Source organism: Mesoplodon bidens (assembly GCF_964165515.1).
Source record: "Mesoplodon bidens genome assembly, chromosome: 1".
In the NCBI taxonomy this organism is placed as follows: domain Eukaryota; kingdom Metazoa; phylum Chordata; class Mammalia; order Artiodactyla; family Ziphiidae; genus Mesoplodon; species Mesoplodon bidens.
The window spans coordinates 149,417,174-149,678,973 of record NC_138176.1 but is presented as its reverse complement, the minus strand read 5'-3'; the positions used below and the strand labels follow the sequence as shown (position 1 = coordinate 149,678,973).

The window sequence follows — 261,800 nt, the reverse complement described above, 5'->3', positions numbered from 1 at the left end:
TATGCTCAAGGCTGTAATTGTCCTAAGTGTAGGACTACAGACTTCTCTCCCAAGTTCCGACCCTATATTACCACCTGACTCCTTGGACTTTCCTACTCAGATGTCCTCAACTTGCGTTCAGTGTAACCCAGCCCCAAATCAGTTTTTTTATTCAGTTAGTTCCCCAGCTGCCCTTCCTCCAATTTATTCTACACCACCGCTTAAAAACATCTGCTCAGAACCTTCGGTGATTTCGATATTTGACTTGCACCTTTTCCTTTTTAAACGTATGGAAGATTTCAAACTTACACAAAGAATTGTACAATGGGCCTCAAAATACCCATCACCCAGCTATAGCAAATCCCCCATTCATGTCCAATCCTGTTATATCTACATCTTCCACAATCCCCATCCTTCTACAGGACAATTCTGAAGCAAATCCCAGACCTGTCATTGAATCTAAATATTTCAGTATGTATCTGTAAAAGATAAGGACATATTCTCTCTCTCTCTCTCTCTCTCTCTCTCTCTCTCTCACACACACACACACACACACAACCATACTACTATTGTCACACATTTTAAAATGTTTACAATTCCTTAACATCGTCAATTATCTAGTCAGTGTGCAAATCTCCCCATTTGTCTCATACATGTTGTTCACTCTTTGCTTGAATCAGGATTCAAATAGTATCCACTTACTGCATTTGGTTGATAGGTCTCTTAAAATCTCTTTTAATCTATAAAGTCTTCATCTCTTTTTTCTTTTCTTCTTCCTTTTTTAATTTATTCCAAACGACCAAATCATTTGCCCTGTAGGGTTTCCCACATTTTGAATCTTGCTGATTGCCTCCTCATGATGTGTTTAACATGTTTTTCTGTGCCTTACGTTTCCTGTAAAGTGACATGGAAGATGGAGAAGCATGATCTCATTCGGGTTTGATTTTTTGGCGATACTTGATAGGAGTGGGGGAGGGGTGGCACTCCCAGAGCGTCTAGTTGTTTTCCAAGTGCCATGTGCTGGTCATCACCAGTCAGTTTGCCCACTCCTGCTTTGCCCTGTACAATAAAAGGGGAATCAGGTAAAGGCAATGGGGTTCCATTAAAAAGAGACATGAATGGATGTATCCATTGTCGCGCAGGCCTCCCACAGAAGGGAGGCAAGAGGACCTGATGAGCTATTTCAGACAGAACGCATAGCTCAGGTGTCAACCTTGATGAGAGTGTACTTCTTGCTCTCAGAGAGCTCTCTTGGGCTCCAGTAGTTCAAAGAAAGGGATTTGTCACACCTTTAGATTCTCAGTGATTCCTTTTTTTTTTTATCATCTTTATTGGAGTATAATTGCTTTACAATGTTGTGTTAGTTTCTGCTGTATAACAGTGAATCAGCTATATGCATACGTATATCCCCATATCCCCTCCCTCTTGCATCTCCCTCCCACCCTCCTTATCCCACCCCTCTAGGTAGTCGCAAAGCACCTAGCTGATCTCCCTGTGCTATGCAGCTGCTTCCCACTAGCTAGCTATTTTACATTTGGTAGTGTATATATGTCGAAGGGACAAAGTCAGTGATTTCTTTTAATTATGTGCCTGTTCTGGAACAAAATTACATTTTTGTGTTGAGTTATGAAGACCAACAAACAAAGGGAGAAATATGAGCAAAGTACAAGAATCCACGGAGAGAGCTGTTGAAGGATTTGCTTGAGTGAACCAGCTGCATGGTGGGTGTAACCACAAGGCAGAGGAAGTAAGACCATCTTCCTTTAGAAGGCATGTGCTCTGGTGTGCAACCCCAGAATGGTAACCAAGATCTTTGTTCGTTTTGTGTTAAAGAATATAATTATTTTTTAATTTTTTTGGCCATGCCAAGTGACTTGTGAGATCTTAGTTCCCCGACCAGGGATCAAACCTGGGGCCTCGGCAGGAAAGTGCGGAGTCCTAACCTCTGGACCGCCAGGGAATTCCCCCACCAAGATCTTTGCTGATAAGATCTCAAGAGATTTAAATAAGGTTGAGTTTGTGCTGCTGCTTGAGAAACATGGGCTCATTTGAGATCTACATCCTCTGTTTGTTCAGAGAGTATACATTCGGCTGGACAAGAAACTGTTAAATTGTGTGATGCCATGACATTTGCCCTGGAGTATGCATTTCTGTGGCAAGGAACAAAAACTAATTTCACAAAGTGAGACAAAAAAAAAAGATTCTGAAAGAAGCCTGGGAAGTCACCCAGAGTTTAGTCAATGTTGTTCTCTGTCATTTATTCTCCATCATCAATATCATCTCGATCATCAATAACAAAAAGAAGATTTGAGGGTTCTGCTGCTTTGAGAATCACCGGTTAGCAGCACAAGCCAGAAGCTGGCTGATGAGTGGAAACCTAAACTAATAGAGAACATGTAGTCACAGTTGAATGGACTGACCTTGTGGATGAAACAGACCCCGAGTTTGTGGCCAAGGTATATGTTTTTTTTGTTTGTTTGTTTTTTGTTTTTCTGCGGTACGCGGGCCTCTCACTGCTGTGGCCTCTCCCTGCTGTGGCCTCTCCCGTTGTGGACGACGCGCAGGCTCAGCGTCCATGGCTCACGGGCCCAGCCACTCCGCTGCATGTGGGATCTTCCCGGACCGGGGCACGAACCCGCATCCCCTGCATCGGCAGGTGGACTCTCAACCACTGCGCCACCAGGGAAGCCCAAGGTCTTCGTTGCTGCAGGTGGGCTTTCTCTAGTTGAGGCAAGCGGGGGATACTCTTCGTTGCAGTGCGCGGGCTTCTCATTATTGCGGTGGCTTCTCTTGTTGTGGACCAGCTCTAGGTGCACGGGCTTCAGTAGTTGTGGCATGCAGCCTCAGTAGTTGTGGCACACGGGCTTAGTTCCTCTGCAGTATGTGGGATCTTCCCAAACCAGGGATCGAACCCATGTCTCCTGCATTGGCAGGTGGATTCTCAACCACTGCACCACCAGGGAAGTCCTGCATGTGTATTTTTTAATCAGGTCTAAAGTTAATATCTCTAGCCTCCACCCAAACAATACAGAAAATGTAATTTTTGCTTAGACAGTACATTCAAATGGTAGAAATTTCAAAATGTACCAAAGGTATATATAGAGTGAAATGTCTCTAGTCTACCACTATTCACTGCCACTCAGTTCGTATGCATCATCTTTGCCAATTTCAAGTGCCTTCTTCCAGAGAACTTGTATATAAAACAATTATGTAATGGATTCTTTTGTTTTGATTTATTTTATCCAAATGGTAGGACACTGCGCACACTGTTCCGCACTCTGCTTTTTTCACTCACCAATTGTGAAAGAGTGTTTTAATGTTTGCAATTATTCACTGTCTTCTTCTCCTTAGATGGAGCATATGAGAAATTCATGTTCATTGTTATAACCCACTGACGTGTTGTAGTTGTTAATGAAGAGAAATCTGACTCATATAGAAATACATTTACTCTATGTCACACTCAGAAATATAATTCAATGGCTGAATGTACAGTCCAATGTACAGATGTAATGCAATCTATTTAATTATTTCCCCTATTAATGGATATTGAGGTTGTTTCTAATTCTGTTTCAAACAATGCAGCAGTGAATAACCTTGTCACAGATCATTTCACATGAGCGTGTGTCTGCAAGATAATCCACCTAATTTTTAAAACCCTTCATTCCCTGGCAGTCCAGTGGTTAAGACTCTGCTCCACTGCAGGTAGCACGGGTTCAATCCCTGGTTGGGGAACTAAGATCCTGCATACCACACAGCACGGCCCAAAAATTAAAATAAAACCCTTAAGAATTATTTTAAATAATTTTTCCCATTTTATTGAAATATAATTGACATACAGTACTGTATAGGTTTAAGGTGTACAGCATGGTGGTTTGATTTACATACATCATGAAATGATTACCACAAGTTTAGTGAACATCCATCATCTCATCAAAATCATTATTTGTGAAAGTTAATGCTTATGTAGATTCACCCAGCGCTTTGCTATTTTGATTCAACCATCCTAACCCTTCTTGATGAAGTGCATATTTTAGAGGTTGTTTTAGTCTTGGCATGAAAATCTCATTAGTCACCCTCATTCATTGGTAATGGTTCTACCAGGTAAAGCGCTCTAATTTGATGTTTATTTCCCCTGGCACTTTGAAGTCACTGTTGAATTATATTCTAGTCTTTTTTGTTTCTGACCGAAAGTGTGCTATTACTCTAGCTGTCATCCCTTTGTAGATAGTTTTTTTTTCTTCTTCTTCTTTCTGATTGCTTTTTTAAGTCATGTTTCTATTAAGGTGTAAAGTACATACAATAAAGTGCACAAAATCTTAAATGTACAGCTCAGTGACTTTTTAGATTTTAAATATCCATGAAACCATGGATGTAAAGATATAAAACATGTCCGTTATCTCAAAGGGTATCAAAGGGTACCCTCATGCCCTTTTCAGTTGGAACCCTTCCCTCAACCCCCAGAGATGACCACTATTTAACAGCTAATACCATGGATTCATTTTTCCCATTCCTGAGCTTCATGTAAGTACAGTTGTATCTTTTGCTCAATACTTGAATGCTTTTAAGACATTTTTTTCTTGCTCTTTGATATTTTTCCATTTCATTATTATATTAGGTTACTATATTCATTGTTTTCTACTTCTTTATTTCTGCATTGCCTTCTCATCTGGAACTGCCTTCCAGTTCACTAATGTCTCATTAGCTTTTCCTAATCTGCTGTTCAGTTCTTCTTTGGAATTTCAAATTTCAATGTTGTTGCTTTTTTAAAAATTTCTAAAAGTTCTATTTGATCCTTTTTCAAATCTTCCTTCTCTTTATTATTAATGTCCCATTCCATCTTCTTGGTTCCCATTTTTGGTTTTTGTTTATGAATAATTTTTAATATGCTTGCTTTAGTCTCTCTTTCACCTTACTCTATAAAGTTCTTAAGATGCTCTTTCTTCAGTTTGTTGTATGTACTGACTGTCCCACACAATGGATTGTTTCCTAGTGTTCGTGAATTTGCTTGTTTTATTTTCATCAGAGGTTTTTTTTTTTTTTCCCCTCTCTTTTTGTTTCTTTTAATTTGGGAGAGTTCCTTGTGCCCTATGTTGTAAAAATGTTATTACAAGACAATTTTATATTTACTTCTGCAAGGTCCCAGGGGTTTCACTGTTCTGTTCCTGTCATTGGGTTTTTTAAACTATTTTTTTGTTTGTTCTGTGATCTTTCTTTAAACTGTTCATTGCTTTGCATGCCTATAATTACAGTTATTAATTATAATATACTATTTATACATGGTTGTAAAGAATGCATTTCAAAAAGATGTGTATAAATTTATATCTAGTAACATAGTGCTACCCAAAACAACTATACAAATTAATTTTAAAATTCATATGGAAGAGTAAAGGTATTACCGAGTACAAGCTGGTACTGCTCACCGCACAACAGGCAACAAGAGATGAGTTGTTGGGGCAAGGAATGGCTACTTTATTCGGAAAGACAGCAGACCAAGGAAATGGTGGACTAAGTGTCCCAAAGAACCATCTTACCGAAGTTAGAATTCAGGCTTCTTTTACTAAAAGGCTGTGGTTGGTTGTTGCACAGCTTTTCAGTGTTGGGATCCTTTGTTCTTACAGCTGTCCACATGGATAGGTCAGGTCAGGATGTTCCTGTAAACCTCCAACAAGACAAATGTTATTCTCTGTTCTGCAACTTGTTACCTATATATGAATGGAAAAGTGTTATACTTTTAAAGGTCAGAGCCTTGAGAATGGGCTATTCTGTATATTTCAGGCTATAGACAACATTCTTAACCTGTTGCAAAAGCAGTAGAGTACAAAGGTTAAAGTAAAAGAAACAGACCTTATATGAGGTCAGATTTTTTTCTTCCCTATTACAAAGAGCCACAGTAAACAAAATAATACCGAAGAAGTAATGTTGGGAGACAATGCTCTATTGGTCTCTTGGATTTCTGCACATCTCCTGAGCAGACACACTGACATTTTTTTCTGGACTATCTTTTCAAAGATGTTTATACAGCAAACAGCTTTGGAAGACAGAGATGGCGTCTCCCTCCAGGGCAGGGGGAAGATTTGTTTGATGTCCAGGATATTTAAGAAGTGTCTCCCTCTGGGGAAAAGGACAGGCAGGTTTGCTAGCATCCGTCTTTAAAGTTTGGGATTTCCTAAGCTCAGGTTCCTCATGGTGACATGTGCAGCATTCATCTCAGTTCTTCCATGTCACACGTGGAACTTGGCGACAAGGGCAACTGAGGTGAACGTAAAGCTTATGCTGCCAGCTGTGCTGTGAGCAATAAAGTCCTTTGCCTCTGACTCACCAGCCTCTCATGTCTTCTTGTATCCATGAATCAGTGACAGGCTAACTTCTTAGCTTGCAAATAGATAAATTCTCAGACTCTTCACAGTTTATAACAATAAGAAGAGGGAAATTATGCTCTCATTAGGATTTATTAGGATTCATTATAAAGATACAGTAAATAAATTTGGCAGAGAGATGAACAAATAAACCAGTGGAAGGCAATAACAAATAAGCAAATGTATATAGAAGAAATTGGTTGACATATGGCCAACATGGCATCATACGTCTGTAAGGAAAGAACTACTGAGTAAAAAATTCTGGAACATTTAGCTGTCTAGATGGAAAAACTAAAATTAGATCCCTACCTCAAACCATATCCAAAACCATATGGAAAAGTAAACTGCAGTTGGATTCAAGATCTAAATGTGAACAACACTTTGAAATTTTTAGAAGAAATTCACAGCATTGTAAATCAACTATACTTCAATTTAAAAAATACTGGGTTTCCCTGGTGGCACAAGTGGTTGAGAGTCCGCCTGCCGATGCAGGGGACACGGGTTCATGCCCTGGTCTGGGAAGATCCCACATGCCGCCGAACGGCTAGGCCCATGAGCCATGGCCGCTGAGCCTGTGCATCCGGAGCCTGTGCTCCGCAACGGGAGAGGCCACAACAGTGAGAGGCCTGCGTACCACAAAAAAAAAAAAAAAAAAAAAAAATACTTTTAAAACTTTCTGTTGCAGACTTAAAAAAGCATTTTAGAAGAAATTAATTGTAGGAGATTGTCTCTATGGTATCATGGTAGAGAAGGATTTCTTAAAAGAGACACCAAAAGCCCAAACCATAAAGCAAAAGAGTTGACCACATTTGTATAATAAAAGCCATTATAAATAGAATTAAAAGACCATCTACAATCTGGGAGAAGGTATTTGTAACTCTTCTAACAAAGTTGGTGATGAGTTTTTTTGTTTTGTTTTTTGTTTTTTGTTTTTTGTTTTGCCTGTGTCGGGTCTTAGTTGTGACATGCAGGCGGGATCTTCAATCTTCACTGCAGCATGTGGGATCTTTAGTTGCAGCATACGAATTCTTAGCTGCTGCATGTGAACTCTTAGTTGCAGCATGTGGGATCAAGCTCCCTGACCAGGGATCTAACCTGGGTCTCCTGCATTGGGAGTGTGGAGTCTTAGCCACTGGGCCACTAGGGAAGTTCTGGTGATGAATTTTTATGTTACTTTTATTAGCTTTGAATCCTACACCAACTTGTAAGCATAAATTCACACTTCATACACTCATGTGACACAGGTTTGGAGTTCTGATTTCTGATCACGAACTCACTCTGCCCACCTCTGACCCCCAGCCCACCCCCTATCCCCATCCATTGTCTCAAACAAACTACAAGCTTCCCAGATCCTGGACCAGCAAGTACATTTTTTTCTAGTTCCCTTCTCACAGAGGCACAGTCCTTTTCAGGTGTCTTGGACACTAAGGAATTAAGATAGGACACCATAAATAAGAACAAGAGACTTGAAAAAAGAATCCAATAGAAATTTTAGGAGAGAAAAAATAAAAAAACCAAGACAAGTGAGTCAGTTCCAACTCCCTGCCTCCTGTCAGCCTGGGGCCATATTTCCAGGTGCCCACGCATGGTGTGTGTGTGTGAGAGAGAGAGAGAGGGAGAGAGAGAGAAAGAGAGATAGAGAGAGATGTTAAACCCCAGTCCTTGAGACCCACACTTGGTCTCATACCTTCCTGAGGCCATGGGGGTTCCAGCAGCTGCTTTCTGTTCTTCTCAATTTACCGAGGAAAAAACTTTTAACACTTAGGAAATTTTCTTTTCTTTGGAGTTCAACTGTCAATTTAAAAACATTTTGTTCTGTTTTACCTAGCACTAATGTCCATGTGAATTGTAAGCCTTCTCCACACCTGCACAGTCTTCATGCTTCCAGAATTGGCCCAGTGCTGACTGCTTTCCTGCACACCCCCCTAGTTCCCAGAAAAATCTCATTTTGGAAGAACAGGGCTTGAAGGAATTTTGAAAGACTTCCAAGTTGTTAAATTTTAACTTGAAAAATGTTACTGGCTTTGAAGAAGCTTTCCTGTCCTTGCTGGAAAAACCTTGACCATTTAAAAGAGAAAAATGGGGCTTCCCTGGTGGTGCAGTGGTTGAGAGTCCACCTGCCGATTCAGGGGACACGGGTTCGTGCCCCAGTCCAGGAAGATCCCACATGCCACGGAGCGGCTGGGCCTGTGAGCCATGGCCGCTGAGCCTGTGCTCTGCAACGGGAGAGGCCAAAACAGTGAGAGGCCCGTGTACCACAGAAAAAAAAAAGAAAAATGTCTGACTTTTTCTTTACAGCAATCATTACACTGCTTCTGAAGCAGAATAAATGCAGAATTCCTGGAGTCTTAGTTTCCAAAAAGATTGGAGTTATTTGAAATAGCCTTTAGGTTAATATCCTGTTCTCCCTGCAAAGAGATGGAATAGGGGAGAAAGTTGTTAAGATCCAGAGAAGAAGGAAAAGGAGGCAAATTGCAACACTGAAATATAGCAATAATGACAGCTCTACTACATGCCAGATTTTAAGTATTTTACCTTTACTAACTCATTAATTCTACTGACAACATTGTAAGGTAATTACGGTTACTTTTATCCCCATCTCATGGTTGGAGACACTGAGAACCAACAGAAGTCAGGTAAGTAATTTGCCCAAGTTTACAAAGCCTAGGCGGTGATCCATGTCCGCCTGAGGCTGGTCAGTGTGACAGGAATGGGGTCTTTCTTCAAAAGAGTATTCAAACCTAAGGAGCTTCTGTGGTTATGGAACATCAAAGGGAAATTTTTAACACAGATTTGTGGAGTCTTGTCACTGGTTATAGGAAGAAATGACTTGTGATAATTGGTAGGTGATGTTGATATCCAAGTGTGGTCTTGTAGCATGCCACATGTAACTGGATTATTGAAGCCCAGGATGGGTAACCTGACACTTAGAAAATACAACTCGAAAGAATCTCTCTGGGTACTAAGAATAGTTGTAGATGTTACCCTGACACACAGTGTGTTAATCTTGAAGAACTCATGGAATATGGGAAAATTGCCAGGAAACACAGATTTGGAAAATACATTACCCACGTGTATTAGTTAGCTTTTGCTGCATAAGATAACACCCCAAAAATGAGTGACTTAAGGCAACAGCCATTTAACTAGCCCATCCTGCCTCTTTCTTCAGTCTCTTCTTGCCCTTGCGTTTGGGAGCCATTTTGCAAACCAGCATTGCCGAATCAATGCCCTTCAATTCTGCTGTCTTCCCAGCTCTATTAAAATTGTTGCTCTCAAAGACAAGGACCTTCTAACTGCCCAATTTCCCCACATTCTCCTTGACTTCCCGGGAGCTCCTAACCTGAGATCAAAGTTTCTCCAACGATTCTGTGCATAGAATGCAAAGAGTCAGTGAACTTGGATGGAAAATAAAAACACTTTTTAAGTTACTTCTAGCAGTTCTAACCAAAATTTAGAAATTCCTTCAATTATGAATGCAGGCAACAAACCACAGAAGTATCATTAGGCCCTGCAACTTTGTCAACAATAGAAATCACCTATGTTCATGTCACATTTCAGCTGCCACAGGTATCTCAGACTACCATATATCCTCATCACCACAAAATCATGGTACTTATTAGACCCTATTAGACCCGTGGGCAGATTTTGTTATTTAATATGTTGATAATGAAGCACATATTGACCCCTTATCTGATATGTGGTTTGCAAATATTTTCCCCATTCCATAGGTTGCCTTTTCGATTTGTTGATGGTTTCTTTTGTTGTGCAGGAAATTTTTAGTTTAATGTAGTAATTCTTACATTTTTAAATGATTGAAAAACACTTTTTTAAGAATAATAGTTCCTGATATGCAAAAATTCATGAAATGTCAACGGCAGTATCCATATTCACTAGGACAAAACAATATTCATTTGCTTACTTGTTATGGCTACTTTTGCTCTATAATGACAAAGCTGAAAGTTGGAACAGAGACGGAATGGCCTGCAAAGGCTAAAAGCCTTACTAAATAGGCTTATTTATTTATTTATTTATTTATTTATTTTGCGGTACACGGGCCTCTCACTGTTGTGGCCTCTCCCGTTGCGGAGCACAGGCTCCGGACGCGCAGGCTCAGTGGCCATGGCTCACGGGCCCAGCCGCTCCGCGGCATGTGGGATCCTCCCGGACCGGGGCACAAACCCGTGTCCCCTGCATTGGCAGGTGGACTCTCAACCACTGCGCCACCAGGGAATCCCGTAAATAGGCCTTTAAGAAAAGTTTGTTGACCCTGAGTTAGAAAAGCTTAAAGTCCTGATGACAGGGACGATGTCTCACATTCCTTTACATCACTTCAGTGTCTCGTCCAAGTCCATACAAAGAATCACTAATCAACAAATCTCTCTGCTGGTTGACTCTTCTAAGCCTTTTGTGGTACATACCTGCCAATCTGGGAATCTTGGTAAATTCTAACTCCATCTTAATTTTTTCTCTAAGCTTCAAATTTAAGGACTCAAGTTCCTTTCCTTTGTATAATAGGAGAACTTCATCTTACATTTTATATTTAGCAACAGGAAAATGAGAAGAGGGCCGAATGTCTCTAGCTCGGCTTTACTACTAAAGGAAATTACTAAGTAGTGAAGCAAGCTCCCACTATAATGCTGTTGCACAACAGGAAGTACTAGGCAATAGAAAAAGTGATCAAAAGGAGACTACCCTGCAGCGCATTTCTTCAGTATGCACTGATAAGGGGAACTTGGATTCAGTTCAATGGACATTCCCCCAAGCTAAAGGGGGGGGAGGTCAGAGGAGCCCAGCAGAAGCACCGCCCTCCCATAGAACACCTTGCAACAAGGAAGGTTATTCTGCAAGCCAGGGAAATAACCAGATTCTCTTTATGTCTTCTTAAAACAACAACAACTCTGTACACTACCACCCTCAAAAACAGTCATTTTAAAAGCCAGTAATATGTTATAGAGGAAAAGAATTAGGCTTGGAGGCAGAACATCTAGGTTAAAATTCCAATTTCTCCCCCACAAGTTTTCTACCTTAGGAGAATTCAAATGCTCTAAGCCTAAATCTCTTCATGTATGTAATGAGGGAAAGGGGGAAAATAACACTTACCTTTGAGGGCCTCCAAGAAGGTTAAGTAACGTGAGATGTCAATTACATAGCACTACACACTGCACACTTGCAGATACCATGCCAGGGGATGATGAACGAGAGCATCTGGTACAGTGTGGAGCTGGAGGCTGTACCAAGCAAGCTGATATGTCCTTTGCCTGGCCTTTCATTCATTTGTTCACTCATACATTCATTCATGTCTCCTAGATCCCAGAAATGATTGAAGGGGGCTTAAATGCGTGCAAGGCAACAAAAAATTTAACAATAAAAAAATAAGGGCTTCCCTGGTGGCGCAGTGGTTAAGAATCTGCCTGCCAATGCAGGGGACACGGGTTCGAGCCCTGGTCTGGGAGGATCCCACATGCCGCGGAGCAACTAAGCCCGTGAGCCACAACTACTGAGCCTGCGCGTCTGGAGCCTGTGCTCCACAACGGGAGAGGCCATGACAGTGAGAGGCCCGCGCACCGCGATGAAGAGTGGCCTCCGCTTGCCACAACTAGAGAAAGCCCTCGCACAGAAACAAAGACCCAACACAGCCAAAAATAAATACATAAATTAAAAAAAAAATAATAATAAGAAAATAGGACTAAAGGAAGAGAATGTAGGTGAAGTTGAATGAAGCTAGGAGTAAGGTAGAAAACCAGTGCTCCCAAGACTTTGGATTTTACAAACCAGCAAAACTTCCCCCCAAACTGGGAACTGACAAAACATGCTATCATGTTCTTTTGCCAGGTAAAGACACTAAAAAACAAAACTAAAACAAGCGAACAGAAGCTTCTACCATTGACACTCACCATCATTTCATAAAAGAAAGACTTGCTTTTGTTAATAGCTACAAAGCAGGAAGAATGTGATCTCAGAATACAGGATAGCCCAGTTTAGTCTTATGAAATTATACATTGTTATTCATATTTTGTCTCGGATGCATGAAAATTGGCACAAGCTGGCAAGGGCTTAGAACGAGTACTTGTGACTTTATACAAAATGGCCTGGATACTTGCCAAGCAATGAACCCCTTGAGCCCATTAGTCAGTCCAGGGATGGAAATACAACTAGTTGCTCAAGGGAAGAACAGTTATTCCTGGTGGAGCACCGTGAGTAACTACTTCCTGGATTCTCCTTGAAAGGACATTGTGTAAGGTATTAAACAATAACTCAGACTGAAAAGAGCCTTTTTATAAAATGTATCCCCCCAATATTGGCAAATGGGATCATGTCAAAGTACAATTCGATAAAAGAAATTTTTCTGGATACAGTCTAGGCAAACTGCTCTTCATTTGGGTTGATCTGATACAGGAAATGATTTTAGAGGATACAGATGCTAGAGGGCCAGTTGGACTGTATAGCTTTCAGGAAGTTTTCCAAAATGATCTTCTCCTTAACGAAATTTTTGACAAACATTGAGCGGGGATGAGTTCTCAGTTGTTCCAAGATTTTGCAATCCTTGTACAGTATATTGGAAAATCTGATCCTCTGTTGATGGATAAACAAGGAGTCACATGCTTTAACAATAGCTCACTTTGGGGGAAGGACTGACATACCTCCTAGGACAGTTGAGAAACTTGATGAGGGTGCAAGGGGTAAACAGAGGGAAACCTAAAATGTTTCTAACCTAAGGGAAGTATTACATAGACATTCAGTGAATTCACAAATGTCATGTGTTACAAGTTATTTTCATTCGTTCTGCACATATTTATTCAATGCCCACTACATGCTGGGCTCTATGCACTGGAGATACAGCTGTGAATAAAACAGGAAAAACCTTCTGCCCTCATAGAGCGGGAGCAGGGTGGAAACAGATGACAAATAAGAAATGCAAGTGACTAATACAGTATCTTAGAGGATGATAAATGTTCTGGAGCAATGTAAAACTGGAAAGGGGGATGAGAAGTCTAAGTGTGTGTGTTTGTGTGTGTGTGTTTCCATTTTCAAAGGTTGGTCAGAGAAGGCCTCAGAGAGAAGGTAGTATTTAAACAAAGACAAAGACTAAAGAAGGTGCAGTAAGTAGGGGTGGGGTGGGGGTGGGACAATGTGAATATCTAAGGGAAGAGCATGACCAGCAGAGGGAATAGTGAGTGTGGCAGGAGTGTCCCTGACAGGTTTGAGTAGCAGCAAGGCCAATATGGCTACAGCAGAGTGAGCCAAGACTGGTAGCAGACCATAAAGTCAGAGGAAGTGGTGTGGGGATGGGGAAAGGGGAAGGTCCCATAAACTCCATAAACCATTATAAGGACTTCGGTTTTTACTCTGGGGAATCTGGGAAACCATGGGAGGATTCTAAGCAGAGCAGTGACATGGCCCAACTAATATTTTCACAGATTCACTTGGCTGCTGTATTGAGAATAGACTGTAGGGTGGCAAGGGCAGCAGCAGGGAGACCAGTTAGCCGTCTACTGCATTTTCTAAATGAGATTACACATTAAGTACCAGCAAGGTCATAATGGCATTTGGCATCAAATAAAGTGGGGGTCTTGCAGTGTTGGAAGTTTAGTCATCTTACCAGTCTGGGTAAAATCCCTGAGATCCGTCACTCTGACAACTTACAAAGAGATCCTCAGAGACTTTAGACAAATGTAGATATAACAAAAGGTGACATGCTATCTAACAATTGCTCAGCTTTGTGTTTGATGCTCCAGCCCACCAACCCAGCTCAGGTGGGAAGGGGGAAGCCCATGGAAAGGCTGGATAATGTCAGAGAGCTGTGTGGGACGGCTGCTTGTGACGAGCAATGATTTAACAAGGAGGAGACGGAGCTGAAAAGGGAAGTGGAACCAGTGCCCAGAGATCTATCTGCTTTGTCTATAAAAGGAGAGGAGGCTCTCACAGCAGCCACGCTGGGGCTTGAGGACGTAGCTCACTCGTTCTCACACCGCATGGATTTATGCAGTCTCATCCATTGCAAGCACAAGTGCAAGTTCTCCCGGGCAGTAACATTTTTGTTTATTTTAATAGGTGAAATTTCAAAATCTACATCGGTTATCTGTTTGTTTTATTTACTCCACTATATTTTATCATTCTCAAGCCTTTCGGAAAGCAATTTCAAGGCCCCTGTATTGTAGGCAAGTCAATGTAATGTACTCTTCGCTCTTGACTTCGTTGTCTTGTTGTGAAGAATGTTTCTTACAGCTCATAAAGATACTTGGGCATGATTTATGTACTCTTTAGATGCTAATAGTCATGCCTTGGGTTGGCAGGATTGGCAAGTTACCCAGCATTGGTGCTGCAATGATGCCTCTTCCTAGCCCCAGGCAGGCATGCTGCTTCTCCATCTCGCAGCCTTTCCCACTGAGCTCAGAGTTGCCTTAGAAACCTTCTCCACCGAGGGCTCCAGGAAGCCACCAATGAACAACCAGTGAACAACCTTACCCTCTTAGGGTTCTATCCAATACAATCTTAATTTCTTGCCTCTACGCCAATTTTGGAAATAGACCCACTAGTTTACCTTATTTTGTATATTTGGAAGTTAGGTGAAAACATATCATAGCAATAATCAGACTTTGGATTTCCAACTAATATGAACATTTAAATAAGTAACTGATAGATGTAATAATAATGAGTAATTTTATTAAAGGTCTCTTTTCTACATTAACCAAAGACTTTTCATTCTATATTTATATATGGTCCCCTTATCTTTTTAAAAGTAAAGTGGCCTCTGTTTTCTTTCAGCCTCTGGGCCTCCCAACTTGATTTAATGGTGCCAGTGGTTCACAATTTTTTAGAGCTCCACAGCCATCTTAAAGCTGATATCAGTGCTCCTGGTTTTGGGGAATGAACAGCTAATTACAGGGCAAATAGCTAAATTAAGATAGAATCTATAGGGGAAGCCCCTCCAAAATGATCCATGGCAGGATTTCATGAGAATCGGGGGCTGGAAGCAGAGTCACAAGAGTGTCTGGCCCCTTTCCCTACCTGGTTTTGTTAATGGTGACAAAGAACTCCATCTCGGGCCCCAGAGAGCTCTCTGTTGCCATCACCATGGCTCTGCTGCCCCAGCCTCTGCCTTGGCAGTGTACCAGCCCTGCTGGGAGTCACACATCTGTGTGACAAGGGAAAGGAGCCACTTCCCTCCTAGGGCAATGGCGCTTGCAGGTTAGGAGCTGGGTTGTCACTCTTACCTTTCTGCTCTGCACATGGATGTCCCCTTCCTGTTCAACAGTCTTTATCCTGCCATCCCAGGAACACCATTAGTCCCAAAGTCCCCTTTGTCATTCCTTCCAGACCTGCTAGAAATGAGTGCCAATGAGGTTGAGGGCAGGCTCTCTTCTACTCTCTGAGACAATGCTTTGCAGCAAAAAAGTTTGAAAATCTTTATCACATATTATAAAGGGAGTTCTGTTTCCAGGAAGCTAAAAGTATTATAAAATCCCTTGTTATTATCCCTAGGGCACTAACTGACACTGGGAACTGGAAAAGTGATGCAGAAATCACTGCTTCTCACAAGGTCATGATGCTTCCCTAACTCAGGTTACGGGGTCAGGGAAATGGTCATTTGCCACTAAGTTGTAAACCTCTGAGCCACAACTTGCTAGATTACAGCAGTGGAGTGGAGGGAAGGAATATTATGAGAGACATGGGGCCCAGGCCTGCCTCTGTACCCCACCCCTTCCACTTCCTACCTTTGTGACCTGATTAGCACGCCATCTGGCTGCCTACCTCTACCTAAGCTTTCCTGCACTCTGGGACTGGGGGTATGGATGGAGTGGGTGTGAAGGGGATTAATGAGGAAACGCAAAGGGAGTAAAAGGCAGGATGGAAGGGAGTTCTGGCCAAGATGTTCTGTGCGCAGCGTCCAGCCTTGACCTGACCAGTGTTGTTAGGTAATAGTTTCAACTATCATCTGGCCAGTCGTGTATGAAAGGCAGTTTGGGGATGTCAACAAAATGGATGAGTGTGCCTGTCTTGACATCTAGCACTCTGGAGGTGAGTGTGCTCAGCAGGCTGCTGCAGAGAGGGGATGAGAACTGTACGAGTGAGTTGGAGACAAAAATGGGAAATGATTATGGTGTGATCCAAGAGGTAACAATACGGTTTAACTGGTTTACCTGGTCTGATAACCTAATGAAGAACAATTTCCATAACCCAATAAACATTCTAATCGTTAGAGTATTTATGTCTGCATATATTCCTTACCTCTTTTTTTAAAAATGAGGTTTTATTCACAATAAGTGATTAACCAAATTACATGCTTAGTTTTATTTTATTTATTTATTTATTTATTTATTTTTGGCTGTGTTGGGTCTTTGTTGCTGCACATAGGCTTTTTCTAGGTTTGGCAAGCGGGGGCTACTCTTCATTGTGGCGAGTGCGGGCTGCTCTTCATTGCAGTGCTCAGGCTTCTCATTGTGGTAGCTTCTCTTGTTGCAGAGCACGGGCTCTAGGCGCGTGGGCTTCAGTAATTGTGGCACACAGGCTTCAGTAGTTGTGGCGCACAGGCTTAGTTGCTCCGCGGCATGTGGGATCTTGCTGGACCAGGTTTCGAACCGTGTCCCCTGCATTAGCAGGCAGATTCTTAACCACTGCGCCACCAGGGAAGTCCTCTTACCTCTTTTTTTAAAAAGATTTGAGGCTAAGTACACAAACAACTGTGCTATAACAAAGAATGAATTGAGTGCTACAAGAGAGCTACACAGTGACCAGAGAGGAAGTGTGTTATAACAGTCTTTGCATCTAGATCCCAGAACCTACTAGTTCTGTGGTCAAAAGAGGCATTTACCTCTTAGTTTCCTCATTAGTCAAGTGGATTTAATCATCTCTGCCCTAAAGAATTTTTGTGAGGATTAGAGACAATATATATATAAAGTGGTTTCCACAATGCCCCAAATAGACTAGCCTCTCAATGAATAATAGCCACCAGTATTATAAGTTTTAAATAAAGCTGTGGATAAAACTTTTGTATCCCACTTAAGTATAACTCCCTGGAATGTGAGCATCCAGGGGAATGGAATCAGGGACCACAAGGTAGTCCTAATCAAAAAGGCTCCAATTGCCTGGGACTTCCTGCTGGTCCAGTGGTTGAGACTTCCCCTGCCAGGCGTGTGGGTTCAATCCCTGGTCAGGGAGCTGGGATCCCACGTGCCTCCTGGCCAAGAAACAATATTGTAACAAATTCAATAGAGACTTTGAGATTGGCCTGCATTTAAAAAAAAAAAATCTTGAAAAAGAAAAGGCTCCAAGAGCCTCCTCAGCTTCTAGCAACTCTGTTCCTGGAGGGAGAAGGGAGGAAGGAGGGAGGGGAGAACCTTGGACCTGTATTTGCATCCTGAGCCATGGTAACAATAGCTGCTGCCATTAGTTGAGGTCCATATATGTGCCACTGTGCTAAGCACTTTACTTACACTTTGCCATTGTATTCTCACAATGGTCTCATAAAGTGTGTATTGGTCCCATTTTACAGGTAAAAGAATGGAGACCAGAGGTCCAGCAGCTTGTCTAAGCCCACCCAGTGGTAGAGTTGGGACTTGGGTTCACGTCCAACCCTGCAGCTCAAATTCAGCTACTTCCCTAAAGTTAGCCTGCAGCTAACACTAAGCAGAAAATCCTGAGAGATGCAGTCCCCTTCTGCCGCTGCCTAGCCCCCTCCCCACCTACCCCACGTCCATCTCCCTCTTCTTCCTGCTTTCCCCTCTCTGCTAAGTCCCCCACTTTCCTCAGATCCCTCTACCTACCCCCCGGAGTGAAAGTGCCCCCTTTTACCTGGTGGGACAGGGATTTGGGAGGTTTGCCTGTTTCCTGCACACTGCCATCTAATCCTAGGAGCCCGCTTTCTCAGACGTCTTACATCTCCCTGGTGTCTCTCCTAGGCCGCTGGGAATTTCTCCAAACCTGACTCGAGGGTTGGGAACACCGAGGGGTGTGTGTGTGTGTGTGTGTGTGTGTGTGTGAGAGAGAGAGAGAGAGAGAGAGAAACGTGCGTGCGCTAGACCAGGAGGAAGGGGAAAAGCGCCCAGTCTAGCCTCTGCGTCACCCCGCAGTTAGGGAATGGGTTTACTGGTGTTTAATAGGGGAGGGCACTTCAGCCTCCGGTTATTCCCCGAGTCCCCGATTTTCGACCCTTGCCTGCAAGCGCCGCATAGGATGCCAGGGCCGAATTCACTCCCTGCCTAGGACGGGAAGAAGGGGTGATGCGGGGGACAGTCAGGTGGCTTGATCGCTTTGCTGTGTTCTGTGCAATTTTCACCCGGTCCATTTCTGAGAGAGAAGGCGAGAGTGCTGATGAGGCGAGGCTACTGAAGGGGAGCGGAGAGCGGGCTGGCAGTGCCACCTGCTGAGAGCCCCGCAGGCGGAGAGCGCGGCGGGCAGTGCCACCTGCTATAAATAGGCCGCCGAAGACAGGGTGTGCAACCGTACATCCCTCCTCGAGGGCCTTAATCACGCGCGGGGCTCCGCGTTTCCGGAGCCGTAGGCATTCGGCGGCCAAGATCCTGCTCTGGTGCTGGGTGGGGGCGGCGCCCGGCACACCCTCTCCCGGGACGGGGCTGGAGGCCGGGGGGGCGGGTTGAGGATGGACCGCTGGGGAGGGGAGAGATAGCGAAGGGAGGGAGGCCGCGACGGACCCACACTGCAGCAGCTGTTGTCCGTGTGTGACTCGCCCGTCCCGGCCATGCCGCTCGCGAGTCAAACGGCGCAGTGGAGAGGGAGGAAGCATCGCTTCTCCCTCTCAGGTCCCTGGGGACCGAGTTGGGAGATCCTGGGTTCTGCCCTCCCCTCGCCTCCCCTGCGCTCGCCCTGCCGCGGAGGAGGAAACGCGAGCCGCGCGCAGACACCACCTCCTCCTCCGCCTCCGCCTCCGCCTCCGCCGCCGCCGCCGCCGCCGCCGTACCCGCGCCTCGGTGCCTGTTGCTACAGCCGCCGCGGGACCCACCGTGTCCTCAGCCGGCAGGAGAAGAGGCGGGAGTCTTCCCGGCGCCCCGCGGCGGGAAGAGAGCAGCCCGCCGGGCGCGATGCGCGCCCCGCCCGCCCAGGCCGTCCCCGGGCTGCCCCCAGCACCTGCGCGCCGCGGCCGGGCCGCGGGCTCTGAGCGCGCCGCAGCACAGGTAGGCGCTTCCTGGGTCCTCACCCACGCCAGCCCGCCACCTCCTCGCGGGGCATCCCGGCCGACCCCAACCCCAGCAGGCCCCTGCGCGCCCGGGCCCGCGGAAAAGCTGGAATCCAGCGCTCCAGGGACGTTCCTGCTGTCCTTGCCGCGCGGGGGTCTCTCGGTGGGGAGGAAGTTCACTGCCACCTCGTTGTCCCCTACTTGGAAGAAAGCGAAACTCGTTTTTCGAGTAAGACCCTGGAGCTCCTGCAGGCACCCTCCCTCTGCCCCGCCCTTCACTCCCGCTCGCAGTTCTCGCATCTCCCTCCTCCCCGCTCCCGCTAGATACCTCTAGGGCTAGTTTGTAAGGCGACCAGACGGAGGAAGGGCGGTCAGAGTGACCCCAGGCCACCCTGTAAAAGTTCAGGGTATTTTGCAGTAGCAACTTTGGCAGCTCCACCAGTGCGCTCAACTTTACTTTCTATGGGCACATCCTGTACCAGTCATTTTGAAATCCTGCTTAATTGTTTCTAGCAGCTTCCTGATCGGTCTGTGATTAAACTTCAAACTTCGCCACACGTTGTTGTTGTTGTTGTTGTTGTTGTTGTTGTGTGTGTGTGTTTAAAAGAGATGTCATTAACTTTGAAATCCACCTAGAGGCGGCTTTACGTGTGGCGATTTCATTTAAATAGATTGTTCTCTGGAAGTTATTTAAAAAGGAAAAAAAAAAAACCGAAACCGATGTGATTGTTCCTCCCACCAAACAGTTTAGTTTTCAGAGTGCCCTACATTAATTCATGGGTATTCACTTCATAGATCGCTCGTTCTTCCTTTTAGATAATTGGGTGATTTCATTTATTAATATAATCAGACTTTGAAAGAGCATTTTAAAATGACCTGGTTTAAATGGGTCACATCCACGAAACTCAGCTATCTCTACAAGTCCAAACTTCTAAACTTTTTGCTCTGCCCTTAAACGGAACTGCAGAGACCTTGATAAAAACCCCTTTTTGGGGCTTCCCTGGTGGCGCAGTGGTTGAGAGTCCGCCTGCCGATGCAGGGGACACGGGTTCGTGCCCCGGTCCGGGAAGATCCCACATGCCGCGGAGCGGCTGGGCCGCTGAGCCTGCGCGTCCGGAGCCTGTGCTCCGCAACGCGAGAGGCCACAACAACGAGAGGCCCACGTACCGCAAAAAAAAAAAAAAAAAAAAAAAAACCCAAAAAACCCCTTCTTTGGGAAAGCAGAAATTCATTCTCTTCCCCAGACTTGAGATGAGATTGGTGGGAGCTGAAGCACGGCCACCTCCGGGTTTTGTTGTGTTTTGGGAGCCTGCTGTGGGTGGGAGGGGTCGGGATGAGGAATGAACGGAGAGCTGTTCCAAGAGGCTGCGAATCCACCTTGCAGAACGACTCTTCATGTTTCTGAACACTTGATGTTCTGTCACTATCTTGGTCAGGGATCCCTGAAACACCTGGGTTCCGCACCGTTTCCTAGAGTTGAGATGGCTTCTCTTGCTTGGGGAGGAGGTTGCCTCCTGCTCCTCTCCTTCCTGGGAACCTTGAAGACTGTCTTAAGGAATAAGGACATTGCATGAAAAACTTTGCATAAAATAGGATTAACTGGGAATTCTCCGGGTCCAGTGGTTAGGTCTCTGCCCTTGCACTGCAGGGGGCCTGGGTTTGACCCCTGGTGGGGGAACTAAGATCCTGCAAGCCGTCTGGTGTGGCCAACAAATAAACAAAAATAGAATAATTAGTAAAAATTAAAATAAAATAAAATAAAATAGGACTGACTGCTTTTGTAAACAGGTGTTTTACAGCTCTTTGAAGTGGAAAGCTATGGCAGTCTTGAATCTGCCAGTTTCTTTTTTTTCCTACCAAGGTATAGGGAAATAAGGCTATAAAAAGTGCTTGCTCTCCAGAATTCTCTATTAAGTACCCATTGACAAAACATGAGCTACTGGATAGTGAGCACAGCTGTGAATTAAAGGGAGCTGTGGAAATGTTTAGAGGAAATTTTCTGAAGTGAACACAATGGAATATCCTGAGATTATCAGCTGAGTGCAAGGAGATATAAAAGGACTAAGTGTGGCTCAAAGTAGTAAATGAAATAATCAAGCGATATTTAAGGTAAATGCCTTTGTGTGGATTTGTCCAGCCACTGGCAAACCAGCAAAATGGGGGAAATGTTCATTGGTGTATGTATAAATTATTAGCATCAAAGTAAAGTTTTGTAAATGGAACTCTCCACTTAGTCTATCTTTATCTTTCCCACTGAGAGCTCTGGAGATTTCTCCTTTCGCTATGGTAACATTTCTGGTTGGGTGCAGCCATGTCAGTGTTAGCCTTTTATCCCATGTGACATTGCTTGTCATAGTACGAGGCAGTTTGAGGAAGAAAAGGGTAACTCTGAAGAAATAGTTCAGTTTACCCCTCTTCCCTTATTACCAGCTGTTGACGGTCTCTGTGTCCCACTTCCCTAGGAGGCCACCTTCACCTGGGTGAAGTGGAGGGACCTGTGTTCGAATCCTGGTTCTGCCACTTGCTGCCAGTATGACCTTGGGCAAGTGACCTCATTTTTCTGTGCCAGCAACTTCCTTCTGGTTTCTCATCTTTAAATTGGAGCTGATAATGATCATTATAGTCCATAATAGTCCTTATTTGGATATGATCAATAATGGTCCTTATTGGCCAGGGTTGTTGTGAGAGCTAAACCTGTTAACAGACTCACAGTTAGTGGTATTATGTGTTAACAATTAATATTATTACTTTTAGGAGAATAACTTAAAGCAGCCATGCAGCAGGGAGGGTTAGACATAACCCCTAGAGGCCAACTGGGACCCCCCCCAACCCCTTTATCCTGTGTAATACAGTAGAAGAGAATACAAGAAGTGACAGTCACATTCTAAAGGACTAGGCTTGAATTAGCTCTGATTTATATGGGAAGGGAATCATTCAAAACAGCATTACTTTATGTGTCAAATTAGAGAGGCAAAGCCTGGTACTGGAGCGTCCTTGATGATGTGAATGTTAGAAGCACTGACTCCAGGAGCTCTGCATGATAGTGAAATAGCCGACGGCTCCAAAGATCTTTAGGACTTGTGGGCGATTCCTGGGTGAGCAGCACACTGCTGTGATTGGGTGAGATTCTGTGCAGGAAATGGACAAAGAGCTGAACCAAGCCAGTGATCCCACGGCATGAGATTATTCAGGTGGCAGAATAATCCTGTTCAGCCTCATGCCTACTCTATCTAGGGTAAAGAACAGAAAAATTAAGTCATTGATTCTCAAGGGGAAATGAGTGGCCACTCGGGGTTCCCTGTCTATCCTGCAGGTCCCTGACAGCTAAACAGTACTGACTGGCTCCTAACCTGGCCTGGAGCTAGAAGCTTCCAGCAGCCCACCTTCATCCATTTATCTCGCCCTCCTGCCCTCCCACCAACCCTCTGAGGAGGTGAGAGGGGAGGCTGGGGCAGGGGCTGTGGTATGGTTAGCTACTGGGAAGTCCCCGTCCTACTCCCTGTGGCTTGCTGGGAGGGAGGGGAGGGGGGCCTGGGAAGAGAGGGGGTTCCCAATGGCGGCCAGCTAACTCCCACCATCACCTCTCTCGCTTCCTGATTAGTAAACCCCACCCTTTCTTCACGTACCTCTCCCACGTTTATATTCTTGAAGGGAAGGTGAAAGCAGCTTTCTATCCCCACACAATGCTGGGGACATTTGGTATTATACATTATGAAAATGAGATTCACCAGATTTTAGAGACAAAAGAAAACATGAGGATGCTCTTGTGCCATTCTTTTATAAGAATAAACTTGAGATTTGGAGAAGTAACTTGTTTCCTCAACTTCACACTTGAAAGTGTTTTCGTGAGAAAACAGGTTCTTTGCAGCACGTGGATGGTAGTCAGGGGCTTGGATTGTCCTAACTCTGTCACCAAACTTGGACAAGCCATTTGGCTTCTCCAGTTTCCTCGTTTCCCTCACATATGAGGGAAATTTCTGAGTGGCTTGAAAGGACCTTTCTAGCTTTAAAATTTTGTGATTCTAGGTGCGTGCTTCCAGGGATACTTAGCATAGCAGGACTCACTAACAAGGTTATTGGAACTGTTCTAATAAAAGAGTATCTTTGTGTTTTGAGTTCTACCATGTTTATGGGCTGTGGTGGGTAGGAGTTGTGTAGAACACAGATGGTCTCTGTAAGGGATAGGGTTTGTCCACAGATGACTCTACTATTGAAAACATGACTAGATGCTCACCGGAATAACAGATCAGAGTATTTCTTTTTTTTTTTTTTTTCTGCGGTACGCCGGCCTCTCACTGTTGTGGCCTCTCCCGTTGTGGAGCACAGGCTCCGGACGCTCGGGCTCAGCGGCCATGGCTCATGGGCCCAGCCGCTCCACGGCATGTGGGATCTTCCCTGACTGGGGCACGAACCCGTGTCCCCTGCATCAGCAGGCGGACTCTCAACCACTGCGCCACCAGGGAAGCCCCAGAGTATTTCTTTTTTCTTTTTCTTGAGGACATTACTTTTTAATGCACAGAATAATAATGGGTGGATCATGATGATTTCATAATGATAATTTTGAATTAAGAAAAGGACAATTTATTTTATTTCTTCTGTGTAAAACATGTTACTTATGTTTATCAGGTTCTACTTAAGAATTTAAACAATGAAATGTATATATATGTCATTTATTTTTTAAATTCTGTTAAAATATAGTTAAAAAATCACACACAGAGCTTCCCTGGTGGTGCAGTGGTTGAGAGTCCGCCTGCCGATGCAGGGGACACAGGTTCGTGCCCCGGTCTGGGAAAATCCCACATGCCGCGGAGCGGCTGGGCCCGTGAGCCATGGCCGCTGAGCCTGCGCATCCGGAGCCTGTGCTCCGCAACGGGAGAGGCCACAACAGTGAGAGGGCCGCGTACCGCAAAAAAAAAAAAAAAAAAAAAAAAAAATCACACACAGATAAATCTTATTTATTTGAAAACATTTTCTTATATGAATTATTTACCCATTTGTGCTGGGTACCTAAGTTTTCTACCCCCAAAATTACAGAGAATTAGCGAAGAAGTAATTTTTTAAGAAGTGTGGCACTATCAGCTCTTCCTTCCCCTGAAGTCCCTAAATAATAAAAGTTACCATATTTTATAAGATTTCAGGTTTATTTTATTCAAGACCCCTATGGTAGTGTTTGGGAAATAATCGTTTGGGTGAAATAGGGCAAGCACTTAGATTCTGTTCCTCTTCTTACGTTTTCCTTGTAGTCCCTCTTACCTGTCCATGGCACTGCCCTAGCCACGCAAATCTAGTAGAAATCAGTGAAGACTGTCTCAGATCAGAGTATTTCTTACTGAGGTCTGAGACACAAGAGGCTTCCTGGAATAAGTGGTTCTACATGGGGACTAAAGGATGGGTCACAGATTGCATGCACATGATGTGGATTGAGATGGCTTAAAAAATAATCTGATGGTTTATTAGGATTATTCAAATGGTTCTTCTGTTTCATGGAACTTTTTTTTTCTTTTTTAAAATTTATTTATTTTCTTTAAAAAAATTTTTTGTTATTATTTTTTAATTTTTGGCTGCATTAGGTCTTCATTGCTTTGTGTGGGCTTTCTCTAACTGCTGTGAGCAACTACTCTTGGTTGCAGTGCGCGGGGTTCTCACTGTGGTGGCTCCTCCTGTTGCAGAGCACGGGCTCTAGGTGCACGGGCTTCAGTAGTTGTGGCACGCAGGCTCAGGAGTTGTGGCTCGCGGGTTCTAGAGTGCAGGCTCAGTAGTTGTGGTGCACGGGCTTAGTTGCTCGGCGGCATGTGGGATCTTCCCAGACCAGGGCTCGAACCCATGTCCCCTGCATTGGCAGGCAGACTCTCAACCACTGCGCCACCAGGGAAGCCCTACTTATTTTCTTATACAGCAGGTTCTTATTAGTCATCCATTTTATACACATCAGTGTATACATGTCAATCCCAATCTCCCAATTCATCACACCACCCCAACCCCAACCCCTCGCCACCTTCCCCCCCGCCTTGGTGTCCATATGTTTGTTCTTTACATCTGTGTCTCAATTTCTGCCCTGCAAACTGGTTCATCTGTACTATTTTTCTAGGTTCCACATATATGCGTTAATATACGATATTTATTTTTCTCTTTCTCACTTACTTCACTCTGTATGACAGTCTCTAGATCCATACACATCTCTACAAATGACCCAATTTCATTCCTTTTTAGGGCTAAGTAATATTCCATTGTATATATGTACCACTTCTTCTTTATCCATTCGTCTGTTGATGGGCATTTAGGTTGCTTCCATGACCTGCCTATTGTAAATAGTGCTGCAGTGAACATTGTGGTGCCTGTGCGTTTTTGAATTATGGTTTTCTCTGGATATATGCCCAGTAGTGGGATTGCTGGGTCATATGGTAATTCTATTTTTAGTTTTTTAAGGAACCTCCATACTGTCCTCCATAGTGGCTCTATGAATTTACATTCCCACCAACAGTGCAAGAGGGTTCCCTTTTCTCCACACCCTCTCCAGCATTTATTGTTTCTAGCTTTTCTGATGATGCCCGTTCTAACATGTGTGAGGTGATACCTCATTGTAGTTTTTTTTTTTTTTTTCGGTACATGGGCCTCTCACTGTTGTGGCCTCTCCCGTTGTGGAGCACAGGCTCCGGACGCGCAGGCTCAGCGGCCATGGCTCACGGGCCTAGCCACTCCACAGCACGTGGGATCCTCCCGGCCCAGGGCACAAACCCGCGTCCCGTGCATCGGCAGGCGGACTCTCAACCACTGCGCCACCAGGGAAGCCCCCCTCATTGTAGTTTTGATTTGCATTTCTCTAATAATTACTGATATTGAGCTGCTTTTCTTGTGCTTCTTGGACATCTGTATGTCTTCTTTGGAGAATTGTCTGTTTAGGTCCTCTGCCCATTTTTTGGATTGCGTTGTTTGTTTTTTTAATATTGAGCTGCATGAGCTGTTTATATATTTTGGAAGTTAATCCTTTGTCCGTTGATTCATTTGCAAATACTTTCTCCCATTCTGAGGGCTGTCTTTTTCTCTTGTTTGTAGTTTCCTTTGCTTTGCAAAAGCTTTTAAGTTTCATTATGTTCCATTTGTTGACTTTTGTTTTCATTTCCATTACTCTAGGAGGTGGATCAAAGAAGATCTTGCTGTGATTTATGTCAAAGAGTGTTCTTCCTATGTTTTCCTTTAAGAGTTTTACAGTGTCCAGTCTTACATTTAGGTCTCTAATCCATTTTGAGTTTATTTTTGTGTATGGTGTTAGGGAGTGTTCTAATTTCATTCTTTTACATGTAACTGTCCAGTTTTCCCAACACCACTTATTGAAGAGACTGTCTTTTCTCTATTGTATATCCTTGCCTCCTTTGTCATAGATTAGTTGACCATAGGTGTGTGGGTTTATCTCTGGGCTTTATATCCTGTTCCACTGATCTATATTTCTGTTTCTGTGCCAGTACCATACTGTCTTGATTACTGTAGCTTTGTAGTATAGCCTGAAGTCAGGAGGTATGATTCCTCCAGCTCCATTTTTTTCCCACAAGACTGCTTTGGCTATTCAGGGTCTTTTGTTTCTCCATACAAATTTTAAGATTTTTTGTTCTAGTTCTGTAAAAAATGCCATTGCTAACTTGACGGGGATTGCACTGAATCTTTTGATTGCTTTGGGTAGTATAGTCATTTTCAGAATATTGATTCTTCCAATCCATGAACATGGTATATCTCTACATCTGTTTGTATCAGCTTTAATTTCTTTCATCAGTGTCTTATCGTTTTCTGCATACAGGTCTTTTGTCTCCCTAGGTAGGTTTATTCCTAGGTATTTTATTCTTTTTGTTGCAATGGTAAATGAGAGTGTTTCCTTAATTTCTCTTCCAGATTTTTCATCATTAGTGTATAGGAATGCAAGAGATTTCTATGCATTAATTTTTTATCCTTCAACTTTACCAAATTCATTGATTAGCTCTTATAGTTTTCTGGTGGCATCTATAGGACTCTCTATGTATGGTATCACATCATCTGCAAACAGTGAAAGTTTTACTTCTTCTTTTCCAGTTTGTATTCCTTTTACTTCTTTGTCTTCTCTGATTGCCATGGCTAGGACTTCCAAAACTATGTTGAATAATAGTGGCGAGAGTGGACGGCCTTGTCTTGTTCCTGGTCTTAGTGGAAATGCTTTCAGTTTTTCACCATTGAGAATGATGTTTGCTGTGGGTTGTTTGTATATGGCCTTTATTATGTTGAGGTCGGTTCCCTCTATGCCCACTTTCTGGAGAGTTTTTATCATAAATGGGTGTTGAATTTTGTCAAAAGCTTTTTCTGCATCTATTGAGATGATCATATTGTTTTCATTCTTCAATTTGTTAATACAGTGTATCACATTGATTGATTTGCATATATTGAAGAATCCTTGAATCCCTGGGATAAATCCCACTTGATCATGGTGTATGATCCTTTTAATGTGTTGTTGGATTCTGTTTGCTAGTATTTTGTTGAGGATTTTTGCATGTATATTCATCAGTGATATTGGTGTGTAATTTTCTTTATTTATGATATCTTTTTCTGGTTTTGGTATCAGGGTGATGGTGGCCTCATAGAATGAGTTTGGGAGTGTTCCTTCCTCTGCAATTTTTTGAAAGAGTTTGAGAAGGATGGGTGTTAGCTCTTCTCTAAATGTTTGATAGAATTCACCTGTGAAGCCATCGGGTCCTAGATTTTTGTTTGTTGGAAGATTTTTAATCACAGTTTCAATTTCATTACTTGTGATTGGTCTGTTCATATTTTCTGTTTCTTCCTGGTTCAGTCTTGGAAGTTTATACCTTTCTAAGAATTTGTCCATTTCTTCCAGGTTGTCCATTTTATTGGCATAGAGCTGCTTGTAGTAGTCTCTTAGGATGCTTTGTATTTCTGCAGTGTCTGTTGTAATTTCTCCTTTTTCATTTCTAATTTTATTGATAAATAAAATTAATTTAAAATTTTATTAAAAATAATATTTTAATTAATAAAATTTTATTAAAATTTTAATTAATAAAATTTATTTATTAATAAAATAAAATTTTATTGGTCAATAAATTAATCTTATTGATTTGAATAAATCCTTCTTTTTCTTGATGAGTCTGGCTAATGGTTTATCAATTTTTTCTTCTCAAAGAACTAGCTTTTAGTTTTATTGATATTTGCTCTTGTTTTCTTTGTTTCTGTTTCATTTATTTCTGGTCTGATCTTTATGATTTCTTTCCTTCTGCAAACTTTGGGTTTTGTTTGTTCTTCTTTCTCTAGTTCCTTTAGGTGTAAGGTTAGATTGTTTATTTGAGATTTTTCTTGTTTCTTGAGGTTGACTTGTATTGCTATAAACTTCCCTCTTAGAACTGCTTTTGCTGCATCCCATAGGTTTTGGATCGTCGTGTTTGCATTATCATTCGTCTCTATGTATTTTTTTATTTCCTCTTTGATTTCTTCAGTGATCTGTTGGTTATTAAGTAACGTATTGTTTAGCCTCCATATGTTTGTGTTTTTTACATTTTTTCCCTGTAATTGATTTCTAATCTCATAGCATTGTGGTCAGAAAAGATGCTTGATATGATTTCAATTTTCTTAAATTTACTGAGGCTTGATTTGTGACCCAAGATGTGATCTATCCTAGAGAATATTCCATGCGCACTTGAGAAGAAAGTGTAATCTGCTGTTTTTGGATGGAATGTCCTCTAAATATCAATTAAATCTATCTGGTGTATTGTGTCATTTAAAGCTTGTGTTTCCTTATTAACTTTCTGTCTGAATGATCTGTCCATTGGTGTACGTGAGGTGTTAAAGTCCCCCACTATTATTGTGTTACTGTTGATTTCCTCTTTTATAGATGTTAGCAGTTGCCTTATGTATTGAGGTGCTCCTATGTTGGGTGCATATATATTTATAATTGTTATATCTTCTTGGATTGATCCCTTCATCATTATGTAGTGTCCTTCTTTGTCTCTTGTAACAGTCTTTATTTTAATGTCTATTTTATCTGACATGAGTATTGCTATTCCAGCTTTCTTTTGATTTCCATTTGCATGGAATATCTTTTTCCATCCCCTCACTTTCAGTCTGTATGTGTCCCTAGGTCTGAAGTGGGTCTCTTGTAGACAGCATATATATGGGTCTTGTTTTTGTATTCATTTAGTGAGCCTGTATCTTCTGGTTGGAGCATTTAATCCATTCATGTTTAAGGTAATTATCGATATGTATGTTCCTATTACCATTTTCTTAATTGTTTTGGGTTTATTTTTGTAGGTCCTTTCCTTCTCTTGTGTTTCCCACTTAGAGAAGTTCCTTTAGCATTTGTTGTAGAGTTGGTTTGGTGGTGCTGAATTCTCATAGCTTTTGCTTGTCTGTAAAGCTGTTAATTTCTCCATAGAATCTGAATGAGATCCTTGCCAGGTTGAGTAATCTTGGTTGTAGATATTTCCCTTTCATCACTTTAAATATGTCATGCCACTCTCTTCTGGCTTATAGAGTTTGTGCTGAGAAATCAGCTGTTAACCTTATGGCAGTTCCCTTGTATGTTATGTGTCATTTTTCCCTTGTTGCTTTCAATAATTTTTCTTTGTCTTTAATTTTTGCCAATTTGATTGCTGTTTGTCTCAGTGTGTTTCTCCTTGGGTTTCTCCTGATTTGGAGTCTCTGTGCTTCCTGGACTTGGGTGGCTATTTCCTGTCCCATGTTATGGAAGTTTTCGACTATAATCTCTTCAAATATTTTCTCTGGTCCTTTCTCTCTCTCTTCTCCTTCTGGGATCCCTATAATGCGAATGTTGTTGCGTTTAATGTTGTCCCAGAGGTCTCTTAGTCTGTCTTCGTTTCTTTTCATTCTTTTTTCTTTATTCTGTTCCACGGCAGTGAATTCCACCAATCTGTCTTTCGGGTCACTTATCTGTTCTTCTGCCTCAGTTATTCTGCTATGGGTTCCTTCTGGTGTATTTTTCATTTCAGTTTGTTTGTTTGTTCCTTAATTCTTGTAGCTGTTCGTTCTTTAATTCTTCTAGGTCTTTGTTAAACATCTCTTTCATCTTGTCACTCTTTGCCTCCATTCTTTTTCCGAGGTCCTGGGTCATCTTCACTATCATTATTCTGAATTCTTTTTGTGGAAGGTTGCCTATCTCCACTTCATTTAGTTGTTTTTCGGGGGTTTTATCTTGTTCCTTCATCTGGTACATAGACCTCTGCCTTTTATCTTGTCTATCTTTCTGTGAATGTGGTTTTTGTTCCACAGGCTGCAGGATTGTAGTTCTTCTTGCTTCTGCTGTCTGCCCTCTGGTGGATGAGGCTATCTAAGAGGCTTGTGAAAGTTTCCTGATGGGAGGGACTGGTGGTGGGTAGAGCTGGCTGTTGCTCTGGTGGGCAGAGCTCAGTAAAACTTTAATCCACTTGTCTGCTGATGGGTGGGGCTGAGTTCCCTCCCTGTTGGTTGTTTGGCCTGAGGCGACCCAACACTGGAGCCTACCCGACTCTTTAGTGAGGCTAGTGGCAGGCTCTGGTAAGGCTCACGCCAAGGAGTACTTCCCAGAACTTCTGCTGCCAGTGTCCTTGTCCTCACGGTGAGACAGAGCCACCCCCCACCTCTGCAGGAGACCCTCCAATACCAGCAGGTAGGTCTGGTTCAGTCTCCTATGGGCTCACCACTCCTTCCCCTTTGTCCCAATGCGCACACTACTTTGTGTGTGCCCTCCGTTTCCCCCAGTCCTGTCGAAGTCCTGCAATCTAATCCCGGTAGCCTTTAAGTCTGATTCTCTAGGAATTCCTCCTCCCACTGCCAGATCCTCAGATTGGGAAGCCTGACATGGGGCTCAGAGCCTTCACTCCAGTGGGTGGACTTCTGTGGTATAAGTGTTCTCCAGTTTCTGAGTCACCCACCCAGTAGTTATGGGATTTGATTTTATTGTTGTGGCACCCCTCCTACCATCTCATTGTGGCTTCTCCTTTGTCTTTGGATGTGGGGTGTCTTTTTTGGTGAGTTCCAGTGTCTTCCTGTTGATGATTGTTCAGCAGTTAGTTGTGATTCCGGTGCTCTCACAAGAGAGAGTGAAAGCACATCCTTCTACTCTGCCGTCTTGCTATCTAATCCTCATGGAACTTTTTACTGAACAGTAAATAATTACCTAGTCTAAGTTACCATGAATCTTATGTCAGCAGAATCTGAATTGTTTATAAATAATTATGACTATGTCTGAAGTACAACTTACTATTTGATAGTTTATTAACAGTGTTAAGGTCTGATCTACTTTTTACAAAGAAACTAAGATGTGCTCCAGCTGGTTGAAAAGTGAAAACTCAAGGCATCCAAATAGTTTTGTCAGTGAAATGGCAGAACTAATTTGATCACTGATTATTTACCAAATGATTCAAACGATTAAATTGTGTAATTTTTTTTTGCACTATGAATATATTCCCTTACAAGGAAACAAAGTAATTCTGCTACCTTTGTCGCCACCATATTAAGAACTGCCTCATCTACACTAATTGATAGATCTTGGGTCTATCCTTTGTAATAATTCTAGTACTGCTTTAAACATGTCTTGGGATTACCAGCTGTCAACAGTTAGAACTTCAAACAGATTCAGTTATATGAGTGGAAGCTGAGCCAGACATTTAATGCCACTTTCACCTGTAGGTGAGAGAAAAAAAAGGAGAGAGAGAGAGACCATTATTTATGGGGTTATATGAACTTCAAGTCTGTTTTCGTCATCAAGAGAAGCTGTACTTTAAAGGAAAAGAGACAGGGAATACACTTTCATGAAATACTTTAGCACTCTAAATAAAATATGGGTTTATTTCTGAACTTTTGAACATTTAAAGTTAAAAAATTAGCCCTTAACTCTGTTCAAATTATATTATAAAAATTAATTCTTAGGATATATGCATATATATCACAGACAAAAACATAGAGGAGGGCTTCCCTGGTGGCGCAGTGGTTGAGAGTCCGCCTGCTGATGCAGGGGACACGGGTTCGTGCCCCGGTCTGGGAAGGTCCCACATGCCACGGAGCGGCTGGGCCCCTAAGCCGTGGCCGCTGAGCCTGCGCGTCCGGAGCCTGTGCTCCGCAATGGGAGAGGCCACAACAGTGAGAAGCCCGCGTACCATAAAAAAAAAAAAAAAACAAAACATAGAGGAAAAAGAATAGACTTCAGTTCTAGTTCAGAAAAGGTTTAGAATTTGAATACTGGTTTTAGAGACCCCAAACCTTATGAGTTTAAGAAGCTTACAGACTTGTTGAGGGAAACCTATTCAAACTTTTAAAAGTAAATATGATGATAGGTACAAAGTGCAGCAGGACATGGTGATGGATGCCCTAAATCACCTTGGAAGGAAGACGTGATAGTTACTTGAACTAGGAGTTGTATATGAGTTGGGATTAGGTTAGAGGACAAGAGTGGGAGTCATTGGGAGAGTCTTCTTGGGTCTATCATGATTCTATTTTGTGAGCAGAGACACTGACTGCTTTGTTCTGGACTACCTTTACAATTTTTTTTTTTTTAATAGCAGCAGCCATGGAAGATAGAAATAGTCTCTCTCTCTGGAGGACACTCCAGAATTGAAGGACAGACATGCTTACTCCCCATTATAAAATATTCAGTCCCCCGAAACTCAGGTGCCTTTCCTGTAACCCACTGTGGATACAGATGTCACCTGGCCTGTGGGGATTGAGGGTCAGGGAACCAGCACAAATGCTGCCTCTGTGGCTACTGCTATTGCTCTGAGTAATAAATTGTCCCTTGTCTCTGACCTGGAAGTCTCATGTCCTCTACCAGGAGGCTAACTTGTGGCAGCCTAACTTGTGGCAGCCTGACTTGTTAGCTTGCAAGTAGGGTAAATTCTCAGGCCCTCTACAGTTGGTGACAGGCATTGTGTTCCTGGGAGAGGGAACAGTATGCACTGTGGCACAGAGTTGTGAGAAATCACATTTCACATGGGGAACTGTGCCTAGTTACCTATCTTCAGAGCCAAAAAGTGCATGAAGGAGGGCATTTTAGGGGAGAATATGCAGTTGTAGATATAGACAGGACCAGGTTCTGAAGAGATCCTAAATGCCTTGTAGAGGAGTTTGCATTTTATGGGGGCTGTGATTAAGGAATTTTAGCAGAGGAGTGACGTGATCCATTTTATGGGTTAGTTGAGTTACTCTAGGAAATATGTGAAGGCTGGATTGAAGATGGGGGCACCTTTTCTCCAGCTGAGAAAAGATAAGATATATTTAGATGTGAAGTCGGTTTAGAAGTAGTGATAGGGTGAAGAAGGGCTCTGAATGACTATCTTAGTCCGTTCAGGCTGCTGTCACAGAACATCACAGACTGGGTAGTTTCCAACAACAGAAACTTATTTCTCACTGTTCTGGAGGATGGGAAGGTCAAGGTCAAGGTGCTGGTGGATTCAGTATCTGGTGATGGCTGGCTTCCTGGTTCATGGACTGCTGTCTTTTCCCTGTGTCCTCACATGGTAGAGGGGAAAGAGAGCTCTCTGGGTCTCTTATAAGGGCACTAATCCTATTCATATGGGTTCACCTCCCAAAGGCTCCACCTCCAGACACTCTCACAATGGGGATTAGGATTTCAACATATGAATGGAGGGAGGATGGACACAAATGTTCAGTGTACAGCTATGACTCCTTGGCTTTTGACTGGGCCAATAAAATAAATAGTGATGCTGTTGCAGAGATGTAGCTTATGGGAAGGAAGAGAAGTTCTGGAAAGGAGGGAGGTGAGACTGAATTAGTTTTAAAACAGCTAAATTGAGGCTGAGGTGCTATCTGCGTAGGATATCCAGATAGAAATACTTAATAGACTATCCTGATCTGGAACTCAGGAAGGAGACAAACATATGGGAATCATCAGGGTTTATGTGGTAGATGCATTCTTGTGCAGCATTCAGGAGGACAGGTTGAGAATCAGGTGCAAAGTCAAAGCACCTGTGATAAGCGAATCACGCTCTCTGGACCTCAGTTTCCTAGGTCGTAAAAATGGCAGTATAATAGTAGTCTCTAACTGAGACGAAGGTGAGAGATGAAGGTTGTTATGAAAATGAAATGAGAACACTTGCTAAGTGCCTCGTACCTCATGAAAGTAAGCTGTTAGCAGTGGCAGCAGGAGTATTAGAATGTGGTCACTGACATCAAGAGATTAGGTGAAATTGTCCAAAGGATGCAGGTGGAATGAAGGGAGAGAATGGAGTCAAGCAGGGGCGAAAAGCCATTAAGGAACTGAAAAGAAGCAACCAGAGAGGTAAGAGGAGAACCAGGAGAGTTTCAAGCAGGATGGAGTGGTCAACATTGAGAAATTCGTCAGAAGGGACAAGGCAGCTAAGGACTAAAAGTCCCCCTTTGAAGTTCACAACCAGAGGATGTGGGTGACCCTAATGGGAGCAATTGTGGGGGCTCTTCATTACTTCTGGCTGCAGTCTAGATTGTGGATGGGCAGGAGGGAGTGGAGACAGCAAGTGTAGACTTTACCTTGAAGACAGTTGTGTAGGGAAAGAAGAGTTGAGGCCGGGGGAGGTTTGAGGTCAAGGGAAAATATCTTTTTTTTTGGATGGGAGAGACTTCATTCACTCTCTTAAAATATCTATTGAGCCTATTCTGAGTCAGGCTCTGTGGGTGAATAAGATGCAGTCTCCGTCTTCATAGAATTTCTTCTTAGCGTGTGTATATATGATCAGGGAATACATGAGAGAATGAAGGTCCAGGGAGCAAATGAGTAAAGAATAGGGCTTGAGATCCTGTAGACAACTCAGCTTTGGACAGAAGGGTTTTGTCATCCAGTGGAGCAGGAGGGTGTTAAGATACGTCAAATGTGGTTTTTGAAAATCACCCATAGAGAAGGAAAAATTACCCACTGAGTGAGTTTGGGTCCTAGTACAGGAAACACCCTCTATTGATGAGGAGATGCAAGATGCAAGGAGATGCAAGGAGATGCAAGGTATTTTGTTTCGTTCATGTACTATAAGTACATGAACGAAACAAAATATTTATGATGAGGGCTTCCCTGGTGGTGCAGTGGTTGAGAGTCCGCCTGCCGATGCAGGGGACACGGGTTCGTGCCCCGGTCCGGGAGGATCCCACATGCCGCGGAGCAGCTAGGCCCGTGAGCCATGGCCGCTGAGCCTGCGCATCCAGAACCTGTGCTCAGCAGCGGGAGAGGCCACAACAGTGAGAGGCCCACGCGTACTGCAAAAAAAAAAAAAAAAAAAAATTTATGATGGTGTTCAGAACATAATAGTTGCCAAGTACATGTTAATGGAATTTGAATTGGTGATTCGGAACCTCTAGGCTACATCAGGGAGAGCCTTTTTTTCTTTTGGCCGTGGCCGTGTGTCATGTGGGATCTTAGATCCCTGACCAGGGGTGGAACCCATGCCCTCTGCGTTGGGAGTTCAGAGTCTTAACCACTGGACCGCCAGGGAAGTCAGGAAGAGCGTTTTAAAGCTTCAGTGGTATCATAAGTGATAAGGTCAGTTGTTGAAAACTGGACTGGTTCAATAGACTGTGATGATAGAGAGCTGATATTTTTTTCTTGCAAGATTACTTTCTTGGGGGAAGCCACCAGTACTGAATTTGATCATCTTAAAAAATTCCTTGAAAGTATGTTAAATAATGCATCAGGGTTTAAAGCCGTCCAAGCAGCACTATATTGTTTTCTATGGTGCTGGCCTTTGTTGGCTCTATGAGGCTTATGTTTAACCTGAGTCCCCCGGTGGGATCTTTGTAACCCGTAGTGAGTGTGACAGTTATGACATTTTCAGATTTTATATGTAATACGATTTCAAGAAAGCTCTTTCTAGACAGAGCAGTGTATGTGAACTAATATCTATTTCTTCCTCTATTTGGGTTTCAGCCTCTTAAGCTCTGAAATGCTGTGACTTCATTAAATTCTAATGCCTCTGTTTTTCTCCTGCAGGATTCTGCATCAGAAGCATGTAAAATAGATTGCTTGGTCTAAAACAGAAAACAGTGGCAATGTTTTGCTGAGTTTCCAGACCTTTCCCAACATGGAACCAATAACCTTCACAGCAAGGAAACATCTGTTTCCTAGCGAGGTCTCGGTGGAATTTAGCCTCCAGCTGGTGGGCTTCTTACCCGTGCATTCTCTGACCACCATGCCCATGCTGCCTTGGGTCGTGGCAGAGGTGCGAAGGCTCAGCGGGCAGTCCTCCAAAAAGGAGTCTGGTACCAAGCAAGTCCACCTTTGTGTTTCACCCTCCGGACTGAGATGTGAGCCTGAGCCAGGAAAAAGTCAACAATGGGATCCACTGATCTGTTCCAGCATCTTCGAGTGTAAGCCTCAGCGAGTTCACAAACTGATTCATAACAGTCAAGACCCAAGTTATTTTGCTTGTCTGATTGAAGACGATGCAGCCAATCAGCAGAGTATCTGCTATGTGTTCAAAGCCGATGGTCAAACAAAAGTAAGTGGAGGTGGGGATCAAAAAAGATGAAGATGTGGCTGGATAGTTTTTGTTGTACAGGATCAGAACATTTATTTTAAGATACTGGAATTAATAAGGAGTTAATGCTGTAGTTATACATAGATTATTTCACTGGATTTTCAGTTCATGGGGATAAGTTCTTTATAGTCTTGAAGAACATTTGATAATAGATATTAAAATGAGAAGCTTCTGAGTTCAAAAATTCAACAGAGAAATCTTTCTAAGCGTGTACATAAGAGCTGAACTATCAGGATTCAGATCATTTAAGATGTGTGTTCTAAAGCAGTGCTTCTCAAACAGAAATGTGCCTATGAAGGACCTGGGGATCTTGTTAAAATGCAAAATCTGATCCAGTAGGTCTGGGATGGACCTTGAGAGTCTGCATTTCTAACAAGCCTCCAGGTGACGCGGGCGCTGCTCCTTTGAAGACTGCATTTTGAGTAGCAAAGTTCTAGATCAGCGAGCTCCACATTTTTTATCTTGTTAACAAAAACATATTTATTTATAAGCTGTATAAGAGTATTATTAGGCAGTTTCCCAAGGTATTATATTCACTTAGGCAGAGACCATTGGTAAAAAATAGTGGATATGAATCTAAGTTTTGATACTTTCAGGTTTTTTTTTTGGCTAACTTCATGTCTGATCTGACCACCTTGTTGTTATATCTTATGATACGGGTGAGAAAGATATTATATGAGAAATGGTAAAAAACAATATCACCAGCTCTACTATTTTCCCATTTATTTGTGCTTGTAGTGTTGCTAGCATATTTTTGCAGTTCTGTGCAGGACTCATTCAAAGCCACCTGGCCGTTTTGTGAGGGTTACTTTAGATACAATTGAAAATATAACCCTGACAGTCACTTTCTCAGTTCGGCCCATGTAAACTGGCTACAGAAAGCAAGCAAGCAGGTGAGGGCCTTGCTGCTAACCCCACAAGCTGAGGAATGCCCATGCTAGGCCTTGAGTGCCTCGCCGGCCTGTGTGGCTGTCTGCCCCACACACTGGAGCAGACTCTGAGGATGCTAATGCCAATTCTTGTGGTAAATGTCAGTGAATAGAAAGAGAAATGCTAGTGTTTTCTCCCTGCACCCCACTGGGGTTTTTTTTTTTTTGCATACCCTCCATGTTGCACGAACCTCATTTGGAAATTAACATTCTTGGTGACTAAGTGGATTTGTGGAGACTCACTTTTGTTTGTTCTTTCCTTGGTTCTCTCACTCGTTCAGATTGTTGCTCCAGGTACTGGGTGGGAGGATGTAGTACAGGTTAGAAGGGAGACAGAAGTGGCAGCAGGTAAATACCACATGGTCTGTGGACAGGGCGTGATGGGAAGACAGAGAATGGGACTTAACACACTGGAGTATAAGGAAGGCTTTTTGAAATAATGGCTCATCTGGAGCTAAAAACCACTATTTTATGCACAAAATAGGATATCTTCTTAATAAAAAGCATTCGATGTTATTGTTCATGCATCTCAGGTGGGACAGCGTCCCAGTTCAGAGGGACTAACTTCCGGGATTCTAGTCCTATCTGCCACCTGTAAACTAGGTGGCCTCAGGCAACGCTGAGCCTGTTTCCTTATCTGTAAAATGGGGATAATTACAGTCTCTATATCGTAGAGTTGCTGGGAGGACTAAATGAACTAGAATGGAACCTAAAACTAGTACGCATTTATGGCTATAAAAATTTTCACTAAAGAAAGTTTTACCAGAAGCAGATTACATGCTAATTTCACTTCTAGTCTTAAGTAAAAAGAAAAAGAGACCAAGATGAGTGTCTTCAGCTCTCAGGATGAGATCCTGGTCATCCTTGAGCAACATTTTTATAAACTAGACACTTAAAAAACTGCATAAGTAAATTTAATGGTTGCTTTTATTTGGGCAGATTCCAGAATGAAAATTAGAGGACTGAACAGCCTGTACTCCGTGCCAGGTCTATATAAGGACTGAGTTTCCTTGGGGGGAGTTTTTGCATGGAATAGTTGTTCAACACTTTACACTTTTGACTTTTTCCCAAAACCTTTTATAGCCATCTGAGACCAGGCTTCTAGCCAGTTATTCAGCTACCTGACAGGAGGAGAGATTTATAACTAAATTCTGGAACTGGGGCTTTGAGTTGTGCTGAAAGTAAAGAATTGGCCTTACTCTGTGTTCTAAAAAGCCATGGTAGAAATATGAATCTGTTCTTAAGTTATTTTTGGCTTGCTTACAGTTTTTACAAACAAATTGCCAGTACTCAGAGTAATAAATTACTGTCATCCTGCTGGTTTTATAAAAGAGTAATTTGTAACATAAGCATCTCAGTCAGTGATTCTCCTGTTGTCGGAAACTGAATGGTAAACCAAATTGGCCCTGATTCTAGCTGACATGATATCCTTTATGTTCTTGGGACATCCTGGCACGGTATCTCATAACAGAAGATTATCTGCTATAGGAGCATGTTAACCTATGTCATCATTTCTCCTATTTGTAGCATTTGCTCAGTGAAATAATTCTGTAGATTATGGCCTTTTCTAAATAAATGAGGTCAGTATCCACCTGTATTTGCCAGAAAAGATATATGCATTTACTGCCAGGGTCATAAGCACAGAACTACTGTGTGAGAGGAAACACTTTGAGCAGCATATAAATTAACTTATTGAAGGTCTAGGGAGAAGAGACACGAAAAGGAATAGTTTTATAAGCACAACATGAGATTCTGTTTCCCATTGTATGTTCCATAGAATATGCTCAAGGTGTTCCACACAGAAAAGCTTCCATGATCAAAATATATTAGGGCAGCATCTCAAACTTTTTGATCTGAAGACCCTTTTCACTCTAAAAAATTATTGAGTATCCCAAAGAGTTTAATGTGGGTTATATCTATTAATACTTTTATATTAGAAATTAAAACTGAAAAATTATGAAGGTTTAATTTATTGAAAAACAAAATAAGCCCCATATATGTAAGCCTAAACAATATTTTTTTGTGAAAAATAATTGTATTTTCCCAAAAATTTAGTGATAAGAGTGGCATATGGACCTCCCTGGTGGTGCAGTGGTAGAGAGTCCGCCTGCCGATTCAGGGGACACAGGTTTGTGCCCCAGTCCGGGAGGATGCCACATGCCGCGGAGCGGCTGGGCCCGTGAGCCATGGCCGCTGAGGCTGCGCGTCCGGAGCCTGTGCTCCGCAGCGGGAGAGGCCACAGCAGTGAGAGGCCCGCGTACCGCAAAAAAAAAAAAAAAAAAAAAAGAGTGGCATAGTTTTACTTTTTGTTTGTTTGGTTTTTTGCAAATCTCTTTCATGTCTGGATCAATAGTCAACTATTAATTCTCAGCTGCTTCTCCAGTCATTCTTTTGTGATATGTTGTTTTGGTTGAGCATATGAAGAAAATTTGGCCTCACACAGATTTGTAGTAGGAAAAAGGAGAAATATTTTATAACCCTTTTAGAAAATTGTGGATATTTTTCTTTAATACTATACCAAAACTCGACAAATGGTAGTTTCTTAAAGGTTTGTTGCAATATGAAATCTGAAACCGTATCAAAGCACTTTTTGCACTTTGTTATATTAAAATCCATTAGTCTATCTTGTGCTTTAATGAATCTTTTAAGCCTGAATGATTCTGTAACATCATGCATTGATTATTTGGAAAATATTGGTTCACTGAGTTGTATAGACCACACTCTGAGAACTGCTGTATTAGGGAAACACTGTACTTTCTATTGCACTCTTCAATTGTACATTAGTTCATTAAATCCCCAAGTTTATTGGACCATAGATTACATTTTCTCATAACTTCCAAGAACATCCCTCAGCACGCATGTGAACACAGTGGCATAAGGTTGTGGGTTGAAGTTTAGTTTTGAGTTAGGGTCTGTGGCAGGAAATGAAAACATCCACTCTGGGAAACATATGGATGCATGGGTGACCCTGACTAGGTCTTTACCCCATCACATGGCAAAGAAATCAAGAGTTCCTCCTGGACTCAGCCCTAGAAAAAGTGTAAAGTCTTAGAAAATTATCTCAAGATTCTTTCCTTCTGCAGTTCTTCAGCTTTGTCTCTTCTAAGAAGAACATCAGATTTGCCACTCCCTTGAGTATTACTGTAGATCACTCAGAAGAGTATTTACATTTTAGTGCTTTTTTTAATCTACAAAGTAAAAAGCTCTGCTTCCTTTAAGAGACTTTCCAGCAATGAGTTGCAGGCAGCAGAAGTGTTGGGCTGAGGCTTCTGACATTGTATGTTGCTGTCTTATGCCAATAAAAGGAAAGAATGGATTCTGAATGGAGAATAGCAAGGATTATTGAGCTGGTAATAAGTGGAGGAGAAGTGTAGGCTGGTGTTCAGTGGGCAGTACGTGGGACCCGGGGTAAGGCAGAAATTGGGTGTGTGGAACTAGTTTTGCTATAAGTGCCCATTCTTCTTCATCTGACTTATACCTATAACCTGTCCTGGCTTTTCAAACACTGTTCCTGACTTTAGTCAGATCTGATCTTCTGGATCTGGTGTCCAGTCTGGGCACAGTGTAGGGGTTTCATAGCTGTGATGGGATTGGTGTCATTAATGCAACAGTGCTCACGGGCTTCCCCTTCTGCACCCTCCCTAAGAGCATCTTGGATTTGTTAGAATCTTTTTTTTTTTTTTTTTTTTGCGGTACGCGGGCCTCTGACTGCCGTGGCCTCTCCCATTGCAAAGCGCAGGCTCCAGACGCGCAGGCTCAGTGGCCATGGCTCACGGGCCCAGCCGCTCCGCGGCATGTGGGATCTTCCCGGACCGGGGCACGAACCCGCGTCCCCTGCATCGGCAGGCGGACTCTCAACCACTGCGCCACCAGGGAAGCCCTAGAATCTTGCTAGCTTCTTTCCTCCTTCTCCCAAGGAGGAAGTGTTATCTCTTGCTGGGACATAATAAAGTACTAAATCCTTAGGAATTAGGAGGAAGGAAAAGTGTGGCCAAGGAGCTTGGGTTGCGGGTTGGAGGAGCTGGAGTAACTGCATGGGAGGTAGACTTCTAGAAAGAAGTCTTCTTCTAGAAGAGGACTTTACTAAATGTTACTGAGGAAGATGTGTTTGAGAGAATGTCAATGTCCTTTGAAAGAATGGGTTTCCTTTTCCATGAGTTTTGACAACGAAACTTCATTTCTTGAGGAGGATCTATATCTGAGACTGAACCCTGTGGGCTCCCATACTGCTAATTTTAAGAGTACTTAACTATTTATAGGTTTAATTTAAGATCAATAAAGGTTTCCTTTTGAAAATTTCAGTAAAGAACCAGTGTATTCTCTCATGAGGCCCTGTAAGCACACTGTCTTTCTCAGTAACTTACGGACAGTGACCTCACCTAGACACTCTGGATTCGTTGTGTTGCATATCAGTCGAAAAGGTGGTCTGAAGTTGTTTTCCTTTGATTAGCAGGATTAATACGTGAGTCCCCTATATTAAAAGCCCAAGTTGCTTTGGCTGAGTTTTATGATTTAATTAACAATTTTAAAAAATTTTGTTTTTGATCGTAGCTTTGTTTCAGTTGCATTTTACCCATTACTCATTGGTCTTAATAATTCCCCATCTGCATGGAATTTTAAGTTAATGACTTAAAATATGCACCACTTATTTAAGGATTTTCAGTAGAGGCTGGCTTCGGTGGCATCTCTTGCTTGGCTGTTATATTTGCTGGCTCGTTACTTTCTTTCTTTGCTGGAGCGAAGATTGAAATTACAACATTGAGCTGGAGCGTTTTGTTCCTGAGGGTGATTATCCTGAAGCTCATAGTATTATTTTGCAGCTCTTCTTATCTAGCGCCCTTTCTGTATTGGGTCTTCATTTCTAAATATCAGACAATAGTCTTTCTTTGCTACTCAGGGAATGGTTCTGAGAAGGCTTTGTGGCGTATGTTTTGGAGGATTTTTTAATGGATGTTAAAATTGCCAATGGGCATCTTTAACCCATTCTGGTTATTATGTAAGGTTTCATTTGGGGGCCCACTCGGCGGCTATGACTCAGTGCATGGTTGCACAGAGCAGTGTATCCATATCAGTCCATCAGCACTTGACCGTCTGTCACATAGACAGAAGTCAGTTGCTGGGTGCAGAGATTGTCAGGGATTCTTTTTCATCTATAAAAAGAATGTCCCGAACTGCATGAACTCCGAAGTATTTGTTGGAAGGTTTGGGTCCATGACACAGGACTGATTATGTAATTTATTTTTGACTTTGAAAAAGGAGTCTGAGGGTTTCAGAAGCATCCACCTTGTGATAAGTGCTTAGATAATTTCTTAGAAGTCTTTATTTTCAATGCATATCACTTTCTATAGCTTTGCGTTTTTCACCAAATGCTTTGTGTTTGATAATTATTTTTATAATATAAATCTGTTCCTAAGAATAGACTTTACGAGTATCTTGAACCTAAAGTTGACTTGTATCTTAAAAGGATTTATTTATAGCCTAGACCTCCACTGTCCAGTACAATAATCAGTAGTCATCTATGGCTATTGAGTCATCTATGGCTATGGCTGGTCTGAATTGAGATGTACTGTGTCAAAACAGTGGATTTTGGGCTTCCCTGGTGGCGCAGTGGTTGAGAGTCCGCCTGCCAATGCAGGCGACACGGGTTTGTGCCCCGGTCTGGGAAGATCCCACGTGCCGCGGAGCGGCTAGGCCCGTGAGCCATGGCTGCTGAGCCTATGCATCCGGAGCCTGTGCTCCACAACGGGAGAGGCCACAACAGTGGGAGGCCCACGTACTGCAAAACAAACAAACAAACAAACAAGCAAAAACCCAGTGGATTTCAAAGACTTGGTTTGAAAAAAGGAATGTAAAAATGTCTTAATAATTTTCTATATTGGTTACATGTTGAAATTATAATATTTTATATATATTGGGTTAAATCAAATATAATACTGAAATTAATTTCACCTTTCTGAATGTGCCTACAAGAAAATTTAAAATTACATATGTAGCTTGCATCCTCCTTTTACTAGTCAGGTCTGGACTAGTTACCTAGCAAGGATTTCTGGAAATAATTTGAACATTTATCACAGAGTGACGTCAAGTTTCCCCCTTTTCTTTGCTGCCTTCTGTTTGTTAATGATAGAATTTTGCTCAAAGTTACTCTGAAAGAACCACATTAAAAACTGGGACCTGGGGACTTCCTTGGTGGTCCAGTGGTTAAGACTCCGCACTACCACGTCAGCGGGCGCGGATTCGATAGGACCTGTTTTATTCTTTTTTTTTTTTTGGCCACGCCATGTGGCTTGCGGGATCTTCGCTCCCCGACCAGGGCTCGAACCTGCGGCCTCGGCAGTGAAAGCATGGAGTCCTAACCACTGGATCGCCAGGGAATTCAAGAACCTATTTTTAATTCTAGATGCATATTGCAGTGGATGAGAGCTCTGTGGGCCACTAATTTGGGATATGGTTAAAGAGATAAATCTCTTGTTTCCGCTTTTTCTCTTGTTTGAATATTTTTCTTTCTTCTGGATGCTTAGGGGTCCACCCCCACTTAACTGCTGCCTGTGATCCTGAACCAACAACCAAAGCCAGCAACTGGAGAGCTGGCCTGGCTCAGAGAAAGCCTCAGAAGAGGCTGGATTGGGGGTGGGGCTCAGGGGAGGAGCCTGATGCAGGACATACCAGAAAACTTACATGTGACTTCAGGGCAGCCCGTCCTGCAGGAGCCCTTTCCTGGCTGCTTCAGTTCCAGCAGGACATCAGAAGTCTTCCTTTCCTGTGGTCAAGTGATGTAGGTATTTGAAATGTTGCAGATTTTTTTTTAACATCTTTATTGGAGTATGATTGCTTTACAATGGTGTGTTTCTGCTTTATAACAAAGTGAATCAGCCATACATATACATATATCCCCATATCTCTTCCTGCTTGCATCTCCCTCCCACCCCTATCCCACCCCTCTAGGTGGACACAAAGCACTGAGCTGATCTCCCTGTGCCATGCGGCTGCTTCCCACTAGCTATCTATTTTACATTTGGTAGCGTATATATGTCCATGCCACTCTCTCACTTCGTCCCAGCTTACCCTTCCCCCTCCCTGTGTCCTCAAGTCCATTCTCTACGTCTGCGTCTTTATTCCTGTCCTGCCCCTAGGTTCTTCAGTACCATTTTTTTTTTTTAGATTCCATATATATGTGTTAGCATACGGTATTTGTTTTTCTCTTTCTGACTTCCTTCACTCTGTATGACAGACTCTAGGTCCATCCATCTCACTACAAATAACTCAGTTTTGTTCCTTTTTATAGCTGAGTAATATTCCATTGTATATATGTGCCACAACTTCTTTATCCATTCATCTGTCGATGGACACTTAGGTTGCTTCCATGTCCTGGCTATTGTAAACAGAGTTACAATGAACATGAAATGTTGCAGATTTTACATTAATTCTTTCTTTGGAATGCGACCAGTGTACCATGTACTTGGTTGGGGGCTAGGGTACAAAATCAAGCTGCAATTGCCCCCTTAAGAAGTAGCATGATGCTTTAGGTGCTTTATATGCCAAATAGAGATTCTGAATGCGGCACTGCCAGGAGTCAGCAAACATCTGTAAGTTATGAAAGAGCAAATTTGAGTGACTTGGGAGGAGGCCTAGTGTAATAAGTGTCTGCAGTTGTGAAAAGCTGCTGTGTATAAAAAGACATAGACAAATTCTGAATTGCTCCAGAGGGTAGAACCAGGAACAAGAGAAGTTTCTAGAGACAGATTTTTGGCTCCTCCTCACAATGATAGCCATCAAATAATTAAATGGGTTCTATTGAACAGTAGACGTGGATGGAGGTTTCACCTGGCAAGACATCATCTTCCTGTGTCCACATGCCCCACTGTGAGGAAGGTACTCCTGACAACGTTCCCTTTCATTTCAGACAACTGAGTTGTTCCTAAACCTCTTATGCTGAGATGAAGTTGTTTCCTGTAATGTCTAGTTGTTTGTCATTGATCTGTCTTCTGGAAGGACCCTCCGGAATGTAATGCATTTTCCATGAGACATTTGAGTGGGTTTTAAAGACCCCCTGGGAATTTCCCAGGGTGATGAGTTGGGTGCAGATTTTTTTTTAACTTTTTATTTTGTATTGGAATATAGCCGGTTAACAATGTTGTGATAGTTTCAGGTACACTGCAGAGGGACTCAGCCATACATACACATGTATCCATTTTCCCCCAGACTCTGTTGGGTGCAGACTGAATGGATGTCCTAAGTAGAGGATATAGCATGCGCCAAGCCAGAGCGGGACAAGTGCAGAGATGTCCACTGTAGCTGGAGCTGCTGCGATTAATGTTTTGCAAATTGCATGGTCAGAGATGAGGCGGGAAGGAAAGACTGGGGTCAGATTTTACAGGGCTTGGTCTGCCTTGCTAAGGGTGTTGGGTGTTCTTCTTAAGAAGGTTGTTCTGTAAGTGTCAGTCATGAGAGGCATTAATCAGGGAAGTGAAATAATTGGATTTGTTTTTAGATTTTGCAGTGTAGGATGGAGTAGAGGGATGAGAGACAGAGGAGAGAAGCCAGTTAGGAGGCTATCGCAGTAGTCTTGTGAAAAATCAGTGTCTTTTTATTTATTTATTTATTTATTTATTTGGCTGCACTGGTTCTTAGTTGCAGCATGTAGGCTCTTAGTTGAGGCATGCGGGATCCAGTTCCCTGACCAGGGATCGAACCCGGGTCTCCTGCATTGGGAGTGTGGAGTCTCATCCACTGCACCACCAGGGAAGTCCCCAAGCAGTGTCTTGATCCATAATTATAATATGAAGTAGCTTGTTCCTGATGAACCCATGTTGATGTCTTCTGATCACTTTCCCCTCTGCTCCCAGAAAGGTTTTAATAGTTTGTTTATTGGCCTCTAATGGAAGAAAAAGTCAGTCAGGTTCTGATTTCCTGTCCTACTGATGCTGACCTGCTTGGTTCCTAAGGAATGATATAAAAAATAACATAGGGCTTCCCTGGTGGCACAGTGGTTGAGAGTCCGCCTGCCGATGCACGGGACGCGGGTTTGTGCCCTGGGCCGGGAAGATCCCACATGCCGCGGAGCGGCTGGGCCCGTGAGCCATGGCCGCTGAACCTGCACATCCAGAGCCTGTGCTCTGCAACGGGAGAGGCCACAACAGTGAGAGGCCCACGTACCGCAAAAACAAAACAAAACAAAACAAAACATAGAAGTGAAATTCCTGATCTGCTTCTGCTTGGTCTTCTAAAATGTATATCCTGGTACCTCTCATCTTACAAACAAACCCTCCCCTAACCTCATTTCCCATTCCAGCTTCCTCCAGTTACTGGCCCAACTTTCTGCTCCATTCTTCAAGAGTTGCCATGGTGGCTACCTTTGCTTCCACTCACCCATTTTCTCCTTAGGTTTACCAATTGAACTTCTGTCCTGATCATAGTCCACTGATGGCTCTTATCATGTCATCTGCCACCTCCAGCTTGTGAAATCTGGTGATCCGTTCTCTGCATTTCTCTTATCCAGTTTCTCAGTAGCTTTTGGCATAGTTGACAGGGGAGTGTTTCTTCTGTTTTAAAACACTCTCCTCTCTTGGCTTTTGGAAAACCACACCCTCCTGTTTTCCCTTTGACTACAATAGTGGTTTCTACCCAGTCTCCTTTGTTTGTTCTTCTTCTTCTTAATTCTGAGTTTTATGTCCCTTGAGACTCAGCCTTCTATATTTCTCTTCTAGACACTCTTTCCAGATGAACTCGTCATAGCATTAAATACCACCTATTTGATGTTGACTCCCAAAGTTAATTTATGGCTTAGACTCACCAATGAGTTCCAGACTTGTCTACCCAGTTCCGAACTTGACATTTCTACTTAGCTGTTAATTAGACATCTGAAACTCAACATGGTTAAAATAGAACCCTTGAATTTACTCCCCACCAACCCATGGTTTTCCCAGTCTTCTACAGCTCTTATGTGACAATGACAGTTGCTACAGCCAAAATCTAGGAGTCATCTTTCTCCTAGATTTTCTCCTGGATTTCTCTCTTTCCTTCACACTCTTATCCAAATTATTCAAGACCCATTCCAAATGTGTCACTTCTCTGATTCCATGGCTAATCCCGAGCCCACAGCTCCATCATCTGTCATCTGGAATGCTGCAGTACTTCCTAACTTTTCTCCCTGTTTCCTTTCTTGCTTCTTCTTTCCACCAAGCAAGCATCCAGGGCATCTCTAGAAAACCTATCAATTCATGCCACTCCCCTGCTCAAAACCTCTCTAGGGACTTCCCCATGTATTTAGACTAAAATCCTGGATCTTTGCTGGGGTTTCCACGTGGATCTCATTTTTCACACTCTTTCCAGTGCTCTCTGGACCCCAGCCACCCTGATGTTCACTTTACTAAAACATGACGACCTCCTTTGTTACATGGGGTCTTGTGTTTGTTGTTGCCTCTGCCTGGAAGGCTCTGCTCCCAGCTCTTCATGCGGTTGGTTCCTTAGATCATTATGAACTCAGTTTAACCTCATCCTCTGGCATCCCAGTGGAAAGTACCCCCGCACCAGTCACTGACACTCCATCCAGTTTTAATGTCTTTGTAGCACTTACCACTATCTGGAAGTATCTTGTTGGTTCATATGCTTCCTTGTTTACCATCTCCCTGCTTGCCTGAGAAACAAGAGAGCAGGGCCCTTGCCTGTCTTGTTCCTGGCCAGTCCCTGACGCCCAGAACAGAGTGGGTGCTTCATGAATGAATGAGTGGATGTTACCTTTTTGTATTCATTCTTGGAGATGTGCCCCGCTTTTTTTTTTTGCAGTACGCGGGCCTCTCACTGTTGTGGCCTCTCCCGTTGCGGAGCACAGGCTCCGGAAACGCAGGCTCAGCGGCCATGGCTCACGGGCCCAGCCGCTCCGCGGCATGTGGGATCTTCCCGGACCGGGGCACGAACCCGTGTCCCCTGCATCGGCAGGCGGACTCTCAACCACTGCGCCACCAGGGAAGCCCCCGCTTGCTTTTTTTTTTTTTTTTGCGTTACGCGGGCCTCTCACTGCTGTGGCCTCTCCCGTTGCGGAGCACAGGCTCCGGACGCGCAGGCTCAGCGGCCATGGCTCACGGGCCCAGCCGCTCCGCGGCATGTGGGATCTTCCCGGACCGGGGCACAAACCCGTGTCCCCTGCATCGGCAGGCGGACTCTCAACCACTGCGCCACCAGGGAAGCCCCCCCCCCCCCGCTTTTTTATTTTTAGTTTTTTAGTCAAATCTCATCTGGAAACCCTCTATGCAGTCATATTAGTTTATTTCTTTGTTCTTCTTCTCCTTCCTCATCAGGAAAGATTTCTCTTGTTCAGTCAGGATTTCAGTCTTAGATACCATCCCTCTCTTCCCATCCCGCCTGAACCTCTTTCCCCTCAGAGTCTTTGTTCATAAGATAATATTCATTGGCTCTCAGCTCACAGTTCTCTTCTTCGGTTTTTTTTTTTTTTTTTTTTTTTTTTGCGGTACGCGGGCCTCTCACTGTTGTGGCCTCTCCCGTTGTGGAGCACAGGCTCCGGACGCGCAGGCTCAGTGGCCATGGCTCACGGGCCCAGCCGCTCCGCGGCATGTGGGATCTTCCCGGACTGGGGCATGAACCTGCATCCCCTGCATCGGCAGGCGGACTCTCAACCACTGCGCCACCAGGGAAGCCCTCTTCTTCGGTTTTTATGAACACAAATTTTGGGGACATTTATTGGTGATAGTTTTTTTTTTTTTTTAGAATGTCTTAAATTTTATTTATCAGTTCTGAAGGAAAATGTCAAAACTGTTTCAGCAGCCTTGATTCTTTTTAAGCCAAATCTTATGTCCCTACTGCCCCCACCTAATGAAATTAACTCAAGAACAGCCTCTATTGGATGCTGTCTTTGAATATTAATGCCCCAGTAGTAGAGAATCTATTTTTCAGCTGGAATAGTTGTCACTATTAACATTTACTTGGTAGCAAGTCAGAAAACTGAATTGTCCTTTAATTGGACATGCATTTGTTGACAGGATAATGCATTCGCTGGCCGTCTGCAGTGGACAGCTGGTGCTTTCCTCCGCTCCTATCCCTCCCGGTCTTTTGCTGGAAAGAGGACCTCCTTCCTTTGGGGAGTGTAGCCCCTCCTCTCCATGGGAGTCCAGGATGGGTCACTCCTTACTCTCTGTTGTGTCCCAAGTAGTCAACAAAGTGGTGACATAGGTCCCAGGGAGACAATCCTGTGAATTTCCTATGTGGACTCCAGGAGGAAGATTCTGTCCCTGTTCTAGATGCCTGAGGCTGAGATATTGGATATCTGAATCTTTCTGGTGTCATACCTCACTGTCCCCTGCCACAGGGAGACAGAGGATGACAATGTCCATTACCAGGGAATTATTATTGGTGATAGTTTGGGGAAATATTTCATGATTGCTGAATAGTCTTTACTACTGGTTAACTTTGTGGTGTGTAAGTTAAGTCCTTTTAGCTGTGATTTGAGCCCATATTTTTTGGCATCAACTTTGTTTTCCCCCCAAATAAATACATTTTCTGATTATAGAGGCATTTATGCTGAATATAAAAAAAATAGTACAGAGTTAAAATTAAAAGTTCCCGTTTAATCCCACCTCCTAGAGAGAAACTAACACTAATAGATCGGTATATATCCTTATAGATTTTATTCTTTTATTATACAAACAAATGTTTCTATATGTAATCAATTTATATATTCATTTCTACGCATATCTTTTTTTTTTTTTTTTTTTTTTTTTTTTTTTTTTTTGCGGTATGCGGGCCTCTCACTGTCGTGGCCTCTCCCGCCGCGGAGCACAGGCTCCGGACACGCAGGCCCAGCGGCCATGGCTCACGGGCCCAGCCGCTTCGCGGCATATGGGATCCTCCCAGACCGGGGCACGAACCCGCATCCCCTGCATCGGCAGGCGGACTCTCAACCTCTGCGCCACCAGGGAAGCCCTCTACGCATATCTTTTTAAACTCAGCCTCCCTTTCTATCTCTATCTATCTATGTATATAATAGAACATATATACACACATGTAGGTATAGATATAGATATATTTTAGACCTTTTTTATTGTAGTAGAGATGCATCCTTTTGAGTGACTGCACAGTTCTGTGCAGCAGGATGAAGGGAAAGGCTAGTTTCATGACTGGCAGAAGTGCTGTCAGGTGACAGCGTCATCTTTGTTAAGCTTTGATGAGCCACTTTGGTAATGAACAGAGAGCATGGCCAGGATGGGCTGGAAGTGACCAGAGATGTGTGATCTGCCTACCATAAGAAAGAAACAAGATATGAAGCAAAAAAAAGCAAAAATAAGCAAGTGTAACTACATCAAACTGAAAGGCTTCCGCACAGCAAGGGAAACCATTAGCAAAATGAAAAGACAACCTGTGGAATGGGAGAAAATATTTGCAAGGTATATATCTGATAAGGGATTAATATCTAAAGCAGCGATCCCCAACCTTTTCGGCACCAGGGACCGGTTTTGTGGAAGACAATTTTTCCACACACCGGGGGGTGTGGGGGTGTGGTGGGGGATGGTTCAGGTGGTAATGCGAGGGATGGGGAGCAGTGGGGAGCGATGGGGAGTGGTGGGGAGTGGTGGGGAGCAGTGGGGAGCGGTGGGGTGTGGTGGGGTGCGGTGGAGTGCGTTGGGGAGCGGTGGGGAGCAATGGGGAGTGGTGGGGAGCAGTGGGGAGCAGTGGGGTGCGGTGGAGAGCGGTGGGGAGCGGTGGGGAGCGATGGGGAGTGGCAGATGAAGCTTCGATCGCTCGCCTGCCGCTCACCTCCTGCTGTGCGGCTGGGTTCCTAACAGGTGGCAGACCAGTGCACAGCCTGGAGGTTGGGGACCCCTGATCCGAAGTATATAAAGAACTTATACAACTCAATTTTTAAAAAAGCAATTTGCTTAAAAAATGGGCAGAGAAACTGAATAGATATTTTTCCAAAGAAGACATACAGATGGTCAACAGGTACTTGAAAAGGTGCTCAGTATCACTAATCGTCAGGGAAATGCAAATCAAAACCACAATGAGGTATCAACTCACACCTGTTAGTATGGCTGTCGTCAAAAAGACAAAAGATAAGTGTTGGCTTGGATATGGAGAAAAGGAAACTCTTGTGCACTGTTGGTGGAAGGTAAATTGGTGCAGCCACTGTGGAAAACAGTATGGAGGTTCCTGAAAAAATTTAAAACAGTACTACTGTGTAATCCCGCAATCCCACATCTGGGTATATATACAAAAGAAATGAAAACAGGATCTCAGTGTATCTGTGCTTCCATGTTCATTGCAGCAGTATTCACAATAGCTAAGATATGGAAACAACCTATGTGTCCATTAGCAGATGAATGGGTAAAGAAGATGTGATACACACACACACACACACACACACACACACACACACACACACTGGAATATTATTCAGTCATGAGAAAGAAAAATTCTGTAATTTGTGACAACATGGATGGACATTGAGGGCATGATGCTAAGTGAAACAAGTTAGACAGAGAAAGACAAATACTGTGATATTACTTATATATGGAATCTAAAAAAACTGAAGTCATTGAAAGAGAGGGTACAATGGTGGTTATCAGGGGCTGAGGGTGGGGGAAATGGAGAGATGGTGGTCAAAGAGTATAAACTTCCAGTTAAAAGATGAATAAATTCTGGGGATCTAATGTACAGCATGGTAATTATAGTTACCGATACTGTATTATATACCTGAAAGTTGCTAAGAGAATAGATCTTAAATGTTCTCACCACAAAAAAGAAATGGTAATTATCTAATGAGATGGAGGTGTTAACTAGCCTTATGGTGGTAATCATTTTGCAACATATGTGTATCAAATCAACAGGATATACTTAAACTTACACAGTGTTATATGTCAATTATACTTCAATAAAGCAGGAAAAAAAGATACAAGAAGAACAATACTAAAATAAAATCCCCAAATAAAAATAATAACAATAACAAAAAAAGATTTTGGAGAAAACCAAGCCTCAACAGGATGGGATGGTGAAGCCGAAGGGAAATTTCTGTTTTTGATGGTAGAGTTGGGGGAATGATGAAGGTCTTCTAAGGACCGGAAGCTTAGTATTAGTTGTTGGTTAGTTGCTATGTTGATTATGTTGCAGTAATCTCTTTCTCTGTCTTTCTCCCACCATGGCCTTCTCTTTCTGTTATCCCCAAATAGCTATTACAGTCTACGACACATAAGAGCATAAGAGATCATGTGAGCATTGTTTGCATACATCAAAGAAAAAGGGCTGTGTGGTATGCGGCACACAGTGAACAGAGAAGGGACGAGTTATAAGAGTGATAAAATGGAAGACAGGGAAGAGAACCAGTGTTCCCTGGGGGCTGGAATCTGGATTCAGAGGGAACAGGAGGGGCCATGGACTCCCAGGAACCCTTGGAGAATTTGGGGTGGATGCTGGACTTCTCTTTCCCCAGGGGAAGAGATTTTGATCCAATTTTTTAATCTCCTAAATGGCAGAATGACCCCTGCTGCCATCTGGCCTATATATGGATGTACCATAATTTAGCCAAACCCCTATTAATGGTCATTTAGATTTTCCCCATTTTCCTGTCTTTGTTATAGTTTTCTCTGCCACCAAAATCTTTCAGAGCTTTGTATCTGCTTCTAAGCAGTTATAGTTATTTAATATAGATTAATAGAAACAATGCTGCCTTCCTCGAAAAACAGACTAAGAATATTTTGAATATGATCCCCTTAGCAGCAGGCATGGCTTGGAGCCCATAGTTGCCCTGTGTTAGTTCCCTGATGTTAAATTTTAAACCAGATCACATTTTAATTATGATGGCACGCTTTAATGGGGTTCACAGCTTAAAAAAAAACAACTGGAGATAATTTGCACACGCATGTGCATAAATGTCACAGCCTTGTGATTTCCATTCTCAAAGCTTCATTTGTAACACTTGGATTTCTGAAATCTGTTCTTGCCTTTCTCCTTGCATGATATTCTGGGTTTTCTCAGGACTGCTCATAGTAAATGAGGTGGCTACCACTGACTTTTACAATGCAGAAGAAGAAAAGAAAAATCGTTTTATATTAGAAAGTTGTATTTGGCGTTTGTGTTTTAAGAAGAAAATTAAATTACACTAAAGATTTGAGGTTTTTCTTTTTTGGCTTTTATGCTTTAAATAGTGAACAAACCAATGCCCTCATGGAGTGTTTCTGACATTTTCTGTGTAAAGCTAGACTTACAATTTTTTTTTCTTTTTTTTTTTTTTTTTTTGCGGTACGTGGGTCTCTCACTGTTGTGGCCTCTCCCGTTGCAGAGCACAGGCTCTGGACGCGCAGGCTCAGTGGCCATGGCTCACGGGCCCAGCCGCTCCGCGGCATGTGGGATCTTCCCGGACCGGGGCACGAACCCATGTCCCCTGCATCGACAGGCAGACTCTCAACCACTGCGCCACCAGGGAAGCCCCTAGACTTACAATTTTTGATCAGTATCCAAAACCACATGTACCAATGTATACTTCATCTATCAACTAACTTTATATGATACTATTTTTAAAAATAGATATACAAATATACTATTTTAAACTTCTTATTACATTTCTGGTATATATAATACTTTAAAACGTTAATTAGCATAATTCAACATAATTGTTCAATAACTTTTCCTTTAAGGTTTTAGATGATATTTTACTTCTTATTGCAAATGTCAACAACAGGGTGAAAGATGTGAAAGAAGATGATTCCTATATAGAGGCTTGAAGACTTACTCTCACTTTCTTTTTTAAAACTGGAAATGTGCATCTTGGAAATGAAAGTTTCAAAAGAAGCAATAACCCAAATAATTTTAAGATTATAGATTTTAATTTGTCAGACAGTTTCTATGCAGTTAACTACTAGGAAAAGAACAACTGCTTCTATTTAAGTCTCATAGTGTGACCACTGGTTAAAAAATGCATGTGCATATTTCTCAGAATAAACAACCTAGTGTAAATTTAGAGTATGCCGAATCCTCTGTTTCATAGTTTAGATGTATGAGCCTCCCATTCTTCGGCTCTATCAGTGCTGAGTGGTTACATTAAATTATACTGACACTTGAAAGTTAACAAATTCTTTTTTTTTCTTTTTGGCCACACTGCGCAGCTCGTGGGACCTTACTTCCCCAACCAGGGATCAAACAGGGGCCACGGCAGTGAGTCCTAACCACTGGACCACCAGGGAATTCCCCAACAAATTCTTTTCAATACAAGAAGAATGTTCTTATTTAGCTTCACTACAACTGGTGAGGATTGGTTTAGTTCAGTCAGTATGAACCGAATACTGTACCAGGCATAAGGGATACAAAACCGTCAAATAGCTCATGCCTTTGAAGAACTTAGGGGTACGTGAGGATGGGCGGGAGTTTGGAGGACAGTCCCAAACAGATGCATCAATATTATCTGGTAAGATATAAAGAGATACAGTTATGCCCAGGGCACTAGGTGGACTCTCCTCCACCTGGGGTTCTGGGAAAGCCATCTTGGAGAAGACGAGGTGTGAGCTGAATCTTTGAGGAGGAATGAGAACCAAGAGACAAGGCACAGAGCCATGAAGAGGGTGAGGTGGGGCGTGGCCAAAAAATGAGGGAGAACGAGTGAGTTGGCTTCTGATCTTAGTGTCTCCCTGAGACGGGGAATAGGATGAGTAGGGAAAAGATTTGAGGGAGAGGAGCGGATGACTTCCATTTGGGGCTTGTGGGATGTTGGAGTGGCTGAGTGACGTCCCGTGGGCTGAAGCTCAGAGGAGTGGTCAGGGCTGGAGATACATAGATGGGGCGTGTACATAGCAGTCAGAACTATGAGAGTGGTTGACGACATCCAAGGAGAAAGAAGCACCTGGGGACATGATTGTTTTAGGGGGTGGGTAGGGAAAGGGGAGTCCAAAAAGGACTTCCCACTAGCTATCTCTTTTACGTTTGGTAGTGTATATATGTATATGTCCATGTGGCACATATATACAATGGAATATTACTCAGCCATAAAAAGAAACGAAATTGAGCTATTTGTAATGAGGTGGATGGACCTAGAGTCTGTCATACAGAGTGAAGTAAGTCAGAAAGAGAAAGACAAATACCGTATGCTAACACATATATATGGAATTTAAGAAAAAAAAATGTCATGAAGAACCTAGGGGTAAAACAGGAATAAAGACACAGACCTGGCCCGTCTCACAGCATCTTATCTTCTCCATTTACACCACTGGGCTTTATTCTCGCCCAGCATTCTGTCAGACTCTTTCAGAGCTGCTTTCTTGCAAGAATCCAGTCCTGTCTGGACATGGAGGGAACAAGGAAACAAGATAAGAAAAAAAAAATTATATATTTTTTCTGATTATAAAAACGACAAATAACCATTACAGACAACTTGGAAAAATGATAGAAACACAGAGCAAAGAAAACAGAAATCGCCCTATAATCAAGCTATTCAGAGATAATTGTTTTTAATGAAAGTTTAAAATAAATTAATAAAATGCTATATTATCCTCTGTTAGAAAAGATCAAAGTAGTTTGGTATCAATTTACTCTGTAAAACAAAGGGGAGAAATCGGCCCCTGAAAGTCCCCCCAGCTACCTCTAATATGTTTAAATTACTCAATTCTGTTACTGCAGATTTATGCCTTCCTAGCTGAAGGGCATTCATCCTGCAGAATTTGCCAGATGGTGCCCTGCAAACTCTATAATTATCCATCATCATTAGAAGGAAATGCTCCATAATCTGTCAGCATTAACTTTAACTATTTGGAAGGAATGTGTGTGCTTTGGAAGAAAGGTCCCATGTGAGGAAAACATAGAAGGAGGCTTCCCTAGAGAAGATGGTGGATTCTAGCAGTATCAGGACACAGATTCCCTCCCTTTGTGCCTCCGTAGCGTCCTCTCGGCCTCCTATCCCTGTAGGTCAGGTTGCAGTGACTTCTTCTTACTTCAGTGCTCTCCAGAGCTGCTAAGGCCATATGGCACCTTTGTCCAAATTAGAAAAAGGCACCCCTTCCTTCCTGTGGCAGGAGGTGGCCGTGCTCTACGGTGTGGCCAGTGGGACGGTGCTGAGTTCACTTTCCACCTGCTTCCTTGGCGGGGCACCCTTGTTCAGTGAACAGCACCAAAAACTCTGTTTAATGGTCCTGGTTCTGCCCTTTTGAGTTTCATCCCTCTCTGGGGATGTGGAAGCTGTAGATATTCTAGGTCTAGGTGATGTAGCACCCACTGTAGATGAGCCCTGGTTACGTGGTCCTCAACTTGACAGGTATTTTTTGAGCTCTTACTATCCAAACCTAGTCCCCATGGAAAGCTACCTGCTTCTCACCTTCTCTTTGGCCACTGCCACCAACTCTGTCTTTTAGAGACTAGAACTTTCAACAGAGTCCTCTGAGTCTCAGTTGAATTTATTGGAAGTTATTTTGTCTACAGGTGCTTGAAATATCACTGTGTAATTACTGAATTCGCCACTATTCAAAATGAACAGACTCCTAATGTAGTCACAGACACATCAGCTAGATCTTCCAAAACCATGGCCCCGTCTAAAACTTTCCTCATTTCTAATTTTTTTTCACTTGAAGCTAAAGTCCACTCTCCTTCTGCTAAAACAAATTCTATTTCTTTGGATTTTGGTTCTTAAACTTGCCAAGGCTGCTTGGTGTCAAACCTCTCCCTCTTTTCAGCTACACCTGAAGTGTCTCTCTCTTATAACTAGTGCTGTTTAACTCATATTTTCTTTGGTCTGGGGAGCCCAGATCCATGGCTCCAGCTGTACTAAGCACCCTTAGTTTTTGCTTTACCACAGTGATGTTTGTTATTATGTCTTAGGCGTGAATGAATTTTTCATGTTAGAAACGATCTGTGTGCCATTATGCCGATGAGATGTAATTCTGTGGAGCATCTCAAATTTTGTGATACAGCGTCAAGCTGAGCTGCTTAAATACAAATCCTTGTGTTTTGTCCAGTTAATGCACCCTCAAAAATATGGATAGGGTGAAATTCAGGTTATTATTTCCCCCTTCACAAAAATGATAGTGATTGCTGTATGTATGGCAAATGTGATAAAAACTGCACTCTAGAGCTGAAGGATCTTGGGAAACCGTGCCTCAGTTTCCTAATCTGCAAAATGGGAATAATAACAATACCACTATCTTGAATTGTTGCAAGGATGAAATGAGTTAAATGTGAAGTGCTTAGAATAGGGCCTGGCACATAGTAAGAGCTACTAACATATAAATGTTAACTATGACACAAAAACTACTGTATGATTATCTTTTGGAAGCCAGACAAAATTTAGGTATGCATTTTTATAGTGTAGTATTCCCTTTTTAATGCTTTGGCCGAGCTAATTTTGATTAAATCCAATAGTGACAAATACCAAGTGTTTAAATGTTTTCAAACAGAGTGGTCGTTCGTTTTGTTTTGTTCTGCAAACGTTTGATAATTGAATTACCCTAGGAATTTTCCTTTTCAGGTGGGATGTATTTGTCAGAGCCAACGTAAGCATAATACGTAGAACCTTAATATTTCTTCCTTTTGCATCTGACTGTTGAGTCTCTGTTTCTGTTACTCTTCCTTAATCCCTGTGGCAAGATCCTCTGCTCTGTTTTGCTTCTTGCACAGTTTGTTTGGATTCTGCTCTCTCTCTTCCTCACTGCATAAGGCAGCCAGCTCTTGCAGTCGGTAAACTTTAGAAAATTTAGATCTTGATATTAAAGCTTGTCTGTGCACAATAAACAGCCAACCTGTGCCAATTTTCTTCCAGGCTCTTTTTGGCCCAGGAGTGACAACTGGCCTCTCTGGTCAGGAATGCTGTATGCTCCTTGGTGGGTGGCCAGAATCTGAGCTGAAATAGAAGAAATTCAACTTTCCACTATTCCGGTCATTTCTATTGCAGAAAATAATATCATTATAACTTTGAGAAATTGATAAGGGCAGTTAATTTCCTATTTCACACTACAGTAGTTATTTTTAACAAGTAAGTTCTTGAAATTCAAGGTCATACAAACCCTAGGCAGGATTACCTGAAGTGCTGTGAGCTCTTCCTGAGCAGTCTCTAGGCTTGGTTTAGGAACTGTGGGCAGGAAACAAAGAATTTATTTCTGGACTGCTAGTCGAAACCCATCATCACCTCCCTTTATCTACTGGTGCTTTAAATTTGTCATGATGAAACTATAAGTTGGCTTAATGTGAAATGTAAAACCGTACCCAGTAATTTGTATCTTTCTAATCTTTTTTTGATAATTTCATAAGTGACTAGTGGTATCTGTAGTTAAGCGATACCAGAGAAACTTTTTCTTTCTGTATATATAGTCTAGCATTTATCTATTTATCTACCAATCCAGCTCTTGAACCAGAAATGATCATGGGTGATTTATACGTACACATAAAATACAACACTATTCCATGATTAAAAGTTGGGTGACAGAGGAAAGAAACACAATGATAAGGACGCAATATTGAGTCAGACAAGAAAGCTAAAATGCAATATCAGGACTTCCCTGGTGGCTCAGTGGTTAAGAATCCGCCTGCCAACGCGGGGGACACGCGTTCAAGCCCTGGTCCAAGAAGATCCCACATGCTGTGGAGCAACTAAGCCTGTGCGCCACGGCTGCTGAGCCTGCGCTCTAGAGCTTGTGAGCCACAACTACTGAAGCCTGCATGCCACAACTACTGAATCCCGTGCACCTAGAGCCCGTGCTCCACACCAAGAGAGGCCACCGCAATGAGAAGCCCGCACACCGCAGGGAAGAGTGGACCCCACTCGCCGCAACTGGAGAGGCCCGTGCGCAGCAACGAAGACCCAAGGCAGCCAAAAAATACTAATAAATTTTTTAAAATGCTATATCATGTAGCATTACACCAGCGGTTTCAGACTTTAGAGGGCATTGGCCTCGCGTTGGGAGTATTTGTTTAAAATGCAGGTTCCTTGGCCTCACCGCAGGAACTCTGACACCCACGTTGTTAACACATGCCCCCAGGGGATTCTGCTGCAGTGGTGTAGCAATACTCTAGAAGCACTGACCTATTTACTTACTGCCAATGGGTAAATTGGGCTCCCACCTTTCTGACAGTCAATATGAAAAGGGAAGTCTGTCTTTTCATAGTGTGCAGAAGATAACATCTTTGGCATAAGGTATAAAGGAAGGTTTAACTATGCTTACATCAACTTTAATACCTGAATAGGACCTTGACTTGAATTGGAATTCAGGAAGGAAATGTCTTCTCTAGTCCTCCCTCACATGAAATAAGTCAACGAGTCTATTGTATTCAATTAAATGGTATTAACTGACCTTTTGGCAATGTGTACAAAAATCTCTTAGGGAGAAAGGAATAGAAGGGGAAAAAAAGTGGGGCTGTGGGAGGGGGAACTGGGAAAATAGTTTGGTATTATCTACCAAAAAAGCAAATATGTTGTATACTCTATAAGCCAGCGGTTCCATTCCTAAGAATATACCCTATGAATCTGTGAACACTAATGCCAGGAAACAGGAACAGAAAGTTTATAGCAGCATAGTTTATAATAACCAAAAATTGGAAACAACTCAAATGCCCAACTCTCCTGCTTCAGCAGTAGAAGGGAACAGTTGTGGACGATGGAGTACTAAACAGCAACAAAAATGAATCAACTCCAGTTATGTACAGAAACATGAATGGATTTTAAAAACATATTGCTGATCAAAGGAAACCAGATAGAAGAAAATTCCATATAAATTTCAAAGTGGGTGAAAAAAGAGAACTGATACATTATTTACGGTTGCATACTTAGAATTGGGAATCATTACCATTCCAGGGGAAAAAGGAATTGGGATCATGAAGGGACACACGGAGGCCTCGGGGCAGATGACAGTCATTTATTTCTTGTGATTTCTCCAGTTGAGCTATAACTGACATACATTACTGTATAAATTTAAGGCGTACAGCTTAATGAATTGACTTTCATACGTCACGAAATGACAACCACAGTAAGTTTAGTGAACATCCATCATCTCATACAGACACAAACAAAAGAGAAAGAGAAAACATTTTTCCCCTTGTGATGAGAACCCTTAGGACTTACTCCCTTAACTTTCCTGTGTATCATATGGCAGCGTTAGCTACAATCATCATGTTGTACACTACATCCTTAGTATTTATCTTATATCTGGAAGTTTGTATCTTTTGATCACCTTCTCCAATTTCCCCCTCCTGTCTCTACCTACCACCTTTGGTAACTACAATGGTACCTACCAATCTGATCCTTTTTCTGTAAGGTTTTTTTTTGTTTTTCTTTTAAGATTCCACATATAAGTAAGATCATACAGTATTTGTCTTACTCTGTGTAGCTAATTTCACTTAGCATAATGCCCTCAAGTTCCATTCATGTTGCAAATGACAGGATTTCTTTGTCTTTTTTTTTTTTTTTTTGTGGTACGTGGGCCTTTCACTGCTGTGGCCTCTCCCGTTGCAGAGCACAGGCTCCGGACTCTCAGGCTCAGTGGCCATGGCTCACGGGCCCAGCCGCTCCGCGGCATGTGGGATCTTCCCGGATCAGGGCACGAACCCGTGTCCCCTGCATCGGCAGGCGGACTCTGAACCACTGCGCCACCAGGGAAGCCCTGTCTTTTTAATAGCTGAATAATATTCCATTGTGTATATATAGATATACCATAGCTTCTTTATCCATTCATCCATCAATGGACCCATAGGTTGTTTCCATGTCTTGGCTATTGTAAATAATGCTTCTATGAATATGGGGGTGCAGATCTCTCTTTGACATAGTGGTTTGGGGGTTTTTTTTGTATGTATTTCCAGAAGTGGAATTGCTGGATCATATGGCAGTTCTCATTCATTTCTTTACTTGGGTAGTAATTATATATGTGCCTGTTTTAATATATTTTGATAAGTGGTTTTGTGTACTTTTCTGTATGTGTGTTATTTTTCACAATAAAAAAGTTTTTTAAATGTTGAGAGAATGTCATTAACAAGTTCATGGATAAACAAATGGTGGTATATCCATTCAATGGGATATGACTTTGCAATAAAAAGGAATAAAGTATTAATACATGCAACAAATGTATGATCTCAAAATCACTATGCTGAGTACACCACGCAAACGAGGTTATATTGTATGATTCCATTTATATAAAATTCTAGACAATGGAAACTATTCTATAGTGACAGAAAGTAGCTCAGCTCAGTGATGACCTGGGAACTGGGTGGGGTAGGAATGGGAGGAAGAATTTACAAAGGCCGTGATGAAACTTTTGGGGGTGATGAAGATCTTTATTATCTTAATCATGGTGATGATTTTGCAGGTATATACAAATGTCAAATTTTATCAAATTATGCTCTTTAAATATATGCAGATTATTGTAGGTCAATTATACCTCAATAAGGCTGTTAAAAAAATGTTGAGATGAGGAAAATAAGGTGTTAGAAATACCAGAGAAATGGAACTAACCATTAGGACCAAAGAATTGGTCCTAACCAAGCCTTCTCACAGTTAAGGGTGGGAACCCTTCATGCCAAGCGTGAGTGAGAAGCACCGTGGCCTTGGATGCGGCCAGTCACCAGGACCTGGTTACTGGATGGGGATAACCATCCATTGACTCACTGTACCTTCATTGCTTCATTTGTAAGTTGGACATAAATACCTTTCTTCTCATAATCTTTTATAGAGTAAGGAGAAAAGAGAAGAAATCTCACACTGGCGAATTTAGTTGCTCACAGGCAGTTTGTTCAGAGTTCAGACAAGGCTTTGAAGGAGAATTGAGCAAAGTCTCTGGATCCACCTGTCTTCCACGTTTTTCTTCCATTAATGTAAATCATTCGGAGATGGCTAACAGTGTTTGGTTGTAATCGCTGATCCACTGAGCTGTTAAACAAAAGACTGTTGTTCTCATAACACAGAGGGCTCTCCCTGTCTGCAGATTCCACATCCGCGGGTTCCAGATCTGTGGATTCAACCATGAATCTAAAAATATTCAGGAAAAAAATTCCAGAAACTTCCAAGAAGCAAAACTTGAATTTGCCATGCAGCAAACTATTTTTGAATTTGCACTGGCAACTATTTACATAGCATTTACATTGTATTAGTTATTATAAGTAATCTAGATATGATTTAAAGTATAAGGGAGGATGTGTGTAGGTTATATGGAAATACTACACCATTTTATACAAGGGATTTGAGCATCTGTGGATTTTGGTACCCAGGGAGGGCCCTGGAACCTATTGCCCACAGATACTGAGGGACGACTATATGAACACTTTTTAAAATACAAAATTTTCAAGAAAGTGTATTGTATTTCTGTGTTAAATCTTTGGAAACTCACTAACATAATCTATTTGGAAGGCAGATCTATATGTTGATAGAGCATGAATATTTGTATCCACAAAGAGCACAGATATTCATGAGCTCAATAAATTCAACTGCATTGTGTATTATTCCCTTTTTATACTTTAGTTTTAATTGTTTCTCAGATAAATTTTTTTTTTTTTTTTTTTTTTTTTTTGCAGTACCCGGGCCTCTCACTGCCGTGGCCTCTCCCGCCGCGGAGCACAGGCTCCGGACGCGCAGGCCCAGCGGCCATGGCTCACGGGCCCAGCCGCTCCGCGGCATGCGGGATCCTCCTGGACCGGGGCACGAACCCATGTCCCCTGCACCGGCAGGCAGACTCTCAACCACTGCGCCACCAGGGAAGCCCTCTCAGATAAATTTAAATAAAATCATTTCTTGGAATCATACCTAAGTCAAAATAAAATACTAAATGCCAAGTATTTTTTTTTTAGACTATCTTTTTTGGGGGTGCAGTTTATTTATTTATTTATTGGCCACGCCGAGGGGCCTGTGGGATCCTCGTTCCCCGATCAGGGATTGAACTTGTGCCCTCAGCAGTGAAAGCATGGGGTGTTAACTACTGGACTGCCAGGGAATTCCCAATGCCAAGTATTTAAACTGACTAGATAAAAAATTTGGAATAAACTTTTTAAAGGTAGGATAAACTAAGTTATTAAACCTTTCCTTAAAATTCTAAGCTCTGTGGTTACAGGTTTCTAGAAGGATCGGTAACACTTTTAAGCAAATCTGCTTTAATCATCTAAAGATTAGATATTGAATGAAATAAATACAAAACATTTACTTGTTTTTCTAAAGGAATATGTGCCAGATATTAAAATAGATAAATAATAATAAATTATTAAACTATAGGCATACCTCATTTTATTGCACTTCACTGTACTGCACTTTGCAGATATTGCATTTTTTACAAATTGAAGGATTGTGGCAACCCCCTGTCGAACAAGTCTGTTGGTGCCTTTTTTCCAACAGCATTTGCTCATTTCATGTCTCTGTGTAATATTTTGGTAATTCTCACGATATTTCAAACTTTTTCATTATTATTGTATTTGTTATGGTGATCTATGGTCAACGATCCTTGATTTTACTGCTGTGATTTGCTGAAGGCTCAGGTGATGGTAAGCCATTTTTAGCAATAGAGTGTTTTTAAATTAAGGTATGTACATTTTTTAGACATAATGCTATTGCACACTTAATAGACTATCAGTGTAGTGTAAGCATAACTTTTTTTTCTTTCTTTTTTTTTTTGGTACGTGGGCCTCTCACTGCCGTGGCCTCTCCCGTTGCGGAGCACAGGCTCCGTACACGCAGGCCCAGCGGCCATGACTCACGGGCCCAGCCGCTCCGCGGCATGTGGGATCCTCCCAGACCAGGGCACAAACCCGCGTCCCCTGCATCGGCAGGCGGACCCAACCACTGCGCCACCACGGAAGCCCTAAGCATAACTTTTATATGCACTGGGAGATCAAAAAATTCGTGTGACTTGCCTTATTGTGATACTTGCTTTATTGCAGTTCAATTGGAGACCATTCAGTTTATTCAATTAGAGACCATCTATTTTTTTTTTTAAGATTTAATTTTATTTATTTTGGCTGCGTTGGGTCTTCATTGCTGCGTGCGGGCTTTCTCTATTTGTGGCGAGTGGGGGCTACTCTTCCTTGTGGTGCTCAGGCTTCTCCTTGCGGTGGCTTCTCTTGTTACAGAGCACCGGCTCTAGGTGTGCACGGGCTTCAGTAGTTGTGGTGCGCGGGCTTAGCTGTTCCACGGCATGTGGGATCTTCCCATACCAGGGATTGAACCAGTGTCCCCTGCATTAGCAGGTGGATTCTTGTCCCCTGTGCCACCAGAGAAGTCCCGAGACCATCTAATTGAACCTGCAGTATCTCCGAAGTATGCCTGTATTTGTGATGAAAAGGTGAGAAATTAGGCACATTCACAAGATAAAAACTCCCTCTAACAAAGGTAAAGAAAACCATACTGAGTTACACTTTGAGTGCTCTTCCTTTCCTACGGAGAAAGAATGTATTAGGAGACTTTGTGATACTGGGTTTATATAAGGATAATGATGGCCGTTACCATTACTTCCATGCCTACTTTATGCCATTCTCCACCACAGGTATGTAGGTATTTTATTTCCAATTATGACACAAATTCCCGAGAATGAAGTACTGTTGTCCCCACTCATGCCAGATATTTTACAAACTTATCCTTTTATTTATTTATTTATTTAGCCGCACCACCCGGCATATGGGATCTTAGTTCCCCAACCAGGGATTGAACTCATGCCCCCTGCAGTGGAAGCGTGGAGTCTTAACCACTGGACCGCCAGGGAAGTCCCTACAAACTTATCCTTTAATGTAAAATAACTTTTACTCTTTCCCATGCCTCAAATCTAATTTACTTTGCCCTGATGACAGTAACTAACCAGGATAGAGAAACAAATTTTGAAATAATGAATTAGATCTAAAAGTTCTGTATCTGTTCCATTTTTTCCCCCATCAGATTCAGTCGGTAGGATTTTGACTAACAAATTTGGAATCATCTGAGAAAGTCTTAAACTCATTTGTCATTGTTTTTTCCCCAGTGGCAACTAAAGATTGCATTCATGGGCTTTTGCCAGAATAAACAGTCTGAATCTTCAGTGAGGTCTCTGGAACCTAACTCCCAGTCATGTCTAAAGGATGTGTCAAGACTGGGCGTCTTTAGTTTGCCCTTTACAGAAATAGCTCCTGGTAGGTCTCTATAACTGATTCCTTTCATGGTGCATTGTGTAGCCCACTAAACGTAGAGAGAATATAAAATCATTTTCATTTCTGAGCTTTTTTTAAAAATTAAATTAAATTAATTTTTTTATACAGCAGGTTCTTATTAGTCCTCCATTTTATACACATCAGTGTATACATGTCAATCCCAATCTCCCAATTCATCACACCCCCAACCCCCACCCACCACTGCTTTCCCCCACTTGGTGTTCATACATTTGTTCTCTACATCTGTGTCTCAATTTCTGCCCTGCAAACCTGTTCACCTGTACCATTTTTCTAGGTTCCACATATATGCATTAATATGCGATATGTGTTTTTCTCTTTCTGACTTACTTCACTCTGTATGACAGTCCTAGATCCATACACATCTCTACAAATGACCCAATTTCATTCCTTTTTATGGCTAAGTAATATTCCATTGTATATATGTACCACTTCTTCTTTATCCATTCATCTGTCGATGGGCATTTAGGTTGCTTCCATGACCTGCCTATTGTAAATAGTGCTGCAGTGAACACTGGGGTGCATGTGCCTTTTTGAATTACAGTTTTCTCTGGGTATATGCCCAGTAGTGGGATTGCTGGGTCATATGGTAAATCTACTTTTAGTTTTTTAAGGAACCTCCATACTGTCCTCCATAGTGGCTGTATGAATTTACATTCCCACCAACAGTGCAAGAGGGTTCCCTTTTCTCCACACCCTTTCCAGCATTTGTTGTTTGTAGATTTTCTGATGATGCCCATTCTAACAGGTGTGAGGTGATACCTCATTGTAGTTTTGATTTGCATTTCTCTAATAATTACTCATGTTGAGCTGCTTTTCTTGTGCTTCTTGGCCATCTGTATGTCTTCTTTGGAGAAATGTCTGTTTAGGTCTTCTGCCCATTTTTTGGATTGGGTTGTTTGTTTTTATAATATTGAGCTGCATGAGCTGTTTATATATTTTGGAAATTAATCCTTTGTTGATTCATTTGCAAATACTTTCTCCCATTCTGAGGGCTGTCTTTTTCTCTTGTTTGTAGTTTCCTTTGCTTTGCAAAAGCTTTCAACTTTCATTAGGTTCCATTTGTTGATTTTTGTTTTCATTTCCATTACTCTAGGAGGTGGATCAAAGAAGATCTTGCTGTGATTTATGTCAAAGAGTGTTCTTCCTATGTTTTCCTCTAAGAGTTTTACAGTGTCCAGTCTTACATTTAGGTCACTAATCCATTTTGAGCTTATTTTTGTGTATGGTGTTAGGGAGTGTTCTAATTTCATTCTTTTACATGTAACTGTCCAGTTTTCCCAGCACCACTTATTTAAGAGACTGTCTTTTTTCAATTGTATATCCTTGCCTCCTTTGTCATAGATTAGTTGACCATAAGTGTGTGGGTTTAGCTCTGGGCTTTATATCCTGTTCCACTGATCTATATTTCTGTTTCTGTGCCAGTACCATACTGTCTTGATTACTGTAGCTTTGTAGTATAGCCTGAAGTCAGGGAGTCTGATTCCTCCAGCTCCATTTTTTTCCCACAAGACTGCTTTGGCTATTCGGGGTCTTTTGTTTCTCCATACAAATTTTAAGATTTTTTGTTCTAGTTCTGTAAAAAATGCCATTGGTAACTTGATGGGGATTGCATTGAATCTTTCGATTGCTTTGGGTAGTATAGTCATTTTCAGAATATTGATTCTTCCAATCCATGAACATGGTATATCTCTACATCTGTTTGTATCAGCTTTAATTTCTTTCATCAGTGTCTTATAGTTTTCTGCATACAGGTCTTTTGTCTCCCTAGGTAGGTTTATTCCTAGGTATTTTATTCTTTTTGTTGTGATGGTAAATGGGAGTGTTTCCTTAATTACTCTTTCAGATTTTTCATCATTAGTGTATAGGAATGCAAGAGATTTCTGTGCATTAATTTTGTATCCTGCAACTTTACCAAATTCATTGATTAGCTCTTGTAGTTTTCTGGTGGCATCTTTAGGATTCTCTAGGTATAGTATCACATCATCTGCAAACAGTGACAGTTTTACTTCTTCTTTTCCAGTTTGTATTCCTTTTATTTCTTTGTCTTCTCTGATTGCCGTGGCTAGAACTTCCAAAACTATGTTGAATAATAGTGGCGAGAGTGGACAGCCTTGTCTTGTTCCTGATCTTAGAGGAAATGCTTTCAGTTTTTCACCATTGAGAATGATGTTTGCTGTGGGTTTGTCATATATGGTCTTTATTATGTTGAGGTAGGTTCCCTCTCTATGCCCACTTTCTGGAGAGTTTTTATCATAAATGGGTGTTGAATTTTGTCAAAAGCTTTTTCTACATCTACTGAGATGATCATATGGTTTTTCTTCTTCAATTTGTTAATACAGTGTATCACATTGATTGATTTGCATATATTGAAGAATCCTTGAATCCCTGGGATAAATCCCACTTGATCATGGTGTATGATCCTTTTAATGTGTTGTTGGATTCTGTTTGCTAGTATTCTGTTGAGGATCTTTGCATGTATATTCATCAGTGATATTGGTGTGTAATTTTCTTTATTTGTGATATCTTTTTCCGATTTTGGTATCAGGGTGATGGTGGCCTCATAGAATGAGTTTGGGAGTGTTCCTTCCTCTGCAATTTTTTGAAAGAGTTAGAGAAGGATGGGTGTTACCTCTTCTCTAAATGTTTGATAGAATTCACCTGTGAAGCCATCGGGTCCTGGATTTTTGTTTGTTGGAAGATTTTTAATCACAGTTTCAATTTCATTACTTGTTATTAGTCTGTTCATATATTCTGTTTCTTCCTGGTTCAGTCTTGGAAGTTTATACCTTTCTAAGAATTTGTCCATTTCCTCCCGGTTGTCCATTTTATTGGCATAGAGTTGCTTGTAGTAGTCTCTTAGGATGCTTTGCATTTCTGCAGTGTCTTTTGTAACTTCTCCTTTTTTATTTCTAATTTTACTGATTTGAGTCCTCTCCCTCTTTTTCTTGATGAGTCTGGCTAATGGTTTATCAATTTTGTTTATCTTCTCAAAGAACCAGCTTTTAGTTTTATTGATCTTTGCTATTGTTTTCTTTTTTTCTGTTTCATTTATTTCTGCTCTGATCTTTATGATTTCTTTCCTTCTGCAAACTTTGGGTTTTGTTTGTTATTCTTTCTCTAGTTCCTTGAGGTGTAAGGTTAGGCTGTTTATTTGAGATTTTTCTTGTTTCCTGAGGTAGGCTTGTATTGCTCTAAACTTCCCTCTTAGAACTGCTTTTCATGTATCCCATAGATTTTGGATTGTCGTGTTTTCATTGTCGTTTGTCTCTACGTATTTTTTGATTTCCTCTTTGATTTCTTCAGTGATCTCTTGGTTATTTAGTAAAGTATTGTTTAGCCTCCATATGTTTGTGTTTTTTACTTTTTTTCCCTGTAATTGATTTCTAATCTCATAGCATTGTGGTCAGAAAAGACGCTTGATATGATTTCAATTTTCTTAAATTTACTGAGGCTTGATAAGTAACCCAAGATGTGATCTATCTTAGAGAATGTTCTGTGCGCACTTAAGAAGAAAGTGTAATCTGCTGGTTTTGGATGGAATGTCCTATACATACCAATTAAATATATCTGGTCTATTGTGTCATTTAAAGCTTGTGTTTCCTTATTAACTTTCTGTCTGAATGATCTGTCCATTGGTGTACGTGAGGTGTTAAAGTCCCCCACTATTATTGTGTTACTGTCGATTTCCTCTTTTATAGATGTTAGCAGTTGCCTTATGTATTGAGGTGCTCCTATGTTGGGTGCATAGATATTTATAATTGTTATATCTTCTTCTTGGATTGATCCCTTGATCATTATGTAGTGTCCTTCTTTGTCTCTTGTAATATTCTTTATTTTAATGTCTATTTTATCTGCTATGAGTATTGCTACTACAGCTTTCTTTTGATTTCCATTTGCATGGAATATCTTTTTTCATCCCATCACTTTCAATCTGTATGTGTCCCCAGGTCTGAAGTGGGTCTCTTGTAGACAGCATATATATGGGTCTTGTTTTTGTATCCATTCAACAAGCCTGTGTCTTTTGGTTGCAGCATTTAATCCATTCATGTTTAAGGTAATTGTTGATATGTACATTCCTATGACCATTTTCTTAATTGTTTTGGGTTTATTTTTGTAGGTCCTTTTCTTCTCTTGTGTTTCCCACTTAGAGAAGTTCCTTTAGCATTTGTTGTAAAGCCAGTTTGGTGGTGCTGAATTCTCATAGCTTTTGCTTGTCTGTAAAGCTTTTGATTTCTCCATAGAATCTGAATGAGATCCTTGCCGGGTTGAGTAATCTTGGTTGTAGGTTCTTCCCTTTCATCACTTTAAGTATATCATGCCACTCCCTTCTTACTTGTAGAGTTTGTGCTGAGAAATCAGCTGTTAACCTTATGGGAGTTCCCTTGTATGTTATTTGTCGTTTTTCCCTTGTTGCTTTCAATAATTTTTATTTGTCTTCAATTTTTGCCCATTTTATTACTATGTGTTTCTGCGTGTTTCTCCATGGGTTTATCCTATATGGGACTCTCTGCACTTCCTGGACTTAGATGGCTATTTACTTTCCCATGTTAGGGAAGTTTTTGACTATAATATCTTCAAATATTTTCTCCGGTCCTTTCTCTCCCTCTTCTCCTTCTGGGACCCCTATAATGTGAATGTTGTTGCGTTTAATGTTGTCCTAGAGGTCTCTTATGCTGTCTTCATTTCTTTTCATTCTTTTTTCTTTATTCTCTTTCACAGCAGTGTATTCCACCATTCTGTCTTCCAGGTCACTTATCCGTTCGCCTGCCTCAGTCATTCTGCTATGGATGCCTTCTAGTGTATTTGTCATTTCAGTTATTGTATTGTTCATCTCTGTTTGTTTGTTCTTTAATTCTTCTAGGTATTTGTTAAACATTTCTTGCGTCTTCTCAGTGTTTGCCTCCATTCTTTTTCCGAGGTCCTGGATCATCTTCACTCTCATTATTCTGAATTTTTTTTCTGGAAGGTTTCCTATCTCCACTTCATTTAATTGTTTTTCTGGGGTTTTATCTTGTTCCTTCATCTGGTACATAGACCTCTGCCTTTTCATCTTGTCTATCTTTCTGTGAATGTGGTTTTTGTTCCACAGGCTGCAGGATTGTAGTTCTTCTTGCTTCTGCTGTCTGCCCTCTGTTGGATGAGGCTATCTAAGAGGCTTGTGCAAGTTTCCTGATGGGAGGGACTGGTGGTGGGTAGAGCTGGCTGTTGCTCTGGTGGGCAGAGCTCAGTAAAACTTTAATCCACTTGTCTTCTGATGGGTGGGGCTGAGTTTCCTCCCTGTTGGTTGTTTGGCCTGAGGCGACCCAACACTTGAGCCTACCCGGGCTCTTTGGTGGGCCCAATGGCGGACTCTGGGAGGGCTCACGCCAAGGAGTACTTCCCAGAACTTCTGCTGCCAGTGTCCATGTCCTCACAGTAAGAAACAGCCAGCCGCCTCTGCAAGAGACCCTTCAACAGTAGCAGGTAGGTCTGGTTCAGTCTCCTATGGGGTCACCACTCCTTCCCCTGGGTCCTGATGTGCACACTACTTTGTGTGTGCCCTCCAAGAATGGAGTCTCTGTTTCCCCTAGTCCTGTCAAAGTCCTTCAGTCAAATCCCACTAGCCTTCAAAGTCTGATTCTCTAGGAATTCCTCCTTCCATTGCCGGACCCCAGGGTCAGAAGCCTGATGTGGGGCTCAGAACCTCCCTCCAGTGAGTGGACTTCTGTGGTATAAGTGTTTTCCAGTTTGTGAGTCACCCACCCAGCAGTTAATGGGATTTGATTGTACTGCGATTGCGCCCTTCCTACCATCTCATAGTGGCTTCTCCTTTGTCTTTGGATGTGGGGTATCGTTTTTGGTGAGTTCCAGTGTCTTCCTGTCGATGATTGTTCAGCAGCTAGTTGTGATTCTGGTGCTCTCGCAAGAGGGAGTGAGAGCACGTCCTTCTCCTCTGCCATCTTGAACCAATCTCTGTGAGCTCTTAATTGATGTGGAACATTAAGAATTATCAGTGATGTTTCACAATTATACTGCTTTAGTGCATTCATCAGGCTGGAGGTCATATGAAATCAACTTTTATTGTTCTCATTGATACTTGGGAAAAATAATTTTACAAGGTTTTCAGGATGGAAAAAGGCACTAGAAAATGAAAAGTGGAAATCTACTTTAAATATAAAGCTATTCTTTTAAGAGTGATTTGATTTGACATTTTAAGTTCTTCTGAGCAGGAATGGCCCTGATAAGGTTTCAATTCAAACGTCTTTATTTTATAGATAAGGAAACTTTGACTCAAAGAAGCTATGTGCTGCCAGGCAGTGGTAGAGCTGGGACTGGAACCCAGGACTCCAGGCTTCCAGCCTTCACAAAGCAATTTCTAAATGACTTTCACATAAAATATAATTTTAAAAGAGTTTATTTAATAACCTTAAAACTTAATAAATTTAAATAAGTTGTAAAACTTCTGTTGGACTACTGTATTGTACTACATGTGATACCAGGTGGTTAAAACACAATATATTACCTACTTTCTAACCTGAGCTTGGAAAATTTTTATACCTACAGCTATACACACACACAGACACACACACACACACATATATACTCACAAACACACACAAACATATACACACACCTACATATATATACATCTGCACACATATTTACCTATATGTATACACCATACATAACACATATATGCCAATGCACTCACATACGTATATGTGTGTATATATACATAGACATAGACACATGTTTGTGTGTGTGTATATATACACACTCCTATATGTATACACACAAACATATATGTATCTATACACACACACACATATATATAGCAGAATAGTAGAAAATAAGAGCTCTGGAATCAGGCAGACTTACAACTCTACTCATATTGGCTGTGTTTCCTCAGACAAATATGTGAACTTTTAAAATCTAAGTTTTACTATTTGTAAAATAGGGAAAATAATACTATTCTTAGACAGACTGTGAGAAACAATATAAATAATACATTAAGTATTTAGCACATTATCTGCCATATAATAAACTTTCAATAAATATTAATGGCTAATGTTGTGAACAAAATGTCCAAAACGTTGCACAATGAGTAAACTTAAGAAAAGATAGGTATGTTTCACTATCTTGACCTCCAAGTTGATCATAATCATCATGAAAGGCTGGGTACCTCTGGTTTGGGGACTGGGCCTAAACCAAGAGAAGTGGCATAGTTTTATTCATTTGGAAAAAAAAAGGGCCTTTAAATAGAGGGTGGCATTCTCAGTCCTGATCTATGGTGAATGGAGAAAAACATCTCAGGAGCCTAGGAGGTGGGAGAGCAAGATGGGCTGTTGAATAGCCCTGTCCCAGGTCAAAGGTGAGCAGAAGCCACCTGTGTTGCATGTGTTCAGTATAAATGAAGACACTACACATGTCAATTTGTACTGGGTGAACAGTGACCCTCTGGATCCACTGGAGAAAGCTGGTGCATGAGAAGCTTTGGCAAGAGGCCTCCAGTGTGTTATGGTCTGAATTCTGAGGCTGCAGGGCTGTGAGTGTGAAAGCAAGAGGAACCAGACTGATTGGAACCTGGAAAGGTCCACTGGCAGGACAGCTGTTGGTTTGGAAACATGTCCAGGAGCCAAGACCAGAAACTCAGAATGAGTCAGAAAAGACATGGACACCACAGTTCAAGGTGTCCCCGGGCCTGTGCCAGGGGCAAATGTACATCAGGCTGCCCAGACAACCCCCAGGCTGAGGGTGGGTCCAAGACCAAGAACAAGGTTAGCCAGGAGTGAATCCAAGAATTTGGTCACAAGCCAGAGGGAATGAAGAGAGTAAGTAAGTCACAGGCCTGACCAGGGCAAGGACAGATTTGGAGGGAGGAGATGAAGGTGTGTTGCTTCTACTGTCATCTGTTCCCAGATATCCCCTGTGCAGAGTTTGTGCCCACAGACCTGAAAGTTGATGCAAATGACTTCTGACAAAAGGAAGGCAGCAGAGTGAGCAGAAGGAAAAAAGGGTTTGTTTTTCTTAGGATGGAAACCTGAGTTAGCCAGTAGAGAGGAGTCGGACAAAGGCTAATTTGCAGAGGTTTCTTTGAGTCAGAGGCTAGGGCAGGAGTGGGCTTTCTCTGTAGGCTTCACTTTATCTACTGATAAATGTTGCTCTTCTGCAGGTTTCTGTCATAGACTTGCTTCTCTTCCCACCTATATGGGTCAGAGTAGGCTTGGTTTTGCTGCAGTAACAGATGATCCCCAAATCTCAGTGACTTGCAACAACACGCATTTATCTCTTGCTCTAGCTACATGTTCATCGTGAGCTGGCTATCACTTGGTTACTCGTAATCTTTATCCTGAGGTCCAGGCTGACTGTGCAGCCTCTTTCTGGAATGTTGCTGCTCATCATAGCAAATGGAAAAGAGACCAGAGAGCACCCTGACCTGACCTTAAAGCCTCTGCACAGAAGGGAGGTGACACATATCATTTTCATTCATTGATCAAAGCAAGTCATGTAAGCAAGCCCAACATCAAGGTGGCAAAATTGAATCCTTCCCTAGGAAGGGGCAATGAATCTTTATAAGAATAACACAGTCCACCCCATGATTATATTGACCCCAGGGGCATCTCAATGCTCCCAGACCTCAGTCACTGCTCACATGATCCTAGCTCCGGTCCTCTAGCTCAGATCACTGTGCTGAAATCCAGGCCCACATCTGCAGCTGCCAATCAGGCAGTTCTCCTTGGTCACTTTAAACTGAACACGACCAAACTAAAGTCATTTCCTCTTCAGCATTTCGTTTGATTAAAGGCCTACCGTCCACCTGGTTATCCAAATCAGACCCTTGGGGGTCATCTGTGACTTCTCTCTCTCCTTATTCACCTCATATCCACCCATCACTCAGAAAGTCCCTTTGATTGTACCCAGTACATGTCCCTTGAATATTTCTGCTTCTTTTCATCTCTCCTACCCCAACTAGTTCAGGATGTAGTTTTTTTATTCTGGACTACTTTGGTGAGCTCTGAAATAATCCCGATGCCTCTGTATTTCTCCTCCCCAGTTCATTCCTCCTGGCATCTGGTGATCTTTCTAATATGCAGAACCAACAATATACCCTTCTATTGCCACCTGTGCTTGAGCTCTTAAGCAGGTGGCTTCTGACTTTTCTGAGAATAAAGCTGTGAAGCGCTAATAAGGTTCTTCATCTGCCTCTCTAATCGCACCTTAACCACTATCCACCCCTCACAACTGCTTATGTTTCTTGCCTCCACCGTACTGAACCCCTTCCATTAGCTCTAACGTGCCATGCCCTCTCTCACTTCTAGAATATTGTGTGTGTTGTTCCTTCTGACTTATGCTCTATATCCTCTTCAGTTGGCTAACCTTAACTCACCCCTCAGATCTCAGCTTAAACATCATTTCCCCCAGGAAGCCTTCTCTGGCCCCTTCCTAAACCAGGTATGGTGTTCCTGTTATGTATTACTATGGCACCGTACTTCCTTTTCTCTGGCACAGATCACCCTTTAGAGCTTACTTAAATGTCTGTTGTCTGTCTTTGCTGCCTCACTGTAATCTCTGAGGGCAGTGACTGCTTCAACATTATGTCTCCAACTCCTGGCAGAGTGTCTCCAATAGTCTAGGAGCTGGCAAGTGATTATGGAATGACCATGAATGACTGTTTATGGGGTCAAACAGTAGGTCTGGCCTGAACTCAAGAGCAAGGCCAGGAAGACATGAAAATGTCCTTACTTCCTTAATGTCAAGGGAAACTGAGAAAGGCCAGCTTGGCTTAGGGCTAGAGGGATAGTATCAAAGTAAAACAGACTTCCAGAGAAGGGCAAAGGAGGGACAGGGCTGGGAAGAAGTGAGGTCCACTAGGCCACAACGTCCTCGAGGGGGTGCATTTTTGTTTTGTTCATGGCAGAATCCCTGGGCCTAGAACAGTGTTGGACACATATTAGGCAGTTAATAAATACTTTATTGGATGAATGAATGAACAAATTCTGGGTCAGAATTCTTGGCTTCAGGAACCAACCCTTGCTGACCTAAGCAGAAAAATAATTTATTGGAAGGATATAGGGTAGTTCTCGGAATCAACGTAAAGACCAGAGAATCAAGCCTCGCAAACGAACAGCAACCGAGGGGAGCCTGCCAGGTGGAACCACGGCCAAGGTTGCAGCACAGGAATACCTGCTAAGGACACTACCTCTGGCACCCCTGCTACCAGACGCCACCATCTTCGGCAGTACCACCACTGGCCACTAGCTGTGGCACTGCTGGACTCCAATGACACTGCCCTCCTTGTGAGTCAGATCTCACTGACCCTGTGACTTGACTTTACACCTTCAAGATTCACATCTTGGACAGGAATAAATACGTGATTGGCTGGCAGAACCAACGTTGACTGCCTGTGCATTCATTGCCAGAAAATGAGAGAGAGTGAATATTTGTCCCCTGTCAGCAGAGGGGGCCATGCTGCCACCTGTTTTAGAATTTCTCCCTAAATAAGACAGTCATTCAATGCTGGTCAGCCTAAAAAGCTTTAAGTGTCCACTGTGGGAGGACTGGACAGAAAAATTCAGAACCAACAAAAGTATTTTTCCATGTAAAACATTTTACCATAAATGCTCACTGTAAAAACCTCAATCAATTCAGAAATGTGTAAAGTATAAAGTATAAGTCCCTCTCTACTTCCCAATCCTTATTCCACCCAAGACATAACCACACTTATCAGTTGGGAATAGGTTCTCATTTCTTCAAGAGACTTCTTGGATAAGAATTGTTTCTTAAACTGTACAGGACTGGACTTCAGAGTTATTACCGGGTGCTTAGAGTTTATATGTAAGGCTTGTAGTCTGATATTTTTTACTTGCAAATAAAGTGGCTGCTTGGAGTCTCTGGGCCTGGCCACATCTGGTGTTCCTGGGGGTTCATATTCCTGGAGGGAGGCTACCTGTCCTATGGAGGGTAAGCCATCTGCTTTGCACTTGCAGTGTTAAATATTGCTAGGTATTTCTTGCTTGGGAGAGATCAGGGATGTGACGGCATCTGTCATTTTGATAGGTAAGCAAAATTTGAAGGGAGGGTGTTCCCTCTGCCTTTGCCCAAGTTGATTTGAAGGGCCAAAGGGATAACCTCCTATTCGGATGTCACATGTAGAGAGTTGCGTTCTTAAAAAAAAAAAAAATTATCTGAAATAATATTTTGCTGAGATTAAAAAAATATATAGGGCCTCCCTGGTGGCGCAGTGGTTGAGAGTCCGCCTGCCGATGCAGGGGATACGGGTTCGTGTCCCAGTCCGGGAGGATCCCATATGCCACGGAGCGGCTGGGCCCGTGAGCCATGGCCGCTGAGCCTGCGCATCCGGAGCCTGTGCTCCGCAACGGGAGAGGCCACAACAGTGAGAGGCCCGCATACCGCAAAAAAAAAAAAAAAAATATATATATATATATATATATATATATATAAAGTTCTGGAACCAACCCATTTTCAACTCACCTCCAGGGCAATTACTCTGGGCGTGTAGCTGTTAATTATCCCTGTTGTGTTGGTGGTTGGCTGGTCTACAGCACCCAAGAAGCAGTGCTCAGGTGCCCTGCAGAGGTTGGCGGTGCAAACCTAAGACTCTTTTATATCAGAAAACTACACACAAAGACAGAGAACTGGGGCTCAAATAAACAATCTGAATTTTAACAAAGTAAGGCTGGTTGTTACAAATCTTATTTGTAAGAAATATATGAAAAAGTACATTAAAGTTGTAAACAGAATGAAATCCTTAAGTGCATCTTAATAAATACGTCTCAGGTTGTTGCATGGCTGACCCAAATCGGTCATCGAGTTTGGCCCCAAAATAAAACCTTGGACTGGTATTCAGAGACCTCTCTCTGAAGAACCTAGGAGCAAAAGCTAGCCCCCTGGTCCAGCCTACTTTGCTCTGCGTTATCACATACATCTATGAAAGGTGTTAAATATGTAATTTTAGAAGTACCATGCCATGTACTTCTTCTTTACCAAACAAACAGTCCACAGTATTTCTACACAGAAGGGAGCAGATACCATAAGATTATGATGTGACATCCAGGATTCCCATATAAAGCCTTTATGTCTGAAATCAATGCCATATTAGTACCTAAACTTAGCAGTTCTGTTTTACACTTGTGAAATGAAATACACTTTAGGTCTTTTCCATAGAATCTAGTGAACGGATATGGGTTGAAATTTTTAAATGTGGATTCAGTGAGACAATTTCAGGTTGGAATCACAGCCAAAATGAAAGTCAGCTGTGATTCATTTGGAAACATGGATATTTTGAGTGTTGACAGCAGAGACGGGCCTTCATTAAAAATATTATTTTACCACACGTTTATAGCAAAGCTGGAACGAATACGACAGAAAGCCATATTATTTTGTTTCTGCAAAGAAACATTGGCTCTTTAAAAGAAGGTGCCAGGTAAAGTGGTAACATTTAAAAAATAGGTGAAAGCAATACACTTTGATATCTTAATTTGAATTTAATTTGTTCTTGCTTTGGTGCCTTGACTGTTATACAGACAATCTGAATTGACTAGAAGTGTTGGAAAAGCCCATATCATATGAATCTGTTAAAATAATACCCTCATTTTTTCTGAGCAGGAAGTGAACAATTCTGTCGTATCAGCAAGGAGAGGCTAGACCGTGACTGGGGCATTGAAGGGTCAGCAGTGGCCCCAGGAAAATAATTAGAGGCATCAGCTATGGAAGAAGGAAGCTGAGTTGTGGTGGCTGCAGTGGGAGCTCTAGAGGGAACAGCAGGGGACCAGTGGTGTCTGGAGAGGGTGTGTGGGAGTGGAAGTCGTGGTGGTGCCAAAGCTATCTGTCTTTTCAGCCCGGGGAATACAAGCCAGGTGTTCTACTAGGCTTTATAAAATTTTTGTACAGCCACAGGTATCTAAGTGGAAACAAAAATACATGTCCCCACAAGGTCTTATGTACCAATGCTCCTAGCAGCTTTATATGTAATAGCCCAAAATGGAAAATAGCCTTGAAACTGAAAACCATCCAGATGTCCATCAACAGGTGGCAAGTAAAATGCTACTTACCAATAAAAAGGATGCACATAGCAATGTGGAAAATCTCAAAATCATTTGCTGAGTGAGACAAGCTCTCCCCTCACCAATACAAAGAGTACACACTATATCATTCCATTTATATTCAATATAAAGCTCTAGAAAATGGGATGCGGCAAAGGGAGGGATGGATTGCAATGGGGCACAAGAATTTTGGGGGGTGATGGAAATATTTGGTAAATTGCATTGGTTTCACAGAGATGTTCATATGTCCAAACATATCAAATTATGTGTCAGCGGTGGGGGGAAGGGGCCTCATGACCCTCAGCTAGAGAAGACGAGACATGATGACACTTAGCGAGATGGGAAAGTGCACCTATGGTTATAAATTAACAAACTTCAGAAGGGGTATTTGAAAGGGATGTTCAAAACAAATATTTGAAAGAGATCAGGGTATCTGCTCAGTAAAGCACTTAGGATCTGTAAAGTGATTATAGTATTTGTCCAAGGGGATTAAGTACTGAAGATCTAGAAAGAGGTCACAGTCTTTGCCTGGACGGGTAAGGCAGTAAGTTACAAGTTTTAGCTTTCAGAATATTACCATGAAGTTCAGGCTCAGATGATAATGGACATGTACTTTACCATGCCACCCCACTCTGCCAGTGTACAAATCTATACATTGGTACCTAAGAGTCCTCAGACTATGCATAAGCCTTTCCCTGGATTCTAATTGCTCACCATTACTGTGGTGAGATTTGAAGGAGATGGAGGAGGAGGGGGAAGATCTACCTGGAAAGCAAAAGTGAGCTACCAGTGTTGGCAAGGCTGACACTGTCACAGAGCCTGTGGTCACTCATAGCCCGGAGGCTTCCAGTTCATACCAGTGGCCCTGAGGTTATTTATTTATTCATACTGGTATCCTCACACTGTTCTTTGAGATTTTTGTTTCGGTCTTTACTGAAGCAGTTGTGGATGTCATAGGGTGGTTTTAGATCTTCACTTTTACAGTGTGTGACTTCAAGTTCTGCTGATTTGGCGGGAATGGGGTGTGGGTCGGGGTGGCGAGGGGAGGCTGATATTCTTGTGCAAAGTCGTTGGTAGAATTTGAATGGAAACCTCCATCTCTGAAGTCCTGGTTTTTCAGTTTTCCCTTATAGCCTTGTTGTTTGCACAGATTTTGCGATGGTGTTGGGTTGATTGGGGCCACAGCTAAATTGTGCTCATTTACAGTGGCAATCAAAGCAGTCAACGCATTTGATGGATGATGTGCTGATTGACGTGCAGTCTGTGACAGCTGCAGGTACTTAGCGCCCACACTCATCTCCTCCATCCCCCTCCCACCCTGGCACTCGGCATATCTTGCATTCAAATCCCATAATTGAGTGCCTTTTCTGGCAAGTTTGGGCTGAAAAGTATGAATGCTAAATTTCAGAGTAATATTTTAAAAAATACATGGAAATACAATGTGATATGAAAAGCACATTGTTAATTGATGAAATAGAATCAGGTAGGAATTTCTTGAAGAGATAAGAGAGGGTTGGTATAATCTTATAACCTGAGAGTGAGCATGAATAATTCTTATGAGCTCAGTTTTAAGCTGATACATGTTAATATCAAGCTTTCTGAAAAATGTGTCAAAGTGCCATGTGCAATTAAGGCTTAATCAAGGAGAGGCACATGCATGTCATTACTGGCAAAGAACACTGTTTATGTAGTTTTTAATTTCACGTTACTGAAATGGAACACAACTATAGTATAATATATAAGATGTACTAGGGAATTCAATAATTTTGCAATTAAATTTCAAGTCTTTCAAAATCATTTTGGCTGTTAAACATGTCGCTGTAATTGTTTAAGAATGACTTGAAATATCAAAAAAACAAACAACCCAATCCAAAAATGGGCAGAAGACCTAAATAGACATTTCTCCAAAGAAGATATACAGATTGCCAACAAACGCATGAAAGAATGCTCAACATCATTAATCATTAGAGAAATGCAAATCAAAACTATGATGAGATATCATCTCACACTGGTCAGAATGGCCATCATCAAAAAATCTAGAAACATAAATGCTGGAGAGTGTGTGGAGTAACGGGAACACTCTTGCACTGTTGGTGGGAATGTAAATTGATACAGCCACTATGCAGAACAGTATGGAGGTTCCTTAAAAAACTAAAAATAGAACTACCATATGACCCAGCAATCCCACTACTGGGCATATACCCTGAGAATACCATAGTTCAAAAAGAGTCATGTACCACAATGTTCATTGCAGCTCTATTTACAATAGCCAGGACATGGAAGCAACCTAAGTGTCCATCAACAGATGAATGGATAAAGAAGATGTGGCACATATATACAATGGAATATTACTCAGTCATAAAAAGAAACGAAATTGAGTTATTTGTAGTGAGGTGGATGGACCTAGAGTCTGTCAGACAGAGTGAACTAACTCAGAAATAGAAAAACAAATACCATATGCTAACACACATATATGGAATCTAAGAAGAAAAAAAAAGGTCATGAAGAACCTAGGGGCAAGACGGGAATAAAGACACAGACTTACTAGAGAATGGACTTGAGGATATGGGGAGGAGGGAGGGTAAGCTGTGACAAAGTGAGAGAGTGGCATGGACATATATACACTACCAAACATAAAACAGATAGCTGGTGGGAAGCAGCCGCATGGCACAGGGAGATCAGCTTGGTGCTTTGTGACCACCTAGAGGGGTAGGATAGGGAGGGTGGGAGGGAGGGAGATGCAAGAGGGAAGAGATATGGGAACATGTGTGTATGTATAACTGATTCACTTTGTTATAAGGCAGAAACTAATGCACCATTGTAAGGCAATTTTACTCCAATAAAGATGTTAAAAAAAAAAAGAACGACTTGAATAAATGATCCTAGAAAACATATATGGGAGTAAGTGCAAATAAGTTAATGAGTGAAAAAAGTGACCCAGGTTGATGTGTGGAATAGTGGTAAAATCTACAGAAGCTCCTTCAAGGAAAGGTTGAGGGACTTCCCTGGTGATCCAGCGGTTAAGACTCTATGCTTCCACTGCAGGGGGCATGGGTTCGATCCCTGGTCGGGGAACTGAGATCCCACATGCCATGCAGCGCAGCCAAATAAATAAATAAAAACCACTTAAAAAAAAAAAAAAAAAAAAGGTTGAGCATGAGGCAAGCCCAAGAGGTTGGTCATATGTATTGAGAAGTTTGGATGGTTAGTGTGTTTAGCCTGGTATGTGGGGAGGGACAGTAGGCAGTAAGGATGAGTTCAGCTGAAAGTAATGGAATGTCCAGTTCGTAGTGGTTTACATCCTAATTTCTCTAAATGTGGTCCTTGGACAGCAGCATCACCTGGGAGTCTGTTGGGGTTTTTTTAATATATAAATTTATTTATTTATTTTTGGCTGCGTTGGGTCTTCCTTGCTGCGCACGGGATTTCTCTAGTTGTGGTAAGCAGGGGCTACTCTTCGTTGTGGTGCGCAGGCTTCTCACTGCGGTGGCTTTTCTTGTTGCGGAGCACAGGCTCTAGGCGTGCTGGCTTCAGTAGTTGTGGCTAGCAGGCTCTCGAGCGCAAGCTCAGTAGTTGTGGTGCACGGGCTTAGTTGCTCCGTGGCACGTGGGATCTTCCTGGACCAGGGCTTGAACCGTGTCCTCTTCATTGGCAGGCAGATTCTTAACCACTGAGCCACCAGGGAAGTCCCTTTAACTCTGTTTTAATTTTTATTTATTTGAAAAATACTGTAAAGCACAAGCAAGTTAAGAGCCATATGTAATCTGATAAGTTTAAGAAATTGTAAAAAGTAAAATAGGAAAAAAGTAAATAGGCATTTATTGTTTTGTTCATTGTTTCTTTCTTCACTAGGATGTAAGTTTTGTTGAGGGCAGGAACTTTTTTGTTTGTTAACAGATATATCCTCATAGCCTACACAGTATCTGGCCCAAATAGGTGCTCAATAAATATTTGCGATAAATGAATGAGTTTCCAGCAGATTATCCTCGTTGTGCTTTACTTTAACACATTTGAAATCTCCAAATGTTTTTTCCCTGTACCTCCCTTCTGTGCCTTTCCCCCTTGGCCTCATACAGTGTGCTCAAGGGGGTCAACTAGTTTTAATATTAATCTAGAGAAAAGGGAAGTACAGTAATGAATTCCCCCAGAGAGGTCACTTGATACCTGTAACAGTGAAACATAAAGGATATTGTTACCTGGTCCTTGGGGTTAGCTGCATCGCTCCCTCCCTCCCCTTGCAAGCAGGCCCAAGCTGACCAAACGGACGTTTAGACTCCCTTTGTAGGTTGGGAGAACTTAGCTGTTGAGTTTGTGTAATATCACAGCAGCAGCACAATATGGCAGGCATATCCCTTCCTTTCCAAAGGAAGGAAAGAGATGAATACATATGATCCATGATATTGTGTGACACTTTTATCCCTCACAACCAGTGAGGGATAAAGTAATAAATAAAATCATCATTTTAGAAAGGAGGAAATTTATCTCACCACAAGAATGTAATAAAAAAGGGAAACAGTTGAGATTCCAACACAGCTTTTCTGACTCCAAACTCCATTTTTTTTAATCCTACCCCACTTTTTCGTAAAAGTTCAGAACAGATTGTTTGATGTTTCTTTTTCTTCCTCATTACTTTGAAAAGGTCAATTCTGACATTTGATTTACATTTCCCAACAAGCCACGCACGTATCATTTTCCTCCTCCCTCCCTTCCTCTTTTCCTGCCGTTTTCATTTCTTGCATTTATAAGGCAATAGATGATAGTTTTTCATGATGTGCTGAAGATGGTATATTGTATTGAAAATGCCATACAAATAAAATTATAAGTAGTCACCGGTGGAAACCTACACTGGAAAATATGATTTCAGCTATAGTTCTATGTTTTTTAAAATGCTATTTTTGCTGATCTCTACTTAGAGCCACAGAAACAGATGGCCATATTTGCTGGATTTGTTGCTAGTTTTTATGCTTCCTTTTCTCATATACATTTATGGTGACCAAGTTTACTTTTAAAAACATATGCTAAGAAGAATGACATATTTTTCAGATTGAAGTTGTCTAGGAAAAAAGTATGCTTAAGAAACAGTCTGTAAAATCAAAAGAGGCAGATTTATCTCCTAGAAAACCCATTCTCTGATCAGGCTATTTTATCTCCAAAGCCTTCTGGCCTGTCTACCTCCCATTCCCAGCCAATAAATGCCAAACTCCTTAGCTTGGTGGTCAAGGGCCTTGCCCATCTGGTCTCAGATGATTTTTCAGACTTTTCCCTCTAATTCCAAGGTTTTGTGTTCTCTTCTCCAACAAAATAGGACTGTTTATTTTTTTTATGACATAGTCAAGCTTTCCTCTTTTTGCTCACCTCTGTTTCTTTTACCCGAAGAGTTTTTTTCTTTCTTTACTTAAGTAAAGCATTTATTCCATCTCTCCTAGCTCAAATACCACCTCTTCCAGAAAGCTTTCCTGGATTGGATTTGCTCTCACACCTCTAGACCTCACCAGTTTATCCCTTCTTTAGGACACTTATACTACATCTTTTACTTTATTCTGGCCAAATTCAGAGAATCATTTTAAGGCTATTTATTTTTTTAAAATGAATGTGTCAAAACACTTTGAATGAAAGCAGTAGCAATAGTTTCTGCTAAGGGTATAATGGTAAAAGGTTGCAGACAGGTGGGCTGCAGACTTTTTAAATTTGTCAACCATAGTGTTTGAAGCAAAGCAATTCCAGCTGAATGCCTGCAGCTTGGCATGTACACTGTGTTCCCTAGCGTCCCCACTCCCTGTTGCCTTCCACCTGGCACTTCACATATATATATATGTTCACTGCCTGACCTCAAGTTCAACGCTGCATATGGCTGTTAATTACTCGATACATACCAGGTCCAAGTCATGGCTCTGTCATTTCCTAGCTAGTTGTCTCGGGTTAGAAGTAAGAGTTCTGTTAATATCTTTGAATGGCCTTTGTATTTGAGATGGGCCTTATGCAAAGAAACAGGTATGTTTTTGCACATGGACATGGGTCAGAGATTCCTGGAATGTACTGGAAAATAAGCATATTTATTATTGAACTGAAAGAACTCCCTGCAAAACTGCCTTCAACTTATCTCTAGGACTTAGTAACAGAAGTGACCCTTTGCTGCTGTGAATCAAGAGGCTGGACTGGGTTGGAGGGGGGTTGGCAAATGGATGCAGTCAATACCACCCTCCTGTGTCCTGTGCCCATGCCAGACCTCATTACCTATGACATCACCACTGAGCCCAGACAGGGCCTTGTGACTCTATCACCACTAAGTGCTAGATTTCTGCTCCCAATAGATCAGAGTTGGCAAAAGAGAGAAGTCAGGGTGAAAAATAATTTGGCACCTCACAGAAGAACGTTGGGGTGCTGCTTTAGTCAAAAATGGAAGACTTGAAAAAAAAAAAAAGGAAGACTTGGATTTACTCAAGGTTAGTAAGAAGTGAAACCGTGTATCCAAAAGTACATTATAGGGCTTCCCTGTTGGCGCGGTGGTTGAGAGTCCGCCTTCCGATGCAGGGGACGCGCGTTTGTGCCCCGGTCTGGGAGGATCCCACGTGCCGCGGAGCGGCTGGGCCCGTGGGCCATGGCCGCTGAGCCTGAGAGTCCGGAGCCTGTGCTCCGCAGCGGGAGAGGCCACAACAGTGAGAGGCCCGCGTACCGCAAAAAAAAAAAAAAAAAAAAAAAAGTACATTATAAATTAGGAAATGCTATAAATGTTGCTGTTTGTTTATTGGTTGCCCTCCGCTTTACCTAAGTGCTTTTGATCATTTCAAATGCCTGAACATGGGCATTAGCTCCATTTTATGGTTGTGGAAATAGGGCTTGTTTGTTAAGTAAACTGGCCCAAGTCTCCAGGCTCACAGTATGCTGTGTGCTGAGACCCCGCCCAGCTCTATCTGACTTGGGGCTTCCCTCTTTGCACGAGGTCACATGGCTCCCAGATCATGCTCTAGGCATGTAAGTTAGTTATTACGACAACAATTTCTGCTATAATTAACATTCTACTTAAATATAAAGTGGGTCATCATGTTCCTTCTTATTCTCCGGAACTGTCGCCTGGTTCTACCCTCCTTCCGTACTGAGGCTCCTACTCCGGGGGATGTGTGAACAAGATTTGCTCCCGCAGAGAAATCAGCAGGAAGGAAGTAGCAAAGGATAAAGGAGAAAAGGCCAGGGTCAGGTCAAGAGCTTCCCACATTGTCTCTTTCCAGTCGTACAGGAACAAGGTAGAAGCCTTAAGGAGGTCCTAGAAGCCAAAGGAGATAATCAAGAGAAGACTGAGAGTGAAGTGGAATGCTGAAAAAATAGGAAACACATTTGCAGGTTGGACTAACATTGATTATCTTAAAATGTCCACATGGTTAAATAATATTCATGAACTCTCATCTTGCTTCTAACGTCTTATAACTTAAAGCAGTTTTATGCCCATGTCCTGGATTCTGTACAAACTTTTGGTAGATGTCTGATGTCAATCTAGATCACCTGCGAGGCTTGAGGAGTTGCTCTGTGATTGCTGAATTCCAGGATTTAGTGAGCTTTCTAAATCAGGAATTGGTATTTATTTTATGTGTTAGTAGTTTTGCCGCTGCTATTGAAAGTGGGTGATAGTTATGTCTGAGCATCTTATTTCACAAAAAGCCAGCTAGATATGGCTGCTTAAGAACCATATGAGGGGGCTTCCCTGGTGGCGCAGTGGTTGAGCGTCCGCCTGCCAATGCCGGACACACGAGTTCGAGCCCTCGTCTGGGAAGATCCCACATGCCACGGAGCAGCTGGCCCCGTGAGCCACAATTACTGAGCCTGCGCGTCTGGAGCCTGTGCTCCGCAACAAGAGAGGCCGCGATAGTGAGAGGCCCGCGCACCGCGATGAGGAGTGGCCCCCACTTGCCACAACTAGAGAAAGCCCTCGCACAGAAACGAAGACCCAACACAGCCATAAATAAAAAAATAAAATAAAAAAAAAGAGCTGGTGACACGTACGTGCGCCGAGACAGCGCGAATTGGAGAAAAAAAAAAAAAAAGAACCATATGAGGCAGCCAGAGGCCAAGGGTCCAGATTCCTTCCCAAGCAAAGGATGCTCAAGAGTTGACCTCCAAAGTCTCAGTCCTAGACTGCCACACTGTTCCTTTTAGAAGAGTCATAATTTTGTGACCTTCTCTCTCCCTCACATTTCTCCCTGGAGGTTTGTTAAGTTTAAAAATTCGAGGGCTTCCCTGGTGGCGCAGTGGTTGAGAGTGCGCCTGCCGATGCAGGGGACACGGGTTCATGCCCCGGTCCGGGAAGATCCCACATGCCACAGACTGGCTAGACCCGTGAGCCATGGCCGCTGAGCCTGCGTGTCGGGAGCTTGTGCTCCGCAATGGGAGAGGCCACAACAGTGAGAGGCCCGCGTACCGCAAAAAAAATAAAATAAAATAAAAATTCGAGACAGATCATAAAATGTTTGAAAAATAATTTCAAGTGGTTCTTTATTCACATTTTTTTGAATCTAAAGGTCATCCTTGATCATTCTCTCTCACTCATACTCTACCTTCCATTTGTGAGTCCTGTTGGTTCTGTTTCCAAAATATGTCTTGAGTCCATCTGCTTCTACCTAATTTTCACTGTCACTATCCTGATCCAAGCCACCATCACAATGGCCTCCTAACTGGAGAACTGGGCTATTGTTCCCACCTCTGACTCCAGTATTCCTTTCTCTATTTAATGGTCAGAGTGACTGAGTAAAGAATTCAATCATGTAACTCCACTACCTAACCCACCAATGGTTCCCCATGACATTTAGAAAAAAGTACAGCATCTTACCATAGCCTTCAAGGCCTTGAGAAATCTGTCCCTTGCCTTTATCTTGAGCCATTTTCTACCTGACTCTCTCTGCTCTACCCACAGAGATACTTTTTTCCTTCCATTTGCAGAGCCTTTGCACAAGGTTTTCTCCTAACTTGTGCCATGGCTGACTCATTTGGGTCTCAGTTTTAGTGTTAATAGAGGCCTATTGACTACACATTCTAAAGTAAGTCCCTTGCCCATGAGCCTTTCTCTCCCACATTACCTTGTTCCCTTCCTTCATGGCACTTAGGCATACTGTGTAATTACACATTTAGCTGGTTTCCTTATTTGCTTATTGCCTGTCTTCTCTACTAGATTGTGAACCCTATGAGGGCAGAGACCGTGTCTGGTTGGTTCACCATGAAGACTAAGTACTTACTCTTTCCCAGGAGCTGACCCTCTGGTGGGTTCTCTATGTAAGTAATCTTTGTCTTGGGTCAGTGTGCCAGGCAAAGATGAGTTTCTATTAGGTGTGGGCATAAGCTCCTGCCTATCCATTGCTGCCTTCACCAGAACTGGGTTTCATCTATGAAAGAGGACATGATATTGTGTGAATGCCAGGGCCCTGTTCTCCTGCAGCTTTCATATCTCTGTGTTTCAAACTCAGGCCAAGCACCCCAGGCATATCCTATGACAAGACTGGAAGTATTGCTGGCATCAGAATCCCTGGGTCTTAACCCCACCTCCTCCACTGATGGGCCATGGACTTTGTGCAAGCTATGTAACTTCCAAAATTTTACCTCTAAAACTGTCATTAGAGACACTAAATGTGTCTAAATTCTGTTAAATGTTTAGATGTTTAATGTTTAAATGTTAAATATCTAAATTCAAATGAAATTCTTAGCTTAATACACAGTAAGCACCTAAATGATATTTGTTACAGTAGAAGCTGAATAAATATTTGTTCAATGAATGAATGAATAAATTTCTTAGCCTCTCAGACTTCACCTGTAAATAAAGAGGTTTAACAGGATGATAACTTTCCAGTCTGTGGATTTAGTTATGAGGATGTTAATAGTTGTGATAATTTTGGGTTATTATTTTGGTTTTTTTTCAGGATTATAATGAAGAATGATAAAAAGTCAAATTCTAAACTGAAATAAAGCAAGTTGAACAAAAAACTGAATAGAAATGAAAATGTTTTAAAAATCACCCTAGGGCTTCCCTGGTGGCGCAGTGGTTGAGAGCCCACCTGCCGATGCAGGGGACATGGGTTCGTGCCCCGGCCCAGGAAGATCCCACATGCCGCGGAGCGGCTGGGCCCGTGAGCCATGGCTGCTGAGCCTGCGCGTCCAGACCCTGTGCTCCGCAACAGGAGAGGCCACAACAGTGAGAGGCCCGCATACCGCAAAAAAAAAAAAAAAAAATCACCCTAAATCCAATGATAACCTGGTCTTTGATTTAAAGTATGTCTGTCATCAGCACAGGGCTTGCAGCTTCTCTGAGGGTCTTTAACATCTCCAGGACAGTAAATAATCATTTAGTGTAGGTATCTCTTCGGCAATGAACATGAACTCTTCTTTTCAGACATCTGTTTGCATATGCTGCCCTTGGCCTTGGAATACGAAACCATTAAGAAAATACAAGCCAGGTCCTCTGCTAAAGTCAATAAAAAAGCATTTGGTTGAAGGTGTGCATATTTAAGAGACTACACTCATCTTTTAACTGATTGTCTTAATAGTATTGCTTCTAAATAATTGTTAAGTCAAAGAACAATTGGTAAGAATTAATATCCAGATATGTAGTGGATTTCTACAAATCAATTTTTTTAAAAAAGACAACCCAGTAGAAAAATGGCCTGACAATGTGAATAGGCAATTTACAGAGGAGGAAACTTGAATAGCCATTTGACATATGAAAAGATGGGCAACTCACTAGCAACCAGGGAATGGCAGACTTATTTATTTATTTATTTATTTATTTATTTATTTTATTTTTATTTTTGGGTGCATTGGGTCTTCATTGCTGCACACGGGCTTTCTCTAGTTGCGGTGAACGGGAGCTACTCTTCGTTGCGGTGTGCGTGCTTCTCGTTGTGGTGTGCGTGCTTCTCATTGCGTTGGCTTCTCTTTTTGAGGAGCACAGGCTCTAGGCACGGGGGCTCAGTAGTTGTGGTGCTTAGTTGCTCCACGGCCTGTGGGATCTTCCTGGACCAGGGATCAAACCCATGTCCCCTGCATTGGCAGGCGGATTCTTAACCACTGTGCCACCAGGGAAGTCCCAGGAAAGGCAGATTAAAGTGAGAAAAATAACATATCACACTGTAGATTAGCGAGATTTAAGAGCTTGGTAACATCAGGATTGGCGAGGATGTGAGGAAACAGGTGCATAAGCATGCAGGTGGGAGTATAAACTGGCCCAGTGGCAGCAGAATGTGGCCATAAGCCTACAGCTGGAGATGTGAATACCCTTAACCCAGCAATTCCGTTTCTAGGGATACATCATGGACACGTGCATGAAGAGACAAGTATAAGGGTGTTGCTGCTATGGCAAAAAAAAAAAAGGGAGGGTGTCTAAATTTCCATCAAAAAGGGAAGAGATCATTAAATTGTGCAATAATCATGCAACTTAATACAATTGAATACCATTCAGCAGTTAAAATAACACAGTGCTGAATATAAAAAAGCAATTTCTAAAAGAATATATACACTATGACACCATGTAGGGAAAAATGTAAAAGTACAAAATGCTACTTTATATTGTTTGTGGATTGATACCTATGTGGTTAATATATAAAAACAGAGGCGGGGGAAGATACACCCACTGCAGGATGGTGGTTACCTCTGGGGATGGAGGGGAAGAGCTCTATAAGTAACACTTTACTTCTTTTAAAAAAATGTACATATGTGCAAAATATTTAAAACTGTTAAAACTGGGTGGTAACTACCTGCGTATCTGTCATATTATTCTATTTAAGTTTTTTGAAATATTTTATAATTAAGGAGAAAACCTTAGAAAACAAGAATGCCATACGTAATAAAAAGTCCAGTATCATTGTAGATTAGTGATCATCTTTTACCCTGCAGTGGGTAGTTTCTACTTGGCCTTTGGGTGTGTCCTTAAGCCCTTCAGCTTCATATGCTGCTTGCAAGTCTTAGACCACTCCCCACCTCCACACACCCCCCCCCTCCGCCACCCACCCCAAATGCCTTCTCTGCATGCTTTCTTAGCAACTTCTCTTTTCCTTCTAGCAGCACTTCTCACTTGGTCATGCAGTTTCCTGTTTGCTTGCTGTATGGGCCCACTGGATCCTATGATGTTCCTCTGGGGGGGCGGCTTGTTTACTGTAGCATCCCTAGGGATGGGTGTGTGAATGTGCGCCATAGATATTCATCAAGTGACTTCGTGAATTAATGGAGATACTTAAGTGGCTTAAGTTCCATTGCTGTGCACATGGTGGGCCAGGGTTGGATACCTGAAATCACTGCTGGTTGGATTAAAACTATAAAGCAGCATTTGTTGGCCCAGAGGAGCTCTGTGCCTCTTTCTTGGATTTGGCCAGCTGTGGACCCTTGGAGAGAAAGGGCACGGTGATGTTTTTCACATAAGGAAACCTTGTCCTGGATCCACTGATATATCCAATCCAAGAATCAGATTCTCATTAAGCTGTGCAGGGGCCATACCCCATCCAGCTGAATTTCCTGGGCACTGGGAGGTCAGGGTCCCCAGCTCATCCGCCAGGCCAACTTTTCACAGGGAGGACCACTGCTCCCACCTCCCCAACACCCAACAGCCCAGTCCATGCTTTGTTCTGGCTTCAGGTCAGGTCTGTCTTGCCAGCCCCCAGCGTGGCCTCATTGGGGAGCCTGCTGCAGCCTCACTTCTTTCTTACTAGCCCCTGGCCCAGCTGGACCCTTGGGAAGGGCCCTGCTGCCTTAGACTCAAAGAGAACTAGCTTTTCTTCCTTCCCTTTCTCTCTTATTCATTTGTTTTTTGTTTGTTTGTTTGTTTTTTTATTTATTTTATTTTTAGCTGCATTGGGTCTTTGTTGCGGTGCGTGGGCTTCTCATTGCAGTGGCTCCTCTTGTTGCGGAGCACGGGCTCTAGGTGCGCAGGCTTCAGTAGTTGTGGCACGCGGGCTCAGTAGTTGTGGCACATGGGCTTAGTTGCTCTGCGGCATGTGGGATCTTCCCGGACCAGGGCTCGAACCCATGTCCCCTGCATTGGCAGGCGGATTCTTAACCACTGTGCCACCAAGGAAGTCCTCTTATTCATTTGTTGATTCATTAAAATTTGCTGCCATTTCAAGCTCACATCCATCTAGTCTAGCTGGCATTGGCTCAGCCCCTGGCTCTAAGAGAGAGGCAGAACTTCTGCCCTGACAGAGCCCGCTGTTGGCTGCAAGCTGGTGGCTGTCTCGAGAACCTCTCTTGGCCAGACTAGATACCTGAAATCTTAGAGCACAAAGCTCTCTGTTTATAGCGCTTAGGGCCATTTGCTTTCCTGACATTGCAGAGAGAGCCTCAGCTCTACCCAAGTAAGACCTTGGGTGAATGATTGATTTTACATTGCTCAACCTCTGCTTCCTTGCTTGCAAAATAATAAATAACAGCTTGCAGCAGAGTTTTGAGATATTTAGGGTAGTGAAGTGGTTAAGTTGACATAGTGCTTGAGCCCGAATCTTGGTTCTGCCCCTTCAGTTTCCCCATCCTAAACAGGGTAATCCGGGTCACAGCCTCATGCACTGTAAATGCTTAGAGCAAATGCCTGATCCCTAAAGAGTGCAATTCAAAGTTTTGCTGGTGTTAGCAGTGTCAGTTAGACAGTAAGCACTCAATACACATCATGTTCTATTACTATTATTAGTACTTGTCTTAGTCTGTTTGAGATGCTATAACAAACATGCACACAAAAAATATGTATATATATATATATACACACAGAGAGACTGGGCTGCTTATAAAGAGCAGAAATTTATTTCTCACAGTTCTGGAGGCTGGGAAGTCCTAGATCAAGGTGCTGGCAGATTTGGCTTCCTAGTTCATAGACGGCTGTCTTTTTGCTGTATCCTCACATGGTGGAAGGGAAGAAAGATCTCTCTGGAGTCTCTTTTATAAGGGCATTAATCCCATTCATGAGGGCTTCACCTTCATGACCTAATCATCCCCAAAGGCCCTGGGGGATTGTTTTTTGTTTTTTTAAAATAAATTTATTTATTTATTTAATTTGGCTGCGTTGGGTCTTCGTTGCTGCGCGCGGGCTTTCTCTAGTTGCGGTGAGCGGAGGCTACTCTTTGTTGTGGTGCGCGGGCTTCTCATTGCGGTGGCTTCTCTTGTTGCGGAGCACGGGCTCTAGGTATGCGGGCTTCAGTAGTTGTGGCGCGAGGGTTCATTAGTTGTGGCTCGCAGGCTCTAGAGTGCAGGCTCAGTAGTTGTGGCGCACGGGCTTACTTGCTCCACGGCATATGTGGGCTTCCCAGACCAGGGCTGGAAGCCATGCCCCCTGCATTGGCCGGCGGATTCTTAACCACTGTGCCACCAGGGAAGTCCGGGATTGGGTTTTAACATAGGAATTTTGGGAGGATGCAAACATTCATTCTATAGCATTCTGTCTCTGATCCCCCCAAATTCATGTCTTTCTTATATGCAAAATACATTCATTACATCCCACCATCAACTCAAAAGTCTAAAGTCCAAAGCCTCATCTAAATATCATCTAAATCATGTATGGGTGAGAGTCGAGATATGATTCAGCCTGAGGCAAATTCTCTCTAGCTGTGAACCTGTGAAATCAAACAATTTACGTATTTCTGGGGTACAATGCTGGGCCAGGCGTGGGATAGACAATCCTATTCCAAAAGAGAGAAATCAAGAGAGAAGAAGGTGATAGGGCCCAAGTAAGTTGAAACTACAAGGCAAACTCCATGAGATCTTAAGGCTTTAGCATAATCCTCTTTGGCTTGATTCTCTGCCCGTCAGCCCCACTGGGGCACAGGTCCCACCTTCTGGACACAGTGGGGCAGAAGTTTGCCCCTACAGCTTTTCAGGGAGGGGTCTGACCCCCAGGGCTCTGGGAGGTCCAGCCCCCATGGCTTTGGAGTTGTGAGCATTAATGAGAATATATGAAAGCACTTGGCGTGTAACACGTGTTCAGTGGATGTTGTTCCTTCCTGACCCTCGATCTTGGAGAAGGAGTACCTCAAACAGGAGGCAGGTGACCCCTGCACCGTACTGTAGGCATTTGTTCTTGTCGTCTTTTCCCCTGAGGCAAGAAACCAACTGTAGGTTGGAAAAGTTCCAAGTTGGCACCCTTGAGACCTTGAGACTGGGGAGCTGGTATGTTTTATTTGTACCTTGACCCTGAGCTAAGGTTGCCAGGAACAAACTCATCATGGGCATTTAATTTAGTACATATTCCATAGCGTTCCTGAGGGAAGGTTGGAAGGGACCTTGGAGATCATGAGTCTAACCTCCAAAATTTACAAGGTGAAAACAGGTCCAGAGATGCAACATGAGCTGCCTGAGGTCACACAGCCAGTCATGGGCAAGTAGAAGCTAGCTGTGCCCACCTGGATGCCCAGCCCCCTGTTCCTGCTGGGCTGTCTCTGAAGCCACGCTGCCTCCGCAGAGAGAAAGGCTCCAAAGGGCTGGGTGCAAATCAATCTGATCACTTTAGATAAATCCTGACCATCACCTGAAGGTTGAATTTATCTTAGCCTCACTCAGCATAACCTCTACCATGTTTGAAAAACTCCAGGTGAGGAGAGCCGTGTTCAGGCTTCTCCACTTACAAGCAAGAAACGGAAGGTGATTCCAACACAAATGGAAAAGAGAAGCCATTTCCTCCTTCTTGTATCTTCTCAGCCTTTGCATTTCCTGTCAAAGCCAACATAAGTTATATACCTTCCCCAGCTGTGAATAGAGACCAGGAAGCAGGTGCTGGTTTATTTTATAACCTATGCATTCCTTTGCTAAGGAGTGAGCCCAGAGAGACTGTTTAATCTTAAAGTTTTTAGAGGGGCATGGACCTAAGAACATAGCACGTGGATCTTAGCTTCTGGAAAGTATACTCGTTCGGTGCACCTGAGCATTGCACCGAGCAGAGTCAGGCATACGCCTCTTGGGGAAGTGTGAGTGTACATGGCTCGGTGGACTTTTTATCGGACTCTCAAGCTCTGGTGAGGAAACAGACACGAACTGTTTTGCATGACTGCGCAGAGTGCGTGGCTCTGTACCAGGAACAGGTATCCGACATGGAAGAGTCACTCTGCCCCTTTCTGGGTGCTTGCTGTGCAGTTCTGATCCAAAATACAGAAGCACACACACAAAATACTGAGAGCATTGACAGGGAGTTTCACTGATGTTTAAAACTTGGTTTTTTTCAGGGGGTTTTAAAGAACAGTTTTAGGTTCACAGCAAAATTGAGCAGAAGGTATTTCCCATATAACCCCCACCCCCACCACCACCAAATGCATAGCCTGCCGCGTTATCAACATCCCTATCCCTCACCAGAATGGTACATTTGTAACAGTTGGCAAACCTTCACTGACACATCATTATCACCCAAAGTCCATAGCTTACATTAGGATTCACTCTTGGTGTCGTACATTGTATGGGTTTGGACAAATGTATGTATAGCCATACATCCATCCATAATGATGGATATGTATCCATCATTATAATACCATAAAAAGTACTGTCACTGCCCTAAAAGTCCTCTGTGCTCTGCCTACTCATCCCTTCTCTCCCACCCCCAACCACAGGCAACCACTGATCTTTTTACTGTCTCCATAGTTTTGCCTTTTCCAGAATGCCGTATATAGTTGGAATCATGCTGTATGTATGTAGTGTTTTCAGATTGACTTCTTTCACTTAGTAATGTACATTTAAGGTTCCTCCATGTCTTTTCATGGCTTGATCACTCATTTCTTTTTAGCACTGAATCATATTCCATTGTCTCTATGTACCACAGTTTATTTATCCATTCACCTCCTAAAGGACATCTTGGTTTATTCCAAGTTTTGCTAATCATGAATGAAGATGCTATAAACAGCGGTGTGCAGGTTTTTGTGTGGACATAAATTTTCAGCTCAGCTGGGTAAATAACAAGGAGTGCGATTGCTGGATTGAAACATAACACATTTAAAGAACTGGATGAAATTGAACAAATAAATTGTTTTAGAAGTGAGAAATCACTCTAATCAAGGGTAAACTAAACCACCTTTATTGGGGGAGAAAAGGAAATTATGATTTACTATGAAAGAAGGGGAAAAGGAAGCTTTGGTCTGATTTTTATTCACTAATAGATTTGACCAGGAAACAGGAATTGACATTTTTCAGTCTAATTTTTTAAGGAAAAACATAACTTTCAGTGTAGGAAAAAAAAGTTATTTTCTGGTGAAATTAGTGCTATGCTAAGTGGTGTTTTTCATGTTCCTATTATAAATTATAATTAAAATATCTGAGTTGAAAGCTAAGCATCTCTGTTTAGTTTTAACACAGGGTGAGGATATCAAAAATCTTTTGACTCCAAATTTTCACTGTGTTTTCTTTTATGAGCTCATTGCCACTGGGTTTTTCCATGAATTTGAAACATGTGTGTGCAATACTTTGGAAAGATTATTTGCTTAAACTTTATAGACTGAGCTAAAAATAGAAAAACACTGTTTCTATTTTTGGAATGTCTTACCAGCTGAAAAGTGAACACAGTTACTGTATATATTAAGCAAAATATTGAGACGAGAACAGATATTTCAATAGCAAAATATATTAATTTAGCTGCTTTTGAAATGTCACAGTGAAACGAATTGATTGTTATTTCTACTGAAGAGAGAAGTTTGCATCATAAAGTAAATTTCTATTCTAATAAGACTGCTGAGTGCAGAGAGAAAAAATGGCAACCCCAAAATGTTCACTGGTGTGAACTTTATTTTGGGGGGGATTTGTTACTCTCTCATTCCCTCTAGAGCTCTAGAGTTACAAGTCCAATGGCTCCCTTTTTACACTGCAGAGACTTCTCAGGATTTCTAGCTGGGCTTCATCCAGTTTTTATTTTTTATTTTTTTCTGGCTGTGCCTCACCGCTTGCGGGACCTTAGTTCCCTGACCAGGGAATTGAACCAGGGCCCCTGGAAGTGAAAGCGCCGAGTCCTAACCACTGGACCGCCAGGGAATTCCCAGCCAGCTTTTAATTTTGCAATGTAGTGAAGGTGGCTGGAGCTTGAGAACACTAAAAATGTTCTTGTTAAATTTGTTTACTGTTACTCTGGCTAACAAACTACAACTTGATGCACAAAATCAAAACATGACATCAGAGACCTTAATTTAAACGTTGACACAGCTCTGTCAAAGTAGAGTGTTCTTCAGCTAATTCCCTGAATGTATTGTCTACTTCCAAATAAATCTTCACAAAATTTTTTTGTCTCTGTTTTTTCTTTTTTCTTTTGCCCTACCCAGGTACTTGGAGAGTTTCTTGCCTTTTGGGATGTCTGAGGTCTTCTGCCAGCGTTCAGTAGGTGTTCTATAGGAGCAGTTCCACGTGTAGATGTATTTCTGATGTATATGTGGGGAGGAAGGTGATCTCCACGTTTTACTCTTCCGCCATCTTCCTCAACTCTCCAGTCTTCACAAAATTGATCTTTCCACTCTGTACTTTCACTTATTCACCAATTTATTGAGCATCCTTTGCTCTCAGGTTGGTCTTCAAATAGTCTTGCCACCCAAAGACTCCATTTTGAATCTGGCATCATTTAAAATGTGAGTACAAGTGCGTGCCTGAGAGAAAGCAAGAGATGTAGACAGGTAATGAGACACAGTATGTGTGGGGAAGAGAAAAGCGAGATTAGCAGTGTGAGTGAGCAGGATCCATTTCTTAGTGAGGAATATCTGAACTCTCTGAAAGTGTGACAGGCCAGTAATGCTTGTGCACACCAAGTCTCTGACCGGAATGACAGGAATTTACCAGCGAAACTTGGATGATTCTCGGCATGGCTTATAGAGTGAAAGTAACAAATGGAGCACAGTCATACCGCTAGACATAGCAACCCATAAAAAGGGAGAGGAAAATATTGAGATATGTCGGGGGACCCACCCGTGCCAGAATTAGTTTTGGCTAACACACAATCTCTTCTTTGCTCTCAACTGTTTGTCTATAAACCCAGCCACGAACTTGAGATCTCCAGCCCATCACTTCTGTTCTGTTTCTGTATTTACAACAGTCATACTGTATTAGGGGTCTCCAGAAAACCAGAACCAATAGGGTATATTAGAGAGAGGTATGTAAGAGGAGATTTATTACAGTAATTGGCTCATGTGGTTATGGAGACCAAGAAGTCCCATGATCTGCCATCTGTAAGCTGGAGAACCAGGAAATCCAGTGGTGTATTTCAGTATAAGTCTGAAGGCTTGAGAATCGGGAGGGCTGATGATTTAAGTCCTGGTCTGAGTCTAAAGGCCTGAGAACCAGGAGCACTGATGTCTGATGGCAGGAGAAGATGGCGGTCTCAGCTCACGCAGAAAGAGAGAGAGAGAGAGTGTTCTCTCTTCCTCCACCTTTTTGTTCTATTCAGAACCTCAATGGATGGGATTATGTCCACCACACATTCATGAGGGCGATCTTCTTTACTCAGTTGACCAGTTCAAATGCTAATCTCTTCCAGAGACGCCCTCACAGACACACCAGAAATAATGTTGACCAGCTATCTGGGCAGCCCTTAGTGACACATGAAGATTAACCATCACACATACCCATCATTAACCTACAACAATCACCGCTACTGCTGCTACTGAAGTTTCTTCTTCTTCTTCTCCTCCTCCTTCTCCTTCTCTTTCTCCTTCTTCTTCTTCTCCTTGTCCTCCTCCTCCTCCCCTCCCCCTCCTCCTCCCCTCCCCCTCCGCCTCCTCCCCTCCCCCTCTGCCTCCTCCCCTCCCTCTCCCCCTCCCCCTCCCTCTCCCCCATCTCCCCTCCCCTCCCTCCCCTCTCCCCTCCCCTCCCCCTCCCCCCTCCTTCCCTCCCTCTCCTCCCTCCCTCCTCCTCCTTCTTCTTCTCCTCCTCCCCTCCCCTCCCTCCCCCTCCTCCTCCCCTTCCCTCCCTCTCCTCCTCCCCTTCCCTCCTCCTCCTCCTCCTTCTTCTTCTCCTCCTTCTCCTCCTCCTCCTCCTCCTTCTTCTTCTTCCCCTTCCCCTCCTCCCCCTCCTTGTCCTCCTCCTTATCCTATAGCTAACATCCGCTAACATTTTCTAAGCACCTACTGTGTGCAAGGATTCAGTCTGAGTGCTTTATATGCATCCCATTTAATCCTGAAACTAGCCCTTTGAAGTGTGGGTTCCATTATTATACAAGCTTAGGGAGGTAATTTATGTAAAGTCATTAAACCATCATCACATAGACGGATTTTAAAAATTGAGATATAATTCACATGCCATGAAATTTGGGGGTTTAGTATATCCACAAAGTTGTGTAACCATAACATAACCACTATCTAATTCCAAAATATTTTCATCACCTCTAAAAGAAACCTCATACTCTTTAGCAGTCACTCTCCATGTTTCCTGCTCCCCAATCCCTGGAAACTATGAATCTTTCTGTCTCTTTCGATTTGTCTATTCTGGATATTTCTTTTTTTTTTTAATAAATGTATTTATTTATTTTTTGGCTGTGTTGGGTCTTCATTTCTGTGCGAGGGCTTTCTCTAGTTGCGGCGAGCAGGGGCCACTCTTCATCGCAGTGCGCGGGCCTCTCACTGTTGCGGCCTCTCTTGTTGCAGAGCACAGGCTCCAGATGCGCAGGCTCAGTAGCTGTGGCTCACGGGCCCAGTTTCTCTGTGGCATGTGGGATCTTCCCAGACCAGGGCTCGAACCCATGTCCCCTGAATTGGCAGGCAGATTCTCAACCACTGTGCCACCAGGGAAGCCCTGGATATTTCTTATAAATGGAACTATACAATATATAGTATTTTGTGTCTGGCTTCTTTCACTTAGCATAATGTTTTCAGGGTCCATTTACGTTGTAGCATGCATTGGTAATTTATCACTTTTTATGACCAAATAATATTCTGTTGTGTGGCTACACTATCCATTCATCAGTCGATGGACATTTGGGTTGTTTCCACTTTTTAGCCATTATGAATAATGCTATTGTGAACATTCATTACAATTGTTTTCATGGACATATATTTTCAATTCATACAGAGGGACAAATTTCTTGACTTTTTTGGATTTGATAGTATCTCAGCAAATATTTTTTCTGGGGACTTCCCTTGTGGTGCAGTGGATAGGACTCCACGCTCCCAGTGCAGGGGGCTGAGGTTCGATCCCTGGTTAGGGAACTAGATCCCACGTGCATGCCGCAACTAAGAGTTCTCATGCCACAGCTGAGGAGCCTGACTGCCGCAACTAAGACCCAGTGCAACCAAATAAATAAATAAATATTTTAAAATATATATTTTTCCTGGAAACAAATTTTTATGTCAGTGAGGGATGACTGCACGCCCCCAAACTACCATTTACTAAAATGCTCTCTCTGCAATGTGAGCTCTGATTTCTATTCTATCTGTCCTGGTAAGGCTTGATTTTCAGAGATGAGCACCAATCCTTCATGCCAGCTGGTTCTTCTTCTTGGAAACCCCACTCCCTCATCTCCATCTGTAAAAGTCCTGATGTCTTCCAGCCAGGATGCTGGCTCTGCCTTTGCAGCCGGAAGTTATCTTTCGTTCCTTTGGGACTCGGTGGAGCTTCACCTGGGCCCTTCTCTTGGCACTTTTCACTCTTCCCTGCTACGCTGTGTGCCTATGCTTCAGGTCTGATCATCTTTGCTATTCCTTGCTAGGACACGTGTTTCTTTACACAATAGGTGCTAATGAATATTCACGAACTGAGTAGATTCTTGATCAGTTGCTGTGATATCGTGATTTATAATAGGAAATATATTTTTGGGCTTTGTCCCCCTTTCCCGAACAGAGCTCCTAAAACCCTCGGAATTTCCTGCGAAGAGAACAATGAAAGTGTCTTTTGTTATGTTAATCAGTTGACTTTTGGAAAGCCCCTAGGTCCCTTTAGCATGCAGGTTGGTTGCTAGGGGAACCAAGCTTGTGATTAGAGGGTTGAAACTTTCAGTCCCACCCCCTGAACTCCAAGGAAGGGAGAGGGGCTGGAGAGTGGGTTCAATTGCCAAAGGCCAATGATGTAATCAATCATGCCTATGTATGAAGCCTCCATAAAAACCCAAAAGGATGGGGTTTGGAGAGCTTCGGGGTTGGTAAACAGGTGCAGGTTCGAGGAGAGTGGTATTTGAGAAAGAGCATGGAAAGTTCCCCCCGCTGCACCTTGTTCCCCATAACTTTCCCTGTGCATCTCTTTCATTCTGCTGTCCCTGAGTTATATCCTTTTATAATAAACTGGTGATCTAGTAAGTAAAATGTTTCCCTGAGTTCTGTGAGCTACTCTAGCAAATTAATGGAACCCAAGGATGGGGTCATTGGACCTGGTTGGTCAGAGGCACAGGTGACACCCTGGACTTGGGATTGGTGTCTGAAGTTGGGAGGGAGGGCAGTCTTGTAGGACTGAGCCCATATTCTTTGGGATCTGATACAATCTCCAGGTGGATAGTGTCAGAATTGAGTTGAATTGTAGGACACTTACCTGGTGTCCCAGAATAGCATGGTGATGTGGGAAGAAAAGCCAAAACAAAACACATTGTAACTGCTGTTAGAATTCTAGTTACCAAGTGCCAAGGGGTTCTGATTCACTTGAAACCAAGTTGAGTTTCCTTGTGGAGCTGGTGTCACAATGGCTCTATTTTTAACCAGGTCTTGTGGTGGGGAGGAACAGGTTGCAGAGTGAGGTCATGCTTCCTACCTCTGCGCCCTCCACATTTCACTTGGTGGAGAGCAGCCTCTCAGCATCTCCTGAACTCTCAGGAGGTATTGCTGTCCTTGACCCTTGCTCCTCTTCAAAGGAAGACCACAGAAGGGCAGGAGTGTCAGATTTATTCGGGGAGTTATGGTCAGGCTTAGTAGATGAGCACCTCTTCCAGTTCCTGGGTTCACCTCCCTTTTTAGTCCTCCTTTAATGTCTCAGGAAAACTGATGGTGAGACATTAAAGCTTCCTTTTAAAGTTACTTAGACAGTAGTCTCAGATTTTCTGTAGATCCTACTTATTTAGATCTCTGCAGTCCTATTCAGATAGGCCTATTGCTCTCCACAGAGCAACTGTTGTTTTTTTTAGTTTTTTTTTTAAACAAGGGAGCTAGAACTATGCAAGCGGTTCTCAATCCTGGCTGATAATCAGAATCTCTCTCTCTCTCCCTGCCCACCCCCTCCCCCCCCACACACACGATACACACTCCTCCAAGCTCACACATTTTGCTTGGCTGGGTGGAGTGTTTTAATAATTGAGCATGCATTCTCCAAGATGCCACAGTTCATTCATTCCTTATTGTCTCACACCTGGCCCTCTGCACACATTTATATGACCTACCTGCTCTTTGAGGTCTCTGAGCATTCCACCCTGCCACAGAGCAGCCATATCATCTGCCCTCCTTCCTCACCCACTCGCCTTGTCATCACAGGTAACTGATAGAAAATCAGGGCTGGGAACCATCAGCATCTTTGAGCAATGATTATTCTGTCTGTAAGCGTTCTCGATTCTGGCTGAAAAAGAATCAATGGGGAGCTATTAAAAATTACCCATGCCCCCTCTACATACAGTCCTTCCCTGGGGGAATATACAGTTTCTTAGAGAAAGATACGTTTTTCAGACGGGAGAAATAGATTTTAAGGAAAATTGTTTTGAATGTGAGATCTGTTAGATGGTCTGATGTAAAAGTTTCCCTTTAATGAACTTCCAGATTACAATAGAATTTCTGTTGGCAAGCTACATGTTGGCAGGGAATGAAGAACTTTCATGTAATATTTAGTGTTAGAGCCCCAGACATTACTATCAAGTCCACCCACTGGAAAGGTTCTTAACGTTCGCATTAAATGAGTGATTCTGCCCAGATCAGGCAGGGAGACCTGGAGCAGATGGAGATGGAGACCTGAGTCTAAAATCATGTAAGGTTTAGGCAAGTGCAAACCAGAAACTGCAGGAGACTCCACATTGATGTGTATATACATGGAGAATTGGGTCCAAGTTTAGTTATTTAATTAATTAATTAATTAATTTTTGGCTGCATTGGGTCTTCATTGCTGTGTGCCGGCTTTTCTCTAACTGTGACCAGCGTGGGCTACTCTTCATTGCGGTCATTGCGGTGGCTTCTCTTGTTGTGGGGCACAGGCTCTAGGCGCACGGGCTTCAGTAGTTGTGGCACGTGGGCTCAGTAGTTGTGGCTCGTGGGCTCTAGAGCGCAGGCTCAGTAGTTGTGACACACAGGCTTAGCTGCTCCACGGCATGTGGGATCTTTCCAGACCAGGGCTCAAACCCATGTCCCCTGCATTGGCAGGAGGATTCTTAACCACTGCGCCACCAGGGAGGTTCAGGGGTCCAGGTTAAAACAATGAAGCCTGGATGTCCCTATTTCACCTGTCATACTGTAACTGTCATATTCAGGATTTAGTCTTAACCTTTTTTTTTTTTTTTTGCAAGAAGTGCAATTTTCCTTCTAAATTTAATGTAATTTTTCTTTTTTGCCTTCTTACCTCCTGCTGAAGAAGTAGAAAGTTTATCTCAGTCAGTTGGAGGTAATTCAGGTTTCTGTAGTCCATTTCGGGTTCCCCTCATCCTTTTCCCCTGAGCTGCTTCTCAGTCCTGGGCATTTTCGTAGAGCTCAGGCTGGGGATTGGAGTGATGGTGTGTGATGACATTTGTCAACCATCCAGTTTATCATGCCTGGTCCTCAGCTGCCCAGCCACTCCCATCACAACGATGTTGCTTCCCCGTCGTTCTCCAGGCCTCTCTCTGCTGAGCTAGTTCATGCCATCGCAAGGATGAAGGACAGTTTTAGCTGTTCTCTCAAGGGGCTGTTGGTCAGTTACATGTTTTTAAGGCCAGTGTCAGTGAATGTCATATACTAGTGCATTTCAAACTTTATGTATATCCTAGGCACCTGAAGTCATGGTAAAATGAAGGTTCTGACTCCGTAGGATGGGATATTAGGGCAGGGTCTGAGAGTCTGCATTTCTAACAATTGCCAGGTGATGCCAAGGCAGCTGGTCCATGGATCACACTTTGAGTAGAGAGGCTGTAGTGGCCATAAAGGCTCTTACTTTGATGGAGCTCTCAGCCTCTATCTCTTCCGCTTGCTTGGGGAAGTAATGTAATAACAGAGAAAGATTTGCTTAAATGGCTGCAAATGCACTCCCATTTTCCACCTCTTAATTTCTTTTGGGAACAATCACTGCTGAAAAGAATGAAAGAATAGCACTTCCCTAAGATGCTCTGAAGGCCCTTTTCAAGTACCCAGGTAGGCTTTGTTAGAATGCTATCACTCTTGACTTTCACCAGGCCTTTATCATTTATCTTGTTCCCATGTACCCTACCTGGGAGGAGAAAAAAAAGATGACACCCCTCCCTGCACCGTGGCTCTCTCTTGGTATTTATGTCCTTGTGTAATCCCCTCACTTTGAGTGTGGACTAGACTGAATGCGGCATAAGTCTTGGGATGTCACTTCTGAGATTAGTTTATAAAACCATTGACTTCCTTCTTGGACACGTGCTTTTTCTTGGATCACTTGTGCTAGGGGATGCAGGCTGCCATATTGTGAGTAGCCCTACGGGGAGAACCACATGCTGCAGGAAGAAACTGAGGCCTTAAGTCCAAGAGCCTGCAAGGAACTGAATCCTGGGAACAACTATGAGCTTGAAAGTGGATCCTTCAGTCCCAGTCTTGAGATGACTGCAGCCCTGGCTAACAGACCTTGAGTCAGAGGGACCAGTTAAAATGCTCCCCGGATTTTTGACCCACAGAAACTGTTGTTTCCAGCTTCATAGTTTTGGGGTAATTTGTTACACAGCAATGGATAACGAATATACCCACCTAACTCAGATGCCAGGCATTTGGGGAACTTCATTAAAATATCCTACTGGCCTGTCATAAAGATAAGGCACAATTAATATGACAAGAGGAAGGAAGCAAAATTATGGGGTTAGGGTGGCTATTTGGCTTGAGGAACTCAGTGAGTGGCTCCACATGACACATATTTACACATTGGTCATTAACGTGTCCTTTGGCCTTTTTTATTTTTCCAATGTGCAACTCTTGGGTGTCTGAGTTCGAAACTCAGCTTAACCTCTGTAGCTATAAACTGACTACACTGCTTATCATCTTGCCTTGGGAGAGAAGAAAACTGGTGAAACCAACATTTCTCACGTTGCTGAAACCTCCCAGCTGGCAGGAACTGAAGGTTCTTTTTCCACCGCCCCTTTTCTAGTCTCAACAGCTGAGTTTTTTGGCTCCAAGAAAACCACCTTTGATTATATAAAGGTATTAGGAGTTAGGGGAACACTAGCCCTTTTGTTACCAGCAATCCGGAGCGTTTAGGAAGAAACGCTGCGGGGGCGACGGTAACCCCTGGAACGCTGGGCGGGCTTTTGTGTTCGCTCCAACTCTGGGGCTTTTACCGAACCTCAAGGAGAGGAATTCTTAGTTTTCTGAAAGTTGGGCGAAACGGACCCCAGAGGCCTAGAAAGCCGCGTCCCTAGCCCTTAGGGCTTATGACTCCTCCCCCGGTAGCCGCGCAGCCGGGGGCGTCCCAGAGGAGGGCGACCCCCGTGGGTCCCAACTTCCCGCCGCGAGCCGAGCGTGGGGGTGGGCGGGGTGGGGGCGGGGTCGGCCGCGCTCCCTCCCCTCCGCTCCCCTCCCCCACTCTTCCCACCCACTTCCCTTTCTCGGCCGGGCAGCCCTGCGGGCGCGACCTCTCGGGGCAGTGACGAGTGGGGAGGAGCCCGCCGCCGCCGCCGCCGCCGCCGCGGGGGGAGCCATGCCCGGGCCCCGCCGCGCCCCGAGCCTGCCCCCGGCTGCCCGCCGCCCCTCGGGCCGGCGGCGGGAGTGAGCCGGAGCTTCGGGCGACGAGCCTCCGCCCGGCCCGCGATGTCACCATTGTTCAGCTGGGTGGCCAAGGTAGGCGGCGTCGGGGCCGCGTCGGGACGGCGCCCTTTACGGTAGCTGACGGCCCGGGAGCCGGCGTCCGGGCGGGCGCGGCTTGGGGAACCTTGGTAACCGTCGGGTCGCGGGGAGTCCGGAGCGCGGAGAGCGCCCGCGGCCTTGGTGGGGAATCCGACCGCGGCGCGGGCTCCCCGCTGCCCGAGGCCGCCCCGCTGCCCGAGGACCGTTGCCGGAGAGCGGCCAAGGCGGCCCGGGCCGTTCACCAGGTGGTTCTCATTCATTAGCCTTTCTTCCCCGTGGGGCGAACGGGCCAGTGGCGTCACGCCCATTTCACAGGTGGGGAGAGTGAGGCTCGACGCAGGGCGGGTGGGCTTCTCCGGCTCCCGAAGTCCCCCCACCCTCACGCCGCGGATTCACCGCGAGGTGTTTCCCGGCGGCGGGACCTCGCGCGTCAGCCTCCCGGGTACAGGTTTGTGCTTGGATGTCTGGGATAGTGCACTGAGGATTCCCGAAGGCTGAACTTGGTGCGCTTAGAGGATGTCTTTTGTTTTTAACTCGCTGGTTTCCAGGGGCAGGTTTTGGAGTTTGAATTTTAGTACATGTGCTGCCGAAGCGAGCACGGAGTCTGAATTTTAAACGTAAGTTCTTTTTATTTCCTTAAAGTTTTATTTTCAGAACATTGGCGCCTTCAGAATCACTAAGCGTTACGAGTCCGGGCCAATTCCGCTATCGCAAAACTGAAGGGATTGGAGTGGATTTCTATAGAGAGTTCTCATCAGTGTGAGAAGGCAGTAATGGAATAATACCCTCCCGGAGTACCAGGTGTTTGTGTGTTTTGAATGATGCAGCTCTCAAAGCTTCCACAGGTCGGCGGGTTAATGGGGCACCTTCCTTGCGCCCCACGGGTTCCTCTCTTTGCCAGCCCCTTCGCAGAGCTCGCTCTTGGTGTATGGCAGGTTGGTTGAGCAATAAACTCATAATGGGAGAACCTGTTAGCCGTTCTGGGACCCTTTACAAATAATAGGTGGTGATATCTCTAGTTATGATGCAGCGCTTTTAGAGTGTTAAAATACATTTTTATAAATACCTATTTATGAGACAGATAAAACTTTGCCTATCATTTAAGTGGTAATAAACTGGAGACACAGAAGCCGGATAACACTAGTTACTAGACGGGCACTACCCATCCTCACCAGAATCTTCACTTTCTGAGACATAGCTACTAGTAAAGTGAAGTGACTTTCAAACAAGTTGTGAGCTGTTATAAGGTAGTTTTGTACTGAAGAAAAAATAATGCCCAGGTTTTCTGGCTTGAAGTGATAGCTAATTGGCTTTTATAAATAATGCTAAAATTTAAGAATGTTATATAGTTTAAAAAGTAATTCAGGGGTCTTCCCTGGTGGCGCAGTGGTTGAGAGTCCGCCTGCCGATGCAGGGGACACGGGTTCATACCCCGGTCCGGGAGGATCCCACATGCCATGGAGTGGCTGGGCCCGTGAGCCATGGCCGCTGAGCCTGCGTGTCCGGAGCCTGTGCTCCGCAACGGGAGAGGCCACAACAGTGAGAGGCCGGCGTACCGCAAAAAAAAAAAAAAAAAAAAAAAAAAAAAATTATTCAGGGTGTGTATATTACTCATTCTCGGTTGAGGACTTGAGTCTATTTTTGTTATACACTGCGAGGCCAAAAGAAGGAAAAAAATAGACTCATTGTGTTGTTTTATTCGAAAATCAAGAGGTAAATCTAAGAAAACCTTACTGCTAGTACTGTTTTATAGTTTTATTTACTTTCCTAAAACATATTTAATAAGATCCTTTTCACTTATAGGAGTGAGGTGGACTTTTGTTTACATTGGCCTACAGAGGTGACAGAGAAAACAGCAAGCGAAAGCCTTATTTAAAAAAGAAATCAAGGATTGTCAGCTTTCTGCAACTGGCAGTACTTTTGAAAAGCTCATGTAAAAAATGAACAGCATGTTGATAATTTGATCTGAGTGCTGAATCATGTCATTCCAAATTTGTTTAAACTACAGAACAACAACAAAAAACTATGAAATGTTTTTCGAGTAAAGTTATGTCAGTTGTCAGCATAATTTTAATAAGTGTAGTTCTTTTGTATTTCATTTTTTCTAGGTGTTGTGCTATTGTAAATTGCATCTTGTAATTGATTTTTGTAGACAATGTGTTATTCTGTGAGAGCTTTTAGAATATGAGGGTACTCTTTGAAAGTTCATTTCTTGGGGTTATAGATTATAAGAGTGGCTTTCTATGGAACCTGTTTGGTGTTCAGTTCAGAGACAAGTCATTAACACACTTTGCATTTTAGACTAGGAAATGTTTTAAAAGTATAAACAAGAGGCACAGATAACACACAGAACTTCATAGTCCCAAAGTACATTTATATTAGATTTTAGAATGACCCTTAAAGAACACATAAATGCATATGAGCACACACCTCACACAAACACTTGCACATATAATTCCTACTTTGACATTTGTAAACTGCAGACCAACACCTGTTAGGGAAGAAAGGGAGTGGGTGTCACTTGATGCAGGTGGTTACCTGAACATTAACTTGTTTATCTTGGGTGCTGCATTAGTAGTATGTGAATACTGAACATGTAGAGTAATTTCATGGTGTAAGAATAAAGCTAAAATAAGGAAGAATTTTATTTCAAAGAGATTATCTGTTAAGGGAAAAATTAAGCTACATTTTTTAAAATTAGACATGTCCTGGAACATTAAGGCAGGTGTGCATTATATTAAAATGAGGCCAGGCTTATAGAGGTGTGGTTTCTTGATTAGTCTTTCACTGGGGACATTGGAGTTTGTTTTTTTAAAATAAATTTATCTATTTATTTATGGCTGTGTTGGGTGTTTGTTGCTGCGCACGGGCTTTCTCTAGTTGTGGCAAGTGGGGGCTACTCTTCATTGCAGTGTGAGGGCTTCTCATTGCTGTGGCTTCTCTTGTTGCAGAGCACGGGCTCTAGGTGCGTGGGCTTCAGTAGTTGTGGCATGTGGGCTCAGTAGTTGTGGCTTGAGGGCTCTAGAGCGCGGGCTCAGTAGTCGTGGTGCACAGGCTTAGTTGCTCCGCGGCATGTGAGATCTTCCCGGACCAGGGCTCGAACCCGTGTCCCCTGCATTGGCAGGCGGATTCTTAACCACTGCGCCACCAGGGAAGTCCCAACAGTGGAGTTTTTACATAGATTACAGTGTATAAATAAAAACAAGTTTCTCAAGGTTTGTGATTGTTATACTAAGTCCACAGACATCCTGGCAGTTCTGGGTATTTCTCTTGATTGTTTCTATGCCTCCACTTACCTATTGGTGAAGACTAACAGCAACAGAACTGCCAGGTAACTTTCTGAATTTCCTTGGATCTGTACCCGCCTGTAAAGATGATGGCTAACATTACTGCTAGTATCTCAAATTCGTGGATTTTAAAAATATATATGTCAGTTGATCAGATGAAATGGAAAATGGGACCTAAATATAGCTAAATTTACTGTGTTCTCAAATCCAAGTCCAGTTTCATATAGCTCATGCCTTGAATTAAGCTATTTTCCAGTGCTTATATATGTATTCAGCAGATATTTAGTGGGTGCCTTCTGTGTACCAGGCACTGTTCATGCCCTGAAGGAATTAGTTCATTTTGTGCCAAAAGTTTATCTTTTAAAAATGTGCGGTAGGGGCTTCCCTGGTGGCGCAGTGGTTGAGGGTCCGCCTGCCGATGCAGGGGACACGGGTTCGTGCCCGGGTCCGGGAAGATCCCACATGCCGCGGAGCGGCTGGGCCCGTGAGCCATGGCCACTGAACTGAGCCTGCGCTTCCGGAGGCTGTGCTCTGCAACGGGAGAGGCCACAACAGTGAGAGGCCCGTGTACCGCAAAAAAAAAAAAAAAAAAAAAAAAAAAGTGCGGGCCTTCCCTGATGGTCCATTGGTTAAGACTTGGGCTCCCAATGCAGGAGGCCCGGGTTCGATCCCTGGTCAGGGAAATAGATCCCGCATGCTGCAACGAAGATCCCACGTGCCTCAACCAAGACCCGGCGCAGCCAAATAAATAAATATTTAAAAAATGCACACTGAAGCTTTGTAAGCCAAATATTTAAAAATGCATAAGGGAAGGAGTCCTTTTGTAAACTTGTACTCAATCACTGATTAATATTTTATGTAAAACCAGGTTTTTCATATTTTGGCTTTCCTTAAAACATGGGTTTTATAGCCATTATTCATTCAACAAGTTATTTAACAAATGTGTTCAACACGCATACAGTTATTGAGCACCTACTATGTGCCGGGTACTGTTTGAGGAACTGGAGTTGAGCAGTGAACAGGCAGACCAGGTGCCTGTTTTCATGGCGTTCAAATTCTAGGTGGGAGAGACAGTGAAGAAGGAAACAAGCATTGCAGATGGTGGTGAGTATTAGGAAGGCAAGTTAGCAGGGTGGTCTGGTTGAGAGTGCATGGGGCCTGGGTGGCAGGGAGGTGGCATTTCACCGGAGTGGTAAGAGGGCCCTGAAGATGTTCCAGGGGGAGGGACCAGCAGGGAACAGGCCTGGAGGTGGGCCTGGTTGAGCAGCAGGAAGAAGGAAGGTGAAGCGCGGAGAGCTGGGCCCGGAGAGCTGGGCCCTGAGGCGGGGAGGGCTGATCTGGGCCAGGCTGTGGAGGGCTCTGCAGGCACTGTGTGGGGTTTGCTTGTAAGTGCTGTGGGCTTGAAAGCGAGGAGTGATGTCTGCTTTGGGTGGAAGCCAAGGGCACCGCTTAGGAGGCTGGCGTGGTCAGGCAGGAGGTGGTAGTGATACCTCGATACATATGAAATGACTGTGACCCAGCGTCTGAGGTTGGTGCAAATGACTGAGTAACCAGCTGCTGCTTCTGTGTTGAATACAAGCACAGTTTGTCCTTTGCTCAGCTGCCTGTAACCGCAGCTTGCAGGCACACTTGTGTCCTGGCGTTGGGCTTATTTACTTACCTTTGAGGTTTCCTGCAGACTGGATCAGCCCACCTTGGGTGCCTCTGACCAGTTGGACTTATTCTTTTGCCTGTTAGTGCACAGCAGCCTTCCTGAAGGTGTGAATCTGCCTGTAGCTAGTATGTAGGCGGCAGTTCTGTTGTCTTGCTTCAAGTAAGTCTGATGTCGGTTTGTTGCTGAGGTTGTGTCCTAGGTTGTGATGGAAAATTTTAACATATGTATTAACATTTTTTTTTTGTCTGTAGACTTATATTACTTTTAATTAGTGCATGTTTGAGTTGAATGAAGAGGGAAGAACTTGTAGTCAAGCCACTCCTTGAATTTGAAAAATTTGCTGCGTCTGCTAAGCAGAGCTGGTGTAGCCCCGACCAGGATTTCAGCGGCGCTCCTGTGGGGTGCTTGCTGGGTAGTGGCAGCAGCCTCTCTCTGCGCTTCGGGAGCTCTAGTTGCTTAGAGTGACAGTAATTTGGGCACAGGTTGGTTTTACGAGTAGAGAATGGAGAAAAGCAGGGGTAGAAACCCCACGTAATCCACAACTGAACACTGCCTGGAGCAGATCTCATAATGAGAAAAAAGCAAATTTTAGTTTGTTCTCCTGAGACAGATTCGCTAATCCGATCTTAGCCCAAATGTGCCTCTGCAGTGATCTTCCATTTCTGACTGACTAAGCCCTTTTTCATCCCTTCACTGAAGCATCTCTCCTTCATTCATTCACTGATTGGATGAGCATACTAAACTGGGTAGAAAATAACCTCTAGGCATTTCCTCTGCCCTGGAGGAGCTCCTCTGACAGGGGAAGGTAGACATCAGCTAGCTGGGCTGTGCCATGGGAGAGCCTGGAGGGGCTCCTGCCCCTTCCCGAAGGTGGCCAAGGAGGAGGTAGCTGGGGAGGGGCAGGGTGTGCCCGGGTAGCACATGCAGAGGCCTGCAGGCGCTTCGGAGGAACCTCAGTGACATGCTGTTGGTCAGGCTGGCAGGATATCTGCTGTAGGGGGTAGCAGAGGGTGAGCTGAACAGATGTGCTGGGATGAGGATGTGCATGGCACACAGACCCCTTCACAGGAGCTGGCATTTTATCTTGGGGCAGTGGAGACCCCTTAGGGACCAAAGCTGATCTCTCCCCAAACTCTTGTAGCTGCGTAGTCTATCCTGTGTATCCTTCATTGAAGTTATTTGAATATTTTATCTCCTTAGCCTGTAAGCTCTATGAAAACAGAGGTGGCGTTGTCATGTATACCAGTGCATACAGATTGCTTGGGCATCTTGTTAAAACGTAGTTCTACTTTAGTAGGTCTGGGATGGAACTCAAAATTCTGCATTTCCAACAAGCTCACAGGTGATGATGCTAATGCTGCCAGTCTCGGGACCACACTTTGAGGAGCAGGGTTCTCAGTTTAAATATTTTCTGTTATACCTACTATTAGACATGGGAACTGCTCATATGTTTTGGAACAAATGCCATGATTTCAGAATAGTCACATGTATCTGGGAGGACAATAATGGAAATAGTGTCCCATGAAATAAAACTTAAAAAAAAAATCAACAACCTTGAAAATTGGGTGTTTGGAGAATAGGAGTGAAAGGAAAAATTTGCATTGCATACTCTTGCACTGTTTAAAAAATTTGAACATTTTAGGTATTAACTATTCAGCTTATCAAATTTAAAAAATACTTTGACGGGGGCTTCCCTGGTGACGCAGTGGTTGAGAGTCCGCCTGCCGATGCAGGGGACGCCGGTTTGTGCCCCGGTCCGGGAGGATCCCCCGTGTCGCGGAGCAGCTGGGCCCGTGAGCCATGGCCGCTGAGCCTGCGCATCCGGAGCCTTGCTCCGCAAGGGGAGAGACCACAACAGTGAGAGGCCCGCATACCGCAAAAAACAAAAAACAAAACAAAAAAAATACTTTGACGACCTTTCCTCTTTTTCAGGATATTTAACTTTGCCCCAGATACCATTAGGATATTATAATAGACTAGGCATCAGATTATTATTGAAAAATAGACTCAAATTGCCCCCTTTCTTTTTTAAATGGACTTTATTTTTTTTATTTTTTATTTTTTTGTGGTGTGCGGGCCTCTCACTGTTGTGGCCTCTCCCGTTGCGGAGCACAAGCTCCGGACGCGCAGGCTCAGCGGCCATGGCTCACGGGCCCAGCCGCTGCGCGGCATGTGGGATCCTCCCAGACCGGGGCACGAACCCGTGTCCCCTGCATTGGCAGGCGGACTCTCAACCACTGTGCCACCAGGGAAGCCCCTGAACCTTATTTTTTGAACAGTTTTAGGTTCATGGCAAAATTGAGTAGGAGGTACAGAGATTTCCCATGCGGCCTGGGTTCCCACACCTGGAAGAGTCTCCCCTATCATCAGTATCCCCAGTCAGTGTGGTACATTAGTCACAATTGATGAACTTGCATTGACACATCATTATCACCCAAAGTCCATGTTTTACACTGTGGTTCATTATTGGCGTTGTACATTCCATGCATTTGGACAAATGTGTAATGGCATGTATCTGTAATATCACACCGAATAGTTTCCCTGCCCTAAAAATTCTCTGTGCTCTGCCTATTCATCCCTTCCTTCTTCCAACCCCTGGCAACCGCTGATCTTCATAGTTTTGCCTTTTCCAGAATGTCATATAGTTGGAATCATAAAGTATGTATCCTTTTCAGATTGGCTTCCTTCACTTAGTAATGTACATTTAAGTTTCTCCAGTGCCTTTCATGGCTGGATCACTCATTTCTTTTTAGCACTGAATAATATCCCATTGTCTGGATGGACCACAGTTTATCTATTCATCTACAGAAGGACATTTCAGTTGCTTCCAAGTTTTGGCTGTTATGAATAAAGCTGCTATAAACATCTTTGTGTGGGTTTTTGTGTGGACATACGTTTTCAACTCCTTTGGGTAAACATCAGGGAGAACGATTGTGGGATCATATGGTGAGAGTAAGTTTAGCTTTGTAAGAAGCTGCCAAACTGTTTTCCGGAGTGGCCATACCCTTTTGCATTTCTACCAGCAATGAATGAGAGTTCCTTTTACTCCACATCCTCATCAGCATTTGATATTGTTGGTGTTCCAGATTGTGGCCATTTGAATAGGTGTGTAACGCTATCTCATTGTTGCTTTAATTTGCATTTCCCTAATATATGATGTGGAGCCCTTCCTTTCTTTTGATAACTTTGAAAGAGTAGAAATAATAAATTAGTCTTTTTGAATTTTATTTCATAATATATGTATTGGTATTCAGGAACATTTATAAAAGTTATAGAAAAGGAAAAAATTATTTGGTTATATTTGTGAATCTAGACTTAAGTACCTTTCATTTCTCCATTATTTCTGTTGCCTCTATATTTGCTATTGGAAGAGTGATGAACCAGTAGTCTATACTGTTTGTTAGATTTATAAGAAAGATGTGATGAAAAAGAATTTTCTTAGTTTTCATGACCTTTGGTACTTAGGCAGATTATTTTTATATCTGTCACTTGTTACAATGGGCTTAGACTCACAAGGCTTGTTCACTTTGGTTGAGCTGGGCTAAGTTAACTTTGCTGAGCCTTTCTCACCTATAAAATTAATAATGTGTTCTGTATTTATCTCTTTTTTTTATAGGTCCTATTTTAAAATAAAATAATGTCAAAATTTGCTTAAGAAATTATGAAGAGCATCTGCAAATGTAAACTATTTAAGATGTGGTTGAGTTTGCAGTTTAAGTCCGTGGTTCTTTTTGAATGCGTGGTGGTAAGTGCTGTGGATCCAGAGAAGAGTAGGACAGTCTCTCAGCCTTTGAGCAGCTTGCAGTTTAGCAGGGAGAGGGCCCCTGTGAAGATAATTTAATTTAGTGCACTAATACAGTTGTATACACAGGGGGTCACTCAGCCGGGGAGTCTGGGGAGACTTTAGAGGAGAGGATATCTGAACTCAGTCTTTATTTATTTATTTGTTTGTTTTCGGCCACGCCGGGTCTTAGTTGCGGCATGCAGGCTCTTAGTTGCAGCATGCGTATGGGATCTAGTTCCCCTACCAGGGATCAAACCTGGGCCCCCTGCATTGGGAATGCGGAGTCTTACCCACTGGACCACCAGGGAAGACCCTGAGCTAAGTCTTTAAAGAAAGATGATTGAGTTGTAGGTCATCGATGTGATAGGTTATGGAAAAGAATAGTTAGGATATTCTCCTGGTAGTTTTCTAGCATGTTTGGAATTATTCAGGGTTGCTCTCTAACGCTGTTAGCCTTTCTTTTGAGATGAATGCTGTTTTAACCTTAAGGATGGCACATCACATTAAGTAAATTACCCAGATACAGGGAGATTCAGAATTAAGAGCAACGCTTTGTTCCATCCCAGCACACACTAGGGCATGGACACACCTGTTGGTAATTGTGGCGTGGTGGTCATTCTGCTGTAACCAGAATATTATTCTATTTTCTCTTTCCTACGTGAGGAAACTGAGACCCAGGGCAATTAGGTGACAATATAGATCATATAGCTAGTTGGGGCAGAACTAAACCCAAGGTCCCGGACTCCTGGGTTTTGCACACCTTGTTAATGTTGCCCTGCTGATTTGTTTGTACTTTTCTCTCTAAATTATTTTACTAAAATCAAAAGTATGCGTGTCGGGCTTCCCTGGTGGCGCAGTGGTTGAGAGTCCGCCTGCCGATGCAGGGGACACGGGTTCGTGCCCTGGTCTGGGAGGATCCCACATGCTGCGGAGCGGCTGGGCCTGTGAGCCATGGCTGCTGAGCCTGCGCGTCCAGAGCCTGTGCTCCGCAACGGGAGAGGCCACAACAGTGAGAGGCCCGCGTACCGCAAAAAAAAAAAAAAAAAAAAAGTATGCGTGTCTATCAATAGGTTGTAGTTAAGAATATTTTATTTAGTCACCTGACTTTATGCATGTGCATTTCAGAGTAGGTCAAGGGGCCTGCAAGGAAAAACGCAAAAGAAAGGAAGCATGAAGTGAGTAGTCTGTTGGGGTGGATGGAGATTCTCTGACATGACACATGAAGGGTGTCATTGTCATAAATGCTCAAGAGCCTGGGAGGCCTGACCAGTTGTGTGAACTGTGTGTAGGAAGAAACCAGGGCCTGAGTATTTCAAGAGAGTGGAAGTTGCCAAAGTCCAGTGTGGTGACATAGCTCCCCCAGTACTGGGCTCCTGTTTCCAGGAGGGCGTCCTGTGGGAGATGAAGCAGCTGTGTATACCGTATCTCTTCTCCTCCAGTAAGGGAGAGTGAGTTTTCTCAGAGAAATGTCACTTGCAGAGTGGATTTATAGTGTTAACGCAACCGTGGAAAGGAAGAGATGATTACCTTTTTGAGCAGTTAATATGTGCCAGCCATTGTTTTGGGAGTAGTTGGCTTCCAAGGAATCCTGGAAGTAGTGGTATTATTCCTCCCCCCCCCCCTTTTTGGGAAAGATGTATGAAGAAACTGAAGTTCACAGAAGTTAGGCAACTTGTCATAGCTATTAAGATTAAAGCTTGAACTGTCTGGTTCTGAATTCATGTTTTATCTGTTGTACCTGTGCTACCTCTGTAATAAATGGATTACAACACATGTTCAGGATTTGAAACAAGGGTGGTCAGAACTTAGAAAAATATCCTTTCCCACTGAAAGACTGAACTTTTTTTTCTCCCATTGGTGAGAGGGAGAAAACGTTCAAATTGGCTGCTTTTAAAAATAGGTGTATAAGATTGAAGCTATTCAAGAAGGAGCTCATATTTTTTGAATGCCCGAATTTCATGGTGTTCTTGGTTAGGGAGGGAAGAAAACAGGAAATAAGAGGAAAATCACCAATAGAAAACTGAAGATGGGTCAAAATTGGGGAATGTTAGGGTAGTTAAATGAAAGACTGAAAGAGGTCAGTTTTGAGGTGACCGTAAGGCTGAGTTTTCAATTTTCTTGTTGACTTGAGTTTTGAGCTTTAGAGAATTATCACTTATTATCTGATATTCTTTTTCCAAGCACCATGGAACCATGTTTTGTAGTTATTCAGCTTCTCTGGAAAGTGCTCTTTATGTTAGGAATTATTCCAGAGCATCCTGCCACGGTGGCATCTCCTCCAGCCTGCGACAGGACACCAGACGGGAAGTTAAAGGCATGGGTTGGAGGCCCAGGTTTGCCTGTGTTGCTGTTTAGCCTTGGCTCCATGCCATGGGAGTGGTGATCTCTGCCCTGCTGCCCACCACGTAGTCCTGTTTGGATGTCACATGAGATGAGGTGAGTGAATGTAAACTGTCAAGCACTCTTTAGGGTGAGCTCTGGGGTGGATGTAGCTGTATGTTTCCATTAAATTTCTTGACTTATACTTCAGGTTACACTTCCCTGGGCCTTTGGTCTCATAGAACATCGTGTTGAATGATCATGATGAATGTTCTCAGTTTGGAATGTCTCTGTTACTGCAAGTCAGGGCGGTCATCTTAGACTGTCCACCTCTGATAAGGAAGAGAGGGCCCCTGGAGCCAGCGGCCTGGGACAGATCCCCTTTCCATCTGTTCCCAGTGGAGGTGCCACCTTGGACACGTCACTTCTGTTTGTGCATGAATGTGTTCATCCTTAAAATTGGGGATAAGAGCCATCTTCCAGGCTGTTGAGGATTTATCCACATAACATACTTAGAACAATGTCTGGCTGAGATTAAACACTTAATAAGAGTGAGCTATCGCCGTCATCTTCTTCATTGCATTTAGGGGGTGGAGATGACCTTTGCAGTTGCTTATTAGTTCTGTTCCCTCTTTTGAAAGATGATAACATTGGGTCCTCCAGAGGTGAAGTGGTTTCCCCAAAGTCACAGCTGAGATTAAAACAAGGTGTTCTGACTCTTAGTCCAGAGCGCTTTGCAGCTCTTTGCATCACTTGGTACTCAGCATGATACTGAGACTTTTTCCTGTTGTTTTATCACATTCTTCATGAATTAAACATAAGCCCTGGTTCACGAGTACAGAACAAGAGCAAAATGCTTTCGTCAGACCACAAGTCCTTTAGATCCGATAAGGGGATAGAGGGGCAGAGAGAATTACACAGGCCTCTGCCAGCCGCCTGTGTGACCTCACCCAGGGTCACAACTCTGCCTTGATTTCCCCTTCCCTAAAATAGAGGTAGGGAGCAGCTGCTGCACTGTTTCTGAAGTACTTTTCATCTCTCAAAATACTGTGAAGAATTTCTTCACTGCCAGGGCTGTTAAAGTCCAGGAAATAGTGTGCCAACCAAAGATGTAGATTCTCCAATTTTGGAAAACTTTAAAAATAGGAAGGAAGTTTATTTGTTTAGCAGAGTTCATAACTGTAGGCCGGCCGAAGGCAGAGACTCAGCCAAATGAGTATTTTGCGGAAGTTCTTTCCACAGGGTGGACCCAGAGGAAATCAGTCATTAGGTGAAAATAAATCCTAAGATCTTTGAGACAGTATTTGCTTAGAGACATTTACACATGCTATTGTGATGGTCTCTATTGTGTCAGGCTTTTTGTTTTCTTACACATGTAAGTTTCCAAATTTAAAATATTAGAGCTTTAATTGTAAAATGTGACTTCAGAAACACAAACCATAAACCTGCTTATGAGTAATGAGTTTGTGGCCCCTTGTGTTTTGATTATTACCAGATTAATTGTATAATGAGCATGAAGTTTGCTAGTGCTTTTGGTATGGTCAGAACCCTCTTATAGTTCCCAGAATAGCCATACTACTGTTTCTAGGTGAATGGAAGGGATTCTCTTCCGACATTTGAAAATGTATGAATTTAGAGTACACTGGAGTTTCAGTCAAGGCAGTATCACCCAATTTTAGGGTAGCTGAAAGAACATAGTACCAGAGTTTGATTTCTATAAATTCTGTAGTGTTTAAACTAGTTGAGATTGTAATCTCTGGATCTTCTCCCCCAGAGGAAGAGCTCAATGAGCTAGACCACCAAAGCATACGATACTGTATTAATTATTTTGCAGTTACCACACTACTTAGGAGAGTCCTGTGGTATTTCCAGATATTTTTGGCCAAGAAATACAGCTTCTCTTTCAAGTTCAGTCAGTCACCACACATTGATCGTGCATCTTCTCTGTGCCAGACACTTGGGACATAGATGAGAAAGACACAATTCCTGCCTCTCGGAGAGGGAAGGTGGGTGTATGCAGTGGTCCTTACACAGAAGTCCCACAGTCCAGTGGGCTGGGGGGTGCTGAGCCTCTGAGTAGTCTTCTGGTACACGAGGTAATAATTTTCCAAATGCAGTAAATCCCACTTGACAGTCTCCCTGTTGACTTTAATCAGCAGGCATAGTCAGAACCGATTGTACACTGTTAACTTAAATGTTGTCCTTCTCAAAAGGAGCCAGAGATGTGGTTTGGATGTAGGTGTTATGAAAAGCCTATATATAGTGTCCTGGAGCACCTCTCTCTGCAGCTTTTCGGGGCTCTGGAGAAGTAACAATTTTTTGCTTTAATCTTGATTGAATAAACAGGCAGTAGAGCACAGCCGGCTCCTCTCTTTGGGGGAGAGAGTGAGTCTGCTCTCAAGCCCTTGGGACAGACCCCAGGCTGGACAATGGAGTCCTTCACATCCGCATGGTATTAGCGGTTGAACTGGAAGGTGTAACCAGTGGGGCTTGTGAGTCTAAGAGAAATCCCCTAAGTCACTAGAAATGTGGGCACTGTGCTCTTTTTTTTTTTTTTTTTGGCGATACGCAGGCCCCTCACTGCTGTGGCCTCTCCCGTTGCAGAGCACAGGCTCCGGACATGCAGGCCCAGCGGCCATGGCCCACGGGCCCAGCCCCTCCGCGGCATGTGGGATCCTCCCGGACCGGGACACGAACCCATGTCCCCTGCATCGGCAGGCGGACTCCCAACCAATGCGCCACCAGGGAAGCCCCCTGTGCTCTTTTTTTAATTTGGTGGGCTTAGAGGTTTTAGTCTAATAAGGACATTTCAAGCCGAAGTCTCTATTTCATCCCTGTTAAAAGCAAGTCATGGGGACCTGGTGTGGTCTAGAAAAAGAGCCCTGAAGGGGGGAGGTCTGGCTCTGTCCAGCCCGGCCTGTGATTGGAAGCCTGTCGTTCCAGGCCTCTGAGGCTTTGTTTCTTGAGAAAATGAACAGATTAAATGAGCGGTTTTTGAGAGTCCCATCCAGGGGGTGAGCAGGAACGTTTGAACGGAAGAAGCAGTACGAGCAAAGGCATAGAGGTGGACATCCGAATGAGCAGAAGCCCAGGACGTGTGTGAGTGGAGCTGAGTGGACCTCCCTCCCTGCCAGAGATGGTGAATTAGGGAGTTCACAGGGAAGAGGTGGTTGGAGCACCCGCATGGAGGGCTCGGCAGGTCAGGCTGGGAGGTTGGTATTTTGGTAGTGATTGGAGCCCTAGAAAGTTTGTTCAGTGGTAGGCTGATGTGATCCATGCTGGCCTTCTGGAAGACGAGGCTGCCAATGGAGAGTGGGTGGGCGGGTTTATGTACCAGGAGAAGCCAGAGGCAGGGCTGGGGGTCTTGCTGTGGTCTGAGTTAAGTGCGGGCCTGGACCAGTGCTTGAGGTTTTGGGTTCCTAGTGAGAGACTGTACCTTGATGGCTTATTGAAAAATGGAGGAAGAGAGAAGATTAGAAGGCACTTTCCAGGCTTTCAAACTACTTGCCTGGAGGGCATTTGGGAAACAAGGAAATGAGAGAGACCTGTTTTAGGGCAAAGAGGATAAGCTTGATTTGGATGTTTTAAGGTCAAGGTGTCCAAAGTCTGGGTGATTCTTAGAGAGGTGATTAGAAATTTGAGTCAAGTTTAGGAATGAATTCAGACCTAAGACGTACACTAAATTATCTTTGTCAGCCTTGGGGGAGTGGGTGAGGTCCCTGGAGATAGAGAGAAAAGCAGAACCCTATGAGGAGTCTTCCCTGAGATGCCTGTGAAGTGGAGGTGCATTTTACTAATACAGTCTAAAGGAGAGAATTACACTAACAAGATTTCCATATCCCTCCCCTCCCCTTAGGGCTTATCTTTATTTTATGTTTTTCCTCTTACCCTTGTAAACCAAGATGAAGTCCCACTTTTGAAAATGTCTTTTGGATTCAGAGACTGCAGTTCCTGCTTGGTAGGTGGAATGTAGAGATCAGAGTTGAGTTTTAGCGAGGCACAGAGGCTTCTCGGTGCCCGTGAGCCGTCCCCTTGGCATGGGAGAAACGACCAAGCCTTGGACACATTCCCAAGCAGCTCTTGGCCAGCGTAACTGAGTATCTCTTGTCAGCCTTGGTTTCGGTGTTGGTTCTCTAGGAATGTTCCTGATTGTAAAATATCTGGTCTCATGAAGATGAAGTCAGTCGAGGACCCTGGGGGAGTGGGGGGGTGGGGAGGAGCCGCACCGTCAGACTCTGCAGGTTGGAAGGTGCCGCTCCAGGGCGCTTGGAGCGGGCAGGTCCCAATGCCTGTCTGTTGGAGGGCCCTAGACTCGGGGGCTTGGAGGTCTGGGCCGCCTGGCCGTGCTCCCCCCACCCCCAGGAGGCTCAGCGTCCCTAAGACGTCCCTGCCCTTCTACACAGCTCAAATGGAAAGACAGATTGTTGTATTCTGAGCAGAACTCTCTCTCACTTGTGTCTCACCTTCTTTCCTTCCCGTGAGAGAGAGAAAGAGAGAGAGAGAGTGCGCGCGAGACTGTGCCTTTTCCCTGCGACAGACTTGCAAAGGCAGTGGTGAGCTTCCGTCTTCCCTGCCCGAGCTGCAAGCCCATAGCTCCGTCTTCCAGCCTCCGTTCGTGGATCTGCAGGCACCTTGCGACTCTTATTGCTTCTGCTTTTAAAGTCTTCTGAAACCGAAAATGAAACTTGCTGTGTGGCATGATGGGCAGGGAGGACGGTGGGGCTGTGACCCCTTTAATGTAAGGATGACATTTCTCCTACTGCCATAGGCTTTTCTTTCCTTTTTCATTCTTTTGATATCCAGGCTGTTCTGTTGGCTTATCCTGGGCTTACAGTCAACTAAAATCTGTAAATCTTTTTCACATGAACTTTGGCAGGCTGGGTCTACCCTGTGGGTACTTTCCCAGCTGAGAGTTTATAATATTTTATACATATCACCATGTTTCTGATGTTGGGATTTTTTTGTGTTTTTTTGGTATTTTCATTCTATTAGCCAATTTATTTATATAGCATAGTAGGATTTTGGAACTGGAAGTGATTTAAAGAGTACTGCAGTTCTTTCCCTTCAGTGTGACACATGAGTCCCTGGTCTTGGAGAAACTGCCAGTGGAGGGATGGTTGGGTGCTTCGACGAGATCGGATTTTCATTCTCACACACCAGGAGTGTAGGTGGGTCAGGGAGGAGGAGAACCGTTAGCTGAGGGCTGGGCGCCGTTAGGAATTGACACTTGGACAACTTCATTCTATGTGCAACTTTACACTGTTTCATTTTCGTCTTGTGTACTTTTTTTGATTGATTTCCTTCATCTCTAAATTCAGGAAGAAAGTATTTGCCACTTAATTCTGCTTTTGAGGTATCCTGTGCTGGGATACAGTCTGAGTTTTTAAAACATTTATTGAAGTTATCTAAGATGACTTCTGAGAAAGTCAAGGACCAGCAAATAGTATTGTTATTGTCATACTTGGTAAACATAAAGTATAAAATATGTTAGGTGGAAAATAGATTAGACCAGTTCTAACTAATATCCTTTACTGGCCAGAGTTCTGATGTGCCTGTTGATCAAGATGAAAGAAAGGGGATGCCACTGGTGAGTATAATTTATTTCCAAAAATGGACTGAGATGACACGAGAGAAAAGACCTGTTTCTACCACTCATCTGAATGAAATTTGGGATTCTTGAACATACATGATAGGTTTTATTCAAGAATGCAGTTAATGCTGTAAAAGCTAGTGTGGTGCAGTATTTTAAAACTGTAAATAATATGGTTTATAAGTAATATTTATAAGCCATAGCAGAACCCCTTCTGGCAGTTAAGTCAGGCAGTCATGCATTAGTAAGTTTAAATTTCTAACATGCTCCTGGAAACTACTATGGATCTCACAGATGCGGGTGACAGGGCTGGGAATGGGCTGCCAGATAAGTGTGTGCAGGTTGCATACTGCACAAAAGCATCCATCTGACAGGGCAAGCAGGGGCTGAGATCCAGGCCACACTTGGCATACCAGAGTCTTTTTGTTTGTGAGGTTGGAGAGGACAGGGGTTTTTGGCTTTCAGTAATTTGGACAAAGGCACCGTATATGCAGAGGGTAGCCCTATGCTATAAATTATTTTGTGTTTATAAAAATTAATATTGATGTTGTCAAGGTGATTCCATACTGTGTCCACAAATGTTATAATTTGAATTAGATTGATTTTACTGCAAGTCCTAGGAAGTAGCAAGAGTATTTATCTGACTAAGAGGGCTAATGGTTTATCTAAACTCAAGTTTGAACTGTCAGCTTCATAAAACAGGCCAGTTCTTACTATTATCACAATTTTTATGTAAGCTACAAATTTTTGTCTTAAGTAATTACCTATGCATATAAAAGGGCAGTCTTTTGAATATCGCTTTTAGACTGTCATCTAAAGTTTTTAGTTTCTGTGGATAGGGAAGTTTATTTTTCAGATGGTGTCCCATGACTTAAATTTTGTGTGTTATGTAGTGAAGCATTTGGGGGCACTTAGAAATGTATGCTGAAATTCTGCATTGAAAATAATTTATCATATGTTTAAAATGAAGAGTTTTTTCCTCCAAATAATTTTGTCCCTGGAAGGCTTTATCTAATAAAACTAGACAGTAACCTCTAACATTTCTTAAAGTTTAAGAAAAATGTACTCTTTTAAAATTAATTTTTTTGTGAGATTGCAAAAGCAATGTATGTAAATACAGAAAAATAACATGTTGATAAGTAAAAATAAGGAACCACCGAATTTCTTCTACCCAGAGATAACCATGGGCAGTCCCTTCCAGACCTTTAGTGATAAGCAGTGTTTAAAATTGCATCTCTTTTGCTGAAAATAAGTAGAAGAGATAATAGCTCTTAACACATACATACTTTTAAAAAAACCTGTCAGAGTTTTGGCCCAGAATGCCAAAATGGACTGGGTGCATGGGGTGGGGACTTGTTCTCTGGGCTGCAGCGCACGCTACCTACACAATTTCCGTGCTTCCTTCAGGAATAAAATGACCTTGAAAAGAGAGAGAACTCATATGCATGAATAGGGAATTGTAATTTGTATTCAAATTTCTGGATTTTTTTTTTTTGGTCTCAGTGGGTGGTTCTCCTATCCAACCAGTCAACTCTCACATCCAGTGAATTACTAATACTTTCCTGTTTGACCTTTGGAATTGTGCTTTGCCTCATCATCTTCTCTCCATTTGTATTGCCACAGCCCTAGCTGGAGGGCGTCATTTCTTCCTGCTCAGATGCTCCTTTGTTCACAGTGGATTCGTTTATTTGGTCTGATGTGAGGAAAAGGGCCAGGCACTGGGGTGACAAGGCCCTTGGTTCTGGGACTGAGCTTCTCAGCAGGGTGAGGGCAGGGAACTAAGCCATTCCCACTTCAGCATCCTCCTGCCTGTCATCCTCCTTCTGCTGTTTTGTCCATCAAACCCATTCTCTCCACAGCAGCCGTGTGATCTGTTGGAAGCTCTGCTGGCCCAGCCTCACCTGTGTCAGCCTCCCGCCATGTGCTAGGCGAGGGGAGCGCCCTCCTTGCCTCTCCTGACCAGCCTCGACTCCTTGAAGGCTCAGCCCGGGGCTCCTCTCCTCCTGTCCTGCCCTCTCCTCCCTTCACTGGTGACCTGAGGCCCGTGCCGCTCCCGTGGCCTCCAGTGCCTGATTTTCTAAAAGGTGCTGTCTGTCTTTCCCCACTTAGATGGTCATGTTCATCGACAGCCCCAGTGCCCAGCACTGATCCGGAAGAGTCTGTGTTTCTGTAAAATGGAAATAGCATGGTTTTCCTCAGAGGGTTGGTGTGAGGATGCAGCGAGGTAATCTATGTGAAGCATGGTGTCTGGCACATAGTTGGCTTCCATAAGTGGGGGGTTAGTGCCCGAGATGTGATATTAACTTAAACTACTTGATTCGATGACGGTCTCAGAAGTTCAGCTTTTCCCCGGACAGTGTGTGTATGATTGTATAGAATATTGGTGTCACACTTTCTCTACCTGATATTAGGTAAGGTTCATGAAAATAGTCATTTTATTTTTTGTCTCTTTCATTTTAACCTATACAGTTTTCCTGCCTGACTTTGGTGTATTTTCAAACAAATATATTTAAATTAAGTTTAATTAGATTACATTATTTATTTTACACTTTAAGGTAGAGAAACAGAAAAGTGCCGTTCACTTGCCTCTCACATTAAAGTGTGTGTGTTTAGTAAACACTGACACAAACCTGCAGGGTCCACAGAAATGAATCAAACGACACCCCATTCCCAGCCCCAAATGTCAGTGCTGTGACCTGTATTACCACAGCGGGCCGGGGCCCGTGGGAGTGGAGGTGCTTGAACGGGTCTGGAAGAATCAGCAGACGCTAGTGGAGAGTCGATGGAAGAACATTCTAGAGTAAAGGCTCCCCTGCTTGCCTGCACTTGTCAAATGTGAGCTGCAGCCTAAATGACAGTTTCTTGAAATGAGGATTCAAAAGTATTTGTTTTGTCATATTTTCCTACCCTCCCATTGTCAGGGCTAACGTAAAGTTGACAGTTGAAAATTATTTTCATTTGTTTGTATATTAGATTAAATTGTCATAATCAAGGACTAGCTAGGCCATATATCACATTAGACTTAAATTGAGTACTTATAACGTGAAAAGAGTTGTAATGTTTTATATTGAAGAATTTACATTACATAGAAATTAATTCTGTAACTCTAAGTAATGGACATTTGAGTTTTAACCCACTTAGATTTTGCTTCCCTTATGGGCTGCATCATAACATTGTAATATCCCTTTGTAGACTTTGATGGCTAAAGCTTCTGGTCTAGTTTTCCCATTTTCAGCTAGATTTATGTGTGCATTGGGGCGGTGGGATGGCTTTGTTTTATTGTTCATCTATGCAGTATATACACACACCATGATCCTGAGAGAGATGGCTGGCGGTGGTGGTGATCTTATGTTTGAGTTAATTGTAGCTGGTCCCCCCGCTGCACCCCACCCCCGACACCCCCGCTTCCTTAAGTCCAAGAATCCTTAACCTGGAATCTGAGGATGGAAGTTGGGAGTGGGGGTCCCTGAACTTGGATGGGGAAAAAAATTCACCTTTATTTCCACTAACCTTTAACTGCACTTTAACATCTTCAGTTATGAGTCATCACCCTCCCCGTAGCATTAGCAACTCCTGTGATAGTAACATCAATAAAATCACGTGTTTTCATATTGCATTATAGTTGCTACACATCTCTCAGAAATACTGTATATGCTCATCATTACTTTGAATTATGGCAGACATACGATTTGCTGCTATACGTTGTTAAGTTTGGTGATAAGCACATAATGCTTTATCATAATTATTTGGATAATTCCCTCTTGGTATAATTCTTTTGTATTGCTTTGTGTAAATGCCTATGGCATTTAAAAATCTAACTCTGAGAAGAGTCCATAGGGGTTTGTCAGAGGGGGTCTGTGGCACAGCGAGTTTAGGAGCCTCTGCTTTGGTCCCTGGGGTGCATTTGAGAGAGCATACCAACATTTACTTTGGGAGGACTGGTAGGAATGTGGGGTATGTAATTAAAAGCTGAGATACCGTCTCTCATTCCCATACACCCTTGCCTGTTGCCTTAACCCCTGGCAGCACGGAGCTTTGCACAGCCTCAGTAGCTCTTGTGGTCATTGTAATATACGCTCACCACAAAAAAAAAAAAAAAAGCGTTAAAGTACATTCTCTATAGCCTTTGAAAAAATACGCTAAATGATTCCCATCCAAAAATGGTTAAAATAAAAATAGCTTAGGTGCTTAAAGGGGCAGGCTTCAGCTGTCTAGAAAAATCTTATAATCCGAAAAGATTTAGTCTCAGTGTTTCTGGTTTGCTATTTTTACAGCATCTGTTCCTTCTGCAAATATTTGTTGCATGTATACTATGCACAGGCATTGTGTTGGAGATTCCACAGGTTTATCATGGTTTCTCTTCTAAGGTCTTCTTGAGATATCTCTTATCACTTAAAAACCTTGAAATCACTAAACTTTCAATTGCAATCATTCATACATTGAGCATACTTGCTGTATGCCAGGCACTGTCCTAGGCACTTTGGGCTGTATCAGTGAGCAAAATAGACAATAATTTCTCTGTCTTAGAGCTGACGTTCAAGCATTTAGGTGTTTTACGCTCTGAAGTTTGTAGGGCTGTCCTGAAAGTGCCACAGAAACTGCCGCTCACAGACCTGTGTAGTTTTGTAAGGTAGTGGTTTTCACTCTCTGTTCCTGTGGGCCTTGTGACACCTCAGGGCTGGCAGGAGGAAGGAGAAGGGAATGTACTCCTTCCCCAGCTCCATTTTAATCAGAGCTTTGCTACTCTTATATTTTGGGGATTGCTGGGAAGTTGGGGGTGGGGTGAGCTGGGTGAGAGTTCCGTTGCCTACAGGATGTTTGGAAATTTGGTCACATTAAAAATGTGATTGGCATTATCTGTGGCTGGCTGATATGGAATAAATTTTTGTCACTTATTACCAGTTCTGTACTGAAAGGCAGTTGGAATAATAGCAAGCTCATTGCCTTTAGGTGCTGTTACTTTAATAATAGAGAGTTGACCTTTTCTTACTTGGCAAACATGAAGGTCACAGTTGGCATTTTTTGGAAGCTAATATGTGCCAGGCTCTACACTAACAACTTTCACATTGTTTAATTTTCTCCTCAAAACAACCTAAAAGGGTAGCTGGTAATATCCAATTTTGATATAAGAGGATGCTGAGCTTCTAAGAAGCTGGGTGTCTTGCTCAGACTTGCGCATGAAGTGGCAGAGTTTGGAGCTTATTTTGGCATTTCAGCTCCAGAATTCCCTGTAGGAATTGTCAGTGTAGTAGATTCATGGCTTCAGCTGGGGAAGGAGTTAGGGCTGACTTTTTCTATCTTTTTAAAGTTTATTCTGTTTCTGCTCCCACATGCCCTCTCTCCCCCATCTCCCTCCGAATGGAATGTTTCTCTGTGGTCTAAAAAGCAATACTGGGTTCACTCTCATCTCTGTTACTTACCTCCCCCCCTTCCCACATGCACACAAACACTTCATGCTCTAAATGCAGCTATGGGGAGCCTAAGCGGTACATACAAAGTTTGGGATGCTCCTCACACGTTTGCCAGAACGGCTTCTGATTGAGCAGAGTTCATGACAGCTAGCATGAGGTTAATTGGAACTGGAACATGAATAGGTAAAAAAAAAAAAAAATTTTTTTTTTTTTGGTATTTCCATTGTGTACAGTGTTTGCAGTAAATGAAATTGATGCTGTGATCGGAAAGGAATGAGATTGTTCTAGGATGGGTTGACACTATGCCCATGATGATAAATGCAGAAAGCTGTGATCCTTTTTTTTTTTTTTTTTTTTTTTTTAAGTAAAGGAAATGACCATTTAGTATACACAAGCAGCCATAGGTAAGAAAAAAACCGCTAACTGTGTTATTTCTGGGCTTGGGATTATAGGCAACTTTAACTTTATATGTTTTTGTATTTTTCTTTTATATGGATGTGTATTAAGCTTGTTACTGAAAATAAAAGATGACTAAAGAGTACATTCTGCTGCTGAGTTTAAAAAGGAGTCTGGGGACTTCCCTGGCAGTCCGGTGGTTAAGACTCCTTGCCTCCATTGCAGGGGACATGGTCCGGGAACTGTGGCTTAATGAACTGTGGGTTGGGTGGGCCTGTGTGTCCCACCTAATGAGTTTAATATGTTTGATCCTGGGTGATTTTAGGTAGAAGAAAAACAGTATTGGTGCCCAGTGCTCTAGCTGGTTTCACTGTTTTGTTTATAAATGCACACTATGTGACCAAATATTCCTTTATTGAAGATCTCTCCTCAGTGATACAATTTCAAAAGGGCATCATTTATAGAAACTAATTATGGCGTGTGTCCTGGAGAAGGAACCAGCGGTCTGTTTAATGGTTTCTTATAGCACATTTATACGTTTTTAGTTCCCCTGCCTTGTAGAAAAGAGACCGCAGTGTCCCTTTTCAAAGATTATGTAACATACATAACTGATACCGGGTGATTGCTATGGTTAACTGCTAGTTCATTATATTTGTGAATGTTTTGTAATCTTGGAGAGATTATTTTGAAGTAAACTTTAATCAAAATTATAGAGTAGCATTTCTTATAAGGCATTTGCTCTTACTTGTTTAATAACCTGAGACCTCTGAAATACAGTCAATTTATTTGCAAATCAAATTTGCCCTTATATGGTATAAATAGCTTGTCAGATATCTGTGTGGCGAGTCTTGTGTTTTTGTCTTCACTAGTTTGTTCATCTGTGCTGTGAGCAGGGTCTGGATCTGTGCAGTTGGGCTGCTTTATTGCTGTTCACAGCTTGCCTAGGGTCTTAATAATCCCATGGATTTTGGGTGTGATGGTGTAGCGGGCAGGGAGAGGAGTGCATTCCTTACCTCGGGCATGACAGAGGACAGGTGGTAAGAGAGCTGAGAGCTGTCAGGTGCTTCTGAAAACTGCAGGTGCCAGGGCCCCACCTCCACAGGCTGCTTCACCTCAACTGATGAGTAGTCACTCGTTTTTAAAATTATTGGCAGTTCTAATGTGCGGCCACATTTGATTTGTGAATCAGTGCATTAAATGAAGAGGGTTGGACTTTGAGGACTCATGTTCCCAGGTTGAACGTCCAGTGATTCCTGTCAGTGTTTATGCTGACCATTGAAAATGTCTTGGCTTCTCAAAATTGTTTTAGAAAACTTAGGAAACAACTTCATAATCTTACAGCAATATCTTCTCCTACTCTCCCTTTCTTCCCCCACCTTCTTTTGTTAGCTCCTGCAGCTATTAAATCACTTCTTGAGTTGGATTTTAGTCTCATTGTTTTAAGTGTTTGTAGAAAAATGCCAGTTTAGCCAGAAGGTTGTAGTGAACCTTTCAAATGATTATTTTGGAATATGACGCTGGGTTTTGTGTTTGCATTGCACCTTTCATGGGGTTTAAAAGCTACTAAGATAGGAGTTTATCCAGTTTGCCGTATCAGAACTAGAGTGGCTGAATACTACTACTTCTGTTTGATCTGGAGGATAGAAAGATGAGGCAGTCCTGACTGAGGGTGTGAGGCCTGCGTTAGGGGCCAGCAGTCATCAGCGTTTCTGACGTGCCAGGCGCTTCCCCAGCCAGCTCACAGCACGTTTGATCTTTCTTTTGGGAAGATGTAATGCATTCATCTGCCCTTTGGCTAATTGTAAGCGCACAGCAGGAGTGGAGGCATTGGTTCCCTTTGAGGAGCCACGACAGACCTCTCCTGGGGACGGGACTTCTCCAGCACGCATTGGAAATTGCACATGCAGACGTGTCTCTTCCTCCCTGCACTGTGAACCTCTACTAAGGCCAGGAGGAATCTCGCCTTATGCACTGTATGAGGTATATTCACATCTTTATTTCGAATCTAGTCTTGACAGGCTGGATCGTTGGGTAATATGAATGCTCACGCATGTCTTACATAGAGAGCATCAGACAGCTGTCTTATTCTCTTTAAATAACTTAAGTATGGAGCACTAGTAAGAAGGTATTTTCTTAGGCGTTTTGTATGAAATTCAAGGCATGTAAGATAGAGTGAGGAGACACGGTTTAATTTCGTTTTCTTCCCGTTTACCTTGTTTATGACCAACAAGTACAAATAGCCACTCATCAACAAAAACAAAACACAAATCTGTTCCTTCTGGAAAATAATTATGTGGAATGATTATTTTCTGTTTGAAGTGCTTGTTTTAACTCCTTGCGGTGTGGGAACATTTAATCCAACGGACAAAACACAGTGTGGCCTGCCATGTTTTTGCAATTTTGGAATGCTTTAATCTTAAATAACAGGAGGAAATGCTAGAGTTCTAAATGCAAATATGGGCTGCTTTAGATTGATTTAATATTTTATTTGTTACTAGTTGGCAGAAAAACAAAAGTGTAAACGTACAGTAAAATGGCTTTTTGTTCTAAATACTGTTTCAGGAGCTCTTTCCTAAGTCCTTGTGAATAAAATTACACTTGCCGTGTGTTTATAATCCTTTAAAATCCACAAATCCTTGAAAAGAAACTTGACCCACAGGTTTAAATAAGGACTTTATTTACAGAAATGAATATTTCTAATTCTCTTAGAGTATCATTTTCTGGCTGCTTATACAACAATATTCACTCAAGCCTGCTACAGAAACTTCATACTATACTGTGTATTTGTTAGTATGTGAATTCAAAAGAAACTTGTTTTGGCTGTGAAATAAGTGCAGACTTGCTTTAAAATTGACCTTTAGTATAAATTCAAATAGGTTGACAGAAGAGCAGTTCAGTAAATTTTTATATGTCTAAAAGGGCCTGTTTCTTCCTTATTGGCGATTCATTTCAATTTACATTTTTGTTGTGATTCCTGTTATTGAAAGAAGACCAAATCTCAAACCCTCATTGAATTTATCTCAGCAAAATGCTTTTCAGATTCTTGTTTTTGCTGCAGTTAGTTGATTTACTTTATCTGCTTATCTGCAATCAGAAATGACGTAGATATTATTGCTGTGACTAAACTAAAAAAAGATTTTTTAAAAAGTACTCAGATCATATCGTGGGAATAAACTCCACTGACCTCAGCCTATTTGCCCTGAAAGTGTCTGTATATTTGCAGTAAATATTGTAACTTGAAGTATATACGTTCTCATAGACTAAAGTGTCACCTTGAGACATTTTTCAGTTGCTTGCTTACTTTGGACGGTCAGTGTGGGCATCCCCTCTTTATTTTATATATGTCTGTCTGTAAGCTGCCAACTTCAGCAGACCCGTCTCAGCCCTTCGTTTGTTTTCAGCCCCCTCCTCTCCCTTTCTTGAAGAAGGAGTGCTTGTTTCCTTTGCCATCTCTGGCATCATCCTTGCCTACCTGCCTGTCCTCCTGCTTCTCTGCCTGTGATTCCTCAGTTTCTTTATACCTGAAATGTTGGTGTATCCTAAACATCTCATCTTTGCCCTCTTCCTTTACTTTCCCTTTTTCTGTTCTCAAGGCATCAGCCACCTCTGGTCTGTGTATATGTGCTGGTGATGTCCGGTCTAGATCTCCTGTCTTGGACTCCAGGCTGGCTTGTCCAGCTGCCCACTAGATGCCTTTACTTTCAAGTCCTCCTGGTCATACTCAGCATGGACAGGAGCAGAGTTCATTGTAACCTCTCCTCAAGCCTGCTGCTTCTGTGTTCCCTACTGAAGAAGTCTAAGCCAGAGCCCTGCGAGTCCCGTGCAGTCTTCCACACCCTCAATGCCCCTGTCTGGGTAATCACCAAGTCTTGTGGGTCTGTCTTCCAGAATCTTTCACGCAGCCTTTCTCTCTGTCTTCAGTGCTTGCTGCTTAGTTCAGGTTCCCAGCAAACCCCATCTCTGTTACTGTAAAGGGTTCTAACCAAATTTCCCTCCAGGCCCCACTCCCTTCCAAGGCAGAGGGCTACCTTGTGTTCATCTCACACTTCTGAATCCCTACCTTCTGACATCCAGTCATACCAAGGACAACGTTTGAAAATAAAATGAAGTAAATGGCCCAGTTCCCTTATGTAACAAGCAACAGTGTAGGTGAGTCTAAGACAGAGTTATAAAGAATAGAGAATTCAGGGGGCTTCCCTGTGGTGCGGTGGTTAAGAATCCGCCTGCCAATGCAGGGGACACGGGTTCGATCACTGGTCCAGAAGATCCCACATGCCACGGAGCAGCTAAGCCCGTGCACCGCACCTACTGAGCCTGCGTGCCACAACTACTGAAGCCCACGCACCTAGAGCCCGGGCTCCGCAACAAGAGAAGCCACCACTGTGAGAAGCCTGCGTACCGCAACGAAGAGTAGCCCCATCTCGCAACCAGAGAAAAGCCCATGCACAGCAATGAAGACCCAACACAGCCAAAAATAAAATAAATAAATTTGTTAAAAAAAAAAAAGAACAGAGAATTCAGGATTTCGTCACAAGTGGACAGTATGCTTTCATTTTTCTTTTTAAAAAAATTTTTATACAATTTTTAAAGGTTACTTTCCGGGGCTTCCCTGGTGGCGCAGTGGTTGAGAGTCCGCCTGCCGATGCAGGGGACACGGGTTCGTGCCCTGGTCTGGGAAGATCCCACATGCCGCGGAGCGGCTGGGCCCGTGAGCCATGGCCGCTGAGCCTGCGCCTCCGGAGCCTGTGCTCTGCAACGGGAGAGGCCGCAGCAGTAAGAGGCCCGTGTACCGAAAAAAAAAAAAAAAAAAAAGGTTACTTTCCGCTTACAGTTATTACAGAATATTGACTATATTCCCTGTGTTCCACAATACCTCCTTAAACCTATCTTACACCCAGTAGTTTGTACCTCCTGCTCCCGTACCCTTATGTTGCTCCTCTCCCCACTGGTAACCACTAGTTCTCTATATCTGTAAGTCTGCTTCTTGTTATATTCACTAAATTTGTTGTATTTTTTAGACTTCACATATAAGTGATATCATACACATATAAGTGATTTTCTCTGACTTATTTCACTTAGCATAATGCCCTCCAAATCCATCCACGTTGCTGCAGATGGTAAACTTTCATTCTTTTTTATGGCTGAGTAGTATTCCACTGTATATATATACACCACCTATTCTTTATCCATTCATATGTTGATGGACACAGGTTTTTTCCATGTGTTGGCAATTGTAAATAATGCTGCTGTGAACATTGGGGTGCATGTATCTTTTCAAATTCATTTTTGTTTTTCTCAGATACATACCCAGTAGTGGAATTGCTGGGTCATATGGTAGTTCTATTTTTAGCTTTTTGAGAAACCTCCATACTGTTTTCCACAGTGGCTGCACGAATTTACATTCCTACCAACAGTGTACGAGGGTTCGCTTTTCCCCACATCCTTGCCAACATTTGTTATTTGTGTTCTTTTTGATGATAGCTGTTCTGTGACAGGTGTGAGATCATTGTGGTTTTGATTTGCATTTCCCTGATGGTTAGTGATGTTGAGCATCTTTTCCTGTGCCTGTTGGCCATCTGCCTTTCTTCTTTGGAAAAATGTCTATTCTTCTGCCCATTTTTAAAATTGGGTTGTTTGTCTTTTTGATGTTAAGTTGTATGAGCTGTTTATATATGTTAGATATTAATTAATCCCTTATCGGTCATATCATTTGCAAATATTTTCTCCCATCTACTAGACTGTCTGTTTTGTCAGTGGTGTCCTTTGTTGTGCAAAAGCTTTTAAGTGTAATTAGGTCCCCTTTGTTTGTCTTCACTTTTATTCCCTTTAGGAGAAGGATCCAAAAAAATATTGCTTCAATTTATGTCAAAGAGTGTTCTGCCTATGTTTTCCTCTAGGAGTTTTATAGTATCCATTCTTACATTTAGGTCTTTAAGCCATTCTGAGTTTATTTTTGTATATGTGTTAGAGAATGTTCTGATTTCATTCTTTTACATGTAGCTGTACAGTTTTCCCAGCACCACTTATTGGAGAAAAGACAGTTTCTTCTTCTCATTGCGGTGGCTTCTCTTGTTGCGGAGCATGGGCTCTAGGTGCATGGGCTTCAGTAGTTGTGGCACATGGGCTCAGTAGTTGTGGCTTGCGGGCTCTAGAGAGCAGGCTCAGTAGTTGTGGCACATGGGCTTAGTTGCTCCATGACATGTGGGATCACCCCGGTCCAGGGCTCGAACCCATGTCCCCTACATTGGCAGGCGGATTCTTAACCACTGCACCACCAGGGACGTCCCCAGTGTATTAATTTTGTATCCTGGAACATTACTGAATTCATTGGTGAGCTCTTGTAGTTTTCTGGTACCATCTTTAGGATTTTCTATGTATAGTGTCATGTCATCTGCAAACAGTGACAGTTCTACTTCTTCCTTTCCAATTTGGATTCCTTTATTTCTTCTTCTTTGATTGCTTGGCTAGGACTTCCAAAACTGTGTTGAATAAAAGTGACGAGAGATCCTTGTCTTGTTCCTGATCTTAGAGTGAGTGCTTTCAGCTTTTCACTGTTGAGTATGACATTAGCTGTGGGTTTGTCATATGCCTTCATTTTTTCAAAAAATGGTGCTCAGGTCTGTTCTGGTTAAGGGAACTAAACTATGAAAGTTTTACAAACTTAGGCACATGTGGAGCCCACTTTTTACTTAGTCTCCTAGTATACTTGAATGACCTACAGAAATGTTTTAAAAACGTTAGATTTTTAACTATTTACAATTTATTGTTGAAACTGTGTTTGGCAGTACGCCTTCAAATATTCTGAAATTGTTATATTCTTGTCAGGATCCCTGAGATTCTTTTTTAACCCCAATTATCTCCTTGATACGCATATTCACACAGCTCACTAGAGCAGGGAGAGGCACTGGTCTTTGACTAAAGCGTGTCTTTCGAAGATTCTAATCAAAGGATATGAGAGATGGTGGTAGGAAAAATGACCACAGCTCAACTCTGACCAAGGACGATGTAATGTGCTCTTTAGCCTCCTCTGACCCTGTGGAGCGAGGGAACAAGCAAATTCTCAACTTTGTGTCTTACTTGTGTTTGTACCTTTTATTGCTGAGTCACCATAAATTCATGTGACTTCACACATTTTCTCTCCCCTTTGATATGTAATGAAAGACACCATTCATTACTCACTTCAGATGCAGTGGAAGACCCAGCATATAGAAATGTCAGTTATTGTTTAAAAAAAAGCCTCAAAAGACTGAGTAAGCTTTGAATTTTCTGTTCAGAGAGTGGGGTTAATAATTAGGAAGATTCACATGGCTCCTTGATAAAATAATTTTACCCACTTGCTCAGAAAAGCAGCAAGGTTTTTACTTGCATAAATTTTTTTTTGAAAAAGTCATTATTCTTTACCCTTACAGAAATAACTTTTACCTGAAAAATCTTGTAAGCATTTTTTTCCCCCAGAGAGAAAAACAGGCTGTTTTTGCCAAGTTCCTGTAGTGACTGGTTGGCAAAGGTGTGAATGAAATCTAGACTTTCTACTTTCTTCTCTCTGTCCTGTCTTTTATATTGATGAACAATTTTTAGGCCTCCACAGGATATGTAATTATTTGTCAGTGGAGGAATGAGCTACAGCTCAAGCAAATACTCAGGGCACATGGTTGCTTGATGTTGAAATTCTGGCTTCCTTAGTGTCATTTAGGTCTTATGCTTCAGGAATTAATTTTTTAAAACATAAAATCTCTGAAGATAAAACTGACTTTTTGTACGATAAAAGATCTTGAAAGAATACATCTTAATCTTTATGGCAGAGATTGTCTTTAAGGTGTGCTTGGTACGAAATCACAAAGAGGAAAGTCTTTTGAGTTGTTGGCTCTTTGGGGATTATGTTATGAACACAGAATATAAGCTTGCTTCTTAAAATCCACTAAAACCACCTCCCTTTACTGTATGTATTGATCTTTGACTTGAATTGAAAAGGGGTTCTTTTCCCTCTATAATGTCGTTAAAAAGACATTGGGCCTATGGGTATTGGGTCTTAAATTGGATTTTCTTACAAAGAGAAAAGGAAAAAATGGCTTTGGGTGTTAGGGCATAAAAACTAGGCCCTTCCTTATGAAAATTGAATTTGTGCCTGTTTTGTGTTAGTACTGAAGCTGTACATCATCCAGATGATTGTACAGATGCTTGTTCATGCGGTTGAGGACTCATCTTGGTCTGTGGCTTCTTTGAGGGATCTTGTCAGAAGCTAATGATGAGAGGGTGTAGCAGTAGTGCCGACAGCAGCACACGAGATCCTTTTGTTCATTCTCTTGATCATGACTTTACATTAGGAATCAAAGGCTTTAGAAGCTCAGTGGAAAGAAGCCCCAGTGTGTTGCCCTGATGATGATACTGTCATGGGTTGCTTACTCCTTGATTAAAACCTCCTAGCTGTGTAGTCAATACTATTCAACTATTGGGGAATATAAGACTGAGGAATAAATTGTTAGTTGTCATTAGAGAAAATAATGATGTTATGATTAGAAGAAAGGTTGTATAAGATAATTACAGTCTTGTTCTCCTCATCCCATCATTTATTTTGGAAGACTTGATGCACTGCCAAGACGCACTGCCATGAAACTAGAATAACTGCATAATGTTTTGGTGGCAGCTTCCCGGAGGAGACCTTTGGCTTTGGAGTGGGGGGACCAGCCTGAGTTTGACTTGCCACGTGTGGCTGTGTGGCTGTGAGCTCCTTACTTAAGCTTGCAGGGTGTTGGGTGCGCGAATCCTCTAGCATAGCCCCAGCGTGGAAGAGGTGCTTAGTAAATACTTATCCCCTTCTTGTCTCTGTTTAAGTTGCCCATTTCCCTCTCCTGGTCCCAGATTCCCAGTGGGATGCTCCTTCAGGCCGGTGCGATGGAATACGCCGTGTGCCTGTGGGGAGAGCATGGCGTTGGCTCCTGTGGATGCGGGCTCTGTGCCACGCCAACCACTGCGGGTTCCAAATAACACTCCTTCCTTGCCCGGCAGGTGCCTGAGATCATCAGCTCCATCCGGCAGGCCGGGAAGATCGCCCGCCAGGAGGAGCTCCGCTTCCCTTCCGAGTTCGATGACACGTTCGCCAAGAAGTTCGAGGTGCTCTTCTGCGGCCGCGTGGCGGTGGCGCACAGGAAGGCCCCGCCCGCCCTGATCGACGAGTGCATCGAGGGCTTCAGCCACGTGAGCGGCGGCGGCTTCTCCTCCTCGGATCAGCTCCGGGCTGCGCCGCAGCCGCCGGGGGACCGGGAGCGGGGCGCGCGGCCGATGCGCAAGTCCTTCTCCCAGCCCGGGCTGCGCTCCTTGGCCTTCAGGAAGGAGTTTCAGGATGCAGGCCTGCGGAGTAGTAGTTTTTTCAGCTCCTTTGAGGAGAACGACATCGAGAACCACCTGATTAGTGGACACAATATTGTGCAGCCGACGGATATTGAGGAAAATCGAACTATGCTCTTCACGGTAAAATATTATCAAAGCCTCATGCGCATCCCCAGTCTGATCTGTGTGTTTAAAAGAAAATCTGCTTTATCAAGCGAAGATTCTTTGTGAATTTCTTTTGGATTTATGTGTGAATCCATATGTTTTTATACTGAATAGTTCTTTTCTCAAGATAAAATCCTTATTTAGTCCCTAATTAGCCTTTGGAATTCATCAGGGGGTCACATAAAGAGACTTTTATCTTATATCCTCTATGATTTTTATCCCCCTCCCCCATGGTTGTGAAGATACCTTTTCAATGTGGAAAGAAGAGTTAATATGCGTAAAAGAGGCCCCCAAAGGAGATTTTTTAAATGGATATTAATTTCAAGTAATGTATTTCAACAAAATCTTTTTGGAAAATACCCCTTCTTTACTGTTTTTACTGATTTGTAAAATACTTACCCTTTGTTGTCTGGATAATTAGGTTTGGGGATAACACGATATTTGAAATTGATACCCAAGCTGAAATATTAGTTTAGCCAATTGCTCACTCACTTTTTTCTAGAAATGGTTTGGTAAACTGACAGCCAACTGCCAGAAAAGGCATGGGCAGGGAAGCTGTCCCTGGCAGTCGCCGCTCCTGGGTTCCATGCTGATCTTGGCTCTTTTGGTCAGGGTGCCCTCCCTGGGAGTCCTCTGGGTCTGAGCCGATGGGACTCAGCTGGCTCAGTAGCAAGCTGGTCTCTGACAATATAGGGAGTGGATTGTTCCTCGGCCTCCTCTGTCTCTTCTTTGGCCTAAGCCTGACTGACATTCTAGAGAGAGCAACATGAGCTTAAATGTAATGTCTTGGCATCTGTGCCTAATTCGGGGCAGTGGATGGCCCAGGGGTGAGGAAGCTGGCTGTGTGGATGTATGCAGGTTCAAGATCAAGATGGGGTGTCAGAGGGCCGATTTCTTCCTCTTTTCATGGTTGACCTAGTATACTGAAAAGAGTGCTATGTTGGCAGTCAGTCTGGTGCTGTAATGAGTGATATATATTTTAAAAAAACAAAACAAAGCAAAAAACCTCTTGGTGTCATTGGGAAAGCTGCTCAGTGCATTTATTTTCAAGTACTTATTATGTGACTGCTGTATACAGGGTCCTGTGTAATACATTAGAAATACAGCAGTGAACAAGACAGGCATGATCTCTGCCCACGTGGAATTTAGATTCCAATGAGAGACTGGCAATTGATTGTACAGGTAATTGTCTCACTAAAATTGTGATAAATGCCGTAAAGGAGAAGTAAAGGATGCTGTGAGGGCATCTGGGGAATCAGGGAAGACTTTCTTGAGGAAGTGATTTTCACTGAGCAGAGGTTTCATTGTGGCCAGCTGGGTTCAGGGAGCAGCAAGGTGAGGGAGGGATGCTGCACGGTTAACAGTGTAGTTATTGCAGCAGTCCCCTGCTGTAATGGAGATCTGTTATGCTGATCCAGGCCTGTAAGACAGTGTTAATTTGTGCTAACGCTCTAGCTTTTTTAGAAAGTCAGGTAAGCAGTAGTGAATACCTAACACAGTATGCATTCAACAAATGGTAGATTGTTTTAACAATAATTTAAGAAGACTTTTCTAATCATTAGGAAGTGTTCTAGAAATCTTGAAAGAGAAGCTCCTGTTTCCTGGGAGGTTCACTTATGTAGAAACCTCTCTTCCTTACAAAGGGGGGGATATGGGAACCTGAGGCTTAGTTGCCAACTTCTGTATATTTGGTCCTTTCACCTCAAGACTGCTGCCTGATGTAGGTGAACACACTGATGGTTGTCTGTGCTACCTGAAATCTGTAGGCTAGATTGTGACCTTGAAGTGATTTTCTACATGAGATGGTCAGAATTCTATAGGAGCTTGACCCATTGAGTCTTTATTTTCATAGGTTATGAAATGAGAAAGTTTGTGTATAAATCTGAATTCAGTGTTCATAAAAAGCTAGTTTCTTTTTTTGTTTGTCTTTTAAGATTGGTCAATCTGAAGTTTACCTCATCAGTCCTGACACCAAAAAAATAGCGTTGGAGAAAAATTTTAAGGAGATATCCTTTTGCTCTCAGGTAAATGGAGATGGGTTATCAGCTCAAATGCCATTTGATTTTTTAATGAATTCTTTTACTGTCATTCAGCAGAAGTGGTTACGGTCACAAGATGTATGCTTTCTAAGTACTGGGTTTGTGATCTTGCATTTCCTTTTGTGTATTAAGGCAAACTATAAATATAATTTTGAAATTAAGAATTTTCCTTTTAGCAACCATCCTACGGGAGAAAATAGGTCTCCTTTTCTTTTTTTTCAGGCATTGGTCGTAATGTTCCACAGTCATGATTTCCAGGTGTGTGTGTGTGTGTGTGTGCATATTTATATGTACATTCACACACAGATAATATATTTAAATAGATACTTATTTTTACTTTATAAAAATTCATAACTTTGGGGGTACCAAGATCATTATTTCTTCTTCCTTAAAATATAATAAATAGTGACTACTTTTGAGGATGTTTTCCTCAGAGTACAGTATCTACTTGAGTTTTTGCTTGCAAATCTCCTGGGTGTGTTTCATAGAGAGATTTTGGAGAATCTATCAATTATAACGAGCTATGCCAATTTTACTCAGGATCTTCCTAGCAAAGTAGTTTGGCTACTTTTTAAAAGTCTGACTTATTTTCTTGCTTCCATTTTCTCAAAATTAATAAGATATAATGAAAGTCTCATTGTTTGTTGATTTATAATGTGATCTACATAAGAATGCAGCAGGGAATTTTTTCCCCCAAAAGGTGAAAATAAAGAACGTTCCTGAGTAAGATCAAATAGGAAACCACTTTTTCCAAATCATATTCCCCTGAGGAGTAACCACTAGCATATGCTTAACTTGTGTTGGAGAACATTGATGGAGATGCCAGGGTATGTCAGTGATTGCCTGTTTATTGGGAAATACTTGCCCTGAAAGTGAGATTCTCCATAGATGTTTTATCTTGATTTGCTGCTATTTCTATTGTAATGTTAGTATTAAATATCTGCTTTTTCATGTGATAGTTTAATTATTTCCTAAAGGGTACAGTTTACAAGTTTACATGATCACCTGCCCTTCAGGCTGTCAGCACTCATGTCTCTTGCCTGCTGGTGCTTTCAGGAGATGCTGCATATTAATGTTTATGGGTGATGTCTTATCTGTATTAAGGTGCCTCTTAGCTGATACTTTCAAAACAAGCGTACATATTAATATTTATTAAAAAGAGCTCTTAGGAAACTATAGTAGAACTTTGGCCTTCATATCTTACGTTTAAAAGCGTCTCTATTCTTTTCTGTGTATAATTTTTGACTCATCCTTCCTACCTGTTTACTTCAGTATTTACATATTTGTTATTTTAGTAGTACATATGTTTTAAATCTTTTAAACTTTGTGTCTGCATGTGTTTGCGTGTGTGTGCATATGTGTTTTTACGTTAATCTCTCGTCTGCTTATTCCTTGATACCGAAGAAGAATTCTCATTTTTTTGTGTCAGCTTTTCTCCACTTCCTTTCACTACTAAAATGAGCAGTAAAAACTCCAGTTTTCAGATCTTACTTCTCTTATTGTGGGGATAATCAGAGTAACATTTTAGTAGAACTTCATATTTGAGAGATGTTTTTAGACATTTAAAATATCTGAGAAAATAATACTTTTATAGTGTCCTTTAAAATTGTGCTGTGTGAATCTTCAGTGGAATGTCTGGCAGTGGTGCCTTTTCTGGATACAACTCACCATTCCTTGTTCTTGTCCCTGCCTTCAACAGGGTATTAGACATGTGGACCACTTTGGGTTTATCTGCCGAGAGTCTTCGGGAGGCGGAGGCTTTCATTTCGTCTGTTATGTGTTTCAGTGCACAAATGAAGCTCTGGTAAGTGAGAAGGGGCCATTCTTAAAAGTCTCCTTTACAAGGGATTTCAGCCTCACTGATTTCTTTACTTAGCAAAGCCATATGGCCTCATTGACATATTATTTGGCTTTAATTATTCTTTCGTCACTATTTGATAACCAGCTAGTACATACCCGAGACTTAATTCGATGTGCATTTTCAATTTACATCATTCTTAAAGGCCTGCTCACTTTCACCCTCTGCTTTAGCATTTTTCAAATGTCATTTTGGACTTTTGATCAGAAGAGTTGGTTTTCGTTCAGTATTTAATTTGCATCTAGTTTTTACCTTATCTCCTTGAAGAGCTTTGAGCATTTGTAGTGTTTCTAGGCTACGTGTAATCCTAGCAGGTATTATGATTATTATCCATTAACCTGTGACTAATAGTCCAGAAGAAACTTAAAGTACTGAGTCTTTCCACAGAGTCCTGAAATCTCTGCCCAGCTTTTTGTTAAAAAATAAATTTATTTATTTATTTTTGGCTGTGCTGGGTCTTTGTTGCTGCGCACGGGCTTTCTCTAGTTGCGGTGAGCGGGGGCTACTCTTCATTGCAGTGCGCAGGCTTTCTCATTGCGGTGGCTTCTCTTTTTGCGGAGCACGGGATATAGGTGCGTGGGCTCCAGTAGTTGTGGCTCGCGGGCTGAGTAGTTGTGGCTCACAGGCTCTAGAGTGCAGACTCAGTAGTCGTGGCGCATGGGCTTAGTTGCTCCGCGGCATGTGGGATCTTCCCAGACCAGGGCTTGAACCCGTGTCCCCTGCATTGGCAGGTGGATTCTTAACCACTGCGCCACCAGGGAAGTCCTGTCTGCCCAGCTCATTTTAAATGGACTTTTTGCTGACTGTAGTCTCCTCTCTTTGATCAGGTGGATGAGATCATGATGACCCTGAAGCAGGCCTTCACAGTGGCCGCGGTGCAGCAGACAGCGAAGGCGACGGTCCAGCTGTGTGAGGGCTGCCCCCTGCAGGGCCTGCACAAGCTCTGTGAGCGGATTGAGGGTGAGCCGGGGTGGGAGGGCGGCAGGGTCGGTGCGGGGGGCAGTTAAGGGTCCTGGGCAAATTCGTTGGAAGGTTCTGCCCCGTGGAGGGCTTGTGTTAGTTACAGGGCTCATAGGTGGATGTCTTCTGTATGTCAGGCACTGTGCCTAGACCATCTCCCCTCAAGGGGCTCTGAGGGCAGTGGAGGAGTAAGGGGACCACAGGGAACAAGACCAGTTGCATTGTTATCAAGGTGGTGTGAGTGGTCAGTCACTTCAGCTGCCATGGAGGGGTCTTGTAACAAGAGAGCTAAGAATTTCCACCGGGTAAGTCAATTACAGGGTCATCGATAACCTCTGCCGGAACAGTTTTAGTGGAGGGAGCGGCCATAAGGTAGGTTGCAGTTGAGGAGCCCATGAGAAAGAGCACAGGAAGTGATGCTGCGTGTACGGACTACGATTTCTAGAAATTTGGCTTAGGGAGAAACTGCAGTACATGTTACGGTTTGCATACTTAAGATGTGCCTGGCACTGTACTAAGTGTTTTCTTTAACATGTATTATCATCCACTTAATCCTCACCACCTCGTGGGAGGAAAAGGGATTATTTGCACATTTCAGGGATAAGCAAACTTAGTTTCTGGGATTTGGGGGGTGATAACCATCCTGATGGGTTTGAAGTCGTATCTGATTTCCCTTTTTAAAGACAAATTGACATCATCTTAAGGTCTTTGAAGTTTCATTTGCTGGCATTCCGGTGCTCTTTAAAATGAATCAAAATAATTACCATTTTCAACCGTGTTTTCCTAGCTGTTACTCTTTGCTGACATTATACAAAATATATTTGGGAACAAGAAAACGTGTGCTTTAACAAGAGATCCCATCTGAGAGGATCACTAACCCTTTCCTTAGTGGTTGTCAAGATAAGGTAAATGATGACAGAAATGTCTCGTATGAGTTTATTAAGAAGCCAACAATGACTTTGGCCTTGAAGATAAAGCAGATCCTGATCTGCAGGAACTGGAAGGGTTCCAGAGTTCCACCTGATAAATCTTTCTTTGGTCTGGCTTAGCTTTCAGAAAAATGTAGCTGAAAAGTTTAATTGTGGTGGGGATTTTGCTGCTATCATTTCGGAATTATCATTTCATGTATCTTTTTTACTGGATAAAATCCAAGCAAAGCAGAAAGCTATGCTAATGTAAAAACATCCAATTAAGAGCACAGTTAGAAGGCTAGTGAGGGTTATATTTTGCCTACATGATGGGAAGCATTTCTGAAGTATAGATGGCACATTATTAGAGCCATTCTTAGTAGGGGAGATGCTGATTATTTCATGAACAGTTCAAGGTTCTTGCGTTTTGCTATGTTGCATCCCTAATAAGTAGAATGAAGTCGTTTATTAAAGCTCATTGTGTGTTCCCATAGGAGTAGTTCTAATAGGAAGTTATGATCTGGCCAGGAACTCCATAAACTGTGGAGAGGACCAATGACATGGCAGCAAAAAGAAAGACTTAAAGACTGTTGTTTTTTTTTTTTAATTTATTTATTTATTTTGGCTGCGTTGGGTCTTCATTGCTGCACGCGGCCTTTCTTTATTTGTGGTGAGCAGGGGCTACTCTTCGTTGCAGTGTGAGGGCTTCTCATTGCGGTGGCTTCTCTTGTTGCAGAGCACGGGCTCTAGGTGCATGAGCTTCAGTAGTTGTGGCTCGCGGGCTCTAGAGCGCAGGCTCAGTAGTTGTGGCACACGGGCTTAGCTGCTCCGTGGCCTGTGGGATCTTCCCAGACCAGGGCTCGAACCCATGTCCCCTGCATTGGCAGGTGGATTCTTAACCACTTTGCCACCAGGGAAGTCCCAAGACTGTTTTCTTAATAAATTGATATAGTCAGTATGCTCTGGAATCTGTAAAATAGAATAAATACACTGTACGTATGGGTGCTGTTGCACACTTACAACATGTAAGGGGTGCAGCTGTGCTGATTCCGTGTTTGAACTATGTACAACTACTAGTATTTATCTAGTGTTTTGCTTATTTTAAAGTTTAGAGGAGCATTTTGGGAATTCTTGGAATGAATTATACTTTCACTAAAAAGAAAAAAAAAGTTTTACTGAGGTTTCCTTTTGTTCTCTAAGTAAATTTGCCTTCAGCAAAGCAAAGGCATTCATCAGAGCTCCCTTTAATAAGAGCCTTTTCAACCAGACAGCGTGAAGGCGGGCTCACTTGCCTTGCTTCTCCCCTCTAAAACCTTTTGGCATCACGTGGGGAGTGCTGCCTTCTTGCTGCAGAAACTCCCGTCCTCCCCCACCCGCCAAGGCTGAAGGTAGTGAGAAGCCCTGTGGAGGGTGCACAGTGGAGATCAGGCGCTGGGACCGCAAAGAGCACCTCTGGTTTGAGATGGGGCAGGAAGGACCTAATGAATTGAGGCACCCTGAAGACAAGGATAGAACTGTCTAAGGATCTCTCCAGACCTGCTGAATATGAAGAGTAGTCTGTATGATTTCACCTGAGATTGCTAGAACTATATATAATTAGTCTGACTCTTCTTGGGGTTTTTCTCCACATGTGAATGTCTCATCAAGCAGTACAGTGTGTCCAAGAGAGGATGTTTGCACTGTGTCATTCACATCCATATGCAGGGAGGATTTTTATTTAATGATTTCTGAGTGCTAATTTGACTCGTAAATGTAAACACTGTTTTGATTCAGCATGTAACTGGTTAGTGCAGTAAAGCCATCTCTGTTTGCCTGGCTTGTATGACCTGACAGCTTGCCTGAGGAGTACCTGAACTGTGCTCTGATAAAGCTCATCTGTCCTTTCTGCACTTTTCCTGACCTCTTTTTTTTCTGATTGAAGAATAGTTGACTTACAATATTATTAGTTTCAGATGTATAACATAGTGAGTCCGTATTTTTATTTCTTATGTACCATACAATATCATTATGACATTATTGACTGTATTCCCTGTGCTGTACATTACATCCCTGTGACTTATTTATTTTATAACTGGTAGTTTAATGCCCTGGTACATCTTAATCCCCTTCACCTATTTCAGCCTTCCCCCCTTCCCCTCCCCCCTGCGACCACTAGTTCTTTGTTAAGTCTGTTTCTGTTTTGTTATATTTGTTTGTTTTTTAGATTCCACATACAAGTGAAAACATACAGTACTTGTCTTTCTCTGGCTGACTTATTTCACTTAGCAGTTCACTTCAGTGTTGAAGGCAGTGGTGTCAGGTGACTTGACTGCCTGGGTAAAGGAGCAGTGGAGTGTCCTAGGGTGGTCTCTGGGGGCAGACAGATGTGGGTCAGATTCTGACTTTGTTCCTTCCTTAGCTGATAACCTTGGGCAAGACATTTGACTTCACTGTGCCTCAGTTTCTTCATCTATAGGCCTTGGGATTGCTAAAAATAGTGCCCACTCCAAGGATTATGTTGAGGATCAGATGAGATTATTTATGTAGTGTTGCATGAAGTGGCACAGCAATCACTTAAGAAATATTGGCTTTTATTTTTATGGTGGCCTCTTAGGGTTTTCTTGGCCAAAAAAAGAAAACGGTGGTGGAAAGAGGAAGGACTTCTGGGAGCTGCAGTGGTTTGAGTAGGGGCAGCGACCTCGCCACCGCCTGTTAGGAGGGTGAGGGCCCTGCCTTCTGCTGCAGGGGGCGGGGTGGGTGATCGAGGAGCACTGGCGCTGGGGCCAGCTTGGTGCTGATTGGCCTCCTGACCTGTCAGTCGCGTGGCTTCTCGGCACCTCAGCAAACTCGTCTGTAAAACAGAGGCCTGGTTTCCAAGTCCCTGTTCTAGATTTCAGAGCTGTCCCCTCTGGCCATCTTAGTAATGTAGATAAATCTGGCCCAGAGACTTGGCCAAGGCCCTGCCCAGTGGCTCACCCTCAGGAGGAGAAGACGGGGTGGCATGTGGATGGGGACAGGACTACCCTTGGAATAAAAGTAATCAGCAGCAGTTTTTTTTCCACGATAGTTAGGTCAGCAAATCCTTTCATCCCAAATCTTTTCATCATGGGTAGCATTTATCTCTGGCGCCAAGAAAAGGCAAAACAGGGTCTGAGCCATACATGTGTGGAGAAGGAACTTTCTGAAATACCAGATTCTAATGGACATTAAAATTGCAACTTTATTTTAATGACTTTCCTTCAGAATCCTTTGTAATGTTATTTAAGTGGCCTTAAGACTATTACTAAGCATGTGGTGGTAAAGGGAAAGTTGTTAGCCACACAAATCACTTTCTTGTGAAAGAGCCTAACCTGTAAGAGAAGAATGTTGGTCAGTTTTCAAATGGGGCAGTAGTTATTTTTCCTTAAGGGAGATTGTCTAGTTTACATATAAATACTCCCTGAGAATTTATCGTTTTCTGCGGACAATGTTCTGGTTGTGTGAGGTGTTCTAACATGGAGTAGTGGCGAAAAAAGGCAATTTGGAACCACTCAAAGCTGACGCAGAGTCCAGTATGGGGTCTTTGGGAATTAAGTGAGCTCTCTGGGTCTCAGTTTCCTTAACTGTAAAATGGGGCTAATCGAGTCCTCTTTACCAGATTGTTCTGAGTATTAAATGAAATGATACAGGCCTGATGTTTAAGTCAGTGCCTACCACGTGAGGGCTCAATCAAAAAATGTTGCTTGTTGTCAGGGTCATATCATCACTGACATTATTGATTAGAATTTCCATAAAACCTCAGAAGCCTGAAGAAGGTGGTTAAGCCATGTAAGAGGGGGGAGTGAGCATGGAAAGTGTTAACTCTACCTCGTAACTGTTACCTAGAGTGTTCTCATGTCTCTTTTTTTCTCTTAATAGGAATGAATTCTTCCAAAACCAAACTAGAACTCCAGAAGCACCTGACAACATTAACTAATCAGGAGCAAGCAACTATTTTTGAGGAGGTTCAGGTACAGTACTGGTTTTAAATTTCCAGAAGGAAGAAAGGAGGCAGCTTCTCTGTGAAATTTTATTTATAAAATATAGCAAAGCAAACCTGTCAGATCCTCAAGGAAGTGGGCCTGAGTTCCTCTGGGTTTAAGCTTTAACAGCCTCGGGACAGGGGCCAGGTCAGAATTGCAGATTCCTATCAGGGCTTGGTTTTTCATGTGAAGACTACTAAACCAGGGGAACTCTCCCTTAAGGAACGAGAGAAAGGAAATAATAAAGTGGAGAGAGCCTCAGCCTGGGAGACAGGGGACCTGGATTTTGGTCCCTGAGCACTGCTCTCCCTGGGAGACCTCTGCTAGCTCCTTCCCGCTTGGGATTTCAGCCCTAAGTGTGAGAGTCTTAAGGATATAACATTTTGTGCATGAAATTGAACATAACTTTTCTTCCTCGCTCTTTTTTTTCAGTTTTGAAAATAAATTCAGGTGTGACCTACTATATGGTATATCACACCTAAACATAAAAAGAAAATACAGAAGAAAACCCAAGCTCATCGGTTTTCTGCATTAAGCCCGGAACCGCACTGTCGTCCTTGCGTTTAGATGCACTTATCTCGGGAAACCACACTGTGTGTGCTGGCATGCCTATAGTCTGTTCATTATGAATCTTTAATGAGCTCATCAAAAATTTCATGTCTGCTTTAGCCGAGGGGCATTTTCTGTGGTTTTGTGGCACTTTCCTAGGGAGGAGAGTACATCAGAACAAAGCATAAGTCTCTAGTGGGGAGGAGAGTGCCAGGGGTTCTGCACATAGAGAAGTCTTTAAACAAAACAAGACGGCCAGCAAGTCTAGACTGTAGGTTCTCTCTCCCTCTTCACTGAGGGAAAGGCTACAGACAGTGCCCGTGATCTGTTTTCTGTTAGAGTGAAAAATTAAAGAATTGTCTTTGTCTTTGTCTTTTTAATCACATGTTCGAGTTGTCCTTCCCTTGATCTTCTGCAGTAGGATTGGCATATGTTTGTTTGAAGGAGAGCATAGGAAGAGTTTTTTAATTTCATAAATAGCTTAGAATGTAACAATTTCCAATTGCCTTCAGTTTTCTTGTTTTCTTTTGAATTGACTTGAGACACATTACTTCGTTTTTTCTTAAAGGATCTTTAATGTTCTGAGTACACAGTGCTCTCAGACAAATTTGATGTGATTTGTACTTGGAATTCATAAATGGATGGACAATTTGCTTCTGATTGTTAATGCATTTGTGATGGGAGCTGGGTCCCTTTTCTTTTTCTTTTTTTTAATTTATTTTAATTTATTTTTGGCTGTGTTGGGTCTTTGTTGCTGCGTGTAGGCTTTCTGTAGTTGCGGCGAGCGGGGGCTACTCTTTGTAGCAGTGCGTCGGCTTCTCATTGCAGTGGCTTCTCTTGTTGCAGAGCATGGGCTCTAGGCGCGTGGGCTTCAGTAGTTGTGGCACACGGGTTCAGTAATTGTGGCTCACGGGCTCTAGAGCGCGGGCTCAGTAGTTGTGGCACACGGGCTTAGTTGCTCCGCGGCATGAGGGATCTTCCTGGACCAGGGCTCGAACCCGTGTCCCGTGCATTGGCAGGTGGATTCTTAACCACTGCGCCACCAGGGAAGCCCAGAGCTGGGTTGTTTTTCATCTGATGCTAGCCCGCTTTGCTGTTTTAGTGCCATCAAGTCACTTTGGGGAATATCTTTCTAGCAAGCATAGAAGATGCACCTTCCTCCCCTAATGTGAGTTTGTTTTCTTTTTTATTTAGATAGCACTGTGTAGCTTTCCCCAAACAGTGTGGTGCATCAGGATAGGTAACACCCCAGATACCCTTCTGCAGCAATGACTATGTTCCTGATGGATGTGATTTTGAGATTCTCTTTGATCCATGTGAGTGTGAGACACTCAATATATAAAATGGCAAAGAGACTTTAGAGAAAATCAGTGACAAAAGTTTGCTTTAAGAAAATGGATTCAGTTAATATCCTGGGATCCCTGTGTGGTGTTGTAGAAGACTCTGTAATTTTTTGATTGGTTTAAAGACCAAAGGGAAGTCATTGTTCATTGGCTTTGAAAAGCCAGCTCGTACTTTGTCCTCCATCATTGTAGGTGTGACTCTTTTTTGAATAATACAGATTTAACATGGATCTCTTCTTCTTCTTCTTCTTTTTTTTTTTTTTGTGGTACGCGGGCCTCTCACTGTTGTGGCCTCTCCCGTTGCGGAGCACAGGCTCCGGGTGCGCAGGCTCAGCGGCCATGGCTCACGGGCCCAGCCGCTCCGCGGCATGTGGGATCTTCCCGGACTGGGGCACGAACCCGTGTCCCCTGCATCGGCAGGCGGACTCTCAACCACTGTGCCACCCAGGAAGCCCCATTCCCCATTATTTTCCTCAGACCTGTCTCTCTGATTCATGAATGTTTATGAAGTTAAATCACCTTCAGGAAATAATGATTTGTCCCTTTGCAGGATGGTGAAGTTCCCTGGGAGGCACTCAGGAGATGACCCCTTGCTAATCGTTTTCACTCAATAGCAGAGTAGCCCCTAGTCATGTTTCAGTTATTTTAAGAAAGGGTTTATTTCTTGACCTTGTATGATACCACAGACATGGTCTTCTCAGCCTCACTGACTTTCCCCTGTGATGTTTAATGAGCTCCTTGATGCAGTGTCTGGGCAGCAGCTGTGGTAGTACATTGTGCTCAGTTTAGTCTCATTTTCTGTCCATTCAAGTAGTTTCTTTCATGTATATGTTGAGGAAAAGAGAATATTAGTAATGCTCCTCTCCTGTTACTGCATTGTTAGCCTTTTTTGATATGTTGAAATAAGTGATTGCGAAGAATCTCTCCAACAAAAATACAAATTTTCTTGTGAGAGCAGCCCAAAGGTTTGATTGAAGAATAGGAGAAGAAAGAATGGGTCAGCTCTTGGGTGCCTGCTCAGAGGCTTCGTAATTCCTGCCTGCTTCTCTTTCCTGGACTTTAAAATATATATATACACTTTATTTTTTAGAGTAGTTTTAGTTTTACAGAAAAAGTGGGTGGAAGTACAGAGAGTTCCCATAAAACTTCTCATGCCCCTCCCCCAAGCCAGTTTCCCCTATTAATATCTTGTCTTAGTGTGGTACCTTTATTACAATTGATCAGCCAATATTGATACATCTTTAGTGGTTAAAGTCTGTAGTTTACATTAGGGTTAACTCTTGGTGTGGTACATTCTGTGGGTTCTGACACATGTTTGATGGCATGTATCCACCATTATAGTATCATACAGAATTGTTTCACTGCCTTAAAGATCCTCTATGCTCCACCTTTTCACTAATCCCCCAACCCCCCACCTCTGTGCCAAACCCCAGGCAACCACTGATCTTTTACTGTCCCCATAGTTTGTCTTTTCCAGAATGTCACATAATTGGAATCATACTGTTTGTGTAGCCTTTTCATTTGGGCTTCTTTCCCTTAACAATATGCATTTAAGGTTCCTCCATGTCTTTTTATGGTTTGATAGCTCTTTTTAGTGCTGAGTAATATTCCATTGGATGTACCATAGTTTATCCATTCACCTGTTTAAAGACATCTGGTCGCTTCTAAATTTTAGCAATTATGAATAAAGCTGCTCTACACATTCTTGTGCAGGCTTTTGTATGGGCATAAATTTTCAATGCATTCAAGTGAATTCTAAGCAGTACGATTGTTGGATCACATGGTGGGAACATGGTTAGTTTTGTAAGAAGCTGCCAAACTGGCTCCCAAAGTGCTGTAACCATATCATGTTCCCACCAGCAATGAGTGAGAGTTCCTGTTGCCTCTGGGGGCTTTTAGACTCACAGTATATCTGTAACCGTCCCGAGGTCAGCAGAATTAAGTTGGGATTGTGGGACATGACTACCACTTTCCTCTTTTGAAGATCTGATGGAAAGTTTCTCTGGAACAACCCACGTGTTGCATAAAACATGTAAAAATTTATAACATCAAGGTTCATGGCTTGGCATCCAGATTGAGAGCTTCTATTCTGACCTTTAACATATTTAATCCTTAAATCTGAAATTTGAAAGAACAGGAAGTCCTCATTGAAAACAACCTCTTCTAATCATTTACTATCGTTTCCTTGGGTAACAGGAACAACTTATTTAAAATGATCTTTGTCTTTAAGAGAGGAATGTTAGAATGCTTCTAGTCTGTGACATGAGGGGTAAAATTGTTCCTTAGTCAGCTGGGCTGCCAAGAACAGCATTGACCCAGACTTGGATGTTGTGTAATTGATCCATTTATTAGACACCCTGACTTTGATTTAAAGGGCAGGCTAGAGGTTTGGGGTAGGGAGGGAGGGAGGAGCAGGGCAATGGATAACTGTCATTGTAAAAAAAAATATTTTTCTAAAGTTTATAGACCAGAAACTTTGTTTATCTCCAGAGTAATTCAGTTTTGTTTTCTTCATATTCAGGGAAAATAATTGAATACATTAAATTAGATGGTCTTCTAAACATGAACTCTGGTATTTCAAATCCAAAGAATTTGGGACTGGAAAAGACCTTGGAGTGTATTTTGTGCACAATCTTCATTTGAACAGACAGAGAAGCTAAGCTTAAATGACAAGCCTTTGGTCTCACTTCTGGGCAGCACCTTGAACTTACATGACCTGATTTCTAGTCCAATGTGCTTTGCCACTACCTTGCCTGAAAAATAAAAAGCATACAAATAATTTTTTAACAACCAGAGGAAAAAAATTGAGTCCATGCCATGAAATTTTGTGTGCAAGTGTATGCCTTGTGGGGCCTCCAGGAAGTGCTTCATGATGAACATGTTTGACATGTGGAAGGAACCATGGCCCTGGATCCAGTTGCTGGTTTCCTTTCCAGTTCCCTGACCATAAGAGTTTATAAACAAGTAACCATTGTGGCTCTTGACCTCTGGGTGTTTACACAGATTTTTGTCCTTTTCTTATGTTTTTAAGACTGTTTATTAAATATTTTGACTATGCCTCTATCTGATGTGAAATGTTTATTTTAGGTATAAGGACATCAGAGGTCAAAGGCTAAATCTGGCCCACTGGCTTCGTTATCTGTTTCTTTTTAAAAATTATCTCCAGTTGTAGGATCATTGGTGCCCCCTAGTGAGGTGATTGGGTAAAAGCACTAGTTGATGAATGGAAGCTGGTAGCATTTTCAAAGGGATGGGTTAGCAGTTTTGGTGACAATTAAAAATTAATGTAATATATTCTTTTTTTTTTCATTAAGAAATTGAGGCCAAGAAATGAGCAGCGAGAGAATGAATTGATTGTTTCTTTCCTGAGATGTTTATATGAAGAGAAACAAAAAGTTCACGTCCATACTGGGGAGGTAAAGCAGGTATGGCATTTTTCTCTCTTCTTAAAATTTTACCAGGACACTGTGTAAAACAGAGTCTTGAGGATCTTCTGAAGCTCTGAAACTTCTTTTTCTCCCTGAATTTTATTTTCATCTGTTACACATGTAGGGGAAATTGAGGAATATTTAGATTGTGCTTAGAAAAGGTGAGGAGAGTTCCTGTCTGCGTTGTAGTGGGAGCAGAGTAGTTGCTGATGAGGGACTGGTGTGGAGCATCGAGAGTGAAGTTTACGAGTGGAGGCTAGCAAGGAAAGCTCCTTGACCTGCAGGGAGCCAGTCCCTGTCACCTCACCTTTCTCCTTGATTAAATGGGACTGACATTGTACAGCTGCCTTCAGAATTACATAGAGTGCCCAGAAGCTCTTTGTAATAAAAATGCAATGTGAATATAAGATAGCACTACTGATAAATCACATACAGTATTAGCCTGGTTTATGTGCTATTCAGATATGGAGCTTCCGTTAATTCCACTTCATATGCTGGAGGTGCAGAGTTGGCCTCCTATCCTCTCTTTCCACAGCTCTGTTCAGCTTTTCTGTGTGAGGGGTACTATCTCAGAGGCTGGGGCCGCCTGCAGGGCTCTGTCTTTGAAGAGCTTTGAGTTTGGGATTCAGGACCATTTTCCTATTTCTTTTGGACTCTCTGTAAGTCAATTTATAATAACCATTATAGCTTCTAAACATGTATTTTATATTTGTTTAAGTTACTGATAGGCCAGAAAGCCTAGAGAAAAATCAGTGAAGGATGTTCAAAAAGTCTTTAATTTCCAGAAATATGTTGCCTTTTTTTTTTTAAAGAATACTTCCTGAGTGCTTTATTCTCAAGGTGTTTTAATGCTCAGTTGTGTGCTCTCCTCTTGCTATTTTCCCTGTAAACAGCCTCTGCTTTTCTGGTAACGTAACCGTGATGCAGTTTTACTTGGATGCACACACAGCAACTCTCCCCATTTGCTTTCTGCTTTCCAGCTGGCTTTGGCAATTATGTGCCTTTCCTGAACTCCTGGTCACATACAGTGGCCAACATTGTTTTTAATTTCATCGGCCAACTCTAGGGCCCCTTAGCTGTGACCCTAATATCAGTACACTGTGTTTTTGCCCTTTGTGTGTTGACCTTCTTCCCTTCTCAGCCGGTACCCTTAAGAGAGTGGGCAAGTTCTGTTATCCTCCTGTTCACTTTTGGATGGGCCACCCAGTCTTAAGTTTTCAGTTAATTCCCTAGTTCACTTTTCAACATATTTCTTTTCTCATTTTCTTTCCTTTTTTCTCTTGTGCCACTGATAGTTATTCTATGTTTGATTTTCTCTTTCCTGAGTCACTCTAACTTGTTTCAACAGGAAATTGATAATTCTGAAATAATTAATAATGGCTAGAAAGGAGAATGAAGTGTTTATGGTGGATGGAAAGTTTTGCCCTAAATGCAATCTCATTTTTGTGGAACAGGGTAGTATCTTTATGATTTGGGCATAGACTAGTACAGTAAAGAAATATATTAATGTTTCTTTTTTTTTCCCCCTCATTTGAAAACAGAATTTAATGTAAAGAAGACCAAGTCTCACAAAGTGGAACTGGTGTCTGGGCAGTAGTTGGGTGTCTCCTAGGCTGGACACCCTCTTGGGCTCCGAGTTCGGCTTTTCAGAGCCACAGCTGCTTTATAGATCGATCAGATGAACTTTTGAGAGTTCACCAATAGATTCCTGCTCTCACTTTCTGCTACCAGATAATTTAACCACATGGATTTCATTATCTTCTTATTGCTCCTAAAAATTCCTGTAACCTTTGAAAATGTGTTTTGACTTGACCTAGAGAGAGGTAGAATTGTGGTCTGTGTCCACCAGCCTTCAAAAGTAGATGGAAGGGCTTCCCTGGTGGCGCAGTGGTTGAGAGTCCGCCTGCCGATGCAGGGGACACGGGTTCGTGCCCCGGTCCGGGAGGATCCCACATGTCGCGGAGCGGCTGGGCCCGTGAGCCATGGCCGCTGGGCCTGTGCGTCCGGAGCCTGTGCTCCGCAACGCGAGAGGCCACGTCAGTGAGAGGCCCGCGTACCGCAAAAAGTAAAAAAAAAGAAAAAAAAAGTAGATGGAAGACAGTGAGCACAGTCTCAGGGATGTACTTCTCAGAGCTGTGGTGATGCCACACTGTACATGCTTTTCAGACTGAAGTGTTAGTGTTGGATACCTGTTGGAGGAATCGCTCCATAAAGTAGAAAACAAACTGAATGAATCCTTTGATCTTATGGGAAAGGATTCAGTTTGGGCAAGGACCTATAAATTAATAAAGTTTAGGGAGTATCATGTTTGAATCAATGGGCATATCATTTCTGTTTGTATTCACTGAGCTGGTACAAAAATTAATATTAAATCAACTGCCACTGATTGAATGTTTCCCATGTATTAGGTATAGTTTTAATTCTCTACATGAATTATTCCATTTTTTTCTACAACAACTTTTTTGAGATAGGTGGTATAATACCTATGTTAGAGACAAGGACATGAGGAACAGAGGTCAAGTCGTTTGCTAGACAGTGTGGAGCCCACGTGTCTGAGGTCCAAGGACATTATCTTAAGCTCCTAAAGGGCATAATGATTAACTAACAAAATCTAATGTTATGTAACCACTCATCAATTTGTCTGGGTCCGTTATCCAGTAGATAAGTTTTTCTTTCTTTTTTTTTTTCTGACATTTTATTACAAAAAATTTCAAACATACAGAAAAGTTGAAAGAATCACAGTGAACACTCACATACCCACCATCTGGGTGAAACCATTTTAAATGTTTTGTTATGTTTGCTTTCCCATATAGCTATCCATCTATTACTCCTCCTTATTTTTGGTGCTTTTCAAATAAGTTTCTGATACTAGTACTCTTGATCCCTAAACACTTCAGTATGCATATCATTAATTAGAATTTGGTATTTATTTACAAGTTTTTGGAGATAACATTTACATATATTAGCACAAATCTTGAGTGTACCATTTGTTGAGTTTTGAGGATTTCGTATATTTAGGTACCCCAGACCCGTATCAAGGTATAGGACATCTCCATCATGCCAGAAAGTACCCCCATACCCAGTCAGTCCTCACTCCCTCCCTCCCCCAGGCAACCATTGTTTTGATTTTTTTTTCTACCACAGATTAGTTTTGCCTGTTTTAGAACTTTCTATAAATGGAATCATACAGTATGTTCTCTTTTAGTTCTGGCTTCTTTCGCTTAGCATAATGTTTTTGATATTGTTTTTGATATTCGTCCTTGTTGCTTCATAAATCAGTAAGTATGTTCCTTTTTATTCCATTGTGTCAATAGCACAGTTTGTTTCTCCATTCTCCTTTTGATGGGCACCTTAGCTATTTCTAGGTGCTAGTTATTTTGAATAAGGCTGATGGTGGATACATTTTGCCACTACTGGATGGTGGGTTCTGAACTGAGAACTTCATTGTAGCTTCAGAATTTAAAACTTGGCTCCAAACGTTCATGCTTAGAGTTTACCCATCTGTCTTGGGATGGGCAATGTGAGGACTACAGTACAAATTCACTCTAGAGCCCCAAACTAGAAACTTATCCAAGAACCAGCAGCATCTTCAAAGGAGAAACTTCTAGATGCTTAGTTTAAAATAAACAAGGAATGTGTTATTTTCTAAATGCAAATTATTTTCTAAACGTGAATTATTTTCTAAATGTGAATTATTTTCAGACTGCATTTGAATTACGGTGATAGACATAGAAAAGAACCTTTTTAGATGGTAGAGGAGAGCAGAAGCAGCACTGAATTAAGTATATAGACATTCTTACAGCCTGGTTTATAAAAAGAAAAACACAAGTGCAGTTTTTGTTCTTTCTATGTAGGATCTACTACGTTCTACTAGTCTTTTAGCCAGTATTTTCTGTATATATCAGAACAATTCAAAATGCTTCTGTTTTATGAAAACTTTGGTTATGAGTTTGAAAGCAGGTCTACAGTTTCTTAACTTCGTGAGTGAACTGGTATTGAGTCAAATGCAGGCCCCTGAGGGTTCTTTGTGGGTAATTCCCTTTGCTCCAGAGGCTGACTCCAGTCTGGACAGGCTCTTACTCTTGGTAAATGATTGCACAGGACCAAATTGCAACTAGTAAGGCATCCACCCATGCTACATAACTTAGTCAGTATTTGTTGAGTGACTGCCAGAGCCTGTGCTCATCACTGTTCTTCTCAACACCTGCACAATGTTAACTTGGCCAAAGCTGGAGGTGGTATGAAGGCATTTATTGTATTAATCTGCACATTTTTCTGTATGCTTGACATATGTAACAACAACAAAGAATAGTTGGTGTTTAGAGTAATGGAGGATGTGGTTGAGTATTTTTCTAGCAAAATCATCATCTAGCAGGAAGCATTCAGGTAAGAATCCATAGAAGAAACAATTTAATCTAGAGTAGAGTTTTTTTTTGTATTTTTTAAAGCATACCTCTTTGTTAATAAGTAACATTAAACTTCATTTTATGATTGGCAAACAAACTTTTATGTTGTCAGTTTCATGTTCCCATCATTTAAGGGAGAGACTTGGTTGCAGAGGAGAATGAATGGGATGATGGAAGCAATAGGTGGGAGAGAGGAAAAAGACAGGATTCTATAGAAGGGGATGAAGGGATTAGTGTAGGCAGAGAGGATGGATTCTTCAGTTGATTAGATTTATTTTGTCTCACCCTCTGAAATGCCCCCAAAAGTAAGTTGTTACTTTACTTTGAAAAGCTAATCATAGCTATCTTTGTACCAGAAGCTGTGCCCAATGTTTTACATGCTTTACCTGTTTTAATCTCACAACATAGCACTATGGTAGATCGTGAGGTTGATCTCAGTTTACAGAAGACGAAATTGTGGCTCAGAGAAAGTAAGTAACTTGCTCAAGGCCACAGCTAGTGAATGACATGTCTCTGATCCAGCCGCAGAGCCCAAGCTCTAAACTGCTTTGTTAACTGATTAGTTTCTAAGCACTTTTCCTTATTTTGTTTGGAGTAGGCAAAGCAACTCTTTGAGGCAAAATTATTTCCTGGACTTGCAGTCATGTCACCAAGGAGCAGATGAGAAGAGGTCACAGAAAAAATGACCTGAGGTCAAAATGATGCATTCTAGAGATTTTTCAGTCCTTTAAAAAGGAAGGAAAGAAGGAGGGAAGGAAGATCTAAGTGACTTAATTTTCCATTGTTTCACTTTTTAGACATCACAGATTGCAGCGGAGAATATTGGAAGTGAATTACCATCTAGTGCCACTCGATTTAGGCTAGATATGCTGAAAAACAAAGCGAAGAGATCTTTAACGGAGTCTTTAGAAAGTATTTTGTCCCGGGTAAGTGGCATAATTCCTCCTAGTTTAAGTTAGATCACTTTTTTTTGAGAGAGCATGAAATTCAGTTCTTTGCTTTCGTTCTATCAGTGTTCATCATAAAGTTTAGAAGAGTGAAACCTTTTTTGGTGTCTTCTCAGTGCTAGAAAAATGTTATCTACACTGAAAATTCAGTTTTTAACTTGGTCTGGGTTAAAAAATATTCTCTACTCTTTTGTATTCAATGGAATTTTTGTCTCCCAAAAGAATGTTATTTGTTGGCCAGTCCCTGTAAAGAGCATGGATTAGATACACCAAGGTGTGGGTTCCATTCTCCCTAGTGTCACTAGGTACAGTTTAAAAACTGTTATCGTGGGACTTCCCTGGTGGCGCAGTGGTTAAGAATCTGCCTGCCAGTGCAGGGGACATGGGTTCAAGCCCTGGTCCGGGAAGATCCCACATGCCGGGGAGCAACTAAGCTGGTGCGCCACAACTACTGAGCCTGCGCTCTAGAGCCTGTGAGCCACAACTACTGAAGCCTGCGCACCTAGAGCCTGTGCTCTGCAGCGAGAGAAGCCACTGCAATGAGAAACCTGAGCACCACAACGAAGAGTAGCCCCCGCTCGCGGCAGCTAGAGAAAGCCCGTGTGCAGCAACGAAGACCCAACGCAGCAGAAAATAAAATACATAAATAAATAAATAAAAATTCTGATTACATCATAAAAAAATTGTTATCGTTAGCTGCTTTTGTTATGTGTCTGAAACTGTTTATAGCAGGATCCGCAAACTGTGGCCCTTGGGTCAAATACCATTCACCTCCTGTTTTTGTAAATAGAGTTTTATTGAAACACGGCCACATCAATTCATTCACCTATTGTCTAAGGCTGCTTTTCTGCAGAGTTGAGTACTTGCCACGGATACCATATGGTCCACAAAGCATAAGAGATTTATTATCTGGTCCTTTACGGAAAAAGTTTGTGGCCTGCAGCTCTATAGGAAGAACAGAGTATACGTATGTACCAATCTGGGAGTTCTTTAAGAAATTACTACCACACCTGCTCCCCCCGCCATGCCAACCCCAGCGTGAGTGTAAATATCTTGATGGCACTTCTAAGAAATAAAAGTTCTGTTTTCTCTCAAAGTTTCACACCTTTTTGGAGCTTGCAGTATCTTCTTATAGTTATCTTTTATTTCATGAAGCACTCCATTTGAAACATTATTTTTTGTTATAAATTTTATTTTGTATGAAGCTGTTTCTGAGAATTTCACAGCAGCCTTATAGATAATTAAAAGCAGTTCATTTACAAAACCAGAATTGGGGTGGGGCTGTCTTTGAGAACACCCAGACCGAGAGATTGTGGTTTATGTGTCATAGGCTGGCAGGTCATGACACTGTGTGACTCAGAGGGGGGACTCTGTTGTTGAGTGTGTGCACTTCAGTGCTTGCTTTTCTTCTAGACACTTTCTCTCTTCTGCCCATCATCCCTGCCAAATGACTAACCCACAAGGTGCTTTGGAACATTTAGTTTGGTTTAAAAAAAAAAAAAAAGACAGAAATATTGATTGTTTTCATGCACATATGTGCTCAGCAGGGTTTCCCAGTAGATGCATTTTTCCTGAACTTATTTAAATAGACCAGGTTGCTTCTAGCAGATGCCTTTGCAAAAGCCTCAGGGGTCATAATTCGACTGCTTTTCTTTCCATAGGGTAATAAAGCCAGAGGCCTCCAGGAGCACTCCGCCAGTCTGGATCTGGACAGCTCCATGTCTAGCACATTAAGTAACACCAGCAAAGTAAGCACATTTTTTTTATATGACACCCTGAAGAAACCAGCAAATGGGTCTTGCTCATCTCTGATATACCGGGCCTATCAAAAGAAACAAAAGAAGCCTCATAGCTCCAATCATGAAAAATTTGGTGCTTCCGGACTTCATAATGCAGGTGCAGGGCTGGTTGTGCAGTTCTACTCTAGCCAGAAAGTTGTACATACCAAAACAGAGGGCTATTCCATAAGCAAAGAGGTAAAAGCACGATTTCAGGCCACTGAGATCTAATTAATCACATGTGATCAATGGATTTCTTTCTTTAGTAGGTTTTCCAATGAAATCTAAATGATATATTAAAAATAATTTAAATTGGGAAAACCTCAAACGTGGGTTTACGAATTATGAGAAGTATGCAACTTAAATTCCTGAAACTTACTCTGTCCTCTGCCTGACTTTATGATTATAATGAAACATCACTATTTTTATAAATAAGCCTTACCCCTCGCGTCTGCCACCAAGCACAGCTTTGTGATAGTGAGCAAGCCAGCAGTTCTCTTTGGTAGCAGACCTGTCTCTGTGTCCTTGTTTTAATTTCTTGCTTTCTAAGCATATAAGCATACTTAAACCTAGTTAGTTCAACTTTTTAACCACCAGAAAAGTGGATTTCGGGTTTTGTGCTGGGGATGTCAGAGTGCCCTGGGATGGAAAGAGGGGGAGTTGTTGTGGAGGCCAGCTCCTTACCACAGGAATCAAAGTTCTTCTGCGCTTCCTCCTGGGCATGTGGCTTTCAAAGTTTTCAGACCATAACCAACAGTAATTTACACATTTAACATTGCAAACTAGTTCAGAAACACACATACCTACATGCTCACAGATAAAATGAAAATAAGATTTCACAAAATGATACTTACTGTCAACATGTGATACGTACTGGTATTTGCTATTGCTTTAAAAAGTTGTGGCAGACCACGGAATTGATATCACTGCCTACCAATGTGTTACAGCCTATATAGTTTGAGAAACACTGCCTCAGTTGAGTGCTTTCTCAATTTCTAAGGTGCATCTTTAATGGGATCTGGTTAAAATGCAGATTCTGATTCAGTAGGCCTGGGGTGATACCTGAAATGGCCAATTTCTGACAAGCTCCAAGGTGATGTTGATGCTGCTGGTCTGTGGACCCATTTAAGGGAGCAAGTCCCTAGACCCCAGTCTTCTGAATATGATTTTTTTGTTGTTGGAGGGGGGAGTCCGTGCTGTGTGGCTTGCGGGATCTTAGTTCCCTGACCAGGGATTGAACCCACGCCCTAGGCAGTGGAAGTGTGGAGTCCTAACCACTGGACCATCAGGGAATGCCCTGAATATGATCTTCTAAGTTAGAATCTAGTGGAATGTAGGGTCATCTGCCCTCCATCTCCTCCATACTGATTCTACCCACAATTCATTTGAAGTTTGGAAATGTTTGGGGTTTTTTTTGTTTGTTTGTTTGTTTGTTTTGTTTTTTGCGGTACGCGGGCCTCTCACTGTTGTGGCCTCTCCCGTTGCGGAGCACAGGCTCCGGACGCTCAGGCTCAGCGGCCATGGCTCACGGGCCCAGCAGCTCCGCAGCATGTGGGATCTTCCCAGACCGGGGCACGAACCCGCGTCCCCTACATCGGCAGGCGGACTCTCAACCACTGCGCCACCAGGGAAGCCCTTGGGTTTTTTTTTTATCTGCTGGATACAGATGAAAAAGACAGAGCTTCTTCTACCCTGCAGGAAGGAACTCATCTGGTAGGAGAGGCGACAGATATACCAGCATCGAGTAGAGCAGCTGTGAGCCTGAGTTCAAATAAGAGCCATGGTAGCTTAGCTGTCACAGGAGCAAGAGGAAGGGGAGCTATTTTTGGAAAGTGGAACCAGAGAAAGCTTGGAGAGGGGAGCAGTAATGCTTTTGATAAATCTTGGAGGAAGTATAGGAATTGCATCTGTGGAAGTGGACAGGGAAGAGGGCGTTCCAGATTAGTTCCAATAAAGGTGTTGTGAAGAAATTCATGTCACTCAAGTGACTTTTCCAGTAAGTCTTATTGCTTGTTTTTTTATTCTTCAAATCACAGATCTAGGAATATATACATGGTTTGAATTTCTAGGGTAATTCTAAGGGAAATGCAGCTTTTCAGAACCTATTTGTGTGTATTGTGTGTGTGACTATATGCATTTTTTTTTTTTGTGATACGCGGGCCTCTCACTGTTGTGGCCTCTCCCGTTGCGGAGCAAAGGCACTGGACGCGCAGGCTCAGCGGCCGTGGCTCACGAGCCTAGCCGCTCCATGGCATGTGGGATCCTCCCGGACCAGGGCACGAACCCGTGTCCCCTGCATCGGCAAGCGGACTCTCAACCACTGCGCCACCAGGGAAGCCCTATATGCACTTCTTTACATCGTTTTTTCATCCTGACGTTGAGAAACTGTTGTAAAAGTGTGCTTTTATGTAACTGGATCTCTACCAATAAATTGATCGTCTGGAGGCAAAGAAGCTGAACATCCAGTGGCCCTTTCAGGTGTTAGATGAAGCTAAGGGTTAGCTCTTCCACATAATTTGGAAAGACGTTAATGAGAGTTGAGATAAATAGGTTTGCGTGATGGAGATTGCTTGATGAATTGTCTTAAACACATTTTTAAATCCTTAAATTAAAAGAATCTTGGTAACTGTAGAGTCCTGAAGAATGAAAAATTTAAGTTACTGTTTAACATTTCATAATGTGTTGGTAATAAAGCTTTTTAAATCTAATTCCTACAAAATTAAGTGTATATAACCTTTCTCCTCAATAAACATAAATTTAATTTTTTAAAATTAAAATCCTTAAAACCTATCATCTAAGAGACACTCAACTGCAGGTCAAATGAACAGGTGGAATTTAGATTTTCCAGTCCACCGTTATTAGATGCATTCATTCCTTTTTGCTCTTTTCATGTTGATTTATTCATCCCTTCTAGTAATTTCAGCAGGGACAAGCTGGTACACTTCTTCTTATTATATTTATATATATACATATATTTAATATAGCAGGTTCTTATTAGTCATCAATTTTTTACACATCAGTTATTTTATATTTTTTGATTTGAGAAAAATACATTGGCCCTTACCACATCCTGGGCATGCAGTGCTAAGCATGAGTGGTGGTAGTTCATTCCTTTGAAAAAGTATGCATCTTGAGAGCCTACAATATTAAAATATTGTCATGATTCTCAACAAATGTTTGAGGTCCCACTCAGGAAATTCACTGAGTGCCTAATAAGACAATAACTTATATTTATATAACATTTAACAGCAGACAAGTCCTTTTAGTTGTATTATCTTGCTTAATTCTGAAACCTGGTGAGATAAATTTTCACTATACCCTTTTACAGATGAGGAAATTGAGGTGCAGAAAGAAGTTAAGTGATTTGCCCTGAATTTTGTCAATAAGTGCCTAGAGAGATTTTCCATATATAAGAATAATATAGGATGTAATTTATAGCACTCAAGATTACCAAGTTAAATCCAAACATTAGATCAGATTCAGAGAGAGCCATAAAATGTGGGTATCACACGTATGAACACACTTGGCCAAGATAAAGAACTTGATTTGTTTAAACTGTGCAGACAAGTTACGCGGCACTCGCTCTACTTGTTATAGGCAGTAGTAAAGAGCTCTCTTTTCTAGAAAGAGAACTATTTCAGCTTTGCTTAGGGCAGTTACTTGTTATAATTTACGTCCTTCACACTTGCACTTGGACAGTTTCCCCATTTGTCCTGCGCACTAACGTTTTGTCTCCAAGGAGCAGGCATTCAGTGGGCCTTTATCGCCTTATACTTTTGGTGGCCTCTAGATGGCACTGTGATCAGAAGATGTGCCTAGATTTTGAAATGTTTTCCTGCCGCTGGAATTAAGAGATGTGTAAATCCCACAAGTGCCTTGCCACGTGTCTGATCTGCTGTCTGTCTGCTGCCAGGAGCCGTCTGTGTGTGAAAAGGAGGCCTTGCCCATCTCTGAGAGCTCCTTCAGGCTCCTGGGCTCCTCGGATGACCTGTCCAGTGACTCAGAGAGCCACGCCGCGGAAGAGCCAGCCCTGCTGTCACCCCAGCAGGGCTTCAGGAGGCGCGCCAACACTCTGAGTCACGTCCCCGTGGAATGCCAGCAGCCTCTGCAGCAGGCACAGGGGTCTCCAGGGCTCTCGCAAAGGAAACTTGTGAGGTATCACTCAGTGAGCACAGAGACGCCTCATGAACGAAAGTAAGATTTGTTGAAAATGTAGATTTGTTGTATAAATGGCTGGGGCATATCTGTTACTAACCAGGTATGTGCATCCCAGGCATGTCTGTTGGGTGAAAAGAGAAACCTGAGTCAGGTTTCACTCTTGGCTTAAAAAGGTAAAACTCGAAGCAGTGTTCCTCCCGTCTTCCTCCCTTGGGAAATATGTAGTTGTAAGAGATACTTGTTACCTGTTCAAGTGCACGTTCGGTGAGGAAGCAGGTAAGATGAGCAGAAATGGCCCCTAAGATGCAGAATGGTCCCTCCCACAGTGAGAGGCAGCCCTGACCGTGAACTCTGCCGCTGGCCTGGAGAGAAGTAGTGAGTGAGCGGTCAGGTGAGTCTGCTCATTTGGAGGCCCTGGCTAGAGGCGCAGTGATGCCGGGGCCTCTGTCCTAGCTCTGTCCCAAGCCGGCCGTGACCCGGGCAAAGTTGCTTCACTTCACTGTATGACACAGTTGACACTGTATGACACAATAGGTGGTCTCTAAAATCTCCTCCAATGTGAGAGTTCTGGATTCTTCGAACAAGATTTACTAATTTTAATAATTGGGCTCTAGTGAGCAGTTGGGATTTCCTGGCTATAGAGCTGGGTAAGCAGTACAGTAGTAGAAGTTCTCCCGCTTCCTTCTGGGGTCCCTTGGCAACTAATTTGACTCCGAGTGTCAGAGACCATGAATGGACACAGAGCTATGTTTAAAAATCATTTTTAAAATATTTTAAAACTCTTCACCTTAGAAGGCTGAAGTAGGCCACACCTGTGTGCAGCTGCTGCCTGATTTTGGTGACAACAGAAGCCAGGACGTGTGTCTCAGTGCAGGCCCTGCACAGACGAGGGAGAGTCCAGACGGGGGTGGGTGTTGGAGGTGTTGCTGATGAAGCAGTGACGCGTGCTAGCAATCTCAGACGAGCTAGTAGAGCCGCTCAGCTCTGTTTTCCGTACGCCGTTGAAAATAGTTATGATGGTTCTTTGGAATTTGGCTGGATAATTGTGATCCCAAAGCAGGACATGCTTCAGAAGCTAATATTCAATTCTGTGATGTTTTGGAGACAAGCATAGTTTGTTTGAGGCTTTGTGGGTTCTTGTCATGTTTCTTAAAAGCCTGCGCGCACTCTCCTTTTATTCTGCCTCCCCACTGGCTCCCACCCCTCTTTTTCTGGCACTTCAGTGATAATGGAACTTTTCCTGTCTGGAGATTTCTAGTCCTCTTGCTAATAAGCCCACTGTTTCACACAAGCCAGAGGTGGCAGGAAATGAGAAGTCCCTGACAGTCCATTTCCCTTCTCCCCTAAGAATGCAGCTTCCTAAAGGGTCCTGCGGGGCGTGGGTGATGAGGGGGCGCGGTACTGTCCCCCCTCCTCCCCCGTCCCCCAGCATGCCTCTTTTGCTTTGCTCCCCCCTCATGAACTCTCTGCTCACTTATGCACAGGAAATGAGACTTGAACATTCAAGGCAGGTTATTGTTCATTTTGACGAGAGATGTATTTCTAAAACTCTGGATTTTGTTTTGCTTTCCTTTGCTTTTGTTTTAATTAAAAAAAAAATTTTCCCCCCGTCAGATCCTAAAAAAGGCGTAGAGGAAACGGGTCTCTTGCGCACATAGGCATGTGGGAAGTGATCAAGAGGGACCTTGCACGGTGCCCTCTTGACTGAGAGCTGCCTTTGCCAGCAGGAATTGGGGCGCAGAAGAGGAGAGCACCCTCTAACTGTGACAGTTCCTGTTTCCTCCGTGTGTCTTCTGCGTTTCCTGCGCGGTTCCGTCCCCGCCTTTTACTCTAACTCCCCTGCTTTCTCTCTAATTGCTATTTAGTGGGAATCGTCCACCTGTCGGCGAGTCTAAAGGTGGCTCAGGTCAGTCCTCAGCTGCTCCTCCACCTCGTCTTACCCCCTCCGCCTCCTCGCCCAATTTCTTTAAGTACCTCAAACATAACCCAAGTGGAGAACAGAGTGGCAATGCTGTGCCAAAGAGGTGAGCCACCTGCATGGCAAGTTCAGTGTTGTTCGTCTTCCCGGGATGCTCACGCAGAGAGAGTGTGCTGAATGTCCACACAAGGACCCCGGGGCCACCGCTTGTGTGTGTGTGTGTGCGTGTGTGTGTGTGTGTGTGCGCTTGTCTGGTTTTGGTTTTCCTATTTTCAGTCTATCATTTGAATCTACTTAATTTTACTGTTGATTAATTCCCTCAAAATTATTATGGAAACAGTCTTGATGGCAAATTATTTTTTATATACTTATTTTCACATTCCCCTGCCCTAGTGTACACACACACACACACACACACACACACACACACACATTAACAGCAATGTGCTTGATCATACACATTGCGATTTGTGCCATATCAGAAACTTCCTCATTAATTTTGGAAAATTATTTTTCTACTTTGGAAGGAAGGAGTCATTTTGGATGATGGACTGAATTTTTTATTGTTGTGGTTTTGTTTTTATTTTGGTCAGAACACTTAACATGAGATCTACCCGTCTTAACACATTTTTTGCACGTTCACGGTATTACTAACTATGGGTGGAGTGTTGTGACTGTAGGCACAGTGTTGCACAGCACATCTTTAGAATTTATTCATCTTGTGTAACTGGACTGATGTTTGTTAATTAGTTCATTGATTCCATTCATTTAAAATAATAGAATTTTATTGACTGAAAATGAAAGTTAAATCTCATTTGTAAACTATTTTTGATTTCTTACCCGCTTTAATTTTCTTAGCCTTAGAACTATAAAATGGTTTCTTCTGTTTTGAAGGTTATGTTTTATACTTTGTGTGTTTGTGTTTCTTTATCCTAAACTCTTTTTTTCAACCACACTCTCAGCATCTCCTACCGTAATGCCCTGCGGAAAAAACTTCATTCTTCTTCCTCTGTGCCAAATTTTCTAAAATTTCTGGCTCCTGTAGATGAAAATAACACCTCTGACTTTATGAACACAAAAAGGTAGAGTTTAATTTAGATATATCAAGTCTGGGTAGAAATGTTGATTGTTAGACATAGAGGGATTTTTCATCTGTACTTTTGCCATTTAAAAAATCATTTTCGCTAGATCTATTGTATCTTCTTTCTTATAATTTTTTCTTACTGATGATGTGATTTAAAAAAATGTGGAGTCAACCTGTTATCCAGTTTTGACTAGGATTAGTTTATTAATATATTGTTATTTTCAGCAAATTAAAGAAAGTCTTAACCGTTGTCTCGCTAAGTGATAGAAGTATTTTTGGATAATGAGCATATATGGCTGCCAGTAACTCAGTGAGCATGTTTGATCTCTAAGTTCAGATGATTGTTCAGTTGTTGGTATATATTCAGGTGTAAGTTACAAGGGGTTCCCCAAGTTGTCCTGTGAATAGAAAGGAAATTAGTGATTGTGTTTATGTATATTGAAAACTATACTTTATTTTGCAGTTTAAAACATACAGATGTTAAAACAGTCATTATTAGCACGTGACTGCATAATTATTGCCCTTGCTGGTTCTGTGTAATTTAACGTTTTTCTTTTTTGTGTGTGTGATGATCCTTGGAGACGCAGGCCTATGCTAAGAAAATCTCCCCTCACACAGACTAGGGGAGATTGTGGCCCGGGTGACAGCGCCCCCTTTAGGCCGTCTCTCTTTTCTGAAGTGGCACCAAGAGAGGCCCCATTGGAAGCCAAGATCCATGGAGTGTAGTTCTTAATATCTTTTACCATAAAAATAAATTAAGGACATGTAACCTGACTCTTTCCATTAAAAGCACCCTGTCAGAAAGCAGTCCTGTGGGAGTGTTGCCCCACTGCGAGTTTGATTTGATGCCTGTGATTATCTAGTTATGTTTGCTGGTACAAAGATAATTTATAATTTAGTGCTCTGTTTAAAAAACAACAAAAAGTCAAGCTAAAATATCTGCTTATATCTCCTCACCCATCATAAATCAATTGTCTTGTAATTTTAGGGACTTTGAGTCCAAAGCCAGCCATCTTGGTGACGCCAGCGGGACCCCCGTAAAGACACGGAGACACTCGTGGAGGCAGCAGATCTTCCTTCGAGTGGCCACCCCGCAGAAAGCCTGCGATTCTCCCGGCAGACACGAAGGTAAGGCCCACCCCCGACGTAAAGCTAGATCCTGGCTCGAGTTTCATCTGTAGCAAAAGCACATTTGGTGGAAGAAGAGGTGAAGTGAGATCTCAAGTCAAAATCATCCCCTGATTTTAAAGTTCCCTGGTTGAGAAGCTCAAATGGCAATGCCTATCACTGTTTCCAGCGGATCTGTTTTCCCTCTCTGCAACTGAAGTGTAGGTTTCCACCCTACCTCAGCATGGTGTGGTTTTAGAGGTACCTCTATCCCACTGGTCACACCTGTGATGATCTGTGCCTTGTCAGTTGCTGTCACTCAGTCTGGTGTCACAGGAGGACTCGCTCTCATCCTTCTTGTGTCCCTTAAAGAAATACAGGCAGACCTCAGAGATATTATGGGTTAGGGTTCCAGACCAGCACAATAAGAAGAATATTGCAATAAGGCGAATCACACAAATTTTGTCATTTCCCAGTGCACATAAAGTTATGTTTACCCTATAGTATAGACACTATAATGTAGTCTTTTAAGTGTGCAATAACATTATGTCTAAAAGAGACATACATACCTTACCTAAAAAAACCTTGATTGCTAAAAAATGCTAACCATCATCTGACAATTCAGGGTTGCCACAGACATTGTTTCTAAAAAATGCAGTGTCTGTGAAGTACAATAGAGCTAATAAGCACAATAAAACAAGGCATGCCTGTATAGGACATGCTAAAGTTTATCTTTAGGCCTTTGTATGTTGAGTTATAATGTAAAAGAGGAGTTTAAATGCAGTTCCTCTGAGTAAAATTAAGATTTTTCTCTGCCCAGTGATATAAACTTTCAACAGTAGATATTTATTTTCCTTAGTGTTCCTTAATCAGAAAACATTTTTTCCTTATAAAAGCACAGCAAAACAGACTTCCAAAGATTACTTGAATTCCTCAGATTGCAAGACTGCATGTAGTGGAGACTCACTCTTGTCTCTCGACACACTTCTTCATGTCTCTTAGGAAGCAGCCAAGGCTAACCCAAGAGTGTTCAGACTAGGTTCCGTGCAGCTGTCTTGGGGGAGGAGGTGCTGTTGGAGGAACCCTCCCTTCTTGCTCCCCTCCCCCCATTGTTGTTTCTTCTCTCTCCCTCCCCGCCTCTCTCCCCCAGAGTTCTTAATATTTGATTCGGATAATGAGTCCTCTGCCAAATTAAACAGGAGTCTGGTTTGGGCTCAGCTCGCTTTGTGATACAAATCATAGAACTTCATTTGTACTTAGTTCCTTTGGTTATAAAATGGTTACAGTAGTGTTGGCTCTTCACATCTCATGGAAATACATTAAATGATAAATGTGAAAGTGCTTTGAAAACCTAAAGACATATCACGTGTCAAGTGGTAACACTTTTGTTACCGTTATTGCGTTTGGAGCAGTGGTGTGTTTAGCTTCCTGTACCGATGTTCCCTAGCAGGAGCAACGTAAAGGAGCGCTGGATTTATTCATTCAGTGTGATTAAAAGATTTTTTTTTAGTAAATTGAGTTATTTCAGTTTGTATCATTTTAGACACTTTTGTTTTAAAGATTTCATTTTCATGTTGTAGATTGCCTACTAATGTCCAACAGCCAGATTGTGTAACCTAGTTCCCTCCTTTTTGAACTTGTAAAATTCTAAGCCAAAGGGGTTGCTGCGGTAGTGGCTGTAGAAAACAGCAGGCTCGTAAAATGCACAGCTCCCTGTTGGAGCTCTGGCCTCTGAGGAAATGGATGGTGTCTACAGGCCCCACCCTGGTGCCACTCTTTTCCCATACTTCCTGGAAGTACGGTGAGTTTTTAGACGGGACCCGCACTGGTATCTCCTGGTCAGCGTCTGGGGGACCTGAGTCAGAAGATTAGTTGGTGCTGTCAAATGCTCGATTCTCTGGAGACCCCCCAAGATAAAATGGGCAAGGAGATGGCGCCATGGGCTGCGTGAGACAATGTGATCTTGTGTCACCCCAGGAGGTAGAGAGGGAATGGGGAAGAATGCCATAGTTTGTGTCTGAATTCTCTTTTTGAAACTTAAGCAGGAAACTTCTCTTTTTAATTGGTTTAGTCTGGGAATATTGTAAGAAATGGATATTTAACTCCAAGTTGCATTGTTATTGGTAATGTTTGCTGTGGACAGGGTTCTTTGGTGAATCCTGGGCCCTCGGACCCAGCTGGGCAGAAGTTTGCAGGGAATGAGATGGAATAAGTTGTTATTGCCCAGAGGTCAGAGTGCTGAGCAGGTCTGTCCAGTACCCTGTGGGCCGGGCGGCATGGTCTCCAGGGAACTGGGAACCCAGGACTTGGTGGGTCCATCTCCCCTGCCGGAAATGGTACTAAAAGTAGTGCCCCAATGTCTGCCTGACAGGCCCCCCAGGATCATCTGCTTGCTTGTAGGAAAGCAGAGAGCTGACCTCTTCGTCATGGTCTAAGGTGGTCATGAAGATGAACTTAGGGAAAGAATTTAGAGCTCATTCAGGGAAACCTCCTCTGACAGCAGGAGCGGAGTGCCTGCATCCAAATCCCAGCTTTTCCCCTTAGGAGCTGTGATCTGGAACCAGCTGTCTAATTTCTCACCTATGATATAGGATTAATTATGCCTCTTGCCACACTGATTGAGATAGGGCAGCGTGATGTTTTTATTGGCATTTTATTTAAGAATTGAAGAATTCACAAGATTAGAAAGACTTATCAGTGGTGCACACGTTTCTGGTATCAAGTCACCTTCCCCATGTGGAAGTCCTTCTGGTGCTCCTGCTGGAAGCTTCTGTGGCCTCGGCCCCTCTGCAGGGGGTTGCCATGGAGCTGCTGGCCCGTGCCATCCTGCCGCTGGAGCCCCGGAGGAGCTGCTATGCTGATCGGCCGGGGTTTTGATTCTCTGGCGGCCAGTATGAGTCATGGCCATGCCATTCCATGGCCATGCCTGGAATGCTCTTCCACTGATATAACCATGACTAAGTCCCTCACCTGCTTCAGATTATTGCTGAAAATCACCTTTTCACTGAAGCTGCACTGGCCACTCTATTTCAAGTGGCACCCCACCCCATCAGACATTCCTAATCTTATCCTGATTTTTCCCATAGCATTTATCTCTTTGAAACATACTCTAGTTATTTACTTATTCATTATCTCTATCACCAGGTTCCCCAGTCCACAGGTTATGTGACTTTTAAGGGAAGGCAAGTAAGTTGCTCAGATTCTTACAAGCTTAATATTTGGTCCTTAGTGATTTCTCAACTCCCTCCTCCTTCCTCTTCTTCCTGCTTATGTCCTTTCTGCTCTTACTTAAGAAATGCTGCCTGAATTTTTAAATTATGTGGTAGGTACTCTGCATATGAAAGAGAGAGGTAAGAGAAAATAAAAGCATTTACAACTCTGAATTGGTATAATAATAACAACTTATCATGCCCTTTTTTTTGCCAAGAGCTTTTACACGAGTTATCTCCTTTAATCCCCAGTCAACCTTAAGAAGGTCGACATTTTTTTTTTTTTTTTTTTTTTTGCGGTACACGGCCCTCTCAGTGTTGTGGCCTCTCCCATTGCGGAGCACAGGCTCCGGACGTGCAGGCTCAGCGGCCATGGCTCATGGGCCCGGCCGCTCCGTGGCATGTGGGATATTCCCAGACCGGGGCACGAACCCATGTCCCCTGCATCGGCAGGCGGACTCTCAACCACTGCGCCACCAGGGAAGCCCCGAAGGTCGACATTTTTATTACACCAGTTTCACAGATGAGGGAGCAGAGGCTTGGAGTGGCTGAAGTCACTTTCCCCAAACCACAGAGCTGGTCGGCAGGACCAGAGGTCATGGGTCTGTGCCCCGTAGTTCCTGGTGAACTGCACATAGGCCCTGCGGGCCTGCTCCCTCCTCTGGAGCCTCCCTGTGCCGGGCGTTTGTTCTCAGTCTGTTCCTGTGTCCCCTTGCCAGCCAGGCAGCAACACGTTTCAGAGCATTTTAACACGTGGACTTGCCTTCAGTTAATCGTACCCCTCCCTGCATGTTAGCACTGGGACTGGAGTGTGCCGGGGAGGGAGGTTGATTTCTTAACATCTGTCTAAATTTTCTCCTCCCAAATCAGACATCTTCATTCTCTGCCGCTGTTTGCTTCCCATCCTTAGGGCGCAGGGAGCAGCACCTTCCACTGTGGTCTGGGACCACTTGGACCAACATGCTTTCTGCGTGTTCCCCTCCAGCTGTGAGACCTCCAGATCCTCAGGCAGCTGAGGGTCCCAGAGGTCCCTGCGTCAGCCAGGCTGTCCCAGGCAGAGAGTGTGCTGCTAGAGGCGCCTCTAGGGCCTCTTTGCGGCTGTGCCTCAGGGGTGGGACCCATGGGCGGCCCAGGTGTCTGCAGCCGGTGGCATGAGGGACTTAAACGTCTACTTGTAAGGAACACTTTAGCAGTTCCTTTAAAAGTTTAAGGAACTTTAAAAATGTTCCAGGTACTCAGAGTGGCTCTTTGTGACTATTTTGCATTTGTATTCTGGCACTGCAAACTTCAGTGAAACGGGTCTAACCTTTCTTCAAGGTAAAAAAAGTGAGACAGGGATATTTGCACTGTCCCATCCATTTCATCCTCTTTGGAAAAAACTAATAAAGGAAACTAGAAATTTAAAAACCATGGTGTTCGCAGAGCTGTAAGGATACAAGGGAAGGAGAAATAGAATTTTCTGTAATTTGGGGGTTCTGGTTTTCATAGATGGGTTAAATTCTAGAGAGAAACGTGTTAGTGAGTAGGGAGTGTGACTCCAATTAGATATAGTGTGAAAGAGAGGAAAGTCCAAAGCCAGGCAATGTGGACAGAAATGGAGAGATTAGACTGCGCAGATACTGTCTCAAAGTCAGCTTGTCTCTTCCTCAGGGGTGTGTGGCTTTCTCTGTGCACAATTCCTGTGAAATAATTGAGCTGTAAGAATCTGAATTTCATGTTTTGGAGACCTAACTGGTAGGCAGTTAATTTCCATTTAGAAATTTACTTAGAAATGTTTAGGAGAACAAGCGCAAACATTCCCAAATCCCAGGCTGTTTTGTTTGTTTGTTTGTTTGTTTTAACTCAACAGAGACTAGTTGGCCTCTTCTAGGGATTCCCACTTGAAGTTAGTTTACCAGAGTCTAGCAGGGTGGTTTCCATTGTGACCCTTGGAGAAAGGCGGGTGTCTGCTTCTCAGCTGGTAGGTCAGCATCACCGCATCACTGGGGAACTCTGTGATCAATAGGGCAACCACCAGTTTGTGCTTGGAGACTTGGCAAGGCAAGTTTGTTTTTGTGATAAAACAAGCATAAGTAGATCGTAAAGTAGAATACTAAGAGTTGCATGGTGGTTTAAGTTTAAAGCAGCGTCTTCAGTGATGCTTTAAGTTTGTGGCCACTTATGACCGGTGCCCCAGAAACCCCAGGGAAAGGCATTCTCTCTCCTTTGTGTCACCGGTTCTTTGGGTGAAAGGTTGGTGAGAGACTGTGTGAAAGGTACGTACTTGGTGAACTATAAACTCGACAGAGGGTGGTGTTATGGGGGTTCAGTTAAATCTGTCACAGGGCAGAGTCCTGAAGGTCGGGTGTGTTTGAGACTGCATTTGTAGAGCGGGCTGCGGGCAGATGTTATTGTTCCTGATAACCGCCCTTTGTCATTTTCAAGCCTTCCCACGGTTGATCCCCACCACAGGCCTGCTCTGAAGGTAAAGGCAGTAGAGGTACACTCATCCGTCAGATGGAGAGTGAACACACCTGTAGATTAAATGGCTTTCTCCGGATCCTGATCTAGAGCAGCACTTCACAAACTGCTGTGTGCTCAGAGTCCTCTGGCAACCTTGGTAAAGGCAGATTCTGGTGCTGTGGGTCTGGGTGGGTCCAGGTGGTCTCCGTTTCTGAAAAGCTCCCCAGTGATGCTGGTGATACTGGTCCACTGTGAGTGGCAAGGGCTTAGAATGAGTGACCATAGTCCATCCAGCCCAGACCATCGAGTCCTAGGTTTAGGACTCCTGTGTGTCTCTCTGCTGTTGTAGATAACCTAAGGCGTCACCCGTGTGTGTCACACCTCAAATAAATCTGGGTCATCAGTGACAGTTTTTGAGAGGATTTGTGCTGCCTGGAGAAGCAAAGAGTTGGTCTGGTGGGGAAAATGCAGTGATACAAAACACATGGCAATAGGGATAAAGAAGAATCTGACAATGTGCCAAGTGAAACCAAACATCTGGCCTCTGCCTCGTTCCTGCCGCTTTATTTTTTAGGGAAGCTTTGTCTCCTGGGTGGCAGCGGGGCACAGAGAGTGTGCAGGTGTTTGTTTTCTTAGCTGTAGGCTCAGACCTAATTGTCAGGCCTGCAAAAAATGCTGAAAATCAACTTCTGACTTAGATGTTTGGTAGTAGAAATACTCCACAGTTTTTCTTCATCGTGTTTCTTAGAAAAAATAATTCTCTGTTGTTAAGAAATAATTTTTTAGGTAACTCCCAACTGTGGAATGGGGCAAGATTCTTTTACTTACCTCTGTGCCAAGGAACAATTTTAGTCTTGGTCTAATGCCTTTCATTTAAGCATTTCAGATTACGTTGTGCATTTACCGATTTCGCCAACAATAGAAGCATTCAGGCTTTACATGTCTTGTTTAAAAAAGGAAAACCCATCTAATATAGATAAGATTTATTGATTTGAAACCCATTGTATAAGTAAATAGTCCACTGAAACTAAAGTTCAAAGGGTTTTTGTGTTGAGTATAGCTGTGTCAATATGCCTAATTTATGATACAGTTAAGTCGATTGGATTAGATATTAGATGTAAATAGTAATGGCAAAACCAAGGAATATAGCCTGAATCTTTATGACTATTTTATATTATTGTGAAAAATGTAGAAACTGCTGTGTGACTATGATTTATTTGTATTGTTCATGGCCAAATTTTCAAAAATTTATATACCATTGGGAAATTTTAATGGATGGTATAAGCAGAATAACTGCAAGTGGGACTTTACTGGAACCTGTAAGCATCACAGTGACATCTGTATGACCCTTTGTTTTGATCCCTGGTTCTCAGCATTCACTGTGTATCCGTCACGTGGGGAGACTTATAATATGGGCTGCACCTGCCCCTCTGCTCTCACTGTGTCAGGAGGGTGGGGATGGGCCTGCGCTTGAACTCTTCTTTCTTTTTAAACCCACCCAAAGCATTCTGATTGTGACCCTGAGTGAAACTGCTGGTTTAGTTAGATGTCAGAGGGTGACTTGAGGCACTGTCACCACTTGGTGGCAGTGTTGCTCCCTGTGTCTTGATCGGCCTCCTTTCTTTTTCCAATCCCAGAAAAGTGTGCTTTCTTTTTTTCCCCTTGTTTTTGGTTTTGGTCTTCTTTTGGTTATAGTATGTACCTTCCTCGCTCATTTGCAACTTAATTGAATGGGGAGATCTACCTTCTGAAATCAGGATGTTCTTCTTTCTTTTTCTACAAGGTTTTAGGGAGTGGGCAAAATAAGGAAGAAAAAAATGGTCTCTGATTGCCAAATACGTGACTTTTTAAGATTGTTCTTAACTTATGTTCCATATAACTTTGCTTTTCTGTGGCCAAGAAAGACCAGGTTCAAGATAAAGTATTGCAAGCCAGGGATTGATTGTTCGTGGATTTCAGTAGTTTGAAGCTACTAGCTTTTTCTCCCTTATTGTGTGTGCTTCTTGGCACGTCATTACAGATGGGGAAGCCACAGTGAATGGCAAGATTCTACCTCAGTTTGCTGTTTGTGTGCCTGGTAACAGTTGTAAGTTAGCGTTGATTGAGCCTTTCCTAATTAACCATTGGCATTTAAGCAGTCAGTCCTTACGCTTTGTGCAGAGGCTGGGCTCAAGGGTTGATGGTGATACAGAGACGAAATTTTAACCTCTGCTGTTGGTAGGAAGGCTGCAGGGGCTGAGGGCCAAGAGCTTGGGCACTGGAGGTTCTGGAGCCCAAAGGCCTGGGTGTGAATCCTGCTTACGGCACCCTGGCTGGCAGGGAATTCCTCCTTAGGGCTCATCTAACTCCAGAGCCTGTGCGCCTGCCTGCAGGATTAGAGTCCAAAGTCGAAGATCTAGATTTGTCACCCTTGAACTGTAATCTGTAGAGACTGGGGCAAGCCACTGAAGTTTGTAAAGCAAAGAAATGAATGGTAGGTGATTTGAAACTATTCTCAGGGGGATAGAATCTGTAGACATATCTGAACTTGAAGCAGTCTCAAAATCGGGGCAGGACTAGGGTGAGGCAAGCAGGCACCCTGAGTGCAAAATTTAAGGAGGCACTCAACTTTTAGGGCCCTGCAAGTATGGACCCTTCACATACATGGCCCTGAGAATGATGTTACCCTACAGCCTGGACCGCACTGCCAGGGGAGTGTAGATTAACTCAAAGGGGGCGTCCTTGGCAGGAAGCTCGTGTTTTGTTTTAAAAAACAGCTTTATTGAGCTGAAATTCACGTATTATACAATTCACCCGTTTAAAGTATACAGTGTATTTTTCTGTATTTACACGGTTATGGAACCATAACCACAATCTAATTTTAAAATATTTTTGTCCCCCAGAAAGAAACCCATAGCTGTCACTTCCCAAAACCAACCCCCCTCCCCCCAAACCCTAGACAACCACTAATCATCTTTCTGTCTCTATAGATTTGCCTATTCTGGACATTTTATATAAACGCAATCATGCGATATGTGGTTCCATGAGTGGGGCTGCTTTCGCTTAGCCTAATGTTTTCAAGGTTCATCGTGTTGTAGCGCGTATCCGTGCTTCATTCCTTTTTATGGTCAATCAATACTCCATTGTATGGATAGACCTCAAATATAGTCATTTACCAGTCGATGGATATTTGGGTTGTTTCCACCTCTTGGCCATTTCTGAATAGTGCTGCTGCGAACTTTCATTTACACGGTTTTGTGTGGTCGTGTGCTAAGAAAGGGTTTTAAGGGTGAGTGTGGAACCTCGTTCTCTGGGGGGCTTTGAGTTGCCACCCGTGATTCTGCCCATGCGGACGGTTAGGCCAGTGGGGGTGGGTGAGCCTCCCTGCTGCTGGCCGTGTTTGCCTTTCTTCCCCTCTAGGCTGAGAAGGCGAGTGCGGGGGATTTTGGTGTTCCCCCCAGAAGCTCCTGGGAAGGCAAGGGGTGGGGAACCTTCGTCAGGGCTTCCACAGCTCTCCCATTCTGGGAGGCAGGGGAGATAGTCCCAGGGCCGCAGGTTAGTGGCACTGGTCCAGGGCTACATTTCTTTCAGCTGTTCTCAAAACTGTGTGCCCAGAATCCCCTGGAGAACTTGTGGAAACACAGATTGCTGTTCTTCATCCCTAAAGTTTCCGATTCTGAATTCTTGGTGGAGCCTGAGAATGTGCAGTGCTTACAAGTTCCCAGGTGATGCTGACCCTGCAGATTTGGGGACCACACTTTGAGGTCCTCTGAATTTCTTAAGCTGATGGGCAAGGAAGGGTATGTCCTATTCTGATTTAAACTCCAGACAAAAAAGCCCTGAGTGGTTGTTAGTTAAATAAAAAAGGTTGAAAATTAGAAATGTATTTTATGGCAGATTATGAAACAGCCAACAAATTCTATCTTCTTTGCAGTAAAACTAACTGAACATTAATAATAGCCATTGTCATTATCCTTATCATGTATTGAGCATTTTGTGTTTGCACTTTCACACAGTTAGCTGATAATCCTCACATCAACTCCATGCAGTTGGTACTGTGCCCGTTATTTTGGGGAGGAGGCTAGAAGTATTGAATAACGTGCCCATAGTTATTCACAGTTATCCCACGGCACTTAGTTCACACAGTTACTTTTCCAGTCAGGTCAGTTCTGCTCTAGATCCAGCATCTTAATCACAGTAATGAGCTGTTGACAGTTTTAGGAATAAATTATCGGGAGTTTTGACTGGTTTACTCACTTAAGTTAGTGTTTATGTGGTGATAAGCTGCGTTAGAGTGAAAAAACAATTCTTACTTTGGAAGTGTTCCAGAATTAAATGTTAACTCCTAATATAGCACATGTTTGAGGCATTATTTACTGGTAATTCTAATTTTTTAAAAACAGAATTAGAATCTTCCTAGTTGAATGGTTTCTGTTAAATTCATTCATTTAAATGAAAAATGTACTGTGCCTCCTGGAGGGGCAAGGCCGGGCGTTGCATCGGATGTGAGCAAGCGGCCCCAGAATTACAGCTGCTGGCACACTCAGAGCCCTCGTGGTTTTGTAAAATCCGTAGATAAAGCAAAGGGACACATTAAACTGCTTTCTGAATGGATGTTTTTCCAAGTAAATGTGTTTTATCACTTTCATATAAATGAAAATATTTGCAGAATGGGTACTAACAAGATTTTAAACATCATTTACCAAAGTAGGAATAATGTGATTATGGTCTTATACAATTCTGAAAATAACTTGTAGTCCCAAGTATGCATTTTATACCAGAGAGAATAATGGGTTTTCCACAGTAAGTTTAAGTATTGTGCTTCATTTCCTCTCCCTCTCCAGGTGTGTTAGCTTGAGAACTTTTTTTTTATATAAATTTATTTATTTTATTTATTTATTTTTGGCTGTGTTGGGTCTTTGTTGCTGTGAGAGGGCTTTCTCTGGTTGTGGTGAGCGGGACTACTCTTCGTTGCGGTGCGCGGGCTTCTCACGGCGGTGGCTTCTCTTGTTGCGGAGCACGGGCTCTAGGCACGTGGGCTTCAGTAGTTGTGACACGTGGGCTCAGTAGTTGTGGCACACGGGCTCTAGAGCACAGGCTCAGTAGTTGTGGCATGCAGGCTCAGTAGTTGTGGCTCACGGGCTCTAGAGCGCAGGCTCAGTAGTTGTGGCGCACGGGCCTAGTTGCTCTGCAGCATGTGGGATCTTCCCAGACCAGGGATCAAACCCGTGTCCCCTGCACTGGCAGGTGGATTCTCAATCACTGCACCACCAGGGCAGCCCCGCTTGAGAACTTTTGATTCAGGACAGCTCTGGCGATGAGAGGTTACAACCTTACTTCTGTGGTTTGGTTTTTGGAATTGTCTTTTGCGGCAGCATCTTCCCCAGTTGCCAAGGCGAGGTTTTTCTTTTTTCCTGTTAGCAGCAGCCTTGTCTTCCCAAGCCTTGTGTTGGGGGCGGGATATAGAAAACAGTGGGCTTTTTCTGCCCTGCAAGGCTCATTAGATTGTGGGGCTTAGATTAGAGGCCATAGGGGGGGATACCTGCCTTAACAAAGGGGTATTTCTTCTATCTCTGCGAAATGGCTAGTGTCGTTTGAGTTCATCATTCTGCCTGAGAGAAATCTGTGCACCACATCCTGGAAGTTTTCTTCCATTGTCCTTAACGCTCCTGTCTCAGTCACACCTGGTCTATGTCCCAGCGTACAGCAGGCTACATACCGTTAGACCAGATGTTCTACCAGCACATGGCAAAGTCACCGGGTTTCCATTCATTTGCCTAATTTCCTCTGTGCGGCCCCTTCCACCTTTTTCAGCCCCTCACTTCCAGGTACCAGATTTTTGACATCATTTAGAGATTGTGTCTGACTGAATGTACTGGAAATCCTGCCACACTGGTGTAACCGGAGAGGGATTAGTTTTTGTCACATAACAAGAAGTCTGGATGATGATAAGGCAAGGTCATTCACTGGCCCCATGATGTTCCCAGTGAGCTGGGGTCCTTTTTACTTTTCTGTTTCATCCTCTTGGATGCTTCCTGGTCACAACATGGCTGCTTCACCTTCAGCTTCCCCTTCAGCTCTGAGCAGAATGACGGAGGAAGCAACAAGGAGTGGGGGGCGGGGGTGGGTGGGTGACCCCTCTACATCAAGAGAGCGAACTGTTGCAAGAAGTCCCTAGACGAGCATTACTTGTGTCTCATCATCCGAAACTCTGTCACCTGGTCACTCATGGCTGTAGGGAGGCTGGGCGACACTGTTTCTTGGCTGAGCACACGGCCACCTTGTACGAGGGGCGCCCAGCCGTGGGGATGAAGGGGAGAGTGGACGTGGGGCGGGGCCCAGGGGCTGCAGCCCTGCCCAGGCAGAGTGTCTCTCCGCCCCTGTGCTGCTTCCCTGTGCCCAGAAAGCTCCTCCCCTCTACACCCAGCCCAGCACACTCTAACACTGACAGACTCCTTATCTTTCAGCCCACTTCCCTGTCATTTCTTCCTCCTTTTTCTCGGGCGTGGTCAGCCTCTCCATTCCCGATGTTCCTTAGGGTTTTCATTTGTCCCTGTTGGACCGCTGGTGCTTTGTCTTGCGGTTCTTTGTCCTGACCTTCAGACCCGTACCGTCTAACATGGTAGCCACTAGCTACCTAGAGCTGTTTAAACTCAAATGTGAAAATTTAGTTCCACGCCCTGGACTCATTTCGGGTGCTCAAGAGCCATGTGTGGCTGTTTGGCTACGTGTTGGAGAGCACAGCTCTGGGCCATTCCCCTCATTCATGTTCTCCTGGACACGCTGCTCTGGGTGGTGCGCTCTCTGAGGTCCCCCTTCGTCCTGACTCGACTCAGGATCACAAGCACAGCACATTGCAGGTGGCGTTTGTGCTGTGTTCCCTCCTAACCGAAGTGGTGGACTTTGGGCAGAGGCAAGGTATTCTGTGACCCACCCGGCTTCTAAAGTGATCGCTACTGGATATGTACAAGGTGGGTCCACTGCTTTCGAGGAATCCTAAAAGTAACTGGGAGCTTTGAAAGTTATCTGTTCCACATTCCTTGTTTTACAGATGAAGAAACTGAAGCTCAGAGAGAGAAAGGGACCCACTTAAGGTCAAACAGGTGGTCAGTGGTAGAATGAACTAGAATTGTGGTTCTCTTTCCATTAAACCAGACCTGATTGAGTATCACCAACCTGTTTGTTTTCCCTAATTAAGTTCTATTCTTGCTTATTCAGCCAGTTTCCAGCTTCTTGAGAGAGGAAGTTGTTTCTTGCTCTTGGCTGTCCTCAGATGCCCACCGCATATAGGCAGTGCTCAGAGGATGCTCAGGAGACAGATGAGCACAAGCCTTCCTTAGTCAGTCAATGATCACTTAGTTGCAGGAATCAGAATATGACTCAAGCAGGCTTAATCAGAAGGAGGCTCATAAAATTCAAGATAAGAGCAAGAGTCAGGAGCTGGGACGTTGTCAGAAACCCAGGAAGTCTCTCTGGCTCCCTCGCTTTTGTATCCTGTAGTTTTTCTTTTTTCTTTTTTTTCCCGGTCTCCTCTTCCTCGTGCACACCAGCCTTCCCAGCTTGCTCATCATTGTATGGGGTCTGCAAGCCACCGGGTCCGTATGATCTTTTAGCTCCAGAGGCATCCAGTTACTTGTACCTGACTGCCGGGTTTTTGGGAGCTGATTGGCCCAAGTCATGGTAGCTCATCCAGGGAGGGATGGGAGAAGCGTGGTACCAGCATGGCAGTGGGGACCCACCCAAGGTATTATCTGGGCTGTGAGGAGGAAAGGAGCAGGGCCAGTGCTGGGAAGAGAGGGCATAGCCTCCGGCCACCACAAGTCAGTGTGTTCTCGTTACGTATATTGCTGACCCACCAGAGGCAGAACCAGGAGAGTGAAAGTAACCGGAGCTCACAAGCTTTTTAACAGTTGGTGGTTATCCAAAAATAGGTGAAAATGTGTGTGGGCAAGTATGTATGTAAATTTCTTATTACCAGGAGTACTTGGATAGAAGCTGAGTGACCTGTTAAAGATTCCTCTGCTGGGAATGAAGCTCGATTGATATATTTACCCAGTAACAAGAATTTGGAATTCTTAGAGCAAATAGATGTCACGCAGCTCAGCAGCCAGAGGTGGTCAAGATCCCTGGAGGAGGAAAGGCTGGCCACTCTGGGCTTCCTGTGGACCTAGGGCACAGCCGTGTGTGGGTGTGAGCTGGCCTTGGGGCCCTCTCACACGCCTGTGTCTGCTTTGCTCTTGCCCGACCGCTGCACGCGCTGGGAGCCCATTTCCGAAACCCATTTCCAGCTCCGTGAGTCAGGGACACTGTCTTGTTATGGTTCTGCGACCTGGCACAGGGCTTGGTTTATAGATGGCGCTTGGTTTCTGTTGGAGGCGGGGGTATATGATTTTGGAATATTAACCAAACATGGGTATTCTATTGTTAACTACTCGGACTGTACTGTGTAAAGAATAACATATACCTGGAAAAAAATACAGAGAAAACATATTCTACAGAAGTTTTGATAAGTTGTAGTCAGAGGTGGTATTTTCCTGTTTCTCTTTTTCAGTTTTACAGTGTAGTTATATTTTGACAGTAGGAAAAACTATTTTTCATTAAGAAACATTCAATACATGTTTAGGCTTATGGAGGTTAAAATGGAAGCACATTTCTGTCACAAGTCATGATGCTACCAGGTATTCAGATTTATTGGAAATGAACCCAATTGTAAAATCACTTCTCTTTTGTGAGCTTAAACTACAGGTATTCACTTGGTGATTCCCGCTTTTTCTGTTGAATTATTAAACTTGGCGTGACCAGTAATTTGAGCTGCGCAAATGACATCCTTAGTTTGCAGAAATCAAGCCTAAAGGTTAGAGATACACGGTCTTCGTTTGAAGGGTTCTTCTCCTTGGCCTCCCCGCCACTGCTGTTACCTGTCTCAAAAACCTTCGCTCCCAAGGGCCACTTACCACCTGCTTACCTGCATCGGGAAAGAGCCTCAGAGGTCCCAAAGCACTTTGTTGCCTAATGCTTATTGAGAGTCCAAATTTCTCTGGTTCCAGCAGAAATAAGATTTCAGGATGTTGATAGTTTCAGAGAATAGTTTGGGAAGTGATTTAATAAAAAAAATTTTTAAAAAGTTAAATTAGGAAATATAAAAGCCCATGGAACCCTTTTCTCTATTTCTGATAGCTTAAAAGATACCATGTTGGGGACTTCCCTGGTGGTCCAGTGGTAAAGAATCTGCCTTCCAATGCAGGGGATGCAGGTTTGATCCCTGGTCAGGGAACTAAGATTCCCACACGCCGTGGGGCAACTAAGCCTGCGCGCCACAACTACTGAGCTCACGCGCCTCAACTAGAGCCCGCATGCTGCAAACTACAGAGCCCACGTGCTCTGGAACCTGCACGCTACAACTAGAGAGAAGCCCACTCACCACAACGAAGAGCCCGTGCGCCATAGCAAAAGACCCCGCATGCCTCAACGAAGATCCCACGTGCCGCAATGAAGACCCGATGCAGCCAAAAGTGAAATGAAATGAAATAAATAAATAAATAAAAATCTTTTTTAAAAAAATAAATTTTTTATTTTTGGCTGTGTCGGGTCTCCGTTGCTGTGTGCGGCTTTCTCTAGATGCGGCAAGCGGGGGATAAGCTATTCTTTGCAGTGCGCGGGCTTCTCATTGTGGTGGCTTCTCTTGTTGTGGGGCACAGGCTCTAGGCACGTGGGCTTCAGTAGTTGTGGCATGTGGGTTTCAGTAGTTGTGGCACGTGGGCTCAGTAGTTGTGGCTTGTGGGCTCTAGAGTGCAGGCTCAGTAGTTGTGGCGCACGGGCTTAGTTGCTCCGTGGCATGTGGAATCTTCCCGGACCAGGGCTCGAACCCGTGTCCCCTGCTTTGGCAGGTGGATTCTTAACCACTGCACCACCAAGGAATCCTCATAAATAAATCTTAAAGAAAAAAAAAAGTACCATGTTCCATCATCTCTGATTGCTCTTTCCATACAACTAAAAACTTTTTCTGAAATTGTAATCAGTAGGTTAGTCCAAATCAGTATGTTCTATTTCTAAAATAACATAGTTTGTTAAAGTTTAAACTCTGTGGTTGAAGTCATTTTAAGGTTCCTGATAATATAATGTTTTGGTTTTTTCTGAAGAAGTAACGTCTCAATGATACGAAAAAAGCAAACATATCATGGTGTCTATTTGTGGTGGCATAGTGACCCGGGTCATCTCCCCACTAGAAGCCTCTCAGTGGAGGCTTTTGGCTTTTGCCTTCTTGGTCACCCATATTAATATCAGCTCCAGTCCACTGCCACAGTCCCTGGCTGTCCCACCCTCAACCTCTCACAGCTCCTTTGGTTGTGATCTATAATTTTGCTACCAGCTGTGGGTCAGAAATGGTTTCGTTATCATCCTTTTGCTACTTCATTCTTTCTGGAACGGTATAGTTCTGTCCCCATTGTCTTTGGCATGTGTGTCTGCACTGGTTTTTAGCTGAGACTACAGACTCTTGGATGGTGGGTAAAAGGGCTCTTTTGTTCACTTAAATACTTCATATTCCAATTATGATACCCTGAGTCTGTGGAGCTCAATAAAGTCTCCTTGATATTATTGGTAGCTTAAATTATTTGGAGCTTTTCATGTTGAAAGAAAAGGGGTTCTTAAGCCAATACCTCATTTTACAGATGAGAAGATTGAGGCTCAAGGACCATAATACCCACAGGAGCCTTCCTCTGCATTGTATTTAGGAATCATGTGCAGGGTCAGCACCCTGGAGTTGGCCGACCTCAGAGCATCCTGGTTACAGCCCTGGAGGGGGGTGGGTCTGGGCTGCGGGCTGCTGTGTTGCTTCCCACCTCTAGGACCTGGGGCCTACTACCTCCCCTCCTTCCTTCCTTTGTCAGAGAGGTGAGCTTTAACTGTCTCCTTCCATGAGAGGCAGTACTGCGTAATGAATGTGAGCTTGGGCCTAACTGAGGCAAAAGTGCACGCCCTGGGAAACCCTCACATGTCTGCCGGGCGGAGAGACAGGACCTGGGAATGTGATTTCATGTTTTGAATTGGAGTGACCTTTGGGAGGATATCCTGGAATCTCAGGTCTTCATTTATATCAAGACTCCTTCCTTGCACACCTGCCCTTTCTGAGTTGCCAGAGTTTTAAAAATGGGCCCTGTGGTCCTTTGTTTTCTTGTTGTGTCACGAGGCAGAATAAAGTGAAACTCAGTGCTACCAGATGACTCCCACTGTAATGAATATGCCTGCAAATGGCCCCTGGCCGCTTGAGGGAAAAAGGGTTGTGTTTAAGTTCAGAGAGAGAGATGATTGACTGGGTAGTCACTGTAGCATCCTGCTTAAGAGTGTGGATTTTTGAAAGATGGCTGTAAATTTTTAACTGTGGTAAAAAACACATAACATAAAATTTATCATAACCATTTTAAAGTGTTTTAGTTCAGTAGTGTTAAGTACATTCACATTGTTGTGTAATGGGTCTGCAGGACTTTTTAATCTTGCAAAACTGAAATTCTCTACCCATTAAACAGTAGCCCTCCATTCCTCCTCCCCCCACCCCTGCCAGCCATCATTCTACTTTCTGTTTCTAAGAGTTTGACTACTTCAGTTCCCTCACAGAAGTGAAATCATACAGTATTTGTCCTTCTGTGACTGGCCTGTTTCACTTAGCGTAGTGTCCCCAAGGTTCATCAATGTTAAAGTATATGATAGGATTCTTTCCTTTTTAATATTCCACTGTATGTACAGAGTACATTTTGTTTATCTGTCAATGGCTATTTAGGTTGTTTGTGTCTCTTGCCTGTTGTGAATAGTGATGCATTGAACATGGGTGTGCAGATATCCTTCCAAGAGCCTGCTTTCAATTCTTTTGGATATGTACCTAGAAATGGAATTGCTGGATCATAGAGTAGTTCTCTTTTTAATTTTTTGGGGAACTGCCATACTGTTTTCCATAGCAGGGGCACCATTTTCCACTCCCACTAGCCAGTGCTCAAGAGTTGCTAATTTCTCTACCTCCTCACCAACACTTGTATTTTTTGTTTCTTTTTTGAAGTGGACTTCCTAATGAGTGCGAAGTGATATCTCATGGCAGTTTTGATGTGCATTTCTCTGATGATTAGCGAAGTTGAAAATCTTTTCATATGCTTGTTGGTCATTTTTATATCACCTTTGGAGAAATGTCTATTGAAGCCCTTTGCCCATTTTTAAACTGAGTTCTTTGGTTTTTTGTTGTTGTTGAGTTGAAAAGTATGGATTTGAAAATCAGACTGTTCTGGGCTCTAGTCCTGGCTCCTCCATTTATGAGCTGTTTGACTAGAGGCAGTTGCCACGGAATCCTCAGCCGTCTCTTGGGTGTAGTAGTGGCACCCACTTCACAGAGTTAGGGACGTTGGGCAACCACTGAGGAAGGACCCAAGAAATGGGAGCTAGAGTGAAGACAGTCTGTTCCAGACAGAGTTTTGAAGGAAATAAGAACAGCTGCCTTCTCAGCCCCCTCCACAAATGGCAGCCGCTCTTTAATTCCACGCCCCACCGCCTTCCCTTTGACCATACCAGACTTTTAGGACAAGCAAAAGGATGTGCTTGGACAGTCAGAGGCTCAGTGGCGAATGGAAGACACTCATGTTGCCAAAAAGATCCTCTCTGGGCATCCTGGGAGGTGTGCTGGTGGTTTGCATGGTGGCTTCAGTTTTTCGGCAAACTGCATGTCATTGCCTGAAGTCACAGCCAGAGGAAACATGGAGTCCTTAGGCAGCAGTTTGATGTCCCTGCTCCACCCCAGGTGCACGCCTGTGGGGACAGGCCCCGCCTCACTGAGTGGCCCTGTGCTCTGAATTCAGAGGTGGAAAAAATGCAGGCCAAGAGTGCTGACAGACGCAGGGGTCTGGTTTCTTTTCAAACTCTCTTGATGGGAGAGACAAAAAGACCGGGAGTCCTTGTAAAGAAATTAGTCATAGGTGTTTCACTCTTCAAAATCGTCCCAGCAAAAGGTTAGACAACATGCAGCTTTCAAGTGGTCCTGGAGATTGGCAAGTGCAGTGAGGTGCAACCTGGCCAACTAAGCCCACAATTGCCAGGCTCCAGAGGGTAGATTTCCCCCTGTGCTGAAACCTTCCTTGGAGTTTAAAGCACCACTTTTAAGCAGAGTGTGCTGTGCTTGGTTTATCTGTGCTGTGCCAGGGTGTTTAAAAAAGTATCTGCCCTTCGGAGTGGCAGTTATGTAACTCTTTACCAAATTACTTTGTTTATTCACTCAGTCAGTTTCTCCCCTCTTTGTTTTGTCCTGTGCCCAGGTAACACCTCTCATTTCTTACTAAGGGAAGCGCTCTCAGTGTGCTAGGATTTGTCACGTTCAGTTATGGTCAGAGAATTTCAGATTGTTGCCCTCTTTAATGAGTTTTTTGGGCAAAATAAATTATGGTAATATTTAAGAAATTTGCTTACTACAAAATCAGCTTTCAAAGACCTTTTGAACTTGACCATGTCCACTTTAAGTTATATTATTTATAAATGCGTAGATTAAGTGTTTGAAATCTGTTGAAGTTTTGAATGAGTATCAGTGTACTGACTTTTAAGGGACAGAAGAAGCCTTCTCAGTGATCATGTAGTTTGCTTCCATTTTCTTTTTTTTTTAATTTTTTTTGATTTTTTAATAAATTTATTTATTTTATTTTTTATTTTTGGCTGCATTGGGTCTTTCTTGCTGTGCGCGGGCTTTTTCTAGCTGTGGTGAGCGGGGGCTACTCTTCGTTGCAGTGTGCGGGCTTATCTTGTTGCGGAGAACGGGCTCTCTAGGCACGCGGGCTTCAGTAGTTGTGGCTTGCGGGCTCTAGAGCACAGGCTCAGTAGTTGTGGTTCATGGGCTTAGTTGCTCCGCAGCATGTGGGATCTTCCTGGACCAGGGCTCGAACCTGTGTCCCCTGCATTGGCAGGCAGATTCCTAACCACTGCGCCACCAGGGAAGCTCTTGCTTCCATTTTCTAGTTGAAGACATCAAAGCTCAAAACTTTACTAATGCTGAAACCCAAGTTTCCCAACTGCCCAAGGTATGTGGATACCCAAGGAGAATGCTACTTCCCAAGTTGATTTCTTTCAGGATATGGGCCCTTATCCAGGCAGTGAGGCTGGGGTTTTCCACGTGGAAAGGTCACAATTTCCACATGTAACCCAATGAGCATTGTGTTGAGTTGGGGGGAGAATTGGGTTCACTATTTTAAACCTCTTATTTCATAGTGTGGACTTCCCCATCCCCTCTCCCCAGTAAAGCACAAAAGTATTTCCTAACTTTTAAGTCAGTGAGCTTCCTTTCATGGATTCTGACCTTAGATCATATCCAGATAAGCATTGTGTAATGGGATGGGTGGGGTTAGTTTTTTTTTTAGTCACAGATGCATGAGAGGCAGGAGGGAGGTTAGCAGACTTAGTAATGGGGCTTTTAGCAGTTCATCCCATCAGTGACTAAGTCAGAGTTCACTGAAGGACTGTTGTGTCCCTTCATGGACCACCTGTCCTGCCTTTGGGACCTTTCTTCCCGCTCTCCTTCTGACCTTTTTCCTTAGTCACACGTTCCTCTCTCCCCGGGCCCCTTTTAGAGACCTCTGCTTCCCATTCCCACTTTCTTCCCCTTTCCCAGCAATTCCCACCGAATGTTTTTGCCAGCTCTTCTCTGGGGATTACGGAGGACTGTGATGTGACCTTCTCATTTTTGATTATTTCTAGTTGAGTAGCTTCAAATGCTCCTCTGTGGGGATGAGTCCTCAGTGTGCCCGCCCTGCCTGACCCCTTCACATGGGCCTGGGGTCAGGATACCACCGTCTTGCTCCTACTGGGCGTGCCTCAGGGCTTTAGACCCTGGCCCCGTTGTGATGGTTGTAAAGGGTGGTTGCGGACCCAGGCGGTGACAGTGCGGTGCTGACAACAGTCCAGAATCCACGTTTACATCTTCAGTGAAAATCCAAGCAAAGACCCCTGTGAGCACTTATCTTTGGGAGCTGGGGTTATAGGTAACTTTTTCTTTCTTTGTTTTCGTATTTTTATTGTCTCTAATTTCTCTGCAAATCAGTTAAAATATTACTCTTTTCATGGGGAAAGAAAAAAAACCAGTCACCATTCCTGAAAACCCTCGCCTGAGCTGGAGGGTAAAAAATAGGGCTTCCCTTCTTGAAAATCAGCATCTTACCATCTTACCGGTCCCTCTGAGACTGGACACCGTGGAGGCCGCTCTCGGCCTCCTCTCTCCTTCCACGGCTCCTCTTAACCGTCCCCGCCCCTCCTCCACTGCCCCTGAGTCGGCTCTCAGGCCTCCGCGGCTGCAGCGGCTGATGCTTGTGCCTTGCAAAATGGCTCTCTCTATACCTCAGTCTTTGGCATCCTGTCATCAAGGACAATAATGTTGTTTTCAGCGAAAGTCCAAAATTTACATACAGGATCCATCCCCTGCCAGTGACGGGATGAAGGAGATTTAGTGTGTGTCATTTAATTAGCATGCGGAGATTCTGAGTGCCAAGTCGCACACAGAGTGCTGTACAAGGAATTGATCTGAAAGTGGATTTAATGCTAGATACAGGAGCATGAAGTGTAGTCAGGGAGACAAATACATACCGAGGGAGAAAAAAGGATGGAAACTGCTGAGTATGACTATAGCCAAGTTCAGGTTTGAATTGGAAAGCTGTGGCTGCCGAGGGGAAGAGCCTTTTAAACTCCCCGGAGGATTTCTCTAATTGTCTTGTGTTGATGCAGTGCTGTTTTGTGGCATAAGCCTCAATGATTTGGGGGTTATAACTTTGTCCGGATAAAGTGATCCTTTTCCACCCCAAGCTTTATAAGTATTATGTACAAATTAAATACACAAAATCTATCCATCTATATTATAAATGTGTGACAGAAACTATGTCTTAAATCTTGATTCTTTCACAAAACCTTAATGCTTTCTTGCCTTGAATGTATTTTCTCCGATCTTACATGGAAAACCTGTGTTTGTCTCATGTCTTGAGTCTACGGAGTTGTTGTTCTTTTTTTCTCCGTTGTCTTATGGGTTGTTCAAGCGATTTTAATGGGAAGGTGGGCTCATAAAGCAGGCACTGGCGTACACTCTGAGATTGTCTGAGGACTTGGAAGCACGTGTTTGTTGAGTGTGTGCCCAGGTGGTGCCCTGCAGCTTGTTGGTTGGAAGAAGCATTCCAGATCTGCTTCTTGCAGCAGGGTAGATCAGGTCCTGCATTGACAAGGAAGTAGGCAAGGTGAGGAAGCAGGATAAAAGGTAGTCTAGGTGACAGTCCACTTCTAAGTCCAGTCCAGGACCTGGCTTATAATAGAAGCCACATGGCAGCGCAGAGCAGTAGCTGTGTTCGTGACACAGATGGCAAGTTCAAGCAGATCCCTTGTTCTGGTCTCCAGGTCTCCCCTCCCCCTTAAAAAAAAAATCTGGATTTTGCCAATCCACCAAGACTCAAAAGACCAGCCTATTCCTTTAGGTCATAATAAAGCCTTGTGCTCTCAAACCTTTTCATTTTTTTCTTAGCTACTGACCTTTTTTAAGGAAACTTTACAGAGGCCCTGTAAAACATTAAATCAGACCTGCTATGCTGAAATGGAGTGGAGGAGAAATTTAGAACCACATTTGCTCCTGCTGTGGGCTGAGTGTTTACGTCTCCCCTAAATTCATATGTTGAAGCCCTAATACCCTGTGTGTTGGTATTTGGAGGTGGGTCCCCCTCGGTGAGGTAACTAAGTTTAGATGAGGCCATGAGCGTAGAGCTTCCATGATGGGATTAGTGTCTTCCTTCCTGATAAGGAGACCAAAAAAAAAAAAAAGAAGAGACCAGAGTTCTTTCTCTGCCATGTGAGGGTGCAGCAGACCGGAGAGAGGGCCTTCCCCAAGCGCCTGACTGTGCAGGTGCCCTGATTCTGGACTCCCAGCCTCCAGAACTGTGAGAAACGAGTGTTTGTTGTTTAAGCCACCCAGTCGATGGTATGTTGTGTTAGCGGCCTCAGCTAAGCCCACTCTGCCCCCCGCCTCTCTCCTGGCCCCCCTTGTGGCCTTTGCTGACACGTCCTGAGATACAGTTCGGAAGCCAGCGCTCCGTAGTGCAGCCACGTCACTCTCACCAGGCCGCACTGTGACCCGCCTAACACCCTGTGCTGTGGTCCGGGGGGATTTGAGGGTGAGAATGATGGTTTCCTCCTTAGGCTTCTTTTCACTTGCCCAGTAGAACTGAGGCACAGAAAAGCCCCTGAGACCGCACACACCTTGCGCCGCGGGTGGGGTGCCTGGGGCTGTCCTGCTGGGAGGCCAGGAGGTCCTGGAAGCCGTGCGGTAAACAGATGAGTTGCTTTTGTGCAGATGGTTAAAGAACACGAGCTGAGCAATTGTGATCTTAGCTTTTAGTAGTGTATTTTTCTGTTTGTGTTGAGTGACTCCTGGGTCTATGTTTCTGACTATTTATGTTCATATCTGGAAGTTCTCTGGAAGGAAATTTATTATCACTGTAACAGTGTGGGTAGTCTATCTGGGTCAGCAGGGAGGGACCATTCTCTGAATGCATTTCTTAAGAAATGGTATTAATTTTAGTTTAAACAGTTGCCTTCGACAAAGAGAAAAACAAGATTTGGCTAGTGTTTGAAAAGCAAGGTATGTTACATTTAAAATTTTTATTTAATGGTCAGATCATCTATAATGGATGGAGTCATTGCTGAATTAATTTGAAACAATTTATTTAAAAAGGATCCCTGGGGCTTCCCTGGTGGCGCAGTGGTTGAGAGTCCGCCTGCCAATGCAGGGGACACGGGTTCGTGCCCCGGTCTGGGAAGATCCCACATGTCGCGGAGCGGCTGGGCCCGTGAGCCATGGCCGCTGAGCCTGTGCGTCCGGAGCCTGTGCTCCGCAACGGGAGAGGCCACAACAGTGAGAGGCCCGCGTACCAAAAAAAAAAAAAAAAAAAAGGGATCCCTGTTCCCAAGTGTTATATAATGTGAAACCACCAATTAAGGTAAACCTAAATAGTATAACCTATTAGGTTATACTAAAGTAAGTGTTCCAGTCGTCGAAGACTCAGGATACCGGGTCCCACCCCAGAGTGTGTGATCTAGTAGGTCTAGGCGAGGCCAAGAATTTGCACTTCTGACAAGTGACCAGGTGATACGGATGTTACTGGTCGGCAGACCTCACTTTGAGAACTACTCCCGTGGACTGAACCCGTGGCCTGGGTTCTGGTGATGGTGATCCCATGTGCTGGTTTGGGCAGTGGGGTCAGGAAGACATCTCACCCTCAACACCCACAGTGAGGTCCAAGCAGGGTGGGCTTGGCCAGCAGCTGTCGTCATGGAGAGTCAATCGTGTAAGTGACGCATGTTGGGTGGTCTGACCCCTTTAAAAAGAATCCGTGTGGATGAGATCGAAGGGCTGAGGTAGCAGCTGGGGCAGATCGCCACGTGGTTAACGCTCTCGGAAACAGAACTTACTGACTGGTCATTTTTTCACCTCTTCTCTAGAGCTTCTGTAGGATGGCAGTCTTGCTTCACTAGCACAGGAGGCCTTCACTGTCTGACCAGACTCGTTTCTCACTCTCTGCGTGCTCTCCCCCCACCTCACCCCACCCGCACTTTTCCAGGGTCGTGTGGAACTGCTCGAAACTCCCCAGGAACTCACCACGGTGGGCTGTTTTAATTCCCTCCCTTCACAGGGGGTGGCCTTCCTGGGCACGCTGCAGGACTTAGGACGTGACCAGTCCCTCCACCACTGCCCCTTGCCCACTCCCCACGGAAGGGGCAGACTAGGGTCACCTCTCCTACAGGTGGGTCTTCCATCATGGCCCTCTGCGCTTACTTTGGCCACCCCTGTGGGCTCCTGTCCTGCCACTTGTCACACTGTCACCCCTGTCATGGTGGCCTCCTCAGCTGTCCCCTTGGGGGACAGAAGTTGGTTTCATTTCATCATTGTTCTCGGGATGAACTAAACGATTGTTTGGTCCGAGAGGTGATCTACACCTTAGTGTGTAATGTGTCCTATAAAGCTTTATATATAAAACGTTGTGTATCTACCTAAATGTCAGATATCCACATATCTCCATATAGATAGATGTATGTAAAGTTTATATAAAGTTTTAAAATCGTTTTTCATGAACTTGAGAATAAAACTGTCAAAAAGAGCTGAGCCCCAGTCACATGGGCCTGGAATTGTGTGCCACATGGGGGCATCACTTGTTTCCTCCTCCTTCGGTGCCTGTTTTTCCTTGTTCCCTTCGCCTAGACTGTCCCCTTTGACTTCTCTCCCTTCTGCTTCACCTTTCCCAAGATGCTGCAGGGCTGCCCTGACCTCCTGCTTCTCTGAGCTGCTCTGGCGTTATCGTCTGTGCTCAGGGCAGTGATTGTCAGCCCCAGGGATGCCGTTCTCAGACTCTTAGAGGCTCGGCTGAGGTTTGCCTCGGTGCTGAGGGAGCATAAAGGACCTGGCAGGGAGTGACAGGAGGAGACTTCCCAGACGTGACCTTGGAGCTGAGCTCTGGAGGAGGAAGTCAGCCACACAAAGAAAGGCCAGAAGGGCAGCCCAGCCGCTGTAAGAGTGGCTGGGCCTCTCCAGTGCTTCCTGCCTCTTGTGACCACAGGTCCTGGACACTCTAAGGTGGTGACCAGGACAACACTGTTATTTTCTTCGTAGAGAGTACGTGTCTGTCTTCCCCAGTATCCTTCAGTAAACCAGTTTTCTTTTTTATCCCCAGCCCCAGTCTGACTGTGGAGAAGTCTAAACAGCACAAAGATTTTGCCAGGTTTAGATTAAAAGAGAATAATGAGGATAAGAGCAGTTCAGCACATACCCCTGGCCGAGTACCCCTGGTGGAGCACTGCTGTCTGTGCTCTCAAGGGTTCTCATTTCATCCCTGCATCAGAGCCGTGGGACGTGGATGCTGTCATCGACTGTGGTCTCTGGATGAGGAGGCCGAGGCACGGAGCGGTCAGGGCCGTGCTGCTCTCCAGGTTGCTCAGTGGCAGCACAGGTGGAATAAGGGCCTTCTTTCCCCCTTCTGTGTTCATTCCCATCGCCCCGAGGCACTGAGATGAGCCAGTCCGGCTCCACCAGCAAACCAGCTCCATGTCTCAGGCCTTGGTCACCGAGGCTGTCACAACAGTCCTCACTTACTGGGCGGTGGTGAGGGTGAGATGTGTGGCTACTTGTAAAGCACGCTGCCTGGCACAGAGTAAGTGCTCGGGGTGAACTATTTGAGCCTCACTTTCCCCATTGGGAAGGGAAGGGGGATTGAGCTGAGTCATCTTCCAGTGCCCCTTTCAGCCCTACGTTTTCGTGCTCGTGTGGGTGCTGACGATTTCCCTCACAGGCCAGGGGAAGGAAGGAGAGTGAGCAGGGGGGGTCCCCTGGGGGCAGGCCTGGGTCCTGGACTCACCCCCTCTCCTGTCCTGGTGGCCCTGACCCAAGGGCCTTCGGTGGTGGTGGCTCTTTTCCACCTCAACGTGTCTCGTAAAACTGCAGGAACCACAATTTGAAATTCAAGGTTATATAAGTGGTAATAGAATAGATCAAACTATGACGAAGACCAGCATTTCATATGCCGACTGAGGCTGAATGTTCCTCTTTATAGTTTTATTGTCTTTAATCAAGAAACGAGAGCCCTGACCTTCGGCCCTCCCAAAAAGTACAGCATCATCCCCTTTGCAGATACAAAAACAAATGCCATTCATTTCAAAGGATAATTTTTTTTTTAATTTATTTTGGCTGCCAGGGGTCTTCATTGTGGCACGCGGGATCTTTAGTTGTGGCATACGGACTCTTAGTTGCAGCATGCATGCGGGATCTGGTTCCCCCACCAGGGATCAAACCCGGGCCCCCTACTTGGGGAGCGTGGAGTCTTACCCACTGGACCACCAGGGAAGTCCCTCTCAAAGGATAATTTTATCCAGTGCACTAAATAAAACTTCATGTGTCTACAGCCTTTTCTTGGTTCTTTTCAAGCTTATGTAGGCCTTGACTTTCCCAGGCACTACCTCCCCCCACGGGGGTGCTTCTTGCCTGTGCTCCCAGCTCAGCCCCGGAGGGAGGGAGGAAGCCGGGGGCGCTGTTGGCTGCCCCCCCCCCGGCTCCCCAGGAGCACCCACTGTGCGCCTTCCCTTCAGTCATCTTCTCCGTGCCTCTGTCTGGCTCTTCTCCCTGGGTTTCCCCCCACCCCCCCCCCCGTCCCCGCCCTGCGCCTTCCTGCTTCCCCTAGAGCTGTGAGCTGTTGTCACAGCTCCTCGCCAGGCTGAGTCCAAAACGCATCTTAATAGAGCCTTGGAAACTCACCCCAGATGGCTAATTTGGGACGGCATAGGGATAAAGATCTGCAGGGCTCTTGCTGCTGTTTTTAGTTTCTGCATTTCTTGTCTGTTTTCTTAAAAAAAACTTGTGTGCCTGCCTCCCCATTACATCCCCTCACCACCACCACCCCGCTGCACCCCGTCTCACGCAGAGTTAGTCTCGCTCTTCTGTCTTCAGAGCTTATCCCCCAACCCTAGCACTTTTTTTTTCACATTGTTTCATAATAGCCCTTCACTTGTCGGACCCACCAAGCTCTCCATTCCCTGCTGGCCGGGATATCTTTCCAACGCTAAAGAATGCGTAAATGAAATACATTTTCTTTTGAAAACTGTAAAAACCCCAAATCTTCCATAATTCCCACTAATTAATACCTAAAGTAACCAGGCAGTCATTGCTGTCTGTAATCTGGGCCTGACCATATTCTTCTCTTCTGTTTGCACGGGCACCATCTGGTCATTAGCAGAATGGGTCCGTGCATGATAGCTGACATTCACCTGCATGCCTTGTGATGCTGCTCCCTTTACCAGACATGGCGCCCGTCATTTCCACCTGTCTGAATTTTTACTTGTCCTTAAAGAACCACTACCAGTTCCTAAAACCTGATGCTGATAAGAAGAATGATAGCTGACATTTTATTGAATGCTTGCTATGTGCCAGGCTTATCTTTTTTTCCACATGTTTGCCTAATTAATGCTCACACTAATCCTCTGAGAGGCACTAGAATGCAGATTTTGCAGATGAGGATACAGGTATAAGGTGTTCAAGCCACCTGTTTGAGGTTAAGTAGCTAGATGAGTGGTGGAGCAGGGATTTGATCGCAGGTATCTGGCTCCAGGGCCTATGCCCTTGACCTGATACACAGGAGAAATTCATTTTCTTTGCTGAACTTCTAGAATACTTTCTTTGTATTTCTCAGCACTTGTGTACTTCTCCCAATCACCCTGTTTGTTATTTGAGGGACTGTGGCATATTCATATCTGGATTTCTAGCAGCAGGTGAAAAAAACTTAAAAATATTTCTTTTAAAGAAAGAATGTGGGCTTCCCTGGTGGCGTAGTGGTTGAGAGTCCACCTGCCGATGCAGGGGACCCAGGTTCGTGCCCCGGTCCAGGAAGATCCCACATGCCGCGGAGCGGCTGGGCCCGTGAGCCATGGTCACTGAGCCTGTGCGTCCGGAGCCTGTGCTCCGCAACGGGAGAGGCCACAACAGTGAGAGGCCCGCGTACCGCAAAAATAAAAATAAAAATTAAAATTAAAAAATAAAAAAAGAATGTTGGGCTTCCCTGGTGGCGCAGTGGTTGAGAGTCCACCTGCCGATGCAGGGGACACGGGTTCGTGCCCCGGTCCGGGAGGATCCCACATGCTGCGGAGCGGCTGGGCCCGTGAGCCATGGCTGCTGAGCCTGCGCATCCGGAGCCTGTGCTCCGCAACGGGAGAGGCCACAGCAGTGAGAGGCCCGCGTACCGCAAAAAAAAAAAAAAAAAAAAAAGAATGTTATTATTTAAAAATCATGTTTTCCTGTAGCTAGACCATCATATAATGCAACTGTAGAAAAATAGCGAGGTTCTTGTTTTTGGGTTATTTTCCATAAAACATCCAAAGCAGTCAGAGTAGAGTGTAGAGAGATCTCGGGTAAATGAATCTGTTTGTTTATGACTTTTCCATGTGCCGCTGCTGTTTCCCAGGCACGGGATACGGCAGGGACCGCAGAAATCTCTGCTCTCCTGGCATCTATGCTCCGTTGTAGTAGAGGTAAAGTTTGCACTTTGTAAACAGTTTGACAGCATTCATTCGAGGACTGCCTGTTTCTCTCTTAAATCTACACATTCATTTTACTTTGTTTTTTTAAGAAGTTTTCTTCAGCTGTTGGTAACAACAGATGCTGCAGATGTTAATCCTTGCTGTTGTTAACTTTTCTCCAGAGATTTAATGTTCAGTTTTAATTCTTGTTTCCAAGGCCTATTCATGTTGTTCAAACAGAAGTTTGAGAATAACTGAAATTTTAAACGTTTTCTTTTTCTCCTGGCATGGGAGACCAGGATTTTTCAGGAGGGATGGCGAGAGTTTTAAACTGCTCTGTTGTGGGATAACAGAAAAAAGCGGCATATTGGAGAATAAGGATCTGTCTCTTCATTTTCTTCCTGGGGCTCCTCTTTCTTACAGGGCACCTGACGCATGATTTAATGTCGTATCTTTAAAGGGAGGAGAACTGCAGTTCAACCTTGGTATCAGTGTCTTGTGAAAGCACAGGAAAGGAGCCCTGTATTCCAGACTTTGCAGAGCCAGAGGCTGGACAGATGTGAGGCCGTGTGCGTGTTCCTTTTCCTCCTGCCCCGTCACACCAACAGTGTGATGTCACGCTCTTCCCCACACACGCGTGTGCAGGGAGAACACAGCAGTTGGAGAACAGTTCGGCATCTGCGATACTGACACACCAGCAGAGGTCATATTTATGACTCTATTGAGAATGTCACAGCAGTGATTTAGATGCAGGCAGGTGTCTCTTAGGGCCCCTGAATTATGGCTGGTTTTAAAATTCTTAGAACCCACTGAAGGCCATTGTTTCTGAGAGTCTACGTAATTTAAGCCTTCTACATCCTGTCATTACAGGAGATGTCAGAATAGTAAAAGCCAATCCCAGGCTGACCTGTTCCTGCAACCCTGTGGTTTTGTGGCTCTGCAGACTTTATAAAGCTGGCTGTCGGTGCCTGTGGTCCCCACAGTTGGGGCAGTTGGCGGTGAATGTCATCTCTCACATCTTGCCCTGAGGGACTGGAACCCAAAAGGTGTACGCATTTACCGAGGTTTACAAAGAGGGGTGGGGCAGCCCCCTGCTCAGCCTCTGCTGCACTAAGGCGCGCTCTTCCACCTGAGCCTCTGGCTGGCTGCCTCTCAGCAAGAATAGAAGTCGAGGACAGAAGCCAGAGCCCCGCTGTTGTTCTGGAGAATATCAGAAACAGCAAAGCCTTTCTTAGACCACTGAGCACATCACATCCTGGGTACATATGAGGGACTCAACAAATACTAGTGTAAATGGCTTAGGAATTATCCAAGTTAAAACAGTGAACATATTTATTATTAGAACAAGGTTCTCAGTCAACAGCTGTCCAACATTTTCACGTTGTTATCCTCACCCTGCCCCTCCATTCAACCCCCTGTGTACATGAGTACACATCTCATAAGGCTGCACCCCAAACACGTATGCACACGCACATGTGAAAGAGGACTGATCACAGAGCTGTAGCCTTGTCCCATATCTGGGTCTTTTGGCATTGATAAGATTAGCCGGGCCACATTTAGAATAAACAGATATTTAACTATCCCCCTCTTGTAAATTACTAACTACTTTGTAACTAGGCTACTCTTAATATGAACAAAAGATAGTATATTTTTTAAAATTGTTAATTATAGACTATAACATCCGTAATTGTTACCACATAAAATAAACTTGGGCAAAGGGGATATATTTTACCCCTTCCCAGGGTTTAGGAGAGAGTAAGTGATTGGTATTTTATTCTGATTCAGGTTCTCACTGGGGATGATTTTGTTCCCCCTTCTCCCCAGGGGACATTTAGCAATGTCTGGGCATTTTTGATTGTCACTGCTGGCATGGGCGGATATTATTGTCGTCTAGTAGGTAGTGCCCAGGGATGCTGATAAACATGCTACAGTGCACAGAACAGTCCCCCATGACAAAGAATTAGCCAGCCCAAAGCGTCAGTAGTGCTGGGATAGAGAAACCCTGCTGTAAATTGTTAGGTTTATTTGCTGACCTTTACAGTGGATTAGCCTTTATTTAGTTAATTCAGAGGTGAAGTTAGCACCAGTGCTCCTAATCCATCTTTGTATTCTGCAATGGGCCTTGGTACCCTGACCAAGATTGGGATGAGCTCTGACCATGTGTGAAGGCCTGAATTCAGGCAGCTGACAGCAGCATTTGGACTGGGTTCTAGCAGTCACAGCGAAAGAAAGTGAAGAGCTGTCATGATAATAAGTACATAAGGTCACGTGAGGGAGTGAAGAGTAAAAATGTGATGTGGAGCCCGCTGTTCTGAGTATGTTTTGAGACCAGCAATAGTGGCATCACCTGGGAACTTAATGGAAATGCAGACTCTTAGGCTCCCCTCAGACTGAGTCAAAATCTGCATTTCAGCACGATACCCACGCGATGTTTGTGCATCTGAAAGTTAGAGGCACTGGGTAAGCATTTTTTACTTTGGAGGAAAGTATACCTTGGTTCAAATTGTGGCTCTGACTCTTAGCAGAGGTGTGACCTTGACCGTGTTACAAAACCTCACTGCACCTTAGTTATTTCGGCTGTAGAAAGGGGATAACATCACCTATCTCATGAGGTGGTTGTGACACCTCTCATGTGGTTGTGATGGTTTACCATCTTTCAACAGCCAAGATGGGAAAAGAAGAAAACAAAACAAAAAATAAAGGGAAAGGGCTCAAGTAGAAGACTTCAAGCTGCAGAGTAGATTAAATAAGATCTGTGCCGAGGACCCATCACATGGTGAGAGCTCAACGAACTGAGCCGTGATTAATAATAAGAAAAAGAAGGCAAAAGTAGAGAACCCTAGGGAGGCAGTTTATGTCTTAAACCTCTCAGTCGTCATCACCAAACAATGCTTGGACTCTTTGCAGATCTAATTTCTCTGACTAGGAAAATAGCAAAACCTGGAGCTTCATAAGCTTCTATAGACTGTGGTTCTTGTCATCAGCTTAGTTGGCAGAGAGTAAGTAGATCCAGGGGCCAAACAGCCAAAACTCCTAGACGTGTTCCATCAGCCCAGCCTGAGGCACAGCTGCTCTGTTTATTGCCCTGCAGTTTGAAAGTTAACGTAGTAGGAATTTTCAAGACACGCGGGAGGAGAAAGGCTGAGGCAGACAGGAAAGATGCAGTTTGAGGAAGGAGGCTAGGAGAGATGAGCCCTCATCTTACTGGCAGGGTTTAAGAATGGGAAGGAGTCTCCAGATTAAGTCCACCCGATGCTCTGTTGACGGGACGGTCCCTGGGTTCTTCCTGTTATACACGTGAAGGTCCGTTGAAATGCTGCTCTAACCACCACTCCTGCGCCTGCCACATCGGCCCTGACAGCTCACAATAATCACTTTTTGGGAACAAGAATCTTTTACGAACCAGAGGGAGTGTAAATACTTCCAGTATGAGATAAAACAGAACTTGAATCATAACTGCAGGGTCCAGCAGAGTTTCAACAGCCAAGATGGTAAAAGAAGAAAACAAAACAAAAACAAAATAAAGGGAAAGGGCTCAAGTAGAAGACTTCAAGCTGCAGAGTGAGATTAAATAAGAATACTGACTAAAGTTCCTTTTGAAAAAGAGATTAATTTAGACTATATTGTGTTCAATAGTGAGTAATCCTGAGTATACAGGTTGTGAGGGGTGACTTGTCTTCTAAGTGTTTTGCAAGAGAACATTTTTTAATCTTTGATTTAAATCAGAACAGGTTTGCATTTTCTTTAATTTTTTGATTATAAAAATGTTTATTATCACACATTTAGAAAATATAGGAAATACAAAGAACAGCAAGCACACCAAACCCAGTACCTACCTATCTCTTCTTTTATTCAACAATTATTTATCAAGCATCTGCTGGGTGCCAGGGACTGCTTGGTGTTGGACAGACCCCCGTCAACAAGGTGGCAAGGTTCTAGCCTTCTCAGAGCTTACAATGTTGAGTGACTAAATTTTGATGCGTTTCCTTCCAGTATTTTTTTCTGTGCCCTTAGTGAATATGTGGTAGCAAACAATAAGAGCTAATGTTCACTGTATTACTGTGTGTTGGACCCTGTTTTAGGTGGTTTGTATGGTATGTATTAACTCAATCCCTATAACACCACTATGAGGGAGGTGCTGTTATTCCCACTTAACAGATTGGGAAATTGAGGCACAAAGAGGTTAAGCAACTTGCTAAAGATCACAAAATCCATAAATGCAGAGTCTCGATTAAAAACCAGGCAGCCAGGCTCCAGAGCCTGACCTATTAATCACGGAACTGTACTGCCTCTCGTAATACTTATAAAATTGAGTTCATACAATATAGACAATTTTAATTCTTGCTTTTATATTGACCATTACACGTGAGCATCCTCCTGTAACGTGCATAAACGGTCTATTTCTTACCTCCAAAAGAAGTAGAATTTTAATTCATTTGTTTAACAGGGTCATAATGAAATAAACATAAATAAAAATGTGATGATAAGCGTTTAAATGCTTACAGAGATTATAAGGCATTCTTAATAGCTTATCATTTGTTTAAAGATCCTGTACTTTCAAGAGGAGTTAAGATGGACAAGTTACATTAGGAAATTAAACATTTTGTAGCTTGTACTTGATTTCATAGCAGGAAAACAAACCCAGCTTTTGATAAAGAGCAATGGTGATGACTGTTCTATAAATTAGTCATAACATGGAATTGTGTTGGAGATGTTGAATGGAAGAGATAGTGTATTGTCTTACGGGGGTGGGGGTTGTGAGACTCAGGTTGCCTGTACGGGGCTTTTCACGGCATGTGTTAAGAATGCATTGTGTCAGATGAGGTCCACTTGTGTGTGGGGACTTCGCTAGTTTCATAGTGAACCGGTGGGATGGTCTCTGTGCGTGTCCGTCAGGTATTAGTGAGATACAACAACACTGTACCAGCATCAGAGTGTCTGCAGTTGGGAAAGCCACAAATTCCTGAACTGTAAAGAGATTTCAACTAAGAAATAGAAATTTGAAAATTGATGGCATAGGAAACATTTGAATTGTAGGCATATCTAAATTGTAGGGGTATCTACAGAAAGCATGAACTTACTCATTGTCTCACCGTGGGCAAATTACTTGGCTTCTCTGAACCATAGTTTTCTCTTCAGGCTAATACTTGCTTTCTGGAGTTGGCATCAGGATGAAATGAGTCTGTCCATATAAAACACCTGGCATGGTGCCCAGCACTTGGTAGAGGATTTATTAATGGTCACAGTTACTCTTGGCTGTTAAGTAAGTTTTAATCTTTTTTTTAAAACACCTAGCCTTATATACAACACAGTGGTTAAGAATGTACATAAAAGCCAGACTGCTTGGGTTCCAACCCTGGCTCTACGATTTTCCAGCTGTGTGGCATTGGGCAAGGCACGTGAACTCCTGTGCTTTAGCTTGCTTCTCTTTAAAACTGAATAGTTACAGTACCTACATGTTAGGGTGGTTGAGTGTTAAACAAATTATTATATATAAAACCCTCAGAACAGTCTGGTATAGAGCACTGTATGAATGCTTGCTGTTGTTATCAATAATACACTCATTAACTCAGAAGAAGATAAAGTATTATACCTTACAAAGTAGATATCTTTGAACATTTCCTCAGCTGATGCGACTTTTGCTTATTACTATTTGATGTATAATTTGTTTGATGTTTGTGGCTCAGGTGTAGTTTTTTCAGTGCATATTAAAACTTGATTTTTAAATTTGGTGATACCATTGTGTAATATCTGAATGAGCAGAATTTTCTGATCAGGCACTATGTTTAAATATAAATTTTTATTGAAAAATGACCATTCTGGATGTGGTATATATGTGTACAATGGAATACTATTCAGTCATAAAAAAGAATGAATTTTTGCCATTTGCAGCAACACGGATGGACTTGGAGGGGATTATGCTAAGTGAAATAAGTCAGACAGAGAAAGACAAATACTGTATGATCTCACTTATGTAGAATCCAGAAAATACAACAAACAAGTGAATATAACAAAAATGAAGCAGACGCACAGATAGAGAACAAACTAGTGGTTATCAGCGGGGAGGGGGAATGAGGGGGAAGAGGAATAAGGGCTACAAACGATTATGTATAAAATAAGCTACAAGGATATGTTATACAACACAGGGAATATAGCCGATATTTTATATTAACTATAAATGGAGTATAAGCTTTAAACATTGTGAATCACACAGATTAGAAAACAAACTTATGGTTACCAAGGGGGGGAGGAAGAGTGGGATGAATTGGGAGATTGGGGTTGACATATATACACTAATATGTATAAAATAGATAACTAATGAGAACCTACTGCATAGCACAGGCAACTCTACTCCGTGCTCTGTGGTGACCTAAATGGGAAGGAAATCTAAAAAAGAGGGGATATATATATGTATAACTGATTCACTTTGCTGTAGAGCAGAAACTAACACAACACTGTAAAGCAACTATACTCCAGTAAAAAATTAATTAATTAAAAAAATAATTGTAAAAATTGTGAATCACTGTATTATACACCTGTAACTTATATAATATTGTACAGCAACTGTACTTCACTTAAAAAAAAACAAAATAGGAAGAAAAAGGGAAAAAAAGAAAAATGACCATTCTGAAATGTCCTTTTTCCTCCTCAGATTATTCAGAGCTGGGAGAGCTTCCCCCACGATCTCCTCTAGAACCAGTTTGTGAAGATGGACCCTTTGGCCCTGTCCCAGAGGAAAAGAAAAGGACATCTCGTGAACTTCGAGAGCTGTGGCAAAAGGCCATTCTACAACAGATACTGCTCCTCAGGATGGAGAAGGAAAATCAGAAGCTGCAAGGTTGGTTTGCCATTTTTTATATTTAACAGGCCTGATGTTGATTTAATTGGTCCTGACTCTAAAGTGAAGCATATCAGACATAATTGTGTTATTCCTTAAAAAAAAAAAAGGAAGAAGAAAAAGGCAAGGTACTCTAACATACATACATACACACATGCATATTAAATACCTGTTACTTTTCCAAAGCAAAGTTAGTACTTTTCACTTTCTGGAGATTTAATGATAATCTCGCCAATTATATTAAATTAAATCTTCTGAGAGACATCCTTCAAGTGTAAGCTTTAACTCTCTGAAAAGTGTTTTTTGTTTTCCTCTTTCTCTCCCCCTGCTTTGTCCTCAGCCGTAGTCTTTGCCTGGTACTAGGTATGAACTGATCCTACCTAAATCATTAAAGTTCATAACCTCACTCTATGTGTGTTTTTAGTGAGTGGCAGGCAGCCTGAAAAATAGAGAACTAGACTCCAAGTTAGCTGAGCTCTACCTGTACTGATAACAAAGTTTTATAAGGACAGACTCATTTAATCCTGGTGACAACTCTAGAAGGCAGGTATAGCCTGAAGAGGAAACTAATGCTCAGAGAAACCCAGGGTTATGTTAGTGTCAAAATAAGCCATGAACTTTGAAAGTTTAGATTCTGTTCATTTCCTGTTTCCATGGTCATTTGAACCAATAAATATTATTTGCAAAGTAGCTAAGGAGCTGAGTTGTATGTACCCTGGGTGGTATACTGCAAAGAGCACGGGTCTTGGAGTGCAGAGAGCTGCCTGGATATAAAATAAGGAGGATTTTGGTTGGGAAATCTGAACATACTCTTTAAAAGGGAGGCTATACAAGTAGTACATGGTGGCCCTGTCCAGAGCAATTTTGGAATTAACTTCCTCCTTGATTGCAGAGCTTCATCTTTTATTGTGATGTCTGTATAGAGCTGAAAGTTAAGACACCAAATCTGGTGAATAAGGTTCATTGTCCATATAAGTATGTCATCTTTGACCAAAAACAAGAGTCAAGTACAAAGTAATAAGACCTTTTGATAAGAGGGTAGTTGAACAGTTGGAATTGTCTACTTATGGGTATAGTGGGCTCTCCAGTACCCAGTATTGAAGCTGAGAGAGACGGCTCATCCCATGAGGCTGCTATGGAAAGGGATGCCATGGTGAGGGGAGTTTAGAGCAGTGAATGCTAAGTTTTCTTCCAAGTCTATTTTTCTATCATTTTCTTGTGTGTTCTTGAAGGTAGTTCTAAAAGCAGATGTCTAAAAGAGATTTAATAGTGACGGCATCGCTGAGTGTTCCATCGACTAAATGACAGCTTTGGAGCACAGCGCTTATGATCATGTGTATGTTGGTGGGGATTTTTGTTGAAAAGTAAAAAGGCACTTACATTCATCATGTAGGTCATAAACCTTAATGCTTTTCCTGGCCAGTCTTCTTGCAGATGGCAGCTACGGAAAATCAGGGCGTAGTTCTAAAGTGGGAAGGGTGCTGGCTGGCTTCTTGGGAATGTTGGGAGGAATCGTGACTGTGACTGATGAGACAAGATCAGGTTGCCACAGTGGCAAAGCTTTTGTAAAGCCGTGTAAATGGTGACCAGGCAGACTAGAATGGGCAGGGAAGAGTTTCCTAAGGTACCTGGAACACCTTGCTCTTGTTCACTAGCCCTTGCCAGCATCCTCATTTGCTGCTTCCTTGTTTCATCCAGCAGAGTTCTGTCCTGTGTGGTCTCTTATTTTTACTGTTTGAATTTATTCCTCTCCTTAGCTCTGTAAAGTCCAATATATGCTTATCTTGGTGGCGAAAGCATAATAAACTTGCTAAATATCATTTAGGAAGCATTGGGTCAGTGTGTACAGTACCTGTATTGCTGAGAAAAATAATCAGCAATAAGAGCCTGATCATGAATGGCCTAAAAACATTTAGTAAGTTTTGTTGGGGTGGCATGGGGGGCACAGAATCATTAAATACACAAGCAAGATTTGACAAGAACCAACCAGGAGTGCACTAGAGAGGCAGTCATTTTATCGCATGTTTTCTTTTCAGTTACTTTTAAAGGAAGGTTAAATTGCAGCTGGAAGTGGCTCTTGCAGTTGATCAAGAATTCAGGCTGAATTGCATGCTTTTTGGGAAAGAAATGAGAGGAACATAGGAGGAGGTTCTTCCTGTGGTTAAGCCTTTTTCCTGGCTTTTGAATATATGGATCAAATATTTATTACTATTCTGGGAGCACTGCATTCAAGAAAGAATCAAACCACGTCATCTAAATCTGTTTCACTTCATTGTAGACCATTGGAAGCTGAATTGTGATTTCCTCAAAAGTTAAACAGCTAATTTTCAGTGGTGTTGGGACTGAAATGCATGGCCTCTCTCCCGGGCCCTCAGTCCCCTGCAGCACCCTCTGCAAGGCCATTTCCCCCATTATAAATGATGATGGAGTAGCCTGATGCAGGACGGCAGGGTGACTCACCACAACCATGGGTTTTGGTCAGCACTATACTGCTTTTTGGACTGAGTCATATAATTTAATGTTGCAGATACTACATTGGCATAATGATAACACAGTGAATTTTGAGTTTTAATTGATTATCATTGAAGATATTTTTAAAAGATATTTTCCTAGTTAAACAAGTACTACACGTTGGTTATAAAAAAAATATTAGATATTGAGTGCAGTTTTTCTAAAATCTCTACAAGTTTGGGCGTCATTTAATTACTGAGACTCCCAGCCTCTTAGCCTTCCTTCCCTTTCTAAGTTTTCAGGAGATGATGGCAGTTGGAAGAGCATTTTGTCCGTGAAGACAGCTGCTAATAGAGCAGAACTGGGACAGGCAGCCACAGCACACCCTGTGCGGTGCCATAATCAGACCTGAACATTATTAGTCTGCAGTCCAGGTTGTAGCTCACATCCACGTTAAATGGCGATTAGATGACTCTTTTGCAAAGTTACATTTTGATCTCATTTAGTCCTGGTTTCTCCTAGCCCCAGAAACTCTTAAACATGGGTTTGCAGACACTTATTTAATAAAAGAGTTTGGTTCTGTATCTCAAGTTCTTGCCTTAGAGCCTTGATGTTTGTTGTGGGGTTGCACCATCTGCCTTGCTTGATAAGGCATTTTGGAGGCCACTGGTTTAGGGAGCAGTGTTGTCAGGATACTGAAACGGCAGGCTGTTGCTTGGGCCAACAGCAAAATACATAGCTTAATAAGCCTTTTCAGCTGCATTTTCTGGCCAGATATTTCTATTCTGTTGACTTCAGAGGAGGTTCCTCTTGTTGCTTTCTGGGCTGTTTAGTATCCAGACGTGCTCACAGCAGAATTTACTGCCAGAGAAATGTACATTTGGCCCCAAGAGCCTTGTACTGCTTGCAGTCACTGTTTGGCAGGGCTGGCCCTGAACCTTATGTGCCACAACGGTTAGCTCAGCTCTAATGGCATCTACTGTGTGTAGATGAGAAGCTGAGAGAAATTGAGGGTTGACATTTTTAAAAATTTGAACTCCACATACACGCAGGGAATTATTCAGCAGGACCTTGAAAATGTGTTCTTCAAAGTAAGAAGGAAAAGAATAAAGATGAAACATCACAGAAGATGAGAAGGAGGCAGCAGTGGGCCTAGAGCCTCCTGGCCACCCACCAGTTAGTAACTCACCTGAGGCAAGTCCCTTGCTCACTTCGAACTTCAGTTTTTGTGTCCATGAAGTGAGAGGCTGGACGAGGGATCTCTGCAGCCCTTTTCAGCGCCATCTTTTGATGCATTTGTACTCTTAAAGGCGGTAACTGGGTCAGTTAAGTACAGAAACCATGCATAAGATGACTAAGATCTTACTGTCAGGTTAGCATTAGCCAGATTCTTTGAGTTATTATCATTTGCTCAATTTCTAATGGGGAAAAAGAAGATATTTCATGTTATCAGCACTTGGTTTGTAAAGCAACATTATTTCGATTTTTTTGCTTTTATATTTCTGGTGATTTGTGGAGTACTTGCTAATTAGCAGACATCTTGTAGATGGTTAGTATATTTCATCTCACTTAATCCTCACAGGAGCAACTCAATGAAATAGCTGTAATTCCTATTTAAAAAATAATCCAGGGTGCAAAAATTCTGCCCCCAGCACATCCTACTTCTGTGGCCCTGGACAAAGTAATGAACCTGCTCAGCCTCGGTCTCCTCCAGAATAAAAGTTGGGGTTGGGGGAGTGTGTATTTGTGGGATGAGGGGAGAGCAGATTGTGCGAGGTGTGGGCTGACTTAGTGTCTCTGGGACTAAGAACAACTCTTCGCCAATAAACTTAACAACTTAGATGAAATGGACAAACTTATTGGAAGGTGCAGTTTATCAAAACTGAAATAATAAGAAAAAGAAGTCTGAATGGCCCTATGTCTGTTAAACAGATAAAATCTGTATTGAGACTTTCACACAAAGAAAAGTCTAGGTCCAGATAGCTCCACTGGATTCTATCAAACATTTAAGGCCCCTAATTGATACCTGCCTAGTCTCAGAAAATGTGTATAATTAATCATAGCAAGTTCTGCAGTGTGGTGGAGAAAGGCAAGGGGCCCAGGCCCACTCCGCCTCCTACTTGGGCCTTGGGGGAGGAGCTCAGTCTTCTCATCCAAAGAAACCTGCCTCACAGTGTCCTGAAGATTAGAAAAATGCTACAGATGAACCTATTTGCAGGGCAGGACTAGAGATGCATACGTAGAAAACGGATGTGTGGACATGGGGCAGGGGAAGGGAGTTGGGACGAATTGGGAGATTAGGACTGACATATATACACTACCATGCATAAAATAGCTAGTGGGAACCTGCTGTATAACACAGGGAGCTCAGTTCTGTGCTCTGTGATGACCTAGGTGGGCGGGATGGGGGGTGAGGTGGGAGGGAGGTCTAAGAGGGAGGGGATATGTGTATACATATAGCTGACTCACTTCGTTGTACGGCAGAAACTAACACAACATTGTAAAACGACTATACACCAATAAAAAAAAAAAGAGAAAGGAAAAGAGAAAAAAAAAGATTAAATGTTATTAAATATAAAGTACTTAAAACATATAGTATTTATTATTATTATCATAAAGAAGACAAGTTTATCAGCTCTGCAGAAGCCTGTATGTTAGCTTATGCTTAGCTATGTATCCTACCTGCTTTCCCAGTAAACTCAGTCTAGATTGGAGATAGGCTGTGGAATGGATATGGGTGCTGACAACGTCACCACCTTGTCTGAATAGGATTTAGTGATTTTAGGTGGGAGTGAGGTTGTCACTTTTAATCCTTCTTAGATCTCCTGCCCCCGCCGCGCCCCCCAAGTTTGGTAATTTAGGTATAATTCTTAATGCAGCTGTAAGCTGAATAAGTTTGATAGGAAATAATAGCTATCTTCATATATTTGAGGAGATGCCACATGGAAAGGGTAGCTTTATTCTGTTCAGCCCCAGGCAGCAGAAATGTGATGAAGGGTAGAAGCTACTTAAGGGAGGTTTGGCTCTAAATAAGAAGGAACTATCTTCAGAGAGCCTCTCCTAGTTTAGATGAAGTTTTGTTGAGAGCTCATCATGCCAGGTGCTGGGAATTCTAACACATAGTTCCTGCCCTTGAAATGTCTCTGGTTAATAGGGTAGCTGTGGAGATGAGTAGAATTGGATAGGTGTGGGGTGTATTTTAGCAGTAGAGCCAGCAGAATCCATTGGGGGTTGAAGGACTAAGAGGAATCAAGGATGCCTCCTAGGTGTTTAGCTTCTTCCAAGGTAAGGAAGCTGTGGTGGGGCAGGAACCGTGTCTTTACCTTGGACCTGTTAAGCTGGCTTGTAGCTGCTTGATGTCTCAGTGGTGGTGATGAGCAGGCAGCCGTGCTGTGAAGTAGGAGACACGGAGCCGTAGCATTCACTAACGTGCTCTTAAATTGTCTGTTCTAGCCTCTGAGAATGATTTGCTGAACAAGCGCCTAAAGCTTGATTATGAAGAAATCACTCCTTGTCTTAAAGAAGTAACTACAGTGTGGGAAAAGATGCTTACCACTCCAGGAAGATCAAAAATTAAGTTTGACATGGAAAAAATGCACTCGGCTGTTGGGCAAGGTAAGCTTAACTGGGAATCAGTCTAGCCGGCCTCACCCCTCACTGATGACTGAGGAGAAGTATGGAATAAAAAAAAAAAATTTAAGTCCAATTTCAGTGGCCATCTCTCTCCTATTTATCATGTCTTTACCTAATCTGTTTCCAGATGTCTTAGTTAATTGATGTGAGTTTCATTACCTTTCATGATTCCTCTTAATTAAGTTAATTAAGGAAACAGGAAGGAGACAAAAGAATACCTAAGGGCTTAGTTGCCTACAAACTGGGTAATGATGTGATGATACACTGAGTGAAATAGTAAACTGACAGTGAATTGTGTGCCTTCTGTCTGGGTGCTCTCGGGAGGTAACATAGTGTCCAGCCCGGACTTCAGGCAGGTAGGCTCCGGTTTGGATTCCAGCTCTCCAGTTACTTTGCAGCCCTTGAAATAAAAGATGCTGTGTGGGGCTTCCCTGGTGGCGCAGTGGTTGGGAGTCCGCCTGCTGATGCAGGGGACACGTGTTCATGTCCTGGTCCGGGAAGATCCCACATGCCACGGAGCGGCTGGGCCCGTGAGCCATGGCCGCTGGGCCTGCGTGTCCAGAGCCTGTGCTCCGCAACGGGAGAGGCCACAGCAGTGAGAGGCCTGCGTACTGCAAAAAAAAAAAAAAAAAAAGATGCTGTGTGGGTAAGAAGGCCTCTCCTCTTAATGAAACCCCTAAGTGATGGAAATAAAGAGATTTATAAACATCCCAAGTTAAAGTTCGATCAAGGTGGCAGGATTTTAGGGTGTCAACTTGGGAGAAGGAGGAATAATTCTAGGGAATTTTAAATAATTCAAAGTTTACTTTGGTTTTAAACGATTTCTCTAAAGGTATCAAGGTGTAGAACTTTATAATCTGGAGCGTACTTTTCTAGCAGTGGGATTGCAAAGAGGCTACCTGAGCAGTTGGTAATATGGGCCAGAAGCAAACTCTGCTCACCTTTGACCCAGCACTGCCACGTATAGAAACCCGTTCTAGAAATGAATCGGTCAAAAATGTACTGCAGTGGGAAGAGTGCGGATTGTGGCAGTGTTTAATGGCCAAAAAACAAAGCAGAACCCAAAAAACCCCAACCATGTGACCACACCCATGTTATATTCCTTGAAAATAACGCAGTAGATTTATATTGACGGCAGTAAAAGGTGCCTGAGGTCAGTCGTTAAATGAGAAAGGACAGCCTGGCCTCATGTACAGCTGTGTATCTCCATATGTGTATATGTAGAAAGACATCTTTGACGTGTTTGCAGATAACCTGAGTTGTAGACGGGATGGCCATCCATCCGGGTTACCCGGCATCGCCCTGCTTTACAACCTGTCCAGTAATTAATAGCCTTCCTCCCCTTCGCTTTCAAAAGCTTCCCGCTTTGGGTGGTGAATTATATGTTCCCTTTAGTTATGAATGGTTTTTCACTTTCTTCTTTATACCTTCTGTATTTTCAGAAGGTTTGTTTGTTTTTCTCACGTTTAAATAGTGAGCATGTATTACTTCTAAAGTGAGTAAAAATTAAAAAGTATTTACATCTGCGGGGAGGGTGGCTTCCTGCCTGCAGGCCCAGTCCACTGCCAGGTTTCTTTCTGGGGTTAGGAGTGGAGGCAAAACCGAGTGTGCGGGAAGGCTGTTCCAGGTCATTCTTAGCAAACACAGTGGCACCGATTTGCATGACCCTTTGTTTTTAAATCGTAAAATCTAAGCTTTCTCTTAAACACCAGAATATGTGGTACTGTCCAGGGACGGCCAGTATTTTTTTCCTCCCAAAAATAAAGGTTTGATAAGATAATGGGAATGATTTAGTAATAAGGGGAAATTGGTCATCTCATAACTTGGGAAATTTCCCAGTTTGACAAAAATATTTTGTGAAAAGCCCCACTATTAATCACTTAACATGCTGACTGTTTTTCAGCCCACATTTGTTTCTAATACAGTGTGAAGTATGAGGTGTGTATGTGTCTGTACATCCCCCCACCCCTCCAGATACATCTCTGAGCAGGAATAGTAGGGAGAAAAGAAACAGAACAGTATAAAAAGGCAGATATCAGGGTGAATTAGTTTCCTGTTGCTGCCATAACAAATGATAACAAAATTGGTGGCTAAAACAACAGAAAGTTTTCTCTCTTAGTTCTGGAGGCCGTAAGTCTGAAGTCAGGGCGTGGACAGGGTCGCCCTCGGCCTCTCCCAGCTTCTGGTGGCTGTCGGCACTCCTCGACCGTGGCTGCGTCACTTCAGTCTCTGCCTCTGTGGGCACATCGCCTCCTCTTCTTGTCTTCTCCTTGTGACTCTTTTCTAAAGTCGTTGTCATTCTGGGTTATGGCCTCATTTCAAGGTCTTTATCTAACTTAATTATCTCTGCAAAGACTGTTTTCCCAAATAAGGTAACATTCACAGCTTCAGGTGATCAGGGCCTGGACATACCTTTTTGGAGGTCACCACTCAACCCACTACACAGGATCATCCAGTTGACTCCGAATTAAACATTCAGAGAAGGTGTAGGATATGGTCACAGTTAAGTGTGGCCCTGTTTTTCTCCCATAGTGTAAAACCAAATTACTGACTATAAGTATTTCCAAGAGACGTCTGAGTGATGCTTTCTGAACAGCTCCTGTGAATCTGTAATGAATGAAATTGACTTTCTGGTTCAGATTCACAAATGATGATTTTATTATTAATTGCCAGGTAGGAACGTAAGATATTTTCCTCAGTACCCATCTGAGTAGCAGCTTGTGTGACAGTGAGAACTTTGAGAGAAAATGGCAGCCAGTTTCCCTGGGTTGCCAGCAACTAGCTGGGGCATCTCTTCTCAGCAAGGGGCCTCTGTTTCCCCATCTGCACCATGTGGAGCATCATTGTATTTCCCTCAGCAGGTTGTGGGGATGAGGTAACGTGTTTAAAATGGTGACGGCGCCTGGTCACCTCACAGGGAGTGTTAGCTGCTGCTCTTTCCCGGAGTAGAATCTGCTCTCAGAGACGGCTGGGGGAAACTAGCAAACGACCTTCCTGGGTAGGCTCTCCGAGTGGCAGGGAAGGGTACAAAGTGCTCACTTTTTTTTCTGGATGGAAAGGGAGATTAATCCCTGATTACGAGGCTCCTTTTCTCTGAAGAGCACTCCTCAGAGATGAGGAGGGTTTGATGTCTTATCCTGCCTTTTTCTTTGTCTCCCCATTTCCACGTTTGGCCCTTGAAACAGCAGAATCAAGAGCCCAAGAATTTTGATCCAAAACAGTCACTTTTTCTAATGAGGTTTGACTTGAGTAACATCATTGACTGTAAGAGGACTTTTCTTAGTTTTAGACAACATTTTAAAATTACTTTGAGTATTTAAGTTAATCACGTCTAAAACATTACGTAGAGGCTCTTAGATCATTTTTCTTGTTTGTAGGTGCATGTTGAATGCCCACCAGGGTATGTTCATGCAGACCGTCCCCTGTGCAGCCACTGGCCCCTTCCTCCAGCCCACGCTTGCAGAAAGACGTCCAATCCGTATTCCAGAATCTCGGCTTTGATTCGGCTACTCCTTCCCCAACTCAAAAACATTCAGTGGCTCCCTTCGGCTACCGAATAAAGTGCAGGTTTCTTGCCCTCAGTTTTGCCTCTAGTAAAGCCCTTCCAGCCTGACTGTCACCTGCTCCCTCCTGCATGTGCCGTGTGCCCAGGGAGGTCTGTGGAAACGCTCTTGGTTCCCTTCCTCTGATTTGGCTTCTCTCTTCTTTCTCCGACTCTTGAGTCTTGGCACAAGTGAAGGAGTCCAGGAAACCTTGATCTCCTTGGTCCAAACTCACCTCTTTGCATCTCTTCCTTCTCTGAGTTCACTTTTTTTTTTTAACTTTAAAAAAAAGTTTTTTACTTATTTATTTTTTATTTTTGGCTGTGTCAGGTCTTAGTTGTGGCACACGGGATCTTCGTTGCGGCATGTGGGATCCTCCGCTGCAGTGTATGGGCTCTGTAGTTGCGGCACGTGGGCCTAGTTGTCCCGCGGCATGTGGGATCTTAGTTCCCCGACCAGGAATCGAACCCACGTCCTCTGCATTGGAAGGTGGATTCTTAACCACTGGGCCATCAGGGAAGTCCCTGAGATCCCATTTTGCAGTGTCATTTTACATGCTTGCAGTTATTTCCCAAGGAGTTAGTAATTGGCGCCAGTTATAGGGGTTCATGTCATTCATCAGTTTATCACAGAGTCTAGCACAGTCTGCACATAGTACCTAGATATGTACTACGAAAGGTGGGAGGGGGTCAGGGAGGTGAGGGAAGAATGGCGGGGAGTGTGGAGGAAGGAAGGAAGGGAGCAAATACGACAGAATTCTGGTTGCTTTATTTCCATTCCTATGCAGTTAATTCGCAGTGGAACTAGAAGTTGGATCAGTGGAATGAAACACGACTCGTTTTTATTGTTAAGTTGAATTCTGTACATGAAGCCCCTCTCTCTCTTTTCCACCCCCGCTTTTGAAGGTGTGCCTCGACATCACCGGGGCGAAATCTGGAAATTCCTAGCAGAGCAATACCACCTAAAACACCCGTTTCCCAGTAAACAGCAGCCAAAGGACACGCCATACAAAGAGCTCTTAAAGCAGCTCACCTCCCACCAGCACGCCATTCTCATCGACCTCGGTAAGCCTGCAGTCGATTTGACATGAAAATGGAGGTTTCACTCACTTGAAAAGTCTGAAGAGACTGTCCGAGTTATTTAGTGCTCTGCCTTGAGGTTTAGCAATCAGAATTTGCTGCCGAGACTTTCGATTAACAAAGCCCTGGAGTCATCACAAATGTCTTCTCAGGTCTATAAAGAAACCTCCGTTTTCGCCGGGTGGCTTGTTACCTCTGCCCAGCATGGAGGGTGGCTGGCGTGGAGGCTCCAGTTCTGACCACGGTTCAGTTCAGTGACTCAGATATTGATAGGAGGTTTTGCAGTCAACCCAAGGAACATCCTGGAAACGCAGGTGTCAGAGCTGAGGCTGCGTTTAATTACAGGAGCCACTCCCTAGCCTTTATGGTTTACAAACAGGATTTATTAGAAAAATTGTAGAAAGGAGTTTGTGAGTGCACCCTGGGTGATTTTATTCTGGGAACGGGAGGCGCCTCGTCTCTCGAGCAGTTTTAAAAACGCTAAGGTGGAAACGGTGTCTTGGGTACATTTGCAGTTGCCACAGTGGAGAACTTGTGGAGGCAGGCTGTAGCCATGGTGACAGAAGGCCTTCTGTCTTGTCAGTGGCCCCAGGTGGGGACATCCTTTCCTGCCTGCTCCGCCCCCGGCGGCCTCCATCTCTGGCTCTGCTGGCAGCAGGGCTCCTGGGCAACCCCGTGGGCTCCCGGCCCCGCCGCTTCTAGGGCACGTGGTCCTGCTTCCAGAACATCCACCCTGGCTGCCGCCACCCCGGGGCTCCCCAGTCCGTGTTCTGGGCCCACCGGGTTCCTGCAGCTGGGAGGGGGCAGCACAGTTCCCAGCCATGTGAGGTGCGGAGCTGGATCAGGCAGGACCGAGGCTCTTCTGTCCAGCCACACGGCACTTCGTCAGGGTAGATTGCGTAAATGTCCCTCTTCAGGTCTAAGTTGAAATGTCATCTCTGAGAAGCTGTCCCTGATATAGCCTCTTCTCCCACCTTCAGGTTGGGTTAGGTGCCTCTGCTAAGCCTTGTCCCACCCTCTATACTCCCCTCAGCGTACTTATCACAGTTATCATTATGACAATTGTCATTAGTGTTTAAAGCTAGTACTTAACCTTACCTTGGACCGAATGTTGGGTGAAGTTACTTAAACTCTTTTCTTTAATCCCCACAGCACGATCAGGGAGATGTTGTTCTATCCTTGTTTGGAGCTAAGAATATTGAAATGCAGAGAGGTTAAGTCACTTGTCCAAAGTAACACGGCTGGTGTGCCACTGAACAGTGTGACTCTAGGCCTGTGCTTTTAACCCCACCCCCACCCCCCGCAACTGTCCTTAGTTTTGTGGCAGTGCCTTTTTATTGCCTTTCTCCCCAGTAGGTTGCAGCCCTCCCTCTGTGGGCTGGACTTGGGGCCATTTGCCATTGTACCCTAGCTCCTAGGACAGAACCTGTCACATAGTAGATGCTTACTAAATCTCTTGATGTTGACTGTGAGGCATGGCACTAGCATCCCAATCTCACGTGGCCCTCACAGAAACCTTGGAAAATTGGCCCTGTATCCTCTTTAAGAAACGAGAAAAGTCTCTGAAGCGCATTGAGGTCAAGTGTTGACCGTGGTCACACAGCTGAGTGCCAGGACCTAAACCCCCTCCGGCTCTGTGCTGCAGTAGGCCCCTCCATCCCTGAGGCCCTCTGCCCAGGAGCCCCATGTGTTCCTAGGAGAAGGCTGGCTGGGTGCAGGGTGATGCTGATAGGCCGTGATTGTGCCTTGGGGACAGTGAAAATGTGAGGCCTGGGGCTGGAGCCCATTTGGCCCTCTGACCCTAAGGAAGCAGTTTTGTGAATTGGCAGAAGCTCTGTTTGCTCATGTGGTGAGTAACAGAAAAAGTGACACGTTCCTATCATGTGAAATGAAGAAAAAAATAAATTTCGGGTAGGAGGTTGAAAGGGAGGAAGGAGCACACATGGTCTCTGCCCCCACCCCGGGATGGGAGGAGGATGGGGGGACGATGTTTCCTCCTCACTCCTCTCTTCTCTCAGTTTTCTTTCAGTAAACATTCCTCATTGTTCCACACGCAGAACTGGGCCTCTGCCTCCCGTAGCTCAGATGCAGTTACTCTTCTGCAGAGGGAGGAAAAGGCCACGTCAGCATGACGTCCTCGGGCGGGGCTGTGTCCCCCCCCCCACCTGTGTTTGCGCAGCCACCTTCAGGCACCGCCCTGCCCAGAGGCCTGCGGCTGCCACTCCTCTAGTTGGCCCAGAGTCTGCAAGAGCCGAGATTCGGCCTTTCCTCCTTCCCAGGCAGGGCCAGGCTGCACTCACGTCCTCTCTGCCCCTGCCCATCTCCCACCCTCACCCTCTGCAACCCCGAAGGCCAGCTGCAGCCCCACGCCACACCCCGACTGCGCCAGCCTTGTCTCTCCACCTCACTTCTTTCCCAGTCACGGCCCCCAGTTCGGACGCCTTCTCAGTGCCCTCCCAAGGTCCCAAAGAAGTTCTGTTTCCAACAGTGCATTTCCCAGGTGACATCTGTGCGTCTCTCCAGGCTTCCTCCAGGGCCAGCCTTCCCTCCTCCCTTGAACTGGGAGAGCCGAATATTAGCCCCAGTCCAGTGGTGGACCAGGTGCCCTGCCTGCCAGGCTCTGGCTCTGCTGGGTTCACGGAGGCCTCGCCTAGAAGTTCCTCCAAACTTTGCCCATTGCTTCCCCCTCACCTCTCACCAAGGTGGTATTTGCCAAGTCAGTTGTTTTGTCTGCACTTTTTAATTTAGTCTACAGTGTGACTCACTCAAGGCCCAACAGAGGTGTGTAGGGCAGAGCAAAAACAAATCATGTTTCAGTTTTTCTTAAAAAAGTGACATCCATATCCTGGCCAGAAGAACAGAAGGCTTTATTGGTTGGAGGTATTTGGGGTTTGCAAGGATTTTTGTTTTCCTGGCTTTTGCTTTACTTTTCTGAAGTTAGCTGTTAATCTAATCAGGTTTGCAATATTTTTTTCCTCCAAGGAGTGAGAATAATAGACTTTGTAGTTGGGCAGTGTGTTACAGTTTGTGAACCATATTCTCTAGCTTTGTTGGATTTCAGCTTTACACAGCCCTGTATGAACTTGAACACATTATTTCCACTTCGGAGGAGATGTGGTTTGCCCAAGTTACAGGCCACTACTCAATGGCAGGGCGTTCTAGAACCTTGCTCTTCTTAGTCTCTGTATATCATGTCCCCTCTAGGACACTGTATGGCTTCTCTCTGTCTTGGCTTTGTCCACTGCAGACCAACACAGCCTTCCCCTCCTCTGGTTAGGTGGAGAAACGCTGTCAGAGTTGGCCCCATTGAGCCAGGAGGAAACGGTGTACCAGATGACACTTAGCAAGTCATGCTGGGGCCTTAGTTCCAGAACCTGCCCCACCCTCTAGGCATGGTTCCAGCACATCCATTTGTGCTGCCCTCAGGTAATTGTAACTTTTCTCTTCTCCGGCTCTCCATCCTGGGTGGACAATCTGTATTGCCCAGTATACTGCCTTCTGGCTGTGCCTCCCATCTAGTCGTGGCCACACGAAAGGCCATGGGGGAGGGGACACTGAGCAGCGAGCTAGAGACCCCCTTCAGGCTCCAGGTCACCCTCCACCCTGTCAGCTGGTGCTCTCCTGGGTATCCCGTTGTCAGTGCCTCCCCTGGGACGCTGTCCGGCCTCTCCCACGATAGGCGGGTTGGCCGGGATACTGGAACAGCTCCAGAAATGGAGGGAAACCATTGAATCAGAGAGCAGACTTAGAAACTGCTCCCCATGGCTTTCCAGCAGTGGGGTGACTTGTGCAGGGTACGTATAGGAAGGTTTGTTGTGGGGAGAGGTAGAGCAGCGAGAGAGAAATGAACGCAGGACAGGAAATCAGGAGAAGACTATTGCTGCCCTCCTAAGTCAAGTTCAGGTAAACTGATCGGGACTGATTCAGTGCTTTCTCACGGGGCTGAGGAAGAACACACGAATGTATCCTCCTCCCTTTGCTGAGACCACATAATTAAGGTGAATGTTTCCCTCATGGCCTCCATGCACTTCTGCCTTTGCTGATCCACACAAGGCCGTAAGTCTCACCTGGGTCCAGGCGTGGCCCCAGCTGAGCATCTCTTTAATCAGGCATTTTTCTGCTCCCTAGAAACACACTTCCCCATCAGTCACATTCCAGAAGGAGAGGGTGAGGTGGGATTTGACAGGTATCAACCACACAAGCCTCCTGGACAGAAGTCTTTTTAAACTTTGTCTGAGTACCAGCTTTTTGTGAAAATCGGGATGTCGAGAGCGTTTTATTAAACTCTTTCTGAGAGGTAATTGTTTTGTATAAAAGAAAATACCTACTGCTCCCCACTGTGTTTCAAAGCACTGCCTATGGTTTAAAAGAAGAGAAATGTGTGTGTGGTGTGAAGCACTTGTCGGGAAATGAGCAGTCTGGGCAGAGCTGATTGGGGCGTGTGCTGGAGTGGGGTTGGGTAGAGAACCACAGCTGACCGCTCCTCTGGACACTAGACTCCTGTTTAGAGGATAGACACTCTTCTTCCTGTTTTAGATGGAAATCCAGGTATCTGCAGGCCCGAAGGCGGTTCTCATTTCTTTCACCTGAAAGCATGATTAATTGCTGATTTTTTTAATAGCAAGCATTTTTCCAAGAACAACCAGCTGACTTGTTTATAGAGCTGGTTTATGACGTGATCCCACTTGTAAAGATCTGTTGCTTTAACCTAAAGCACATCAGATTTCTGGTTCAGTAGGCTTTTTTTTTTTTTTCAAAATACAACAAATGTGTTTTGTTTTCACAGGGCGAACCTTTCCAACACATCCATACTTCTCTGCTCAGCTAGGAGCAGGGCAGCTGTCACTTTACAACATTTTGAAGGCCTACTCGCTTCTCGACCAGGAAGTAGGCTATTGCCAAGGTCTCAGCTTTGTAGCAGGCATTCTGCTGCTTCATATGGGCGAAGAAGAGGCTTTCAACATGCTCAAGTTTCTGATGTTTGACATGGGTCTGCGGAAACAGTATCGGCCAGACATGATTATTTTACAGGTAGAGAGCATTCCTTAAGTCTTTGACAAAGATGAACTCTAAAATGTTTATGATCCGTTTCCAGGTATATCTAAGGAACTTTCCCACCACCAGTTAACACTGTAACATCTGTCACTGCTGAGAACTTACTCTGTGCTAGGCCTTACACCAAATGTTGCATGTGCACTTACCTCCTCAGACTTCAGGAGGACATTGTTGATCAGCTCAATTTAGAGATGGGAAAGCTAAGGCTCAGAGAGGTTATGTAATTTGAGCAGGTCACACAGCTAGCAGGTGGCAGAGCTGGGATTTAAACCTAGGCCTGTCTGACTCCAGGGCGCCCTCCCTTTTACCCTTTGTCAAACCACCTTCAGGTGGTCTGATTCCGACCTCCCAGTGTATTTGCTCCTCCCTCTGCCAAGGATCCCATCCCTACCCCTCAACCCCTGCCATCCCATGTCCAGCTCAGATATCACCTGTTCACGCAGGTGTCGTGTCCCCCCCTCTTCCACACACCCCGGCTCGCTGTGTCACGTGATCCTGTCTCATTCCTTTTGCATAACACACTTACTGCCTGAAATTATCTTGTTTCCTTATTTATTGTTTGTTTTCTGGCTCTCCTTAGCGTATATCATGAGAGGGCAGGGGTCTTACCTGTCTTGGAGCTGAGTCCCTAGTTCCTAGGCTAGTGCCTGGGATGAAGTGGGTGCCTCGTCCGTATTTGTTGAATGAATGAGTGACAGGTGGCAGGTCACGTCAGAAGAAAACCCCATACAACAGTGTGTTCCATTGCTGCTACCACCGCCTTTCAGAGCGGGGAGAACTCTGGATCCTGCTTTGAGGATATTCCTAAATGTTGGAACATGTGTTTACGTGTTTGTTTACCAGCAAGATACTCTGATTTCAGAGCCTTAGAAAGTGTACGTTAGAGCCAAGGACTTTTCCAGAGCGCTGAACAACATGGCTAGAAATCCTTTCACCTCCACCTGTGTGTGTGGACCACGTGAACATAAATCCCATAGAAGGAAGCCATCCCGTTCACTAGGAGATTTGGGCCCACATAACATTTTCCACACATGCTGTCGGGTTCTTCCTACGTACCCCCGTTAGCGTATTTAATGTAGGTGCACCTGCCATCAAAGAGAGTGGAATTTTTCAGATTTGTATAGTATAGTATACAACAGTATATACTGATATAGTATATTAAACAAGTCGTGTGTAGTATAGTATACACATGGCTGTGTTTGGGCTGGTGGCCTAGAGTTTAGATTTCTTTTTGATACAAAAGAGCCGCAGCTGGTACCTGAGAGAACTATGTTGTCTGGCCTCCTGGAAACAGTTTTTCCCATTGTGGGCAGTACATATCCAGCTGTAGCACCCTCTCCAGGTCACTGTTCCTCTGGGGTCGGGCCAGGGACTGCTCAGTCGGGGCTGGCTCTAGGCCAGCTGTGAGCCCCGGGACCCTCATGGGCTTCCTGCCAGGGCCGCGTCACTCTGAAGAGGGAGCCCCCTCAGCTCACGTCCAGCCCAGTTGGAACAGCTTTCTCCATCTCGAGATAAACGCTTCTCAGCTTCTTTTCACTTTCCCGTGTTGTAAACCGGAAGAAGTCACACTTGTCCTGCCTCTTGAGTGGTTTGGCGGGGTGGGGGGGGCGTTCAGCGGGAACTTAGGGAACAGATACAGTCGCATCCTTCTGCAGAGTCTGTGCTCCCACTTCGCTGTTGGCGAGAGGCTGCCTGTTTACTTCAAATTCCCCTGGCTTTGGGTTTTGCTAAGAATGTGCGTTTACGAAATGTTGCCACAGGACACATGCGTAGCTTCTCCTAGCCGAGGAGCGTGAGGGAACAGTAAGAAGAAAGGCCGTGGTGGCCGGAGGAGCCCCGCCGCCGTGAGCGCCCTGGGCCCAGCCCAGCCCCTGCCTGGCCACAGCAGCCCCAGCAAGCACTCGCTGGATGATGGAGGGCGAGAGCAGGGGTCTCAGGAGCCACGAAGAGAGTTCCGTGGTCCTTCCGCCTCCGAGCCGGGTGGATGCTGATCTCCCACAGTGACCATGTGTGCGTGTCCCTGCAGATCCAGATGTACCAGCTTTCGAGGCTGCTCCACGACTACCACCGAGACCTATACGATCACCTGGAGGAGCACGAGATCGGCCCCAGCCTCTACGCCGCACCCTGGTTCCTCACAGTGTTCGCCTCGCAGTTCCCCCTGGGGTTCGTAGCCAGAGTCTTTGGTGAGTGTGTGTGAGTCTGCTCGCCAGGACTCGCGTCCTCGAGTTAGAGGGGAACCGTGTGTCGTCACTCCGTGGTGATTCTTCTCATTTTTATACCTGGGTCTTCTACAGGAAACAGGGTGTTACTTGTCATTCTCAGTTTAGTGAGGATCAGGCTTCAGGAGTTTCAGGACCTGCTTAGCTTCTGATGATCAGAGGGCCTCCCCTCCATGCCTTCTTGTAGGCTTAGATCCGATTCCCTTCCCCCAGGCTCCCCCTGGAGCAGACTTGCTGCAGGCTGGGCCGAGGAGCCTGGTGCGGGGCCCAGAGATGTTTCTCCCGAGCCGTCTTCCTCGACCTCTGTGGCCCGGGCCTTGGTCGCTGAGCTCCCTAAGACTTCTCCAGCGGGAGTCCTGGGCCACTGCTCTTTCTAGGTCTCGCCTGCATCTTCTCCTCTTGCTCCGCTTCCCCTACCCTTGGCTCTTCGCTTCCTCTGCCGGCGTGCTCTCTCGAAGGCACCTCTGTGTCGCCGACCCACGGTCCGTCCTCACGCGCCCCCCGCATCATCTTCCCACTGCTGTGCCCCTGTAACTGAGGGTGGGTCACATTTCAAACCATCTCCTGTTTACTTGATTTACTTTTCGAAAAGATAGTCTCTGTCAAAGTTTTAAATGAATGTTCGCATGCAAAGTCTCAAAACTGCCTTGTCAATTAGACTTCAATTTAAAAAACTAAAAATTAAAAAAATGTAAAAGGCTGCCTTGACCTGGCAGGGATAGGAGCCGAGTGACATGCTGTGAGCAGTCAGCTGTTGTACAGTGTGCTTTCCCTGCTTCAGGATGAAGTAATAATTCTGACAATTCAGGTTCTTTTTATCTTTTTATTGTGGAGGAAGAGGTTATTAAAAAATTGATTGTCATCACATACCAAGTGGTTTTAAAGTACCATTTATGTTGAGTCACTTGATAACTTAAAAACCTGTACTCTTATACTTTTTTAGATTCGTTTTTAGAATTAGAGACCATCTTAAAGGGATTGTTCACAAAAGAGAGAGTCACTTTAGGCAGCTTTGGGCAGACCACTTGTATATCTAGATTCTAGAAATCCTAAAATTTGCTTTTTTAAAAAAAATAAATTTATTTATTCTAGGCTACATTGAGTCTTTGCTGCTGTGCACGGGCTTTCTCTAGTTGTGGAGAGCGGGGGTTACTCTGTTGTGGTGCGTGGGCTTCTCACTGCGGTGGCTTCTCTTGTTGCAGAGCACAGGCTCTAGGCACGTGGGCTTCAGTAGTTGTGGCACGTGGGCTCAGTAGTTGTGGCACATGGGCTCTAGAGCGCAGGCTCAGCAGTTGTGGCGCACAGGCTTAGTTGCTCCATGGCATGTGGGATCTTCCCAGACCAGGGCACTAACCCATGTCCCCTGCATTGGCAGGTGGATTCTCAACCACTACGCCACCTGGGAAGCCCGCCTAAAATTTGCTTTTTAAGTGGGCAGTGAGTCGTCTTCTCTCCTCCTCTTCCCCCCCCCACGACGGCCGAAGTACTAGATTTTTATTATCATTTACTTCTATCCACAAGAACTTTTACGGAATTTACCATTTGGCTTTACTAGGAGAATCTAGGTTCTTAAAATATTCACTACTCTTCCCATTTTTGCATAGCTACCTCCTCAAATTGATTTTTATTTTCCGTCCCTAAAAAAAAATAAGCACTGAAAATAATTGATACTAAACACTCTTTTCCTGGTTAAACAAATCATTAGTGAGATTTCATGAAGATTTTATACCATAGTTTTTTTAAAAAGTCCTCAAAGGGCTTCCCTGGTGGCACAGTGGTTGAGAGTCCGCCTGCCGATGCAGGGGACACAGGTTCGTGCCCCGGTCCGGGAAGATCCCACAAAAAAATCCTCAAAATTACCTGCTTAGTTGACCAAAAAAGAGTCACAGAAACTACAAGATGTTTAGCTGTAGGCTTCAGTCTTTCTTGCCAAACATTTCTGTGTTTTTTACTTTTCTTACTCTGGAAATGAAAAGAAAATCATTAGTCTCCTTCACTTTTTCTCCTGATTCTTTACTGTGTTTTTTCAAAAGGGTAATGGAGAGCAGTGAAGATTGAAAGGGGGAGGAGGGAGTGTTATTAGATGGTTTGAAAACAGCTCAAGCACTGAATTACACTGTTTGTGAAGAAAACTCTACAGAGGGGGCTGAGCAGGAAGGGCCGAAGGGTCAGCGCCGTGTGTCACTGCCTCAGTCGCAGGCACGGAAGCTGCTGCTGCCTAGAGTTCTGGGCTCTAGGGCCGTAAAGCTCTGGGGGAAGAGCTCTTTCCTCACTGCAGAAGTGGGTAAGAGGCATTAACAGCAATCAGACAGACAGGCAAAATCTGCTTTGGAAATGACAGCCCTTGTGTTGCAGAATATTCAGAACTCTCTGAAGCTCATCCTCATGACGTCATAAGTAAAGCTGAAGCCAGTAAAAGCAGGGTCTTCTTCTCGATATTATGTAGTCAGAGGTGGGTCTTGGAGTTTCTTGTACATTATGCATAACAATGCCAGTCTCTGTGAGTCCTGGAGCCCCACAGACCCCCGCTGCACTGAGTGAGTTCGTTTCCAGCTGGCTAAGGGCTCAGGGCTCCTGAGATTATAGGCAGGAAGTTGGGAACTCCAGAAAGCACTGTGTTGTGAGGTCATTCCATCTATCACTAGTTAAAAGGGAACCATTTTATTGGTAAGGTCCATAGAAAAGTTAGGTTTTTTTAAAAAACATTTCTGTATTTAGCATCGGTGACTTAGCTCCGCATTGGTGGGTAGCTTCATTTTAAATCCCAAAGCCTGCCATTCATACATATACTGTAGGCTTTTTTGGCCTGGGGTCCATTTCATTATAGGCCCTTAGGCCTGGATAAAACCTAAAACCAAGTGGACTTTTGTTAACTATTCACTATTTTATATGTAAGTCACGGATTCTCAGCTTGCAGTCAGCATAGCTCATATATAGATCAATAGCTTACCTCGAACTAAGTATATGCTACTTGGAGGGACAGCTGCCAGTGATGCCTGTGCCTCGACCTTTACATGGTAATGAACCACACTCCTCTGGATGTCAGGGGTCACATAATGTAAAATCGCCTCCTCCTGTATTTTTCCAGTCTGGGTGTAGAGGGGTCCTGGGAGAGATGCTTGTTCTGTTCACCTCCTCATGTCTACCTTTGGGGGGAAAAGGTCTGAAAAATAGGACCTGCCTTGCTCCTGCTGGAGGTGGTGGCTGTGCTATTATTAGGCTCCTGACGTTTTCTATAGGATGTGCTGCCAAGTAGATGAGAGAGGAGGTGGAATCTAAAGATCGGGGTTTGGCCAAACACAGAAGCCACCTGTAATGTAGGGAGGGGTTCTGAGAGGCTTCAGGACTAAACTAGACTGGGAAACAAGACTGTTTGGGTGGCCAGGGAAAAGGGCTCTTCCAGGTAACGCGATACAGCGGTGATGAAGTGAGTCTTTGCCCAGTCTGCGCTGTCATCTTACCGCAAGGCTGTCAGCATCCTTCATCTCTCTCCTGCCTGTTCCTGGTGAAATGTGGGGATATCACAGCTGGAGGACCGCAGCCTCCCAGAGAAAGTTCAGGAGAGGGCTGGCCTGCGACAGAGACAAAGGTGTCTGGAAAAGGGATGTAGGATAAGTTCACCTCCTGGCCATGTGCTTTGCCTTGATCATTTCCCCCATAGGAAGATGGGGCACTTCTAATGTCGTGGGGAGTTTCAGGTAGAGTTCCCATACACGTTACCACCATAGCAGGGTTGCCAAAGTGTCTTCAAAGCAAAGTAATTATTTGTGGTATTCTCAGCAAACAATTTGCAAGGTGGTGGAGTCAGCTGAATTTAAGGTTCCCTCTACTGCCTGCCTGATGAACCCCTTTGCCTATTTCTAGGCGGGCTTAAAAAAGGAGAGAAGGAAAATCGGCCACAGGGTTGTGAGCTGGGCTCCTGCCGTGCTGCTGAAAGACTTAGCAGCTCACTTCCTTGTGCAGTGATTTTCAAATGTGGGAAATCACCTCACTTTTCTGAGGAGACTATTGTTTAAAAAAAAAAAATTCTAGTATGTAAATGTATAGGGATTGGGAAATAGGCAAAAATGACAGTAATTGGGTTGGGGCGGTGGGTTTATAGGTAACCTTTTTCTTTACTATTATTTAAAAATTACTTAATTTTTAAAACTTGCAGAGGGAGAAAATGGTGTGCCAATTGTCTCTGAGGGATACAGATGCTGCCCCTAAGTGTAGTCAGATAAATGTAGGAGCCCCTTCTTCTCAGCAAAGCTTTGAGGGGTCCTTCCTTCAACCCTTCAGACACATTCGTCAGTCGTGTCCCGAAAGGAAATCCTTATTTGAAGCCTCCTTAGTCTAACAGAAGCTTCTGGGGCTGAGCTCTCCCAGCCTCACTCGTGCAGACCCTTGGCCGGCTTGTCGTCAGAAGGATGGGCACCTGGGGCGGGCCTCCAGGAGTGCTGGTGAGTCAGGCATCTTGCGGCTGGCAGCATGCACAGGGGCGTCTGCTGGTGGGAATCAGCATGGTCTTGTCAGTGGCTCTTAAAAGGTGGCTTTTCTCCGTCTAAAGTTAACTAGCCCTTCCTTGCAAGGCTCAGACCCATAACCGGGGTCTCATTGGCATCATCTCCCAACCAAGGAATATGCTGACCTACTCAGGAAAGAGGAAGAGAAGGCCTTCTGACGTGTGTGCTCGCTAGTAAAGGTAGAATGGTCTGGCCCCATGACGAGGGCTCCTGCCTTACCTACTCTTTCGGGCTCCTGCACATGCTGTGCTTTCACACCTCTGCATTTCCACCTTCTTTTTCCTTCTGCGCAGAGTATTACTCCCTGACTTCTTGACTGGGGAGTTCCTGTTGGTTCTTTAAGGTTGGGTTGGGCAGCCACCTTTCCTTGGGGCATTTTCTTCCCTTTTGTATTCTGTTTTGTTCTGGTTTTAAGATAACCAAAAAAGAGTTAAAGAAAAAAACCACCTCTCCAGATTTCCCTTTGTTTTCTTCCTACAGTTTGGAAAAGTTCAGAATCACAGGAAGCACTCTACTAGTAAGTAGATTTGTTATGAAAACCAAGATCCTAAAGGAGTAAAACTTGGAAGACCATTGTTAATCTTAAGACTGCTGATGTGGATTGTGTATTTGATTATCCTCACAGAAGTTCCCCAGTTGTTATTTATTTTAACTGGCTTAGATGTGGGACTATATCTAAATTTAAGGTACTTGCCCCAGAGACTGGAGATTCTGAGCTACATAGCACGTCAGTGGTCTGGGAGTGCAGTCTGCTCCCCAGGATCCCTGCAAAGAATGCCTTGCTATTGAGTCTGATAGATGCCATCAGTTTTTATTCAGCTATAAATGTTCATATACTGAAAGGAAGTCTTACTGTCTAAACCAAAGAAACTTCAAATTTACTTTGTTTTTGGAAATGTCATTTCTGTTTAAAAATATGTCGTAGTTATAGCACAATCTTATTTTATTCTATTTTTTATTTTATTTTTTTTTTGCCTGCATTGGGTCTTCATTGCTGCGCGAGGGCTTTTTCTCTAGTTGCGGCGCGCGGGCTTCTCACTGCAGTGGCTTCTCTTGTTGCGGAGCACGAGCTCTAGGCGTGCGGGCTTCAGTAGTTGTGGCTCGTGGGCTCTGGAGCGCAGGCTCAGTAGCTGTGGCGCACGGGCTTAGTTGCTCCGTGGCATGTGGGATCTTCCTGGACCAGGGCTTGAACCCGTGTCGCCTGCATTGGCAGGTGGATTCTTAACCACTGCGCCACCAGGGAAGCCCCTCTAGCGCAATTTTAGATCTTTATGTTTTCTGTAGTGGTGAATTACATGGGTAGACTGCATATTTTTTAAATCAGACATTTCACAGGACTATTCTTCCATAGCACTGCCTCGATACATGTACTCCTCCCCCTAAGAAGTTCAGATTTCAAAGATGTGATCTGTTCTCCAGTTTATCTTCCCAACCCCTACAGCCAGACTTGAGGAGGCAGCATCTGTCCTTTTCAGTTGCCTGGAGCTGCCCTGAACCAGGAGCAGTGTGGCCCTGGGCTCTCTGGGAGCGGCTGCCCGCAGGGCTGCACCCAGCCGGGCACCAGGTCTGCCTACGTGATGGTCTCGCAGCATCTCCGGGGCTGACCCAGCCAGCCGGTGCTTGGGTGTCTCCCTTATGCCATCCACAAACCACCCTGGGACACCTCCAGCCTGCGCTCAGTGGCTTGTTTCTTAATGGCTTTCACTTCTCATCACCCTAAACCACCCAGAGAGGCACAGGCTGGGAATTCTCCCTCTCACCTGCTTCTGTCTTCCTTGACTTGATGGAAAGTACAGCTTCTTTGTCCCTTCCATTCTCCTGCAGCCCCCCCAGAAAAAAAAAAAGAATATTGACAGTTGCCTCTAATTAGATTTATGCTCCCATCTTTTAAAATTACATTTCTTCTTACATTATTATTCCAGTTGTTAGGTAACTTTCCCAAATTTAGTCACCCAACATTTAGTTACTAGGGCTGTGCTCGAGCCCCAGGACATTGGAGTCTCTTTCTGAATGGCTTCAACTCTGGGGAAGGTGGAGTCTGGGCTGGGCTGGGCTGGGGGCCCACTTGCCCTCCCTCTCCCTGTGCACAGTAGGTGTGGGGATTGTTAACATTCGCCAACCATTCTAAGGGAAAAAATGGCAAGAACTAGAAAATAACCCTGATAAAGTTCTTTGAATTCTTCAGAGGGAAAAAATGTTTTATTCCATTATTATGCTAAAATTCAGTATACTTGTTAAGTGTTTAATAATGTACTTTTGCAATGGTGCAGGCTTTTTACAGTTTTTAGAGATCTTTTAATTCAACCCCTTATTTCAAAGCAGAGGAAACAGAAGCATTTTCTTCACTTACAGCAGCAGAAATTAGGATAGAGTATTTATACACATCTTTGTTTTACTCATAAAAATATATGTTTTAGTAATAACTCCTTTGAAATACAGAGAATTCCTGAAAAAAAGAGACTAATGAAGTTTTTTTTTTCACAGTTTCAACTTTTGAGGTATGTTTGAATTTAATATATTCTTGGAGTGAAAAACAGATTTATCTGAACCTGTTACAGAATTTTAGCAGTAGTTTAGCATATATAATATATGTATATTTACATATTTATTTATTTATTATTTGCTATATTGTCTTGACAACCCTATCTGAAATACTAGGATCTTATAATTTGGGGTTGCATTTCCCACAGTCCTGCTCTTCGATGTGTGTGAAGGGGAATGGAGTGCCATTTCATCAGAATCTGGCCTGGCTTAACTTTCTGCTTTTCTGTGTTTTCCCAGATATGATCTTTCTTCAGGGATCAGAGGTCATATTTAAAGTGGCTTTAAGTCTGTTGGGAAGCCATAAGCCCTTGATTCTGCAACATGAAAACCTAGAAACTATAGTTGACTTTATAAAAAGCACGCTACCCAACCTGGGCTTGGTGCAGATGGAAAAGACCATCAGTCAGGTATGGTTCAGTCTGGACCTTCCAAATGTTCCAGCAATTCTGGATATGCAGAAGCCGAATTTCCTTTTTTTTTTTTGAGGAGGAGGAGGAGCTGTTTCCTACCACTTTGTGTCCTGAGCAGCAATGCTCAGCTCGTGGGAGGCACATCTCGAATCCCTGTTCCATGATCAGACGTGTGTCTGTGTGTGTGTGTGCTGAGAGTGTGTAGGTGTGATAACCAGCACAACTATCGGTAGTTTCTTACAATTAAAAGGCGTTTGTCACTCCTCGGCGTTTGTTCTTCTGAAATACATACATTTTTATTCAACGTAGGCTTTTGTAAAATGAGTGCTTTGATTTTTGTGCTGAAATGGCATTAATTGGAATTTTCTAAAATTTTAACTTGTTGATATGAAGTTGTGATAAAGAGTGTATATTCTATAACTTTGTTCTGGAGAGTGTGTGTGCGTGTGTGTGTGTGTGTGTGTGTGTTTTATAGAGTTCAATTCCACATTCATCTGTGGTTCTAGTCCCTCTGATTTCTGTACGCAGTAGAACGGCATTGCATGTATGCATGTATCACTCTCTGAAATGTTAGGGGTTGAGGGTGAGGTGATTCTGGAATTGCAGCTCAACCAGTTGTTAATGGCCTGGCTTAGAAGTGGGAGCAGATTTTGACTCTGTATCAGGAAGAATTTTCCAGTAATGATTGCTGACCATGCAGGACTCAGCTGCCCGGCAGTGGGTGAGGTCACCCTTGGAAGTGTCCGGAGGCTGGACGGCGAGTGCTACAGAAGGTGCCCAACGCAGAGATCCCACAGACTCAGCAGTCGGAGCCTCTCATTAGCCTAGAACTTACCTCACCTGCAAATGTAATGAAAACATAGAGCAATTGGGTAAAAGCAAATAGTGAAATAAAGCCGTGTTTTAAAAACTCCTTCTTCTGAGGGTTTCTGATAGTCCGAGAGTGGTGGGTTGCACCCAGTTGCAGCAGTTTGTGGTTTCATTTACTGCCCCTCCTTAGGTGCTGAGCCCAGAAAAGGAGGCAAGTCTGGGCTGGAAGAGGGAGACAGTTTCGTCCAGGTGCCACTTTGGGTCTCTGCACATTTCATTGGCCTACATGAAGGAGCAGCTCTTTTCGTCTCTGCACTTTCTTCTTCAGTTAATTGAGAGGCTTTTACTTCCCTGGAGCCTTCCTCTCAGTGTGAATAGCTCTGGCTTGTTGACACCCTGCTTTTTGCCAGGTTCTGTGTGACTCTGCATATACACACATGATCTCGTTCAGTCATGACTGAATTCCTGAGAGGAGAAGTGGTTTTAACCCACGAGCAACCTAGGGTTCAAAGTGGTTGATTAGCTGGCCCACAGTCATGCTGCTGAGAAGTGGAAAGGTAGGGTTTCAGACTCAGGCCCTCTCACTTCAAATGCTTTTGCAGCTACTCAGCTCCACCAAGTGCTTGCGGGTGTCATTTAATCAGAGATTTTCTGTACTGTACCTGTGTATTAAGACTGAATTCTCCACCCTTTGATTCTTTACTTTCTGACATTTCCATGCATTTCCTCCCTTTTAGAGCTTTCATTGCACATACCTCTGTTTTTTGGCTGCTGGGGAAAATGCAAGAGCCTTGGTTCCCTAAACCCAAGTCTGTGCCAGTGAGCGCCTTGACCTGCTGCCTGGGGCCTGGCTAAAAGGCAGGCAGCCTCACCGACGTGGTTACCTTCTGGATATTGAGCCCCAGAAAAAAAAAAAAAAACTCATGTTCCTCCCCTCGTCTGTAAAGGATACTTACTGAGGGTGTGAAGGTGCTCTTTAACGTTGGGAGAATAGAAATGGACCCAGTGTGCAGAGAGGACAGTTGTGTGTGTGCCTGAGTTGTTTCAGGCATCCGTTTTGAACTTGGCATGCTTTATTCCATTGGCTCCTTAACAACTCTGGGGCCTGGAGGGAGTAGACGCCCAGCACCCTGTACGAGGTGGCAGAGCCAAGAGTGTAACGTGCTCTGGGCCACCAGAGCCCGTCCTGTGTAGAAAAGGAGCACGTAACCAGTCATTGCAAGAGTGGTGGGACCTCCAGTGGGGCTGTGCAGGGAGGGAGTGAGCAGTGAGTGGGGAGTGGGGACCGGGGAGCTGAGGGAGTTGAGTTCAGCTGGGCCTTTTCTGCAGAGGGCCAGACAGGAAGTGTTTCAGGCTTTGTGGACCATAAAGTCACGTGAGGTCAGCTCAGCCTCTGCAGCATGAAGGCCACCAGAGCCAGTATCTGTCGGAATGAAGCGGCTGTGTTGCAGTAAAGCTTTATTTGCAAAGCATGTGACGGGACAGCCTTGGTCCACGGGCTGTAGTCAGCTAACCCCCCATTATAGTACGTGCAAAGGCACGGGAGCGAGAGAGAAGTTCTAGGCTCCGGTTCAGCTTTCCCCGGGGTGGGGGAGGCGCAAGGATTGGAAGTAGGGACACAGCATCTGCATCTGAGGTCCAGGTTTTCAGCCTACCACAGGTCTCTCTGGGAAACAAGACTCAATGCCAGGCAGCTCTCCGCCCTCCTTCCCTCCAACGTGTTCCATCTGGAACTTGACCTCTGCAGGCTGTCAAGCTTTCTGCCTGCTCACTGCCCCCTCCCATCCCCTCCCTGCAGAGGGTGCTCTAGTCTCAACTTCTACTCAGAGAGGGGGGAGGCGTGAGGGGCAGCGCGATTTCTCTGCAGCCTTGGAGAGCCCACAGGGTGGAAGTGACATTGCGTTCTTTGCATGCTGCTGTCCTGTGTGTGGAAGGATGGAGCTGGGCTGGATCTCTGTGATAGCCAGGCTCCATTTCATTAAATACCGTCTCCGTCTCCGTGGAAGCCTCAGCTCGAGCAGCTGGGACACAGTCTGCATCCAGGTTGGGGAGAGTCCCCAAGGACAGGGCCCTGGAGCTCCCGCTCAGCACAGACAGGCTGGGAGCCGCCACCTAGGGGCAGGCCCAGAGTTGACAGAGTCCAGGGCGTGGAGACAAGGCTCTCTGAGGCTCTGTGGCAGCTCCTCAGCGTGACTTAACTGTCAGTTGAACGTGAGCCATAAAAATCGCCTCACAAGAAGGGGGAAGCCCTGGGAATAAACAGAAAGGAAGAGGAGGGAGGTCAGGGGTGTCGTCTCATCACAGCAAGTGTCGTGTGCTTGTGCAGCCTCAGGTCAGTGTAAGGAAGAGAGCAGGTGAAGCGGGGGGCTTTGGAGGACGGGGCAAATAGCCTATTTTCAGCGTCCTTTGGGCCCTGCTCCAAGTGCGTTCCCAGACCAGCACCATCACATAGGAACTTATGCAGAATCTGGGCCCCCCACTCCAGACCCGCTGAGTCAGAATCTGCATTTCAGCAAGATGCCCAGGAGATATGTGCACGCACGCACACACGCACACACACACACACACACAACACAGGGGGCACCTTGGAAAGCTCTGCTGTGGGTGACTTCATTGTAAGCACACCAGACAAGTCTCTGTTGTAGTTGAGCTTGTAGGAGAGAAACCAGAATCTTAACAAAGTTCCTTTGTTCAAAAGATGCTCTTCAGAATCACAGTGGTGAGACTGCCCCTTCTGCCTTCGGAGGAGCCCTTACTGCTTGGGCAGCTTGCACTATTGAAAATTAGTTTTTTAAAAGGCCAGTCAGTGCCGTACCAAGAGGGTGGGGTAAGGCAGGGAGGAGTACTTTACTACTGACATTGTTTAGAATTGCTTGCATGTGGTGATAATAAAAAGCAGACCAGCTTTTAGTTGGGTTTATTTTTGTTTTTAAATATACTACAGACACTGCACCCCCTTATTTTTGATACCCAGGCAGAGGCTCCCCCATCCAGCTCTTGGTATGCCACTGAGACCACCAGGCTGGGGGGAAGGGTCTGGGGGTGGGGAGGGTGGAAAGTATCTGACTAGTTCTGCAGCCATCAGGGTTGATGGCTTCATTACAGAGTGTCCACAGACAGCAGAGAGAAACACTAAGTCTCCAAGCGCAGGCGCGCCAAGAACAGAAACGAATTCTCTAAAGGAGGAGACTCGTCTAGCAAGCAGATATCTGGGAAAATATTTAGCTTCGTGCATAATTTAAATTTAAATAACATAATGCTTTACCTTCCTAGAATAACAAAATGAAACATTTTAATCCCAATACCCAGTGCCAAGGGTGTACTGTATCTGGCACATTCTTACGTTGCTAATGGCATTGTATGTGGATTATTCCCGTTTGGGAAGCAATTTGGCAATATGTATCACGAGCCAGTAAAATATTTGTACCCTTTGACTCAGTAATCCCATTTCTTGGAATGTATGCTTAGGAAATAATCCAAAATATGGGAAAAGCTGTACATATGAGGATGTTTAAAGTTGTCGTTTGTAACAAAAACTTACAAGTAACTAGATATCCAGCATTTGATGACTGGATTAACATGGTTATTGATACGTCGAGTTGGTAGAATACCATGAAGCCATGTATAATTATGGTTATGAAGAATATACAACAACGTGAGAAAGCGTCATTTGAGGACCAGGGCGCTCCTGTCACCACCAGCCATATGCTTCCATGGTCGGGAATAAATTCCCAGGCACGACTGCAAGGGCTGTGAGTGTGTTTTGGCAGCCAGGAGGGTAATGATGCAGTTAAGCAGAGATGATTGTGACCCAGGATGGTTCCTGGGGATTAACGCAGGCCTCCGCGGGCACTCCGCTCTGTGCACAGTTGAGAGCCGTTAACCATAGCCACTCATCAATCTGGATCAAAGGCCAGAGGTTTTGTCCCCAGGTTTTCCAGGTTAGGAGCTCATTTAAAAACCTCTGTGGAAGAAAAAAAGGTGTGTGACATTTATCCTGCACCATGTTTATAATTACACACTAATGCCACAGCAATCTCGGTTTTAATGTGTGTGGTCTTTACTCTGAGCTGTTCAGAAGTTCCATGGTGTGACATCCTTTGTCATTTTGCTGCAGCACGAGGTTGGATGGAAGGGGTTTTGTGACAGCTGTGTGGAAGCAGATCCCTTAGCTAAGTTAGGGCACCAGCTCAGCTTGCCAGGCCTGTGTCTCCTGATTCCCCACAGCTATGCTGTCAGGTAGGTGTTACCACCTCCATGTGGTGGAGGCCAGGAACTGAGGCCAGGCTAAGTCAAGTAACTTGGTCAGGGTCATTCAGGGAGTCGCCAGCCGAGCCCCCATTCAAGGGCTGACTGAAAGCTTCTGAGTTAGTTTTCTTGACTGTAGAATAGAGATGATAATCCCTGCCAGCTCACGGTCGCTCTGAGGGACAGCAGAGAATCAGATCAATGCAGTCAACTCCACACACAAACACGCACGCACGTCACAGATACAGTGTGTATTACTTTTTCGGCCTACAGTGACTTTTGTGCCTAATTAGTATTAGCCATTGAATTAAATTGAAAGCCAGGAAGCTGAAAAATTAATCTCAAGGAAGAGAAAATAAGATTGGAAGAGAAAATAAGATTTCTGGGAATGGTGAGAAAGTAAACATGGTTTTTGAAAATTGATTTCAGGAAAGATGGGACTCATTCGTGTTTGAATGCTAATAGGGTACCATCAAGGGAAATGAGTTTTTCATGGATTTTAACTGTGTTGGAATTTCTTTCTTAAGGAAATGCTGTGAAGAGTTAGTTTCTGCTCTTATAAACACTAATTTCATTCTTTAAATGTGTGTTCTGATCTGGCTTTTTTTATGTGGTGACTGAATTCTCAGATCCACGCTGGGGCTTCACGCCTGGGGCGGCAGCAGCCTCTGCCTTCTGACCCCTCATCGTCCCAGCTTCCATCCAGCTCACTTCACTCATCAAGAGAAAGTACAGATATGAACAGCTCACTTACTTGTGCACTTTGGGGTTGTTTTTCACACGAGTGGTTTTTTTTCATGACTGTTACTATTATGGAAAGGAAGGCAACTCAGGCATTGTTTTGTATTCACTCATCTATGTGGGTGACATTTGCGTTTTGGCTCATTTCTGCATATCTTATGTGCAGAATAGGGTTTTTTAGTAAACAGTTCCATTACTTGGCTGTTCTTGTAACTCTGAAAATCCAACTGAACTATAATTAAACTTTGACCTGGTGACTGGGCAAATGGGGCTGTGATTCTTCTGTTTTGTTTTATTCTCTCTTTGACCCATAGTTGTGTATCTAATCTAATAGAATTTTCAGAGAAAAATGATCTAAGTACTGAAATAAGAAGTAAAAATAAACTCATATAAGCAATTTAAAAAAGAAGGTTTTGGCTTTTGAAAAATGAGTATCAGAGACCTACACTTACTGTTACCTTTGGTTTATTTCCAAATGCTTCTTTTTTTAAAATTTATTATATTATTTATTTATTTAATTTATTTTGGGCTGCATTGGGTCTTGGTTGTGGCACACGAGATCTTTGTTGTGGCACACAGGATCTTTCGTTGCGGTGCATGGGCTCTTCATTGTGGTGCGTGGGCTTCTCTCTAGCTGTGGCGTGCGGGTTTTCTCTCTCTAGTTGTGGCGTGCGGGCTCCAGAGCGCGTGGGCTTCTGTAGTTTGCATCACACAGGCTCTCTAGTTGAGGCGTGCCGGCTCAGTAGTTGAGGTGGGCGGGCTTAGTTGCCCCTCGGCCTGTGGGATCTTATTTCCCCAACCAGGGATCAAACCCACATCCCCTGTGTTGTAAGGCGGATTCTTTACCACTGGACCACCAGGGAAGTCCCCCAAATGCTTCTTAAATCCTCTCTTCCCAAGTAAAATCATTCCCTTCTCAGTGCAGAGTTTTCCTTGTTTATGACTAATAGTATCAGGCACAGAGTAGGTGCTTCGTGGGCACCCGTCGACGTGGTCGTGTGTGTGTGTGTGTGTGTGTGTGTGAGATTTTTCTCATTTTCAGTGCCTGATGACTTTTCTGTGTGTCACAGGTGTTCGTGATGGACATCTCTAAACAGTTACAAGCTTATGAAGTTGAGTACCATGTGCTTCAGGAAGAACTTATCGATTCCTCTCCTCTCAGTGACAACCAAAGAATGGACAGATTAGAGAAAACCAACAGCAGCTTACGCAAACAGAACCTTGACCTCCTTGAACAGCTGCAGGTAGGGCATATTTACAAGGCAGCCTCCCGAACCTTGAGTGTGTGGTAGTTCATTAACTCACCAGAGGCACCGGCTGGGTTTTCCCATGGCCGTAGGCCCTTTCTCTTCTGGTTGTTTGTAGTTAGGATCAAAGGTAACCCAGGAGAATTGTTCCTTTTTGTTAGGAGGCAGACAGATTATCCTTTGCTAAGGTCAGACTGTCCTGGAACTTTCTGAGAGGGTATTTCTGCACTTAACCCTTTCAGGAGACAGACCCAGAGCTGAACTTGGGTTCAGGGTGCCGTCGTACTATTAGCCAAATAGCCAGCGATTGCTCTTTGAGTAATGACGAGACAATCAAAGGCATGAGCTTTCAGGAGCGAAACCAGCTAGGTCCACGGAGTGATATCGAGTGAGGAAAGTGCCACAGAATCTCCCTAACAGAGTAAACCAGAGCCTGTGATCAGGATTTGTGAGTCCCTGGTGCAAATGCAAAAATTCAGTTCATGAAGGGACACAGTTCTCGCCTCTGGAAGCTTCCATCTTACCATGGATAAATGCGGATGAGGACATACAGTAAGTAGAAAGGCAAACCCAGACCGTGCGTGCAGGAGGGCGAGATGGAGCTAGCACAGAGGCGCAGTCCAGCGACCCAGATCTTGCTAGGTCCAGTGTCACCCACACTGTCACCTGCTCTGCTCTGATTCCCTCATCTGTGTGACGGGGACAAAAAGATGCCTTTTTGTTGGGGTAGGGGGTAGCACTCCTCTAACAATCAGATAGAATAAACTAACCATACAGTCTGCTTTTTAAATGTCAATATGGGTGGTAAAGGTGTCATTGTTAAGGAATTGTGTGTGGAGCGGGGGAAGGGGGTGTTTTAAAAAATTATTCTTGAGCTTGCTGTGGAGAAAACTTTATATTTTTTCCAAAATATGTATTCTGTGGTATTCCTGGGCTGTCCTGAGAATAAGCTTTCCATCCTGATCTAAGCCTCTTAGTTTTCTCCATAGAAAATTGCTGCTTTGCAGACACAAGCTTGGCAGTGATGGGAAAAAGGCCAGCATTTGGAGCTTAATAAATCAACCCCTGTCTAAAATGTATTCCCCCCAGCAGGGATTTTTACCCCAGTAGAAACCTAGCAGATATTTGCTGTAGAGGAACAAAGAAAAGTCTATTCTTACCCAGGCTTGACTACCAGTCACATTCCGAGTTAGCTTTTTTTTCCTCTAAGATTGAGCTGTCCTAACTGAAACTATGCCTGAGTACGATTTCTCCAGGGTGTCTTAGCTGTAACCTGAAGGGGAGGTGCCGGGGAATGAAGAGCCTTATCTTGCATGTAAGGGTCTGCAGTGTAGGTGGTAATTTTAAATGCTTTCCAAACAAAGAGTAGGTCCCTGAAGTACGGCAGTATGGAAACATTTCTAACAAAGCCCAGATTTGAAGTTGAAGCATTTGTCTCGTTAGGATAGTGCTCAAATAAAGGGTTCATTTTATTAGGCTGATACCATGTGGGTTTTTTTGTGATGAAGGGGGGAAGTAATTTTGCATGCTCCTGTGATACTGTACCCCTTTTGTGAAGAGAGGGAGTTGTGGAAAGCTGCTCAGACATCTGCGTCCTCAAGAAACGCATCAAGAGGTAATTGGTAACAACAGATGTTCTCCTTGGAATGATCTTTCTCTTGACCACGTGGCTCTGTGCTTCTGGAGGTATCATTCAAGACTAGAGCTTATGCCGGTCCCAGCTGTGCTGGGTGCCAGAGGCCACCAAAATTTGTAAGACACTGCTGCTCTCAAAGAGTTGGGCTAGGGATTGTGGTGTGTCAGTTTGTGGGTGCCTGCATATAGTTTTCCCATTACCCTCTGAGTCATGTGGAATTACTTTCAGCCAGACCACATAAGTTCTGTGAGACTCACACCTCTTTTCCCTTTTTTCTTTTTCTTAAAAACAGTTTTCAGAGTCCAGGGATAGCTGTTCAATGCAGTACTTAATTTTCCAACATAAATCTTTGCTTTTTTGCCCAAGTATCAAAATTGACCTGTTTCCTGGCTTTGTTCCATTCATACAGTTGTTGGACATACCAAAGCCCCATCTATTTTCTTGTTAAACACTTAAGAATGTCATCTAGCCGCTGGAGACTAAACTGTCTTAGCTCTTCTGTCCAGTAGCGTGCTTACGACGATTGCTTAGACATGTCAGATGTTGCCAAATGCTAAGGGACGTGCTTTTTTTTTTTTTCTGCGGTACACGGGCCTCTCACTGTCGTGGCCTCTCCCGTTGCGGAGCACAGGCTCCGGACGCGCAGGCTCAGTGGCCATGGCTCACGGGCCCAGCCGCTCCGCGGCATGTGGGATCTTCCCGGACCGGGGCACGAACCCGTGTCCCCTGCATCGGCAGGCGGACTCTCAACCACTGCGCCACCAGGGAAGCCCAGGGACGTGCATTTTTTGGAATAATCCACTACTAGTCATTGAGTGCCCGTGAGCCGGGTGCTTTGGGAGGCCAGACCCACGTGCAGGGTGAGGTGTGTTTTCTTCCGTGAGACAGCTTCGGTCTCACCGAGGAGGAGACCTGACGTTCATGCTGGCTAGTAAATGACCATGCACATCAGCTCACTGCTAAGCTGAGAGGTGCCCCTGGGAGTGCTGTGGCCTTCAGAAGGAGTGGTCCCTGGAGGGGACAAGGTGGGACCCGTCCCAGGCCTTGACCGTGGGGAGGAGTGTGAGGGTCGGAGAGGACTGCTTGGACATACCCACTCAGCGTGACCGCCCCCTGCCCGGTAAGCCGGCAAACTTAGGATCTCAGTCCTTCTTTCTGTTTTGAGTGTTCCAGTGTCACAGCCAGACCTAGGCTTTGAGTCATAGAATTGTCTGTCTAGCACAAGTGTTGTCTTGTTCAAGCAGCTGTTTCCCATGTTTTGAAAATGAGGGAAAAAATATGTACTGTTGTTCCCCCCTAAAATCTACGGGAACACGTAGACGGCCGGTCAGATGAGCGAGCCAGTGCAGTGCCTTACTGACCCCGGGCCCGAGCACTCGAGAATGCAGCGGAGAGCTGGAATCGGCCAGGAGGCCTAGGGACAGCAACATAGGAGGCTGCTTTTCTCAGGAAACTCCTCCGCTTCACTGGGGCCAACTCACTGGTTGCCCGGGAAGCCAGCCCGAGGGGACTAGAGAGAAGAGAAGGGTCCGTTGTAAGAGAGAAGCACCTAGAAGGTCGGCCTGACACTGATTGTGTGCTGAGGATGCAGACGGGTGGGAGTGGGGACACTGCTGGCATCTGTGGCCAGTGAGGCCACGCATGTGACCCTCTTAGCAGAGCTCGGCCACCCTGAGCGCTCCACACACGTTCCCGGGGAAATGCCCATCCTTGTTACTGTAGGGAGTATTAAGGGTTCAGAGTAGAGAGCTGTTACTACGTGGGCCTTCACGTAGAAACCATTTTGATGGTCTGTCTGAAATCAGTTTGTACCTGTAAATACATGTATTTGTCAAAGTGGGCCGGACTATGCTGCAGTAACAACACTCCAGACCCCAGGGCTCAGCACCGCGGACCCTCCACCTTGTCTCCACGAAGCATTCACGGGCCGTTTCACAGCTGTCCTCCTGTAGCGGGTGACTTGGGAATCGGGCTCCCTCTGCATTGGGAAGCCACCATCTCCACAGGTGGCTTCCAGAGTAGCCACGACAGGGGAAGAGGGTGCTGGAGGATCTCGGGGCGGCCCAGCCCGCCTGCGAGGGAGTCTGGGAAATGGAGTCTTCCCCTGTGGCCAGAACTGAGAGTAAATGTGGAGAGGTGTGTCTCTGCCAGAACAGGGCTCTAGAGTGCCTTCGAGGCTGGACAGTGGAGTGCAGAATGGATCTCCCATGTTCTCCCCGGGCAGTTCCATTCTCATTTCTTTTATTCTCTAGGTGGCTAATGGGAGGATCCAGAGCCTGGAAGCCACCATTGAGAAGCTCCTGACCAGTGAAAGCAAGCTGAAGCAAGCGACCCTGGCCTTGGAGCTGGAGAGGTCAGCCCTGCTGCAGACAGTGGAGCGGCTCCAGGGGCAGACGGCAGAGCTGGGTGGCCCGGAGCCTGACCCCGCACCACCGGAGCCTGCGGACCACTGACAACCGGAGCCCAGCCCCCGCCAGAGCACAGCTCCAGAACGGGGTCGCCACCGCCTGACACTGTCCAGGCCTTAGCTGAGAGAGATGAAGATGCCTGAAGGAGAACGGAGCGTGAAGCGTGCTTCTCAGGGAGGAGACTGGCTTGCCAGCGCACGGATTCTTCTGAACTAAGATTCGCAGTGCAGGGGGCGAATGTCCCGGTGTTGTTGTCATTGTTTAGGTTCTAATACGTCCCCTTTCCGGTCCCGGTTACTGTACTCAGTAGATTTAGATGGCACGGACTTGAAATAAAGCACCTTTGTGTTTCTTTATTGTTTCCTTCTTCAGTATCACTGTGTCTGTAAAGGGCATTCATAATACCGTGGGATTTCAAAAGCCGGCGAGGCTGGAGGTGATGATTCCTCTGGCCGACGTGTGGCCCTTCATTCTTCCAAGGAGGGTTTGTGTGACTTACACCTTCAGCGTCACTGGCAGGGGTGCGGTTGGCCCTTGACCATTCTTGTTGTGGAAGCCCCGGATTACCACTGGGAAAAATGGGAAGCGATTTATTTAAATTTGACATCTTAGATTTGATCACTGTGCTTGGTATTTAATGAAGTTTTTCTTTTAAGAAGAATAGTTTTCATGTACTTTTTGCCTAGTCCTTAAGTGTTGATCACAGTCATTGTAGATAAACGTTTTATGGGAAAATCACCAATTTTTAGACTTTGCCAGGTATTGCTAGCGTGCAACCTGCAGTTGTAGAGTCTGAGAGGTTTACTTTGTTGTGGTGTTTCATATCCATATTTCAGAGTCATGTATTCATTTTTGCTGTCGTGTGATGTAACGCAGCCATGTGTTCCTTTGAGTCTCCACCCCTTGGGAATCGGATTCTTTGCGGAAGTCGCCCTGCATATCAAGACTTTCAGGGGTCCCAGACATTCTAGGGCTTTCAAAGTCTTCAGACTTTCGGCCTGAAATTGCATCAACTGTACGGCAGCTGAGAGCAGTTTTTTGTGGTGGGATGTGCATTTTGAATGTAACTCACAACCCAGCGACCCCCTCCCTCAGGATGATGAGGACCCGGTGCCTTCAGCCAGCAAAAGCCTGCTCTCAGTGGCTGTGGTGTCATCTGGTCGCCATATGAGGCTCTTCCCCATGGTCTCCTGGAGTGGGTGGTGGGTTAGAGAGGGGCCGTGTAGGCAGGTTCACTTCCAGGACAGCAGAACCATTTCTTTACTGTATCATCGTAACTACTTCTATTCCACAGGAGTTCTTCGACACACCCTCCGTGGTGGGCGTCTCTTTCAAGCCTGAGGGGTAAGGAAGGGCTTTCATATCTGGAGTCTTTCTGGATCTCCCAGGACATTTCCAAGGGAGGCACACGTGCTGCCCCTGGTGCCTAAACAGTTGGTTGACAGTGGGGACTCTTTGCTGTTCCCCATGTCATAAACCATGATGACAAGCCCAGTAGCCTTTATCCTGTGTTGTTCCACCAGCTACAACTTAAAGGAGTTAACATGTGAGGGCTTCTTTCTATATACTTTACTGTTTAAATGTTCAGTAATGTTCAATTTGGGGCACCTTATTACCATTACTCAAAAACATCGACTCTGCATTAAATAAAAAGCAATAAAACAAATAATTCATGCCCGCACTTTTACGGTGTTCTTTTTCTTTTTTTTTAACATTGGGTTTCTGCTTTTCAGCCCAGGAGTGAAGGACTGCCCGGTGAATGCCTGTGGGTCAGAGTATGAATGTTGCCTAACCAGCAGTGAGATCTCTGAGGGATTGGCGTCTTGCATACCCAGTATTGCTACCCAAGTGCAACACACCTCTGCGCGGGTGTGCGTAGTAGGGCTGCTGAGACCAGCCATATCCGTGGTGTGTGCCAGCGGGCACTGTTGTGAGATCGCGCTGGGCGGAGAGGATGGTGGTCACAGGCCTGTGATTACAGGTTGGACAGTCTGCCTGTGCCTTAGCTGGGGACAGAGTCACAGTTCACATCACTGCCTGAGGATTTGCAGAGGCAAGGTTTTAAACTAAGAAAGTTTCCTGTTATGTTTTCCTCCAACGGACAACTGTATGCACACGTGTGCGTGCACTTGGAGGTTGTCTGTCTTTCGGTACAATTTATACCCTTTTAGACAAAGACATTGAGCCCCCGTGAAGCACACTGTGGCATAGAACACAGAGAAAAACAGCTTCTACGCAGAACACTTGGTTTGGGGCCCTCTGAGGAGTTACACGTAGATAGAACAACAGTGCCCGTTTGGGGATTTGTGTTTGTTTTGGTTGGGGAATCTGGGGAGAAGAGTTGCTCTGAGGGCTGTGGGATGCAGGAGCTGTTTCAGGAATGAGAGCAGACACCACTGTGTGAGGAGCTGCAGAGGGGAGGGTGCAGGAGGAGGAGTGCGGACCAAGAGGAGTCCCCAGGGGGCCCATCTGAGCGGCGGAGCACACACAGATGCTGACGCGGGCTGGGGCGGGGGGCTCGCGGGGCTCTAGGCAGCTGCAGATGCCACGTAGTAACCATCTCCGCGTCGACGGCCAGTGTCTGGTGGTGGGCCTGGAGCCACCCTAGGTCATCCCTCAAGGTCAGAACTTGGGAAGAAGAACTTGGAGGTAGAGCGGAGGAGAATGAGGACGAGCTGGGACCTTCAGCACCTCATGTGTATCTGTCGCCACACTTGACTATGATGACCCTCAGAGAAGAGTGGCCCTTGCATCACTTTACCTTCCAAAAAATCACACGAGCATGTCTTTGAGCCGATTCTCATTGAGAACCACTAGGGAAGGGGACACAAGGAAAGGAAAGTCCTGGCTTAACCAAGCTGATGGAAGACAAACCACCATAATTTTGGAACCTGCCTAACCCGAACGATAGCATGCGTACGTGAGTTATTTGACAGGGGCCTTCCAGCTAAGTATATGTGATGAGTGATCCATAGGGCTCGGATTCATAGATTGATTTTGACTTTGTCACTGAAGGTGCAACACTGAAGACTAAAAACTGCAGCAGCCACAGCTGACACCTGGGACCACCCCCAGCCCTTCACCTGCTTCCCTCTGTCAAAGTGTTCACAAACATTCTACAAATTAAGATCCAGAATCTTTCTGTGTGGGAAGATAATTTACAGGCCACATTGTCTTAAACTGAAACTGCTTTAAGGGTTTGGAATAGCTCCAGATTATCTTGGATTGGAGGGAACCTGCTATTTCATACTAGAAAACTACCTTCCACCTCATCTTACAGAGGGAAGAACTGAGGAGAAGAGAGGTTCAGAAACCACCTAATGGTTGCCTGCAGGGTCAGGGTGGGGCTTCAGCCTCCTGATTGCCAGGTAGTTGACACCACCCAGCTTTCATTCCAGTGAGTTTTGGGAATCATTTCTGATGGCATTAAGTTTCAAGGCAAGGAAAGTTCTGCTTCACTTTCCAGGAAGGTGATCTGTATAGTAAGAAGCCCAGCTCAGCTTCTCTCCTGAGATGTAGGGTCTCCAGGGGCCTTAATCTGTCATGAGTTAGAACCAGGGCAGAGGAATGCTACTGCGACAGGGTCTGAATTGACTGGGGACCGTTTTGCTCTTGACAGTCATTTCTTTTTTTACTTTTAGACGTCTGAAAACCCTCGCATTGTCCTGTTAAAAAAAATCGACACAATTAATTGCCTTTGGTTTTATAGAAGTGAAACTTTCCCCTATGTAAAGTTTTTTTGTTGCCGTCTTTAGAAATGATCAGAAGGGTTAGGGAGATGTAAGAGCTAAGATATAGAGCAGCCAACAGCAGTCATGATTTGAAATCGATAACAAAAGATGAAAAAAGAATGTTCTGAGAACCTAGGCTTCATAGATAACTGCCTTCATATCTCTAAAGTGAATAATCAACTGTTTTGGTTGTAAACCCTTATTAGCAAAGCTTTTGAATTTATACCACTATGTGTATAGTTATTTTTAAATTTCACTAAATTTTATCATAAGATAGAAGTTTTAAATGAGGTGAAACAAAATAGTTTAAAAATACTGATGATTAAAAAGTTGATATCTAGTGTTTCTGAGGAGAACAATAAACACTTCATTTTAAATATTGTTTTAAGACTGTGATACAGTAATTCAGATGTGAATTTCCAAGTTCAGCCTAGTATGGTGGTTAGTTTGAATACACTGCCATGGCTGAAAACAGGATGACTTCCAACCTCTAAATGCAGAAAGGGCACTTCTGGTCACATTGAGTCATGCTGCTCATTAATTCACATGTATTCACCAATTGTGCAAAGGTTTTTGTTGAAATCTGGCTAGTAAATTTCCATCTTCTCTAAGGGCAGACTAATGTAAACTAATCAAAGTGTGTTAAGAGTTTTATATTTTTAATCAAGGACTTTAAAGCACTCAAAGTCTTCATTTGGAAAGCTTTGAACAAGTTATAAAAGCATTTCCAAGATCATTTGAGTAGCACCTTCACATAGTTTTTGGCTAAGAGATGACCTAAACAGTAGCAACGCTTCAAACATCCTTTTCTGAAAAAGCCCTCTTCATCGCACATTCTCAGTAGTCTTTCCTCGGGCTCCCTCCTGGGAGCCCTGTGCTCTCTGTCATGGGGAGGAGGACTGGTGTGGGAGTCTTCCTTCTCCATGTGGCTGCCTGCTCACCTGCCCCTGTGCCCACTGTGCCCCTTTCCTGCTGTCCTCCAGGAGCTTGCAAAGTGCTGGGCTGAGCAGAGCAGAGAGGAGCTGCACAGTGTGCGTGGTACAAATAGCCCCTGTGAGTCATGCACTTGCTGACTGCAGGGCCACCCTTCAGAACCACTGGCTTAGCCTGAACAGTCTGACAAGGGGATGGGGAGACAGCCTTGTCTTGTTCTTTCTCGCAGTCAGATTCATCCGCTTTTCCTCACTCTCCTGACTACATCTTCCTGCCGTTGTTTTTGTCTTATTCCGTATTTGGATCTGTGTTTTGGGTGTCTTCTTCCTGCTCTTCTAGACAGCACTTCTTTCTAAACCTCTGTGTTCCTCATTTCTTCCAACTGCAGGAAAAGCTGACGCTGGCCACTGTTAAACTATGGCTTTGGTTCTTAGCCCCTGCAGGGTGACATCCTGCGGTACCATCTTGGGGAGTCTGGGCGGAGGGTAAAGCAGCACATGAGGGTTGTAGAGGCAGGTGTGCTTGGTGGTGGGAAGAGGGGGGACTGATATACGTAATGATGTTCTGCCCACTTCAGCTCTTCCTGTACTTTACACCAAGGATTTCATGATTCATTTTCCTTCCTTTGCGGTACATGGTAATCAACTTTGCTCGTGAATTTCATATGCTCTAATCATCTATTCATCTTGGTTATTAGGAGAAAATGAGTTTTTTCACTCAGGATCCCTCTTTTTCCCCCCATATGCTTCTGTGATCACTCCTAATACTGGGACAGCCCCATTGTCTTCTCATGATGTAGAATTGGACCCACCTGCCCCTCAGAGCCCAACTCCACAGTCACTGATGTTCACCTGCTTGACGGTTTTCAGTCTTTCCAGTAGGTGGTTATTGTGCCCCTACTATGGACCAAGCCCTGATCTAGGTCCTGAGACCACAAGGTAAATGCCTGCAGTCCTTTCATCTAGCAGGGGAGATAGGTAATGGATATAAGTAAACAAAAATCCGTCATGGGGTGGGAGCTGCCTGCACAGAGTGGTCAGAGAAGGCTCAGCTGAGGAACCGGTGCTCAAGGTGAGATCCAAAGGCTAAGAAAAGGAACCAGCTAAGGAGGAGGGGGGTGACTTAATGTTAGAAGATAGCAGAGTACTTTCCAAAGGATGCATAATTCTAACCATGAATCTTGTGTCAAGAGATCTCCTTTCAAAAACCCCATCACTTTTAACACCATGTCTTTTTCAGATGACAAGAAAATACTAATATCTTTCAAGATAAAACTCCCATTATTGTATAGTCTCATACATATAAATGATAAATTATTGGCTTCATCACTGATTGTTTCACCTGACACAAGGGAATCTGCTATTCTTTACTCTGCATCATCAAGCTACAAGGAGGCATGAGTTGGTGCAGTGGGCATTGTGATGGGCACCTGATGGGGAGTGACATTGTTATTTCCGTTTATGCTAACCTCACCTGCAGACCTGAGAGCCAGCCTGTGGACACGGCCACATCAACTTCATGCAAACGGAAACCTCCTTCCTTAAAATTAGGTGTGATTTGATGCCTGAGAGTCCAAAAGGGAAGGTGAGTCAAGAAACTTTGTGAAACTCTCCAAAAGGAAGTCTTGACTGCTCAAATTACATTCCGGGGTACTGAGAAAATGTGAGCAAAGACTTGCTCAGTTGCTGTTAATATTCTTTTGGAGTGAGTTGCCAGTGGTGGAAGGAAGGGGTACTGGAAATGGGAATGCAGAAATATTTGAAGAATTATAAAGCTAGCCAAAATTCCCAGGTTTTTGTTTTTTGGGGTTTTTTTAATAAGGGAGGAAATGGATGGTGTAAATTATGGTTTATTGAGTCATGTGACACTCTTGTCTGCATGGACCATGAAGATGTTCTTGCAGACATTCCTTTAATCCTCAGTGTCTTTAAGAAGCCCCAGGGCTTCCCAGGTACTGCTGAGCAATGTTTATGTTCAATCCAATGTCAATTGTGCAAATGAACATGTGATCCTATTTTGACTTGACATTTCCAGAACACTCAAAGCCAGACCCAGTGACCCTTCAGCTAGCAAATGTGCAAGAATTTTGCTCTGACCCATGACTCATTTTGAGCTTTTCTGGTCTGTCTTTATTCCAGTACTTTCATGCCTCCTCATATCTTTAACATCCTTGTAAGACATCAGAAAACATTTGAAGAACAAGATGGAGCCTGGCAATTATAAATAGAAGCCACACTAGTGGTTATGAACATGGGCCCTGGAGTCAGCTAGAATCCAACCCTGATTTTGCGTCTGTAAAATAGAAATAGTAAAAGCTATTTCATAGGATTGTTTGAATATTTTTGAAGAGCACTGAGCACTGTGGCTGAGACAAAGTTAGTAAGCAATAAATGTTAGCTATCATTACACTGGGATTAAATAAACTAAAGGGATCCAATTCTGTGAGCTTGAAATCAACCCCAGGCAAAATTCCTCAACAGACTGTAAAACATATTTAAAAGGTGATCTTTAAAATTAGTACGATTCCCTAAAACTATGTCATGGTAGGCCAATATAATTTTATGGTTTTGGAAGGGTAGGAAAACATACCTTGATGTCAGCAAAACTTTTGACAGCATCCCTCACAATAACTTAAATAAAGTTACATGGGCAGGACAGTTCATTTGGGTTCATTTAACAGGTTAAACCGGTAAGACCTCTAGATGGTGGTTCTCAGCCCTAGCTGCACATTAGAATCACCTGGAGAGGTTTTTTTTAAGTTTTTTTTTTTTTTTTGGTTGTTTTTTAAGCTTCCCCTGTGATTTTAAAGTTTAATCAGGATTGAGAACTATGGCTGTAATTATAGTGAATTGACGTGAGCCTAAAAGCTAGGGGTTTAATTAACCTGACCTGGATTTTGTCCTTAGCCAGCCTGGTCCACATTTGCATCAGTGACCTGTACAAGGACCTGTCGAAGGGGGTATGCCTCTCAGATGCGAGGATGCCGCAAAGCAAACACGATGAATGACAGGACCTTGATTGATGTTGACAAGCTGGACCCATGACCTGATTCAAGCAAAAGGGCATGTTTAAATGCCAGGGTCTAAGTTCACCTGAAGGGCAGTGGTTCCCAAAGTACAGTCCTGAGACCAATAGCATCAGCAGCATCTGAAAACTTGTTAAAAATACAAATTCTTTGGCTCTACCCCAACCTACTAATTCAGAAAACCCTAGAGGGTGGAGCTAGTGTTCTTTTTTAACAAGCCCTCCAAGGGAGTCCGAGGGATTCTGATCTGTGCTAAAATTTGAGAACCACTTGTATGGCGGGGGGCGGGGAGTCTCACTGGACGAGTACAGAATTGAAGACACCTGAGTTAGCATCCGTGGCTGTGAAGAGAATCTCTTTATCTACAGTTCCGTGGATATATAGTTCTATTTTACTCTCACTTTCCCATCGCTGTAGAGATCTTTCTTACTTTGTGGGTCATGCCACTTGCTTATCTCTTCATTCCACATTCACGGTATAATTCTGTTCATTGAAAATCTGGATAATTCCAGAGGCTGTTAAATAGAAATGTTGAGTGTAACATATGATGATACAATAACGGCTAAACAAAACAAAATAAAACCAGTCACCACATGCCAGGCAGGCCCTGTTATGAGCCCCTTAGATGACTCTCGACTCATTTAATGAGGAAAGAAATGATTAGGATTTGATGTTTGCAGCTGCAGAATGATCACCGTTGTTGATTGGGTAGCAAGGGTGGAAGGCTGGGCTTGGTTAACTTCCACTGGTTTTTTTTTTTTTTTTTTACAGTTTTAAAATTCTTTCATAGTTACATGTTATCACGTCTGAGAAAAGTCATTGATTTTCATTTTGTACAGCATTATCTTGTAAGGACAAAATACAGTGACAGCTTCCAAGCCTTTTGCATATCAGAGCTGAAACTGAAAGTATCTCCATAATTGAATTTTCACTTCTTATTTGTAATAAGTTTATCCTTAGGAGGACACTTCATAGTGTTTGATCACAGGTGAGTTTGAGCACTGCTATCACTCAATAATGTTAAGCATCTGTCAGGTTCTTTCCTATACTATATATTAATTTTTTCTCCGTTAAACAAATATTTATTGGCAGCCTGTGGGAATAAGATACACCTAGGTCCTCTTTCCTTGGTATATTCACAAAAGTCTCTGAAACTAAATTTCCAAGTCAGGCAATACTAAGGCCAGGCATAATAAGTTTTTATCGTTAACAGTTTTTTTGTGTTTGTGGTTTTCTTTTTTTTCTTTTTTTTTATTTCAATTTTTTATTATATATTGTTTTTAAAATTCCAGTTTCCAATTGTTCGTTGTCTGTATTTAGAAACAATTGATTCTTTTTTTTTTAACATCTTTATTGGAGTATAATGGCTTTACAATGGTGTGTTAGTTTCTGCTTTACAACAAAGTGAATCAGTTATACATGTACATATGTTCCCATGTCTCTTCCCTCTTGCATCTCCCTCCCTCCCACCCTCCCTATTGCACCCCTCTAGGTGGTCACAAACCACTAGCTGATCTCCCTGTGCCATGCGGCTGCTTCCCACTAGCTATCCACCCTACGTTTGGTAGTGTATATATGTCCATGCCACTCTCTCACTTTGTCACAGCTTACCCTTCCCCCTCCCCATATCCTCAAGTCCGTTCTCTAGTAGGTCTGTGTCTTTATTCCCGTCCTACCCCTAGGCTCTTCGTGACATTTTTCTTTTTTTTTCTTAGATTCCATATATATGTGTTAGCATACGGTATTTCTTTTTCTCTTTCTGACTTACTTCACTCTGTATGACAGACTCTAGGTCCATCCAATCCAAAAATGGGCAGAAGACCTAAATAGGCATTTCTCCAAAGAAGATTGCCAACAAACACATGAAAGAATGCTCAACATCATTAATCATTAGAGAAATGCAAATCAAAACTACAATGAGATATCATCTCACACCGGTCAGAATGGCCATCATCAAAAAATCTAGAAACAATAAATGCTGGAGAGGGTGTGGAGAAAAGGGAACACTCTTGCACTGTTGGTGGGAATGTAAATTGATACAGCCACTATGGAGAACAGTATGGAGGTTCCTTAAAAAACTAAAAATAGAACTACCATACAACCCAGCAATCCCACTACTGGGCACATACCCTGAGAAAACCATAATTCAAAAAGAGTCATGTACCAAAATGTTCATTGCAGCTCTATTTACAATAGCCCGGAGATGGAAGCAACCTAAGTGTCCATCAACAGATGAATGGATAAAGAAGATGTGGCACATATATACAATGGAATATTACTCAGCCATAAAAAGAAATGAAATTGAGTTAGAAATCATAAAGATCAGATCAGAAATAAATGAAAAAGAAATGAAGGAAACGATAGCAAAGATCAATAAAACTAAAAGCTGGTTCTTTGAGAAGATAAACAAAATTGATAAACCATTAGCCAGACTCATCAAGAAAAAAAGGGAGAAGACTCAAATCCATAGAATTAGAAATGAAAAAGGAGAAGTAACAACTGACACTGCAGAAATACAAAAGATCATGAGAGATTACTACAAGCAACTCTATGCCAATAAAATGGACAACCTGGAAGAAATGGACAAATTCTTAGAAATGCACAACCTGCCGAGACTGAACCAGGAAGAGATAGAAAATATGAACAGGTCAATCACAAGCACTGAAATTGAAACTGTGATTAAAAATCTTCCAACAAACAAAAGCCCAGGACCAGATGGCTTCACAGGCGAATTCTATCAAACATTTAGAGAAGAGCTAACACCTATCCTTCTCAAACTCTTCCAAAATATAGCAGAGGGAGGACCACTCCCAAACTCATTCTACGAGACCACCATCACCCTGATACTAAAACCAGACAAAGATGTCAGAAAGAAAGAAAACTACAGTCCAATATCACTGATGAACATAGATGCAAAAATCCTCAACAAAATACTAGCAAAGAGAATCCAACAGCACACTAAAAGGATCATACACCATGATCAAGTAGGGTTTATTCCAGGAATGCAAGGATTCTTCAATATATGCAAATCAATCAACGTGATAAACCATATTAACAAATTGAAGGAGAAAAACCATATGATCATCTCAATAGATGCAGAAAAAGCTTTTGACAAAATTCAACACCCTTTCATGATAAAAACCCTGCAGAAAGTAGGCATAGAGGGAACTTTCCTCAACATAATAAAGGCCATATATGACAAACCCACAGCCAACTTCCACTGTTTTTAATAGACCACTAGGTGTGCGGTGTGCCTGAGGAACTTTGGGATAAATAGTAGAAAAGATCAGAAATGAATGATCACGAGGGTTTAAAATTTCATCCTCCCTTACCTCCCTCCTCCCCATCCCCTGAAAAGGGGCAGGTTGAGGAGGAGAATCTGCCTCAACACCTGGAGGGGACAGGAGAAGACAAAGCATTCGGGAGGGAGCCTGCAGGGCCGATGGCTAGCTCAGTCCAGGGGCCGTGGGCCGTGTGGGGAATGGGGTCCAGAGGGCAGTGGAGCCCCCAAACCCCCATTCCTCCAGCTCCTGGGGAACTTGCAGTGGTTCAGCCGCAGAGTGAGGTACAAACCAGAGAGACCAAGACTACCTGAAGGACTCCTCTCAAGAACGAACCACCCAGGGGCCAGTCCAAAGCTGCTGAAAGAACTGTCATATCTCAGAGCGCCTGTCTCGCCCAAGTGGAAGGAGCAGCCTGCGTCCAGTGAAATGCCCAGCCTTGGCCACCTTCAACTGTTTCCTGCACTGAGGAAGCTCAAGGCATCAGTGTTGGCCAGATGGGTACTTCTGGAAGTGTTTTGAGGCACAGCATTTCCAGGATTCGGCTCCCCTTGGAGATTAAAAATGTGTTAGCACATGTTACGGATGCTGAGAAGCTCTATAGGAAGTGTGATTTTGTGATTTATAATAAGAAATATAAATTTGATCTCCGAGCAGAGCTCCTAAAACCCTTGGAATTTCCTGTGATTAAGCTGATAAAGGTGTCATTTGTTACGTTATGAGGTGAATTTTGGAAAGCACCTAAGGGGGGCTGGTTGCCAGGGCAACCAACCAGGAATAGAGGGTTAGAACTTTCAGCCCCACCCCCTGATTGCCAGGGAGGGGAGAGGGGCTGGAGGTTGAATCAGTCACCAATGGCCAATAATTTAACCGATCAGGCCTATGTAGTGAAGCCTCCATAAAAACGCCAAAGGACTGGATTCTGAGAGCTTCTGGTTTGGTGACCACATGGGCATTCAGGGAAAGTGGAGTGATCAGAGAGGGCTGGAATCTCCAAACCCTTTCCGCATACCTTGCCCTATGCATCTCTCCCATCTGGCTCTGTTCCTGAGTTATATCCTTTAGTAATAAATCAGTAATCTAGTAAGAAAACTGGTTTCCTGAACTCTGTGAGCCACTCTAGTACATTGATTGAACCCAAGTTGGGAGTCGTGGGAACCTCCAATCTACAGCCAGTCAGAAGCACAGGTGACAACCTGGACTGACAGCTGGCATCTGAAGTGGCCAGAGGGTTGGGGGCGGTCTGGTGGGGCTGAGCCCTTAACCTGCGGGGTCTGACGCTCTCTCCAGGTAGCGTCAGAATTGAGTTGAACTGTAGGACACCTTGCAGGCATCCGAGAATTGCTTGGTGGTGTGGGAAAACCCACACACGCTGGAATTGGTGTCAGAACGGTGGTAAAGAAACCTAGTTTCCACTCGTTCAATATGTAGTCTTTCTAAAACATTTCTTCCCCGTTATTGTTACATCCTGTTGAAAAAAGATTAAAGAAGACAAGTTAGATGATACAAACTTTCTTTAACACTGCATGAAATGGATAATCTGCTTTCAGAGAACTGAAAAAAATGGGGCAGACGGCAAGAAGCTTTTATAGGATAAAGAATAAAGAATGAGCAAGAGACAAACAGAAAACATCTGATTGGCTGGGGCCACGTAGCCACCCTTGTTGGGGGTGAGGAGGCCTGGAGCTGGCTTGGCCTTCGGGGACTGGCTGACAGGACACACCGCGTGTCTGGTCAAGCGGAGCATTTATGGGACGTGGATGTTAGATCTAAGTTTCGGTTTGCTGACCTGGCACCCTGGGAAGGAGCGGACCCATCTTGGGCCTAGAGATTTATTTCAGCAATACACATGGTAAAAACTCGAGCATGCCACAGAAATATCCAAAAGAAAAACGAAGCCCTCCAAAGCCCCCTCCACCTGTGTCTTACTACCCTAAGGTAATCACTTTATTAGTTTCTTATCTCTTCTTCCAAAAGAAGATATACATACTAGAGGAAGTGTGTACGGAAACATTTGGGTGGTAACAAGTAGGGGGAGGGTGTGTGCTGCTGTGTTCTAGTGGGTAGAGGCCAGAGCTGCTGCTAAACATCCCACAGGGCACAGACAGACCCCTACAGCAAAGAAGTTTGTGCCCGCAATGTCGGTATTGCCAATGGTGAGAAAGCCTGCAGTGGTTCTGAGCCCCGAGGTTATCAGAATCCTCTGGAGGGTGTGTTAAAACACAGATTGCTGCGCCCCACCCCCAAAGTTTCTAATTTAGTAGGTCTGGAGGGCGCTCCCCCCACAATTTGCATTTCTACAAGATTCCAGGTGATGCTGATGTCACAGGCCCAGGGACCCCACTTTCCGAACCTCTGCCTGGGCCTTCCCCTGGTCTACATGGACCAGGTGGTTCCCTAGCACCAGGTCTGGGTTCCACCTGTAGGACAGGATGAAAGGGAGGGAGGAACACTACCCACTCCGTGAGCACTGAACCGAGACACAGCAGAACCCATTTCCATTCACGGTCCAACGGCAAGAACTTAATGACGTGGCCACGCTCCATTGCACTCGAGGCTGGAAGATGTGCTCACTAGCAGAGGCCCACGAGCCCCGCCGAGACGGCGCACGATTTCCTTATTGAAAAGAGGCAGGAAGAATGGACATCAGGACAGCCTGTGGCTCTGCTGAGAGGCTCTCCAGCGCTGCACCCTCCCCGCTCTGTCCCTCCTTCCTCTCTTCCTCACCTGCTGCTCTGTACCCCCGGCTCCTCTGCTTTGGAAGCACTGGATTTCTTCTCTCCATTCAGGTCACTCCTCAGAGAGGCCACCCTGCCCGCCCTGCCTGACAGGCACCCACTGCCCCCTCTTCCCCTTTGCCTCCTCTCCCCTTATCCTGCTTTCTCTGTCCTTGTTACTTAGCCCTCAACAGCAGATTGCGTATTTATTTCCCTCTCGATTTGTGTCCGTCACAGGAAAGTAAGTTTTGTGAGGGCAAGGCCTGTCTTCAAATAGATTGGTGCTGAGGATTTAAATCCGTGAGCCTCTTCCATGTTCATTAATTTGGAATCTTTTCTTCTGGCTTCTTGTGCCCAGCGTGGTTGCAAACAGGCCCTGTGGCCCTGGAACAGGAACATTCCTGACTGACCCTCTCTGGGGTGGCCTCGTCTCTCCGGGTCCTTGGGTGTGAGCCAGAGGAAACAGAGTGAGCTGGCAGCAGATCTTCCTGAGGAGGCAGCCCCATTTCTCAAAGGAACATGTGACGGTCACACACATTTAAGATAATAGCCCAATCAAGGGAGAGGCCTTGATTCATCTGATTTACCCCCCACCAGAAAAATCATCTATGGAAACAATCTTGACTTACAAGATTCTTAATGGCTCAAAAGTGCCTTATCAGCTTAAGCTGATCTAAGAAAATAAACATGTCATAACTGTGATCCTATAAGCAGCACCAGAAACAGAATAGCTCAGCTCCGATGGATAGTTCTTACAAATAAGCCAGGCAATCACACACTACAGAAATAACTAGAATTTTGGTGACTTCATGGGGAGCCAAATGGAAATGCCCTTGCCAAGTGAATGCTAAAATCATCCCATAGTCAAAATGTGGTCAGGGGCTAGATGTGAGCCTAAAACATTTTGCTCTGACTAGAGCCACTTCTCAAGTGGAACCCAGTTAACTTGGGCCCTCAGCTTGAAGCGTTATGCTTAGATTTTAGGGTAAAGCGACATAACTACAACAAAATGAGCTCATCTAAAGGGTCTGGCTAACACCAAACAGAAACAAAATGCCAGAAGCCAGCGGCAGGCCTGGAATCAGGGTTGACTCAGTGTGTTTTACATCGACGGCCTGTGCTGTCTAGAAGCACCATGCCCTGCAGCCCAGCAGGGTCCTGTATGATTAAAAACAGGCCAGGCCCTGGTCCAGGGGACAGAGATTTTCAGCATCACTGGTTAAAATAAAACCAGTTTCCTGTTAACCAGAAAACGCCAGTTATCAGAAGAACCTCATTTTCTCAGCGTTTTAATCGTTGAGATTTTACGGTGATAAGAAGAAAGGAAATTATTTTTCAGGAGAGTGTGCTGTAGCAATTTCTCTGGGACCTTATATCTTCTGGGACAAGGTGTCCATGTGGTCTTTTTTTGGAGGGACGTAAGAGTAGCCCAGACAAAATCAGGGGAGGCCCAGCTCTGCCCACTGGCTCAATTTGGGGGCAAGTGGTGCTTCTGGAAGGGCAGGGCTGCACTACAGCCAGGTTGCCTGGAAGGGGTCATTTTGTTCAGGCTGTTCCCATAAATTCCCCTAGAGCATAGGTGGTGATTTTTCTTACTCCTCAGATTCCAAATCCTTTCAGTAACTGGCTTGGCAGGCTGCATTATGAACAGTCAACAGAGAGGGCAAATGCCTCGGAAAGCTAGGCCAAATCAGGGCTTGGGAGGCCGCCAGGGCTGTGCCAGGAACCAGTGGCTCCGGCAGGGTGGGGACCCATGCAAAACCACGGGTTGCCTCCACGGCTTCAGGACTGGTAGCCACCAGCCACAAAGTCCCATCTTGGCCCCTTCCAGAGTTTCCCAGAAGGTTCTCACATTTTCTGCACAAGACAGCCATCATGATCCTGTAGTTCAATGGGGGTGAGTGCGGCTAATAGCAGCTCACCAGCCAGGGAGCGCCTTCCTCGGCATTCACTGGTAGGAGGAGACCTCAGTGAGCTCAGGTCCGCAGAGCACCAGAAGAAAATATTGTTCATGTGATGTCTTGGAAACTATTTCTAACAGGCAGAGGCTCACTGAGCCTTCAGAGGCCACAAGCCTAAAAATGTTGCAGACTCTTTGGAAACCAAAGAGGCTTTTCTGAGGCTGTGTGAAAAGGCTGCCAGTGTCCTTGCAGCTGGTGATCTGAAGATTCTTCCCTTTCATTCTTTTTTCTTCCTGTTCCTACCCGCATGGGACCCCTTCCCTGGGAGGTTCCTTTTATTCTTCAACGGTGACAGCCTCCTCCCGACTGCAACCTTCATTCCAGCTGCAAGAGCTTGGAGGGAGGGGAAGAACCCGACTCCTCTGAAGTGGTGAGGGCTGTTCAAAGCTCAGCTCCCTATCTCTTCTGGGGACAAATGCTTTTTTGGGGGTGGGGCCGCGCCGCAAGGCTTGCAGGATCTTAGTTCCCCGACCAGGGATTGAACCCCAGGCCCTCCGAGTCCTAACCCCTGGACTGCCAGGGGATTCCCAGCTTTTTATGTTTTATTCACAGTGCCCGTGACCCATCTCCACCCCAAGACTAATACCCAAACTGTCGAGGGACTGGCTAGGAGAACGCAGAAGGCAGTCTCTCCTGACTCTTCACACTGGCCTGCTACAGACGCTGCTTGTCTCCCGACATCCCTACCCTTGTCAGAACCTCAGAGCAGGTGGCATCAAAGACTCAAGCTGGAGGCCCCCCCAACGGTAAACCAACAGTAAATCAAGCCAACGCTGTAGGATGTGCCGTCCAATACAGTCACCACTGGCCACATGAAAAGACCAAGCACTTGAGTTGTAACTAGAGCAAACTGAGATGTACCATAAAATACACACCAGGTTTTGTAAAACATCTTACTAATGTTTATATTGATTACATTTTGAAATGATACTATTTTCAATATACTGGGTTAAGTAAAATCTGTTATTAAAATTAGTTTCACCTGTTTCTTTTTATTTTCATTCATGGGGCTAGTAGAACACTTAAAATGACCTACGTGGTCGGCATTATATCTCCATAGGACAGCACTGCTCTAGAAACTCTGAAAGAAGCTTCGGACTGGCCTGAATGTCAGGAACATTCCTAGAGAAAAGCAGAGTGGAGCTACGGAGCTACACTGACATAGGAGGGAGGAGTTCATCAGAGAATGAGAGACGGGCTTTTTGTTTTGGAAGAAACAAATTTTCACTCGCTAGCCGACCAGCGGGCCAGGGCAGCAAGGGCAGCAGGATACTAACCGGATTTTATTCAGGTGCCTGTTTAGCTCAAGCCAGCCTTCCGGTCTGCATTGGCGCGTCAGGGGCAGGAACTGGGAAACTGTGATGTGATCCGTCTCCAAGGCTGTCAGCCCTCCAGGAGGAGAGGGACCTGCGTTCACCCTGTAAGTCACACAGAGGCATTTTTGTATCTGGGCAAAAAATCCAATAGGAACAGCTGCCGTTTCAATGCTACGGAACTATCCTAAGCTCTTACTGTCTATTCAGTGTTCTCAGATATCCCATTCAGTTGATGTAATTACTGCCTGCGTTTCACAAATAAGGAAGCAGAGTCCCCCAGGGGTTAATAAGAGGCAGAAAATCACAGCGGGTAAGAGAGGAAATCAGGGTTTGCCTCACGTCCCCCCTTTGCACCCTGCTCTACCTTGTTCCAGCCCCTGCTTGGACCCGAGCCGCCCACTCCCCCTCCAAAGCTGCTGGGTCTGGCCTGCTCCACAGCCGGCTGCTGGCCCGGGCGAGCTTTCCTGGCCTCTGCTGGCTGCTCCTGACCCAACAGGTAGCACCCCAGTCCCTGCCCAGCACCCAGCCGTGTGCCACGGGCTGTGGGATGTAGGAGAAGCATCTGACAGCGTGCTCTCTGCTGGCTGGGGGAGCGCCACTTGGGCAGGAGGGTCAGCCCAGCACCGGGTCCTCAGGGCCCTGCCCCTCAGCCAGTCCCCAGGTGCTCCCTCGGGGTTGGCATCTGCTCCTGGGCCCAACCGGGCTTGAAGGGCCTTTGTTGTCCAGCTCTCTGTTTTCTGTTTCACCCCGGCAGGTTCCATCTGGCATTTAGATATTATAAATAGCAGCTGCTAGGGTGTGACTTGGGTGGAAACCTGGAGGCTGTACTCCACCCTGAAAGGGGAAAAAAAGCTTATTTAATTCATTTCTGCGCTTGGAAGCTTCTAGCTGTTTAGAATGCCAATTAGGTGGCAGCTGCGTGGTTTTTTCCTTTCTCTATCCCAAGAAGGCCCGTTTGCTTTTCTGGGCCTGTCGACTGGAGCTCTTACAGGAGGTTGGGTGGGGCAGGCTTGGCAGGACCACGGCGGCTCTGAACGTGGGCTGGCTGAGTTATGCTGACTTTCTGCCTGTGGGTGGGGAGTGGGCAAGTTTCCACAGAGGGGCCCAGCCCTTCCCAGTTTCTTCTGCGATGCAGGAGCTTGGGGTAAGAGGAGAGATGTTCCCCTGAGAGAGCAGCCAGCCAGTGCCTGAGGAAGACCCCACTCTAGTGCCCTAACAGATGCCCTCGGAAGGGCATCCAGTAGACCTCGTGGCTCCAGTACAGCTTGGGTCTCTGCATAAGACATCTGGCATCGACCGTGCTGCCCTCTAGATGACATCCACTCCGCCCAGGCGCTGTTTCCCCGTCGCTGTGCTGGGGGTTACAGTGCCCACCAGGGTTCCGGGGAGGGCGGCGTGGCCCAGTGCATGGTAAGCGCCTTTGGCATGGTGCCTGGCACGCAGTGAGAGCCCACAGATGCCAGCTCTCACCAGCTTCCGTGTTAGGTTGAAACACTAAGCCAGATAACACTCAGAGCAGTTCCTAAAGGGTTCAGTGCAACTTACAGGAAGACCAGAATAAATTGGAGGGCTTCCAGTTATCAGCCAAATGTTAATATCTAAAACGATATTTAAAAATGAAAGCACTACATAATAAAATACAAAATGTTCCTTAATACAAAATAAAAAGACCATTACAAGGCAAAATGATGGTAAGAAAGCAAAGCAAGTGGATATGTCAGCAGACAAAAATGAGAAACACCCAGACACTCATACTCCGGGAGTCTTCACTGTTATGAAAAGTCCTTGGTGTGTGACCTTTTGGCTCCTTTTCCATGCATATAATAATTTGCATTTGTGTGTGTGTGTGTGTGTGTGTGTGTGTATCTGGGCGGGTGAGGGCTGAGGCTCTGATGTAGTTAGTGAAAGGAATAAATGAGTAACATTTCTCTGTGGATAAGCGTGGGGCGGGGCTGCTGACAATCTCAGTACTGTCAGCAGTGGTGACAGGGAGGTTTCCTTAAGGGTCTTCTTTGTGGACTTTTTCTGCAGAAAAAGCCAATGGACAGCCCTGTGCAGTTCCTGTGGCCAAGAGACCAACACCCCTTTGGGACTGTCCAAGAAGAATGGGAAAATTCTAAAGGAGGGCTCAGGTCCTGCCATTTGGCAAGGGGAGCTCAAAGTCACTGGAATTTGGGCAAAAATGTGAATATGATGTCATTATTAAACAAATATTGAGTCATCTGTTCACTTCATACGTAGCTTTTGTTGTGTGGTTAATTAGGATGAAAACATAGTATTCATTTTAAATTAAATCCAGAGTCCATTCCAGCATCTGTTGAACAATAGTAAGAGGGTAAGATTTGAAGCAATTCTCCCATATTCTTCAGATTCTATCAGCTGTGAGACACTTTGGGTGCTCAAAGACGGCTGGCTGCCTTTCAGTCCTCCGATCTCCATCCTTCTCTGTCATGATGGAGGAGGAAAAGGAATACCAGGCCCACCTAGTGCAGCATCTTAGGTACCCAACTGAGTGAACAATTTGAACCCAACACATCCCAAGTTGCAGAAGCTGGCCAAGTCTCTTCTCATTCAGGACTACTGCTTTGCCTCCTTCAGGCGCGGGGAAGCCGATGCTTGGGAGAACTTCAGGTGTGTGCCACACCCCTGGGAAGAAGCACACCCTCTCTTGCCATGCAAAAGCCATAGTCTGGACTCCATTCTCATCCCCGATGTCCAGAGTTTAAGTGCAACAAAGGAGTTAAATCTGACTATAGAAACTTTGGTGCTTTCTAGGTGCTAACACTGTCTTGCAGGGTGCTTCAGGGGAGCTCAACTGTACGTTATGTTTCCTCTGAACACGGTGCCTGTGAGTCATGCTCCTTGGGGAGTATCAGATGAGAGAAGCTTACTGGCTGGCAGGTAATGTAGGGACCGCTTTCTTCAGATAGGTCCTTGCCTTGGGTCCTCCATGGCCTCTGAAAGTCTTCAAGGGTCCAACCTCTTGTTCTCTCTTCTTCCCTTTCCCCTACTGGAGAGAGTCTCACCACCTCCCAGAACGCCATTTAATGCCCCTTTCTTCTTAGACTGAGTTGTCATTATCAGATGTCAAGACATTTCATACGGAGACATCAATGTCACTTTTCAGAGAGACAGTGTTTTCAAACCTGAAGACGGAGAAGAATATGGAATAGCTGCAGATAAAGACCATTGGTTTCATTCATTCATTTATTTTATTTTCCCTTCACTGAGAACCTGGAGAAACACTTCTTAAATGCACCTTCTCCACTGCCACCACCTTGTTCAAGAGACCATCTGCTCTGGGCTGGACAAGTGCAAGAATTTCTTAATGGTTCTGTTTGCTTCCATTCTTGACTTTCTCCCACTATTCTCATCAAGGTGATCTAAACAACAACAACAAAACCCCCGAATGTGATCTTGTCTGTGGGCACCCCTGCTGAAATTCACTGACTGCATTTCCCTTCCATCCGTCACTTGTAAGATGAAGACTAAACCCTTCAAGGTCCTTTGAGCCATGGCTGCTGCCTGTTCCCGGCATCAGCTGTCCCTCCCTTTCTGTCCTGCCGTGAGGCTGGCTGTCTTTCAGATCCTCAAATCTGTATGAGCCACCCTTCCCCCCTTCACTTCCTCAAAAACGCTTTCACAGCCTTCAGGCTTGAACAACTTCCTTGCAATATGTTCTCTTAACACTTGGTAATTGCCTTTCATATCATTTATCAGAGTGGTGCTTACGTATTTTTCTGGGTGGTTATTTGTATTCACAGAAATTAGTCTGTCTCTCCGTCAGATTATCTGTTGCATGAGAGCAGGGGCTGTGCCTGTTTTGCTCACCATTCTAATCTCAGAGCCTAGCACAGAGCACAACACAAAGTGCTGAATAAATATTTGTCAAATACTTGAATAGATTTGTAGACTGGGCTCCCAGGAGTTTATCATCAGTTAAGAGACAAAAAAGATTCTTCAAAGCCCTCTTCAAATGTCATCTTCATCGTGAAGCTTCCCTGTTCAATCCCCTTTTCTCCTCTCCACCCTGTGCAGAATAAATTTCTTCCAGCATATGCCCCAGTGTGCTCTGTGTCCTTAGTCATCTCTTCTTGGGCTTTTTTTTTTAATAGCTAAATTAATTTATTTTTATTGAAGTATAGTTGATGTCCAATGTTGTATTAGTTTCAGGTGTATCTGCTTGGGATTTTGGAAGAAGACTGGTCTGACCTCATTCATACCTTTCAACTGGACAGCTCCACCTGGATGCCTGTATCTATTTCTCAGGGATGCTTTAACCAAGTACCACAAACTACAAGCCTGAAATCAAGGTGCCGGCAGGGCCATGCTCCCTCTGAAACACGTGGAGAAGAATCCTTTCTTGCCTCTTCTAGCTTCTGGTGTTTCCTGGATGTCCCCTCCACCTGCCCCACCCTGTTCAGCTGCCTGGGAAAATCCTACTGACCCTTTCAGCTCCTTGGTGTTCTCTTCTGTGCAGCTGATCTGACCCATTACCAAAGACAGTCAATTACTCCCTCCTGTGCGCCCACTGCACCTTGCCTGCAATGCCAACAGTGTCC

At 43.9% G+C, this 261,800-nt stretch overlaps 1 protein-coding gene across 7 annotated transcripts; it reads left to right on the top strand.

Moving 5' to 3' along the window:
* The first annotated feature begins 18,972 nt into the window (after positions 1 to 18,972).
* On the top strand, positions 18,973 to 240,626 carry TBC1D1 (TBC1 domain family member 1). Of its 7 annotated transcripts, XM_081238164.1 has the most exons (22): positions 18,974 to 19,468; positions 36,398 to 36,905; positions 137,287 to 137,748; positions 139,707 to 139,796; positions 141,511 to 141,615; positions 142,497 to 142,629; positions 147,414 to 147,505; positions 152,724 to 152,834; positions 158,041 to 158,169; positions 159,852 to 159,938; positions 163,882 to 164,162; positions 165,992 to 166,150; positions 167,007 to 167,126; positions 168,117 to 168,256; positions 203,558 to 203,743; positions 209,648 to 209,809; positions 214,275 to 214,433; positions 219,235 to 219,479; positions 221,530 to 221,689; positions 229,012 to 229,181; positions 236,054 to 236,227; positions 240,119 to 240,626. In XM_081238164.1, the coding sequence occupies exons 2-22, from the start codon at positions 36,489 to 36,491 to the stop codon at positions 240,317 to 240,319; spliced, it is 3,783 nt and encodes a 1,260-aa protein (XP_081094290.1). In that variant the 5' UTR covers positions 18,974 to 19,468; positions 36,398 to 36,488; the 3' UTR covers positions 240,320 to 240,626. The 7 variants fall into 7 exon arrangements, with proteins under 7 accessions (XP_081094291.1, XP_081094293.1, XP_081094290.1 ...); XM_081238165.1 differs by lacking the exon at positions 159,852 to 159,938 and having other exon boundaries at positions 18,973 to 19,468; XM_081238167.1 differs by lacking the exon at positions 236,054 to 236,227 and having other exon boundaries at positions 18,973 to 19,468.
* Positions 240,627 to 261,800: the final 21,174 nt, after the last annotated feature.

Coding starts and splice junctions, on each gene's coding strand:
- TBC1D1 (XM_081238164.1), top strand. CDS start 36,489: ATGGAACCAATAACCTTCACAGCAAGGAAACATCTGTTTCCTAGCGAG. Junction 167,127..168,116: donor GACTTTATGAACACAAAAAG/GTAGAGTTTAAT, acceptor TTGTAATTTTAG/GGACTTTGAGTCCAAAGCCA. Junction 209,810..214,274: donor GCACTCGGCTGTTGGGCAAG/GTAAGCTTAACT, acceptor CCGCTTTTGAAG/GTGTGCCTCGACATCACCGG.